Here is a 288358-nt window from a genome sequence, read left to right on the forward strand (position 1 = left end):
CCCTCTGGTCTTTTCTCTGCTCCACCACAGCCCTAATCTCAAGTTCCTCACTTCCAGCACCGGGTAGTTTAACTTTCTCCCGCTATCTACTTCCTCACTCTCACCCCTGTCACCCTGGCAGCTTATCACAGTTTTTCTCAACACACTTCCATCTCATAAGAGGAGTTCTCATGTCTGCTGTTAAGTTGTCTTATCAGCCAGTTTGTTACAAGTCGTTGCTCTGAGCTGCACCTCTCTGACTATTCCTCCTGTCTTCAAAATTTCCTGTCTTTCTCCTTCCCTCTGAAAATGCCAAATCTCCAAGCTTAATCCTCACTCCTTTGGCCCCCTTCCTTCTTAGCCCAGCCACTAGTGACCTCATTTACTTTCAGGGCTTTGCCTGCAGCCTTTCTGTAGCCACTCCCAGATCTCTGCCTCTAATTACCACTTCTCTTCTACCTCTCACCTCCAGCTAGCTTCTGGGCATTTCCACTTGTCCTGTCATCTCAAGACACAACTTAATGTGTCTGAGAGCAAAGTTCATCAAAGCATAACTAGTCATGGCAACAGCTTCCTAAACGGTCTCCCCACAGACCTCTGGTCCCTCCGCCCTCACTTTCTCTTCTCCATTACTAGACGAGTTTTCTAAAGTGTACTTCTGACCTTATTGATCCTCTGTTCAAAAACCTCGCTGTCTTCTTAATACAGTCTTAGACTTCCTTTCAAGATCTACCACAATCTAGGCCTGACCTGCATTTCCAATACAGGCCCTGGAATCCAACGTGAATTCAAATCCTCACTCTCCATTTACCAGATGTATGACTTTGGGAAAGTTAATGTAAACTCTCTGGCCTCTGTTTATGTTAAAGATATCCATATTTTGGCCCTTCTCAGGAAGTACTAAGATGTTATATATCCTAATGCTGGTACCAAGTCTGTCTTTACTAAGTTGTCCTTTCTTCTCTTTCTTTAATTTATTTTATTGAAGTATAGCTGATTTATAATGTTTTGTTAATTTCTGCTGTACAGCAAAGTGATTCAGTTATACATATATATACATTCTTTTTCATATTCTTTCATCACAGGATGGTTTATCACAAGATATTGAATATAGTTCCCTGTGCTATACAGTAGGACCTTGTTGTTTATCCATTCTGTATATAGTAATTTGCATCTGCTCATCCCAAACTCCAAATTCATCCCAAACTCCAAATTCATCCCTCCCCAGCTCCCCCTCCCCCTTGGCAACCACAAGTCTGTTCTCTATGTCTGTGAGTCTGTTTCTGTTTTGTAAATATGTTCATTTGTGTCATATTTTAGATTCCACATATAAGTGATATCATATGGTATTTGTCTTTCTCTGGCTGACTTACTTCACTTAGTATGATAATCTCTAGGTCCATCCATGTTGCTGCAGATGGCATTGTTTCATTCCTTTTTATGGCTGCATAGTATTCCATTCTTGACCCTCAGCCACAAGTCATAGCTATTTTCAAGGTCTCTATGAGACAACCTAAAGTTCGATGGCCAGAAAGTAAAATGGAATGACAATGTAGTAATAATGCAGTCAACCAAGTGGCTGCTTAGCTATATGCAGAGCAGTTAGTGGGGGCTGTGAGGAGAACTGGGTAGAGTTTGGGAAGGAAGCCTTGTTCCCTTTTCTTGGAAGTTCAGATGCTGAAAGGTAACTGGAGATATGGGGAGGAAGGTCTACAGCCCAAATGCTGGCTGCCTCATAGCATCTGAATCCAAACCAGAGTTTACATCTCATCTCTGCCACTGTCCGGATGTGTATATTAGAGCAAATCACTTAGTTCCTTGAGTCATAGTCTCCTCATCATACAGTGGAGGGTGGCGGGGGAGGGGTACCCATCTTAAAGGATGTTGTGATGATTAGTTGTGTAATGTGTAAGAAAGACATGCTTAGCTCAATGCTTGCACTCAAGAAATTTGCTTGTGTTATTATGACTATGTACTGAGCTCTGGATAATGTAAAAAGTAGCCTACATACTGCACATTTTCCTAAAGTCAACACTTATTTAGCACCTAGAATGTGCTAGGCATCGTCTCAAAGGCATTGTCTTTTGCCCTCAAGGAGCTGGAGCATCCCAGGAGAGCCACAGGTAAGCAGTTACCATTGGGCACATGATGAGTGGGGTAGCAGGCATGTAAATGCAGTTAAGTCGTCCCTAGATATCTGTAGGGGACTGGTTCTGTGGACCAAAAAAGCCCAGAAGGCTACAAGTAGGAAAAATGTTTATTTGGGTTCTGAAAAATTGCATTTTGGGAGACAGATTCAGGTAAAGCCAAAAGAGTGTTCCAGGGAAAAGAAAAAGTCAGGGGCTTATAAAGGCAAAAGCCATGAGGCTGTACTCTGACAAAAGAAAAGAAACATTTGTCCTTAAGGGATAGGCTGTCACCAGTTGTTTTAAGGTAAGGGTCAGGTAAGCATCTTGAGTTTCTGGCAGTTGTTCTGGGTGCCTGCGTTTAAGACAATAAGTGGTCAAAAGTTCAGCTTCTATGCGGGCGAGATGTGTACAAGTCACACTTCCTCAGTGGCCTCCCAGCTCCATTTAGAGAGCTCTCTTAGCAGCACTGGTGCCATTTTGATTTTCCTTTCACAGCTCCAGGACTCCTGTGCAGATACCAAAATCCATGGATGCTCAAGTCCCTTATATAAAATAGTGTAGAACAGTCAGCCCTCTGTATCCACAGGACCAACTGCACTACGCTGGAAACACAGGCGCTTTCTCCACCAACCAGCATTTTCTGAGCACATTCCAGGTGCCAGACACTGTTCTAGATGCTGAAAGTTCAAAAATGAATACGATTCCTGTGTTTAAATAGTTCATAATGTAGTAGGAAATGACAGCCGTGTCTCCAATAGCTACAGTGTGTTCCAAGAGCTCACCTTGATGTCCATTCACACTACACATGGGCACAGGGAGGATGCAGTCAGATTCACCTGATGACAGGAAGGGTTTCAGGAGGTGAACCTGAGTCGAGTCCTGATGCAGGTGATGCCCAGGAAGAATTGAGAGCACTGTGGGGAAAGAGATTTTTGAATGGGCACACAGGCCTGAGAGGCCCATGATGTCACTGGAGGTCTTAGGGGCAGGGAAGGATCAAGAGCCATTGAAATGCATGGGAAGTAAGGATGGATAGATCGGCTTGAGGGTGCCTTGGATATGCCACCAACACCAGAGAGCTCTTTGGTTTAGCCTTCAGGCAGTGGGAAACAGGAAGGAATTTAAGCCTATCCTCAGTTACATTCCAAGCCTGGATAATCTTATAGAGGCTGTCTGAGACCTTCCTCTCTGTTTTCAAATCCCTGTAAAAAGAAAAAACTACCATCTGGTTGGTCTTGAAGAAAACCAAAGGCTGCAAGGAGAAGCCAAGTGTGGGCAGACTGACAATGCCCAGAGCAAATTTGGCCGTGCATAATGAGACTCATAAACAGTAATGTGTTGCTTTAACTTGTCCTTGGCAATGGGAGACCTCAGGGAAACCACCCAGACTCATTCTCCTTTGTCCCTGCCTCTTCCTCTTCTTTCACACCCTAGTTTCTTCCTTTGCTGCCATTTTTTTAAATAGACCAGCTGATTGCGGGAAACTTGCCTTGTTTAGAGTCTGGAAAGTCATAAAGGAAACCACTCAATTAAACTGAACTCTTAGTGTCGTTCTCGAGTCAAAACTTCCCCACTCTGCCTCTGCCCCTTGTGGTTTGGGGGCGCTCATTTGGAGGTGCTGTGGGTCTCAGGGCACAACAAGATGTACAGTTTGTATCTGCCCACCCTCTCAGAAGCCGGCTCCTGGCTGAGCCCGGCTGCTGGCTTGAGTCACGTGGGCTGGATGGTCCAGACCAGAAGATGCAGAGGAGGACGTGGTTGGACTCAGCCAAGTGTCCCTGTCTGACCTCTTGCTCTTTTTCTGTCCCCAGAGGAAAGGTGGAGCTTTCCTGCCTACAGAATTTAATTTCCTTTTCCCATTCTTCACAATGCTGCATTCCTGTCCTACCTCCTGGGGAGAATGGGACTTGGTGTTTCACGTGGCTAGCACTCTGCAGAATCCCTTTTTTTCTCAAAACCAAGGACTTTGATAGGCCTACTGGGAAAACTACAGGTTGAAAAGCCAGAGGTTATCTGCCTCCTCTGCTGGTAACATTTCTTAGTGTATTTGCACTTCCTGCCTCTCTCAGGGTGAGGCTCAGTTTCTGTCAGGACCCCGTGAGCCTGCCATGGTGGAAGCATCTCTGTAACCCATGCTCACCCTGACTACATCCAGGGAGTCCCTTGCTCTTCCAACCACTTTCAGACCTAGAGGAAACACCGCCCCATAGTGACCGCTGTCCAGAGCGGACCAGGTGACACAACCTGGAAGTGAGGGGGAGTTCATGCCGGCGGGATTTACTTGAACCAAAGAGAGAAAGGAGACCCAAGGATCCTCCCTGCTATGGATCATTCTGAGGCTCAGTTGTTTGTTATGCCCTGCCAGAGCTGTCCCATGTCACCAAGAAACCAGCTGTGCTTTATGGTGAAGCTGTGACCAACTCGTTAGCAAGTACTCACTTTCCTCCTTCCCTGCCTTGCTTTTCTTTTTCCCTCATTTTCACGACCTTGCTATTGCACCTCCCAGAGAAGCATTAGCAGGTAAGCTTTACCTCAGACGGTTTTCTAGGGAATCCACTAACAGTGGTCCACTGACCCATTAATTTGGTTGGTTTGTTTCTGTGTTGGCCTGGGCAGGTTTGTAATCACCTCTTCTCTCTACAGCCCCCAAAGAAGGTCATTCCTTGTTTCTGCCTTGGAGGAGAACACATTCAGATCTATAGATCCCTGGAAAGCATTTAGTCAGGAGAGCCGTCACAGCACTATTAACAAGAAGAAAAAAAAAAAAAAAAGATTGGAAACAATCTAAGCTTCCAAAAAGCGGACAGTGTTATTTTAAATACTAGATAGACATTTAAAATAATGTTACAGACATATTTCTTGATAAATAAACTTATTTATGATGTGTTAATTGAAAAAAATTAAAATCTAAGGGTAGTATGATCTCACTTTTGCAAGAAACAAAAAAAATATCTCTTCATAGAGAAAAATTGAAGGAAGTTATGTGTCAGATGCAAGCAGAGGTTGTCATCTGGTGATGGGATTATGAGTGAGTTATCCTTTATTTTTTACATGTATCAGTCTTTTATTTTTTTCTCTAAGAAATAGATATGAATAGTGATTTTTTAAATTAAAAGATAAAAAAGTACCCTGGACCTGGTGCTCACAAATGCACATTCTCCAGCAATATTCTGTCACTTTAGAAGGAACAGGAGATGAAGAACCCAGAGAGATTCGGGAAGACTAAGGATAACAGAAAAGCTTTTATTTTTTATGAGAATTATTAAGAGGAAATGGTTTGTAATTATTCCAATGATGTATATTTGTTGAAGTATAAAGGTAATATGTCTATATCTCTGTCAGGAGAAAGGTTATAGTATTGCTGTTGTAACTATCTTTTATGAGGCTGTTCATAAAGCATACCCATGTATTTCATTACAGTTAATAACTGTATTCCTAAAATAAATATATTGTTCCTTAAATGCTTCTTTTGGTATACTTTTTAGTTCTTGAGAATTTTTAAGAATAAACCACTGCACTTGTACAGGATGGGGGCAAATGATGGGCAGACCATTTATTCAACATACACTAAGCTTTGTCCATTTTTCAGAAACTAAGCTGGGTCCTGGGGAATCAGAAGTTGAAGACATACTCTTCCTTCAGTGAGCTGGTAGAGGACAAGGACCAGTGAACCGACATCTGCAGTTGACTGTAGTGGGCATTCTATGCCCAGGGCTCCCATGGGCCACAGAAGGGCATGCAATCCAGGCTGGAGACATGAGTGGTTAGGAGATATTTCTCCAGAGTAGGTGAAAGCTGATCTGCAGGATATGTGGGAATTAGCCAAAGAAAAGGAGAAGGGCATTCTACGTAGAGGCTAGGAGGTATAGAAGAGAGCAGATACAGGAATTGGAAAAAGCTAAATCTGTTGATCAGTTGTGTCCAGAACCATTTGTAGTGATGGAAAAGTTTTATATCAGCGCTGTTCAAAAAGTTAGCCACTCACTATTTGTGGCTGTTGAGCAGGTGAGGAACAGAAATTTTAATTTTGTTTCATTTTTAAAATTTAAGTAGCCACATGTGGCTAGTGGCTACTGTGTTTTTAAACCACTTTATTAAGGTATGAGTGACATACAAAAAGCTGTACGTAATTGATGTATACAGCTTGATAAGTTTGGAGGTAAGCGTATACCTGTGAACTCATCACCACACTCTATGCCACAGACATATCAATCACCTCTAACAGTTTCCTCTTGCACTCTGTTATTCTTTTTTGTGTGTGATGAGAATACTTAACATTAGATCTAGTGTGTATTGAACAGCACAGCTCCAGAAGAAATCTGCTGCTACATCAGGTATGTTGCTTTTCTCTAGTGAGTTTCATTTTCATCCTGAAGGTGAAAAGGAGTCACTGCAAATTTTCAAAACAGAATAATTATATGAGTAGACTTAGGAGAAACATTACTTGCAAATTTGGAAGCAAAGTAATCTGGTGGGTTTTTAACATGCATTCACTTCCCATAACCTTCTTAGAGAAGGTGACAAAAAAGAAGTGTATAAAACAAACATTGCCATAAAATTTATTTTTGGAAATGATCTGACAGTGGAAACTACTAACAATTAGCTCACCTACAAACCAATAAGTAAAAGATAGCCATCACATTAGGAAATTGAGTAGATGGCATTAATGAACCATTCCCTAAGGCTCGCATACAAATGGCCAATTAAACATGTAAAACAGTGTTCAGCCTCACTAGTATTGGTACATTCTTTCTGGAGACAAATTTGGCAGTATTTTAGCAAAAGACTTGAAAATGTTTAAGCCCTGTCAGCCAACTCTTCCATTTCTGGGAATTTGCCATAAGGAAGTAACTGGGATTTCTTCCAAAGATTTATGTACAAGGCTGTCTACGTCTCTATTACATACAACAGTGAAAAAAAAAAAAAAAAAGACAACAACCTAATTGTGGTTCCCAATAGATTTATTAACTAAATCATGATACATCTACACAACTGGACACTACCTAGCCATTAAACGTCACGTTGTGTATGAATACTTACCTGCATGGAACAAATATCTGTGATATATTTTTTAGTGGAAAAATAACAAATCCCTATTAAAATGTAAGATTTAAGTTGAATATAAAAAATTGTGTAAATAAAAAAAATACTTGAGGGATATTCACCAAAATGTTAATGTTTACCACTTAGTAGTGTGATTAAGGGTGATCTTTGTACTTTTCTTTATGTTTCTCTGTATTTTATAATTTTCTACAATGAAAATATATGGAATTTAAAACAGAAAAGCATTTTTTAAAAGTTGAGTTTGTTCATTATGTGGGTAGAGTTCAAGTGTGGCAGAAGCAATTGAAACTATGTAATTGCCACAATTCTGCTATGCTAGATAAAATATTAAAGTGGTGGCAGACATGTGCTTGTCTAGACTTGTGGACAGTAGAGGTTTTAAAGAGGCTAAGTGACTTTGTAGTCCTTTCTAGAGACTCTTCCCTGCTGTTGGTAGCAGCAGAAGTGCTTTAATTAATTAAGATAAAATGTTTTCAACTAGAGGTAATTATGAACATGAGGATGATCTTGCAGACAAATATGTGGATGGTTTATAAAGAGCAGGGCTTTTCCTTTGTTAGGTTCTTCCTAATATTTTAACCCAGATGTATCAGGAAAAGACGAGAAGAAAGTGGCAAAGAAAGCTTTAACCAGGGACCAAATAACCAGAAACTTCAGTTAATCAGAAATTCTTCTGCCTTTGATTTTTAGGAGAAAATGGGAAATCACAAAAAAAGTGACTCTAAATTGAGTATTGCTCATCACCAACTTTCAGGACATTTCTCAAAGGGTTTATCAACTCAGACTAGTCTATAGACTTCATACATGAATATTCATCATTCTATCTAATGAAAATAATTCCTAATGGTGAATCTGAATTTCCAGAAGGATTTTCATTATCAACTAAAACAGACTAAATTATGTTCTATATACTCTACTTACTACTCAGAAGGGAGGAAAGGAGGGAAGGAAGGAAGGAAGGAAAGGGGGAAGGGAGGGAGGGAGGGAGGAAGGAAGGAAGGAAGGAGGAAGGGAGGGAGGGAGGGAAGACCATACAGATTGGGAAGACTGGATCTCATCCAAAGACTCACATGCTCTTGGTTTGGTCAGATACTTAGAGGGGAAAGAAGAAAAAATAATCTATTTCTAAAGTGACTTGGGTGGGTAATGGGGTTTGGGCTTAGAAGCAGAAATAGAGGTTAGTTAATGGCCAGATGATGGCAACTATGGGTCTCAGCATATTATTCTGTTGAGTTACTATTATGTGACAAAGCCTAGGTGGGGCAGGACTGAGTTATATGTGAGTCTCAGTATATAAGAGAAAAACAAGGACAGTATAAGAAGCCTGTGAAGAAAAATACCTGTTTGTATTATTTTTAAGTACATTTTCGATCATTTCAATCAGTAGATGCTATGGCAATGTAAAACGAACGAGCAATTTCACATTTTTGAGAGGTCGACACAATAATCTAACCCTGCCTCAGGAGGCAACAGGGTTCATCCAGAAACTGCTAGATTCCTGGCTCCTGTAAATACCTGGAACCCAGTTCCCTGTGCCCCAGTTGATGTTCACACACACACACACACACGCACACACACACACCAGCACATGGCAAAAACAAGTCAGGAGCAGACAGCTCCCTCTGTAGGACTGGTGTTCACCTCGCTTGGGTCCAGGTCTCCAGGGCCGTGGTTTCTGACTCCCTGCTTCCGGAACTGCGTGTGTCCAGATCGCTGGTGCCCGCCTGAAAGAGACTGGCTGATCTGAGATTCCTGTTCTGTACATCCCAGGATTTTGACCCCAGCTAGGTTTGCTCCTTGAAACTTGACTTCCATTTGCTGAACTTTCCTGCCCAGCAGACCTCTCATTCCATGTTCTACTGGCTGCTGTGCCCAGTTGCTGAGTGTGTCTGGGGCAGGCAGTCACACTTCAGGTGTGGCACCCATAGTGATCCTGCATGTATCTCAGCCAGAGGTATGCACATACCTTTACATTTGTGCTTCATGGGGTGGTGAGGAGGATCAAGTGACAATGCATATCAGGCTGCTGGCAGGTAGTAGGTGACAAGGCTTCTCACAATTTAATGGTTTTCTCCCCCCCCTTTTTCCCAACTTATCTGTAGCTATAAATAGATGCCTTGGAGAATGTACAGGGTATAATATTTATGAAAGTTCCATGAATGTCAGAACTTGTAACCCCCAAGGCCTGGTGCTTAGCACATAGCTGATGTTCAATAAATCTTTGTTGAATGAATGAATGTGAATACTGTATGTGATCACTCTTACCTTATATGGCTTCCTCAACACTGATCACCTGACATGAATTTCCAAATCCTGCCCCTGTGGATCTCTGCCTTGGCCTGAGGAGATGACTAGTATCTGCTCTTGGATGAATTATGTACTTAGCGTAAGGGCAGTTCACCGGACGTCAGTCCTCTTAAGCAAGCCTGTTGCCTGGTGGACCACTCTGCTTCTGCTCAGTGCCCTGTCTGCACAAGAAGACAGGCTGCATTCTGTGCGGTCTCATAGCCCAGTTCCCGGCAGAGCATCTCAGTCAGGCAAAGTGAGGGTGGGGAGCTGATGGTGCCCTGTGTGTTTTGCTCCAGCCCCAGATTCCTTTCTGAAGATGAGGAGACCCCTGACCTCAGGGCTAATTTACCCATTAGGCAGAGAGAGTCTAAGGCCCATGAAACTTTTTAGAGACCCACGAGAATGTTTTCATTTACTTTTAAAATCAGAAGAAAATGAATATAATAATGCATATGTAATAATGATTCCAGTCTGGATTCTATTCATCTCTATACCAACACAGTCATAAAAGAAAATTCTTAATTTTTTTTCATGGAGGAAGGGGCTTATGAAAATCATAGTGTGGCCTTGGGTGTTCCCGAGCAGAACAGCAGAACTCTCCAACACTGTGCTGCCCCAGAGGGCTGCTTCCTCAGGCACCTACCCAGAGAGAAGCAAGCTCTTCCCTGTGAAGGCACAGCAGCTTCCTAACCTCCCCAGCCTCTTAAAGAAGGCAAATCCTAGCACAGTGTACCCTGTCTCCTCACTCCAGGACCCAAAATATGGGAAACAGCAGCATGACCTCACTCTTCTAAAGAAGACAAACCCAGATGTGACCTCATCCCTTGACTCTCAAGTAGAGAAAGCTCATCAATGACTTCACCTCCTTTTCCCTCAAAAGTCAAGCTTAAGCATGACCTCCCCTCCAATCTGGCAGGAAAGATCAGGCATGATGTCATCCCCAACCCCAGCCCACGCACCTCTCCCACCCGCCTGGCTGATGACACATCTTCACCCCGAGGATGGAGGACGGCTTCTCAGAAGTGCCTCTGCCTGAAGGTGTGGTTATCCGGCTGCCCGCTGCTTCCTCTCAGCCCTAGGCCAAGCCCCCCAGCCCAAAAGGCAGCCAGGAGTCAGTGAGGAGTCCCGGGTGACTCAGCACGTGGCAGCAGACAGGAATTTACTCATGGCTCAGCATCCAGTATGGAGTTTTTAGGCAAGTCTGGAGGGCAAGATGAGCTGACTCACAAGGAGAAACTGAAAAGCAAAAGGGGAAACCCAGGGCTGAGAAATTCCTAGAAAATTGCATAACCTTGGCCAGGAGGAGAAGGTTGGTTGAATTGACAGGGCTACAAGGCAGGGATGGCCTCAGACCTGCAGCAGCTCGTGGCCCCGCAAGCACTCAGGAACGCAGTCATCTGTCCGTCCGTGTTTCCTGCACGTCCTTCTGACCTCCTCTGCCCACGGTGCGTCCTCCTTGCAAAGAGAGAGAACAGCCAGCCCCTGATGGATGGGGCAGCCCAGGTGTGAATCGGGGCCTCAGCACCCAGTGAGTGATAGTATTGGAATCTGAAGCCCAGATTTAATACATGAGAAAGGAACAGGACAGGGAAGAAGTTACCCTTGTAAATAAAAGACTAGCCAGATGTCAATAGTGGGGGAGGCTGGCAGGGTGGGAATGGGGGTGTGTGTGTGGGAACTCTCCGTACTTTCCGCTCAGTTTTGCTGCAAACCTAAAACTGCTCTAAATAATAAAGTCTATTTTTTAAAATTGGCTGAGGTTTTTTTTGTTTTTGAAGTCTTAGTTCTATGGCCATAGAACCCTGCCGAGCATCATGCAGAGGTCTGTTCTATCTCAAGAGGGAGACAAGGTAAGCAAGCCAGCTAAACCATCGTGATTGTAGGAGCCACAAGAAACAGAACATCTCTTTCTCACACTTTTGGCATAGCCACTGCTGATATAATTCCTCAACTGTGTACAATTGCTTTGCATTCTACAACTAGGAAGGAAGTTATAGCAAATGCTTCTGGGAGAGATAGACTCTGGCTGAAGAAGAGCAGGTAGATCTATTCTTGAGAAAAAGTTTTTATATTCTAAGCCTCAGTGTCATCTGTGAAATGAGGATAGCAGTATTATCTGTCTTACAGAGCTGTCACGCGCATCAGCTTTCAGCGTTGCCATCCTCCCTACTTAAAATAGCCACACTGTCTGCTCCCCTACGCTCACCGGCACTTCCCAGCACCCTTCCTCATTTTATTTTTCTACAATGTATTTATCATCATCTTTATCATATAGTTTCCTCTTTAAATACTCTTTATCTCCCTTTGGAATGTAAATTCCATACAGAAGGGATTTTTTTTTTTTTTTTTTTTTTTTTGCGGTTCGCGGGCCTCTCACTGTTGTGACCTCTCCCGTTGCGGAGCACAGGCTCCGGATGCACAGGCTCAGTGGCCACGGCTCACGGGCCCAGCCGCTCCGCGGCATGTGGGATCTTCCCGGACCGGGGTACGAACCCGTGTCCCCCGCATCGGCAGGCAGACTCTCAACCACTGCGCCACCAGGGAAGCCCCAGAAGGGATTTTTGTCTGCTTTATTCCATATCCCCAGCACCTGGAACATCTTCTAATATATAATAAGTCCTATATAAATATTTATTGGATAATAGCATTCAATTTATGTAAAGTGCTCAGCACAATGCCTTGTACATGCCAAGTATGTAATACACATTAACTAACTATGATTATTTGTATTTTTCCATGTTGCAAAAAAGAGTAAAGAATTATGAAGTTCCAGAGAGGACAGAAAGGGATGCAGAGCAAAGAATTAGTTAAGGTCCAGGAACATAAGAACAGACTTCCTAAATGGCATAGTTTTACTTGGGGTTGGGTCTGCAGATGTGGGTATGTGAATGGCTCCAGGCCTGGACCCCTAAATAGCACAAAGTGCCCACCACATAATGATGATTCATTGTGTCTACATCAGAAAGCCTCGAAAACAATGCATGTCTGCTCTTTAGCCAACTACTTCATCTCTTTTTGATTCTTAGAGCAGAATCTGGTGTGGGCCAGTTGTACTCTCCACCACAATTTTAATCACAAGCATTACATACTTTCAGTATTTCATTTGATGCTTAAAAGGAAATATGAAGAATTGTCCAAACCCAGCTCCAGTTAGCCATCCCATAATAGCACCACCAGGAGTGTGCCAGGCTATAAGGGCCAAAGCAAAAGCTCAGAGGGACATCAGAGCAAAAGGCTGGAAGTGCTAAAGCAGGTGGGTCTGAGCCATGACAGGCAGCAGGAAAGAAAGAAGCATCCTCAGTAGATACTAAGCTATCAGGGCATCCTGATAAGGCACATTCCTATTCTATGAGCTCACAGACTGTATGTAGCCAAAATCAGTCAACAGTCTGCCTCTCATCTTGATGGGAAGTTGGTTCTTTGAAAATGTGCTTCTATCGCCTCACTTCCTACAACACACACACACACCCCAAATCCTCCTCTATCAAGCTCAGTTTCTGATTGAAATGCTCTGCTGATCCTCAAAAAGAAAAGGAGAAACTTCAAAATCATAATGAAGGTATCATTGTACCGATGCTTTGGGAGGACTTTCCTCCTCTCAGCTCTTACCTTCCTCACCTGGAGGTGCACTCAGGCTCCAGACAGGAAGGCCAGGAGCTGAGCTCATCTGAGGGCAATCTGTGAAGTCCAGGCACACCACACTGGCTCGGCTTTCCCAAAAGAAAAGAAAAGAAAAAAAAAAAAGTGAGACAGCTACAGGCATGTGACTCAAGGGGCACAGCTACACATCCAGTGCCTTTGTGCAAACTGTAAAAATGTGCCTCCTTTAGGGCCTTGGATCGGAAACAATTTTTATTCCTCAAGGCTGAAGCACTTGTGAGCCCAATGAGAGAAGTAGGGCTATTTTCCTCCTTGGCTGGACATCTTTGTGCAGGACAGAAACTGCATAAGTGCACCTGGTAGCTGGCTATGTGAGGAGGTATTGGACGGCTAGGGGAAATGAAGAACAAAATGCCTGACCCCTACTCTATACACCCCAAGGATGAGACCCTTTTCCTTTGCAGCTGGAGTTTCATCTGTGGTTGGATCTCCCCGAGAAGACACTAACCTCCGAGTCTTCCTCCTCCATGCTGCCCCCAGCACTAACCCTGCTCGAGGCCTGTGGTATCAATACTTAAACTAGGCTGAACTAGGAAGAATGAACAAATAACTTAGAAGGCCATTTGGAGAGGGGCGATGTGGTGTCATGGAAAGTCTGCAGGATATGGAAGCAGCTGGCCTGGCAGGCTGGCTTGATAAGTGTCCACTTGGTGAGGCAGAACTGCATTTCCCAGAGTTCCCTTCCCTGCACGTGTCCCATCAGGGTGGCCACAGGAGATAGTCTTGTGGGAGATCTGAAGGGGAGAAGCAAAGCAATGGTCCTCCTGTAGCTCACACCTGTTGCCGCTAATCTTCTGACTCACCTTATTGGCCCCAAACAGGTGTCTTTCTTTGCTGCTCTTGCCGCCCCAGAGCTCTCCAGTGTGAAAGCAATTGCAGCTGCCACCTCCCAGCCCCTATTCCAAACTCTCTAGCTGCAATCTCTTGAATTCTTAGCTGACAGCCAAAGAAACCGACCCCATTCCAGTCAGCTGACCTCCCTCCCCTCCCAGGTAAAATGCCAGCATTTTCACAGGGGCTTGGAGAGACAGGGCTTTTGAGCAAAGAAAGGATGAGAGCAGAGCTTGTAGGCACCAGACCAGGCTGGTCGGGGAGGTGTTTTGGGGTGTTTTCCTCCAAACCCCACCATGACTGGCATCACATACTCTATTTAGTTTCACGATAAAGGTGATTACTTATGACCTTATTAGCAAAGACTATAGATACCTCAGAGAAGGCCTCCACTGTTTAAGTTCTTTTCCAGTTTTAGGGACATGCCGGAACATGGAGCAGTTCAGACGAGGAGGTCGCTCAGCCCTCCCTGCTGTTTTACCCTCTGCCCCGTCTGCACCCTCCACTGCCGACATCCATGTCTACTCCCTTCATCCCGCCACTCTCTCCCTTTCATCCTGCTGTGTTACTGCCCTATCCTCCATCTGTCTTGCCAAAAATGAACAAAGGAGTATAAGCTACCCTAGGATGGCTTGACACAGAAAAGATGTCTTTTCAAAATCCCAGAATGTCACGGTAAACTCGCTGAGAAACAGTATGATGACTGTATCAGCTTTTCCAAACTCAGTCTCTGTGAAAAAAAATGTTGAACACTTGACTCATTTGCTGACAATTTGGGACAGTTAAACAGGGGAGTAAGAAGAGAGAAAGAAGAAAGGAATAAATAAATGGTTTCTTTTTATCCATAGGTAAGTGATTCAGGTGCCAAGGCTCACGAATCTTGGAATACAGTCAGCTACAATCATGGCTGATTCTCCAGATGAAGAGACCAAATACTGGCAAAACAAGAAGCAGATTTGGACCATCACATTCCTACTCTACTGGATGCTGAGAGATGGACGCAGGACAACCACCCCCAAGCTTCCTGGTACTGCTGTTGTCATTACAAAATCCTCGCTCCTTCAAGGTATCATCTCTTGCCCCTGCCAGAGAAAACCAGTCTTTAAAAGAAACTAAATCCAAGGTCACTTACTTCCACATAAAGAGAATATTTTGTTGGCTGCCAAAATTCATTTTTCTAATGTACTCTTATCCAATAACTTAAGCCTGGTGCACTGGGCACAGTCCAACTTGGGTAATTCCATCCTGCCAACCAAATTCCCCCAAGGAGTTTGAACTGGACATGATATTCAATATTATTCTTCACTTCTTCAGCTATCCCCTCATTAATTAAACTAATGCTTTTCATTTCCAAAGCATGATGCGGATATGGGGATGGAATTTCTAAAAAGGGATTATTCTTAAGAATTTAGTGATGAGAGGTTCCATTACATGAATTCAGTCAAGTTATTTGGAAGTCAAATCTGGATTCATTTATTTAACAGATAGTTATTAAAGTATATGCCAAGTACTGTTCTCAACATTGTCGATGCAACAGGCCACAAGAAAAGGTTTCTACCCTCAAGAAATAAATATTAGAACAAGTATATGAGATGAAGTTGGAGTGAGGGGCAAGAATCAGACCATCTAAGCCATGATCTAGAGTTTGGATATTATTATAAGGACAGTTGGAGAGTATTGGTGGAATGATGTGGTCAGATTTGGGGTTTTTTTTTAATAAGATCACCATGGAGGAATATCTGTGGGCCAGGGTCCTAGTCTTCTGCTATTTTCCACTGGAATTGAATTATTTGGGGGTCAACACAACTGTGGCCCTCTTCTCCTCCCTGCAAGCCCTCAAACAGCATTGAATCTTGGTTCACTCAGAGGGCCAAAGAGGCCAAAGCCACGGTTTGGCCACATGGGCCATCAGCACTGCATCATTACATGATGAATGCTGCTTCCCTCTTCCTCTCTATATCTGGCTGTATACTTCACAGGCTCCCTTTGGTCATATGAGACACCAGACAAAAGAAGGTAAATGAAGAAGCATTAGTTCATCTCCACTGCTCCAAGAGCTGCCCATGCTCTGCTGAAGGTAGTTCAGGGACAAAATCAAGGAGCAGAAACATCGATACATACATGTGGCTTATTGAATGGTGGCATTCTTAGATGAGCATTACCATTGAAAAGAATCATTTAAAACTTTCTAGTTATTGCCCATCCTGTGAACAGTGACATATATAAATGAGACAGTCATAGAATCTGGACATAGAAGGGGATATTAGTGGTCATCAAGTCCAACCTTTCACCTAGGTATAAGATTTTATATTGAATCCTCCTAAATATCTTTTTGTTAGTTTAGATTTATCCTTCTACCCAGTTGAGATATTTTTGAATATTAATTCTCCTATCAGGCATATTAACTAACCATCCATGTTTTATGACAGATATAAACTCAGTAACACACTGTGGCAAAGACAGTTCTCACCAAATATGCCATGTACTCCCCTGCTTTTCCCAGACTCTTTTGTAATTGGGTTGGGGCCATGTGACTTCCTGTGGCCAATGGACTGTGAATGAAGGTGATGTCACTTCTGGGCCAAGTCATTTAAGAGCCAGTATGATTCTTTTATTCTTACATTCCCCTGACACAGAGACCTTGTAGGCCACAAGTTCTAGATGCCATAACTACAGGGGGAGCTTACATGAATTCCATTAAAGACTCTACATTGAGCTACAAATTGAATTTATCACCCAAAGACTTAAAAAGAGTAAATTAAATGTCATTAAAATCCATGTACACTGATGTCCCAAGGACCATGGTAGTTAATCCACTGAAGGTTTTTAAGCGTGGCTGTGATATAATCAGATTTGAATTTTAGAGATGTATCTGATGGGGAGCAAACTGGAGGGAACTAAGACGGGAAGCAGGAAGAACAGCTAAGAGGCTGGCTCAACGGCATCTGGAAAAGGGGTGATGATTGTGGGAGCCACTACGAGCTGATGAAAAGCACAGTTCTGTCATAATCACTTCATTTCTACATTTGCCAGTGTTGCTAGGCTTGTGTCAGGGAAATGACCAAATGCATAGCCCTGAACTTGCTCTTGCCCACCACTCAGGCTGGTTCTGTCCATTCTCTCTCATCTGTCCTCTGGCCACTTGTACCCCTTTTGGTTTCCTTCACTGCCTTGAGGACTCTTTCCAAAGCTGAGCTTTGGCACAAGCTCCTTCTTATGTTTAGAATGTTTTCCTACTTTGTCCCCTTTTCCAGGCTAATTCCTCAAACTTTAAATCTCAATTTTCTCAGGGAGGCCTCCCCGACCCCATAAACCAAGTTAGATCCCCTCACTTAAACCATTTGCCCTTTGCTCTTCCCCTTTCAGGACATTCAATACCCCTGCAATCACTGCTTACAAAAGCACTTTCTCTCTTTTTGAGACTAAAAAAATTCCTTGAGGGCAAAAACCATGCCTGTTGTGTTTATGCCTAAGAACTTAGAACAGTGCAAAGTAGGTGTTCAAATAACATTTGTCGAATAGGATTATCTAATAATTTGTTCTGAAAATGTGTCAGAAGTAAGTATGACACTAAGTGGATTGCAGGTTTTAAATCTCCCCTTAACCCTCTTACACTGTTGGTGTGGGAATGTAAGTTGGTGCAGCCACTATGGAAAACAGTATGGGGGTTCCTCAAAAAACCTAAAAATAGAATTACCATATGATTCAGCAATCCCACTCCTGGGCATATATCCAGACAGAACTCTAATTCAAAAAGATACATGCACCCCTGTGTTCACAGAAGTGTTATTCACAATAGCCAAGACATGGAAATAACCCAAATGTCCATCAACAGATGAATGGATAAAGAAGATGTGGTACATATATACAATGGAATATTACTCAGCCATAAAAAAAGAAAGAAAGAATGCCATTTGCAGCAACATGGATGGGACTAGAGATTATCATACAAAGTGAAGTAAGTCAGAAAGAGAAAGATAAATACCATATGATATCACATATATGTGGAATCTAAAATATGCCACAAGTGAAGCTACCTATGAAACAGAAAAAGACTCACAGACATAGAGAACAGACATGTGGTGGCCAAGGGGGAGTGCAGGTGGGGGAGGGATGGACTGGGAGTTTGGGATCAGCAGATGCAGACTATTATTATATACAGAATGGACAAACAACAAGGTCCTACTGTACAGCACAGGGAACTATATTCAATATCCTGTGATAAACCATAATGGAAAAGAGTATTAAAAAGAGTGTGTGTGTGTGTGTGTGTGTGTGTGTGTATCACTGAATCGCTTTTCTGTACAGCAGAAATGAACACAACATTATAAATCAACTATACTTCAATTAAAAAGAAAAATAATCTCCCCTTTTTGTTTTCCGCCCTTCTCCAGATTCTGGATGATTCCTCTTTCCTTAAGCTTCCTCAGAGATGACCTACAATGATTCTTTTCATTTTCTGGGGTTGTCATTGCTTCAGTGCAGGGATCTACAGACTACAGCCCAGCCCAATTCTGGCTAGCTGCCTGTTTTTATAAATAAAGTCTCATTAGAACACAGCCACACCTATTCATTTCCAAATTATCGGTGGCTGCTTTCACACTACAAAAGCAGACTTGAGTAATTGCAACCTAGACCACATGGCCCACGAAGCCTAAAATATCACGTTTACAGAAAAAAATTTGCCAACCCCTAGTCTAGGGTAAATTTTTGAACTCATTTAAGACAGCTATGTGATTTCTTTCTGTCAGCTCATCTATATTTGGATGTTTCCTCTTTGCCCATCTTTGAACTGCCTTTACAATTTGAGATGTATTCTTTCTATTAAAGAATTCAGAACAAAATAGACACCTGCCTATTATCATCTGCTGACATATATCCTCTGCCCCATGCAGTGTCTCTTCCACATTTGTTACTTTTTATGATAAAGTTCATTTATTTAAAACAAAAATCACTTTCTCATTTTTGAAGTTACTCGATTAACATTTTCTTTTCTTTTCCAGTTTTATTGATACACATGACAGAACATTATATAAGTTTAAAGTACACAGCACAATAATTGGATATATGTATATATATGTAGTGAAATGATCACAGTAAGTTTAGTTACCATACATCACCTCTGCCTCATTTGTTCTCCTTGCTCTACACCTGTGTAACGAAGTCCATTTTATCACCCTAAGTATTTTTGCAAGATGCATTTCACTCTCAGTTTCCTTTTGCGGGTTATATTCGTTCTTGATTTTGTGCTCCTCTGCCCATGACCCTTTATGATAAGAACTCACCAAACAGCTCTCTTTGCAGACACAATCATTCCTTTCTTCAGGATCACCTCCACTTGTGTTATCAGAATTTTTTTGAAAGTTACTTATCTCTCAAGATTGGATCTCTTGATATACCTGTGAGTTTTTCTTTCTTTTTTTCAAAAATTTTCAAGTGTTATTTTGAGTTTTGAAAGCATGTCAGAAGGAGCCAAGATGTCCTTCCTGAGCAATTTTGGGCTCTCAGATGATTCCCACTCACCTTCTACTATCCTCCCTCCAGTTCCCACCTGGTCAGTATCATGGGTTGAATTCTTTCTCCCCCAAAAAAGATGTGCTGAAGCCTTAAGCCCCCGTACCTAAGAATGTAATATTTTTTGGAAATAAGGTCTTTATAGAGACAATCAAGTTAAAATGAGGTCATATGGGACTTCCCTGGAGGTCCAGTGGTTGGGACTCCATGCTCCCAATGCAGGGGGCAAGGGTTCCCCTGGTCGGGGAGCTAAGATCCCACATACCGCATGGTGCAGCCAAAAAAAAAAAAAAAAGGAGGTGATAATCTATAATGAGGGCATCTTTATCTCCAATAAAGAGGAGAAATTTGGACCCAGAGACAGACACACCACAGAGAGAACACTACATGAACATGAAAGCAGAGATGGGGCGATATATCACAAGCCCATGAACACCAAAGGTTGGGAGCAAAGCACCAGGATCAAGGACAGAGGCATGAGACAGAGTCTTCCTCCCAGGCCTCAGGAGGAACCAAGCCTGTCCACACCTTGATCGTAGACTTCTAGCCTCCAGAACCCTTAAACAACAAACTTCTACTGTGTTAAGTCACCCAGTTGGTGGGAATTTGTTACAGCAGCCCTAGCAAACGAATACAGTCAGAATCAGTCCAGAGATGTGAGAGTTTGCAGGCTGATTCCAACGTGAGCTCCACCTCATTTCCCCTGGGTCTGCTGACTCTAGCTCCTGCCGTCAGAGCCTGTGGTCATCCCAGTAAAGATCTTCAGACTGAAGGTTAACCTCCAGATATGTTCATCTCAGTAACTCCAAGATGGGGCCTCAGATCTGACTTTCATGAGGCCATAGATGTAATCCTGAGGCATGAGAAGCAGTGAGGGCCTAACTCACTTCGTGTAGTTTAGTCTCCTTCCTGGCCCCAGGGCCTTAGCACAACACTCGAGAACTGACATCTGACCCACATCTGCTGCTAACCTCAGCCAGGATCCAGGGCCCCCAGTGGGCTCCTGTGCTGCCTGGTGTCCCCAGGTGCCCCTTCCCTAAAGAGATCTAGGTGGGTGCCTGCCACCCACCTCAAACCTTTGCCAGTCCTTCTCCACTCCAGGCCCTAGTCCAGTGACAGATCTCCCAAATTATTATTCTTGGTTCATATGGGGGGAAACTGAGGCAGATAAAGGTTACGACCCTTGTCCAGGATCAGAAAGCTAAGTGGCGCCCCTGGGACTTGAACTCAGGCAGTCTGCCTCCAGAGCTACTCTTTTCTCCCACCCTTTCTCACAAGGATAAGCAGTTTGCCCACCATGCTGGGCAGCTTTGAAACAGGTTCCCTATCATCCATCACCTTACCTACCTGCTTCAAGCAGATGGTCACCAGTAAGCCCCTCTTCTAGAGAAATCCTAGAATACCCTTGGGGATGAGTCAAACAAAGGGAGGGAGTGTGAAGGGTGGGCAGGGGTCAAGGGCTCCAGCCCTGATCCTGTCCCACTAAGAGAGTCTTTCTCAGAAAAGCAGAAAGACCAACAGATTACTAATGTCAGTCATTTAAGGACACATCCCCTGTCCAGTGAAGCATCCCAAGGTGCGCTTAAGGGGAAAGTCTGGGTGGATGAGATTCAGTTGACCCTCAGCCCATCTGTCCTTCACTCAGTGTGACTATCTGCCCTCACCTGCTCTCTTCAGCACCCCAGCTTCTCTTCCGCTTGACTCAGCCAGCTTCACGAGCCACAAAAATAATCTCCTCGCTATTGGCCTACAGCTTTTCAGACTTTATCAGGCAGCCTCTATAACCAGGTATAGCTCAACTCTTAGGGACAGAACACCTTGACGCAGCTCCACCACCCTTCCCCCACCTCTAAGGATTCAGGATGGTCCTGACAGGCAGCCTGCAAGGAAAATGATTCCTGGCTGGAATTAAATAACAGAAAGCTTCTAGAAATCTAAATTTGACACTGATAACTGAAAGATTTAAGGCATTAGCCATAAGACTGGGCAGGAAAGACTCTACTCCATTCCTAGGCATTTGAACCTGCCTGTGATGTAAGTCTGGCTTAGCTCTGGACAAATGTGCCCTTGAACTGGCAGGTTATACCTTCATACTTAAGGGACTATTAATCAGCACAAAGCCTCAACAGGCAGCTGGATTTTATAAGGAAGAGGGGAATTAGAGAGGGCACAGGAGGTGCTGAGCAGAGACAGTGCTTGGCAAAGAGGAATGGTGGCAGCTCTGTCCTGCCAAGATTACAAAAGCAGGAAGGGAGTTATAGGAAGTGCTCCGTAGATGGAGCCTACTTGAAAGGGCAGCACCCCAGCTCCCACTCTCCAAGCCCCACCTGCGTAGTAAGCCTGAAGGGGTTAAACAGTCAAATCCATATCCGGCAGCAGCTAGGAGGGCTGTTTGTTATTGCAACACAGGAAGTATCAAGGATCTCAGTTCAGAGGGGAAAACCTGTTTTCGCTTATACTCAATCTGAAAGCATCTCACTTCCTACCCAAAAGCCAAGGACATAAAAACCACTCTCGGGGCTTCCCTGGTGGTGCAGTGGTTGAGAGTCCGCCTGCCGATGCAGGGGACACGGGTTCGTGCCCCGGTCCGGGAAGATCCCACATGCCGCAGAGCAGCTGGGCCCATGAGCCATGGCCGCTGAGCCTGCGCGTCCGGAGCCTGTGCTCCGCAATGGTAGAGGCCACAACAGTGAGAGGCCCGCGTACCGCAAAACGAAACAAAACAAAACAAACAAAAAAACCCCACTGTCATCCCTGTAGCCTACAGGGACAGAGTCCATGCAGACCTCAGCGGGAGATACCATCCCCCAAATAGCAGCTGGGCCAGTTTCTGCAGAGAGCAGAACTGAAAGAAGTAGCCTCTGCAAACTGAGAACTCTCTGCAATCAGCAGAAGGAGCTTGGGGCAAGGAAGGACAGAGTAGTGTCACTAGAAACTCAGGACCCTCTGTGCATCCCAACAGAGACCCCCTCTTCCTCGGGCAAGTAAGGCGAAAGAGTGTGGTGAGCCTAGGAAGAGGTGACTGATTGGGCAGAAATGGTGGGGGAAGAGGATGACTGTGGTTTTTGCTCTGGTGATGGAAGTGAACGTAGCAAAGAAGAGAAGTGATGGCTTAGTCCCATGGGTGTTATTGTTTCCATAGCCCCAGGCCCTGGCCCACAAACTTGTAATCCCAAGCAAGGCAGCTGTGTGCTCTCATGGTCCAAGGAGAGAAAATAGAGAGGACATAGATGCTTGGTTAGCTCAGCAACACTCCACCCTTGTCTCCTTTGGGTTCCAGCCCTCAGGCCCTGGACATGCTTGTCACCATGAGTGAGCTCTTGGGGGACAATGGACCCAATGACCACATCAGCTACAGTTTGCATCCAAAAAGAACCATTCCAATGGAACATGGCAGAGGACATACGAGAGGATGGGTAAGCAATTTAGAATAAGGATAATGGGGGAAGGAGTGGGGAAAGAGGTCTTTGAGCTCAGATAAAGTCATTTCTTTAGCCAGATCTAAAGCTGTCATTAATTCCCTAAGATAGAGGCATTTTAACTTACAACGTACCTGATGCCACTTGAAGCTTATTGTGTTGATACCACATTTAAATATTAACTGATATAATTAACTGTTTAGTTAACTGGATACAGTTCTCATTTCACATGTAAGGTTAGTCATTCTCAACAAATCTTTTTATTGCCTCTATAAAATTCAGAGTTAAAGAACCCCTTAAAGCATCTGCGGATGCCCCCAAACTGTCATCCATAGTCACTCCCGCAATCTGAGGGCAAATTTTGAATAAGTAGTCATTCTTATCAAATGCTTCCCTAACAATGCTTGCAGCTGTGTGATGTGGTGCCCATCACAGAGCCAGTATAAATCATATCACTAAAGGAGCACACATTGCTTAGCCCAGCCCAGGAAGACTTCAGAGATTTTGTTGAACTAGTTTGGGGCCAACTTTTGGATGAGGACAGAAGGGGAACTGAGATCGCTTCATCTGGTGTTAACTAAAATGAAGGTTAACATGCCAAGTATGTGGGTCACTGACTAAAAATAAGACAACAGATTGGAGAACTAAAGTTGTGCCTAGGAAGATGTGTTAACACTGAAGAAAAGGGTGTAAAGACAGGAGGATCTGATACTGAGAGCTGGTTCCCTCATGGATAAGAAGTATGAAGCAAACACAAGAGGAGACAAGAGCGGTGAGGGGAAGTTGGAAGGCCTTCAACAAAGCTTCCCTTTCGTGCACCACCACGACTTCTTCCCCTGCCCTCAGAACAGTTCCTGATGGTGCTGGTGGGAGGCTTATTTCCAATAATCCCTCAAGTCCACTCAATCTTCCTTCTCTGGCAAAGTAGAGAGGAGGATCCATTTTGCTGAAGGAAACACTTGGTTCTCACAGACTCAAGAAGTATAACCCACTTCTCTTCAGACATCTCTATTCTGTTTTCCTAAGACAATGTATGAATTAAGCTACAATGGGCCCCGAAGAAGCCAATTGAAAGCATTGAGTCTGTTTAGGAGGAAGAAATCTTCCCTCTACCCTTCTAGGTTCTTCTGGCTGGTCTAAGAATTAAAGTGACATGAGACAGATTAACAATAGAAAAACTTAATTTCATATGTATGGGAACCCCACATACATGACAGGGTCAGAAACCTCACGTACTTTAAGAGGTTCAAAGACAGAAAGACAAAATGAGGTATGTATGTCATCCTGAGCTAAGGAATGGGATAGGGGCCTGGTGCTTCCAAGGACAGGAAGGTCATTCAAAAGACAATAAGAAGAAGAGCAAATGTTTGGTAATTAGATATTTGCTCTGCCATACAGATGGCGCCATGTCAATAAAATTTATCTCTGGTAATGACTCTTTTCTGGGGAACATCCCCAATTTAAATTCTTCTAGGTAGCTAAGGGAGGGGTAGTGGTTTCTCTTGAACTACCAGGGTCTCAATTGCCTTTAGCTCAAAATAATTCTCACATAAAGTGACACATTTCGGGGAAGCTCATTCTGAACACTTACTAGTCTGCTTAGGTTCCAGGATTCTAGAATGGAACACCATTTACTAGCAAATCTTATACCACTACAGCCCCCCAAATTTTCCACATAGAGTTTCTTCTCTGGGCCCTCACAAGCCCTTGTGAACATGTCTCAGGGGATACCAGGCCCCTTGAGCAGGACTATGAGAAATTTTTCCAAATCTCTCCATACACAGCAAGTTCTCCTCACACTTGAGTGTGTGTGTGGTGGTGGGGAAGGGGTGACTGGGAGGGTATACATCATCATTTCATTCACACCCTAATAAATCTAGAGAGTGCTCGCTTCTTCTTAGAAATTATTCATAACACCTCCTGTTTGTTGTTTGTCTTCAAATATTCCCTGTTCTTTGTTTGGCCTCTTCAGGGCACAAGTGGCCAGTCCCAGTAGGTTTTCTTTCTAATGTGATTCTTCCTTTATAGTTTGCTAGAATGAACAGCAGTGGGAATTCTCAAATTATAGTAAGAAAAAGAAAAAATCTCCTGAAGAGATTGTTTTCAATGCAGATTTCTCAGGCCCTGTCCAAATCTATAGAATCAGGCTCAGGAATTTGCACTTTACTAAGCTCTCACCTGTCACTCCCCACCCCAAGATCCAAAGTCAGGTGGTCCACAGAACATATGCTGTAAAACATGGTGCTGGGGCTTCCCTGGTGGCGCAGTGGTTAAGAATCTGCCTGTCAATGCAGGGGACACGGGTTCGAGCCCTGGTCCAGGAAGATCCCACACGCTGCAGAGCAACTAAGCCCATGCGCCACAACTACTGAGCCTGCACTCTAGAGCCCGCGAGCCACAACTACTGAGCCTGCAAGCCACAACTATGAGCCCGTGAGCCACAACTACTAAGCCCGTGAGCCACAGCTAGTGAGCCCACCTGCCACAGCTACTGAAGCCCGCGCGCCTAGAGCCTGTGCTCCACAAGAAGAGAAACCACCACAGTGAGAAGCCCGCGCACCGCAACGAAGAGTAGTCCCTGCTCACCGCAACTAGAGAAAGCCCACGCGCAGCAGTGAAGATCCAACTCAGCCAAAAATAAATAAATTAATTAATTAAAACAAAACAAAACAACAACAACAACAAAACACGGTGCTGAAGGATGTACTTTTTTTAAATGTTGAGTTTTGAGAGTTCTATATATAGTCTAGGCCCAAAGCCTTTGTCAGATATGTTTTTTCCCAAGCCATAATTTGTCTTTTCATTCTTTTTACAGGATCTTTCACAGAGCAAAACTTAAAATTTTTATTAAGTCCAATTTATACATTTTTCCTATTATGGATCATGCTTTGGTGTCAAGTCTAAAAATTCTGCCTAGTCCTAGGTCAAGAAGATATTCTCCTGTGTTCTTTTCTAGAAGTTTTATAGTTTTGTGTTTATATTTAAGACCATGATCCATTTTGAGTTAATTTTGTATAAGGTGTGAGGTTTAAGCCCAATCGCTCTTGCACCACTTACTGAAAAGGCTATTTCTCCTCCAATGGATTGCTTTTACTCCTTTGTCAAAAATTAATGGGGGATATTTGTGTGGATCTATATCTGGATTCTCTATTCTGTTCCACTGATGTATGTGCCTCTTCCTTCCACTAGCAATACATTGTCTCAATACTGCAGTTATATATTAGACCCTAACATTGAGAAGAGTGATTCTCCCACTTTATTCTTGTTTTTCAAAATTGCTTTGGCTATTCTAGGGCCTTTCTCTTTTTCTTTCCTATATAAATTTTAGAAGAAACTCATCTAGGCCTATAAGGAAACTTGCAGAGATTTAGATAGGAATTGCATTAATATGGATCAGTTGTGCGGTTTTTTGTTTTTTTGTTTGTTTGGGTTTTTTTTGGTACGCGGGTCTCTCACCGCTTCGGCCTCTCCCTCTGCGGAGCACAGGCTCCGGATGCGCAGGCCGAGCAGCCATGGCTCACGGGCCCAGCCGCTCTGCTGCATGTGGGATCCTCCCGGACCGGGGCACGAACCCACGTCCCCTGCATCGGCAGGTGGACTCTCAACCACTGCGCCACCAGGGAAGCCCTGGATCAGTTTTAAAATAGGACTATTTTTTTCTTGCAGCAGAAGATTTTTAAAAAGCAGCTCTAAAGTCTTACCTGGTTAAAGTTATATTTTTACTTCCAGGCAGTACAATCTATTTTTTTGGTTACAGAGAGACCTTGTTCTCTGAAGGCAGGGCAGGCACTTTGGCAACTTGGGGGACACTCATCCCCCAGCTGAACCCGTGTCTTTGAAGCCCATGGGAGTTGGGCCTGTGGGAAACCCACGGACAGGGCCCCCAGCTATTGCTGATGAATGAAGACTTGCCTGTGGGGTGGGGGTCTGACGTCACCTTCTACCACCGTTTTTCCCACCCACTTGCACATAAGCACATGCGCAGGTCTAGAAATTAAGGAGCAATCGACTTCTCAGCAATCGACTAAATAGTCTGTGCTTCTGCCTTTACCATTCTGCTTCCAACCCTCCACAGGGAGCCTAAGGACAAAACAACATGGCTAGGTGCAGACACAGGTCAAAGCCAGGGCCATCTAAGCAGCTGGTGAGTAAGAGGGCTGTGACCACATCTCTGGGAAATGTGGACAGGGGCCAGCTTGACAAAGAGAAGGAGAAAACCGCCCAGGGGAGGGTGACGTGGGTAACTGTCAGCCCATCAGAAAGTGAAGTGGCACTTAGTAAGATCAAGACCAGCCCGAAGAGATGCTGGGGTCACGCACTTATCTGCACCAAAGGGCAGGAAGGATCCACCCGCCTGACCCAGGCACCTGGCCTTCTGAGACGGCCTTGCCTGCCCAAGGAGACTGCTAGGTGGCCTCCCAGCCCCCTGTACAACCCTGGTCGCTGAGTTTTCCATCCTTTGCTCATTTGTGACTATTGTCTGCCCTCTTTGTCAAAACTGATAGCAGCTAATTAGTGCTGAAGCCCAGACTGGAGCTTACTTCCATTCACCTCATTATTTGTTTCTCTTTTGGGCTAAAGCCAAGCAACGAACATTAACATTCCGCCTGCAGGGCAGGCACGCATGCAAGCACGCTCACAGGCACCCACTCTCACAAGCATACACACATGTACACTCACATATCTGCACCCACATGTGTACACACATGCACACACGTACTCACTTATATACACACACTCATGCATATGCATCCACACGTGTACACACTCACATACACTTCAAACCTGGGATAGGAGAGGAACATAACAACTGCTGGCCCAGTTGAGAGACCACGGTAAGCAGGGATTCAGAATCTCTGGAGCCTCGGGCCCCTGGGGCCAGGACAAGCCAAGGGCTGCGGCCTAGCCGGGGTTTTGTAGGCAGCTGTTTCCTCCTCCCCGCCTCCTGGTCCCCAAGAGCCTGCGCTCTGTAATTCATCGCTACATCTTAGGCCCAGTTTCCAGCCATTGTCAATCGAGTGGGAGACCTTCCAAGTTTCTGTGTCAATGGAGATCAACTGTTCTAAACCCCAGCTCCCCGGAAGCATTCTGGGGCCAGCCTAGCTTGGATTTTAAACAGCAGAGCTGCCCTCCCTGGGTGCAAGCAGACGAGGCCAGGTAGCCCTCTAGTGGCCATGGCCGATGTGGCGATAGTCTTTGAGGGCCCAGGGACGCTGTGCCGAGGCTAGTCAGCTCTCCTGGAAGACACAGGAAGGAAGCACAGTAATAAAATGTTTAGAGACTACCTCCTCCCTCTCCATCACCCTCAAATCCCCCTGGGCACCAAGTCCTATCAGTCTGCCCTTCCCAAAAGCTCTCCCGTGCCTCCAGCCTAGCTGTGGCCTCATCACCCAGGCTGAGTCATGCTGCAGTAGTCTCTTCCCTGGACTCTCTGCCTCCGTTGCTTGTGTCTAATTCTTTACACACCTTGCTGCCAAATTCTTTTTCCAGACGTTCACTGTTACCTTCTATGTTCTATGTTTAAGAGTCTTCCTCGCCTCCCCATTGTCTAAAGCGCTGATCCTCAAAAAGGAGATGCCCTTCCTGGAGAGGCATATCACCATCTCAGGACAGGTGAGTAGCATGTCCACACGGAGGCTGGCGACGTGGATGCTCTTCCCCCAAACAGTGCTCATACTGAACCACTTACTGAGGAGCAGTTCCTCCAGGTGTCCTAGCCCTCAAACGTAGAGAAGTGGGAAAAAGATGGAGAATCACAAGTCCTCTGGGTATAAAGTTCCAACATCTCAGCCCTCCATAATCTGGCCTCGACTTCCCTTTCTAGCCTTAAGCTACAGCATAATGTCGAGGTGAAGAATTAGAATCAGACTATCTGGGTTAGAGCCTCAAGTCTACAACTTATTAGCTTTGTAACTGTATAGAAGGTTCTAAATTCTTTGTTTCTTTGCGAAGCTGTTGAGGAGATATTTAAGTGAGATAGCCCGTGTATGAGATTTAGCCTAGTGCTTGGCACATAGTGACTGTTCAATTACCACTCACCTGTTAACAAGCCAACTGGTTCATTCACAGGTCCCGCACATGCCTTGCACTTTATAACTCTGCACTTTGGTTCTTGACATTTGATTTGTCTGGAATGTTCTCTCCCTCCTCTCTAATACCAAGATTCCACTGTTCTCCCAAACCCAGCTCAAATCTCCTCACCTGCTTAGGTACGGATATAATAATATTGGACCTGTCAACCTCACACAATATGTATTGTAAGAGGAAACTTATATACTTTGCAACAGTTCACCATATAAATATATATACATATGGATGTTTAATAGATAAGTATGATATTTTTATTGTCTGTACAACCATTTTGAAAAGTTAAATAAATCCTTGTAATGCATACTCTTGTGTTACTGGAATCAGTTATTTAAAATTCTTTTACATTTTACTTGTCTCCTTAAGCAGAGTATAAATGCCATGAGGATAAGACCTCTGTTTTATACTTACATTCTCCATAGACCATTTCTAACATAATACCTTCACTATATTAGCTACTTGGTAAACATTGCCTTCATTTAATTAATAAGTGACGGCATCTTTAATAATAATATTAATGTATGTTCTTATATCTTGAGGCAATTTTCCATTCATCATCTCATGATGATTGTCTAAATTCTACAACATCCCTGAAAGAAAAGCAAAGCTTAGGCCTCTTTCATAAGGAATTCCTTGTTGGCCACAAAATCCTGCAAGCAAGTTTTGTTATTTATATTTAAGTTACATCACAATAACACAGTCTCCAAACGGAAAGATATCTGGGTTTAGAAGGTCAGGGGGTAAATTTTTTAAAGTATGCTTATGCCGTGTTTATTCACAACTAAAATGCTGGCACAGCCACTTTAGAAAACAGTTTGGTGGCTTCTTATAAAGTTAAACACAATAAGCATATGAACCAACAAACCCAGCTTAGGTTTTTTTTAATTATTATAATTGTTTTATTTTTATTTTTTTTTTTGCAGTACGCGGACCTCTCACTGTTGTGGTCTCTCCCGTTGCGGAGCACAGGCTCCGGACGCGCAGGCTCAGCGGCCATGGCTCACGGGCCCAGCCGCTCCGCGGCATGTGGGACCCTCCCGGACCAGGGCACGAACCCGCGTCCCCTGAATCGGCAGGCGGACTCTCAACCACTGCGCCACCAGGGAAGCCCCAGCCTAGGTTTTTACCCTAGAAAAATGCAAAATGCACACTAACACTCATACAAAAACCTGTGCCCTAATGTTTATAGTCTATAAAAACAAAGAAGAGATCAGTGTTTGCCAGGAATTAGGGGTGAGGGTAGGGTCTGACTAAGATGCAGTATAAGAGAATTTACGGGGAGGGGTGATGAAAATATCCTGATTGTGGTAGTAGTTGTACAAATGTGTGTGAAAACTCATAGAACTATATACCAAAACATACTGTACATAAATATAAAGTAAAACAACATTTTTTTAAAAACCTCAGAAGCAAACATATAGTTTAATCTCAGCAAGTACAGGAAAAAGTGAATGGTGTCATTAATTAATTCAATATAAAGATACTGATCACCTATTATGTATAAGGCACTGAGTGGGCTAGGCAGAAAGGAAACCAGAAACAGGTGATAAAGCAGTTTTAAGAGCTTTGAAATCTGCTAGAGCTAAGACTGAACCCCTGGACTATCTCTTATGAAATGTGTGTTGCTTAATGTCTTCGAGCTTTAGTTTATGAGGATAATAAAACAGAGAATAGGGACATAGTAAGAGGCTGAAAATGATTATTATTATCATAGCATTGCTAATACTAAAGCGGGTGATGCCAAGAATAACAATGGCTCTACCTTCAAAATATATCCAGAATGTGACCAGTTTTGACATGTCTTTGTCACCATCTCGTCCAGGCCACTGTCAACTCCTGCAACAGCTTACTGCTCCCACCCTACAGTCTCTCCTCAACCCAGCAGTCAGAACAATCTCTTGAAAATGTAAGTCAGTTATGTCACTCATCTGCTCAAAACCCTGTTGTGACTCCCCATTTCACTCAGAGTAAAAGCCCAAGTCCTCCCTATTCCTACAAGACCCTGCCGGCTCTGGCTCTATCCGCCTCGCTTATATTACCTTCTACTGCTTTCCCCCTCACTCACTTGGCTTCTTCCACATTGACCTGTTGCTTTGACTTGAAGGCACTGGGCATTTATTCATAGCCTTTGCACTTGCTCTTCCCTCTGTCCAGGACATTTTCCATATGCCTGCATTGATCAATCCCTTACCTCCTTTGTGACTTTTCTCGAACATCACCTTCTCAAAAAGGAAAGAAAAAGAAAAAAGAAAGCTTATCCTGACCACTGTATTTAAAATTTCAAACTGCCCCACTTCCCGCAGTGCTAACAATCCCCTTTATCTTGCCCAACTTTTCCTCTTACCACCTTCTATATAACAAAACCAAACAAACACTGGCAGATGGTTCTCTCATCAGTTGCTGTGGGAGTATAACCTGGTACAACCACTTTGGAAATCTTTTAAAGATTTAAAGAGTATCTACTAAAGCTAAAAATACCCTGTGCTACTCCTGGATATAAATCCAACAGAACGGAGGGCTTCTGTCCACCAAAAGACACATTAAGAACGTTAATAGCAACTTTATTCAGAATATCTCCAAACTAGAAACAACCCAAATATCTATCTACAGTACAATGGGTAAATAAATTGTGATATTTTCAAATAATGGAATAATACACAGTAATTAAAAAATGAATTACTGATACCCTTTCCAACATGAATGAATTGCAAGCCTAATATTGAGCAGGAGAAGTCAGAAACAAAAGAGAACATTTTATATGATTTAATTCGTTTGAAGTTCAAGAAAGGCAAGGACTTCAATGATAGAGGTCAAATACAGCTACTTATTTCCCCAATGGGGAGGTAATCTAATCTCTCTGAAAATAATAATAAAAATATTCATCTTGCAGGGCTGGGCTAGTTGCAAATAACATACATCTAACAGCTAGCGCCCATTCCTGGCACAGAGTATTGACTAAATAACTGATAGTTTGTATTCATGTTTTGTTCTCAATTCATGTTAGTTTAATAATTATTAAGCAAAGGATAGTGTTATGATATTCAACACAAAAGTTCCAACTGCATGTAACATTAATTTTCTCCAAATAGAAATTCCCGTTTTCTTCCTAATAGAATCCATATTTTTGTTCAGGGAAATCATATGTTCAGCCCAGAAAGATGAAGCATGACTAAGCCAAACATGGAACTCCCATGACCCTTTGCCAGATACCAACTTTCCCAATTCCCTCTTCTCCTAGAGGTGCCCATGTGCCCAGTTTTGGCCAATGAGACCTAAAGAGGAATTCTGATGGGAAACTGTTTAAAAAGATTTTTCCTCCTTGCTAAAAGGAGAAAGGCACACACTCTCTCTCGCTGTCCCCTGTTTTCTGCCTTTGGATGAATGATTCATGGAGCTGTGACAACCATATTTTGACCATGAGAATCACAGAGACAATGACCCAGAGTCCCAAAATAGCAGAATTATAAGGTCACCTATCTTCAGATTTTTTATTCTAAGAGTTTATTAAGCATCTTGATTATTTAAGCCGCTGTTAGTTGAGTATTCTGTTACTTCCAGCTGAAATTATTCCTGACTATTCCCTTATAAAGGGTACAAAAGAGAGTCCTTAAACTGATCATTAAGGCATCTTCCCAAGCTCTCTTTAATTTTCCCAATGTCTGAGCACAACCCACCCCTTTCATGGTCCTTCCATGAGCCTCCTTCTTGCTAGTTTACCAAAATTCAATACCTTCATTTTCTAAGTCAAACACCTTTCAATGGTATATGATCACCATAACGAGGTCAGTAACTTTCCTCAGCCCTTGAGGCTAGGAAATAAAGACTTAGGAAAATTCTACTCAATTGCTGACTCTTGTCAGAGGTTAGCCAACTGTAAACATAACTAACCTGCATTTGCCGACCAACACCCTGGAGCACAAACCTTATAAATTTAAGTGTGCTGTGAATAGAAGGCTCATCCAAAAAGGGTTCCTTCCTGGTTGGCAAGGCAGACTGACCTTGAAGTTAATGACATCTAGGCCCCTCATGTGCTCAGGCCCCTTTCTAGGCCCTGTTTGGGGCCCAAGCAATGTGTTCACATGATCACATGCTTTTGTAAAATGTGGAAGTTATTTTAGCCACAGTCATTTAGGACCTCAGTCTCTTTCCTCTCCAACTTACGCTCTGTTACACTCGCTCTTTTGTAGGTTGGTGTTAGAGAGACCACGGGCTGCTTGGGATTTAGTTAAGGGGAAGGTGAGTTGAAGACACATAGGGTTTATATTAAGAAGGTTATATTTATGCGGTTCACTTTCACATCTAGTTAAGTTATTGCTAGCTATTCTGGTGCAGGGATGGCTTCAGGCAATATCCCCACTGCCTACTTTGGCAATGCCAGAGGCCATACTGGGACATGCATGTGATCTATTCACCAGGCATTGGAAGTATGTGGGTAATGAAGGAGAAACGAGTTCTCAAACGTGTGAAGCAGAAGCTAGTCTGAGAAAGTTCTGCCAATATTCAGATATGTACAGTTATAAGCAGAGTATTTGATTCTCACAGATGCCTAGGCAAAAGTTCTGTCCTGCCATGAATATACTTGATAAGCAATGTATGCAATTCTAAACCCACAATATATTTTTTCTTTTTCGGTGTAAATCTTATAAAATAGAAGTTATCAGAATTCCTGGGTTTGTAGGGTACAAACCAGTGCGAATCCCATGGTGACCATGTCTATTTGTTTGGTTACATATTTTATACATCCAACATATTGGATCACATCACATCCTGAAGAGAATCAGCAGTTTTAGACAAAAAGAGGTGAAAAATTATCCATTGATGGAGCATAAGAACTTAAAGAGACAACCCAGGGACAAAATCACTATACATATTTATAAACAAATCAATATATGTAATATAAAAATAATGTGATTATATAATCAAGTAGCATAATGCAATGTAGAAGTGTTTTGACACATTTTAATTATTCCTGTGCATGCCTTAATTTCAGATAATTTTCTATATTTATTCAGAATTCTTGAATCATATCAAAATTCAAAAGAAATTCTAGAAGTATGTGTATAAGATAATTTATTCACAAAGCATCATGTAATTTTTCTGGATTTTTTTGTTTCTGGTATCAGTCAGCATTTTAAAATTTGTAATTTGTTGTAAATTTTTTTCTCATTCTAAGTAAATATTTGCTTTCATATCCAATTTCGTATTCCTAATTTTTCATTCTCTTTCTTAAAGAGTGCCCCTCAAATTGTGAAATCTTCTACACAACCCAGAGCTGTCTCTGAAGGTCAGGCAATGGTTGCAATCAATAGAGATTGCATTTAAAATTTGGATGTATGTTAATAAATTACCTTCCAAAATTTTGCATTAGTGTTTACTTCCACTAACAGTTTGTGAAAGTTTTTTTCACATCATTACTAAGTTTTACCATACTTTAAAATATTTATTAACCTATTAGGTGAAAAGTAGCAGCCCACTCTGCTTTTAATTTTTATGTTTAATAAATTAATGAATTACGAATGAAAAAAGATTGCAGATATCATTTGCCAGTTTGAGTACTTTGGAAGTTCTTTCAACTTCAGACTTTGAAAGGACAAGAATATTAAGTGAGTGGAATTAAAGCTGCTGTATAGAATGCCCTACTTAAAGTGAATGTAACTTGATATTAAATAGAACACTTCTCACCTCAATTTCTCTAGAGGGACTGATGTTATAGCTCTCAGGTACCAAGGTATATATGACACAGACTACCACAAGAAGACTCTTAAAAGAAATCTGAGGTTTGATTTAAAAATTCAGAATATTTATGCAGGGGCTTCTTTTGCATTTCCAAAGTATAAAAGGTTTTGGAAGAATGGGAGGCAAGAGGAAAGATCTAGAGAGAAGGATTTCTTTGGAGAAATTTGTCCTAAGAACCTCAAAACCTCTCATCCCCTGAGGAAATAAAGGAGGTCAAGCCTTGGAGGTGTTCAACATGGCCACTTTGAGAGTCTGGCAGGTGTTGTCTGAAGTTTGGGAGACACAGTGAGCTGAGGGCTAACTTCTGCCCCAGAAAATATGAAGGGTAGGAGAGAAAGTGTGTTGGGGATGATGGCGTCAAGGCAACTAGCCACTTTGTCTGGGAAATTACTTCACCCCCTCCATCAGTAGTACACGTGTTTTCCCAATGCAGAGCCCCCAGGATCAAGAGTCTGCCATCCTAAGGCTGTTAGGATCCCCCTAAAGGACCACCTAGAAAGGGCAATGGGACCCCAGCAGTGTGTGGGTGGGTTCTCAGAGGAGAGGGTGGGCATCCAGCTGAAAAAGGGGCATCAACAAACACATCTCCAGAGAATCCGAAAGTGCCCTCAAGAGAATGTCAGCTTTAAACATGAGCCTAACTCAGCACAAAGCCAAGGAACGGCAGATACAGCAGAAGTAAGATCATTTCCTGCGCCCGTCTTCCCTTTCTCTGTGTTCCAACCCTAGGAGTATGCCTAATGAGGAAGGAGAAGAAAGAAAAGAGAAATAAAGGGGAAATGTGGGCTGCCAGACAAATGTGGGCCAGGGAAAGCAAGATTAGACATTAAATAGAATTCAGGGTTTTAATTATTCCCAGAGCTGTGTGTTCTAATGTGTCTTAGGTCGTGTTTGTGACTTAAAATGACCACAGGACTGACAGTCTATTACCTATAGGTGAATCGTGTTTATCCAGGACAGGAAAAGAGTGCCACACAAAATAAATGTCATCAGTAAAAACAAAAGTAGAGCTGCATTTTATCACCTCCACAAGTCAGATCTGTTTTAACACCTTTGTTACATTTGTTACATTAACCTAAGAATAAGCAGATAGAAAGCTACAAATAACCTAAAACTATAATTATGGTATTGATTGGATATTATTTTCTAATCCTTTTTTCTAAATCCTTTATTAAAATCCATATTCAGAAGTAGCCAAATTCATGTCTCTGTCTTGCCCTTAATCTGAATCATTCATTCATTCAACAAATATTTATTCAGCTTCCTAAATGCTACTTTGGTCCTGCCACTCGCCTACTCAAGAATCTTCTGTGACTCCCCGTTGCTTACAGCAGTGATTTTCCAAGGGAAGAACACTCCTCTGGGGAGGAATATCAGTAAGGCAGGGCTTCAATCTACCCTCACCTCCCTCTCTTTTCAGACACTCAGAGACTTGCCTTTGGGGAGGGGGTGTGACCTTCCTTCCCTCTCCAACCCACCCTCCTCACCACCCTAAAAGCCACTGTGATGTATCCCAGGACTCATTTAATTTGCTCTCAGCAGAGCCCCTATTTTCTGTCCACCGAAATCACTTGGATAAAAAGCAGATAGAATTATATTTCATTTGGATTCAACTTACATTTTCTTTTTTGTATTATCATTAAGCCGGGAATACAATATTCTCTGTTGGCAGTAGCCCAGCGATAATCGTTTTAGCTGAGATCACTTCTCTAATGCCATATCCTGGGGAAGGAAAGCTTATGGGGTTTTCATGACAGTTTATCTCTAGAGATTCCCCGGTCTTGGGGGGCTTTCGGGGGGTCAATCGGTTTGGGTGGGAGAGGGAGGATTGGGACAGTAGGTATAAATGTCTGACGTGCGTCCAGCCGGTAGGGTATCTTTGTTGTTCACACACTTAAATGAATATTTAAATATTAAATTTAAAGATTCTAAGACAATATGCCTCTCTACTCTCCCCTGTGGTCTCCAGTACACTCTATTGGAGATGGCATGAGATGAATTTTTTTGAATTCAGTATGATTATCCTGTTGCAGCTTCTTGTAGATCACATTGGGAATGCCAAAAATAACTAATGATGGGAAACACATTCAAAATACAAGTATTGGGGAATAAGATTAACACTTGTATAACTATGTTTTCTTTTTTTAAAATTACTTCTTTATTCTCAGTGTTTAAGCTCAATGCAACAATTATTTACTATATGCTAAACATTGGGGATTTAAGAAATCAACAAGAAAAAGACTTGTGGGGGGGGCTTCCCTGGTGGCACAGTGGTTAAGAATCTGCTTGGCAATGCAGGGGACACGGGTTCAAGCCCTGGTCCAGGAAGATCCCACATGCTACGGAGCAACTAAGCCTGTGTGCCACACTACTGAGCCTGTGCTCTAGAGCCCGTGAGCCACAATTACTGAAGCCTGGGCACCTAGAGCCCATGCTCTGCAACAAGAGAAGCCACCACAATGAGAAGCCCACGCACCGCAATGAAGAGTAGCCCCCGCTCGCCACAACTAGAGAAAACCCGCGTGCAGCAACGAAGACCCAACAGAGCTAACAATAAATAAATAAATAAATAAATAAAATTACATGTAGGGGGCCGCAGGAGTTGGCCTGACCATAATCTTCAGCAGCCACCTCAAAGCTACCCAATCACGTGATGATGATGATAGTTAAAAAAAGTGTGAAATCTAATGGAAAGAGTGAAAATGCTATTTTTATTCATGTAAAACCTGTAATCTCAAAATACATGCTTATTATGAAAATACAGCTTCAAGACAAGATTTGACCCCTTCTTCCTGTCAGACTTTTTAGGTTGCCCCAAGAGAAGTTTATGGTCTATTGGAGTGAGAGACTGATGTGTGCACAATTAAATAAATTACTAGAAGGTAAATGCTATAATTGGGTATTGTGTTTTCCTAATGAACCCTTCCCAGGGTGGGCCAAGAGTGTTCATTTTCTTCTGATAAATAGCAATCTGGTCCCAAGAGATAATCCTTACCCAAACATCCAATCTGCCAGCATCAATGTCTTGATAATTCCAGGAGGTGTCCTCCTATGGTTTGACCTCCTGTATGAGGCTGTGAAGAAAGTTCTCCATGCATCCCTGAACGTATTGTACTTTTTACTAGGTGCCTTCCCAGAAGGTCCTGCCTAAAGCCATCAAAGTCTGCCATGTACGGAAAGGTGTCTGGAAATCACTCAAGACTGCTGGATTTTCTTCTACCTAGGACAAAAGAAAGAACTGGTCTTATAAACATATGTTTTCAGGGTCGGTTGGTTTTTCCATCAACTGTTACTTTTTTTTGGAGCATTTTCTGTATGCCAGCATGCTGTTGTACACTGGACACACTATGATAAACAAGATGGATATCCCTTACTCTCTGAGTTCCTCACAAGATGAATTGCCCTGGCATTTTAAGTTTTCATTTTCCTCCTTTACCAGGAAAACTAACCTAAGCTTTTTCCTCTAGGAGCTGCCACAAAAAGCCTGGTTCAGTGTTATTCACACACTTACAGACAACTGTCCATTTACACACATTTCAGTACATAAGAAAGAACACACTTTCCCCACATGATTCTCTATCACAGCACCCTCTTTACTGCCTTCCTAATACCTATAATCTGAGGATATTTCATTAATTAATCAGTTCCCTTGTTCATGACCCTACCCTCTCACTAGTACATTAAAATCATGAAAGCAAAGACCATTGTCTTATTCCCAGCTGAATCTTCAGTTCCTAATCAGCCCCTTGCACACTGTAGGTACTCAATAATAGTTGTTGAATTAATAAATACATGGAAGGAAGGAGATAGAAGAAAAAGAGAAAGTGACATAAAAGGTTATGCCAGACCTAAACAAAGATGGGGCATCTGATTTCCTGAGGACTTCACGCATCCTTGAATACATTCCAGTTTTAAGGGGATCATGAGTCTGGGGTGGCACCTTGGCCGTGTCTAGAGATTCACAAGCAATTCTCCCAAACATCCTCTCATGGGTAAACAGTGAAATACTTTGGGCCTTGCAGACCTTGAGCCACACAGATGAAACAGGTTATTATTATTCCTTGACATCATTGAGTAGAGGAGAGAAAGGGCACAAACTCCTGGGCCCTGGGCAGCCAGCTTCATCTGGTGGTTCAGATGTGCCCTTGGAGGTAGGACACAAGCAAGGCTGCAGAGGTCCAACAATGTTTTCCTTTAACCAAGGCAAAGATGCTAATGAAAATATTTCTTGTTTTTATAAGACAAACTTTAAATACATTTTTTTCTAATATTCTTAAATGTGATTTTCTAATTAGAGTTCACACAGACTGGCAACAAGTCTGTTAAACGGACTAAACAACAATGTGTGTAGACATGAGGTCATTGCAAGGAAATGGGCGTGATCACAGAGGTGTGATCCTTCAGAACCACAACCTAGATCTGGGTTAAGAATTTTAGGTACTTGAAGTCACTTGCTTATTCCCATTTCATGCATTTATTAAACATTTATTGAGCACATATTATGCCTCCGGTGGATTAATTTATTCCCTGACAAACATGGAGGACAAAACCGAAGCACACTGGTTGGGAAGGGATCCTGTAGTGGCCACTGCTCTATATGCCTGGATGTTTAGTAGAGTTGTTCTGTGATGCTGTGTCTTGGGGGCACAGAATGTGTCACTTTTGCACCTGGAGAGAAGTGTTTCCCAGCCCACCTCCCTGTGAGTTTAAAGTGCTTTTTGGGTGCTACTGTGAGGATACAAAGATGTCATTTTTAAGAAAAATCTTACATCAAAAGATACAGTGGGTCTTGCTGACTTCTATTAGCAGCCATTTATATGAAAATGCTGGTGAGGTCACTTCTTGGCTAATCCAGAGCAAACGCAAACACTGGTATGCAACTCAAATTGTAGCCACACTGTGTGTAAGAGAATCACAGGGCCAGGCTGCCATTTATTTCTAGGTCTCTCATATTGATTTTTTTTTTGAGATATAAAAGCATTTGGTTAGATTGGCCCACCTAACCTAGCCATATATTTTTTTAATTAAAGTATAGATTTACAGTGTTGTGTTAATTTCTGCTGTACAGAAAAGTGATTCAGTTATACATATATATATATATTTTATAAAATTCTTTTCCATTATGATTTATCACAGGATATTGAATATAGTTCCCTGTGCTATATAGTAGGACCTTGTTATTCATCCATTCTGTTTGCATCTGCATAGTTTGCATCTGCTAATCCCAAACTCCCACTCCATCCCTCCCTCACCCTCTCCCCCTTGGCAACCACAGGTCTGTTCTCTATGTCTGTCTCACACTTACTTTTGATGCTAGTGCCAGAATTCACATTTCTCTGAGCTTCTGGTTTACCAGCAGGTACCGTGGGCAAGAGTCATTTGTGGATCACACTGAGACTTAATGGTCCCGGCAGCCTTGCTTGTCAAGCAGCAGCAACACAGCTGTCCTGTCCCCCAGCTGACCCACCTGAATCCTGCTGCTGGGTAGCCACTGTGGATCACTCTCTGGCATTGACTGATCAGCTGCTTTCTTATGATCATGCCTGGCCATTAGATGTGGAATGTAGCTCACATATGCCACGAAGCTGTGAGAACCCCAAAGTCCTTGACATAGAGGGCACCCTGGTATTATTTCTATATAATCTCTAAGAAGAGTTTATAGATTCTCTTTCTCAGCTGGAATAATCTTTCTCACCCTAAAAATAATTTTTCTCACCCTAAATTCAGAGCACTTCAGCTGCACCATTCATGACTTATTTTATTGTTGTATCTTCCCTGCTAATCTTTGAAGTCAGGAAGGTATGTGCGGTGAGCAGAATAATGACCCCCCAAAGATGACAATCCCAGTCCCAATCCCTGTAATCTATGAATATGATAGGCTACATGGAAAGGGAGAATTAAAGTTGCACATGGAACTAAGGTTGCTAATCAGCTGTAGAGATGGGGAGATTATCTGGATCACCTAGATGGGCCCAATGTAATCACAAGGATCCACATAAATGAAAGAGGGAGGCAAGACAGTCAGAGACAGAGAAGGTGTGATAACAAAAGCAGGGTTAAAGTGATGTAACTGCTTTTCATTGAAGCTGGAGGGGGAGCTGTAAGCCAAGGAACATAGGCAGCCTCCAAAGTTGGAAACAGCAAGGAAACTGGTTCACTAGAGCCTTCAGAAGGAACACAGCTCTGCTGTACCTTGATTTTTTTCCCGTTGAGACTCATTTTGAATTTCTGACCTACAGAACTGTAGGATAATAAATGTATGTTGCTTTAAGCCACTAAGTTTGTGGCAATTTGTTACAACAGCAATAGGAAGCTAATACATTATGTCTGATTCATCTTTCTTTCTGCAAGTACCTAACACTAATACTCTCTAATATTCAATAAGAATGTCTCGAATGATTGAATACCAAAGAAATACTGTTTATACTTACAGTTGATTTATTTATTGTGGTAAAATATACATAATGTATTATTTATCATTTTAACAATTTGTAAGTATACAGTTGGGTGGAGTTAAATTCATTCACAATGTTGTATAACCATCCACTATCTACACCCAAGAGTTTTTAATCATCCCTCCTCCAAAAACATCTCTCTACTCATTAAACAATAACTTCTCCTTTCTGCCTAACCTATTAGAGGTTATTAGTAACCTCTAATAATACTTTCTGTCTCTGTGAATTTGCCCGTTCTAAGTACCTCATAAGTGGAATCATACAATACATGTCCTTCTGTGTCTGACTTATTTCATTAATCATAATGTTTTCAAGTTTCATCCATGTTGTAGTATATATCAAAATTCAATTCTTTTTACGGCTGAGCAATATTCCATTTTATGTATATACCATATGTGTTTAGCCATTCATCTGTTGATGGACACTTTGTTTTCACCTTTTGCCTATTGTCAATAACACTCTTATGAACATTGTTGTACAAATATCTGTTCAAGTCTCTGCTTTAAATTCTTTGGGGGTATTTTACCTAGGACTGAAATTGCTGGGTCATATGATAATTCTATATTCATCCTTTTAAGAAACTGCCAAAGTGTTTGCCACAGCAGCTGCATCATTTTTACATTTGTACCAGTAGTGCATGAGGTTTCCAATTTCTCCAATTTATTTTCCTTTTTTTCCTTTTCTTTTTAAATAAAATTATAGCTATCCAAGTAGTTGTGAAATGGTATCTCAACGGGGTTTTGATTTGCATTTCTCTGATGTCTAATGATGTTGAGCATTTTCTCATGGGCTTATTGGCCATTTGTGTATCTTCTTTGGAAAAATGTCTATTCAAATATTTTTGCTCATTTTTTGAATTGAGTTATTTATTTGTTGTTGAGATTTTGGTATTCTTTATATATTCTAGATATTAATCTCATCAGATAAATGATTTGCAAATATTTTACTCCCATTCAGTAGGTTGCATTTTTGCTTTCTTGATAGTATCTTTTGGTGCACAAATGTCCATGAAGCTGATAAAGTCCAATTTATCTTTTTTTTTCCTTTTGTTGCCTGCGCTCTTACAGTTGATTTCAACCTGAATGACACATAGATTTTCAGTGTCTTACAAAAAGCATCCTAGGGTTCTTGATCTGGTTTTCTACTCAGTGTCTATCATCACATAAAGGATTGTCCAAATACTAGAATTTGTGTGTGGCTAAGTGTTCTTTTACAGGTAAAAATCTCTGACTAAGCAGCTTTATTCACAATCATCCAAAGCTGTAAACAATCCAAATGTCCATCAGTAGTAGAATGGACAAACTGTGGAAAATTGATACAGCAGAATAAGACACAGCAATAGGAAAAAAAAGAAAGAAAGAAAAATGCAGTCCCACTGCAGATATGAACATGAATGATCTCACTGACATACTGATGAGGAAGAAGCCAGACACTAAAGCACACATACTGTGTGGCTCCATTTATTATGCAGTTAGAGAACAGACAAAACTAATTTATGGTGATGGAAGTCAGATGCATGGTTACCTGGAGTGGGGTATTAACTGGGAAGAGGGAGGGCTGAAGAAGACAAGAAAACCTTCTGGGATGTTGGAAAAAATCTATGTCTTGATCTAGGCAGTGGCTACATCAGGTGTGAGCGTGTATAATTCATCAACTTTATACAAGATTCTTGCACTTTACTGTTTGTATGTTATACCTCAATTAAAAAAATTCAATCTCTGGCTAATAGTGAGGTTCATGTTAGTACATGATCTTGGTGGTGTTTCCCACCAGGACATGGTCTGAATTAACTCTCAGAAATGCTCTGCCTTCTTTGGGAAGCTTAAAAACAATAGCTGATAGAGTATCAGCAGCAAATAGAAGCTCCTTAAGACTGTCACAGAGTCTTAGAAATGTGCTTATGGTAGGAAGTGTCATGTTGAAGGTAGAAGGGCAATAAAGCATTAGCTCTGGATTCCTGTTATATTCCTAAAATAAAAAGAGGTTGCCTGGAAAAAATCAGCACACAACCAAGTAGGATGCTTTGAATGCTATAGTTTTGGGAAACTATGCCCTTGATTATTGCTTGAAGATGTTGCTGAGACACTTTAGATACCAAGAAGCAGGAATGAAAAGGATGATACAGAATTTTTTAAAAATACAAGTGGAAGTTCAAGCATGCATCACGTTAACGTGGACTCAGGGGTGAACTTGAGAAGGCAGGAAGGGAGAGCACTTGACTGCAACTTGTTCACTGACTATTCCTTTCAGCAAAGTATCTGAAGATGTGGACACAGCCCTATAATACATGACATTTGAAGAAACTAGATTTAAAAAATCATTTAGATGTGGACTCAGATGGCTAGAAATATCAATCATCAGTCCATGTCAACAGAGCAGGGACATAGTGAGCCATGACTACGAGGGTGAAGTGTGACAGGCAGGTGGGATGGGCAGGCAGCCCTGGACAGGACCATCACACCTTAGAAGATTAGGCTTTCATTCAAAATTAGGTTACTAATGTGGCCTACCAAAACCAAGATGAAATACATACAGTAAGAATGGAGGTATGAGGTTGCATATTTGGTCCAATTCATCTTGTCCTGAGATAAGATGGAAAATAAATCACTAAATAAAAGTGCAATGAAAAAAGAACTATAACTTTCTAAGTGAAAACCTTACCTCAACAATGTGTGTTATTTCAAAAGTTTTCAAGACACAAGGATGTGAGATAGAGCTCATAATTCCCATCAACAGAAATACAACAAAGATGTATGTTATTCAAGGGCTAAAAGGAATCCTCTATTGTCTATATCATGTTTTGCCCTTTGAATATTTAGAAGAGATATTTAAAGATGGGTTAATTTTTAAAGGAATTAGGAATTCAACTTTTAATAAGCAAGCACTGTGTGATAGGTGTGGAAATCCTGAGGCACTTTGACATGATTTGAACATGATACAAATTTCAGGAAAGCTCCCCCATCCCATCTCTTTAAAAAACTATTAAAGAATTAGGAATTAACCTTATTTTGGAAAAAAATTATAGGAGTTCCTTCATATATATCTCAAGCATGCAATTTCCAGGGTTAGCAACTGAATAAGTGCTAACATGATCAACAGGGATCAAAATAGCATTTAAATGAGCTTCAACGCTATTAAGACATTCCAAGACATTGTCTAATTTGAGATTGAATCAGCAACAAAAGTTATAGTGTCTATCGCACAAGATCTTTAAAATAGGACAAATCCCCTCCTGTCCCTGACAGTTTAGGCATTATCTATATTTTGGAGTCAAGGACTCAATGATTTTAAGTACCTCATACACAAGAGCTTTTCTTCGAAATGCTCAGACAACCAACAGATGGCAGAATTAGGTATGTTGTTCTTCTATAGTTTAATACAAATCTATATATGAAGCAGAATAGATATTTTTTAAAGATGAGGGTGTATTTCCCTAGGATTCAGGATATCTTACAAATTTACATGCATATACTCTGGCTCCTTCCCATCTCAAAGTACATTTCTGAGCCTCTTTCCCCAAAACCTATGAAAAGAAAGGACCTCACCTTTGGCTAGTACCTTGGGCTGACAGCACACAGTTCAAGAAAGGATAAGGCTCATGAAAAAGGATATGAGGGCTTCCCTGGTGGCGCAGTGGTTGAGAGTCCGCCTGCTGATGCAGGGGACGCGGGTTCGTGCCCCGGTCTGGGACAATCCCACATGCCGCGGAGCGGCTGGGCCCATGAGCCATGGCCGCTGAGCCTGCGCATCTGGAGCCTGTGCTCTGCAACGGAAGAGGCCACAACAGTGAGAGGCCCGCATACCAAAAAAAAAAAAAAAAAAAGGATATGAAATAGACCTTTGGACTCTTTCTTCACAGAAATCTCATTAAAACAGGGCAGTCCTTCCAATAAATAGTTTAGAATCAGTATAAACTGCCATCAGCCTTCCTGTCTCAGTATAACTGCTGAACTTTCACCATTTCTCAAAGAGGTCTTGGGATGGATCAGGCCTGACCTCAAGCCAGATCAGACTTCTCCTGACCTCTGTTCCCTGGGCCCAAATTGTGGTTCCAAAAAGAACTCCAGCCCACACCTTCTTCTCGTGTCCTTGGTCACTTCCTCCGTCCATGTGAGAGACTCAGACTTTTGCTTTCAAGTCTATTCTAAAGAGAATACAGCTCATCCCGGGGTTAGATCACACACATAAAAGCAAGGAAATGAAGGTCCTGATCAACATGTGTATGTGATTCATCTTCCTCTTCCTGCAGGATCATAGGATCAAATACCAGTATAAGTCGTCTCTGAAATGCCAGGAATCTCATGACCCCTTCTCTACCAGCAAAAAGTAATAGCTAATACTTATTAAGCATTTACTATGTGCCAGACACTGTTCTAAATACTGTACCTGCATTTATTCATTTATTCATCAAATAGATTTTTATGAGTGACCGCTATTTGCCAGCCACAGTCCTGAGCACTGGGGATACAGCAGTAAATAAACAAAATACTCGTCTTCATAGATGGTATAGTCTAGCAGGAGGACAAAAACAATTAACAAAAATAAATAAATTATGTTAGAAAGTTCTAGGGCCCATAGAGAAAATAATGCAGGTAAGAGGGATAGGGAGTACCAGTGTAGGATGAAGGGCAATTGCTATTTTAAATAGAGTGATCAGGGACCCCACTGGAAAGGTGGCATTGAGCAGAGAAAAGAGTTAATGCAGAAGTCCTAGGGCAGGAGTTTGCCCAGCAGGTTCAAAAAGAGCAAGGATGCCTGTGTGACTGGAGTGGAGTGAACAAGGGGGAGAGTCATGGGAGATGAGGCAGAGGAGGAATTGGCAGTGTGGTTGGGAAGATTATGAAAGGACCTTTCAGTTACTTTAAGGGATCTGACCTCTACTCCGAGTGAAAAGGAAAGCCATGGAGTGTCTTGATCTAATTTATGGGTTTTGTTTGTTTGTTTGTTTGTTTTTGCGGTACACAGGCCTCTCACTGTTGTGGCCTCTCCCGTTGCGAAGCACAGGCTCCGGACGCGCACGCTCAGCGGCCATGGCTCACAGGCCCAGCCGCTCTGCGGCATGTGGGATCCTCCCGGACCGGGGCACGAACCCGTGTCCCCTACATCGGCAGGTGCACTCTCAACCACTGTGCCACCAGGGAAGCCCTAATTTATGTTTTCACAGAGTCATTGTGTCTACTATGTTGAGAAGAGCCTGCAGCAGAGAGTTAAAGGTATAAGCATGGAGACCATGCAGGGGGCATGACAACAATTCATGTGAAAGACTGTCTTACCTTGGGTTCCTTGGAAACAAATCTGAGATGGAGAATTGCATGCAGAAGGTTTTTGGGGTGTGTGCCTGGGAAATACACCTGTAAAGACACAAAGAAGGCAGATAAGGGCAGAGGGAGAAGCCAGTCTGCAAGATGGTGGCAACTGAGGCTTCAGCCACTCCTAGGGGAAGCTCTTGGAGCTGGGATGGCCCTTCAGAGTTGTCCAAAATCACATGAATTTCCTGTGCCTGCTGTAACATAGTACTACAAACACAGTGACTTAAGACAAGACAAATTTATTATCTCACAGCGTGCCACCCTTCTGGAGGCTCTAGGGGAGAATCCAGTTCCAGCAATCCCATCACTCCTACCTCTATTCCCGTTGTCACATCTCCTTCACTGACTGACTTCTGCCCCCTCTTTCATTTATAGGGACCCTTGTGATTACACTGGGCCCACCTGAATGATCAGGGTAACCTCCCCATCTGAAGGTCAGTTGATTAGTGACTCGGCTTCCCCCTTGCCACGTAACACTAATGTATTCACAGTGCTGCCCCTTGGAAGAGTGTGTACGTTTTGAGTGAAGCAGGTTATGCTTTCAACAACCAATAACCAGCGGGTGGAGGATGGGCACATTAGTCCTAAAGAGGACATCTGGGAAGAACGGGCACCAAGTAACCACTGCAGAGATGAAGGTGGCCACGACCAGGTGATAGCAGTGAACGTGCTACAAAGCAGTGGGATTCTGGAGATATTTTGAAGTTAAATCCAATAGAATTTGCTGACACAAGGAGTCAGGGATGCTCCATGACTGGGGGACTGAACAATGGGAAGCTAGGACAACCTTTAGACAGGGAGCACTGAGTCAGTCCTGCCTCATGCAATCCTCATAATTAAGCAAAGTGGCAAGTACTTTTATTAGATGCATAATGCAGCTGAGGAAACTGAGGCACAGAGATGTCCAGTGACAAAGCCAGGATTTGAACTCAGCCAGTCCCACTCAAAACACTCCATGTTTTATCATTTTAAGAAGGAATAATGGTAACGCATATATGTGGAACCTAGAAAATGGTACAGATGAACTGGTTGGCAGAGCAGAAATTGAGACACAGATGTAGAGAACAAATGTACGGACACCAAGGGGGGAAAGCGGCGGGGGGTGGGGGGGGGCAGTGTGCTGGTGGTGTGATGAATTGGGTGATTGGGATGGACATGTATACACTGACGTGTATAAAATGGATGACTAATAAGAAAAAATAAATTAATTAATTAACACAAAAAAAGAAAAAGAAGGAATAATGGGACCCCTTTTCTAAAATATTTGTTTAGGGACCCAGAAATTGAACTTATATCATCTTACAGAATCTTGATCTCTCACTCTGGGCTTAGAACAGTGACTGGCACATAGTAGAATGCTCAAAACTATTTGTGGATTGACTGTGTGAAGATCCAGTAGCATTTATAGAACACCTGTATGCAGGCTCTTTAATATCATATCCTTGCCCCAAACTCTTTGATGCCTCCCACCTCTGTATTCATAAGGTCCAAAAGCTTAGCTCCAAATCCATGATGTGGCCCAATGCTCATCTCTCACTGAGTCTCAGCCCCTTCCACGCTATTTCATACATCAGCTCCTTTACCGTTCTTGCTCTTCTTCAGGTGATACAGAGATGTGTTAGCCATGCTCTTCCCAGACCTGCTGGTTTCCCACCTTCCCCTGAACACACTGTGCTGGTTCTGCTTCCTTGTCATTGGGCAGGACACACTCCACACCTAGTACGCTTCTTTTTTTCCCCAACCTAGCTGAATATTCCTGACCTTCAAAGCTTAAATGGATACTCTCTTCCTGAAGTTTTCTGTATAAGTTAGGATTTCGTTCAATTGCTTGTAACAGAAACTCGACTACATTGCTTTAACCATATAAGGGTTTATTTTTTTCTCACACATCAAGAAGTCCAGGACTGCTACAGCTGCTTAAAGAAATCATCAAGGACCAAGCTGCTTCTAATTTCCTTGTCTGCCATCCTTAGCACTTGGCTTTAGTCCTCATGGTTGTAGGATAGCTGCTCCACTCCAGGTATTGTATCTGGGTCCCAGGGAAAAAGAAAGGGCAAGGACAAGGGCAAAAAGTCAAAGGTGCATGTCAACTGAATCTGAACCTTTGTATCAGGAAAATAATAGCTTTCCAGGAAGCCCCACCCAGCAGACTTCCTCTGTCAACTCATTGGCCAGAACTTGATTGCACGGCCACCTCTTACTGGGCACATTGTTATCCTAAACAAAACTGGCATTTGGTTAGAAAGGAAGAGGAAGAGCCTGAAGATAACATAGACAATCAGCAGCGTCTGCCATACATTCAGAGCCTGCTCTAGCCTGCCTGAACTTTACCCTTCTCTGAACAACTATTTATTATTGTAATTTGTGTGCAACTGAAGGGTAAAGTCTTTGTCTATATCTCCCTAACTGAGTGCTGAGCATATGAGAAGTGTTGCATTGACTGTTATCGCAAATATAGAGGCAATGTGGCATAATGGTTACTAGCCAGGTGGCCTGGCTAGAATCCCAGCTCTACCATTTACTATTTATTAGTTCTGCAACCTCGCTTAAGTTGCTTAACCTCTCTGTTCTTCAATTGCCTCATGTATAAAATGGAGGTGACATGGTAATACACAGCTTATACAGTTGTGATAAGGATTAAGTTAATTTTAATAGAGCGTTTAGACTAGTAAGCACAATGTAAGTGTCTGTTCAATAAACACGTGGTTGCTACCTATGTTAAAATTTTACCAGAATATGGAACACAGTTCGACAAGTTGGAGCATCATCATGAACTAAAGAGACAGAATAGTTGAAGCCGGGACTTCTGAAGACACTTCGGATTCATGGTGATCACTGTGGCTAAGACATCAATTAGGAGACTGGGTAGTGTGCTGGTCAGAGTTCAGGCTTTAAGGTCAGGCTGCCCAGATTTGGCTACTAACTTTCTCCCACTTATTAACTGTGTGCCCTTGGACAAATCACTGAATCTGACTAATTTTGCCTGTGGTGTTGCCATTACATTACTGAAAGAACAAAATAAAATTCTAAATTGTTTATTTTAAAATTTGGCTACATACTAAGTTGATTCTGTGTAAGCAAATGTCCCTCAGTGAGAATAATAGAGAAAACTAGGTTAAAATCACTAATATCTATTTGTAGAATGAAAGCACAAAATGTGGGAAATATTTTTGTGAAGTGTTTTTAATCCTTTTAGGTAAAATATGCATAATTAGCATCAACATAATGTAATAAATTAAATGAGACTAATTAAATGACAAAAGCTATAGTTCAAAATAGTAGTGTGTCAGAACCATACAAGTCTTTGAATATAACACTGGTGGCGCAGTGGTTGAGGGTCCGTCTGCCAATGCAGGGGACACGGGTTCGTGCCCCGGTCCGGAAGATCCCACATGCCACGGAGTGGCTGGGCCCGTGAGCCATGGCCGCTGAGCCTGCGCGTCCGGAGCCTGTGCTCCGCAACGGGAGAGGCCACAACAGTGAGAGGCCTGCGTACCGAAAAAAAAAAAAAAGGAATTGCTGATTCCCAAAATAGACTGCATATTGAGAAATATAAGTTTTTTTATCCCTTGCTTTGAAAATAAAAGAATGCTATGAATTTAGCAAGTAAGTCTTTGAAAACACTGAGAAGAAATAATCTCAAAATTTTAAATTCAGTAGAATGTATTTGAACTATCATAGAAATTCAAGAAGTGTTTACCAAGCATCCACTACTATTGGTATAACATATATACGATAGCCCATTCACTCCTAACTCTCCTATAAGTTGTATATATAACACACACACTTCCAAGAAACCAGAGGCTAAATACCTTAGCCAATAGGATGTAGTGGGGTTTGAACCCCAGTGTTCTAACTTTAAATTTGTGGTTTGTTACATTTCAGAACAATCTCCTGTATTATAAACGCAAAGTCAGAACAGTCTGAATTAATGTCCATTTCCCATGTTCTCTACCTAAAATCCTCCTCTTAAATAACATGACATATTGTTGTAAACAAAAACAGATGACCTGGAGAGAAGATCAGAACACTTCGATCTCATCCTCCGCTTGTTGCTAACCCTGTGAGAAGTTCTGGAGGCCGACATGTACATGGCTTGGAAACTCGGGCTTTGTACTCCGCTAGTGGGCTGGGCGGAGCCAGGTCAAGTGGCCCAGAGCCTAGAAATAAAACTGGTCCCACAGCCTATTTGACCCTCCTAGTCTAGGCACCACCCGAGCCTCAGCCCCTTCATCCCAGAACTGGGTGGTAGGGCAAAACCAAGCCACGACAATCAGGAATGAGGGCCAAGAAGAAGAAAGCTGTGAGCCTGCGTGGGTACCAATGCCCGGAACAGAGCCGTTCTAGCCAGCCAGCCCCAGCCCTCAGATGAACTCAGCCCTGCCCTTCTGACTTACCCAGACAGAGGAGAAAGACGGAGAGGGAAGAAACAACAGAGAATGATATGAAGCAGCCACAGCGCCTCCTTCTTCCTTCCCCCTCCGGAGGAAAACCATCCCTAAAGACGGAAGTCTTACTTAAGCTCCGCCTCCCATGTCCTGAGCCTTGGAAAGCGTGGCTCAAGAATACCTCTGCAAGTTGGACAGGAACGTGACCAATCTATAGAAACATCCCTCCTCCTGGGACTGATCTCAGATGGATGAGGGGAGCACCAGAAGCTTCTTTACCCTACCAGCAACATATTTTGTTTCATATTTTTGATTAAAAATTTTAGAACTTAATAACTTTATACAGCATAAAATAATAAAGGTTGGGGGGTTTGTGAAGAGCCTTGGAAATCCCCACCCCCCTTCTGGGGATGTGCCACATTGTCTCCTAATTTTACCCTCACAAGCATACATAATCCGTGTTCCTGAATGAATTTATAATGCAAAACCTTCAAAGGGTAGAGTGTAAGTTCCACCTACTTCATTTATACAAAAGGAGAAGATTATTTCCAGTAAGGGATTTTGAAGATATGAATACTAAGAGGGCAGTGCCATTATATGTATGTGAAACAGAAAGTCTCCCAGTATTTAGGAAATGATGCAGTGGACCAGAGCCAGTTTTAATTATGTAGGGGTGATTGGTTACAGTAAAACTCAAACTTGTAAATTGCCTCAGAGTTAAAGTAAAGAATTCATAAGATTTTAGAGTGGGCAGAGACCAAATTGATCATCTTATTCAGTGGTGCCCTACATTTGATTTAATCCAGTCAAACAAATATTTAGCGAACATCTACTATGTGCCAGGAACTTCAGTACAAAAATTCTTTTTTAATGTTAAAAAATGTCACAGTCTCCCGTATGACAGTAATTCTAGACTTTAGGAAAGAGAAGTACCTAGTGGGATAAAACTATCTACAGATATAATAAAACTGTAAGTATTACATTTTAATCATTACAAAGGGCCTCCAGTCAGTAGCCAGCTGGCAACTGAGGTGAGCATGCAAATAAATCCTCCAGCCTCAATTAGACCTCCAGGTATCTGCAGCCCTGGTAGACATCAGGTCTGCCTCATAAGACATGACATGTGCCAGAACCCCCTTTGTAAGTCACTCCCAGTTTGCGACCTATGGAAACTGAGATAATAAATGCTCGTTGTTTTGAGACACTAAATTTTGGGTTTGCAGCACAAATAGCTGATACAAATAGCTGGATACGATAGGTATGTTACCTTATACAGGGCTTGGTAGGTGTTACAGTATGCTAGAATAGTCGGCCAATCTCCCCTGGTGAGTAGGTTAATTCCATGGAAATTAGTTAATGCTCCCTAGTTTTTTACAGGGTTAGAGGTGGTGATGCCTATAAACACATCTCTTCTTAATGAATTTTGGATGTGTGATTTCTGGGGGCGAGGGGGGAAATAGGTAATCTCACCAAGCATTCATTATCTCAGACCCCAGACAAAAGAGGCAAATTGGCATCGAGTCATACAATTGACTTTTAGATTTTTCCTGATATTTTGGTGAAATAAATTTATAAATGTAGAAGCCGGTTCTTTCGTTAATCATTTCAAAAGCCATCCAATGCATTGGGACTAATACCTGGTACAGTTTACAAAATAATTATAATAGTCATGGACTCCGCCCCCTCTTTCACTCAACACCCATTCAGCCACTGTGTCCAGTAGAGACCAACTTCTGAATGTCCCCAGAGCCCCTCCTGCTGTCTAAGGCCCAGGGCTTCCTGGGCCACACTGCTTTTCAGGGGGGTGGAGTGGTACCTTCATATGAGGGCTCAAAGAGCATCCAAGCTGAACATGTCCCTTCCTGAAATAGTCACCATAATTTCCAAATCCCAAATTTGGACATATTTTAATTAGGAACTGCTCTAAAAAATCCAGGACCCAGGAAGGACCATCATCACAGAGAAATGGGTTGACCTGGCCACCAACATTCCTAGTGACCAGTCATTCATTCTCCAGATATTCCATGAGCACCAGTATGTGCCAGACAGGGCACTGGCACCATGAAAGGGACAGGTGAGTCCCTGCCCTTGGGGCTCTTATAGTCTAACTTTCAGAGATGCTGCCCACTTCCCCCCGGGCTCCCTCAGCTTCTCCCAAGCTGGGAAGTGAGTGGAGTGACCCAGTCAAGCTATGTCAAATAGCTTGGAGAAGAACTTGAACAGATATTTTTCAAACACCTAAGGAGCTTAGGGAGCAAGGGCTGCATTTTATTCTGTCAAAAACAATGCTTTGGGGTCCCAAACCCTCCTTCCATGACTGTTACAGTATCAAAGGCCACAGTCGCAGAGAGTCCTGGGCTGGCCTTTGAGGACACAGGAGAGTAGGTGGCAAGTGCTCCCCTTTTCCAGAGTGCGTTGCTAGCTGGACTGTGCAGGACTTGCAAAGAAGGAGCTAAGAACTGGTTTGAGACCTTAGCTGACTACCCAGCCTCAGCCTGAGAGAGGCTGGGGGGTCTGAGAGTGAAGCTGGGAAGTGCAGGAGGAGGATTTGGTCAGTGGATGGTGTGTGGTTCACCCCAAATCCCCACAATGCAGAAGAGATGGCGGGCTTCAGGGAGACCTTCTGAAGCAATTGAAATGTGTCCCTGGAGGTGGGGCGTTGACGGGTATCTTTTGAGAAATCTAAAGGGAAGGGCAGGCGTCTGATGGAAGCTGCCTGTGGCAACAGTGCAGAGGGTGCCGTCTGGGCAGCAAGTTCACTCCACGGACAACAGGGCAAAGGTGCGTGTTTACCGTGAAAGAGAAGTGCAGTTTGGGAGTGTGCATTGTGAGCTGACCTGGAACCTCCTTAAAGAGACTTTGCCCCAAAGGGCCATTCCTAAAGGAATTCCAACAGAGTTCAACCCCCAAGAGCAGAGGCTAAAAGGGGAGTTTCAAGCAGCCAATCTGTGAGTAGGTCATGGAATTCAGAAAGTGCAAGTGAGAGACCCCAGGAACTGGGTCTCCAAAGAGTCTCAGAGCAGTCCATATGAGAAAGAGTCCATGGGCAAGAGAACACCTGCCCATGACAGAGGGCACCGGCGCCACTGAGCTGGAGGAGAGGAAGCACCACGTTTTATTGGGGTTGAATTCAAGAGGGTAGGCTTACAACTGCGGGTCAACCGCAGCAAACAGGGTTGTGAGGCAGAGATGATTCTGCCCTTGATAGCCTTCTACGGCCTCGACAGTCCAAGTCTGCTCTGAGGACTACCAGCATCAGCACCCCATGAGGGCGGATTGGCAGTTCCCCCTCCAGACCGTCTGGATCAGATTCACATCGTGCAAGCTCCCCAGGTGGTTCCATGCACATTTGAGCAGCTCTACTCTAGTTCGGTAAACGTAACCCAGCTGTGGCCTAGAAGGGACCCAGTGAGGTGATTATATGCACCTGGATATTCTTTTCCTTTAGGTCTATAGGAGGCTGTTGCACTGGCCTCCCAGTATATGAAAATAGATGTTGGGTGGCATTACAAATGAGCCATCAGGCACATGGTCAGTCATATGTGGATGGGCCCAGGCTGCTGCGATGGGATTGGAGAATCAGGTCCACTGTGTACCCTTTGTGGATAGCTGTTTGGTGGGGATAGTACGGCTGAAGGGAGTTGAAGCCATTTTCATGTGTGGACAGACTAAATAAAGGACTGAAGGGAGTAAGCCAAGACAAAGCCCCAAATATCTCCCCCCATCAGTTTTTCTTGCTTCATACCTGACATCCCACATATCTCCCTCTAGCAGCCAATTCCATAGATATTTGAATGAGTATGAACCAGGGGCCAGGCAGGCACACCTAAATATCCCTTCCAGTTGCCAGATCCTTTGTGTAAACCTTATCACGTTTTTTTTTTTTTTGTTGTTTTTTTTTTTTTTTGCGGGTCTCTCACTGTTGTGGCCTCTCCCATTGCGGAGCACAGGCTCCAGACGCGCAGGCTCAGCGGCCATGGCTCACGGGCCTAGCTGCTCCGCGGCATGTGGAATCCTCCCGGCCCGGGGCACGAACCCGTGTTCCCTGCATCAGCAGGCGGATTCTCAACCACTGCGCCACCAGGGAAGTCCTCACGTTTAAATTTTCATTCTTATAACCATTCTCTGAGCTCAAAAGGGAGGATAGGATATATTTTCTTTATTTATAGCCCTTGAGGATTTGCCCCAGCTTGCACAGCTAATAAGTGACTGAGGTGGGCTTTAATCTAGGTTTTCTGATTTCAGTCTGTCTCTGCAGAAAAGATGGACTCTTTAATGAAGGAGCTTCTTTCTTATTTTTGAGACATAAGACTTTGGCAGGCCCTGAATTGTTATAAAGTGTTTGATTTCCTAATCATATGAGCAAGGGACTTAGAAATGCAGAACGAGGGCCCTTTCAGTGACAATCTCCTTTCCCCATTCTCTCCAACCCATCTCCTGGGATACTGCAAACAAAGTGAGGAGCGCTGCAGAAAGCAGATGTGCCCACTTCAATTGACTTATCTGGGGCAGTGTGCAAAGAAGCCCTGATTTCCTTTGTAAAGGGAGGGCACTGGGGGAAAGCCTAGCCATGGCTTTTCCGCTTCCTCACCCCACGGGGTGTCAACTTTACAGCTGCGTAGCTATGCACATCATGCTAAATATATTGCTGGCAGGAGTCTCAATTTTTAAAACAAGAGCAATGGGGGAGGAATGAGCCAGCTCCCTCAGCACTGGCAGACTCTCCGCACCTGTCTGCCCACGTGCTCCCCGCTGCCTTCCTTGGACTCCTCGGTAGCCAGGGCGATGGTGCCCCAAAGGAAGTGGAGGGAGGCACCGAGCCTCTCTTATCAGATTTGTTTTGTGACCTGGCTTCTCCCTTTCAGTCACACAGCCTGAAGACAGAAGCTGTTTTTCAAAATTCAGGGAAATAATGCTGAGGTGAAGCTGCCTCGTTGATGTAGAAGGCGCCTATCCCTTCAGGCCTCTGAATACTGTTGACAAATAAGGCCAGCTAGCTCCCACGTGGCATTTTCCTAGGTGGTTTACATAAATCTTCTCTACCCAAGATGGCTGGAGAAATCAGAGAACAAGCCTATTTAAAGCATCATCCTTTGTTATAAAGCAGAAATGAACACACCATTGTAAAGCAATTATACTCTGATAAAGATGTTAAAAAAATAAAAAAATAAAGCATCATCACTTGGCCCCAGAAGTACCTGCCAGAGCCCACAGCTTTTTGTTCTGGCGGTGGGCTTATAGTCTTTCACTGGGATTCCAGTTTTGTCTTTGTTTTTATTTTTTTAAAGGACACAATACGGTGACCACAGTCTGGGCCAAGGACCCCATGATAAGGAGTATCTGTCCTGCCACTAGTCCTAACATTTTGCTTTTCAGTGCTGGGCGAACTGGTGCCAGCTCTGGGAGCAACAGGGTTCAGTGGGGTAAAGAGGTCCAGACAGGTTAAATGGTTGGCCCAGGTCCCAGAGCTGGTAAGTCCTGGAACAGGGATAAGAATGTAGGTCTCTGACTCCTGCCCTGCGTGATATCCACTACCTGCACAGCCTCTCTATATAGGCAAAGAGCCACATGCTAGGAGAGCCCTGAGGGATAGTGGAGTCTACATCTCTTATTTTACATTTTCAGAAGCTAAGATCCAGAGAAGGAGAGTTGCTTAGCCAAGCTCACCCAGTTAGCCAATAACAGAATCGGCATGACAAGTCAGACTGCTGATGTCCCCAAGTTAGTGATATTTCCACTCTTTCAAAAAAGGAAACTTTTTAAGTAAAATAATCAGTAGAAGACATATTTGAAGGAAAGGTTTTTCCGTTGCTTTGGAAGCATGAAGGGGAAGCCTCAGGATGGAGAAATTTTGTATCTTTGGTTCTATCTTCAACTTGGCAGTATTTGCTAAGATATTTTGTTTTGAGCAGAAAATCCTTAATCGGTCGTTGATATTACAGCCATAAAATTACAAAGTAATTTTACTTTGGCGTCAGTGCGAAGCATCCTACTAAAGATGTATGTTTATGTAGGTTATATTAGCTTTAAGGAACAATTTCTTGTAAGATTAGAAGACTATCCTGTTCTAAGACTGAGTCATTACAGAATCCAGCACTAGAGGGCGCACCATGAGAAGGCTAGCTATATGGATTCCCAGAAAGCCCTGAGCAGCTAGAGACAAGCATACAACACACAAGAAGAGAGGAAATAAAGTGAACAGGTACAGTAATTATCATGGGATCAGACATCATAAGCGACAACAATGGATTAATAAAAGTTGTGTGTGTTTGGTTTTAGTTTTTGTTATTGTTTCAATATAGCCTTGGTCCAGAATAGGATTGATTTTTCACATACATACCATTCAATCCTCACAACCCTGAAAAGTAGGTATTACTATCTCTACTTTATAGATGAAGAAATCGAGTTTCAGTGAAAGTAAGTGAGATGTCCAAAGTCATAAATGCAAAAGTATTTTACTATTAACCATCCTTGCAGTAGCATTTCCACCACAGTGGGGAGTTACCTGCTGAAGACCATTTAATAATAATGTCCTATTGTCTAATTAAATGTCTTTCATTTGCAGAATTCCTTAGAAATTGTTTAGCTAAATCTTTGTTATTCTACAATCTTGCCCTTCCATTCCAGCCAGTCCGGTATTTTTGCTGTCCCATACACACATCTTTTTGGACTCCCTAGTGACTTTATTCCAACCTCATCTACTGGAAACATCCTCCCTTTTCTTTATCCACCTCTGAGACCACCATGCCTTCATGCCCCAGGGTCTGTGTGGCCATCTCCTCTGGGCCTTAGACCACTCCTCTCTGATCCTGAATGTTGGCGCTTGTTGAGGCCTAGGAAGTACTCAGCAGATACTGGTTCACAGTCATTCTCAAACCTTAATAGGCACCGTGGTGCTTGTTGAACTTGCAGAGACTCGGCCCCTACCTCAGACATTGTGATTCCTGAGGTCTGAGATAATGTCCTTGCATAGTTAACTAGCATCCCAAGTAACCCTGATGCAGGTAGTCTGTGAATTTCACTTTGACACAATACCTCTTACTGCATTCTTCTGGATGAATTCACACTCATATATTCATCATCTGATGTGATTTTCCATTTGTTGCTATTACTTTAAACATTTTCCCAGGTTGCCCCATTTCTACACATTTTGTTTCTCAAGAGTAAAAGCTCTATTCCCCCCTTTCATACCCACTAGGTCCCTATTGGGTTAGCAGGTTCCTAGCACTTCTCTCTGCTGAAAACACAACTTCCCCCTATTTCCCTTACCTGTGTAGCACCCATTCCCCTTCAAGACTCAGTTCCCACTGATCCCTGTGAACTGATCCCATGAGTCAATGTGAGGCACTCCTGCCACACTCTCCCATGGCAGCCCACAGCTCTCCCACCAGAGCATGGGACACGGGACACACATCTTTCTCTTTCATGTACACGACATTCTGTATTTCCTTACTGACTTTATTCCAACCTCACCTACTAAATACTTGCTGGATCCCTTTGTGAGGGGAGGAACTTTGGTTTTCTTGCTCATTATTATATCTCAGCACCAAGCACAGAGCCTGATACATACTAGGCGCTTAATGATTACTTGTAGAATAAGTGAATGAATAAACTGAGAAGAATGACTAAGAAGAAAGAAACATAGGAGAAGAAACTTAAAAATAAAAAAGAAAAGTCCCTTAATTCACAATAGGCTGGCAAGTATGGCAACAACGATGTTTGGGGCCAAATGGGGCACCCAAGGGATGGCCAAGGGGCAATGTGAATCCCTAGTTACTTCACCAGCTTCATTTTCCCTCTGGATCCAAGTCAGTTCAACTCGATACATATGTAATCAGTGTCTTCGATGTGACAGGCACTCTGCTAGACACTGGGGAAACAAAAATGTGTGAGACACAGCCCCTGAACCTGCAAGTGTGATTTTTAAAGTGAAGCCATCTTGTGATCTATATGTCAGTGTGTTTAACTATTTAATAGGAAATGAGAAATAACACTATTCCACTCTCAGGAGAGTTCAAATGATTCTGAGTCTTATAATTGCCACATCATTTAAGAGAAGCCTTGGGTCTCCCTGGTGGTGCAGTGGTTAAGAATCCACCTGCCAGTGCAGGGGACACAGGTTCGAGCCCTGGTCCGGGAAGATCCCGCATGCTGTGGAGCAACTAAGCCTGTGCTCCACAACTACTGAGCCCACATGCCACAACTACTGAAGCCCATGTGCCTAGAGTCCATGCTCCGCAACAAGAGAAGCCACCACAATGAGAAGCTCGCACACCACAACGAAGAGTAGCCCCCGCTCGCCACAACTAGAGAAAATCCACACACAGCAATGAAGACCCAACGTAGCCAAAAATTAATTAATTAATTAATTAATTAATTAATTAACTTACAAAAAAGAGAGAAGCCTTAAAAAGCAATGAGGCATAATGGGGAAAAAAACAAGCTTTAAAGTCCAGTGAACCCAGGTTGGAGAGCATTGGCTGCATGTATAAAATAGATCTGATAATAATAATGACACTCCTGGCATATAATAGCAATGGTTAACATTACTAAGCACTGTGCCAGGCACTCTGCTAACCTCCTTTCATGCATTAACTTATTTAACCCTCTTTTCATGCATTAATTTATTTAAGTAATTTGCCTAAAGTGACACCTGATAACACATGGCACAGCTGGGAGTTGAACCTGGGACTGGCTGATGAGTAAATGAGATAATCATGTAGGAACAAGCCTGGTGTGGTTCTTGGCAGATGATAAGCCTTCAGCAAAAGGCTTCCAATGTCCTTATTACACTCAAGAAAGCTGGGCCCACAGAATTATCGCCTCTGGGGTGAGTTATTATGTGGACGGTTCAGCAGATAGGGAGGAGGCCTGGGTTCCTGAGTCCGTGGCACAAACTGGAGGAAGGAAAGGAGCCAACTGGCCACCAGGGCTGCTACAACTCCAGACTTAGGAGCCATCCCCCAACCCCATTCCTCGGGAACCATAGCATCTTAGGGTTACAGGGGCCTCACAGGTCACCCAGTCAGAGTCCCAATCTGGCACATGCCCCCCCTACCATGCACCTGCCAAGTGGCTGTCTCTGCTTCCATCTGTCTCAGCCTTACCCACCTTCTTCTTTTTTCTTTTTTTTTTTTTTTTTTGCGGTACGCAGACCTCTCATTGTTGTGGCCTCTCCCATTGTGGAGCACAGGCTCCGGACGCGCAGGCTCAGTGGCCATGGCTCACGGGCCCAGCCGCTCCACGGCATGTGGGATCTTCCCAGACCAGGGTACGAACCCGTGTCCCCTGAATCGGCAGGCAGACTCTCAACCACTGCGCCACCAGGGAAGCCCCTTATCCACCTTCTGAATGCCATCTTTTCATTGTTCTCCAGCAGAGACAACAGGGCACAGAGCTCAAGCCCCAGAAGTCATCACCGGACAACACCTTCAAGATCTTCTAAGTCAACACTATGTGTTTCGCCTGTGGTCTGCTGAAAGTGGGGACTAGCAGTGACCTAACCTTAAGAGAGGCTAGAGCTCTTCCCTCCCTCCTACAGAATGACTCATTCTTTGCCATCCCCCCTTTTCCCTCCTTGTCCCTCCAGGAGGCAATGAGAAGCAGGAAAGCCTCTTGTGTTCATGAATCCGTATTAACGTTGGTACAGGTCAACGACAGGTCCTACTGTACAGCACAGGGAACTATATTCAAAATCCTGTGATAAGCCATAATGGAAAAGAATATAAAAAAGAATATATATATATATGTGTAACTGAATCACTTTGCTGTACAGCAGAAATTAACACAACATTGTAAATCAACTACACTTCAATCAAAAAATATTATTTAAAAAAATTGGTACAGGCTAGAGAGGTCCTCAGTCCTGGGAACCAGGTGGTGGGCACCACGGCCGAGAGCTGGGAGGCATGATCAGAAGAGAGCATCTCAGGTTCAGGTGCTCAGAAGGCCAGGGATCCGCAACCCTGCAAGTGCTGGGTCCAGAAGCCGGCACACACAAGCCCTTGTTAAAGCTCGTGGGCTATAGAGTGCTCACTGATGACTAATTTTCATCTGCAAAGCTCTCCTTGCCTTTGCTTTCACCAACAGTAGAACCTGGGGAGGGAGATGTCAGAATAGAATGTGCTGCCCCTGGAAGCCTCCTCACTTAGCTATCAGCACCGGGGCTCATTAGTGAGGGGCAGTGACTAAAACCCCACTTCCGGCTATATTTCTTTCTCTCAGCACACAGCAGGCAAGGCTAGGCCTTGTCAGCCCTTGATGAGTCAGGACAGCTGTCTTCTTCAAAGGGCCAGTTCCTCACAATGGGGCAGGCCTTCAGATTTTCCAGTCCCAACTCTCTCTTGAAACTGTACCAGGATCCTGACCTCCTAGGCAGGCATGAGTCAGGAACTTTTGTTATTACCATTTGGTAGCTTGTATGTTAATAGGTGCTTGAAAAAGCAAAACTGAGTTGAATCTGAGTGTGAGTCTATTCTTGGAACCGGTGCCCTGCCCCCGAGGCCTCTCTCACTCAGCTCCAGCCTTCCCCTCCTGGGTGGGTCCCACAGCCGCTGCAGACATTTGAATTCCAAGTGTGAACCCCCTCCCTGGACCTCATCACCAGTTCCTCCTAACGACCAAAGCTTTCATTGCCCCTAAGACTTGTTCGTAGGCTATTTTTAACCTGTCCTTTCTTTTTAAAAAAAAATGACACCAAGAGGAGCTTAATGAGCCCCATTTAGCTTTTTGTCGAAAAAGAAAATGTGCAGACATTAACCAATAAGGACTGCTGAACACCGTGGCGGGCTGGCATGCCTCTTGAAACCAGCCTCTCCTCTCCTCAATACAAGAGCTTATTTTTGGACAGCGGCCTCTGCACGACATCACAAACATGCCACACAGGGTTTATCGTGAACTTAAAAGAAGGTGGAGGTTTAGGTGGGGGGTTCAGGAAAAGAACTCAGGGCTGCAGAGGGCAGGCTCGGGGAAGGAAGGCAGAGTTCCTGAGGGATGGAAGTCCTGCTGCCTTAAGCTGCTTTGAGCACCTCTTGCCTGCGTGACCCTGTGCTTCTAACGGGCCAGCAGGATGAAGGATAGGAAACACAGTGAGATTTCAGATATCTGTTCATTAACATGTAGAACTAATTACACACACACACACACACACACACACACACACTCCACATCACCGCCACCACCACCAACTAAAACAACAAAAAACAACCAAAAAAGAGCCTGAGTGTTCTCGCAGAGCATAAGATACTATGGCAATAAACATCTTAGCTGTCCATCCACCTAAACCCAAGAGTCCATCTGGGTCAAAGCTGATTCCAGAAAAAGGTTCTCAGCTGTTCTGCAGGGCAAGATTACAACTTACTCACAAATTACAGTTCTACCCACAGCAGGATCAAAGCAGTCAGAGCATGGCCATTTGCTCCCTGGACTTTTGAGTTCAAGTATCATGGAGAGCTTTCCAGGCATGAAAGGACAGCTCCCACCTCTTGGATGCTCACACCTAGCCATGCGGTTGTTCCGAAGTCCACGGATGACCTTCCCAGTCACGGCACTGGCATTCTTAATTGGGGCTCAGCCATGGCTTTACCTAGTGGACTCACAGTAAATGCTCCCTGGCCAGAAGTTTCCACATGCTGTTAGAGGCACATAAATTGAGTCCGTAACGGCTACTGGTGTGTTGAAGGCTTGGGGATAAGAGAGGGAAATACTTGACTTCAGCAGAGAAAAAAAACTTCCTCTTTGGATAAAAAGTCCACCCTCTCTGAACTGTGTTAGTGTTACAATGTACCAGTCTTTAGAATCCATGTTATTTCAAGCATTCTGTAATATCTCAGAAGATAAAAGTGCTCACTCAGAGCTGGATAAAGGACTGTTGGACCACGTTAGCGAAATGAAAAGATTTTTAGGTTGCTGAGAAATAAAGGAGAAATTTGTAGGTAACAGGAATCACTTTAAAATTTATTATTGCAAAAAGGAATTTTTTTGTGGTCAAAGTGAATGTGGAGTATTTATTCATGCTGTACACAACATCAGTTAATTAATCAAAAGCAGACAAGATGAGAAGAGTAGTTCTTCTGAGTTGCCACTCAAGTCTAGTGCTCATAATGAAAAGGGCAAAGAATCTTGTGTTTAGACTCTCGATGAGCAATTTTCAAAACTCAACAGCCCCATCAAAAAAGCAATTGGCTGAGGGTTTTACTTGCATGTTTGCTAGTGAGATCAAAGAACAAAGCCACAGTATTCACTTCATGCATAGTATAAAAAGAAATTGTGTATTTGTTCGTATTCAAGACTTGAATTTAGGTGTAGAAGAGGCCTTATCCCTTGTTCTGTGGCTACAGGATAGAGTGGAGATGAAGAATCAACCTCTGTATCTGTGCTCATACTGTTCCCTCTGCCCATGGAAGTCTCCCTGCCCTGTCTACCAGGAGAACTCTTATCCATCCTTTGGGACCCAGCAAAATGATCACCTCTACTATGAAGTCTCCCTTGATATACTAGACAGGGTAAAATCTTTCTGTTTGTATTTCTGTCTCTCCCCCACCAGACTGTGAGCTCTTCAGGGATCCGGAAAATGTTTCATTGATGTATGTGTATGAGCACAATGTTTGACTCACAGCTAATAAGTACTCAGTAAATGTTGTTATTATTTATAATGTATAAAAATAAATTCTTTTTGAATGAATGCATGTTTGACAATGGCAAGAAGAACACAGAATAAAAAGGATGGATGGTGGGCATTAATTCATAAGTTAGTAACAGTTGCGCAAGACAAGGGGAGAGACTGAAGAATCAGAAGACAGAGTCTAGATCCTGGTTGGGAGCGTCAGAGAAACACACGTGAAACAGCAGGGGAAACATGAAACAATCTATGATTACATCTTACAGTCAATGGTTCAGAGCAGTAGGAGGGGGGTGTCAGAGCTTTATATTTAAGTTCTACTCCCCGCCCAGGAGAATTACCCCAAACCAATGCTTAAAAGTCAAATAGCTGTCAGAATCCCTTTTCTGGGTTGTTCCTGACCCCACTTTGCACTCAGACCTTGTTCTACTTTGCTTATTTTCTGAACAGTCCAGCCCCTTTCTCATCTCCCCAGCCTCCACCCTACTTCCTGCTTTTGCCCTTGAATTCTCTGCAAATCCAACCCCAATCCCCTCTCACCAACTCCTAGCCTGTGACTTCTCTCCTCCTTCCTGGCTGCCCTTGCTCAGACTGACACCCAGCAGGTGTCCTCCTTGGGAGGACCTCAGAACCCTCACTCATAAGCCAGGGCAGACCTGGTCCAGTGGCCAGTGTTCACCCTTTTCTTGGCATTAGAGGGTTTTCTATGAGGACCAAAGTGGTTATGGAAGATCCTTGAAGGAGGAACTACCTCACCTGCCACACCCTCTGGGCTCCACACAAAGAGAGGTTCTGCCTCAAACCCAGTATTTGCAGAACTGGTATCTCAGTTGCTAATCCTCACTTCATACTTGCTCTCACCTTTCTTTTATCCTTTTCTGGCCAATGATTCTGCTGCTGTCTACAGCTTAATGCCACTGTTGGCTTTCTGATGCCCAATTCTGTGTCCCTGGCTTCTGATCCTAAGTTGCTTCTGAAAACTTCTGAAGATCCCCTTGCCTCCTTGGTGCAGCCTGTGGCTAGAGCACTCGTGAGACAGTTACTTTAGCGTTTAACCAGGCCCCTGGCACCACATTGCTATATTATGTCTCCCTGGGCCCTTTCTCAACATCTATCCAGGTATCCTGAAAAGTGAGAGGCTTCATGAGGAAGGCGTGACTGGGTCTGGTTCAGAAGGGTGAATAAGAAAGGTTGGCAGGGGCTTCCCTGGTGGTGTAGTGGTTAAGAATCCACCTGCCAACGCAGGGGACACAGGTTCGAGCCCTGGTCCAGGAAGATCCCACATGCCACAGAGCAAATAAGCCCGTGTGCCACAACTACCGAGCCTGCGCTCTAGAGCCCACAAGCCACAGCTACTGAAGCCCTCACGCCTACAGCCCATGCTCCGCAACAAGAGAAGCCACTGCAATGAGAAGCCCGCACACTGCAACGAAGAGTAGCCCCCGCTCACTGCAACTAGAAAAAGCCTGCGCGCAACAAAGACACAACTCAGCCAAAAATAAATAAGTAAATAGATAAATAAATGAATTTATTTTTTTAAAAAAAGGAAGGTTGGCAGGTGGTGAGAATAACAAAAAAATGGGTCTGAAGAGAATAGTTCTTCATGAGATGGGGAACTTTGGATCAGTCTTCTGGTAATTTCATCCTAGAACTGGGTCATATTTCAGGGCAGCCACTGACAATGCTGCTATCCAAATTAAGAACACCATAGTGTGCAAAAAACAGCCACCAAGGCAGCAGCTAGAGTTCAAGAAATCACAGAAACCATCTAACTTTGAGCAAATCGTTGGTTACTTTATTTATATATCTCTAAGAAAGAAGTTGTGGATTCTGAAGCTTGCAACCTCATGTGTTATCTTGAATGGCTGGACATTTAAGAGCTTTGTTTGATTAGTGCATCAACCATTTGGTATTAAGGGTCAGATTGTATGATCATTCTATTGTGCATACTAACAGAATATCTACAAGGTTCTGATTTCCTATTGCCCTACTCTAGAGAACTTGGGCAGAGCCAGCAATCTCTATCTTAAGCACATCTTTTGGGACTAAGTTGATACCAAGGAAAATGATAGGTTCAAGTTAAGTGGCTCTAATTCACTGACGACTAGAAAAGCTATGGACAACAGATACCCCAGTAAGAGCCCAGGGAAAGGAGCACAGTGTGTGGAGTAAAGGAAACAGATTGCTATGGAGGCTGTACCGTATTCTTTCTCTGGCTACCCTATGATAAACAACTTAAGGCTCTCAGTGGCTACAATAGCAGAGGTTGATTTCTTGATCGTGTTATGTGAACATGTTATATGAACAGGAGTCGTCCTATAAGTCTGCATTGAATTGCATAGCATAGACTCAGCCCTCATGCTGGCTGTAACTCTGTACCACGTTTTCTTTAGTCCAAGATCCAGGCTGAAGGAGCAACTCTAATCTGGCACATTAATATTCCCCAGGAAGGGACTGGTGGCACAGTGGTTAAGAATCTGCCTGCCAATGCAGGGGACACGGGTTTGAGCCCTGGTCTGGGAAGATCCCACATGCCACGGAGCAACTGGGCCCGTGAGCCACAGCTACTGAGCCTGCGCGTCTGGAGCCTGTGCTCCGCAACAAGAGAGGCCGCGATAGTGAGAGGCCCGCGCACCGCGATGAAGAGTGGCCCCCGCTCACTGCAACTAGAGAAAGCCCTCTCACAGAAACGAAGACCCAACACAGCCAAATAAATAAATAAATAAATTTATTAAAAAAGAATCTGCCTGCCAATGCAGGGAGCACGGGTTCGAGCCCTGCTCTCGGAAGATCCCACATGTCACGGAGCAACTAAGCCCGTGCGCCACAACTACTAAGCCTAGCTCTAGAGCCCGCGAGCCACAACTACTGAAGCCCAGGTGCCTAGAGCCCGTGCTCCACAACAAGAGAAGACACCGTGATGAGAAGCCCGCAACCGCAACAAAGAGTAGTCCCTGCTCGCCGCAACTAGAGAAAGCCCGTGTGCAGCAACGGAGACCCAAACGCAGCCAAAATAAATAAATAAAATAAAGTAAGAGTAGTAATTAAAAAAAAATTCCCCATGAAGAGGGAAAAGAGAGGTGGTGAGAAGCCATAACAGCTCTTAGAGCTCTTCCTTTAAAGAGAAATGGTCCATGTCACTTTCACTCACATTTCATTGGCAAAGCAAGTCATGTGGCCAAAACTGAGGTTGCTGTTTGGGAAAGTATAAATCTCCCGCAGAGGAGAACAGTAGACATTGGAAACAATATCACAGCTGCCATAGGATGGACCTTGAACATCAGACCCAGTGGTTTATAGCTAATGCATAGGAAACCACTGTAAGTTTCTGAGGCAAGCAATGGCACCAGAAAGCTGTATCACAAAGCCATCTACTTTGCTTGTAAATATAGAGTGGGGTTTGGGGGGGAGAAGAGCATGCTGGATAAGGGCCTCGGCTGGAGACCATTACATTAATTCAAGAATGGGTCAATGGATTTGGGTTGGGGATTATGCAGAGGGAATGGAGAGAAACATTTGGGTAGAATAGTTATTTTAAAAGCAAAATAGACAGGACCATTTACCTGGATAGATATGGGAGCTGGAGGGGTGTGAGTCAAAGATGACTCCAAGATTTCTCCTCACTAGCTGAGCTGTGAGGCATTGAAACATGTTATTGAGTTGATGGTAAAGAGCATTCTAAAGATTTCTCAGAATCACAGCACACTGACTTTCAAGGTCAATGTGCAGCAGCTATGATGCAGTAGCTATAAAGAGCACTGAACTTGGCCTCAAAAATCTGGGCTGGGTTCCTGCGTCCAGCGTTTATGAGCTGTGTGGTTATGGGAAAATCCCCTTACTTTTCTGTGTCTCGGTTTTTGCATTTGTACAAAGGGAGACAGTGATCCATACCTCACAGAATTGCTTGAGAATCACGTTTCCTGTGAAAATTCTTTATAGTGATTTATAAGGTATGAATATCAGAGCCCTGGTTGGAAGTGTGTCCTCAGTCTAGCCACCCGATGATTATATACTGTCTTGGATTGTTTGGGGCTTAAGGCGTGCCACCGCCTCATTCTTGAATTCTATTTTGAGGTTTCCTTGTTGAAACCCTGGGCGTATAGCCAGATAATGTAAACTATGGATCACAGCCTCAAGAGACTAGGGGAGCCAGATAGGTAGTTTAAAGGTAGGTCATGTATAGGGAACGTGAAGCACTTTTGGAGGAAACGTTAAGACGTGGTACAGAGAACGTTCCCTGTTACAGATAAAACAACATGCACAAAATAATAAAGGGCAGCAGGCACCCCTACCCCCTCCCGCTCCAGACCATCAGGAGTGGCCTGGGTGCTTGTGAACTGCAGAGTGAGAAGCAGCTGAAAGGGGGCAGCAGCGGCTCAGCCCCAGCACGAGCTTGCTGTGCAGGAATTACTCAAGGTTTGCCAGATGTTCTGGTTGTTAAAAGTGCTGGAAATCTGGATATTTATGTGACATTTCCTGATTATTAAATATTGGCAGCTAATTGAAAAAGATTTTTAGAATACACTCTGCAGTTAAAACACATCTGCAGGCCGTGGGTGCACAGGTTGTCACCCAGGTATCACAAAAAGAGAAGAGGGACAAACATGGTTACTCACAGAACTCTTACTGAGTGAGAAAGAGAGAAAAGAGTAGAGATTTTAGGAGATGAGGCAAAAATCAGGGAGGGAAGTGGCAAGAGGAACTATCCATTAGCACGCTGGAGATATAAACTTCCAGGGGATGTCAGGGAATGGGAGGCCTCTGGTCACCTGGTCTCAGGAACTCAGATTTAGATTGCGACTTAGCTGCCCTTTGGCTCCAGTGCCCTGCCTGGGCTGGGAGAGTGATGAGAAAGAAGAGCCAGGATGGTTACCTCCTCCTCTGTGTCCCCACTGCCTATGCCAGGGAGCCGCTCACCCTAGGACATAGCAGACTTTTAGTTCCATGACTACTCTCCACCCTCAACTTTATTTTCAAGTCATCTCCAGGCCACACTGCTTTTTTGTTTGTTTGTTTTGTTTTTTGGTGTTTTGTTCTGGGTTTTTGTTTTTTGTTTTTTGTTTTTTGGCAGTGCTGTGTGGCTTGTGGGATCTTAGTTCCCCAACCAGGGACTGAACCCGGTCCCTTGGCAGTGAAAGCTGGGAGTCCTAACCACTGGGCCACCAGGGAACTCCCACGGGCCACACTGTTTTAAAGAGCTATCAGATAAAGTTTCAGACAGTAATTAGACATAATAATCTTTCAAACCCAGAATGCTAGCATTTCACCCTTGAGTAAGAAAACCCTCCAGGCTGGCTTTTCTCTTCCTGTGTTCACATTCCTCTCTCCAGCCCAAGCCCTGCTCAGCCTCATCTTGACATGTCAGGTTTCCGGCTGTGCTCATCTTCCCTTCCCACAGACAAAGCTCTAAGGAGACATCCCAAACGGGGGCGGTGGCGTGGGTTCCGTGTGGATTTTTAAACATTCATCTCACCATTTGGAAACGGCAGTCACTCTGCCTTCCTCTTTTCAAACGACCATATAAATCAGTTTGCTCTGGGAGCTGGCTCTGTTTTGTTTTAAAGTCTAGCCCGATTCCTTTTCACAGTGCTTTTTCTTAGGATTTCTGTGTCATTTCAACTTTCAACTACCAAAACTGTAATTAAGGTCCCCACTTGCTATTTTATGTCACATCTATGTTCTTTTAGTTCATTTAAACCTTTTCTTTTAGCCAGATTAGACTACATAGCCACTTTACTACACAACATGACAGTTTTAAAGTGATACGTTACGAGGAAGTGAATGTTTAATCTTCTCTAACTTACTCTTTTCACTACTGTGTTACTTTGCTTAAATATTTTCCTTGGTAAGAATATACTTTAGGACTTTGGAATTATTATTTTGCAATTTTTTTGTTAACTCAGATCAGCTTGTTTTCCTGTTTGCTAGAGAACTAACAAAAAGATAATATTTTCTACTAAGTTTCTTCTTTTACCACACAAACTACCAGGTACTGTTTTAATAAAAGACTTGGAGACTGAATATGAATGCCTTTTCTCAATTAACAACTACTTAGAGAACAGCATGATACGAAAAAATCTCTTCCTAGGAAAAAATTTCCTTATCTGTATTTATTAGAAATCTGTAATAAATCCATTCATTTATTAAAACGTAATTATTGAGTGCCTACTATGTGTCAGACACTATTCTAAATACCTGGGATACATTAATGAGCAAGACAGATAAAATTTCCTGTCTTTAAAGGGCTTATATTCTAGGGACTTCCCTGGCGGTCCAGTGGTTAGGACTCCAAGCTTCCACTGCAGGGAGCACCCGTTCAATCCCTTGTCGGGGAACTAAGATCCTGCATGCCATGCAGCGCAGCCAAATAAAAATTTTAAAATAAAAAAGTTTATTATTTAAAAAAGGGCTTATTTTCTATCAGGGAGAGATAGATATTAAACTGTATATATATATAAAATAAGTAAATGATGAGTGCTCAGAGGAAAATAATAAAGCAAGGTAAGAGGAATGGGAGTAGGAAGGGAGTTTCAATTTTAGATATGGTTGTGCTTAGGGGATGCAGATCAGGTAAGAACCTTGCAAACCAATGTAAGGATTTGGGCTTTAGTCTGAGTAAAACGGGGAGCTATCACAGGGCTTGGACAAAGGAATGAGATGAATGGACTTACATGTTAAAAGGATTACTTTGGCTGCTGTTGAGAATACACTGTAAGGGAGGGATGGGACAAAAGTGTGAAATGGAAGCACATAGACTAGTGAAGTGGCTCGTGAGTTAGCCCAGGGGAGAGATGACAGTGGATGGAACCCAGGCATAGCATTGGAGGGTGTGTGTTTGGAAGGTAGAGCCAATAGGATTTATTACAGTTTTGACGTAGGTTCTGAGAGAAGAGCCAAGGATGATTCCAAGGCTTTTAGCCCAAGCAAGTGGAAAGATGGACTTGCCATTTACTAAGAGTGGGAAATCTGTGTGGGTTGCACAGGTTTCTGGGGGAAATTAGTTTGGTTTTGAACTCAATTTTGAGGTATCTATTAGAGGTCTAATGGGAAAAACAAGTAAGCAGTTAGAAATGCAATTTGGTGCTCAGGAGAGAGAACTATACTGGAGATGTAAATGTGGAGTTGTTGGCATAGAGAGGGAATCCAAAGTTCTAAGACTGGATGAGCTCCTTGGAGAGAGGGAGTGCGGTGTCTTGGAAGGGAGGAGAAGACAGCTTACCAAAGAGGAGGGAGTAGTCAATGTGTTCAATGCCACTGAGAGGTCAATTAAGGGCCAAGAATTGATCACTGTATTTAGCAAAAAAAGAGATGACAGTGTCCTTCGCAAGATCAATTTCAGGGACTTCCCTGGTGGTCCAGTGGTTAAGAATCTGCCTGCCAATGCAGGGGACACGGGTTTGAGCCCTGGTCCGGGAAGATCCCACATGCCTCGGAGCAAGTAAGCCCGTGCGCCACCACTACTGAGCCTGCGCTCTAAAGCCCGCGCGAGCCACAACTCCTGAAGCCTGGGCTCCTAGAGCCCGTGCTCCGCAACAAGAGAAGCCACCGCAATGAGAAACCCGCACACTGCAACGAAGAGTAGCCCTCACTCGCCACAACTAGAGGAAGCCCACGCACAGCAATGAAGTCCCAATGCAGCCAAAAATAAATAAATTAATTTTTTAAAAAATCAATTTCAGTGATGCAGTGGGAGTAAAATCCCGATTAGATAGAGTTGAAGAGAAAACGGAAAGAACTGAATTGGAGACAATAAGTATAAACAATTCTTTTGAGATGTTTAGATGCAAGGGAAAGAGAAGAAGTGGACTGGGGAAAGCAGGGTCAAGAAAAATTTTATTCCTAATGATGGGAGAATAACATTTAAAAAAATGGTGATGGCAGTCATCCAGTAGAGAGGGGAAAGTCAATGCTATAGGGGACAGGGGTCAATTGCTAGAGTTATCATTTGAGATTGAATGAGATCTGGCGCAAAAGTGAAGGGACTGGCTTTCGATAAGAAAATGGATAAGTCCATCCTTAGTAGTAGCAGGCAGGAAGGCAGAGGATATGGGTACAGCCTCTCAAGTAGTTGGCTTTGGAATTTCTTTATGCTTTTTAAAAAAAATTTCCCCAGTGAAGGGAATACTTAGACCAGGGTTACCAATTAAGAAGCTCTGGCTTACCAGTCAGGCAACCCTGATCTGATCTCCCTATGAGTCCATTTTAGAAGGTATAGGTCCATTTCTTTCTTCTCATTGTGGTTGATTAACACATTTACCCTTAGTTTTTCTAGTTTCAATTTCACCACATTATTCCTAACTATAGCAGTCTGGCAATTCTCCTTTCCCTTTGGACCTTATGTTACGTCAGGACGCATCGAGAGTTACTTTACACACCCTGCTCAGTTCCTTTTCTCCACACTGTTCTCCACCCTCCACCTGTTCATTTCTAGTCTGGTCTCCAGCATTTCGGTCTCCTTAGCTGTGAAGAAGGCAGACAATTTGCTTCCTACCTCCAAGGCTGAGAGTTTAAATAGGTCCAAGAAGTGAAATGGTTTTAACCCATGTAAAGAGATAGAAGAGAACAGTGGGAGGTAACACAGGAGAAGAAAGATAAGAGTACTGCTTACCATGTGCTTAGGTTGAACCGCGACTATGTAATTTCTAAGCCTTATATGTATGTGAGCCCCCAGGTGTTGCATGTTATGTAAGCTGCAGTATTTACAGAATAACCATAGACTAAGAAATCTGTCACACTTATAATATGTGGATACACTTATAGTAGGTAGCATTTACTTAACAATAGCTATGTTCTGGGCACTTGGCTAAGACCTTTCCATATGTAATTGAATCCTTGGTCTCACAATATCTGGAGACAGGTGCTATTATCTCCATTTCAATAACCAAGAGAGGTGAGAAAAAGAGAGAGAGGCTCATATAATTTGAAATCCTGTAGCTCTTCAGCTCATCGGCGTTACTGCCACACATTTATTTGTGTATGGTTATACAGGTGCAACCAGAGTTAGCTCTGTCCCCCCAGGGCTATTCTTCACTCTATGAGGAATTCATCATGATATTATTCATAAGCTACCCTTTCGGATATTTGGGATGTATTTGGGATCAACTTATAAAGCTTGATATCTGCACAACTTTTCAAAAATATGTTTACAGATTACTGAAATTCATATCACTTACCATAAGTTGGGCACGCTACTGGGTGACAAACACAGGAACAATGCAAAAACACTCCTCCAAGGAGCTCAGATTCTTCTCTAGTAGGAGAGTCAATTATTCATTCACTCATTCAATAAGTATTACTGGGACTTCCCTGGTGGCGCAGTGGTTAAGAATCTGCCTGCCAATGCAGGGGACACGGGTTTGAGCCCTGATCCGCGGAGCAACTAAGCCCGTGCACCACAACTACTGAGCCTGCGTTCTAGAGCCCTCGAGCCACAACTACTGATGCCCGCGTGCCACAACTACTGAAGCCCGCGCACCTAGAGCCTGTGCTCCGCAACAAGAGAAGCCACCACAACGAGAAGCCCGTGCACCGCAACGAAGAGTAGCCCCCGCTTGCCGCAACTAGAGAAACCCCGCGTCAGCAATGAAGACCCGACGCAGCCAAAAATAAATAAATTTATTTTTTTAAGTGTTATTGAGTGCCTTAGGGCATGCCAAGCGCTACAGTTTAGGTAAACACAAATCAACTTAGAATCACAATACTTGGTAGAAAGAGATGCATGTATAAAGGCCTTTATCTTACGTGGTCCTCAGTATTGTGAGCGTTTGGACCTCTAGAGCCAGGCTACCGGGCTTAAAAGTCTAGCTCTGCCATTTAAAGGCTGTGTGATCTTGCACTGCTTATATAACCTCTCCAGGCATCTCTAAAAAATGAGGATAGTAGTAGTATTTCTCTCATAGGGTTGCCGCAAGGACTAAAAGTAGACACGTGTACAGTACTTGGAGCAGTGCCTGGCCTGTCACAAGCACTGTGTTAGCTGTTGTCACTCTTAGTGTGATACAGATTTAACAAGCGCTGTTAATAGTTGCCGATTTGTGACCATAACTCAACAAAGGACAGTAAATATTCTTAAGCCTCTGCTGACTAGAACTTCCTTGAAGCCTTATTGTGTTTCCCCCACCGGATCCCTGTAGACTGGCCTAGAGTATCCTCAGATGCCTCTTCTATCATATTTCTTCATTTTGAATCCAATGTCAAATCAGTTATCATTCTTTTTTTTTTTTTTTTTTTTTTTTTTTTTGTGGTACGCGGGCCTCTCACTGTTGTGGCCTCTCCCGTTGCGGAGCACAGGCTCCGGATGCGCAGGCCCAGCGGCCATGGCTCACGGGCCCAGCCGCTCCGCGGCATATGGGATCCTCCCAGACCGGGGCACGAACCCGTATCCCCTGCATCGGCAGGCGGACTCTCAACCACTGCGCCACCAGGGAGGCCCTCAGTTATCATTCTTTACTGCCTGTTTGTTTTCCTTGCGGAATAGGGGAAGCTGACCTTTTTTTTGCTTCCTAGACCCTCAGAGTGATCTTCATTATTTGTCATTGGTACAGCTCTTAGCAATTTTATCTTAAATTTTTTTTTGTTTACTACTTTTCTTATTATTAAAGTAATAGGTGCTCAACATAAAAGCAATTCAAACATACAGAAATCTGTAATGGAAAGCAAACAACCCTAGTAATCCCACATCCAGAGATAAGCACTGTTAACTGCTTGTTATATATGCTTCCAGATTTCCTCTAAGCATACATTTTATAACATGTGTAGTTTTGACAAAACATGCAAATAAAATGGGATCACACTATTCATATTCTGCAACTTGCTTTTTTCACTTGCAGATTTTGGACATTCTTTCATGTTAGTACAAATAGGTCTCTTATTTTTATAAAACAAGTTAAATTTGCTTAACCAGTTCCCTACTGGGATTTTGTTATTAGACTTATACACTGTTATATGTTTCCTCTGTTGTAAACAATGTTGTAATAAACATACCTGTACTTATATGTTTCTACATGTGTGTAAATATTTCTGAAATACATAATTTTTGCACACATATGTCCAAAGTATAAATTCCTAGATGTGGAATTGCCTGGTCAAAAGAACCTCACATATTAATTTCATCCCAAATTGCTAAATTGTCCTCCAAAGGGATTTACCCAATTTGCACTCATTTATAAGAATATGTAACTCTTTCTCTACATTTGACTGTTTTCTGAGTACTACTTTTTTCTTTTCTCAAGTTACCCCACTCCGGAAATCACATTTCTCTCAAATCTAGAATCATAGTTTAAAACTCAGGGAAGATCAAAACACAGAACAGTGTTTTTACAAACAGCAAAACATTCCAAATTAATTATAGTAGTGAGGTGTTTTCAATCCAAACATCACACCACTAAACGTTAACAGTTTTAAAACAGCTCTAACCTCCCAGATCAGCGAATCTGGTACTGTAATTAGATCACCTGCTGCAGCTCCTGCCTACACACCTCCTTCTTGGCTGCGTGTGTGGAATAGGAGAGGCTGCTGGCATGAGGGACAGGGCAGGGAAAGTGAGAAAGCAAGAGGACGTCAAAAGGGCTCAAAATCTAGTGTCATCTTGTGAGTAGTCTAGTACTGTCCCTTGAGTGTGTTCTGGACTTCTGTTCATACTCCTCCTCAGGGCTGCTCTACTTTACTTCCAGTGCCTGAGGAACAAGTGCTCACTCTCCAAGGGTCAGTTCTACCCCTTTCTCTCTGAAGTCTTTCCTGAAACCCTAGAAAACCATTCTCTTTACTGCCTCATTATATCTGAACTCACACTTTCCTGAGTACCTGTAACATTTGTGCAGCATGCTTATGAGCAACATTTAGATGCTTAGTAAATGCTGATTGAACATTCACTGACATGGAGAGATCTTGGTAGAAGAGAGATGAGATTTCCCACTGTTCACAGAAACGGGTGGATTCAGATAAAAGGAGATATTGAAGTACTGGGCTGGAACCATTTGTCATGTTAAAAACCAATAATTCCAAACATCCCTCCTGACGTTATTTCTTGACCCTTACGTCTCCCCACCCACGAAAAAGACTGCAAATACACTTTGATCTTACAACAAAAACAAGAGGGAAAACTATCAGGTTGGGAAACACTTCTTAGCGGAGGACAACCTTTCGTCTGCCTGCTTCAGATACAAGACATTTTTGGCATAAAAGAATGGGGGGGGGGAGAGTAGACTCAGATTAAAACAAGAACGGACTCTCTCGTGTATGTTTAATAGCAGACACTGAACAAATGAGGGTGGGAAGCTATTCGTGCCAAGATAAAGTTGTGTGTGCCCCAAATCCCAGGAAAGTGCATTCTCCGTAGGGTTGGAAGCCGCCGAAATGACTTTTACGCAAACTTCCCCCCACCATTTCATCGCATCCCCCACCCAACCCCCGTCTTACTATCAGAGCTTGAGTTGACAGGATAGCCCCAGGGGGGATGAAGGTTCCTGAGGTGGCCCCGCGCCCTGTCCAGGGGGCCGTTTTACAGCTGAGCGATGGGGCGACTGAGAGCTACGGCGGCAACCCCTCCCCGCCGGCTGCACCTGTGCGCAGTCCAGCAGCCTCCCGCTGCCAGCGTCAGACCCCGGGCCACCGAACTCGCCACGCCACCCCTCCGGCCAGCACGCCCGGCGGCGGAAGCGCCCCGACCTCCGGCAGACGCGGGAGAGCCGGCGGCAGAGAGAGCTCGCCATCACATGGAGGCCCGAGCCCGCCCCATTGGCTGCGGCCGAGCCAGTCGCGGCGCTCGCTGGCTGCGGTTGGTCCCGGAGCTGCAGCGCCTGCACGGGCCCGGAGTCCATGTTACGCTTTGTTTAATTCCCCCCGCTACAGAGTCATGTGCTGCTGCTCTCGTCGCCGCCGCTGCCGCCGCCCGTGGTGCCCCGGCTCCTCCGCCGCGCTTCGAGGTGGCAGCCGCGGGCGGGGCCGCGAAAGCAGGGTCCTGGGCGCCGCGCGCCTCCGCCGCCCCGGCACGTCCGGGAGCAGCCACCGCACGCCGCAGGTGATGCCGCCACCTCCCGCCTCCGCCTAAGCCGGGGCTAGGCGGCCAAGCTGCCCCCCAAGGTTGGTGTGCACCTCTCCGGGACAGGGGCCGGGGGCTGCGCCGGTGGGAGCCACGCCGGAGCCGACGCGCGCCACCCCGGCGCCGGCGACCTGCCCCGCGGCGCCGCGGCCCGAGAGGAGGCTGCGGCTGGGACCTCGCTGCCGGGGGGCCAGGAGCCCGGGGACGGGGGAGGCGAGCGGGGCCGGGTCGGGAGCCCGCCTCGGCCCGCTGGGGCCCGAAGATCGTTCCGCTTTCGGCAGTTTGAGCGGCGGGCGCCGCGACAGCCGAGTGGGCCCCGCGAGAGGACGGTGCCTGCGACCTCCTCCCTTCAGCTCCCCCCACGCGCGCTCTCTTCTCTCGCCTCCCTCCGCCCCATCGGAAGGGCGGGGAGACCGGTTACGGCTCCGCTGATTCTTCCCGGAGGTGGGTGTTTGGTGTCTGGCCTCGCTGGCCCGCTGCCCAGAAGGTGAGCCCTTCAACTTCTCCAGAAACGCTTCCCCTCCGCCTCCTTCCCGCGCCGGGTGGGCTGGGCTGGGAAGTGAGGGCCCGCCCCGCCCTCAGTGCGAGAGGGAGGGAGCCGGGGGCCCGCAGGTGCACCGAGCCCGCCCCGGGCCATCTCCGGGTTGGGTACCGGTATAATCCGCTTCTAGCTTGTTTGGAAGCGTGGGCACTTGGGAGCCGGACTTCTGCTCGAATCCCGTTCAGTGGCTTGGAAAGGAGGAGGCTTGGGGGTGGTTGCTCAGGGAATCATCACCTCCGCTTACTGGAGGGTTGATAGGGGCCTTCCTCTTTCTCTCCCCCTTCATTTGGGGTATCCCTTATGGATAAAGAGATGAGTTTTTTTGGTTTCTTACAAAGCCAGCCGCGGTAAAGAAGAGCTGCCGCAGGTCGAGGGGAGGAGAGGTAGGTCCCTGCTGGAGAGGGAGAGGAGGGGTATGCGGCCCCATTTGGATACGCAATTGGGGGTGTATGTGGCGGAAGGTGGGGACGTAGGGTTTCAGGAAAGAAATAGTGCAAAGGTGAGAGTGTGGGAGCACTCAGGAGGCGCAGGGGACGAGGAATGGGTATCGGGGAGTCCTAGCCGACTGTGGGGCCCAACTTGAGCCACTTGGACTCCTACGTGGCTCCTTCTGTTTTGCAGATTTCCTCCTTTCCTTCTCCTTGACTTTGAAAAAATATTTCTTGTTGGGCAAAGGAAGCTTTGAGGACATATTTTGAGAGATTCAGGAGTAAAGAGAGAGCTGACTTATGGAAACTTTCCTTAGCAGTTTTGATAATAAAATTCTAGTCAGGCTGCGTTTATTGAGCACCTATTATGTGTTCTGTGCCAGACGTTGGAAGAGTCTGGGCAGGCAGGGAATTCCCGTCTGCAGTACTGGTGAGGGCTGTTTACTTCATAAACAACCGAAGGGCGCTTCCAAGTGCCAAGAATGACAGTGATTCAGACCTTCCCCACCAGAGCTCCTGGGGCCTCTGCATGGTACAGACCTGTGGGAGGAACCCTGCACCATTCCCAGTAAATGGGGTCTTCAGGCAGCATTTATTTTTACAGCCCATTAATACTGACCAGACACCTCCCATCAGCTAGGACACGGTGAGAGTTGTCTCTTTTCCTGTATTCTACATCAAGTGACTAAAACCCTGTTAAAATACAAGAATCAGATAGGAAAGATCCTGAGATGAAAATTAGGTAAAATAGGGTTCCGGCGAAGTCGTTGGTCTTTATAGGTTAGTAAGGGAGCCTCCCATGAAATGATTAGGTACTCCATAGACCTGGGGAAAAAGCAATCCAGAATCTTAAATTGGCATGGTTTATTTATATATTTGAACATTTTATCTTAGATTTGTCTCATTTTTATTGAGGGCGTGTGAGTGTGTACTTTGTTGATTAAAACCTAACACATTAGAAGGTTGGAGAGGAAACTGTCCTTACATGACCCAGTCCTCCAGTCTCTTCATGACCATGTGGAATGGTGTATGATGCAACAGTTAAAGTATTGAGCCATATTTGTATCCTTTTCTTTCTGCCAAGGTTTACAGAATTCTAAAAACTTGGTCAAAGCTTGACCTTTCTTTTCTTAATTTTTATATTGAACAGAACTTTTTTGATTAATTTTTTAAAAGTGTGCCGTGTTTGTAAGGTCCCAATAGCTAAATTATTTTGGTAGCTGTATTTTGGAAATCAGACTTGGTTCAGTCTCAGTACTGTAGGTAAATTGGCACTAGCTATGAAAAAGTCAAAGTTTTGTCAAAACTGTGCTCATGATTACATATGTTCTTGAAATGGCAGTTGATAAGGGATTTCACATATTTTTCATGTATCATTGGAGCTGATTTTGACATTCTGAGAAATGCCAGCCAATATTTATTAAGTACCATCAAGAAGCAGAGAACCAGAGTGGGTGCTGTGATGCCTTAACCAGGAAGGAGAGGATTCTTGTGCGTACGAATAGAGGACAAGTAAGACCGCCCACGTGAGGACACCACCAGAAGCAAGGGATTGCATTTGTCTAGGAGGCCAAGGAATACCGAGACAGAAAGGGTGTTTGGAGCCAGCCGGGAATGCTGTGTGTGTTGGGGAAGAGGGAAGGAGCACGTATTAGGGGAAGCGTTGAGGTGTGTCATGGGTCAAAAATAGGTTTGCCTGGCTGGAGCAGAGAACATGAAGGGAGGTAGAGGGGATCTAGTTAGTGGAAAACTTGAACCACAAGTCAGTGGTGTTAATCATTTGCCTCAAGAGTGGGTCTCCACAGGGGGTGACTTTGCCTCCCAGCAGACATTTGGGAATATCTGGGCACGGTTTTATTTTTGCTTGTCCTAGCTAGGAGGCAGGTGCTACTGGCATCTAGTGAATAGAGGCCATGGAGCCTGCTAAACATCCTGCAATGTGCAGGGTATCCCCCATGGCAAAGAGTTATCCCTTCTGAAACGCCAGTAGTGCCATGGTTGAGGAACCCTGCCTAGACAGGGAAGGTAAAGGCCGCTGTGAAGTGAAGTTACATCTCAGAATAGGCCTCGAAGGAGGTGGTTTTGACATGTGAGGAAGGACTTTGAGGTTGGGAAGCCAACCTAGGAGACTTGTGCTATGCTCAGGCCAGAAGTGGTTAGGATCTGGGCAAATTCTAATCAGAGAAAAAGGCATTTTTTGAGAGATCATGGCAGATGAACTAGCGGGGCAGTATAATATTGGGTAAGTGGAGAGTCACAGAATTAGAATTGGTATTTTAGAGAAGTCTTGGTCTAACTTCTTTACTTTAGTAATTTCTTACACTTGCGAGGCAGCCTCTGTTTAAACACCGCCAGGAACAGGGACCTCTGTACTTATGAAGACATGTAATCATATCTTTGGACTGTGTGTATAATTATTATTTGAGCTGAAGACTGCCTCCCCGAAACTTTGTTCTGTTGATTCTTTTCCTCTGGAACTACCCACTTCCCCAGGACAGCCCATCGAACGGGCAAAGACAGAATGACGTCCCCCTCCTGGCCCTCCAGCTGATTAACTTTTCTCAAAGCAAAATAGTCCCAATTCTTTTCACAGTTCTGCATGGGACATGGTTTCTGTCTTCTCAGTTTGTCCACATCTCTCATGGAAAGTTATGGCGAACTGGAATTGAATATGGTAATTGAGACCTGATCTGGTTCACAAAGAGTACAGTAGGACAGCTATTTCCTGAGACCAAGGCACAAGCATCTACTTTCTGCAGCTTAAGCTTACAAAACTGCCCATCACAGACTCATGTACAGGATTCTGGACAGTCAAAACTCCCAGATATTTGTTGTATGAGCTGCTGCATCCTGTGTTCATCATGCAGGTGTGTGTGTGTGTGTGTGTGTGTGTGTGTGTGTGTGTGCGCGTGTGTGTGTGTGTGTGTGTGTGTGTGTGTGTGTGTGTGTGTGTGAAGTTGAATGGACGTTTTTTGGTTTGTTTTTGTCCCTGTTCAGTGCTATCCTATTTATTTTGGTCCAGTCTTCGGGCCTTCTGAGATTTTAAAATCTTAGTTCTGCCTTGTAATCACATGAGAGAGGAGTGGAGGATGACTTTGTCAAAAGCTTTGTAGTCACTTACATTAATACTTCATGAAACCCAGTACTTTGTTTGGCCCTGCTGGTCCTATTTGAGAGCTGGGCATGCTGGGTGATGGAGGTGAATTCCGGGGGTTGGTTAGCCCCAAGTTTAGGGGCGTCTGAGAAATTTGTGTTCGTGGCCAAGCTACACTGAGTTTGGCTCTTGCTAATGTTTGCACCTGAGGTGCCATTTCGAAATTATTTCAGGCTGTTGCAAGCTTCTGAGATCGGTACTCCTCTGGGGTCTTTGTAATTCTGTTTAGACATCTGGAAGAGCATTGCTAATGTTCTGTGCAAATCTGAAGCTTGCCAAATCCGAGTTGCTTTTGAAATTTGTGAAGAGGTAAACTGTGTAATAACTGGTATTGGCAAAAACCATGGATGAAGTTTGTTCCCACTCAGGCTAAGTGGGTTTTTTTTTCTTCTTTTTTGTTTTTGGCTAGTATGCCTGAAATACTTCATTAGTGACAGCTTTACATTTGGGGAAGGTGGGGGTTGTTGGGGATTAGAGATAGGCCTTTCTCCCAGTACTAAGCTTTAGCTTGTTGGTGGTGTAATATCACACTTATCAGATTTCACATGTCTTCACTGAGAAGACATTAGGAAATTACCATTCTTGGATGTCTTTTGAAGCAGACAGGTCAGAAATCCTAGGTAACTTAGTGACAAGTTCTCCAAATGTTCTAGATCTATCCAGCAAACTAGATTTAAATAAATTACTTGATTCAGGTGGTCGCCATCCAACAGTGTAGAGAGTGCTAGAACAAAATTCCAGATCTCATAGCCAGAATGTGTAATCTCTTTGTTATGAATGTCCATTGTGCCCCAATTCGTTGCAGGTGTGTTGCCTGTCCAGATGGTACAGTCTGCTTGCTCTCACTTCTGTGCTAGCCCACATGGGAAACCTGTCTGTATCCTCTGGAGATGAAGGATATTCCTATGAGAAGAAGGGATTTTTGTGAACTTACGAGATTTCTTGAGGGGGAAAATATTTGAAAACCCTTGGAGACTGTCCTTTTACACTTTCAAAGGCTGTATCAAAGTTGAAGTCACCTTGGGATTGAGGATTCAGTGTATCATTTTTGAGTAGGAGGAGAGAATTTTACAGATGGGAGTGATCAACGTTTGAATTAGATAGATGAGGAAATTGAGGCCCATGGAGCTGATGTAGTGAGAGAGCAGGCATTAGAATCCACCTACCTTAAAGACCACAAGTTAAGTCTAAGGCTAAAGACATCTCTGCTTGGAGGTGTGTAAACAGTGGGGTCCCTTAGGTCTTACTTACATAATTGATCCAAAAGAAGGAGTACCCAGTGGGATTTCTAGGTTTGCAGATGACAGTAAGCTCTTCTGAATTATGAAATAGCTAGCCAGTGGGGATTTACTACAGGGAAACTGTACTAGGATATGTTAGTCATCAGAAGATTTGCAGGTGAGTTTCTTTGTGGGCAAATGTGAAGTCAGACATTAAGGAGGGAATTATGGAGCTGTCATAGGATGATGTTTTGGTGGGAAAATCCAGGAAAGGGCTTTGAAAATACTTGCACAGTGTTGTCCCAGCTTGTTGTTGCAGATTAAAAAGGACAGGAAATACTAAGCTTCATCAAAAGATTTTGGCAACAAAACAGAAAACACAGTCTTAATTGAGTTTCTACTGTGCTTTGTTCAAAGCACAGGCACCTGACTTTAGGTAGGACACCAGAGCTGGAGTGAGCAATGTAATGGTACCTAGAAAGGGTAGACAGTCCTGCCAGAATGGAAGCTCCATGAGGACAGAGCCTTGCCCATCTGCTTTTCTGATGTAAATATTAGAGTTTCTAGTATCTGGAAGAAGACAGCTGGGAGGAGATGTCTCTGAAGCCCATGAAACCACTAGATTAGGGACAGAGGAAACCTGGGTTGTTTCCCTAATCCTAGCAAACCTGAATGTACTGTTTCAATTGCCTGCTTCCTTGTCTCACTGCTCCAGTACTCTGTCAGTGTGGTGAAGGCAGGGATGTATCTGTCTTGTGCTCCACTGATTTCCTAGTGCCCCACACATGGCAGGCCCTGCATTGGTATTTGACACCTGAAGGAATGCATGAAGAGGTGCATTCCTTAAAGCTTTATAAGATATAAATTCAGGATAAATGCAAAAAAAAATGGGGTACCAGTTTTTCTTAGCCCTGGCTGGCCTTAGAATCAGCCTGGCGAAGGTTTTAAAGTTGCACGAGCGCAGACCTTTCCCCATACCTATTTAGCCAGAGTTTCTGGGAGTGGAGTTTCATTTTGAAAAGAGCCCTCTTCACTCCCAAGTGATTCTGGTGTGCAGCCGAGACTGAGAACCACCACCTTGTATAGTTGTGCAGAAAGGCTGGTATTGACTGGAGAAACCTTCAGAAAGTTTTGAAACATTTGTGGCTGACAGGCCCACAATTGGTAGTTAAGACAAGGAGCTTTAAGGATACATCTGTGTCCTTGGAAGATGATGACCAAGACAGCAGATGTCCACTGTGTGGCTCTTGGTGCCTCCATGAGATGCTGTGTCCTGGATTGGATGGCATGAGGGGATCAACCTGCAGTCCATTCATGAGCAGTTGTTTCCAGAGTGGATCCATAGTGACAGTTACACCAGCCTATGGAAAAATAAGAATAAAGACAGTGCAGCAGGCTTTTCATGTTTAATTTTAGTATTAAGTTTGTTCAATTTAAAGGATTTTTTTTTAAAATCTTGGGATCCCTTATTTTGAGGGGTTAATTTTTTTTTTCTTTTATAAAAGGATGGTGATGGTTTGCTTTTGGTGTCATTTCTTGGTCATCTAAAACCTGGTAGTTTTTTAAAAGTCTTCTTTTGAAATTTTACTAGTCTGTGATATCAAAAGTCTGGGAATTACTACTTCCCTGAGGTGTTCAGGATGTCCATGTCCTCCTCTTGACACCTGCTACTGGGGAAGGATCACACATATCGATGTTAGATTCTATTATGAACTTTTTAAAAATATTTATTTATTTATTTTTGGCTGCGTCGGGTCTTCGTTGCGGTGTGCGGGCTTCTCATTGTGGTGGCTTCTCCTGTTGCGGAGCATGGCCTCTAGGCACGCAGGCTTCAGTAGTTGTGACACGCAGGCTCAGTAGTTGTGGCTCACGGGCTCTAGAGCGCAGGCCCAGTAGTTGTGGCGCACTGGCTTAGTTGCTCTGCGGCATGTGGGATCTTCCTGGACCAGGACTCAAACCCGTGTCCCCCTGCATTGGCAAGAGGATTCTTAACCACTGTGCCACCAGGGAAGTCCCATGAACATTTAATTCCTTAAAAAACCTTTTACTTTCCTCCTCTGCTTGCTGGTAATAGGAACTTTGCCAGAGAAGGTTTCACTTCCGCAGCAACCCATAAATCCCATTGCTAAATTTCAGCATCAAAAGATCACCAGTACTGCAATGAATTCTACAAAGCAGGGAGAAGGAAGGAAGTGCAAGGCAGCCGTTCTCTTTGAAGGGTGTCAACCACCAGGAAGCTGCCTCTGCAGAGCTCACTCAGTGGAGACGGGACAGATTCATGCCCATCACACTGAGTATGAAGTGCCATCTGTCAAATTCTCTTATTCCCAAGACAGTTCTAAGAAATATTTGAATACTAAAATTCTTTGGAAAATGACCCCCATGATTCTTGCAATGGCACCCTACTGAATAAGCTTTTAAAATTAGTTTATTATCAGATATAACTAGTTTTTTTTTTAAACTTAACTGGTCAAGAAGTAATTGGGTGATTTATGGAATACCATAGCTAATAACAATAATCATTTATTAGGCATTTACTGATTGTCCACACCTATGCCCTGGAATTTACATGCATTCTCATTTAATCTGCAAAAGAATCCTGAGTGGAACGTGGACTTATCCCACTTTAGAGATGAGGTAACTGAGGCTTGAGAGGTTACGTGATTTGCAAAAAAAAAAAAAATCACAAAGAAGTGGTGGAGGTGGAATTTGAAGCTAGTTTTGTTTATTTCAAAACTCATTCTCTTAATGTACTGCACTCCTCTCGTTTATCTTAGATTTCTTTGTATTCATTTTATAATAATATTTCTTTTAAAGAAAGAGAATCCAGTTTTGATGTGTGAAGAGACCTTACAGCTTGTCTAGTTCATGCTCCTCATGTATGGACCAGATCTGAAGTGTGGGTACACAGCTGAGGAGAGCTATAGGGGCACCCAGCTCTGCAGGCTTCCAGGCCAGAGTTCTCATCAGCGCACAGTGGTTTTAGAAAACGTCAACCTGTCGGTAAAACCACTTGAGTGAAAGTTGATTCTAGAATTGAGAGGGTAATTTAAAATCACTTGTTTTGGTGCATTCTCTAGCCCTATTCTCTTTTATCATCAATATTGGTGATAGAATACCACTTGCACTGAGTGCCCTCCTCCTAATTAGATCTGACCCTACAACACTACTGTACATAAATATATAAAGATGTAGCTAATATTTGTTAAGGTGTTTTGTCCAAATGTTTGCTGAATAAATGCTATCACAAATATGTGCAGTTAAAGACAAGTAATCATTACCTATATCCTCTGAGTTAATGATGATGAATCGATAAATATCCATATATCTATGTGATATGTAGTCTGTTTTATTTATAGATTTATTATGCTCAAATATAATTATTTCAGTGGAGTGAATTCACTCTGTTAGAGTTTTCCATATTAACATTTAGCCAATAACAAAGTACAAATTGGGAAGTGGTCTGCAGTGTTACACAGCTTGCACAAATGAATCCCCTTTCTACACACAAGCACACACACGCATGCATGTATGCATGCACACACACGCAGAGGCTTTCTCTTTAACTTAGTTCTTTTCTAGTATTTCTTTAATATGGGACATTTTCCTTTTTGTTTAGTTCTAAGTTCTTTTCTTTATGAATTATTTGTACCTGGAAAACTCTGTACGAAACAGAAACTTTATAATTACATCTGTAATTTCTGCTCTAACCAGAGAGAGAGTTAGTTAGATGCTAGCTGCGGTCTCAGGCATATCCCAAACACTGCCTGAAGCGGGCCTCACATGGGATAATTTATGACAGCTGGTACTCAACCTCAGGGTAGGGTGATCAGGAGGGAGTGGGGGGTGAACCTGGGCTGAACCAGAAACTGCAGGTCCTGTCTAAAAGGGGGCTGTTGAACAGATCTATTCAGCAGCCAACTGTTGCCATATGGGAATGTGGGCCAGTCTTGACAGATCTTCTGATTTTTTCACTGTAAGCCAGAAATCTGGATTACTTAAAAATCTCCTGATTTTAAAAGATTGGCTAACACGACGTTTTAAAAAGAACTTCCTGCAGACCAAACAAAATAGCTTTGTGGGCTGGATACAGCCTGTGAGCTTAGGCCCTTAGAGATAGATAGCCCTTTAGTGGCCAGGTAAGTGGAAGCATATGATTCAAATAAAAGCATACTACACTTTTAAAAAGTTGAAACAAAGCAAAACTTGATGTCATCGTTTTATGTACCACACACACACACACACACACAACACACACACACACACACACACGTACAGAAAGCAGAACAAAACAAACCAAAATCCCCATACTTGTAATGGTAACAATTTCTGCCCTTTAAATTTGGTTTGCTACATCCAGAGTGGTTACATTTGAAGTGGTTGTCCTGCCTGAGGAGTGACAGATTCAGAGAGAAATACGCGGAGTATGGGAATGCAGCAGGTAGGAGAGGAGTAGGAGAAGATACGGGGGCTGGGAGGCAGGTGGGCCCCGTGGTAGAGAACAAAGGGTCAGAGCCGCTTGGAGGGCAAGAAGGATCATCCACCCCAGAAGACAGGCGAAGAGGAATACTCCGTTATATCTTTTTTTTTTTTTTTTTTTTTTTTTTGCTGTATGCGGGCCTCTCACTGTTGTGGCCTCTCCCGTTGCGGAGCACAGGCTCCGGACACGCAGGCTCAGCGGCCATGGCTCACGGGCCCAGCCGCTCCGTGGCATGTGGGATCTTCCCAGACCGCGGCACGAACCCATGTCCCCTGCATCGGCAGGTGGACTGTCAACCACTGCGCCACCAGGGAAGCCCTACTCCGTTATATCTTAACATTGATTTGGGGGTTATAGGGAGGAGAGGGAGATAAAAGAGGAGTCCTTACGTGAGAAGGGAACATTGTGATCTGATAAATATTCAGAAACAGCGCAGAAGCTCTGGGTGGGCAGAGGGCTGTTGTTTTGCCGTTCCTAGTGTGCACGTTAACTTGTGTGGTGGCTTCTTCAAAAGGAGAATTGGAGTGAAAAGGCAAAGAAAGGATTTAGGTCAGGAGAATATAGAGTGAGGAAAGGAAGAGGCGACGACAGGACAGCTGGCGTCACAAAGTAAACCAGGAAAGCTGAAAACGTTTCCACGGTACAGACCAGCACTCTTCCCCCACCCCCTAAACCACGGCATTGTCTGAGGGGGTGAGCACGATAGCCCCGCCGCTCCCGGATGGCTCTGGACTCCAGCTTGTTTGGCTTGTGGCGGGCTGGTGTGCTCAGTGCCACTGGTGTAGCCCCCATGGGCCCTTTGTGTGAAGTTAGTGGCCTCAGGGCTGCACCTGCCCTGCCAGGCACGCTGCTTGGAGGTCAGTGCAGGCTGAGTTTTAGCCCCTCTTCCTGGCTGGGTGCCCCCGGGCATGCCATGACCCCAGACCTGTGTTGTGACCCTTCCTTCTAGTGCTCCTGTCTTTCGTTTTATCTGCTGTTCTGGGGAAAATCCTTCCATTGTTTAAGTCTAATCTGTTGTGGTACATATGCCCTCTCCGAAGGAGAGGAGAGGTGATACTCTAGCAGCTCTGTTACTAGCTGAGTCTAGACTTTTAGCCTGAGAGGGGATTTTTAAAACCATTTTTCTCTTATCCCAAGGATAGCACATTGTTCTTGGAATTCCAGCATTTTCTGGGAAATAAACCTTTTGATTCATCAGCAGGTTTTATCCCAGTCCTTAGGATTGTCGTCCCTGTGTGACCTGAACCATGTCTTTCTCAGCTGGTGTAACTTTAAATTTTTAACGCTTTGGTTGTTTTCAGAATATAAAGTAAATTTTACAGATGTTCCCCTATGTTAGTTAGTTCAATGCTATAAGTTCTTTGTTCTGTTTTATTTAGTTTCTCAGCGTGGAAGCCCCTTTGTAGTATGGAGAGAATGGGTGCAGATTTACTTGCACTGTTGCTGGGAAGGAGGAAGATTCTTCGAATTCCACTGTTTGTTCTTGCAGGGACTCTAGTCCACAGATGGAAATCCTGGAAGATCCTATCAGGAAGTGAAACTTGTAAATAATCTTTGTGCTGGTTTGGGGCATTATGGATTAACAAATTGTGCAAGAAGTCTTCTTCAACCTTCTAAAATACACTTGAAAAAGAACACAATCGTAGAGAGTAATCTATTCTGGAAACAATAATAGGAAATACTTGCGTAGTACTTACACGTGCCTGGCACTCCTTGGAGCACTTTATATGTATTAGCTCATGTGTTCCTCACAACAGCCCATTTTGTAGCAGAGAACAACAAGGCCCAGTTGCCCTGTCTGGCTGCACTTCCCCATCTCTGTGAGCAGCCAAGGGACTCAAGGCCACAGAGCTGGAAGTGACAGAGCTGTGACTGGAACCTAGGAAGCCATGGCTTCAGAATCTGTGCTTTTGAGGGCTGCGTTATGGCCTCTTGTACTCTTCTCAAGACAAGGATTGCAAATAGGCTTTACAAACTTCTTTTGCTTTCCATATCACCTCAGCTTTAAACTCAGGATCAGGTTTTGATTTTTTTAAAAAGAAAATTATACTCCTTCCCTGATACCTCCTCCCCAAACCAAATGAACAAACAGAATTTTCAGGAGACAGTTTCCGTCTAGGAACAGAAACTAAAGGGTCTTCCTGGAACACTGTCCTAAGATACCGAACTGATCATTCTAAGGGCTGCAGGTGGGGCCTCCTTGCTGTGACACCCCTCACTCTTGGCACCAGATTTGTTTTTAAGAGGACAGAAGCTATTTTACCTTTACAACTAGTGGATTTGGTGAGCTTCTGAGAAAGTTTTAAAAATTGCTTTTCACACTTCATAAAAGACAGTGGGAAGGGCCAAGGACTTGGAGCTTAGATGACTTGAGTTTAGTCCTGGCACTCTTCTTCGCTACTGACTGTGTGGCCTTGGACTTCTCGACTTGGGTTTCATCCCCTGTAATTGGTGGAGGGGGGTGGGGTGATAACGGCAATAGGATTGGTTTGGTGAGGATAAGAAGCTATTACATAGGATGATATTTTATTGACAGCAATGGCTGTCAAATACAGCACAGCTGGGGACCAGCGTGTGCTCTGTGAGCCTCGGGAGTCTTTCCCGTGGGTGAGTGGTGAGCTGGCTGTTTGGGAGTTGGTGGGAAGGTTTGCGTTGATCTGAGCTTCTTTCCTTTCCTGTTCTCTCCTTACCTGTGGTACAGTGTGGATGATAATGTGGATGTCCACTCAGTTTCTGGCCCAAGCTCCTTTTCCTTGGTGCCCTCTCCTGCTTTGGGCTCGCCTCCAGTTTGCCTACAAAGTGCTGTTTGTTGTGAGGGTGAAGCGGGCAATTCTCTGGGCAGTGCAGTTACTGTAGTTCAAAGCAGAAAGCCAAGCTGGAGGAGGAGGGACAGTCAGGGCTTGTTCGTTAGAATTTGTACATTGATTTTTGAAGGAAAGAAAGGGAATTAAAAGATGACTTCTCAATAGAAATATTATGAAATGCCCTTCATAACAGAACAAAATTGGGCAAGGAGAAAGGGCTTTAAGAAATCACTGCTTATTACTTTGAAAGCAAATGGTTTTGTTTTGTTTTTGAGTGGAGGCAAATAATTTTGGAACTCTTACTATGTCTGCAATGCATTCTGGTAGGATAGGAAACAAAAATTGATAAATGATATTTACAACAGCTGTCATTTTGGTGCATTTTAGGTGGTCCGCATTGGGCCAAACACTTTCCCTGTTATGTCTTCAAATTAGTCATGAAGGTAGGACTCACTTTTTGTGTGTCCCATTTCAAAGATTATAAAATTGAGGCTCATAGTATTTAAATAACCTACCAAGGGTTACAGTGCTAGTAAGTAACTGGAAGAGCTAAACTTTGAACCTAGGTCTGTCTCTCATTCACAGTATGAAAAATGAGTGTGTTACATGCCCCTGCTTTCAGGGGGAGACCACCACGTATGCAGTTTGGTGTAATTCAGCTCAGCACGTGGTATATGCTGTAATTCCTGCATGAGCTAATTTTTTTGAACATTTGTTCAGAGGAAGGAGAGACTGATTTTGATTGGAAAGATCAGAGAAGGTTTCACAGAAAAAAATAACTTGAGCAGCGCTGAGGGAACATTGGGGCAGCAAGTGCCAAAGACATAAAAGAAGCGTGTGATGTGTTTGGGGAATGGTGCTGTGACAGAGTGAGGGATGTGGGAGGGAAGGAGGGCCGAAAAGTAGTTTGGGACAGATCACAGAGGGTCTCGAGTGCCCTGCTAAGGAATTTAGACTTCATTCCATTGCCTTTGAAGGTTATTCCATTATACGTTCTTGAGAAGGGAAATCATTTACTCTAGTCTCTGATGTGACTGATTCTGGTGGCAGTGTCTAGAAAGGAGTAGAATGTGTGCAGCAAAGGTTCCCCAACCAGACTGCAACATAGGGTCACCTGGGAGTTCTTAAACATACAGATTCTGGGAACACCCCATGCCCACCATCAACCCCCACCCACCCCCTTCCCCAGACATTCTGTTTAAAAGCCTGCAGGTGATTCTGAGTGCAGTCAGATAAGGGAGTAGGGCCTGTAGACATTCTGAGGCTAATTGTGAGTTTGCCATCGTGTGGATGATTTATAAACCATAGGAGGCAGCCAGTAATCAAACCTTGGGGAAGATCTATTTAGGTTTTATCGTTTGCTTGTTATTCCGTATAGATATTAAATAATCTCAGAGCATCATCATTTTCACATAAATTTTCCCATTCATATCCACAATAGAATGCACTATGGCTCTAAACTTTATGCCTTTGTGCTAAGTCCCCTACCCTGCCCCACCCCCTTTTTTTGTTCGTTTATTTCGAAGGAAATGGAACATGTAGCATTTCCTTCGTGATGTCCCTTCATCGACAATCTCTCATCAGCTGTGGAGTCCACTGCCTGGGGCATGGTGGCTACACAGCTAATAGTTCAGCTCTTCAGTCTCTTAGGAGTTGAATGATACGATGCTCACTTGTACATTTCCTGGGACCTAGCATGAAGTTAGGCCATTTTTTTTTTCCAAATGTTGCAGACCTCTCCTACTTTCGTTTCTTGAGTTCTGAATCAACTACTGACTTTTAAAGTACAAATTTTGCTGGGAGAGCAAACAGTTCTACCAAGGGAGAAGCAATTTCTCAACATTAAAAAAAATTAGAAATTATAATTTATGCTTAAAAAAATAATGTTAGTCCAAGTTTTTGCTCTCTTCTCTCTTCCTTCTCCGCTGTTCTTTATCCTGCCGTATGTTTACAAACCATTCTCATGACCTTCTGCCTGAGCAGCATGTTTGTAGTGGGGCCAGATTATACATACACCACTGACTTTTTCATCTGACCTCTAAATTCAGCCTTTGAGCCCCTTCATTTCTTTGAGTTTTGCTAACAAAGTCTTCTTGTTGAAAGGAATATTATTTCCCGTGGAACTTTACTGATGGTGTGTGGAATAATAGGATCATGCTTTTTGAAGTTCAGACCGAAGGTCCTAAAATCTTAAACATATCCAGTTTGCTATTGCTTACTTTACTTTTAGTTCAGTCTTGGCATTTCAGGTCTAGAGGTGGTTACTACTCAATGGGCATCCTCAGCCCCTCCCCGAAAATTAAAGGGAGCACAAAAATGAAACCAAACTTCTTGTTTTTCCTCACCTTTCTGTTAATTTAACTAAGTCAATTGGCTTGCCCGCATTTGCCCTTTTCACCCCTCCCAAATTAATGTTTGTGCAGATTTGATTATAACAGTGTGAATAATTTCTGTTACTTTTTTTTTTTTTTTGCGGTACGCGGGCCTTTCACTGCTGTGGCCTCTCCCGTTGCGTGCGGAGCACAGGCTCCGGACGCACAGGCTCAGCGGTCATGGCTCACGGGCCCAGCCGCGCCGCGGCATGTGGGATCTTCCCGGAGTGGGGCACGAACCCGTGTCCCCTGCATCGGCAGGCGGACTCTCAACCACTGCGCCACCAGGGAAGCCCTCTAAGTTACTTTTGAATACAGATTGAATACTGTTCCTTGTGGTTCTTTTCTTCATCACACTGGTAGATGTATCCAGTGTTTTTCTTTCCAGCCTGCTTAACTCCTGTGTGGTTCTTGTAGCCACATAAGTTTCAGTTGATTTGACCATCCTGATTGTATGGGACACTGTTGCTTCATCAAGATCAAAGCACGTGGAGTTCAGGGCATTCTCTTCCCTTGCTAATTCAGTTGTGCTGGAGGCAGGCAATCCTGGAGCCTTGCAATCCAGGATTCTGGTCAAGGTAAGGAAGCAGCCCTTCTTCCTGATTTGGCTGTTCGGCAGATGTCTTTTCCTTTCTTTTAAATATTCATTTATTCAGCAACATGTAGCAGGCACTGCATCCCTGACCGTGTACAACCAGTGGTTACATTCTTGCTGTAGAAAGGAAAACCTCTGACCCTTTCACTTCTCTCCTTCTGCCTTAGCATGGGACTATTCCCCATGAACTTTCATGCTGGAGAAAGCAAGCCCAAGCCAATGGTACCCCATTGGTATTAAAATGTGTTGGTTAAAAGTAGATTCTGTGGCCAGCCAGGCTGCCCAAGTTCTGGTATTTGCTAGTAGTATTACTTTAGGCAAATTACTTAATAGCTCTGTGTCTGTTTCCTGGTCTGTAATATGGAAGTAATGGTAGTTCTTGCTTCATAGAGTTGTCCGGAATAATTGAGTCAATACATGTAAAGTGGCTGGAATTTGTTTAGCTAGGTTTAGTTTAAAAATTGATGAATAATCTTTCAAAAGTTTATAATAATGTTTCTGGATTTTCCAGGCACTTTGTTTCTCTTTCGTGCTATTTGCCTTAGTCACTCCAGTGCAGGCAAAGGAAAGGAGATGAAGATCAAACTGTCCAGCTTTGCCACCTTAAATTATTTGTAAATGGCTTTTCTTTTTGAAGACTCCATTATAATAGGTAGTTGAGAATTGATATATTCAGTAGACAGTATGACTTATTCCCTATCAACTCTTATATTGCTACTTCCCAGTGTGTAATTGTACAGATATTTATATATTTTAAAAATCTTTTTAAAAACATTATTTTCTTAGTAATAAACATTATATTTATTGGACCTGTTAAATCATTTTAAGTTGTTGGGTTTTTAATGTATTATTTTTAAACGGATGCCCAAAGAGAATTTTTAAATTTTTTTTTTTAATAAGGAGGCAGAAATCCCCACTACAGACAATGAATAGACAAAACATGCCTTCCAAAGAAAAATGTCTTATAGGACAGTGTTTAGTCTACACAATATACATCATGATCAACAGTCAGTAAATAACCCAAGGCTGTTCATGTTAGCAGTCTGTGCCAGGAACAGTTTTGAATACTCTTAACTTATGTACAAGTATTTGCATTTAGTCAAGCCTCTATGGTTTCCTGCTAATCTTTCATATTTATGCTCACTGAATCACAGTACCTCAGCTGTCATGGCTCACTTTACGTGTATATTTGCATACTAACTGAAGAATGAGAGGGGAAACTTGGAAAAAATGTTTTAAGATTTTGTCCATTGGGACTTCCCTGGTGGTGCAGTGGTTAAGAATCTGCCTGCCAATGCAGGGGGCACGGGTTCGAGCCCTGGTCTAGGAAGATCCTACATGCTGTGGAACAACTATAAGTCCATGTACTACAACTACTGAGCCTGTTTTCTAGAGCCCGCGAGCCACAACTGAGCTGGGGCGCCACAACTGCTGAAGCCCACGGACCCTAGAGCCCATGCTCCACAGCAAGAGAAGCCATGGCAGTGAGAAGCCCGCTCACCACAAGGAAGAGTAGTCCCTGCTCACCGCAACTAGAGAAAAGCCCACGCGCAGCAACAAAGACGCAATGCAGACCAAAAAAAAAAAAAAAAAAAAAGATTTTGTCCATCACAGTTTGATCGACCTGTGGATCTGTCTTATTTATTAAATACTTTTCAGCTGCAACCTAAGATCATGTTTAACCTAATTTATATTGACATATTGCTAAGAATCAGTTGGCCCGTTGGAAAATAGATGTTTATAGTTTACTCTTTCAAACAACTTGGGAAGTTGATGAAGTCACGTGATATAGTTGAGAGAGATTCTTCTGAGTAACAGATGTGTCGCACAGAATAGTAAATCCACAGCCAAAATGCACCTACTCATTTCTTCTCAATTCAGAGGAAGAACAGACCCAGGGTGAATTTTAGCTTCATCACCTGCTGCTTTGAGAAAAACACCTATGAGCTCCGCTTCTAGCACAGTGGTAATGAGACCTCCTTGCAAAGGCAGTTCTGAGAATCCAGTGAGGCAGGGCATGTGTGGGTCCTATGTAAATGTTACTAATTCTGCTCAAGATGTGTGTGCTTTGAAGCACTGAGCTGAGGGACATGCCAGCTCACGCCTGTAGCCACCCAGGCCTGCGTTTCTGACGTGTAGCTGGGTCTTCCAAGTAATGCTGCAAGTGTTCTGAGTAGTGCTTTCCTTCTCAACTTGCTTGAAACCAGGAGACTCTTGTGCCTAGGAGGGAGCCTAAACCATCTTGCAGGCAGACTTTTTTAAAAAGGTGATTTGTATCCCCTTGCTACATTTTTGCCATGGGAAATGACACTCTGGCTCCTTGAAAATGGCTAATAACCGTCCGTGGGTAAATGCCAATCAAGCCAGCCAGTTGGCTCTGAAGACATTTTCCTTGAAAGCCACGGCCCAGGTTTTGCAGAGGCCTGGAGATGAGTGTGAGTGCCAGAGACCTCCTTCACAGAAAAGCCTGTTGCATGTGCTACCCTAGAAGTGAAGACAGAGGCAGGGATGCCGCTGTGAAGGCTGCTATTACAGAGAGGCAGTCTCTTAGGTAACCAGATGGCTTGTCATTTTTCTTTTTTTGTTTGCAGAAAATCCAGCTGTAATAATGGCCAAGAATCCTCACACAGAGAAATCGTGTGGCAGACATTTTTAATCACCAAAGTAAGGTCTTTCTCTTTTAAGATGAAGAAAGATAAGGAGCATCGTTTTGGGATATGAGTTTATCGTCTCTTCCTCCACACCCATTAGTCCTCAGGAAAGCTATCTTTCGTCACTTAATTTGGAGCCTCTAAAATGGCTTTCACACTGTTGCTGTCTTGGTCCACGGACCGTGGTACTTAGGGAGTGGAGACTTGCAAAATTAACCTCCAGTATTCTTCCAAAATCAGTTTTATTTTTTGTGGAGTCATTTGTGCCTACCTGGGAGCATTTGTTTCTCTTTTTATGAGGTTGTTATTTTAATATTTTTTTCTGCCTAACAGTGTCAAGGAAGAAACACTTTCCATGAAATACAGAAGGGGCAGGAGAATAGCTGAGCTGTGAGAAAGTACGATATGATGCTTTGGTCTTGTGGTTGTTAGGATACATACTTGTCGGGGATGGATGCAATCTTAGGATGTTGTATTATCCAAACTATGAACTTTGGGACCCAGACAGCTTAATTTAAGCATGTTTCCTTTGCTTTGTCTCAAGAATTTCGTTTTTCTTTAGAGGTTTTCCTTTTAGGCTCTTGGATTTATGAGTAACAGAAATGAAGGCAGGGATACCAAAAGGTATTTTAAAATAGAATTGTATCCAAAACATGGTGATTATTGACTTTTTTTTTTTTTAATGAGAGAATTGAGAGAAGTTCTGAGTTAAATGCCCTCTTTCCTCCCTCCCTCCCACCAGGTACTTTGTGGGAAAGCAATGGCACTGCTTTGGGAAGAAGCATTAGGTTTGTGAAAAGAAATGAAGAGTGGACAGGTCCAGGGTAAGCGAGGGACTGAGAGAAGGAAAATGATGGCAGCAGAGGCAGACCTGGACCCTAAAAGCATGCTAAGATCCCTCAGGAGGTTTTTAGTAATAAGCCCGCATGCCACTGTGCGAACCTGAAGGATGGGAGTGCATCTGCCCCTGCCCAGCCCCTACCGGCACACTTGAACTGTCCTTGCCCTTCACCTGCACGCCCTACAGCTCCAGAGTCTGTGCTGCTGAGTGAGGTGGTGGGGAAGGGCGAGTGAGACGCAGCTCATCAGGAGACAAGACAAAAGCACTCACTTTCTCCCTCACTCTCCGCTCAAGTATCTGGGGTCTCATCATTGCCAAGATTCTTTTTTTTTTTTTTTTTTTTTTTTGTGGTACGCGGGCCTCTCACTGTTGTGGCCTCTCCCGTTGCGGAGCACAGGCTCCGGACGCGCAGGCTCAGCGGCCATGGCTCACGGGCCCAGCCGCTCCGCGGCATGTGGGATCTTCCCAGACCGGGGCACGAACCCGTGTCCCCTGCATCGGCAGGCGGACGCTCAACCACTGCGCCACCAGGGAAGCCCCATTCCAAGATTCTTAATCACCTTTTAATACATGCTGTTTCTTGGCTTGTCCGGAGGCTAATAGCAGCATGCTGTTGACAGGTGAGTGTGAGCTAAGTGCCAAAGGAGAAGGAAATGGAAAGTGAGAGAATTTCAAGTTTCACTAAGAGTGGAGTCCATGCATGTTTTGTTTTGTGTGGTGCGGTTTTTGTTTGTTTGTTTGCCTTCTTCTTAAAAGGGCCCAGTTGGAAGAGAATTCAGGGAACAGATACTAGTCAGCAGATTAGGTTCTGAACTGGATAGACTTTGTACCTTGGCATATGAGTGGCTATCCTAGAACCTTTTGAACTTTTGCCACCGAGTAATTCTGAAAAGGCTGACAGAGCCAGTGGTAGATAATGGGAAAGAGCACGGTGTCCTCTGCTCAAGTAATCAAGGTACATATTATTCAGGTGGGTAAGGAGCCTAGCTAGTTCAACAGAGTGATAGCATGGAATTGCAGGCCCATTTGGAGATGAAGGAATGGATCACAGATGGTCGATGGGCTTGATTTTTTCTCTGAGAATTCACTGTTGTTTTGAGAATAAGCAGAGCTTAGAGGAAATGGCCCAGATTTTACACTTAGGAAAGAACTCTTATTCAGTTCTCCATTTGACCACTTTCTAGCTAAGACATCAGGACAGTTACTTAACTTCTCTGACCCTGCTTCCTCAATTGGGAATATGAGAATAGGACTTTTGCAGATCTGTTGGGAAATACTAAGACTAAAGGGAGATTAAAATGAGATGCTAACGCTTAGCAGGAGCTTAATGTCCATCAGTTTCTTTCTTTCAGTCAAAATTTAACTTTTTATGTAGAATAATCATCCTTTATATTCTGTTCTCCATGTTGAGTTTTGAAACAGGAATAACTTTTATTTAAGTTATCACCTTGATGATAAAAGGAGCTGTTTATCAGAGACAGTGCTGTAGGTGCCTTGCAACCTGACAGATTCGTGTTCAAGGGCAGGCAGGGTACCGGTGAAGCTGTCCACACCTGGAAGCCCAGAAACTGGGCACTGAACGCATAAGTGGACTCCTAGAGCTGGTACACTCTGCCTATGGCAGATTCTTAAACCACCTGTTTACTATCTTTTAAACACTACCCTGAAGTTCACCCAAGTCAGAGGGTGACAAAATGGACATAAACGCAGAAGTTTGGGACTGCTCTGTGATTCATATGCCCAGAGAAATACTTAATTGTTTTCTGGAAGAATGCACTATATGATGATCTTTTGTGTGGAATTGGTATATGTAAATATTAGGGCACTGTGCGGGTAAGGATCCCAGTAGACAGCTAGCCTAGGAGCCCGGAATACTATTTTATTTTATTTTATTTTTTTGGCAGTTCGTGGCTGCTGCATGAACGCTCTCCCTTTTGAGTCAGCCAGGCGCAAGAGAAGTAATTTCCCATCCAGAAGCTCTTTCGGCAGCTGAGCTGTAGTGGATATACTGGGATGTGGCTAAGTTTAAAATTGTGCGTAAATCCAGCTTCCTCTCCCCTGGAAAGGCTCAGCTTGTCTTTATACCTTCCCCTCCGGCCAATTTTTTTTTTTTTTTTTTTTCCGGGGGCGGAGAGGAGAGGAAAGGAGGAACACTGAGGCAGGCAGACAGCTTGTAGTTGACTTAGGTCCGCGCGGGGAGGGGGAAACCCAGGCGGGGGTTGGAAACGGAAGGGCTGCCAGTGCGCCGCAGGCGAGGCCGCCGGCAGGGGGAGGCCGGGCCGCGGGCAGCCACCTCGCGGGCCGCCGGGGTGGCGGGTCAACCTCCGCGAGAGCGCCGGGTGCCCCGGACCGTGCGAGGAGGGCGGCGGCGGTTATGCAACCCGCAGCCCCCTCGTCCGCCCTCCCCGCCGGCCTGCGTCCCTCCCTCCGCTTGGCCGGCACTCGGATCTCTCGGTCTTTCTCTCCCCTGTGTGTTTCAAACAGGAAGTGCACGGCTGTCTGTAACGTGCCGCCGGGTCCCAGGATGGAAGAGTGAAGTCGCGCCGGTTCCAGCTCGCGGAGCCCGCCGGAAGCCAGTCCCCGGAGAGGAGAGCGCCCTGAGGGAGCAGGGTGGCCGCCTGGTCCAGGTGCGGGGCTGGGTTGCGAGCCCGCGGGCCGGGCGCTGGGCTGCCACTCAGTCACTCAGCGGATCTGCAGCTCCCGCGCTGCAGCCTCACTCGCCGTGCCTTTTCTAGGTTGCGCCCCCCCTGGCTGCTTTCTCTCCAGGAGGATCTCTCCAAACTCTGTGGCTCTGCTACCCGGGTGCGTTGGACCCCGGCGATAAGGCGCGTGGCAGCACGCGGCGCCCGCGGGACCTGCCCCGCTTCCTCACCCACCCCAGGCGGGAGCTTTCGTGGCTGGGCTGCTTGTGCCCGGGAGGCTTCCCGAGTCCTCAGCTGCCCTTTCCACCCTCGCCTCTCCTCCTCCTGCCGCCTGAAGTAGCGGCTCTTTGTTCTTCACTTTGTTCGCCAGGCCAGGGGTTATCTACATAAATGGGTGGCTTGGGTGTTATTAAGAGTAATGTGAGTGGGAGGGGTGGGGACCTGGGGGAGAAAGGATGAGTTGAGGGTGATGTGTAAGGTGGAAAGGGGAGCAAGAGGCTTGGTGTCCGGGCTAAGAAATCTCACCAGCTCCTCAGCCGGTGAAACAGAGGAGTCCAGGCTCTTTGCTTTCCATTTTGGAAGAGCCAGGCTGTCAGGAACTGACGGAGTTCGTGATGCAGACACACACTGGAAAGGTAGTGACCAGGAATGAGGGGCAGCTAGTTCTGAGATGTTTAGTCTGATGTCTGGCTTGTTAATTCCAGTTGTGGATTCTTAGCCAGCCTCTCTTGCTGAGACAGAGGTCCTTTTAAAGGTAGAAGCTTGACATCTTTATTCATTAAATGCCATTTTTCATCAGAGTAAAATTGAGAACGACTTTTCTCAAATTCACTGGGTAGGTTACAGTTTCACATGGCTCGTCTTACTCCATCTCAGAAGTGCATAGGTGGAGAACAAAATGCTAGAGGAAAGGTTGGTTTTATGCGCAGAGTTTTTGCTTCTTCATTTCCCTGGCAGCTCCTCTCTCTGCAGACTAAATCAGACGGACTTTTCCCCCAGTGAAAGCCCGGTCTTGTTTCCCCGCCATTATTTGTCTACCTGGTTGAACTCCAGTCTTCAGGAGGGACACTAAAGGAGGTGTGATGGTTGAGAGGAGGTGAGAGGCAGTTTGATGGGAAGATTGTAGCCTCAAATTAAATGTTTGCATGAAGTTAAAGCCAGTAGCATCTTCTTTCTCTTTCTTTTGGAAGAAGGGATCCATGCAAATGACTAGAGGGGAGGAAGGTGAGATTCTGCAAAGAAGGGCCTCTTTCTGTAGCAGGGAGGGAAAGTGCAAAATCACAGTACTATGTGCACTTAGCCCCTTCACCTTATTGGGTGGTCAAGCTTTCTCGGGTAGCAGGGTTGGTTGCAGAATTTAAATTCGTGATGTCCTATGCTGACTATACCACTTTAATGCTGATGTTTTTTGTAGTGAAATAGTATTTACTACATAATTAATTTTGGTTTGAAAGGAAAATCTTTTGTAGTTACTCAGCCTGGTACATTTGTACTTTCCCCTCCCTCCCTTTCTTTTTCTTATTAGCAGCATGGAGGTAATTTAAATTATAAGATCCCATTATTCCAGTAGCCTTCAGAACTTTAATCTCTTTTAAAATGCAGGTGCTTTGAGCATTGTGATATTATCAGTAATTGGCATAATTGTGTTAGCATTAAGTAGCCAAGATACACTATGAGCGCTGAGCAATTAATTTTATCTTTTTCTAGATAGATGTGGACTTCTTAAATTTGAATTTAATTGTGAGAAGTCTGTTTCTGCCTCTTCTTGCCAAATACGTAATGAGATTAAAAGTGAAAACAAGTCATTAAGAGAGACTCTTGAAAGACCTGTACAACCATAGTATTTTGCCTCTATTTTTATACCCAGGTATACTCCCAGCCCTCTGATTCATTAATTTTCCTGAGGAGTTTCCTCAGCATCTGTCATTCTGTTTCAAGATAAAATAGAACAGCCTTTGTGACCTCCCAAACTTGTCCCCTATTTAGGAACAGGATTTACCCCCACCCTAGTGGAATTTGATACTAATTAAATAATAACCCAGGAATCATAATAAATGGCCTTTAGATCCTCATTGCGCATTTTCTATATCTCCTGTATAACTTATTACTCTGTTTAACAGTCTGAAATAGGATTCATTTATTCTGTTTGATGGAGCGAGGAAACTGAGGCTGATAAAATATGACTTGTCAGTGGTGGTCATACTAGTAAATGGACATGCTGGGACTTGAACAAGAGTCTTATGCTTTATAGTGCTTGGCTCTCTTGTAATCTGGGAAGTGGCCGCTTAAGGAAGAGATGGCAACGCTGATTCAGATGGTCTTGCTTTTCTAAAAGAGAGCTGATAAACACTGGCTCGAGATTAACTTCACCTGTATCTCCAGATCTTTTCCCATTCCTCTCTACCCAGAGCTTAGGGGGTTTTATTGTTGTTGTTGTTTTTTCCATGTTTGAAATTACACTTCCTCTGTGTTAGTGACTAGATTTAGCTGTGTTTGCATCATTGTGATTTGTTTGCTGCTGCCAACATTCTAATGGCATATTTTAATTTACAGATATCTTATGTCAGGTCTTAATGAACAGTATCTTTTTGAAAGGTCAGATTAGCATATTTTAACTTCTTAGAGTAAAAAACAACATTTCTGGTTTACCCCTAGGACATAGTTTACATCCCAGAAAAGAAATAATAAATTAAAAAATTAGTAAATGATGTATATAGCTCTCTTCATACTCCACTACCCTACATACTGTATGACCACTGTACATGGCCCTCCAACTTCCCCACCCCAGTTCAGGATAACTTACTGAAAAGCTTATATTATAAAAGACATGGGCAAATCCATATACACTTTATATATTAAATATTTTTGTAATACTCCCCAGATGGAAATAAGTTTATTTTTCTTATTTTTGGAACATGTAACGTTGAGGCTCTCTTTAGCTAGGATTTATATGTTACACGGAGAAGAGCATAAATTAAAATTTAGAGTATATTTTCAGTGGGATATGCTGGATAAAATATTTATTTTGTCTTCAACAATTGAAGTATCTGTAGTGATCTATAACTTCCCCTTTGTAGAATTGTGTCAAAGCATCAGGAGAAGGGGGAGAAGGTGGGGGAGAGGGAGGGTGGGGAGGAAAGGGAGATAAAATGAGTGATTTTTTTTTTTTTTTTCCCGGTACGCGGGCCTCTCACTGTTGTGGCCTCTCCCATTGCAGAGCACAGGCTCCGGATGCGCAGGCCCAGCAGCCATGGCTCACGGGCCCAGCCGCTTCGCGGCATGTGGGATCCTCCTGGACCAGGGCATGAACCCGTGTCCCCTGCATCGGCAGGCGGACTCTCAACCACTGCGCCACCAGGGAAGCCCCTGAGTGGTCTTTTCTTTTCTTTTTTTTTTTTTAAAGAAGATGTTGTGGGTAGGAGTTTATTAATTTATTTATTTTTGCTGTGTTGGGTCTTCGTTTCTGTGCGAGGGCTTTCTCCAGCTGTGGCAAGCGGGGGCCACCCTTCATCGCAGTGCGCAGGCCTCTCACTATCGCGGACTCTCGTTGCGGAGCACAGGCTCCAGACGCGCAGGCTCAGTAGTTGTGGCTCACGGGCCCAGCTGCTCCGCGGCATGTGGGATCCTCCCAGCCCAGGGCTCGAACCTGTGTCCCCTGCATCAGCAGGCAGACTCTCAACCACTGCGCCACCAGGGAAGCCCCGGTCTTTTCTTTTATAAGTAAGGAATGGAATGATATATGCATATTTTCTTAATACACAATGCACTGCCACTTCTGTCTGTTTTAAACAGTTGCAGTGGCTTGTGAACTAAGAATGAAAGGGTAACTAGCTAGCTTTGATGTTAAATGCCAAGGAAAAGTTTATGGCCAAGAGAGGACTAGGAATGGAGATAAATGTGCATTAGGATTTTCATTTTTTCAAAACCCTCTCTCTTTTCCTTCATGTCTATTATAAAATAAAAACTATCTTCAATTGGAAATTGTGAACTTTAAAGCAGTGGTTCTCAACCCTTACAAAAATCAGGAAACTTTTATTTACTACTAAAAGATTTCAAAGATTTTGACTTGTTCAGAGTTTTACTTCTCATTTCTGATGATTGGTAATATTTAGTGACAGAGTCACTATTTAATATCACTTAACTGGATATATATTATAAAGAATCACCACAGCATCTGCCCGTATTTGTAAAATAGTAGTACATGTATGAGTGGGACAGGGGTTCAGTCTACCGACTTCTGCCAGGATCCTGAAGTCCACAGGTTGGGACTCAGGACTGAAGTAAAACAATTGCTCCAGGCTGAAAATGCAGAAATGGTGATGTACATTATGTTAGCCGTCAGGTTATAAAGATTCCCAAGTGGAATTTTTCATCTTTGTTGTACATTAAATAGGTAATGTGTAAAGTCCTGACTTTGGATCTGATCTTGTTTCTGGGTTAATTGTTTTCATGGTCAGCTTTGAGGTCCTGTAGTTACTCAGTCACGGATAACTGGAGTTCTTCTAAGAGCATTCTCCCGACATTCTGCCTACAGTGCTTCCTTATGTTTGTCAAGTCAGGACTCCAACACCAGGGTCACCACTGTCATAACTGCCACCGTCTGCATGCAGCCTTATATTCATTTCGTAGAAGCTAAAAGAGCCTTCCCAATCTTAACCTTTACAGTTTTCAATAAGTGTATAGAAAGAGAGAGATTATTTACCCTGTTCTGTAGCGGAAAAAGCTGACATACACGTTCATATTGAATCTGTCTCTCTGATTTCCATGCCTATTGCTGAGGTTTTGGTGTTCTGTTTAAGGCAGATTAGGCAGGGCACCAAAATCTGTTAGGGTTAGTGCATGATGCTCTTTTTTCTGGTTAAAAAAAAAAACAACTTTCTATTTATTGAATGTTTTATATGGATTATCTGTAATCTTCCTGGTATTGTGCAGGGTGGGTAATATCCCCCTTTTATAGGTAAAGAAACTGAAGCAAGTGGAGATTGTAATTTATCCAGGTCACATGGACAAGCTGAGGCCTGGCCTCGGATCCAGGTTTGTCAGTCCCCAGGCTAAAACATTTCTGTCATCACATCTGCTTCTTTCTCTGTCCTTAACCTCACCTGTGAAGAGAAATGAGAACATTTTGTTTAGTCTTACCTACCTTTTCAGCAAAGGTTCAGTTAAAATCATACAGAACATGCCGACTTTAGGAATAGGGACATGAAAGGGTAAACATTTTTATAAGTATTTTTGGCTTCCATGCAGTATGTATGCTCTTTTCCCCCCCAAGGAACGTATACTTATATTCATGAGTGTATTGAATCTGTTGGTAAGAGTTTTTTGAGGCAGTATTGGCCACAAGCAATATTGCTGGATCTTAGGACATAGCATACTAATTTTACGAGGAACTGCACAGATTGTTATCAGTTTTATATCTCCACCAGTTCTACACAATGATTTCTTTTTTTTATTAACAAATTTCCTGATTTTTGCTCTCCATTAGATGTTCATTGTGGCTCATGGTTGAATTTTGCCTTGTTTTGATTTATAAGTGAGGTTGAGCGTCTCTTCACGTACTTAATTTCCCTTTTCTGTGAATTGGGTCTCTTCCCCTTTTCTTGTAAGAAGTTCCTTGAAAGAATTCTTGTGGAGTTCCTTGTATATTCTAGAAGTTAATGCCTTGTTAGCTGTGGATATGGTGAATACTTTCTCCCAGTATGTCACTTGTCTGGTAAGTTTGTGTGTGGTGCCTTTCAGTAACAACAACAACAAAATCTTTAATTTTAATGTAGTTGAACCCACCAGTTTTTAACATTATTGTGGTCTGTGTATTTTGAGTCATTTAAGAAATGCTTCCGTATTCTAGGCTCATATTATAGTCTCTCTTCACTTTCTTAGCTTTATAGGTTTACTCTTGGGTTTTTAAACGATTCGAAGTTTAAGATGTAAGGTGTAAATTCTTTTTTTTTAAAACATCTTTATTGGAGTATAATTGCTTTACAATGGTGTGTTAGTTTCTGCTTTATAACAAAGTGAATCAGTTATGTATATACATATGTTCCCATATCTCCTCCCTCTTGAGTCTCCCTCTCTCCCACCCTCCCTATCCCACCCCTCTAGGTGGTCACAAAGCACCAAGCTGATCTCCCTGTACTATTTGGCTGCTTCCCACTAGCTATCTATTTTACATTTGGTAGTGTATATATGTCCATGCCACTCTCTCACTTTGTCACAGCTTACCCTTCCCCCTCCCCATATCCTCAAGTCTATCCTCTAGTAGGTCTGTGTCTTTATTCCTGTCTTACCCCTTCATTTTTATTTTTTAAAAACTGTTCATCTTGTGAGCCAGTTTCTTCAACACTATTTACCAAATAATCCACTCTTTCTCCATAGATTTTTGGTGCCACCTGTAGCATATAAGTGTACATTTATACAGATCTCCTTCTGAGATCTCTGTTTTGTTCCGATGGCTTATTTGTGTGTTCCTGGGTCGTTGATTCACTTTTTTAAATTACTAGGGCTTTGAAATATGCCTTATCTTACCCGTACACTTATATGACTTGATCTTCTTATCATGACTGATACAAATTTAAAAGTTCAAAACTATTTGAGATCATTTTGGGTGGCTGTCTTGCCCTTATTTGTATGTGCTAGCCCTTTACATCTGCAAATGTGTTTTCGAGAAATGTGTTTACTCCTTCAGGAATATTATTTATTTAGTAGCATAATTTAACATAACCCTAACTTTCCTGACATTACACTTTCTTCTCGATTTTATTATTATTTCTTTTTTTTTAGCAGTCACGGCTCCCTTTCATGCTTGGTCATCTATGTAGGGCAGTGGGTGTTTCACTTCAAAGTCCTCTCTTCTTCAGTGATCTGCGCATGCTCATAGAGCTGGGATATGCATTCCTGATATGGCTTTTGAATGAATGTTTTATGAGGTGTGATGCCATAATATATGGCTGAATACTCTTGAAAGCCTGTTAATTATAGATGTTTGCTTATTATTGGGAAAACACTGCCAGTTTCAGCTCGGGTTTTCTCCAAGTTTTACTTTGTTTCACTCTGTTACCAGCTCGGGGGTCTCGTTCTCTCTCCAGTCTCCAGTGTATGTCACACCAAATGCTAGGTTGCTTTATTTGAGAAGCAGGCATTTACATGTCTTTTTTGTCTGCCGTTCTTAAGGTGCTTTATGGATATAGTAGAGGGACGCAGTCCACCTACTGAAAGGTACTAAGCTTGCATAAAGTCTGATAAAATGATAATGTAGAATGTTCTAGAGTCCAAAACCTGCTTATAAGACCAATGTCCTTGGGCTGTTGGAATTGTTCTCCTATTGTGCTTTAAACAGGAGCTATTCACCTGCGTTTAATGACAACAGCCCCAGCCTCTGACCTGACCGACCTCACATCCTCAGGAGGGGACTTCATCAGTGTGGACATTTTCCACTTCTCATTCAGGTTCCTCTGTGATCACCTCACCAGCTGTCAGGTGCACCTGTCTTACCAGCTCCTCCTTCTTCAATTATTCTAATGTAATTGACAGCTATACTACTTCATTCATTCAGCAGACATTTGCTGAGTTCCAAACTATTAAATCTTAGTTCCCTTATCTCTCCTCCTCCTATCTGCTGTACACCAGTCGTTGTGCTAAATTCTGAAAATACAATGTGAGTATGACACAGTGCCTGACCTTAGAAGATAGACACAAATCATTAACTGGAACTTAGAATGTGGAACACTTTACAGCAATACCTTGTAATAAATAATAATAGAGAGTGGGGCACAGAGGAGGGAGTGCTTTGTTCTTTCTTGTTTGTGAGGAAAGAATTCATGCCGGAGGTGACTTTAGTGCTAAATATTGGAGGGATAGGCTTATTAGACTGAACAGGAAAAAAAAAAAAAAAAAAGGAAGAAGAAACAGCCCAGGTTCAGAGCCTGGTGAGGGGCACCAAGTATGTGGGCCTGGACCAGAGGGGCCGTGGTGCAGAGGCGAGGAGAGCAGGAGGTGCATTTTGGTTCAGATTCTTGGTCCAGTCCTGTCTAGGGTCGTACATTGCTATTTCTGGAAGTGTGGACTTTTTCCTGGCAGCATTGTGGAATCATCGAGGGTGAAATAAATGCTTAAGTCACTGTCTTAAGGTATGTGAAAAGAAAGCAGGGAGAAGCCCAGTGGCGGTTGAAATAATCCAAGTAGAAATAATGAGGACCAGACCTAAGGCGATGATGGCGGGAAAGGAAAGGAGAGGATGGATTTGAGAATCACTTAGGAGAAAGAATTGTTTGCTGATTTGGTAGAAAGTGGGAGGGGAGTAAGAGGGAAGAAGGAGAAAGGTGACTCTTGATGTTTCTCGTTGGGAAGATTCACTGTCTGAGGGTGTCATTCATCGGGATGGAAAACAGCAGAGGAGCAAGTTTGGAGAGAGAACAGTGAGTTCAGTTTGAAGTAAAGTTGGGGTGCCTGTGGCACTCAGCTGATCTTGAGAGACCCAGACCCCAGGAGAGAAGTCAGGGCTGGAGACGAGTATTGTGGAGGGACTGGAACTGGTGGTTCCAGCCATGCACATAGTTGAAATTCCCAGGGATGGCCCAAGGACCGAAGACAACAGACAGAAGACGGGGAGAGAGAAAGAGGACCAGGGAAATCCACAAATACAGATGGTAATATTAAGCACCAGGGTTTTTGGTGGTGTTTCCGTATATTATGTCAGAGAATTTTTACAATACCCCATGAAATAATTATGTTATTGTCCTTTACAGGTAAACTATCTAAAGCTCAGGTAAGCAACTTGCCAAATCGCCCAAGTGTTACATAGGGAAAACTGTCAGGTGTGTCCAAGGCCACAGGAAGTTCAGGTAAAGATTGAAAATGGGAGATGAATTTGGTGATTAGGTATTTAGTTGGTAGAGAGTTCTAAAGTCTAAATCTAGGTTGTCATGGGTGAACAGAGTAGGAGTTGAGAAGTAGGGGCACTGAGTGTGTGTGTGTGTGTGTGTGTGTGTGTGTGTGTGTGTACGTGTACACATTTGTCCATGGAGGAATATTTTTTGTGTATCATGGTAACTGGAGCTTATATTTTAGTTGAGAGTAGTGGAGAGGAAGTGACTGAAGGTAGAAGAGAGAATAACTAAGGGAGTAAGTTTCCAGAAAAGATAGGGTGGACAGGGTCCGGAGTGCAGGCTTGTCTCGGGAGGGAATAGGGATGTTCATTCCTTTGAGACAGGAGAGGAGGAGGGAAAGACACATGCGGCTGTGGATGAGTACACAAGTGGAGGCTGCGAGGAAGTTGAGAAAATTCCTTCCTGACTGCTTGGGTTTTCTCCGTGAGGTAGGAGCAAATGGAGTCTGCCGAGAGCGAGGGGACCTTGAGAAGACAGTCGAAAGTGAGTTCACAGTTAACTTGGGAAAGGAGCTCACTGACTGCGGACAGGTAATAGTCCTGTATCACTGAGGGCCCAGCTGGGGTTTTGTCAGTGAGGAGTAGATGCTGCTGGTGGTGTTTTCTTGTTTGTTTGCGTTTCTGGTTGATAGAGGAAGATGAATACCATGAATGACCTTTTAAACTAAAACACACAGCCCTTGCCTGAAATGTTAAGTTTAGATGGTGATTTAAGGAAGCTTCAGGATGTTGGGTCCGGGGGTGGGGTGTGGAGGGAAATAAGACAGAGGGAACAAAAATTGGGCTTAGGGAACTTGTGTTCTAGTCTTAGTTCTTTCAGTAACAGAGAATGGGTTTAGGGAAGTCAGCTAATCCCTCTGAGCCTCAGTTTCCTCATCTTTCACTGGAGGAAGTTACTCTTCATGTCCCCCAAGTCTCTCGTAACTCTTAGGACTTCTGTGAGACTTGTACATCATTGGACAAAAATGAATGGACAAAAGAATAAGAGTAGTTAGATTCCTGTCATTTATCATTCATGAGTCCTGATAACAGCTCTAACGCCAGTGAGTATTGACAGCGTGAGACTAGGACAGCCGTCAGGTGACTGTGTCCAGGTCTCTGCCACTGGGCTGCACCTGGCAATGGGAGAGAGGTAGCAGGTCCGGAAAGGGGGAACAGAGCATGGGGCTATAATGGGAGTTGGGCAAGGGGCGGACAGGGTGGGTTTGCTGTGTGCCACAGCTCCCTGAGACATCATTTCGTAAGGGTGGTCATAGTCTTTGCGTTCATCATCTACATTGTTTCTTTCCCTATATGATTGCGTTTTATTTTCACTGGGTTTATTTCTCCCTCTTAGTTATAAGTGTGCCATGTGGGAGAGAATTCAACAGTTGAAGGAGGTTAAGCATGATTTGTAGCATCTTACCTTAAATGTCCTTTCTCCTTCCCATCTCCTTCATTACACCTTGCTTTTCTTTGCCCGTAGAGAAATCAGAAACAGTTTGGAGCATTTCATCACTCTTCTCAGCTAGCTATGTTCTTCCCCTGGAAAGTTTATTCCTCAAAGCCATTAACTGTTTCTGTCTCCTATTAAGAGCAGGGATGGCAACTTAAAGCCCAGGAGGGTGTGTGACCCTAGCATTAAAGGGTGAATCCACATCAGGTGAGTGACTCAGAGATTATTGTAGTGATTTAACATGGCTAAGCAGGTGATAGGACACTCTTTTTAAAATTAAACCTTTAATATTTCTCTATGCTGTTACATATTTGAGAGAAACTTGGGCATTTCCTTTTGTCTTCATTAAGCTATTGCACAACTTAATGCTTGGAAAATTCTTCACAGGAAGAAACAGGGTGTAACAGTTCGTGTGAGACATTTTTGAAAATTCGCCTTTTTAGTTAGCTTAAGTCTGAGAATATTCTCTCCACCCCCCTGCTCTAATTTCTTTCAGAAAGTGTTAATATCTCCACATAACTAAATATTCTTCAAAGTGAGACATACTTAAAAAATTAAAACCATTTAAACACAAAATTAAAACATAGTCTATAAATGTGTTCTTCCATTTCCGGAGAAACAACAGGAAGGATTTGCTTTCTCAAAATAAACTAAGTAGCCTGACTGTGAACTCCGAGTAGTAGAGATCAAAGATTCCAGCACCGTCACACAATGGGAAATTTGCAGTCTTTTTTTTCTAACCTCGGAAAATCAAGTCTAATACTTCTTTTTTTGAAACACAAGGAACCAGGATGTGTATATACAATTTAGAAACATACCTTTGACATATGTGAAATTGTGTAACCTAAATATGTCTAGGAGAGTCTGTTTCCAAGATGTATTTGATCAGTATGGGCATGTTAGACATGCAACCATGGAAAGTGTCCTTCAGCATTAAACTTAGAATGGAGAAAAACCAACTGAGTTTCTATATATCCATATAGCGTCTAAACTTGAACTTGCTAGGTTAGTGAATTATTTCATAGCTTGGCTAGTAAGAAAAGTTTAGCAGCTCATGTTGACCATGGAACTACATTGAAGAAGGAATCTGCTAGGATAATCATAATAATAATAGTATATGAATTCCCAGGCAGGAATAGGGACATTTGTTAATATTTCTCTACTTCCAGAAACGAGGAGTGGGACCCCATTTTAAAGAAAGGAAATCAGTTGTGTTATGGTTGCCAGATTTTTGTTTCTGAGCTATCAGCAAGATTAGGGAGAAAATATGTGTTATTCATCTGTCATTAATTTGTAGGCTCAAAGAATATACAATTTTATATTTCTTAAATATAACATAGGTCAACATTTTGAAATGTTGAACAGTGTTTATATGTATTGGGGAAATTATGTATACATTGAGAACTTTATAGACTTTCTCAGTAGACTTTTTTCTTTGTCTTTCAAGAAAAGGTAGAAAAACAGATCTCAAAGTAGTAGACAGCCCATGATCTCAGTTTCTTTCTCAGTCTCTTCATTTTTAACCTAAGTCTTTTATATTTACAGTGGGTCTATTGTAGATAACAAATACGGGGTCTTTTTTAAATCTCCTCTGACAATCTGTGTCTTTTAATTGGTATATTTAGATGATTCACATGTGATTATTGATATAGTTGGATTAATATCTACCATGTTTGTCCAACTGCTTTCTATTTGTTGCATTTGTTCTTTGTTTCTTTTTTCCCCTTCTTTTTCTGCCTTCTGTGGTTTTAAGTGCACATTTTATATGGCTCTATTTTGTCTCCTCTTTTAGCATTTATTTCCTTTACAGAATTTTTTAGTCCTGGCCCTGGAGGTCACAATTGATCTCTCACTTTCTTAAACAGCAACAACAACAAAAACCAGAAAACAAAACATCTGTGTGTGTATGCATAGAAAAAAATTTGGAACGATATATACCAAGATATTAAGAGTAGTTATGTCTGAGTGTCAGGATTGTAGATGATTTTTACTTTCTTTTTTTATAGTTTTATGTATTATCTGATTTTTTAAAATAACAAACAAGTATTGCTTTTATAATCAGAAACAACGAGGCTGTTTTCATTTTGAAGAAAAGGAAAAGGAAAATCAGAGCAGAACAAGCTGAAAATCTCCCATGGTTCTGAAATTTATACCCTTTCTCTGCTTCTAGCTTGAGCTAAGCACATTGTCCCACTACACCAGCACTCCACAGGTAGGAAATAGGAAGGGGCTTCGCTGCTTCTCACCTTGCCCTGGGAAGGTTGTCAATTCTTGTCCTCTACCATCTGTGCCTGTACAATGAGAATGAACCTTCTGAATGACTTAGCATCAATTCACCCTGTGGTTTGACATTAAAAAGTTTTCCATCTAATACAGAGTAAACCAAAACCCTCTATTTCTGCATAATTAAGTTTTCTTCTACATGGAATGTCTCTATGCCTCTTAACCGTCTTTCAAAAAATAATAAGCAGAATAAGAACACTCGAAAACTAGTTTAAAGTATAGCTTTCCATGTAAAACTTGTAATAGTTCTTATGGTTTGCTGGTATGAAACCCGTTCTCTTTTTGGGCAGGGTGGGGAGGGGAGTGTTTAGGGGTGGTACCTATGGTAATAGGTGAAGATATTGTAACTAGTGTGAGGCTGTTGTTCTGTCTGGATTTGGGGGAATTCAGTCCCCCCTTGTGAAGTTTTAGAGAAAATTATCACTCCTGTTCTTGCATTGTTAATTACATCCTCTGAATTTACTTGTGCATGTAAACCAAACCCAATTAAGGTTTAGGAAAGTTGCATGGCTCAGTGCAAACAGATGAAATGTAGATTTTTTTTTAGAATGGTTTTTAATACCAAGTCACCTGCCGGGTGTTTTCAAGAAAGCCATAAATTTTGTAAATACTGCAGTTTGTTAGCCTGTATAATTGGGACTTTTATCTTTTGCTGCCTAACTGCTGCATTCAAGTAAACAAAAGACAAGTGGAGCTTTTTGTGTCTTCTGAAAGAAGAGAGTCTAAAAAAAGCAAACTCTTTTTTTCTCTGCTTCCAAGTGAAAACCTATAGTTCTCCATTTTAATGTATCTTATACGTGTCAGGAAATTTTATTTAAGGTTAGAAACGAAGTAGCAGTCATATTCTGTTTAAAGCTAATAGAATTATACATTTTGATATATACAAAAAAATTAGAAAAGTTATGAAATAAGTGTAAAAAAGAATTCATTCACAATAATTTATTATTGCAACTATGTTAAAATAGATACAAATTTTGAAGGGAATGCAAAAACATAAACATTGCTATTTAAGGAATTATAAGTAAAATTTAACAAGCTTTCTTTATAATATTCTGATGTTAGATATTTTACAAGAAATAGAGAAGTCAGAAATCAAGTCTCTGGGATGCTTACTAAGATAAGTTGGAAAAGGTATTGAATTTTTATATTTGCAGTATAAACCATATTAGTAGACTGTTCAGTAGATGTGGGGAGTAAGGTAAGTAATCTTACTCTTTTTTTAAACCCATTTCTCAATGAGAGACTTGATACATGGAGATAATAGTGGAGAAACAATGATGAAAAGTCCAGGGCTTGTTACCACGTTAGCACATTTATTTAAGCATTATCTCTGTTGGCTTGGTGCCTTTGACCTGCTGCTGCTGGTCCCTTTACTCTGGTTTTAACTTGTCAAAGTCTACATTGTAACATTCTCTCTGCCTTTTTGTTCCTCAGGTATAGCTGTGAAAATAACTTAAGTGAGAAATGGTGTGGGGGTAAGAATTGTGAATGGAGGAAAGATATAATCCTCTCATTATTTAAATACAGGGAAGAAGGATTATCTGCAGCCCTGAGCTTTCACCCCAAAAGAACTGATAGTATAATAGGTCATCTTTGCTTTTATAAATATAAACCATAATGCTTTAATAACTACTCTTAGGAAAAAGTCAAGAGGCACTAATTTTGAGCTACCTTTTCATCCTTTTATTTCATGATGATTCCTCTATGTGTTTCCTTAATCATTTGCTCTTTGAAAGAAGTATGAGCTTGTGATCAGTCCTGCCACAAAGACCCAGTATGAGATCTAGATATTAGAACAGTGCATTGACAAAGAGGCCAACTCCAATTTTATGCTTTCAGGAAGTGGTTGTAAACAGTGAAGTGAAAATTTAAAAATTGCAGAAATGATTTTGGCAGTAACCTATAAAAATACTGAGCGTTAAAATAATCCTTATATACTTGCCAAATTGATATACATTTTATAAATACATATAATGAATAAAATATAATATATGAAGTATTTTATATATTTGCTAAAATAAAGTTCCCTGCCTTTTTTTTAGTGTTTAATTCTAGATGAGTAATTCTTATGTTTCAGGATGCAGTAACACTTAGACCGAAAAGCAACATTTTTACAACAGTTTTAAAATACACTTTACCAAGTAGTATTCCCACTTTATGGATGGAACCTAAAAGCCAAGCAGTAAATTTAAGTAGTAGGTCACACATTAGATGAGCTATTCATTCCTACGTAAGCTTTCATCAGAGCTGGGAAAGAAAGCTTACAAATCTCCTACTTAAGGCAGGCTTTTATCTGAACCATTCTAAGATTAAGGGAGGGTACATTTTCAGCTTTTCTAGAAGAAATAACCTCTGCACTCTGATCTCTTTCAAACTAATCATATTTTAAAGTAAATACTTTATGCTAAAACTTAAGGCAACTGATTTCTTTCTTAATAGAAATAGATGTACATCGTCTTCTGTGAAATAACTAACCAAAGACAAGCCCACGTTCAACCTTCTCTGTAGTAAGTTTACTAATTCCAAAGCTTGTTACCCTTACCTTACAAGTGCTATTTTTAAAAAAAGAAAATTTAGAGGATTTTTTGAGATTTAAAAAAAAAATTTTATAGGATATTTTGATTCCTTGAAAACTTTCTAACATTTTCCATTCCTCCGTTTAGTTGTTATCCATAGGGGCTTTGACAGGAAACGTCATTTGCTGCAGATGTGATGATCTCCTGGGATAAAGGCAGGTGGAAGTTGCTGGGAGACAGACTTCAGCTTAATATGGGGAACAGATCTCCTTTAAAGCCAGGCAGAGCTGGGCTCAACTGCCCGGCACTGTCCAGGTCCCAGCACCGAGGGCACAGAGGCTGTCCATGCTTGACCAAGGGTGTAGAGAGACCTGAAACCTCCCATGGGAGCGGGCCCAGAGATGCCCTCTGAGGTCACAAAGTACATATTCAGTCACAAGCTTTGTGCTGGAAAAAACTTTGTTCAAGTACCAACTCTTCTGTGTATTGGCTGTGCAACCCTAGGAAAGTAATCTAGATTCTCTAAGCCTCAGTTTGCTCATCCTTAAAATGAGGATAAAATGATGTGAGGCTTATCATGTGAATTTAGATCAATAGATCTAAAGATCAGTAGATCTAAAGCACTTGGTGTAGTTATTCCTTCTGATTCTGTAGCTTTTCACTTTCTGCCCCTTTTCTGTTCTTCTTCTGCCATCACATTCATTCTTTTACAGTCTTTATTTTCTCTCCGGTTCTCTGCCTGTACCCTACGGCCTAGGGATGCCCTGAGCTCCTTCGGTAGCTTTACCATCAGTGTCTGATTCCTGGGCAAATCAAGGAACAGCTGGTGATCCTCTGTGTCCTTTGGATTTGGCACGAGGAACAGCACCGAAGACCTTTGAAAAGCCAAGATACATTGCTGCGTTAGCTTTCCTATGTGCTTTTACTATGGCACTTTCAGCTTCACAGTTGGTGGTCATGAAAGCACTAAATGGAGTTGGATATGGATATAGATGGAGAAGAAATTTTTTATACAACAGGTTATAAAAGTAAAAATCTGTGTTGGTAGCATTTAATTTTTCCTCTATTTAAGTCTCTGTTTTGGGATCGTGCTCCTAATTGTGAATATTATATTTGAGAGAGAAGAAAAACATCAGGACCACAGGGCCAGAAGCATTCTTTTTAACAGGAACGCTTAACATAACTTTAGGGAATTGGGTACTAAGGGGGCAACATAAAAAAATTTATTTACTACATGCTATTTGAAGACCCACTTGCTTGACAGAGTGATATCCCTTAGAAATGTGATGGAAACTCATTAGTACATCTTGACTAAGAGGATCTGGTTATACCATTAAAGAAGTACAGGTTATTAGAGCTGGAAGGCATCTTTGGGGCCACACAATTCAATGATTTTCTTTTATAAATAGTGAAATGGAGAATCAGAGGCATGAAGTTTCTTGTTCCTTGAAACATAACTCTTTGTATTTAAAAAAGGCACAGCAGGGAGATGTGGCCCCTACCACTGTAGCTATTTTCTTACATTCCACTGCAGTACCATGACTCCTGCCTCTGGGCCTGGAGTCATTTCCCTGTGGCTCAAAGATGGTCTCTACTCTGTTAGCCCTGATTGCTGAGTAATGCAGTGATGCGAAACTTCCTATGTTCTTACTCAGATTCTTTCTTTTGTTCATGTTCGATGATTTTATGAAATCTTTGGTTTATTGGATTGCTCTGGCCCAGGAATAATCTACATAGGCAAATATTTAGACAGTTTAGTTTTCCTGTGTTTGACAGTTTTATGATCTCTTACTCTGTGCCAGGCACATTTATGTTTTTAAGTAGTTTACGTGAGTTAACTCGAGGAGACAGGTATAATTATCTATATCCAGTTGTCAGATCAGAAAACTGAAGCTTACAGGGCTTCAGCATTTGTTCCAGATTCTACAATTTGTAAGCTAGAACTAGATGCCAGGACAGTTTTTCGGACCATATGTTCATCATCTCTGCCTTGTCTGCATTTTCTGCTCCCCTTACTGCCTGTGTAATGGGGAACAGGGCGTAGAATTGAAGATCTCATGGCAGATGATCCAAAGAGGATCATCTGGCCTAGCCTCTTGGCTACCAACAAATGAGGTATGATATCATACATGAGGCATTCGAGGCCTTGTTTTTATTTATTTATTTATTTTGGTTTGGTATTTCAAAGTAAAAGTGGTCTTTTAGTTTTTCATTATTATAGAAGTAGTAAATCCTCATTGTAAGAAAGTATGAAAACATAAGAAATAATGGAGAAAATTAAAATATCCTTTATAGCTCTGATGATTAAAAGTGGGTTCAAATCTCAGCTGTATCACTTGCTAGCGCTGTTTGACTTTGGGCGAATTTTATAGCTGAAATTTCCATGCCTCAGTTCCCTGTGCATAAAACAAGAGTAGTCATAGTGCCTGCCTCGTGCAGTAGTCAGGATTAAGTGGGTTTTTATTTGTGAGGCATTAGAATAGTGCCTGACACATAATAAGAATGACATGAGTGTTGATTAAATAAATGATCACCCATGTCAGTAGTCTTCCCATCTGTGGCCCCTGGGGAAAGAAGTAGAGGCAGACCCAGAAGGTAGATTGTGCAGTGCCGTGAATGGATAATGGGCCAAGTTGTGTGGAGACAGGCAGTGGAGAGTGGCCCGAGACCCTCTGCTGCTTTTGCTTCCTTAGTAATCCTAATAAAGTGGCACATTAATAAAGGTCTGTCTCTCACTTTCATGATACTAAAAGTGATTCTCCTCTTTCTACTCCTTGCTTTTAGGGAGCCCACAGAAGCCAAGCCTGTTTATTTGAGATTTTTCTCTTGTAGGCTATGCCAGACATGAATTTCCTTTCATGTGATATTTTCTGTGGTCTGTGTTAGTTTAGTTCTTCCTTTGTTTTCTTGTGCTTTGGTGTGAAGAAGATGCCCTGTTTATAGAGCCTTGGTGTCTTTCATGTATAATGCATTCTTAAGCTAACTCTAGTTGCTCTGACCCTTTGAGATTTTTAAATTGCTTTGTTCCGGTTTCTAAGCATTTTTGAAATATTAAAAATGTTCATGAGGGTGTGGGTCATGGGAAAACTTTCCCAGAGTTGTTTGTTCTTAGCAAATTGTGAATTTGCATGGAGAGGTTTAATGCTGGGTTCAATTCTGCCAGGTGCATTGGTCACTTGAACTTGAATTCCCAGTTCTGTTGATACTTAAATCCATGTTTCTAAGACATGAAGTGCAGAGTGGGAGCCTCTTAAACCTAAGTACCTATGTTGCCTATTGTCCCATCAAAGAAAGGTCTTAAGTAGTGCTTGGGTTTGCATTGAAGCACCGTGTCAATAGTAAGGATCAAAAGATGTGTCTGTTCTCAGATTTTTGTCTTTGAACCAAGGCTTTCCAAAAAAGAACGCAGGCTTGTTTTGAATATTGCCGCCTCTGGGTGTGAGTGATTATGCAAGTCATTAGTGTTTTTTTAAACTATTCATAATAGGTGCAGAGGTATGAAATTGCAAGAAAAACAAAAAATACTTTTTCAAACAGCTTGTACAAAGCAGCCTTTGAATGCAGGTGGTCCTCAACTTACAAGGATTTGCAATTCTTCCTCCTGGTGAAAGACACCATCCACCATTCCCACTTGGCCATTTCCCATAATATAGCCTTCTCATTTAACTCCAACCTGCAGTGAGTTGCCAAGTTGTCTCAATTCTATCTTAAACTTAAACATTTTATCCATTATGTCTTAAAACTCTCCAGTGTGCTGCTGCAGTGCAGAACTCCTGTGAGGCCACCGTCCTGTCTCGCCTGGCCCGCTGAAGCGGCCTCCAGCTGCCCTCTCTGACCTTGACCTCCAGTGCTCTGTACAAGCTGAAGTTGAGGGGGTTTTGCAAAACAAAGCTCAATGTCAGTGACCTGTGTGAAACCCTCCAGTGACTTATTGCCCTCAGAACTCCTGCCTAAGGAGTTAAAAGCCAGACCCCAGAAGGAGTCTTCAAGACCTTGCAAGAGGAAGTCCCTGCCTCTATCTGGAATCTACAGCTGTTGCCCTGCCTCACCCCCCAGCATATTCCAGACTTACACTCGCCTTGCAGCCTCACAGACTTTCTTTCTGTTCCTCTAATCTGCTGTGCTTTCATGACGACAAGCCTTCAGGGTGTGTCTGATGTCAAGAACGCTCTTTCCCCCTCTGCTGCTTCACTTTTGTCTAGCTAACTCCTATTTCTTCCCTTTTTTCTTAACTTAAATGTCATATCCTTCAGGGAGTCCTTTTTACCCCCTGAACTAAATGAAGTCCCCTTGCCATTTGTTTCTGTAGTACCTTCTACCTCTCCGGCATTTCACTTGTTACATTCGTGTGCCTTTTCTAATAGATTCTAAGCCCCCTGAAGGCATAGGCATGTCTGTCTTGTTCCACACTGTATCCTAGTACCTAGCACACAGTAGGATCTTGAATGTTTTTTGAATGAATGAACATGTTCCACATCACTCCCATATTATTACTTATAGTAGCGTTTGCCAGACAGCCCACACATGCATTTCAGCCAACTCCTTCTGTTGACTTAAATTAGCTTAGCTTAATTGTACTAAATATGTACAAACATGAAGTAAAATATATACTTCTTATGCTTATAGCTTTTTTTTTTTTTTTTTTTTTTTTTTTTTTTTTGCGGTACTTGGGCCTCTCACTGTTGTGGCCTCTCCTGTTGCGGAGCACAGGCTCCGGACGCACAGGCTCAGCGGCCATGGCTCACGGTCCCAGCCGCTCCGCGGCATGTGGGATCTTCCCGGACCGGGGCACAAACCCGTGTCCCCTGCATCGGCAGGCGGATTCTCAACCACTGCGCCACCAGGGAAGCCCATGCTTATAGCTTTTATACCACTATTAAAACATTTTTTAAATCACCAATAAATGCAAACAATATTTTAAACCATTAAAATTTAAATTAAACATGATGAATGCATTTTTTGCTGAGACTAAATCACCTATGTCCATTTTAAAAAATTACTTTAAAGTTGTTGCCTCGGGTCCTAATATATACTTAATGCATAAGAGTCTTCTGATTTTGATAATCGTAGTGCAAAAAATACCTGTTGGCAATAAATATGTTATTCAGAAGCACATTATGGACTTGAAGACCTTGCTTGCTGTCATCTCAGGACCATCAGATAGCAGCTGTGCCAGTGAGCAGTCCTTGAATTACAATTTTAATGATTTTAATGATTTCTAGTTTCCTTGCTAGTACAGTCAGTGTCTTGTACATTCAAAGATAAGGCTAGCATTCCACAGTTACTGAAATCAGCATCAAACATACATCTAGTTCAATGATTGCTAGAATCAGAAACAGGAATATAATGTTTGTGAATTTTAGTTCTTACAGATGTGGAAAATTTTTACAGTTTCAGCATATAGCCAAGTGTCAGACTGCTGGAGGAAGTCAGTAGATAGCAGAAATGACTCATTTACATTGTTTTGAACATAACTCCTTTTCTTATCATTGCCTCCTCTTTGTAAATTTTTGAACCACTAAAACAAAACCTTCGTTATAATACCTTCATGCCATTGTGAAGACATTATTATGAATGCCTAATGTCATTTGACCTTCATTTGGACTTCATCAGTTGTGTCCAGTCTGCCTCTGCCCTTTCCTTATTAGCCTGTAGCAATTAATACAGTACAGTACTCCACTGCCTGTCATTCCATGGTATCATGAAATCAGTCTTACTCGATGATCAATAAGTAAGTGTCTTAAATTGACCTTTATCATTGTCATGTGTGTACCTGCCCGCGCTCTGTAAGCGTTGCTAAGATCACTCAGTGCCACTGTAATCATAAATGCATACGTGGGCACTGTGTTGGTAAAGGGTTGGTTCAGATGATCCAGTGTGAAATTATATCAGTTTCTTTCAGATGAACACTGAAATGAAAACACAGGACTGAAAGATTATTTTGGAGAAGTCACAGATTCTTGAGTGTATCTGTAGGTCTCTAGAGATCCTGAGACCCCCATTTGAGAATATTTGCTTATAGCGTTAACAGCAGACCATGTACAAACCATAGCCAGATCATTGTGTTTGTGGAGATGTTCTGGTTTATGTGGGTCATTCCCTTGGTTCTCTACCTCTCTCTAGCCTGCTAGCCTGTCCTTGCATCTTACCAAGCCCCTTTTTGGTGAGAGGATGGAGAAGCCTTGTTTTCTGGTCTCTCTAAGGCCTTAGAGGCTCTCTGTTGGAGTCTCTTTCTGGCTATTTGTGGTTCCCTAGGTAACTCTGAAGCCCTATCCCTCAGGAGCACGGTGCACCTGCTGAGGAGAGAGTATAGTAAGAACATAGCAGAGGGGGTAGGGAAGGCAATGAGGATTTCAAATGTATCAGATCCTTACACCTAAAAGGAAAAATTCGTGCAAATTTTGCTGATACAGACCCCAAAGTTGTAGCCATTTTATTACATCATGGCTTTAGCCTAAGGACCTAGAAGTCACTTACTTTTTTTGCATGTATAATTTTAATAGCTTTACTGAGATAACATTCATATACATACATTTGGCCCAATGAAACCGTACTATTCAGTGGTGTTAAGTACATTCACAGAGTTGAGCAAACCATCACCACAATCAATTTTAGAATATTTCATCACCCCAAAAGAAACCCTGTATCCATTACAAGTGATTCCCATTCTCCCCAATCCCCCTAGCCCCTGGCAACTACCAGTCTACTTTCTGTCTCTGTAGATTTGCCTGTTCTGGACATTTAAATAGTATCGTAAATATGAGGTCCTTCATGACTGGCTTCTTTCACTAAGCATAATGTTGTAAAGGTCAGCCATGTTGTAATGTGTCAGTATTTCATTTCTTTTTTTTTTTTTGCCAAATATTCCATTGAATAGATAATGCCAACAAATTTTAAGTGTATTGTTCAGTAGTGTTATACTCACATTGTTGTGAAACAGATACCCAGAACTTTTTCATCTTGCAAAACTGAAACTAGATATACTTCATTTTATTTATCCATTCTCATTTGTTGATGGCCATTTGCATTGTTTTCCACTTTGGGGCTGTTGTATATAATGTTATGAATATTTGTTTACAAGTTTTTGTGTGGACATACGTTTTCATTTTTCTTGGTGTATACCTGGGAGCAGAATTGATGGGTCATATGGTAATTCTATATTTAACATTTTGAGGAACTGCCCAACTGTTTTCCAAAGTGGCTGCACCATTTTACATTTCCATCAGCAACATATGAAGATTCAAGTTCTCCACATTCTGGCCAACACTTATTATTTTCTGTCTTTTTGATTATGGCCATCTTAGTCGGTGTGAAGTGGTATCTCATTGTGATCTCTATTTGCATTTCTCCTACAATTAATGATGTAGAACATCTTTTCATGTGAAGACATTTAGTTAAACAAATTTTTTTTCTTAAAGTTTTCCTAGACTCCTGGGGTTACAATTTAAGAAGGAAGTACACTTTTGGGGATTGGAAGATTGAGAGAAAATAACTGCCCTCATTGTGGACTATTGGCGGATCAGAATTTAAGTAGAAGCAGTTGAACACTCACGTTTTCAGGGACCTACATATGGAGTCCTTGTCCATAATAAGCAAAGGAAGGAAGAAAAGGTGGAAAATGGGCCCAAGTGTAAGAGATTCCCTTTCAAAGTGCTAAGCTACCAACACAACCAAGCCAAAGAATGGCCTTCAAATGGTGGGAAAATACAGTAGTCATCTTTATATTCCCCAGTATCTTGTTTGGTGTTTAGCACAAATTATTTATTACTTGTTTTGGAGAAGATGTATCCTTGAGTGTAGCAGACAAACCAAGAGTTTAGAATCATAAGATATGAGAATTAGAAGCTTTACATTATATAAAATGGGGCTGCGAAGTAAAGCATATGTAGATTAAATTCATAAATGCTACCAGACCTCCTCAGATTGCACAGATTCCTTCAAAAATATGTGCCTAATATCTCCCATGACTACCAACACACACACATGAAAGGCATTTATGAATTCAGTGGTGCCAATGAGGTTTATTTATGTCAATATATCTCACCTTATTTCCCCCCTTACATAAGGCAAATTAGTTCTTGCAGTAATAAAGAGCTAATTGTTGAGTTTCCAGGATATGCCAGGCACTGTGCTAAAACCACATAATGTCATTGTGCCATTTAATTGACACAGCACTTGAATGAGGTCTGTCCTACTCTTATTCCCATATTATAGAGAAAGAAATTTAGGCTCAGCATCATTAAGGAACTTGCCCAGTATCACACCAGCCCTAAAGAGGCCAAGAGGATTCTAGGCTTCTAGCCAATGCTCTCAACCACTGAACTCAGTACAGAAAAGTCTTCCTTGTCCCACTGAGTCTTTGCAGCAGGAATTGGGAAGATGTAGAACGCGAATTTTATGTACATATTGATGCCATTTTATTTGGATGGAGATTTTGTCATTGCTCCCCTGGCCTGCTCACTGCAGGTGCAGTTGAGTGTGGCAGGAACCTCACAGGGGGTGTGGCCATGGCTGCACCTGAAGCAGGTATTGCAGTTTCGTGCACACTTAGGAAGTTTGGACTTGATCCTAGAACCAGCGGGGGATTTTAACCTGGGAGGGTAATGATTAGATGTTCTTTTTCTTTTCTAAAGAAATGTAACTGGTGGCATTGTGGATTATAGGCTGGAGTAGGTGGAGATGGGTGGCAGGGAGTTTGGATTAAAGCTTAGATTTGGCAGTGGGGAAGAGAGGACCAATGTGAAAGATTTCTAAGGTGAAACCATTAGGACTTGGTAACCTTGGGGATGCAAAAGTTGAGAGATAGAGGACTTGAAGATGCTTGAAGAATTCTAGCTTAGAATACATGGGCAAGGTGCCATATTGATGCAGAGTGGTAGGACTGGGTGAGAGATGAGGTGAGGAATATCAAAGCCAGTGGTAGACTTAGGTTCAAGGCCCCACTCTTGATGGTCTGAGAACCTTTGGGGTTCTCTTGATCTTGGGTACTTTAGTCAACTTAATTAGAAGATAAAAAGTTCAATTGTGTTTACCTGCCTTTTAGTTTTTCTAGAAAATTGATGAACATTACCATTTCTCCTGGTATCAGGTCGTCGTTTAAGGCAAGAAAAGCATTTAGTTAACTGTTAGTGCTTTTACTAAAGTTTTCTTGTGCTTTTGCAAAATTTTCTTTTGAGTAGGAGTATTTAGAAGGGAAACTCAAGAAACAGCATTTTTTTTACTGAGCTGGTGAGAGACATTGTAGACTCTGCTCCTCCCCAACGGAATTCAATCTGATAATGCAGGTGTTTTCCCAGTTGTAGGTCCCAACATCCATCCCTTCCTTAGCTACAGGATTCCTCAAGATACAGCTTTAGTTTAAGGGAAACAGACCCTGTAGGGAGCAGTGACAGGGTGGAACTAGGTACCCCTCCCAATTCAGCCTTATGAATATTTGTTCAGTTAGATCAGTTTTGAGTGAACCCGTGGTAGTCACGGTGTGTTATTCTTGGAACAATTAAATTTAGACTCGTACCTTCAATTTAGGCATAAAATTGAACTTTAATAATTCTACTTCAAAATCTGTTACTGAGATGAGATATTTAGTAATATTGCATTGTAGTGACAGATGATGAAGTTGCTTCCCGTGTTTAGTGCCTCAAGGTTGCAAAGTTATGTAAGCTGTTTACAGACAAAATGCTAGTGAGGAAAAGTTTTGTGGGTTTTTTTGCTCCTGCAGAAGGTACAGACCCCAAGCATTTAGTATGATGAATATCTTCGGTCTTCTCTTGCAGCTGTTTTATGTTCACAGAGTCAAATTATCTTATGTATATCTAGGGTTAAATGTCACAGTTTCATGGGTGATACAATGTAACAAAGTTTCTGTTTTGTACTTTGTTAAAGAAAGTGAGTAGATGATTACCTAAGGTTAAATTGGTATTTAGAGCCTCATTAATGATTAATTAAAAATACACAGAAACACACTTTTCTTCTAAGTGCCTGTACCTAACAGTCTTTGGGGACTAAGATATTCAGGAGAGATCCTCTTAAACTATTCCTAAAAAATATGTTACACTTAGACTTACAATATGTATGAATAGAATTCAAAGCTTAGAGTTCTTAGACTATTTGCATTTACATTAATTTACATAGGGCATAATTATCTTTAGGTCTCTGATAGCACTGGAGTTCCAGTTTTTCATTAACACTCATTTCTTTCTGCTACTTACAGGAATACTAACAAGATACTTTAACTATCATCTTGAGAGTTAATGATTTATGTCAGTTGACTTCATTTTAAAACTTTCTGGTGATTTGCAGTTGGAACATGTTGATGACCCATAATATCTGGTTACCTGTGGTTTGGTATGGACGGTGGACAGATTTATTTCGATAACTTCAGTGGCTCTTTTCTGAAGTAAAACTCTGCTGAAAACTATTATGAGGTGTTTGTTATACTTTTTTTTTTTTTTTTGCTTATTGCTTTCAGATGCTATCTCATATTTCTCCAGTTTTGCTTTTGGGCATCTGTAGCTTTTACCCTCTTCTGGCTTTGGGGCCATTATACCTCTCTTTACCTAGTATAGCTCAGTTCCTTGAATGCTCTCTTCCTTAGTACCTGGCAATCTCTTGTAGAATTTAAAATTTTTATTTTATAAGTTAGAATGTGGCTTAGATCTGTACTTAATCACTTTCCTGAGAATATATTGTCTTCAATTTAAATGAAAGTTGTTTTGTGACAGGTACGCTAGTTGAAATGTAAGTTACCACTGACAGCAACCAGTATGGTGCTAACTATATGGTACTTTCATGGTAAGCACTGGTTGAATGGAGTTGCCCAGAGTGCACGATGGATGGCTTATTATCTGGAAGCAGAACATAGAGAGCATTCTGTTAGCTGCTTTCAGAGATGTTGCGTATCCCTTCCAGGCCAAATCACTCATTGCCAAGACATGAAGTCTGAAACTGCCCAGAGGCAGTTAGTCACCTTTCTCTATTCTTTATGGGGGTCCTTCTACTGTAGTGACCAGAACTTTGTTCAGTTGTTTGTTACAGAAGAGGCAAGACATGAATCAACCCAATCGTATTCTGTACCAAACACCCTAGCAGTCTGTTCTCCTTTTCCCAGCTTTGGTTTCTTCATTCCACATTTCCAAGAGAATTTCCGTAAGGATGGCCATATTGTGAGAAATATATCCAATTGATGTTGAAAGACCTCTGTGCTGTCCTTTGGAGAAACTGAACAGTATCTGTATTTAATTTCCACAGGTTGGGAGAGGATTAGTGTAGGGTTGAAATTGGGATAGAATCTTGGGGAATGTTCGGTGGGAATAGTTTGTGACCTGAGATGAATAAAGATGGTTTTTTAAGCCATATTAAGACGAGGCTTCTAGTGCAGAAGATTTACTTATTCTGTCCATGCTGTGAACAGTTGTCTTGTTCTCACTAAAGGCAATTTTGTTGAAACGTTCTTAGAAACAGTGTGTACAGGCTACTGTAATCGCACAGGGGAGAGATCATAGAGACCCAGGGAACATCAAGATACTAATTCAGCCTGCTGTCCTCTTTGAAAAATATTTGACCCCTTCCCTCTAACTCAACAACCCCTCAAAGCTGTCAACACAAAGTTGAAAAATAAGAAATTAAAATCAGTTTCTATATTACAGCCTTCTGGGAAGATGATGCTAGGAGAACAAAAATATTTCTGAAAGTGTAATTACATATATACCCTTTTTATTTTCTTCTTATGTTTTTAATGACCTAACACCTGGAACATTTTTGATAAGCTTGGTTCTTACAGAACTACCCCTCATAAAAGGCAGCTGAAGGCAGTGAAGGACTAGGTGGTTTTTGAAGCTCATGGCTTCTTTCCATGGCTTTTCCTTTGTGCATCACCCCATGTTCATATCCAGAATGGACTGACAGCATTGTTATGTTCCAAATATGCTGGTTATAGTAGAACGGGGGTGTCACAGGGTCCGCTGTAAGACTGAAACTCATGATTGAAGAATTAAAATAGAAATACATCTTTGTCATTGTGTAGGATTGAAAACTATTGAATCAAATTTATGGTGTGGTTCTTAAAATTCTAAATTTTATAATCCTCTATGTTAAGTTTGCTAATAAAGCCCAAATGTTTACCCTTATGTTCCTAAAACCAATTTATAAGGGCAGAGTATCAGCTGTATCATAGCAAACTTAGAGCGCCTTTCAATGCTGAATGACCCAATCAGTTATTAATCTTTTCTATGGGGAATGTTTTTCCTTCATCAGCTGTCTAAAATATCTGGGAAATTACATCTTGTGGGAGTTGCCATTCATCAGGAAATGCTTGTTCATAGATGTAAGCCAGGCCACATGTAGCAGTAAATGTTATTTATCACTGTGGAAACCAAAAATCACAAATGGGGTGGCCTTAAGTGTTAAACATTCTGCATCTTGTGGGGATAAGTCATATCCAGATTTGGTTCAGTTCACTCAAATATTTATGGGGCACTTAATGATCAAACAGTCTGGGGGCACTTTGTTTCATGACTAATTTTCCTCTGCTCAAAACCTAAAAGATCATTAAAGGGAAAAACCAGGAGGAAAAAGTCTAATTTGTATGGATTATCAAGCTTGTAATGTAGAACTCTGGACTGGGAGGCAGGAGGCTAGGGTTCTAGCTGTGACTCTTTCAAAAACTAGCTGTACGGCTTTAGACAAATCTTTTAACTTATTTGGGTCTCAGTTTTCTCATCTGTAACAAGATGGAATTGGACCATCTGCCCCCCAAGCAATAAATCTGTTTTCCTTCATTGTTCCTTCAGAAGTACGAAACTCTTTTTTTGCTGTTGTTTATTGAGAAGAGGTGTTGTACTTGGATGTGCCTCAGGTCAAGAGTAATTAGGGTTGTTGTTATACTGCAATGACTTTATCACCTGGAAAAACATCCTTGCTCAGGACTGGGGTCATATGTCTACATGTTACCATTCGTTTGCAGACCCAGCCTCCTCTCCATTCAGTATGTACTGACGTGGGATGTCAGTATCGTCTAGTAGTGACGAAGTATGCAGTAATCTGAATGTAGATGTTTAACATGACTTATAGCCAAAAGGTGGCATTTAGAGTATCTATGCTGTTCGTAGATAAACATAAGGATAATGCCTGAAGAAATAGGCTGAAGATGTTCAGAGGTTGGTAGAAGAGGAAGCGGGCTGAATTGGTTAATGAGGGTGTTTATTCATATATCCATTTAGTTCTTGGTTCTACTGAGACTTTGCCATGACTATCATTTCAGTAGTTTCCGTGATAGGGTTATCTCATAAGTGAAATTTGAATCATTTGGTCCTAATGACTCAGGAGAGTCTGTGAGAAGGAAAAGGTGTCTCTGTTTCCAGCTCTGTTGCTGATCTGGGTGTGTGTAACAAGGCAACTTCTCTTGGCTATTTTCCCATTATTAAGTGGGGGAAATATCTATCCCATCTTTATCCCATCAGATCATTATGAAGTTAAACAAAATACCTAAATGAAGCTATAAACCAATGTTACTTTATATGTTAAGTAACCAGATAGAATCTTTTGGATTTGATTCAAAATTCAGATGTCCTTTTGACAGTTAGATATTGCTATTTGATTTGTTTAATGTGGGGGGAGTTTACTAGATTATAAGTTTTTAAATATGCTTGTGATTAAAAGTGAGAGGCTTCAAAACATTTGACTACCTGGCTTTTACAAAAATACCATAATATAATAAGGGTCCATTAAGTGTTCTTCATATTCTTATTATTTCACGTCATAAAGAGTTGTTTTTTTTGTTTTTTATTTTTTTTACGGTACGCAGGCCTCTCACTGTTGTGGCCTCTTCCGTTGCGGAGCACAGGCTCCGGACGCGCAGGCCCAGCGGCCATGGCTCACGGGCCCAGCCGCTCCGCGTCACGTGAGATCCTCCTGGACGGGGGCATGAACCCGCATCCCCTGCATCGGCAGGTGGACTCTCAACCACTGTGCCACCAGGGAAGCCCCATAAAGAGTTTTGGATCATTTGCTGAACCCCACACCCTGTTTTGGGAGCTGGAGAAAAGTAGTGAGTGTAACAAAGTCCTTATCCTCCCCGAGACCATAGAGTAAATGGGACTAATAAGTAGACATTCTATGGAAATATATTAGCTCTCCTGTAATAAGTGATAATAAGAGAAATCAGGCATGATAAGAAAACAGAGTAGTGGGAGAAGGTGGTGTTGGTGGTCACAGAGGGCTTTTCTGATTAGGTGACACTTGAGCAGAGACCTGGAGGGTGGGATATCAGGAACATTCTGCTTAGAGGAAACAGATGTAGATGCCACATAGCAGCTGTGTGGTTGGAGAAGGGCACCCTGGCTGAGCCGAGTGAACTCTGGGGCAGAGAGAGGACACAGTTCAGAGGAGGTGCGGGCAGGTGGGCAGGTGGCCTGGGGCCTTCTGGGCCACTGGACACACTCTTGACATTTAGGTTTTTGTTGTTATGGTTGGTTGGTTGGTTAGAATAGTAATAAGATTTTTATTTTTCAGGAAGATGACAAATTCTCATTTCTAGGAAGATACTATCATATATCACAAAACATTCCAACCACATAAATCTGCAGTGAAAGCAGCCATTACTAAAGAGTATTTCTGAAATCGTTTTATCCTGGAAGAAAAATGGGAGGCCTCCGATTTTCTGATTGATAATATTTTTATATTGAGATATAGTTGACATATTAGTTTCAGGTATGAAACATAATGATTCAATATTTGTATATATTCAAAACGATCACCTCAAGTCTAGTTAACATCACCACACGTAGTTACAGTCTTCTTTCTTATGATGAGAACTTTTAAGATATTTTCTCAGCAAGTTTCAAACATGCAATAGTGTATTATTAACTATAGTTATAGTTTTCTGTATATATCATATGTCACGATAAATGATACTGTTTTTCATTTTGGGGGGGGGTTGGTGGGTTTTTTTTCACAGTCGCTGGAGGTTTAATAATGCACGATAAACACCATCTCAGATCACTGGCCCAACTCCTCGGTGCATCTCTGGGCTCCGTCCCCAGTGCATGGAATCCAGTCTTCCACTTCGAAATTGGGTCTTCCGTTACATCCCCAGTGCATCCCTCCTGCTTCCGTCCAGTCCCAAACTACCGCAGTCAACTTCCTTTCCCCTGTCTCCTCACATCCTCTCCTTAATATTCATTTGTGATGTTTTTAGTATTGTGGTAAAAAACACGTAACATGAATGTGCCATCTTAACCAAGGTGCACAGTGCAGTATATGAACTGTACGTACAGCAGTGTGGCACAGTTGTAGAACTTTATCTTTTAAGTGTGCACAGCACTGTGTGCCGTATAAACATGGCGTCAGACAACGTTTTCACATCCGTCTCCTCTGAGGTGCTCTTTATTTTTGTATCTTTACATCTGACACTATATCTGACACATAGGAAGTGATAATATTAAATGTTAAATGGCATTTTTATTTCTTTCACAAGCACTTATAAAGCACTTACTCTGTGCCAAGCAGTGTTCTGATTGCTTTGCAAATGTTAATTCATTGGATTTTCACAAGAACCCTTTGTACGCTTTGTTTCATTTTGTGAGGAAACTGAGGCACCAAGATGTTGAGGAACTTATGCATGGTCACAGCTAATAGTGGATGAATCCATTTATAAAGGAAGAAAAGATAAAGAAAGATAGGCTCTTGAAGATTCCTTGCGTTGCCTCTGGGCTCCAGGAACACCAGACAGGGTGGGTCTCCACCGGCTGGGAGCGTGGAGGAGCATGTCGGCTCCTGAGGTCCTTTTGAAAAGCTTCTTTGTCCCCTGCCTTCCAAGCCAGGCAGATACCTGTCTTCCCCAGGCCTCCTTCTGCCCTGAGCTCTTTCCTGCTGGAGCCATTTGAGGCCTCCTTTGCCCTCTAATCTGCTCAAGTGACTCTTGGACATTTCTGGGAACTGCTGGGGTTAAGTGATGGCTTTCTCTCTGTGGTTTGGGATTACACCTACTAGAGAGGAATTTACCAGCTAACTCTTCACTCTTCATTCCCTTCTCCCACCTAGTGTTTGAAAGGCTAGCAGTGTTTTTCATACTGTGGTCCACTGACCACCAGGATTAAAACAACCGTGGAGGCTCATTTAACATGCCGGTTTCTGGGCTCCACCTTAAACCTACTAAGTCAACCTTTGCGGATGGGCCCCCCGCATCTGATTTTCAGCTTCTTAAGAACTTTTAGGTTGGAGTATGTGCACTTGCACCTTGTGAGGGGAAAGAGATGAAATGAGAGAGTTACGTGGCGCATGTTTCTCTCCACAGAGAGCACAGGGAGAGTCTATAATCCTGCTACAATTCTCTCTTCCACTGGTTAAGGAAGAGAAGTTGCAGATCCAAAACTAGGGGGAAATATACATGGAAACTCTAGTCACCTAGAATGAGGGTTGGTAAACCGTGGCCCGTGGGACAGCTGCCTACTTTTTGGAAACATAGCCGTGTTTATGTTTATGTTTTGTCTGTGACTGCTTTGCACTACACTGGTGGAGTTGAGTAATTGCTACAAAGACCATACAGCCTGCAAAAACCTAAAATATTTACTGTTTGGCTCTTTATGGAAAAAGTTTGTCAGGCAGCCAAATATCCAGTAGAACTTCCTAGAAAGATAGAAATATTTTATCTGCTCTCCAGTAGGGTCGCCACTGGAACTTGAAGAGTGGGTCGTGCGATCAAGTAATGGAAATTTTCATTTCATTTAGTTTTAATTTAATTTCAAAAAGTTAAGTAGCCATGTTTGGCTAATGGCTACTGTAACAGGTTGTGCAGGACCAGTGCAAAGGTTTCAGACTGGAGTTGGCTGTGGGATGTCTTAGATACTGACAAGTGTTTACTTCAGGCCCCTGGCAAGAGGGACCCTGGAGAAAGGAACATGCAGAACGACTGCATTTTAGAAGAACTGTTCATTTTATCCCATTGTGATTTGTAAGCGTTACCTGTGTTCAGATTACCTGTGTTAGGATTCCCCTCTGCCACTTACCAGCTTTTTGACCTTGGTCAAGTTACTTAGCTTCTCTCTGCCTCAGTTTCATCATTTGTACATGGAGAGTGATAGTACCTACCTTATAAGATTGTTGTGAAGTGCTTAAACAGTGCCTTGTATATAGTAAAAACATTATAAGTGTTTACTGCTCTTACCATTATTTCATAAATTATTTATAGCTTAGTCTAGGAAAGTAATTCTTACTATTTACCCCCTCTCCTTTTTTTTTCTTCTTTTAAGGAAAGTGGATTTTGAGTTCCAGGATAACATGACATTAATCTGGCTAGTGTAATCTGTTCCTAACTTGGAGACTAGCTATACTTCATAGCCTTCCATGTAGTTTCACTACAATTAACCCAGTTGGGTCCAGCATGTGACCGAGCATGTGACATATGTGACGTGGTATTGTCTGAGTTTTACTGATGGTCACTGCAAACACTGATAGATGGCCACATTATTTTGCAGAATCTCTTCACCAGTAAACTGGGTATATTTAATTAGAAGCAGGACGTTTCATAGTGTTGGTGCTTGTTCCTAAGCTGAAGAAATCCTAGTAATAGTTGAAAGGAAGTATGGTTCCATTTTATCTTGAGACGTGTCAGAGTCTGCTAACATGAGTAAGCTTGATATCTTCCCTTTTATAGAAGCGTGTGCACGGCTGGCAGGAACACACTGGGAGGTGGGAATTGCGTTTGTGTAAATGATAACAGTAGCAGAAATCCAAAAGTGAGAAAAGTATTCAGAATGATAGCGCTATAGGGTTTTTTTAACATCTTTATTGGAGTATAGTTGCTTTACAGTGTTGTGTTAGTTTCTGCTGTATAACAAAGTGAATCAGCTATATGTATACATATATCCTCATATCCCCTCCCTCTTGCATCTCCCTCCCACCCTCCCTATCCCACCCCTCTAGGTGGTCACAAAGCACAGAGCTGATCTCCCTGAGCTATGAGGCTGCTTCCCACTAGCTATCTATTTTACATTTGGTAGTGTATATATGTCCATGACACTCTCTCACTTTGTCCCAGCTTACCCTTCCCCCTCCCCATGTCCTCAAGTCCATTCTCTACATCTGCGTCTTTATTCCTGCCCTGCCCCTAGGTTCATCAGAACCTTTTTTTTTAGATTCCATGTATATGTGTTGCACTGTAGGTTTTTAAATTGCGTGATCATTTGTTACCTTTCTCATCTTCAGTATTACCTACTTATAATCCAGTGCTATATACTTGCCATGACTAAACAATATCACTTTGTAAAACTTCTCAGAAGCCAATGAATGTGGCCTCTTGAAAATCTACTTTTAGGTTTTATGAGACAGTAATGATGTAACAATCCTTTTTAGTCCTTAGATCTGTTCTCCAAGGATGGAACAACAGAGTGTGCAGCAGATTTTATGTGCTTCAACGGTTGCTCTCCAAGGCTGCCTTTTTGATCTGTAAGACCATGTTGCAACACCCCTCGATAAGCAAATAATATAAGAAGAAAGCTACGCCCAGATGGCAGGGGCTGTTTCGTTATGCAAGTAGTGATCCCACTCTTTAGGCCATAGTATTCTGTTTGTTTTTTATTTTCAAATTCTAGGTTGTGTTTGAATGTATCTGAGATGCATTGAACCTGCTGAGAGTTTTCATGGGCTCGTCGGACATAGAGCAGAAAGAATGAGAAAATGCTCAACTATTAATAGCCTCTAGTTTGAAACCATGTACAGCCTGAAACTGGTCATCGTAGGGTGGGAAGATGTGGAAGTATCGCAGTCTGATGGGATGTAGCCCATGAGGGGTTAGGTTGTCCAATAAGCACGGCTGTCTGACTGCGGGCCCTGCTTTTATGTGCACTGCTGTGTACCTCACTGCTCTGTACTTGACCACCTCATTTACCTGCTAGACTTTGTCTACTGCTCTTTAGTGCATTGATCTCCAGCTTATTGACACCCATTCTCAGCACTTCAGCTGAAAGAAAATAAGCAATAAAAACGTTTCTCCTGCTATAAATTCAATAGTTTTTCCTCTCCTTTTGTTTGCACTGTAGAGAGAGGATGCAGCTTGCAATCAAGAATACTGTGGTTCCAATTATAGATTTCCTTAGGGTAGAAACCTTATTAATATAAATTGCAGAGCTAGAATTAATGAGTAGAAGTTATAAGAAGACTGACTTAAGCTCAATATAAGGAAACATTTGTTAAGCACTAGAGCTGGCCAGCAGTCTTGCTATTAACAGACCTTGGACATGCTCAGTCTAGACGATTCTGTTAGGATGTGGACATGGATAGGAAACTGGATGAGATGGTATCGTATGCTGTGATATTGTATACTTCGAAGATATTATAACAAAAACAGATTTCTTCATTAAACCCATGATGTTACTTCATTTATAGTGTTATGTTCAAGGAATTATTTCTTTTCCTAAGTCATAGGTGAATGAGACTAACTGAGTGTGGCACTAATAGATATATTTGTTCTAATTATGTGTGTTGTGTAATCATCTTCCCTGCACATTTATTTTAAAATTAATTAGCGATTGACTAATGAGAGTATACATGAGTGAATTCAGCAGTTACTTATTTGGGACTGACTATACCCATCACACTACACTAACCTCATCGAGGACAGAAATATAAATGAAACACTGCCTTCGCATTCTAATTGGAGAAATAGGCATGTGTCCTTTAGCCAGGACATAAATTTCATAAATGAGACTATGAAAAATCTTTAAATCACAAAAAACTGAAAAGGGAGCCATTAACTCTTCCTGGAGCAATCCAGGGAGTTGATGTAGGCTGAACTTTAAAAGACAAATAAGGTTGGAGCAGGCAGGTGTAATTAATGAACATTTATTTGGTACCTGCTATATGTGAGACATTATTCTGTATGCTTTGCATGTCTCTATATGGTTTGGTACTGTTATCCTCATTCTACAGATGAGGAAATTGCTTAGGGGTGAGGAGAGAATTTATTCAGGATGTGTGAAGGAGGAGATGTTGAGTAGCTGAATGTGGGATGTGTGGGGACAGGGAACTGGATAAGAAATGGGAAAGGTATATTGGGTCACATTATCTAATCCAAATGAAATGACTCTCCAGAGTCACGTCTAGGACCACCAGAGGCAGAGCGTTCCCTGCAAACGACATTGGCATTGGAGTGACGAGCTGTAGTTTCCACTTCCAGATTGTAATACACAGAAATCTCATTAGGTTGAACATTTGTCATAAACCAGGAAGAGCACTGTAGTTAAGAGACCTGGGTTTGATTTGTCTTTCCTACCACTTACTTGCTGAGTGTCCTGTGGAGACTTAGTCTCTTCATCCATAACATGAGGGGCAAAAGTACTGCCCCTTGAGTATGTGACAGTTCCAGTCTAGGTGTCATATGTGTATAGGAAGAACTCAGTATCAGTTGAATCTAAATAGAAAATGGTATTTAAAGCAGCAGCTCTTGCCCAGTTAGCCACTTACCCTAAATCTATTTCCTTTCTATCCTCCTCAGCCTCCTGGGTTTAGTACCTTATTTCTCCTTGCATGGACTATTGTAATAGCCTCTGAACTGAGTTCCACACTTGCTATCCAAAATGTAGAAGATCAGATTAATTTTTTCAAGTATAATATATATCATGTTACTTCCCTGTTTGAAGATACTCAGTGACACTCCATGTCCCACAGAATGAAAAGCAGGTTCTTAATACTGGCTCCAGTTCTTCCAACGTTAATCTCACCTTCTCACCTGCCTATCGTAAGCCTCTTCTCATTTCTACCTCCATTTCTATCCCGAGTCCTGCTGGTCAAGTGGGTTTCTTCTTCCTTTATTGCTCTTTATAATCTCTTTTGACATTTTTCATTCAATCGTCTATTCAGCCAACATTTATTGAGCACCTGATAATGGTGACACACTTTGCCAGGTGGTAAGAACACATAGGTAAATAAGATGGAGTTATATCCCAATTTTAGTCACCTAGTGATGTTGACAGGTGTGCATATCATTATTTACAGACCATAAGCTCCTTGAGGACTAGAACTGTATATTTATACATTTCTATAAAGCACTAGGCACCTTACATTTGAGACATCTAAATATTTGTTGCGTAAATGGTTGAATTTATGTTAGTTTGACAAAATTATTGCAACTTCTTGTATAAAATTCTAGATACACTATGGAATTTTTAGTGAGACAATAACTGCTCACTTTGTCTCTCAGTCTTTGCATTTATAAAATGAGTGTATCATTCCTTAATAATTAAAAACATGGTGGGCAATAAAGGAAATAGCTATTTCATTAAAAAGTGATATTGATAGGTATTTGTATATAATTCTCTCTGTTGAAAGAGGTAACATTTTAAGGTGTCTCTTACCTTCTGTGTATATTTTCTGTTGTATATTTTTAAGTTGAACTTTTATAGAAATCTAAACTACTTAGAAATTAAAACAACACTATCAAGTAGAGAAGATTGTCTGAAACTATTTAACGAGGAAGTTACGAATGAGTGGGGACTTGGAACAGGATGTGGACTCAAGTCTCAAGACCCAGTAATTCACAAAATGACATGTGCCATCGAGCTTTTCTGTGTTAATACATGTGTGTCAAAATCGTCTATATTTTCTTAATTTTAAAATTTAGGAACATTTAAATTTACAAAGAAAAATGATAAATTTGGGGAACTTAAAGAAAAAAAAATACCTTCACACAATCACTCTTAACATCTCCATGTCTTTCCTTTCAATGTTTTTAAAAAAGTAAAGTTGTGGTATATAGAGCATTTGAGATACCTTTTTTCATATTAATATAGAGCCATCGCTGTTATATGACTGTATATCACTATGGTTGGAAAATCAGGTTGTTTGCAGTGCTTTACTGTAATGCAAAATGCTATAATCTGTAATGCTGATTATCATGTACCTATAGTTTTTCCTAGGTTTTGGCATATTTCCTTTGGTGAGATTTCCAAAATGGCTCTTCTTGTCTTTCTAATGTTAAAAATAACAGCAGAACCATTTGATGGGATAGTTCTTCAAAGTACAATATGTACTCGCTTTACTTATCCCCTCCCTGGACAATTGATGAAGAAATGATGGCATCTTTTTAACCAAACATTACTTTGAATATATTACACTGACCACAGCTTTGAGTGATTTGGACAAAAGCAGTTTTATGCCTATAAAAATTGTATGCCAAGTAACTTTAGCCTCTGAAGGATTATGAAATAATCTTGAAAACATTGTTGACAAGCATCTGATTGAATCAAGTTTTACGCTCAATACATACTTTTATGTGTATGTTAAGTGGCGAGTTTATGTGTAACCCATCCCAACAGGATGTCTGAAGACTTGCAGCGAGTTATAGCTGTTTACCGTGTTGGGATGACACACGTCAGGTGCTTCCTAGCAGCCTTCCCAGGCACCCGTCCGAGAGTTGTAGACACGTTTCCCTGCGGAAAGGAGACTGCTAAAGAGGGCACGTTATGTACTTTGAATTATCAGGCTCTGCATAACCCAAGGAGTGTTCTGTGATCTCAGAATATCCCCAGGTCATAGAGAATAAAAGCCTGCACACACGGTCATATTCAGAACTTAATAATGAGAAAGCCAGTCAGTGAGAGGGGAGAGAGATGGGTAACAGCTGAACAAATTTAGAATATGTCATGGGGCAGTAAGGGCTATGGAGAAAAATAAAACCCAGGAAGAGGACTAAGCAGTGTCAAGATGTGTGTGTGAGAGGGCGGAGGTCAGGGAAGCCTGGAGGAAGTGATGCCAGGAGCCGTGTGGCTACAGCTGGGGCAGGAGTGAGCCAAGCAGAAGGCCAACCTGGGCCGAGGCTTCAAGGCAGAAGAATGCTTGGCGCGTGAGGACCAGCTCGCGGGGCCGGGGAGCTGGCCTGGCGATTCTGGTGGAGTGGAAGGGGGGATGAAAGCCTGATGAGATGGGTTTCACAGAGAGTAGGAATGAGTGTAGACGTCTCTTTTGGGGAGTTTTCCTACAAAGGGGAGCAGAGGAGTAAAACAGAACCCAGAGAAGGATGTGGAGTGAAGGGGGGGGGGTTTAAAGGTGGGCAAATCCTAGCGTGCAGCTTGCTGACAGGTAGGACCCAGTGGCGAGGGGAAGTTGGGTGACCAAGGAGAGGAAGAGACAGCTGCTGGAGGAATGACGGTTTGGAAATTAGAGAAGGTGGGGTCTAGGATGCAGATGTAGGAGTTGCTGTAAATAGGGGTAGATAGTTCCTCCACAGAAACAGAGGGACAGAGAGTGGGGGCCTAAATGCAGGAAGGTTGAGGCAAGTGGAAGTGGGAGTGTGTGGAAAGTCTTCTGTCACTTCTGTTTTCTTGGTGAGATACAAAGTGCGTGGTTTTGTAGCTGCGAGTGGGGAGGAGATTTCTAACGAGAAGGCAATGTACGTACGGGATAGTCCTCTAGGACAGGGGAAGAGTGATGGACTAGGGAAATACAGTAGGATTGCCAAGGCTAACCTAAGGACCCACCTGAGATCAGTGGTCATGAATTTAAAATAGATCATGTTGGTCTCCAGGAGTATGTTTTTCTCCAGCGACATTCAGCAGCCCGGGTACAGGTGCAGAATGAGCAGAGATTAAGATTTATAGCAAGAGCTGTGGTTGGTTTGTCAGATGAGCAGGATGAAGAAAGAGAGAGGGGTGAGGGGAGCAGAGGTGGAAGTGAGGAAGGAAGGAAGGGTTTATAATAGTAGGCATGTGGAGAGAGGACGTGAGGGGCTGAGTGCCAGTGAAAAAGTAGAGGGTCCATGGAATTCAGTCGCAGCGGGATTAACAAATGATTAGAGTGAATATCAGAGGGAATCATTTGGAAAATTCAGAGTTTCAGAAATGTTGAAAAGATAAGTAGAACTTTCTGATTGATTCGATGTGGAGAGTGAGGGAAAGAGTGAAGTCAGGGATGGTGCTCAGGGCTAAGCTTGGGTTGACTCAATAAATATGGTTTCCAAGCTCAGGTGTTCACAAGGCCGGGCAGGTAAAAATATCAAAAAATAAGGAGTGGGTGGTGACTGTGGGAAAGGGCAGGCACGTGGTCCTTCTGAAAGGGGGCAGTTCAGCTCTAGTTGTTATTGCCCCGGGTGTGTGGATCCCAGGCTGCTAGACCTTTCAGTTAAAAAAAATAGTCAGGATTTTGCTATGCAATCTCCCAATTTATAAATTCTGACTACTTCTTGTGTTGTTTTTAACTAAACACAGTGGCAAATTGTATTTAGATCTCCAGACCACCACTTTTTCCCTTGAGGGTATTCCTGTCAGGGAAATAAAATTGATATACACAAAACTGCATCTATACCTCACCTTATTCAAGAAAGAATTTGAAGGCACGTGGGGTGAAGGCAAATGGAGTACCAAGTTGTGTGCTGCAGGCCCCCCGGCACTAGGGCAGTTCTGAGAAGGGGCCAGGCAAGGTTACCGAGGGCCACCGGCCTCCTGCTGATTGTGTGCTATCTCCCAGAGCCAGGGGCCTTGCCCTCGGGCCTGAATTCTTTGTGGTTTCCATCCCATTAACCTTGAGCAGTTTTCACTGAACTTTATTTTTAGCTTCTGCTTTTCATTTCCAAATTGATAACTGAGCAAAGTGGTCATTGGCCCAGTGAGCCTTGCCCAGAGCAGCAAGGCCAATCAGAGGGTACCCCCTGGCCGTGAGCTAAATGATGGCATTGGCCTTGGTCACTTTAAGCCTTTCTATGAGCTGTTCATGAGTCTCAGTCCACGCCTTGTCTAGATGGTGGAGTGATGTCTTGGGAGGTTCGGGTACTTAAGGTCTGCCAGGAGGGTGAAGCGAGGCTAAGGCCTCACTCCCATCGGAGTTGGAACCAGGACTTTCGTTTCTTGTCCTAAGCCTGCCCACAGCATTTCCTCCGGCTGTGCGCTGGGAGAGACTAGAAACCTGACAGTTGGTTGAAAGACAAGTTCTTCAGGGACAGTGGCTGTGGTTATCTGCTCAATGTTTGTTATGTTCCCTGGATGTGCCAAACTGGGTCCTGAGCCCCAGGGACACAAAGGTGAGCAAGGCAGACATCCTTGCTGTCATGGTGGTTTGCTTCTTGCTTCCTTCTTTCCCTTCATTCATCTATCCCTCGGACTTACTGAGTGACTGCTGCATGCCAGACACTGGACTGGCTGTTGGGAATGTAAAAAAATTAATGTCAGTCTGCTCAAGGGTAAGGAGACAAATACCCATACATTTATGTTTATTCTGTAATTGAGGTGGCTTGAGAGTTCTGTGCGTCCACACATGTGGTACTCAGTGATGAGGAAGATGCTGAAGAAAAGGGCTCAGCCCCTGCGCTCAGGCAGTATACAGTCCACTCAGGAGAAGAGAAGCCACAGTATCATACTTCCAGAAGCATATACCGCTATTTAAATGTTTCCCTATTTGATCATTTGTATCTCAGACTCCAGGTGTCTTTGTATTCCCAGCAGAGTACCTGGTGCCCAAGTGCCGAATAAATGTTGGTTGAATTAATGAACAACGAAGTGTGTGTTGCAAGACAGAAATTAACTTGTTGCCATAATAGCGAGCAGTTCTTTTAGAAAAAAGTGACATTTGCACCAGATCTGGGACAATAGGTGGCAGTTCCACATGAGAAGAGAGGAGGTGGCCCGAGACATTCCAAGCACCAGAAATGGCCTGAGCCACTCATTAAGCCCAGGAAACCACAGGGAGTTCTGTTTGTTGATGAGCACAGGGCATGTGGGAAAATGTGGAGACGTGAGAAAGGGTGGAGGGGCTTCGACCGCCAGTCAGGTGAGTTTAGACTTCAGCTGGTAAGCAGCAGAGTTCTTAAAGGGTTGTTCCAGAGGGTACTTCCAGAAATTACCTTTGATGGCAGTGTCATGGGTAGATTGGAGGGGTTACAGGATCAAAATAGGGTTTTTCTTCCTAGTTTCACTGAGATATAAGAGTTTTATTTTTTTTTAATGGGGAGGTGGGGAGACCCAAGCATGACTGAAGTTTAGGGGAAAAGGACCAGTAGGAGAAGGGGAAGGTTTTCTGAGGTGCAGGGTCACTCTGAGATAGTGAGGTGAACAGCATGCCCTTTGGGGACCTAGTCAGCGCAGGTGCAGGACACCCTCAGCAAAGCCCCTGCTGGAGAGAGGTGCTCCTGGAGGAGCTGGCCGGGGCTGCGGATTCTGGGCCTTTGAGGCCACTGTTAAAATGGCTCACCATGGGGTTTCAGCTGGGCAGGGGGACAGGGGAGGAAAACCAGAAGAGCTCATGCTACCCCCCCCCCGCCCCTTGTATGTTCTAGAACACCTAACTTGTTGCATCAGTGGTGCAATTGGAATACTGACCATTGATTGGGCAGGAAATGCGGACCACTGAGCATTCATCTCTCGGGGCCTTAATTACCTCCTTTGTCAAGTAACCCTTCGGACCCCGTTCAGCACTAGCAGTCTATGGATCTGTCAGTGGAGACGTAAGGGAATTTAGAAAACCTGGATGCTCTCTGAAAGCCCAGCCAGCCACGCTCCGCCAGCATCAGGTTCAAGAAGGGCACCCGGGCCTGGTAGAGTGTGGCTACTTTGATCCATTGCTTGCTTACTCATCATTACTACTACTTTGTAGGTAAAGTTTTTAGGAAAACACACCAGCTAGTTTAGAGTGTGTTCATCGTAACCTTTTTTCCCTTGTCATTGTTAAAGAAAGTAGAGCATGCTGTCTGAACAGCAGCTGGTCGTGCTACAGTGTGTACCTAAAATTGCAGGCGGGCCTTTCTGCAAGAATCCCAAACACGCGAACACAGACTCTTGTCTGTTCTATATATCTTGCTATAAAGGAAAATGACCTCATAGTAAGCCTTAATAAGTTCATCTTTAGAGTGGGCTGTAGACAAGGTAGACTCTGTGTAATGGAACCATTTCTATTTCCTGACATTAGTCACTGAAGGAAAACGCCCACGTAATAATAAAAATAATACCTAACATCTGTTCAGCACATTAGAGCTCCCGAGTGCCATGTATATTCACATCCAAATGTCAGAAATCATATACATAATGTTCTACTGTAAACTAAAGAAAACAAGGATAGGTATTGGGTATATAAGGGACTGTATGAATTTAGGTAAGAATTTATGGTGAAGAGCAGGCTGCTTCTGGTTTTTTTTCAGGCCTTGACAGGGGAAGCAATAGTATGGATAAGAGCCATGGAGTTAGACAAACATGGGTTCAAATCCCAAACTACTGAATGTCGCTAAATCCCAGCTTCCTCATGGTAAACCAGAATGATAATTCCTCTCAGAGTTGGTATGACAGTGGAAAGAAATTAGGTTTATAAAACTTGTGGACACAGCCGGAACCAGAGAGGTGCGGAGACTGATAATTAATACCAAAGATTGCTTGTTTAGCTCATATACTGTTAGAGCTTGGCGTCACTGAATGTCCCTCACCTTTGTTCTCTCTATTCAGACTGTCAACAGTTCCCACCTGCGCTTCTCCTTTCAAGACATTCCATGTGCTCTTTCTGCCTCGGTCCTGTTGATACCTTGCTTGACCTCCTCTCCAGCTAAATGATGGCAACAGCCTCCCAGCCAAATCTCTAGTGGCTCTCAGTCTCCCCCACCCCCAGCCATGATGTCCTCACCATGTATCTCATGTATCATGGTGTGACTATGCTTTCTAAAGCTCAGTTTACATGTTAAGTGTGAATCTGTACTGTCTTGTCTCTCTGTCACCTACTAAATAAAACCAAACTCTGTTTGGAGGTCAGTGTCCTCAGAAATCTAGCTAAACCTTAATGTTTGTCTTTATTCTGTATGACCATGCAATATGAATTCTTTGCTGCAGTCACGCCAGCCAGTTTAACCTTAGACATACAGTGAACTCAGACCTGCCGCTGTGCCTTTGCTCAGGCTGTGGCTCCTGCCTAAAAAGCTGCATACGGCATTGTCTATATTTTAAAATATGCCTGTATGTGTACATGTATCATTAGTCATGAAAGACACATGAGGGCCCAGAAACACATCTTTCATCTAAAAAATGATGAGGAATTTCATGTCTTAACACACATCCCTCAGCTTTCCGTTTTATTTCTGCCTTGATAATTAATTTTCTGACAGTGTTGGGATACAGTGCCTTCCTAATGGCATCACTACATCCTAGTAAGGATAGTACAAGAGTATTAAACTGCAGAGGAAGGTGTTTTTGAGTTAGGGGATTTGGAAACGGCAAAAAGGCACTAAGTTTCTGGTTTATGTGCACTAAGAAACATTTTTCTAAACTCCTCAGAGAATCCTTATCTTGCTGTTGCTGGTATTTACTGTCTCTCTTTAACCCTTTACTTAGGTGGAATAAACACTTAGATGGAATAAGCACATCCTGCTTAAGCATCAGTGAAGACCTTGTGTGCAGAGTCCAGTGCAGGGCACTGTCTGCCTCTGCCGGGGCTCTCAGCAACTCAAACCATAGCTTCTGACCACAGGCTGTGGAGGCAGAACAGGCAAAGAAGCATGTAAGGTCACTCCCCAGGTTGCTTTCCATCATTTTTCTTTAGGCATAACCAGATGTTTCTTGGACATAGAGACAAATGCAATTTTGCTTAGTCTTCACAATTGAAATTATTCTGGTTTGTTGAGATACTTTACCTCACTGCCTTTATCTCTGTAAGGAGTGGCTGAGAGGGATATTACTGGGAGAATCTGTCCCATGTCACACCTCATCCATGATGAATTTCATTAATCTTTGAAATTCTCTTTTCCCATCTTCTTCTGGAGTCTAGTGCCTCATCCATGGCAGGTGATAGGAACTTAAGTATCCAAATATATTTTCTCTTTTTGCCAATTCATTTAGTCTGTGAAGAGTGAGGGAGATGCCTTAAGACAGGAAGCACCCTTCTCAAGAGGTACAGATCAGGTAGTAATTTGTAACCGCCTAAGAGATAGCAGCCACAGTTAGGATTTTCTTTTTTGTCCAAGTTTCTTCTTACGGGTATAAGTAGTGTGGGAAGGATCTGGTAGCTCTCGTAGTTTTGCTCACTCGGTAAAATTTCTCCTTATCCAATAAGATAAGTGCTCCTTAAATCACAGTAACAATTAAGAGGCTACATTCATTTACAAGGACAAGGACATCTTTTTAGAAACCTTAAAGCAATCACTGGGTAATAAGTGATTTAAAATGGGGCAGAGGAGGAAACATTTTCCTTGGTTTTTATCTCAGAACATATGGTATATTCACAGCCCATAAATTGACAGTAACACAGCTCATTTAGTAAAAGGGGAAAATGCTTTATCAGGTTGACCAGGTCAAATACAAATATGCATATGCAGTATGATAACTTCAGCGTAAAATGAAAACCACACATGTATTCATAGCAAAAAGTGGAGGGGAACACCACAGACATATACAATGGTCAGAAAATTATCTGATGTGTTTCATTTCTTCCCTCTCTCTGTGTCTATATTCTCCAGTTTCTCTTTGTTGAGTGTTATTAACTTTATAATCAAAAAGTCACTTTTAAAAGGCTATGCCAAATAATGACAGGTGTGTACCAATTTGGTGTTTAATTATTTAAATTTTTTTAAAGAAGAAAAATGAGGGGAAACGAGTAAAATATGAGAGAATAAGGGATTAAACACAACCTGTTGAATATGGAGATTGTTCATGTGGGCAGAAATCTGGAAGCCTCAGATACCTGGACAAGTTACCAAGAAGCAAAGTAAGTCATCTGGGTAAATTACTTAATATATAAAAAGTGCTTAGAGCAATGCTTGGGATATGATAAGCTGGTTATTTTCATTGCTATCACCCCTGGATACTAGCACATTTTTATACCACTTTGAATAAATCATGGTACTCACTAAGTGCCTATTGGGTTAGTTTTTCCAGACCCTTTGCAACCCTGGTTCACCTAATAGTTGTGTCAGTTTGACAGGACACAGAATGGCAGATGTGATCTGACAAGTGCAAAGATTAGTGAGACCATCCCCTCCCCTGTCCTGATCATTGTTCTTCTGGTAATGTTTGTGGCCAAGTCTCATCTTTGCTCATATTCAGCCCCCTATCTATGAAAACATTGAAGTCTTTCTCATAGATGCAGTAGCTATTAAGCCAGTTCTCTTACCCTGATCCGTGCTCTTGAATTTTTTGAATTAAATTATTTAACTTGATCCCTGCTAAATCTAACCTATTTTGTTTTGGCCTTTCAGATTGTTGGTATGTTTTTATTGCTAGTTCTTTTTCTGTCCCATTTGCTATCCTCTTCAGTTTTGTGCAATCAAAACCTTTTCTGATAAAATGTGGGTCAGGACAGGGATAGGACAGAGAGCCCTGTGCACTGGCATTCAAGGCTTCCCCGTAGATTGGCATAGATGAACATCTCAGGCTCTCATTCATTACTGGCTTATTCTTACATTATTTCTAATTCTAATAAAACTCATCTGTTTGGTTTTTTGGCTAATGACAGAGTAGGAGCCATAAGTGAAGAGGGAGAGAGAATTCTTAAAGATGAGTGGACTGACCATACCCTGAGATAATGGCCTGATGCCTCAGGAGGAGACAGAAAGAAGAAACCCAAGGGATATGTGACATTTAAGGGGGGAGGGTCTCAGGATGGAATTCGGACTATGACAGAAGAATCCGGCTGTGTTACAGATGTATGAAATGAGGTCTTTGAAGGGAGTAGACGGAAAGGGTACTGACCTACGTCACTTTGGAAATGAGTGGAGACGATAAGACAGAAGGTAAAGGAGCTGCTCGTAAGCACTTTATCAACTCTAGTTGAAGAGCATTTCCTATGAGGGTGAGGGTAAAGGTTAATGAAGCTGAAACCACTGTATGTATACTGGAATTAAATAAGTAAATGGAGGGCTTCCCTGGTGGCACAGTGGTTGAGAGTCCGCCTGCCGATGCAGGGAACACGGGTTCGTGCCCCGGTCCGGGAAGATCCCACATGCCGCGGAGCAGCTGGGCCCGTGAGCCATGGCCGCTGAGCCTGTGCGTCCGGAGCCTGTGCTCCGCAACGGGAGAGGCCACAACAGTGAGAGGCCCACGTACCGCAAAAAAGAATAATAATAAGTAAGTGGATAGTGGGCAGTAGTAGCCAGGTTTTCACTGTGGAATGGGAGGTGACAGATAAGCAAGGGAAGGAATGATCCATGTGGAAATGGATTACAGTTGGAGACATCAGTATGGATTCATATAATTATTAAGCTAAACATACATATAAATGTATATATATGGGAATATTTATAGATAAGTAGGTATACATGGGTTAGTAAACACACATTTCTTTGTCAGCTGAGATGGCTTGGAAGCAACAACACTCCAGTAGCAATGAGCACACCTAGCACCCAGATCTTGGTTTCTAATATCTGTCTCTAATAAAAGGAGCCAGAACCCCTTGTAGAATGGCTGATTCTAGGGCTGGGGCAGGGAGTCAACAAAATGAACCTGGAGCATTTTATTGTGCTGGAAAGTGAGGGAGTTGCTTACAAAACCCCACAATGATGGAAGTCTGTCAAAGGTGCACAGGAGTTAACTGAAATAGCTCTAACGGTAAAAGCTGAAACAATTTGAGCAACAAAATAAACTAGTAATGAATTATAACCCAAATTATAAATAAATACTCATGAGTCCATGCTGTGATATAAGTAAATGATTGAATAAATAAATGAGGGAGAACAGAGAAATCTGCAGAAAATTTACAAATGATTTATGCAGATAACTTCACCCTCGAGGTGGATTATAGTTGCCACTCCCCAAGTATGGGGTTTACATAGTGATTTCCACCAAATAGTACAGTATGGAAAGGGGGGAGAACTGACAAATAGCACCTCAGCCAGCTGGTCACAGTTGATAACAGCACAGTGACAAGTCATGGTAGTATTTCTCCTTGATATGACATGATGAAAATGGCACTTTACCTCTGGGGTGTTCCTCCCCCAAACTCATAATTCCAGTCTAATTATGAGAAAAAGGCGAGACAAATCCCAATTGAGGGATATTCTACAAATCCCTGACCAGTACTCCTCAAAACTGTCAAGGTCATCAAAAACAAGGAAAGTCTAAGCAACAGGTACAACCCAGAGGAGCCTAAGGAGACAGGACTATTTAATGCGGTATCCTGGAACAGAAAAAGGACATTACGTAAAAAGCAGGAAATCTGCAAAAATCATAACCTTTAATGAATAATAACATACTGATGTTGGTTCATTAGTTGTGACAAATGAAATACTAATGTAAGATATTAATAATAGGGGAAACCAAGTGTGAGGTATATTCTAACTCTTGTTAATAACCTCACAACTTTTCTATAAATCTAAAACTATTTTAAAATAAAGCATTTACTTAAGGAAAGAGAAGGGTACCAGGACTGCAAAAGCATTGCAAGAGTTCTTGAACGCCACACCCCAGGAGCCTTGGGGCCTCCCCATTACAAACCATGTGTTGATTAATGTTCTTTATGTTGGAGCTGAGTCAACTCTTCCTCACATACCACTTTAATCCAGAGTGGTTCTCACTACACTTTCCTGGTCAGAGCCAACTTTTTGTTATTTCTAGCCCCAGGCTCTGTGTATACTGTATCATCCCATTTAATCTTCCTGTGACATCATTTGGCCTAGGAGTCCCAATATTCAAAATTCAGGTCTGAGGCAGCCTCTTCTCACCCCTTTAATCTCCTGGCAGAATCTCTGTCTCCTGGCTCAGGTAAATCCACTTTTTCTTAACATTTTATTTTTAAATACTTTTAGACTTAAGCAAAAGTCGCAAAAGTGATACAGAAAGTTCTCAAATACCCTGCACCCAGCTTCCCCTAATAGCATTGTCTTACAGAACATTGAACAATTGTAGAAGCCAGGAAATTAACACTCATACAATACAATTAACCTGCAGAGCTTATTTGAATGTTGCCAGTTTTTCTATTAATTTTCTTTTTCTGTTTCAGCATCTAACACCGGATCCCACATGGCACTCCTCACCCCCATTCTGTGATAGCTTCTCAGTTTTTCTTTGTCTTTCATGACCTTGACACTTTTCAAGCGTATTGGCTAGTTATTTTGTACTCAGTCCTTCAGTTGGGTTTTCGGCTATTTTCTCATGATTGGATTGGGGTTATGCATTGTTGGCCAGAATATCACAGAAGGGGTGTGTTCTTCCCAGTCCGTATCATACCAGGGGGTACGTGATGTTGATATGTCTCATCACTGAGGATGTTAACTTTTTTTTTTTTTTTTTCGCGGTACGCGGGCCTCTCACTGTTGTAGCCTCTCCCGTTGTGGAGGACAGGCTCCAGACGCGCAGGCTCAGTGGCCATGGCCTACGGGCCCAGTTGCTCTGCGGCATGTGGGATCCTCCCGGACCAGGGCATGAACCCGTGTCCCCTGCATCGGCAGGCGGACTCTCAACCACTGCACCACCAGGGAAGCCCGGGATGTTAACTTTGATCTCTTAGTAAGGGTGGTGTCTGCCAGGTTTCTCCACTATAAAGTTACTACTTTCCCCTTTGTGTAATAAGCATCTTATAGATACCTTGAAACCATGCAGATATCCTGTTTCGCATGATACTTTTGCGTACTTTAGTATCTGTCAGTGATTCTCGCCTGCAACAGTTATTATGTAGGGTTAGTTGTCATGCCTAGCACTGTGGTTATGACTGCTATGTGCCTGGTGCTGTGCTAAGCTCTTGATTTCACTTTTTCAAAATACCCTCTGAATTAGACAGTTTGTCCCCAAGTGTTGTCTTTTCTGCAGAACCTTCTCCAGCCTGTCTGTGTGGATGGAATAACTCTCTTTGTTCCTGTAACTTAACCATTTGCCCCTCTGCCATCATCCTTCCGACCCTCTGTGCTAATTCTGGGCTTTTCCTCTCCCACACTAGACCTTTGGTCTCTTATTCCTGGATCCCCAGTTCTGTGTGTAATGCCAGTCACATCATAAGTGCTCAGAAATTTGAATGAAATAATTTGGTTTTAGGGCCTTTATAACCCTGGTTCATCCTCCCTAGCCATGCTACATTGTTCTGTTTCACATCCTTGTAGTGGCTCTTTGTTAGCCAAGCCATGTTGTTGCCCCGTATGAAGCTCACAGTCAATGATTGAAAACTGGACCTTTTTTTATAAGTGCTGCTGCTATTAAGTCAGGTGTCCTGAACTCCATCACTCTACTCTTGAATTTTTAAATGAAGTTGAAGGCTTTGGGCTGATCCCTATTAAATATCATCTTGTTTGTTTAGCCTGTCTTTTCAACCATGGAGATCTTTCTGATACCTAATTCTGTTCTCTGCCGCATTTGCTATCTTTTCAGCTTTGTGCAGTCTAAGCACTTTTCTCCTTCCAAATGATTGATAACAGATAAGGTAGGACCAGTTACACAGAGATACCCCCTGACATTCTTTAGCACTCTTTAGGTGCAGTGGAAGACTTTTCTGAAAATAAGGTAGACTGTCTTTGGTGTTCCTTACTACAGCACAAAAAAGTAAGGTTTGATGAGACAAAGCTGATTTAAAATTACATGTCCTTTATAACCTTTCAATGACATCTGTTTAATTTTTTTCTGTCACTTATTCATTAAACATACACTTATTGAACATCTACTGTATGACAGACACTGTTCTAACTGTAGGACTGTAGCGTGAACAAAATATATGAGTTCCTGGTTTATGGATAAAAAAGCAAACAAAAACATAAACAAGAAATACTTCAAATAGCTATAAAATCTATGAAGATGGTAAAGTAAAATGGGAACTAATCAGGAAAGTCCTCAGTGAAAAGCTGATAGTTGAGCTAAGGTCTAAATGATAAGAAGAAAGGAGCCATGAGAACATCTGGGGGAGGAACAGTCCTTCAGAGAGAAGAGCAAGCACAAAGGTCCTGAGGCATGTGTGACTTTGGCGTACTCAAAGAACAGAAGGGCAGTCAGTAAGCTAGGACAAGGTTATAATTTCCAGTTACCTGACAGGTACATTTACTGCTTTTTTTTTCTAGAAGTCATCTAATTTTATACTTAAAATTTGACCTTGTTTGCTCAGATAGCTAGAAAAAAAAGTTAGAACAGAATTGCAAGAAGAGAATTTGCACATTTCCCCAGGCACAAAGTATCATCTGAAAACAAAAACACAACAAAATGTTGGAAATTATGGATGCTCGAGTTGGTAGGAATGCTCCTACTTTCCAAGTGTTCATTTCTCCCTAGGGTAGATAAAATGATATTTCCTAAATAGAAAACCCATTGTACTATATAATGAGTTATTGTTTTGGATGCATTAATATCTAGTGTAAAATACTGCCTGGAAACATGCATTTGGTTTTTAGACTGAAGATCTTTTGATGATTGCAGACGTGGTGTAAATCAGATGATATAAGTTGTCTTCTTTTTTTTTTTTTTTTTTTTTTTGCGGTACGCGGGCCTCTCACTGTTGTGGCCTCCCCCGTTGCGGAGCACAGGCTCCGGACGCGCAGGCCCAGCGGCCATGGCTCACGGGCCCAGCCGCTCCGCGGCATATGGGATCCTCCCAGACCGGGGCACGAACCCGCGTCCCCTGCATCGGCAGGCGGACTCTCAACCACTGCGCCACCAGGGAGGCCCATAAGTTGTCTTCTTAAGTCTTTTCAGTAGAGCATAACGGAAAATAAGAATTTTGTTGGATGTATGTCTGGAATACTCTCTTAGTTTGGATTGCTGTGTTTTGGTATTTTCAGATAATTGGCGTTTTAAGGTTTTGATGGATTCCTTCCAAATGGGCTTAAGATTAAAATGTGCTAAACCTTCCCCCATAACTCTCATCGGAGCAGTATATACTGGAAGCAGAGAGCTCCGTATCTCCATGATATCTCTCACTTTTCTGCTGTTTGTCTCAGAGTGAGCCAACTGTGTAGCATTCTCGGCACCGATGGCACAAGAGTATGAAGGGAAATGCTTAGAAGATGAGTGGAGTGTGCAGTAGAAAATGTCTGGGTCTTGTTTATCTCTGAGTGTTAACTTTCAGAACATAGGAAACTCAGATGTTCCCTTATCTTGAACATTCTTTTAGATAGAAATTTAGAGAGATGTAAGTTAAATGCTTTCAGTAAATTGAACAGAGTCATACTCTTTGGGGTTCAGAGGAAGTTTGTATAATTAAGGATGGTGGCATAAATGGGCTGAAAGTGAATTGCCAACAGGGTAAACCAGGAAGAAAAAGTTCATGTACATCATCGGTACAATATTAAGTAAGCTAAATTATAGAAAAATAATTTGTGCTTAATCATTATTTGGATGTGACTTAAGTATTTTCATAAAGGCAATCACAAGTAACCACTTAAATATTTGTCTCTTACCTTTCCCCAGGATACCAGGTGTTCCGTGTATTACATTATAGCTGAGGAAGCTCTGGGTTACATGTTAGGGAAGGTTCTGTCAAGCTCAGAAAGAACCATGCAGTTGACAAAAGCAGCAGCTATATTCCCTGCTACAGGCTCATGTTCTTTCACTGTCAGCCCAGGACCCGAATGTGTCCTCCCCGCTGCCCACCCGTCCTCAGTGAGCACGCAGGCTGGTGTTTCAGTGAACAGCGTTAACTGATTCCTACACCAGCTTGTCTGAGAACAGATAGGCATGCTGGATAATTAATAACTGCGTGTGTGGTAATAGAGTAAAAATGTTTGAGAAACCAAATTATTACATATACCTAAAAATAAATACACTGTGAGCACATGTAGAGCTTTTACATTACTACTCCAAAAAGATAAGCCTACTATATTCATAGAATAAACAATGAAATCCGTTAGATGGCATGTACATTTATTTTTTCTTATTTGACAAGAGTTCAAGAGTTCTTATTTGACAAGACAATTCTTTGTCTTCACCCACTCGGCAGACGTGTATGTTTTCTTCAAGTTATCGTTATAAGCAAACAGCTTAGAAAAATTCACAGCTAGGTAATTTTACCCCAAATATCTGCTTAAATTTCAAAGGCAACTTGAGTTAGCCCTGAGCAAGCTCAGAAAACTGTATATAAATATGTGTATTATAAAGAAATTTTTTATATAGTACATTATCTTCTATGTAACATATATGTTGATTTGAAATTTTTATGTAAAGATGTATCTCGTCATTCTCTCTTTCACTTATCTTTAGTTTCCATCTTTTACTTTGATGTGAACAGGTTTGAACTATGTAATCTTAGATCATGTTGTCTAATGCCATCATTGGAAGGGGAAACAGAGATCTAAAAGGTCTATGTGGTCACATGGCTAGTGGCCAAGCAGGACCTAAAATCCAGGTCTCCTGATTCCCCGCTTGCTTTATGCAGGTGCTGATAGGAAGTCCACACCCTGGGGCTTGGAGAGAGAGAGGCTGTGAGGAAGGGCAGGGGTGGGGGAAGCTCCTGTATGAGGATCAGGTTTTACCTCTCCTGGAGGCCAAGGGAGGGCAGGAACTAAGCAGAGAGGTCAGGACCCTCACGAAATAGATTAGCACTCAGGGCAGAGTCCAGTCTAAGAACGGGAAATTGCCATACCACGGTAGTGATGATAATAATTACTCTTCAACTTTTTGGGTATCTATTATATACTAGGCAGTGGGCTGTGCATTTTATTGTAACATATCATGTAATTTTCATAACCCCTGCAGAAAGGCACTGTGTTCCTGTTTTCACAGAGGAGGTGCTGATATTCAGAGAATTAAATGGCATGCCCAAGGTCACATAGCTTGTCTGAGAGAGAACGCTATGATTGGAACCTGTCTGCCTTAGCCAGATCTCTTTGATTTCTGCAGTTTTATGCTGCCAAGCCAGAATCAGATTTAAAACAAGGGGGGGGCAAATGTGACAGAGATCAGAGACAGAGTAGGGAGCAGCATGGTGTGAGCCTGGTCCTGGAGGCTTACAGCAAAGGAACAGCACTGTTCTGGCGTAATAAAAGGAGGCCACCTCTCCGACGGGCACAGTGGACAACAGAAGGAATTCCCACCTAATTCTCATACTTACCCTTGAGGAGCTAATAAAGATGACTCATTGCCTCTGAAATGTGACTGAACCTCTGTATATGGTTTAGTGCCCACAGGCAGTTGTTAATTGGGAGAGAAAATCTTGGGCTCCTAAAACTTGTAAAGCATTTAACATGAGCCAGTAAGCAGTTGATGGTATACCACATACACTGTACCAGAATCCACTGGTGCTATGGAAGCGAGGCCACTGCAAACGCTGTCAAATCTTAAAGAGTTCAGTGGAGGAGAGCTGGGAGGGTGAAGAATGGAAAAACCACACCCTGAGGAGGAATCACTAAGTATCTGTGGATTGCTAAACTTCATGGATGTTCAGCTTAAAAAAAGGAGAACTTTGGGGGAAGACCTGCACCTACTTTTATGGGGAAGGGAAGGAAAGAATTCTTCATTGAGCATCTTACGGTGATCCAGACATTAGATGCTTTCTGATCCTCACCAGTCCCACAAAGGAAATATTCCCACTTCCTGTAGTTCAGGAAGTTGAAGCTTAGAGAGAGATCATTTGCTGTGGGTCACTTAGCTAGTAAATGAATTCAAACACTGTTGTCTCTGAATCCAAAGTCAAGTGGAAGAGGAGTCAGACTAAATCTGAGTGGCCCCAGTGGCAAAGCTAGAACCAGTAGATATATGTTGTACCATAAAGCGAGGTTAATTTCCCAGGTTAATCCAAAAGCACTTTCTTGTAACAAGCACTATTCCTTCCCAAAATAAAGTGCCCTAAACACACACACACACACACACGCAAAACAGCTTTACTGAGATACAAACAGCTTTACTGAGATATAGTTTATAGTTATATAAACTATAACGTTCACATATTCTAAGTATACAATTCCGAACTGCCTTTAAAGGTAGCAAGTTTCCTCCTGTCATTGGAACTGCCTGAGTAGAAGAGGCTAGAAAATCTCTCAGTCAAGGATATAGTAAGAGGAAAGTCCTGCTTCCATCTCTAGAAAAGTTCATTTTAAGTAACTTAAAAGTGGTTTCACTACCCCCAGAGTACTGAGCAGCTGTTCACTTAAGTGTTTTAAACTTTGATGGATACATGGCAATGGAAGGGCCCAGAAGATGCTCCAGTTGTGCTTGTCACCGTAACTTTGGCTGCATGCTAGAATTGCAAGGGAGGTTTAAACACTCCAGATGCAGATATGAGGGCCACACCCTAGGGCCAGCTAAGCACCTCTGGGGTAGGGGCCCAGCGTCAGATACCTAGAGGCAGCAGTGCTGAAAGCTGCTTTCCTCAGCAGAGAGGCTCAAGAGCTGAGAGGGTCATGAAGGGTCAAAGACCCAAACCAAGCCCATCCTGCCTGTTGTTGCTTCTCTGCGCCCTAATGGTGAATCAGCCACATCTCAGTCGCTTCTAGTTTGGCCACAGCTGCCGCTGTCCCACGTCTAGCTCTTTCGAGACATCCAAGGCAGTGTTGGCAGTTTAACCAGAGACAGTTTGTTTCGTGACCTTTTAACCAGCAGAAGCTTTGTTTGTATCTAATGTCGCGTCCACCAGACATTTCTGCAGAGCTTTAGGATGGAAAGGTCCTTGAGAAAAGAATTAGCGTAAACTCCATCTCCAAATCTGATTGGGGGTCCTGCTTTCAGAACAGTGATTTTACCCATATTTGAAACTTTTTGTGACCTATTGTGCAGGTCACTACATATATGCCCACATCAGAACATCAGTGCTTTCTGTTTTATCGCCAATATGGAGCTTGTTAACTGATTATAATGTGGTCAAGTGAAAATCTAGCCTGGAAGCCAGACGGTATCAAAAACGGGTGGCCTTGGGGAGGCTTAAAACCTCTCTGGGCCTCATTGTCTGTAAAATGAGAGTTGATAGTTCCTGCCTAAATGTCCCTTTAAGAATCCACTTTAAAAATGTGTGTGATCGGGGCTTCCCTGGTGGCGCAGTGGTTGAGAGTCTGCCTGCTAATGCAGGGGACACAGGTTCGAGCCCTGGTCTGGGAGGATCCCACATGCCACGGAGCAACTAGGCCCGTGAGCCACAACTACTGAGCCTGCGCGTCTGGAGCCTGTGCTCTGCAACAAGAGAGGCCGCGATAGTGAGAGGCCCGCACACCGCGATGAAGAGTGGTCCCCGCTTGCCACAACTAGAGAAAGCCCTCGCACAGAAACTAAGACCCAACACAGCAAAAATAAATTAATTAATTAATTTTTAAAAATGTGTGTGATCATGCCTTACAACTTATTATTTGTCGTGCTCCTGCTGTGTGCCAGGTGCTGTACTAGTCCCTGGGGAAACCGACCTGAGTAACTTGGGGTTTTTTTTGTTTTCTTTTTGTCTTGTTTTGTTTTTTGCGGTACACGGGCCTCTCACTGTTGAGTCCTCTCCCGTTGCGGAGCACGGGCTCCGGACACGCAGGCTCAGCGGCCATGGCTCACGGGCCCAGCCGCTCCGTGGCATGTGGGATCTTCCCCGACTGGGGCACGAACCCGTGTCCCCTGCATCGGCAGGCAGACTCTCAACCACTGCGCCACCAGGGAAGCCCCTGAGTAAGTTTTGATTCCTGCCCCGGAGAACCTTATAGCTTAGTGAAGGAGATAGGCTTAAAACCAGGTGACGGTTAAAAGGGTGTGGAGGGGCAGAAATGCACAGGATACTCTAGGAGCATCAAGGAAGGATTAGAAGGACTGGGTTATTGATACAGGGATTTCAGGAAAGGCCTCCCACAGGTGCTAACGGAGGACAGAGTGGAGGTTAACAAGGTGAATTGGAGAAAGAGGGAACCTCGTGAGCAAAGGCTTGTAGGTGAGAGCACAGAAAAGGGATGTTGTGATGCTAATGTTGATAGGTGTTTTATTCAGTGCTTGCTTCCTTTCCCTTGGGAGAAGTGACTCGTTATTGAGTAGGGTGCATTGGAGAGGATTCAAAGGAAGAAAGGCAAGAGATACAGGTTAAAATGGTCATCATCTGTTTTCCTCTTCATTTGCCTGATTTTGTGTAGGCATTAGGGATATGGAACGGGAATGAGGTTGAGTGATTTATATACATCACCAAACCCCACGATTAAAAAGAACACTTTTGGGCTTCCCTGGTGGCACAGTGGTTGAGAGTCTGCCTGCCGATGCAGGGGACACAGGTTCGTGCCCCGGTCCGGGAGGATCCCACATGCCGTGGAGCGGCTGGGCCCATGAGCCGTGGCCGCTGAGCCTGCGCGTTCGGAGCCTGTGCTCCGCAACGGGAGAGGCCACAAGAGTGAGAGGCCCGCGTACCGCAAAAAAAAAAAAAAAAAAAAAGAACACTTTGTCCAGGTCAGGTGTAGTATATGTTGAAGCATGAAAGAATGGAGCCAGGCAGGAGCAGGTAGGTGGAGAGGGAAGACTGAAGGAGGCAAAGGCGAGGGGCAAAGATGGGGAGAGCTGGAGACCAGGCAGTGACAGAGTAAGGTTAGGTTTTGATTCCTGCCAGCTTAAACCTAGAGAGAACTTCAGAGATGATCTAAACCCAGCCTTCTCCTTTTACAGGGGTGAAACTATAACCCATGGATGGTGACTCACCAGAGTCAGAAAAGTCTCCCGCAGAGGACTTTCTCTTATAAAGAAAGCCTTTATAGTTCACGCGGTCTGAATTGGGGACCAGAGATGGTCCGCAGACCAGGCATCCGCGAACCACACAGAGCACTGCGCAGGAGCTTCTCTTGAGCCTCACGGTAATTTCCTGTGTCTGCCCTGATTTCACTGTCAGCAAAACTGCAGCGGCATCCCTTCAAGACTGTTCTCAAAGTAGTTGTCACAGTTAGTTATCTGTCTTATCCTCACCCTGTATATTCTCCACAATTGTGCTCTCTTCAGAGTCAAGAAATCGCAGAAATCAAGAAAGCCAGCTGCCCAGTGGTGATTTTCTTTCATGTACCACAGCCCATGGAGGCAGCACGGGGGCAGGGAATGTAAGGGGTGCATACTTCTTGTGCTGTAGGCTTTCATGCCATGAATTGTCAAGCCTGAGCCTGATCCAGCCAGACTTCCTTCTGGCTGAGAAACAGACTGTCCCCATACATTTCTAGTCCAGTGAATCCTATTAGAAGGCCAAATGGCTTCATCAAAAGCAACGTGGTAACCAGGGGCCTAATCTCTCCTGCCTCTTCTGTTGACTCTGTCAACACATGGTGCTGAGGTAGGAGAGCCTGCAAGGGCTTTTTCATGGCTGCCTGAGTTCTGAGCTGTTTGTCTGAGCCCTGATCCCCCATGCCCTGGGAGTGTAAAGCAGAGGTGTGCTGAGTAGAAAGAGCTCTCAGCAGGTACCACGAGACCCAGATTTCAGTCCTGGCCTCAAACCAGCAGTTGTGGCCTTGAGTGAGTCACCATCCATGGGTTATAGTTTCACCCCTGTAAAAGGAGAAGGCTGGGTTTAGATCATCTCTGAAGTTCTCTCTAGGTTTAAGCTGGCAGGAATCAAAGGCCCTAACCTTACTCTGTCACTGCCTGGTCTCCAGCTCTCCCCATCTTTGCCCCTCGCCTTTGCCTCCTTCAGTCTTCCCTCTCCACCTACCTGCCCCTGCCTGGCTCTATTCTTTCATGCCAGCCTCTCCGTACCTAGAGGGAATCCTTTGGTGCCCAAGTAGGACTAGATTTCCAGATAGACTAAGTGTGTGTTTAGGGCACCTGCAACACAAAGTCACCATGAGAAAATGGTTTCAAGAGAATTTGATATTCGCTACTTTAAAAAATATCAAAACAATCATGGAAAAAAAAACCCACAGACTTTTGCTGGACTTCCTTAGTCTTATTTTAGGGTTTGTTATTTTAATTTAATTTCTGTTTGGAGGAACACTAAAATCTGTTCAGTACTTAGGATTGCTGAAGGCTTCATCTTCTACCTCTAAACTTCTTGGACTCAGCCTTTTCACTAAAGCCTCGTAAAGGTAGGGGCAAGTGCGTTCCTTTGCTCTGTGCCCTCTTCTCTGTACTAGCCATGTGTGCTTATTTTAGTACAGTGGCATGTATTTCTATAGCCCTGGCTTACTCAAAGTCTTCCATTTTGTTATGTACTTTCTGGTTAAACATTTCCATGGTGGGTGTTAGGCTCTGGGACAGAGATAGGCCAGGAGAAGAGACATCTAACTATAAGACACACTCATGCCCTCCTCCAAAGTTCCCCATCAAATTGAGGTGTAAGTTATTCTCCAGAATAATTAAATGCCACAAGTGCACGTAAATATTTGAAGGAGTGCTGCGGACATTCAGAGGCAGAGCGGTTTTTGGAAGATACTCCCTGCCAGAGGGTCCTTGAAGGAAAAGTGGTGGAGAGTTTTCATAATAACAGAATATGCCCATCTGAATGGCCTGTTAACTTTATTTCTAAATTCTGAATCCCATGATGGTGGACTGTTGGCTGCTACCCATTCTCAGAACTGCCCCAAACTAGTTTCTCCCAGACTCAGGCTCTCTGTCTCTGTCCCTCCATATCTCTTCTGCCCTGGCTTTGGTCCTTTGGACCTGTCCCTTCAGATAAACTGCTGTAGCCGCTGAGAAGAATAGCCAAGCTGAGTCCCCTGGGCCCACAGAATGATAGGTCTTTTTCCTGGTAGACTCTGTGTGGTTGCTTAGGGGAACATTTGGCTTTTGCACAGACCCTGAGTGGTCCCCAGTCCCTTATTTCCACCACAGTCTGGTTAAGCCCATGTCATCGTTACTGTCATTATCAAGTTAAATGTATTGAGTGATTGTGTGCCAGGCACTGTGCTCAGTGCAGCACATGTGTGGATTCATTAAATCCTCATCACAGCCTCTGAGATGAGTGCTATTTTTTTCTGTCTTACTGATGTGGAAAGGAAGGGATGTTAAGTAACGCACGTGAAGGGCCATATAGCTGATGGCAGAGCCAGGATTCTTACTCTAGCAATGTGATTCCCGAGCCCCTGCTCTAAACCATTACATTGTACTATGTGTTCAGAGGAAGAGGAGCTGGGCGGTGTGGTGGGCTTGGGACAGCGTGGACAAAATAGGGAGAACTCATTCTGAGTTTCTTTCCATCAAGATGCAAGTTGTTTGAATTGTTAAACAAGAAGAAATGCCAGAAAGTGCTGCTTCTTAAATATATTAGATGATGTCTTTTATCCATAATGCCATCTTTTTGATTCTGCTCATCGCTTTTTTTTTCACTCAGTATTTGATCAAAATAAAAGTTGTTTGATATGGATGCCTTTTCAGTGAGGTACACAGTATCACATTGCCAAGTGTAATTTCCACTTGGGTGACACTGTTCTCACCAGTGAGAGAAATGGCATCGTTAGCCAAAAAGGGTGGTGTCAGGTGTCTTAACCTCTCTCACTGAACAAGCAAGCACAGTTACGTACATTGAGATGTGTCTTTTCAGGATTCTGGCATTGTTCATTGGTTTGTTTTCAGAAGGAGGGTTTCCTCCAGAAAGTTAAACATTATTTCCTCTGCTTCTTTATCACATTGATTTTGGGGAGTGTTTGCTGATGTTCCTAAGTGTGGTTATACCCGTGCTTCATGAAAAGGTGTCGCTTATTTTACTTCCCTTGGATGGAGTTCTTAAGACTAATTTGATGCCTTGAGTTGAGCCCAGAAACTTTATATTTAGCTTTGACTTGATTTCTTCCAAAACATCAGTACGTGTACTTTTAAGAGTCTCCTGATAATTCTGGTATCTAACACCCACTTGTCACTTTATTTAATGGTTCTAGTGGTTTGGGGCATCCAATTATTCATTGTTTTCACCCCTAAGAATAATGATCATTATGGAATTCCCAGTTTAGCCTGAGACCACCCAACTTCCCCCTACTCAGGACTCAAGACTTGCTGTTGCTCCAGGGACAAACCAGGGAAGGCAGAGTCTAAAGAATTAAAGTGAGGAGGCAGGATGAAAACTTAATAGTAGAGATATCTTTCTGAGCACTCTGGAAAGATCTCTCTACCTTGCACCCCCTTACTTCCATCAAAGCCAAAGGCCTTTCACCCTTAGCTGGGCTCCTTCAGAAGTCCCCAGCCTCAGCTGTGCATTGTGGCTGTAAAGGACCATCTGACCACTTGGAAATTCAGGAAAGTTGGACCGTCAGCTTCTCTTTGGAGTTAATGGAGCAGTATAGTTTACCGGATGTGAAACTGTTTTTAGAGATGTCAGCTGCCCCGGGGGCTGGTTCCTGGGCTGTGTCTTTGTGGGTCCGGCCCAGGGGAAGGAAGGAAGGAAGGAAATAAAAAGAAATGAATTCACTCACTTTTCCTCCTTAAAAGGACTCTGCAGGGATACAAAAGGGGAATCTGAACTTGGTAAGGTAGCTTGCTCTTCTGTCTGCTCCAGGTTACTTTTTTGTTTTTGCTGGCGTGCTCTGCCTGGATCTGTTTACCACTCCTGCAGCGCCCCCATCCCAGTTCTAATCAAGACTGCATGGAGGGCTTCCCTGGTGGCGCAGTGGTTGAGAGTCCGCCTGCCGATGCAGGGGACACGGGTTCGTGCCCCGGTCCGGGAAGATCCCACATGCCACGGAGCGGCTGGGCCCGTGAGCCATGGCCGCTGAGCCTGCGCGTCCGGAGCCTGTGCTCCGCAACAGCAGAGGCCAAGACAGTGAGAGGCCCGCGTACCGCAAAAAAAAAAAAAAAAAAGACTGCATGTAAAGCACTTATATTCTTTCATCACAAGACCTAGGTTTGAGTCCTAGTGCCACCACTGTTAATTGGCCGAGTAATATTGGGCAAGGAGTTGAACCTCTTGAACACAGTTTTCTCCCCTATTTGAGGCTGATAATAGCACTTATTCACAGGGTAGCCTCAGGATGAATTAAAATGATGACACATGTTAAAGTCACTTTGTTAGCTGTTCGGTATCCTTGCTGTTAATGTTTCCTACCCATGGCTGGCTTTTTCAGATGCAGGCAAATGCTAGCTACATGAATTTTTACATGGAAACACTTCATTTTGGAGGTTTTAAATAACCCTTTTATAAAGATTGATAGTGTAAAATATCTGGCTGTAAAAATGGGGAAGAACTTGTGAAGACGTTTCACGGTGCCCTTCAGGTTTGTTTCAGCATATGCAAAGAAATCATCCTAAGGGTTAAGTTTTCACCTGTGTCATTTGGCTTGCAAAACATTTGGAAAGAACTTTCCAGGTGGTTAATGCTTCTCATAGGTCAGAAACCTATTTCCATGTGCTAAGTCATCAGTAATATTTTGGGTGTGATTGTTTCCCTTTTGAATATATTTTAGATGAATTGTTTCCCTCTAAGAATTCACACAGAAATTGGATAGCATGTTTTAGACTGCCCTCCCCAGCATTTGGTAGGATGGGGTGTGGTCACGTACCCCAAACAAATAAGACCCACAAACAAATAAGACCAAACAGATTATTTAGTTTCCTTCTTACCACATTTTTTGCACGTATAGCTTCAATAAATAGTTGCTAAAAACTGTAAGATATACAAGACAAGGAGATCCACCCACTCTTGAGATTTCAGGAGGCCCATAGATAACCCCTCCTCCAAGCTTGAATCAAAAAGCAGTGGAGAGAGATAAAGGAGTCAGGCGGATGGACAGCAAAATACCATCTTTATTACTGAAAATGCTTTTGGGATAATGTGGCTTTGGGTCTGCAGCCAAGCAGGCCTTCTGAAATTTCATCCTTGAATTAGATAGATTTACCCACTCTTTCCCTGGTACAGCAGGACAACAGAAGTTGGCAACCAGCAGGGAAAACCTCCTACTCCCCAGTAGGAGAAAAGTCCAGCATTCACCATTTTTGCAGGCAGGCAGATCCCAAAGAGAGGAAGGAGGAGGTGGAGAGAGAGAGGCCAGGTCTGTTATCGAGGGAAATTCTCTGCAGGTGATAGGTGGAGAAAAGTAAATAAAAGTCTTCTCATAACACCTGCAGTGGGGTCTTCAAAAGTTGATTGGTCCTGGCCCTTCTCTCCAGGGACACTCAGTAAGAAAGGGAGGTATGGCATCTGTCCAGCTGTGACTGAACCCGAGATCAATCTGCTTTGCCTTTCTTCACTGCTCTTGCTAAAGCTTTAAATGTGGAGTCGGAGCACTTTTTTTTTTTTTTCTTTTTTTGCGGTATGCGGGCCTCTCACTGCTGTGGCCTCTCCCGTTGCGGGGCACAGGCTCCAGACGCGCAGGCTCAGTGGCCATGGCTCACGTGCCTAGCCGCTCCGCGGCATGTGGGATCCTCCCGGACCGGGGCATGAACCCGCGTCCCCTGCGTCGGCAGGTGGACTCTCAACCACTGCGCCACCAGGGAAGCCCTAGGAGCACATTTTATGTGGCTGCCACACTTTTCCCTGGCGTTGTAACTGGCCCCCTTCCAACGTCTGAGACTTCTTTCAAGTGCCACTTTAGGCTTTAAAAAAATTAATCTTTATTTGACTAAAAAGTGATGAGAGGAACAGTTCCTTTTCGTAAAGTGTCAAACAGTGTACTGCCTTCCAAACAGCTGGTGGTGTATATAACTTAGCCCAAAGGTGAATTTTACCCTAAATAGAAGCAGGATGCAGAGTATACATTGCATGGTGACACTGGGCTCAAACAGAAGCAAGTGCATTGCAGCTGCTGAAGAACAGAAAAAAGAAGTCACTATCATCACTGAAGGGAATTCATTATTATTATTATTATTATTAATTATTATTACCATGATTAATTTCCTAGTTTTGAAATTGAATTTGTAGTACTGAATTGAATAGAACCCCACAATCACACCCAGGTTTTCTTTTCTGCTTTCCCCAACTTCTGTGCCCTTTTTAAAGAACAGAGTTTTACAGAATTTAAGGTAGACCAGGATTTTTTTGTTGGTGTCCTCAGCCAAACCCCGCTGTCAACCAGAACCTGGGGCTGGCTTTCTGCGGAAAAACCTGCCCGTGGATTGCGCCCAGCTGTGGTAGCCACTCCATGATGTTCTCAGATGGGCTCTGGAGTAAGACCAATCCCTGTGTGAGCATTTGTAGTAGCCACTGGATAAGAACCAGAATAATGACTCCAGAAAGCAAAGGTCACGGCTCTAACCTGCTGAGTCATCTCGGCTCAGCCTGGCTGGCAAGGGCTCCGCAGCTTCACTGGTTTGCTTTACTGCTCATTGCATTCCAGCCTGCCAAGGACTCTTTTACAGATCAGTGGGGGCTCCTGTAGAAAGGGTAGGTGCGGGTGGAGCGGAAGAATCTGAATTTATAATATGTGCTCTAGCTCATCTTGATTCAGGTGTTACTTTAGAAGAAACACAAAAGAGTAGGTAACTCCAGCTCCTCCATATAAACCTGTCAGCATTTACTCATGCAGAGAGGCTACTGTGATTGGTCACATTCAGAACACAAAGGGTCCCAGGGGGCTTCTTGGCCACCATTCAGGTGCTGGACTTCCTGTGTTCCACTGAGCCTTTATGCACAAGTGCCAGCAGCCTTCACTCCCATTTGTCCTAATCGTCCAGGATGTGCATGAATAAGAAAAATAAATACCAAAGAACCGACAAGTACTACGTGAAATTTTGTCTGGGAACTTGAAGGCTAAACACTCTCAGGCCAAAAAATACATTATCTTTACTTCTTTTCTTTGCCCTGCCCTGGCCTGATGTAGCCTCACTCTTAACTTACACCACCCCATGAAAAAATTGTATTAACCTTTCCTAAACTTTTTTCTTTTGCTTATCTTCAAGTATTTTAGTCTTTTCCACCTCTGAATCAGTCTTTCCCCTTTTGAGATCCCTTTTTCCCCCAAAGAGCTGAATCATTAAAAATAAGCATGATACAGATTCATACCCCTAACATGGAAGAGGAAAAATGGCAAAGCCCTGCAAAGCGGTCACAAAGTGTTAAAGCATCAAAGATCTTAGACATCTTAAACTCCAAGAGAATGTTTTTTCCTGTAGAGCTCAAAGTTATGAGTTAAAATACACTAAACTTGTATTATTATTCATCATCACATGCGATTGCCCTATTTCTAAACTGCAGATGCTTTACCGGAGGGAACTTTGGTGTATCTTCAGGATGTGGTCTAGGTGTAAACAAAGTACCCAATGACAACTTGATAGGGTGGTTCAAAGAATTTATTCTAAAAACATTTGCTACATATCTTTTGTATATCAGGCAATTAGGATCTAACTGTTAAATGACACATATAGAAAGATCAGTAAGACACAGTCTCTCCTCTGGAATAACTTGCAGTCTGCTGGGTAAACAAATAGTGATATCCTAATGATTACCCAAACAACAGCAAATAGGGTAGCATGGGGACTCAGCTACTCAGAGTAGCTTACTCAGCCTTGGCGTATTGGGTGGGAGGCACATGGCTTTCATTGAAGGATGTAATTGAGTTTGGATTTTAAGTGTGAACTGAATCTTAGAATTTTACATCAGGGAGGAAGAGACAATCTAACGCAGTCTTTCATTTTACCGATAAGGAACTGGAGACCTAGAGATTTTAATTGCCATTGCTAGGGTACAATAGCTAGTCAATGTCAGACAAGAGTTCCACTGGAACTTTACTATTTCTTCTAGAAATAGAATTTGGGGTACCCAAAGAAATAATTGTTTGGGGAAAATGGGATCGACTTGGAGTATAATTTCTCCTGGAACAACCTGTTGTTTTTAGTCACATTTATCGTAAAGCTGTCTTAAAAGGATTGATTAACTGTTTGTATGAGACTAAAGTAACAGCTCTCCTGGTACATGGACTAGCTACATTATTTTAATACTTTATTACAAAAACAGTAAAAGGCAGGGCAGTCTGGAAACTTGCTAATTGGAATAGTTCGTGGCCCCCAGGTAATCTTGGAGCTATAAATCATTGCACCAGATATCCAGAAACTTAATAAATGGCACAAATTTCTTGAACGTTGAAGCCTATCTTAAAAAAAAAAAAACACTTCTATAAAATTATTAAAGTATCACTATACTTTTTGTTTTTAATTAATTCTAGGATTATAAGGATTCGTTAGATGAGAGAGAGTGGCCTTTTGGCCTTTGGGGTGCCTAAAATTTCTGTTTCTGTAAACTTTATTTCTAAATTTTTGACCGTATGTCCAGAAAGCACTTATAAGTTTATTTTTCATATCATTTGCATTCCTGATTAGTAGAATTAAATAGACTAATCTAATACCCTCATCAAGAATCATTTGAATGCCTTCCTTCCTTATATTTTTCTAAAATGATTACCTGGACAACCTGCGAAACTGTGTTTGTGTTTAGTTTTGCCTCCTGGTCTGTCAGTTTTTAACTCTGTGACTTTATAAACTTTATGAGGATGATGTTACCTAACATTTCTCAGCTTTTTTTTTTTTTTTTTTTTTTGGCGGTACACGGGCCTCTCACTGTTGTGGCCTCTCCCGTTGTGGAGCACAGGCTCCGGACGCCCAGGCTCCGGACGCGCAGGCTCAGCGGCCATGGCCCACGGGCCCAGCCGCTCCGCGGCATGTGGGATCTTCCCGGACCGGGGCACGAACCCATGTCCCCTGCATCGGCAGGCGGACTCTCAACCACTGCGCCATCAGGGAAGACCCTCGGCTTTGTTTTTTTTAGCCTGTAAAATTAGGGAAATAATTTGCCTCAAGGAGTTGTATTAATTAAATGAAATAGTTTTTGTAAAACCCCTCCCCAGTGTGCCTGACACATACTTAAATCTCAGTAAAGTATAGCTTGGATTACTTTGCTTCATGTCCTGTGAATATGTTATAACAGAGCAAACCTGTTTTGTATAGAGAAAAACTATCCTATGCTTTTCAGAACATCGTAAGGACATGATAAATATACTGCCTCTCTTTATTCTTTTGGGGTTCTGGTGAACATTTTTTGCAGCAGCCAGTTTTAATGATTAATTTTAAGGCCTGAACCCAAGCATTATTGACTAAGATAAAAACCACAAGCCTCAAGAGTCAGTAAGTATTGATGTTGGTTGAGAGCCAATGGATGAATGATGTTTAATATATTAAATATTAAAGGCAGAATCTTTTGGTTTGGTGAGTGTTCCTCATGCTGCCAATGAAAACATCCAGTTTGATTTACAGAAGTTTAATTTTCCCTGGATAAAATCCATTTCACCTGACAGTTACTATATAATAATTCTAAAATACTGTTAACAACCCAAATAATTTCCTAAAATTCTGTGGGAATTCAATGAGAAAAAAATAACTTTGTTATTTAAATGCTTATATTTTTCAGTGGGTGGCTAAGTTTGCATCTTTAATATTACCTTGATTGCTGAGAATTTTAAAGTACTATAAATTATATTTTAAATATAAAACTAAAACAATAGAAAAAAATTTTGTAGAAATGTGGGCTTCCCTCCTCCTTTATTTCTGCTTTTCTGTAATTTCCAAAATATCGTTCAAAATCATACTTAGTATGTTGCATTCTCCAGAATTCTGCCTAAGTGTGTTTCTGAAACAGACAACCTACATTTCATCATTGATTCATTGAATTTTCCGTACAGTTCTAAAAAAATGAAAATTGTGGATTGAAATCAAATTGGAAACTTTCAGGCTTAAGAGAGTATTTTTAGAGGAGCAATTCAAAAATGCTAATTAATACACTTCGGCAAATCACAACAGCAGCTAACTCAAGTAGCCCTTATTTTGTGCCAAGTACTGTTCTAAGTACTTGTGTATATTAACTCATATAATCTTCACAACAGTGAGGAGGCTGGTGACATCATCACTGTTATCATTGCCATCATCAGTGTCATCACCATCATCAACCATCTTCATCACCACTGTCATCATCACCATCACCACCATCATCACCACCACCATCATCACCATCACCACCATCATCACTGTCACCATCACCATCATCATCACCATCATCACCACCATCATTACCATCACCATCACCATTACCATCACCATCACCATCATCATTATTTTTATTCTCCCTTTCCTCCTCCTCCCAGCACACTACTCCTACCACCACTTCCATTTCATCGATGAGAAAACTGAAGCAAACTGAAATCAAGTAACTTACCTAGTAGCACAGCTAATAACTAGTAAAGTCAAGAGTTTAACCCAGGCAGTCTGGCTCTAGGATCTAGTTTCGTAATTACTACACATAGGGCTAACCATAGACACAGCTCCCACAAGCTTCCACAGACGTATAAGTATGATTTGTGTTTGGGTAATATTCTGAAAAATTTTATTTTTCAGCATTTTCTAGAATACAGTTATTGAGCACTTAAGCCACCTAAATTATTTTCACTGATGTGTGGGCTCTGAGCGGATGTGTAAGAGGAGTTGTGCTGTATATTAATGCTGCTTACAATCTCTCTAAGCCTAGTTTTCTCAGAGTTTTAGCCACAAAAGGGACATTGATAAATATGTCGTCTGATTTCCTTCTTTTCCCAATTTACAAATGAGAGGAATTCTTCCATGAGTCCCCCAGACAAAGTTAGTCATTTCCTGCTTTTTGATCCCGAGGCACTTTGTTCATACTCTATATTTTAAGTAAGTACTGTTTTGTAGTTAATCTGTTTATATGTCACTTCTTTCCATCCCCCACCCTTGCCTCCAAGTGGGTTCTTCAGTTGCTGGAACAAGGTCTAATTTGTTTTTGTCTCCCACTAGTCTGGTGACAAATGGATGAATCATGTTGCCTGGAGAGGTTAAGGGACTTGCCCAGAGTAGCCGACCTGAAATGTGAACGGCTTTCGTGACTCCTCGTCTAGTACTTACCACTCATGTGCTGCCAGAAATGTTTTCAGATGATTTGGATGCTCGCTTATGGAGCTAGGACACAGTTTTCCTATTGTGTTTCTCTAGACTAGCTTTTTTTTTTTTTTTTTTTTTTTTTTTTTGCAGTACGCGGGCCTCTCACTGTTGTGGCCTCTCCCGTTGCGGAGCACAGGCTCCGGACGCACAGGCTCAGCGGCCATGGCCCACGGGCCCAGCCGCTCAGCGGCATGTGGGATTTTCCCGGACCGGGGTACGAACCCGTGTCCCCTGCATCGGCAAGAGGACTCCCAACCACTGCGCCACCAGGGAAGCCCAAGACTAGCTCATTTTTAAAACAATATTGATAGTGTTGATGAGGATGCCTCCACTGCCGCCTTTATCTCCATGTATGATTTTGAGGATGAAACGAAACCATAACATTTGTGAAAGCTTTCGAACTGGTAGAACCCCTCCTGCAAGGATGTATATTGCTGTTCCTCTAGTCTGTTATTGTGTATGTGTGATTTACAAAGTATTTTCACACTCGTAGTCTCCCTTACTGTTCATCCCACCCCTGTGAAGTAGGTGGAGTCTCATTGCCATTTCACACGTGAGAGAATGAGGCTGAGAGAGACTAAGTCCTTCAGCTACAATCACAAGTGGCTGGAGGAAGCCCGAACCCAGCCACTATGTTGCTCTTTCCAACATAGCCCCTGGCCCAAGGCTCAGAGCCGCTCAGAGTGTGGTGGTGTCCCCCCAAAGTCTCTGGGAGTGAGCCTAGGAGAGATGAGAGCTAGTTTCTTCTAGGATCAGGATAGTTATCTATGTGTGTTTACGTTCCAGTCACATTTTTTGTCTTCTCAAAATGTAGGGCCTGGGCACAGAAAGCTTTATAAGATACAGTGAGCAGGGCAATTTTGAAGTGGCCAGCCAGCCCTGGAGCAAGCCGCCGCAACGTGGGGACCGTGTGGGTCCAGCAGAAGGAGGCTAACCCCGCCATCGCTTTACTCTCAAGGGGGAGTTCCTTACTACCACTCTCAGGAAATGAAGGATGATAAATCCAGCTGCTGCTTCCTGTTTCTATAATTCTGAGATTTATTGTTTTTAACGGGTAGAATGCTTTATTTTTAAACCAGTGGAAAATACCCTCAACCTGTTCCTTGTTAGTATTTCCTTAAAAACTAGATGTACTCACTTGGGCTTTAAAGAGTGTGTGTGTGTGTGTGTGTTGTGTGTGTGTGTTTGTGTGTGTGTCTTGTCTGTGTGTGTGTGTGTATGTCTTGTCTGTGTGTGTGTGTGTGTCTGAAATTCCCATGATGCTGCCTGAGCTGGCTCACTCTCTGTTTTTCAACAACAGAAAGAAAACCAATTAACGCAGATTTTACTGGGCAGGAACCTCTGTGTGAGATTGATGACAGTCATTTAGAGGAGGCCTGTAATTTATATCAGTGGTATTACTATCATGCTTGTGCAATTCAGGTCTGGTTTTTCTTCTGCTTGTTGTTATATTATTAGTGAATAAAGACCTGAGTCATTTAAGAAACACACTACCTCCTCACATGCCATAGTTCATGGAAAGTCGCCATTAGGTATAGGTTACCAGGCTGAAACTTGGTGGATTTGATTGTGTAACCAATGACTCCGTAACTAAAAGTAACAGGTAGAAATATTTTCTCTAATGTCAATTTTTTTATTGCCTAATTTAAGAGAAAGAGAATGTGTATAGGAGCGCCAGTAGGGCATCATTTCAGAAGCACTAAAGGAAATTTATTCAGCAAAGTAGAATTTTAAGAATGTAGGGAATATAGCCAGTTCCCTTACTGAGTAAGAATATTACCTCTGATTTAAGCCCTTGGCCCCCTCCTTTAATAGTCCTGAAATCATAGCTATGGCAGTACTCTGTTCACAATGGGTAATTAGTACATGTTGCATTTAGGAACTGGCTGGCCAAATGACTTCTTTACACTTTTATAATTACAGTTACAGTTTCTATTAAATGAATTCAGAATAAAAAGGAAATCTTCATGACTTAAATTTAAAGACAAGCTTATATGGGATATTTGGTCTGACTTTGTTAACATCTCCTTCTGAAGATAAGTAAAATTGTGAGAAGATAAGTAAAATTGTGAGACTCTAACACTTATTAGAGGCCCATTCTAGTATAATTGGTGCTATGGAAATCTCCAGTTCTAATCTCAGCTATGCCGTTTCCTTGTTGCAATGGTTTCTTGGCCCAAAAAATGAAGTTGACACTATTTCTTTGTCTCTCAGTAGTTTGTAAGGATCAGATTAGTTGGAATCCATGCAAGTGCTTTTAAAAACTGAGGTGATGATAAAGACATTAGGTAATACTCTTATTAAATGGCACTCGGGCTGTAAATTGTAATTTCACATTTCAGACTTTGCTCCTTGGGTCGTGAGGCAGCCTTTGAACACCAGGGTTTTGTCTCCTTCCCTTAACAGTTCCTTCTAATAACTTGTGAATTGGTGGGGGGTGGGATTTAATTTAATTTGAGCTAATCTCGAATTTAAAATAAGCTGAAGGGGGCAGTTATAGGCTTGGTAGGGGCAGTCAGATCTGGGTTTGAATCCTGGTTGACAGTATTTTAGCTGCATGTTCTTGGTCAAACTCAAACTTCCTAAACCTCAGTTTTTCTCTCAGTAAAACTAGAACAGTAATACTACTGCTCAGGGAGGATGTGACAATTTTTTTTTTTTTTTTTTTTTTTCCGGTACGCGGGCCTCTCACTGTTGCCTCTCCCGTTGCGGAGCACAGGCTCCGGACGCGCAGGCTCAGCGGCCATGGCTCACGGGCCCAGCCGCTCTGCGGCATGTGGGATCCTCCTGGACCGGGGCACGAACCCGTTTCCCCTGCATCGGCAGGCGGACTCTCAACCACCGCGCCACCAGGGAAGCCCGTATGTGACAATTTAATGAGCTTGAGTGTGTGAATGTTTGGTCACTCAGTAGGGGTGGTGTTCTTGTCTCCTCCTGTATGTTTGCAGAAGTCTCAGTGTTGCGTGGTGAGATGCAGCCTGAGTTTGCCACCCAAAGATGGTCTCCCCACCTCGTCTTTTCCCCCCCCCGCATACTGCGGCCAGGGAAAGGAGAAGAAAATGAAGCTGCTTTAGGTCACTGACACTCTCCTTAGGAATGATAAATATTTCTTTTCCCACCTTCTTCCTTTCAGTGTAATCTGACTTGAGTTCTTTCAATGCTTGACCTTCAAAGGGTGTTTCAGTGGGTGAGAAAGCCTGACACTGTTTGGAATCCTTGAACGTATACAGAGCTACTCAGTCATATGTCCATGGGCTGTGTTTTCTTTTCAGAGTTATATGAGTTTTGGAATTATTTTTGTAAGGCACCTTTTTTTTTTTTTCCTTTAGACTTTCCCTGAAAAGGACCTTTTAAAGTTTTACGACCGGCTAAATAATATGGTGGTTAGCAAGGTTAATGTTTACCAGCTCGCTGAAGGGAAAAGCAAGCAATATATATCCAGACTTTGTTTAAGAATTTCCATAGAATTATGAATTCTTTAATCTTGATACCTTTATGTAGTCATAACAGCATACCTACTTGGGTGAGAGCTCCCAGTAGAAATGTGTTTACCGTGTATGGTTTAACTTTATGCTCGAAATGAGAAACAGACATATGAAAACATCTCTGTACTTTCTCACTCTGTTATTTTTAACTTCTAACTCCCTGCTCCTTTTCATCCTAAAAAATACACCCTACCATCAAACCTGCCTCCTCTTCTAGCTGTTTTCCCAGCCTTTTGTTTTTCTCCCCAGCCAATTTCCGAGAAGCGAATGTTCCCTTTCCTACTTACTGCTTGCCCACGGTGGGCCTGACTTCTTCACGGAGAGAGCTTGGGCCAAATTCTCAGGGGACTCTCAGCTGCCAGATCCAGCAGTCACTTTCTTTACTTCTTAACTTCCTTGACTAGCTTGTGATAAGTGATACTGCCTTCCAGTCTCTTCTTGAAGTGTTTGCCTCCTTTGGCTTCCAGGACAGAGTTCTCTGACCCTTTCTTCTCCCTCTCCTTTGCTGAATCCTTTTCTTCTACCTGTTCCCTAAATGTTAGTCATCTCCAGGATTCTTTGACCTTTTTCTCTATATGGACTCTCCTAGGGTAGTCTCACTCTCCATATATACTGATTAGTCATAAAATGTAATTCCATCCCAGGTCCTTCTCATGAGTAGTCCTGAGATGCAGGTCTGCTGACTACTAGACATCTCTACTTAAACTTATTATACCAATTCTAGTTCTTCACGCTGAAAAATTGCATTTACCTGGAAATCATCTTGACTTGTAAAACTTTCTCATTTCCCTTCCTCCAGTCTTTCCTCCCTCTGGTCCCCCTTGCATACGCTGGATAGATTTCTTTCTAAACTGGAGTGCTGATCTCATTGCTCGCTTTGTTCAGACCCTTCAGGGGTTCCTTATCGTCTCTTTCTAATTTGGATCTACCAGGGTTGCACATTCCCTGAGCCCTACTCCTGCAGAATCCCCCACCCTTTTGTGTTCTGGGAAACCACAAAGGAGTACTCACGAGTGAGTCTATCCAAACCTTTCTATTTCTAGATGCTTTTGTTGAAGAGGCATTTTTTAGTAATTTGAAATTTATTAATTGTGGTACCTGCTAAATCGCTCTGTCAGAGACCTCTAGTAGAATGGTTTAAATAAGATAGATATTTCCTTCTCATATAACAGCCCAGGTGTGAGCAGCCAAGGGCTGGCAGGACAGCTAAGCCATGAGCACATGTTTTCTGAGGTTGTGCCTGCTTCCCTATTTTCTAGACAGCAGGAAAAGGGGAAAAGGAAGGCCAAGTCCAGGAGCCTTGTCTGTGTGGAGGTTACCAGGAAGTGAACAGTCACTTCTTCTCACAGCCTGTTTGCCCAGCTTAGTCACATGGCCATCGCTGGTTGCAAATGAGGCTCCGAGATGTTATCTCTAGTTGGCCGCAGTGCACCCAGATAAACTGACTGTCTGTTACCAAAAAGTAGAAAGGGAGAATGGTTTCTGGAAGATACTTAGTTGTCTTTATAACAGAAAGAAAGAACTATGTTGATTAAAAAGTCAAACTGGGGCTTCCCTGGTGGCACAGTGGTTGAGAGTCCGCCTGCCGATGCAGGGGACACGGGTTCGTGCCCCGGTCCGGGAAGATCCCACATGCCGCTGAGCGGCTGGGCCCGTGAGCCATGGCCGCTGGGCCTGCGCGTCCGGAGCCTGTGCTCCGCAACGGGAGAGGCCACAACAGTGAGATGCCCGCGTACCGCAAAAAAAAAAAAAGTCAAACTGGCAGAAAATGAGTGATTTTTTTGAAAAATTCACCTGGACCTACTCTGGAAGGTTTCGGCAGTCGCAATATGTAAGTTATAGGATTCATTCAACACCTTCTACTGTTTTTCCTTCCCCTTCCAAAAAAAACAATGTTATTCAGGGTTAAGAATATATGAACATGGGCTTCCCTGGTGGCGCAGTGGTTGAGAGTCCGCCTGCCGATGCAGGGGATATGGGTTCGTGTCCTGGTCCAGGAAGATCCCACATGCCACGGAGCGGCTGGGCCCGTGAGCCATGGCCGCTGAGCCTGCGCCTCCGGAGCCTGTGCTCCGCAACGGGAGAGGCCACAACAGTGAGAGGCCCGCGTACCAAAATATATATATATATATATATATATATGAACAAAAAGGGCAGTTTGTAGCTCTTCTCCTCAACTAATGCATCTGTGGTAAAAATTGGTGGCACCTGATACATGAGCATATATACAGAGTAATGCTCATAGCGTGGAATTTCCCTCTACACTCGCCATTTATATTTTCACATTTAGTACAACTTTTGGTAGCATTTTATCACCATCTTCAGAACATTTTCTGAAAGGTAATGTTGACATATTCTTTCTCAGTGGTGTTATCATTCATCCTGCCACCTTGTATTCTTCACTCTCCGATGTGTAAGTAACGTCACCTATCAATGTGTTGCATATTGGATCAGTTTCTCAGCTGGTGTGGCTTGGCACACAGGTAACAGCATAAGTTCCTGTTTGCTGAAATACAAATCCTCTTAGCCCACAATGCAGAGCACTCCATCTGGGAGCAGCTTCAGCATTTTTCCACTTTGTACAGTACAAATACTATCATTTTCTACAATATCCCATTGGGAAAGAGTGTAAGAAATGCTGTTTAGATGGTTCGTGTCTATTTCTTTTCCTTTCTTTTTTCAATTCTAGATTTCTTACTAGAAAGTAGTTGTAATATGTAATATGCTACCATGATAAAAGGTCAGTCTTCATTCGTAAAGTAGTAAAGACTATCATGAGACATCAACTACTTTCAATTGACTATAGTGTGAAATAGCAAAGTTAGGATGTATCTACAGATTATTTGTCTAAAAATATCTAGACTTGTTTATACATGCCTTACATAATGGCATCAGATATTTCTAGCCCATGTGGCCCATACTTAGGGTGACAACAACTCCTGGTTTTCCTGCGAGAGTCCCAGTTATACCATAGCCTGGCATCTCACCTTGTTTAGCATTTGTCACTATCAAGAGTTTTCCAGTTCAGAAGGTGAATTATATGTTTACTTATGTTGCATATAGCTGGTCTCAGCTATCACAGTTTTCTTGACAGTCAGATACTTACTTTGATGTCATTTTTAGGGCTGTTTACCCTAAATAATTCTGGGCAGAATGGTGTAGTGGTTCATGCTTCATCTTTTCCAGAATACCTAAGGTAGGCATGGGCAGATCTTTAAGCTCTGGGAACACAAGGACTGTATCTATCTTGTTACATTATGTATATTCTCCGCAACTATCACCTCACCTAAAGCAAATATTTGTTGAAACTATAAATGGTATGAACTTGATGGCTTCATGACAACAAAGGTTTTCTGAAGCCTCTGATGGGCAAGATAAGTTATCTTCAACTACAAATCCCTAATACCTAACACAATGTATAGTGTTTGAGAACAAATCGATGAATGATTGAACAACCACTCTCAATCTTAACATTGGCAGCCTCTACCTAGTGAGACTGGTCCATCAAGACAGGAGGCAGTATGATTATAGTTCTCATGTGTTGCATGTAAAAATTATACAAATGAGCCAGTTGTTTCTTGGTTATAATGATTTGTTTTTACTGTTTTGGCTCTCATGAGAAAGAAAGGAAGATGAGATTTAATTGCTCCAAAAATGATCATACCTCACAAGGATAAATTCTGTCACTTAGAAGATTTCGACCTTAGTTTACATCCAATATCTGATACTTTAGTCTGGAATTCCCAGTGAGTGTTCTAGGAATGGGTACTAGATGGCTGAAATATCAGTTCATTCATCAGCTGAAAGCCTTGGGCCTGACTATGTTCACCCTCTTAAGTTTACCCAAAGGCATGTAAAAATACCCTCTTCTCTGTGGGCCACGACATGAACTGGGCTGGGAAGCGCCATTAATGATCTCTACAGTTAGAATAGTAGATACTTAAATAAATACATTGGCACCATTGGCACTCAAGCATGTAACACATTTTTTCAAAAATGTTACCTTGGGCCGTTTTTTCAGTTAAATACATGCCATGCTTTAGCAGAAAGTAAATATCCCAAAATCTCCAAAGTCAAAGATCTTCATGTAATCTTCCAAGAAGCAACTCATCTGAAATAACTTATAGCATACTAAATTAGAAATTATGTATTTTTATAATTAAAGTGATTATGTAAAGAAATTATGTACCTTCCCAATTCAAAAGGTTTAGGGATTTTTTACAAACTGTGGACTGCTCAATTGTGATTCCATTTTATAGCTTCACTAATTCTTTATAAATGGGGGAAGTGTTATAAATTATAACATCATGACTGTGGCTCTCTGTTACAGCTCCGTTAGTTTGTTATAATTTGGGGAAAACGAAAAGAGCATGAATTCCATGCACATCTTAGCTAGTGAAAGTCTTCCAGTTAAACATCCTATCAGACCTACTTTTCTAAAGATCATTTGTAATTTTCACAAGAGTTACACAAATAGATGCTAAGTCCTTAGAAACAAGATTAAGCAAATTGAATATGAATAAACATTCCTTTGAAATAGAACAAAAGTGATATTCCACCAAGTTTACCAATTTATCATGACTAATTCTAAAATAAGACTTTGTTTGCATTCCTCTAAAAGGCTAACCCTTTGGGGTCATTTTTAGTCAACTCTAAGATGGTTTCTAATGTTGATAATGAATTACACTATAATAGAGATTATGTTATCAAAGGTCATTCATGATTTTTAGGAGTTTTGATTGCCCTTTATCTCTGCGGTATTTGATTTATTTATTCTCTTGAAGTCAGCTCCTCCTTATCTTAGTTTTCTTGATTTTCTTTTCTCTCTTTTCTTCATTAATTTTTTTTTCGCCCTCAAAGCCTTCATGGTCCTTTTTCCTCCCTGTTGCCACCACATTTCAATCCTGGGTTTTCCTCGAGGTCTCCCACCTTCCCCAATTTTTTGGACATCTAGGGCCAATTTTGGAGAGTATTTAGTGTGGGAGCATCCTACTATGTGCTTAACGTTATACTGGGTGATTTGGTATCTTGTCACAGTGGTATTTTATCCCCATTTCACTGATAAGGAAAACAAAGGCCCAAGTTTACACAGCAAGTGATGTGAAACATTATTTGTGTTCCTGTTTTACAGTTGAATTGGTAAGAGGTGGAGATGGGATGAAATCTCAGGCAGGCTATCTCCTTAAGCCACGTTCTTATCCATTATGCTACCAACTTGTTAAGAATTGAATTCCATTTTAAATTATTAGCTCAGAAAAAGACTAGATTATTTGCGCATAAATTACACCATTTCCTGATTATCTTTGTACACGTTTAAAATATTTGGTTTTGTTCTCATACTATTACCCCTTATACCTTTGCTCCACCTTTATTGCTACCCTACTGTTTGGCTATTGTTTACTTATAAAATGTAAACTCATCTTAATATTGACCTAAAGAAAGCACAGTGGGGCTTCCCTGGTGGCGCAGTGGTTGAGAGTCCGCCTGCCGATGCAGGGGACACGGGTTCGTGCCCCGGTCCGGGAAGATCCCACATGCCGCGGAGCGGCTAGGCGCGTGAGCCATGGCCACTGAGCCTGCGCGTCCGAAGCCTGTGCTCCGCAATGGGAGAGGCCACGACAGTGGGAGGCCCACAAACCGCAAAAAAAAAAAAAAGCACAGTGAAGAATGAAACTATGCTGCCTTTCCCTGTCTCCCTTAAAAGGTATAATAAAGGGTTTTTATTTTTGTTTTTTTTTACTGTTCTGTATAGTTTGTCCCAGAAACCAGATTTTATTAGCATGAATAATCACAGGCTTTGATCACAGGTAGGGTTCTTACGGTATTATATGCTGGCTCCCTCTTGATTATGTTGCACATAATGTTCAGTGAAATACGTCGTATGTATGTGTTCTCCAAATATAGACGAAGGCAGACTATTAGGGGTTTTAAAATTGTGCTTCACCCCAGAAGTATTACAAAAAGATAGCTGTCAATCATCTGTATGTTGATAACACTAAAGTAATGTTTTTCAAACTATCTAAGCTTATAGATTTCATGGCCAAGTATGTGAGGGCTTATATTTCTTTTCATTTATTATATATAACCCACCTACTTTTTAAAAGGACTTGAAGAAAAAGAAGAGAATAAAGGATTCTGGAAGATGTATGAGGGGAAAAAAAAAGGATTTGAAGGGCTTATGAAAAAAGATTCAGTTACAATAGAACCATGTAAATGGATGTAAAAGAAGAAGGGTATGGAACAGTAAGTAGAGAATTAAAAGAAATCTGGGAATCAACCTTGACACCTTTCTCTCCTTCATCCTCCCCCTCCAGTCCACTGAGTCCTGCTGTTATTTCTTTGGCCTGTTAGCTCACAAATCCACCCATTTTACTCACTTAGTTCTCCGTCAGTCACAGCCTAGCCTTTGCCTCCATCCTTTGCCCAGAGCAATGCAGTAGCTGCCTCCTTCATCTCACATCTTCCCTCACTGACCTGTACACTAGGCCTACAGTAATCTTTTCAGAGACACAAATCTGACTTAACCCACCTCCCCTCTCCACTAAAAACACATCAGTGGCTTCCCACTGCCCTTAGGTTGATGCCATCAGAAACACTCACACGGCCTCATCTCCTACCGCCCGTTCCTCTCACTCCCCAAGCTCCAGGCCACTGACCTTCTTTCAGTTCCTCAGTGTTTTCTGCTCTCCCTCTCTCTCCATACGGCCTTTGGACGTTCTGGTCCAGCCCATTGTGCACTCTTTCTTCACCCCCACGTCAGTCCTGACTTCCTCCTCAGTCTTACTGACTGGCGGAAAGTCCCGTGTTATCCGCCTTCATAATCCCAGGCAAGCAGGGAAGGTCTGGGTTTTCTGGAATCTGAAATTGGGGAAAGAGCCCTCTTTAAGAAAAAGAGAGACATAAAAGTAGGTGCAGGGCCTTGAAAGGGGCCTGTGGAAGGAAGGTGTCCTGAAGCTTGAGTTTTCACTGCACAGCAAATCTGCCTCTGCCTGTTCCTCTTCTTGGTAGCTCTTCTCAGTTGACCATTTTCTATATCCAGTTACAGGAACATTTCTCTCTGTGAGAAAGGAAATAGGCCTGAATTTGCTCACCAAGTTTTCTCCAGGAATGTGCATCATGTTAATACTTGAGTATACAGTATATATTTCATGGATGAAGGGATGAGTAAGTGAATAATTAAATGAAGACTCAGGCTAAGAGTTAATGTTTATAATACATATATAAAATTTAGCCAAGTTTCTTGAAAGCCAAAGCTAAGTGGAGAACATCTGGATTCCATGGCTCTTCATATCAGTAATCATGAAAGACAAACTTCTTTTCACAACTAGTAGTAAAGACGTATTTGTATAGGGTTCTTTCTATAAAACAGCTTATTCAACACAGTGAATAACAACAGTGACTAATCTTATTAAGCACTTACCGTTCTGGGCACTTGCTCAACACTTTGACACGCTTTTCTGATTTAAGTGTTTACCGACTCTAGTAAACTGTGTGTGTGCACAGTTAGATACAATCAGAACTTCCGCATCCATTGCCCAGGGGGAAGGGCAGCAAACTCCCCGAGGACAAGGAGAAGGAAGGCCTGAGGCTCTGGCAGCTTCATTATCTCAGGGAGTTTGCCTCTCTGGCGCTCCTTCCTCTCTGGCCTTTTACATCACCTGGCTGTGTGTTTAATAGGTGCTCATTTGCCTCTGTCCTAGAGTTCACACTGGCTTGTCACCTGCTGTCCATCAGGAATCAGATCTCAGTCTTCTGTCCTGGTCAAGGTTTTGAAGGTTTTAAAGACAAACTTACCTTTGTCTTTTTGTTTTCCTGTAAAATGTTTAATTATGAGCCAAACTGCATGCAGATGGTCTATCAGAATGCGTTACCTTCAGAATAACCTGTTCCAAAGAATTGTGTACTACTGTCCATCTGGACATTGAAGAACGCCTGTCAGAACTGGTCATTTTGACTTTGGCATAATTAATAGTGATCTTGTGTGTCACTGTAATTAATAGCGACAGCATTTGGCTCCCAGGTTCAGTGCCTTCTGAACCCTCTCCTAGAATGCTGTTACAGGGCTGCGTGATTCATTCAGTTACAGACCTTTATTAAGTGCCTGTCCTGTGCCATGCCCCGGGGACATGCAGATGGAAGAAACTCTCCTCCCTTTAGGTTAGGGATTCAAACCCAGGTGGAGGGAGAAAGGGAACTAGCCAGACTGATGGAGCTCCCAGTTCAGAAGGGTCATGAGCAACCATTGTCGAACTCTGCATACGTTTTTAGTACTGATGGCTAAGGTCCCTAATAAACTGCCAAGTAGCCTTTTTTAACTAAATAAGCTACCAATCCAAGGTACACTGTATCAATGTCTGAGTATCTTTTACTAACTTCAAGAAGTGTTTTGAGAGTTAGTAAGTAGAGCACGGGGGCAAGGTACTCACATGCTTTCTAGCAGTCTTTACCAAGCCAGGAATAAAAACCGCGAGGCTCCCAGCTGTCCATATCCAGAGCAGATATCCATGGGTTTGTCATCAGAGGGGCATTCTGTCCCAAAGACAGCTGGAAGAGAATGTGGCAGACTTCCCAGGACCATGGAAAGCTGCTAGGGTTTCAGGGAGCTCCATCCTAGTTCACTTCCCTTAGCCCAGTTTCAGGCATGTGCCGGACATACTCTAGAGAAACAAGATTGAAGGTGAGTGACCTTAAAAGGAAAATGGTCATTTTGGGTCTAAGTTTCTATCTTACAGATGGAAAGAAGCAGCAGAAATGCAAATAAAGCTCCCCTTAGAAATCCCACTGGCTGCCTAGTAAACTGGGTGAAATTATGATTATAAAGGTTTGACCAGACACTTAGTTCTGATCTTGAGATGGCTTTCTCTGGATCCCTTATTAAGATCCGTTAGCTGCTGGCTTTCTTTTTAGGGGCTATTCAACCATTTGCCCATTATCTCTTTTTTCTGTTTGTATTTACTCCAGGCTGCTTTCTCAGTCAGGACAGCTACTTTATTATTATTCTTATTCCCCGTTTTATCTCTAGGATCTGTATCCAGCACGCAGAGTATACTCCATAAATTTCTTTTTTTTTTTTTTTTTTTTTGCGGTACGCGGGCCTCTCACTGTTGTGGCCTCTCCCGTTGCGGAGCACAGGCTCCGGACGTGCAGGCTCAGCGGCCATGGCTCACGGGCCCAGCCGCTCCACGGCATGTGGGATCCTCCTGGACTGGGGCATGAACCTGTGTCCCCTGCATCGGCAGGTGGACTCTCAACCACTGCGCCACCAGGGAAGCCCCCATAAATATTTGTTGAGTAAAATGAAGTTTCTAGTAGAGGGTATATTAAGAGAGTCCTGTAGATCCTGAAGCATTTCTGAAATTCTGTTGGCCTGAGTTTGTGGTTAAGGGAATTGCTAGTGATAACTTGTAGAAGAGACTGATGTTGTGTGGAATAAAATGTGGAAGCCATTGATTTAGAGGCTTTTCCGTATTGTTCCATGAATAATATCTCATTTCTAGCTCTCAAACATGGGGCTTGACTTTTATAATTAAAAGCTACAAGAAAAAGCAAAAAAGTTCACAACAGTGTGTTAACTCATTTGTTATATTTCCTAAGATATTTTGCCTTAGGTCTACTAAAGTGTATTTAGAGTTACATTTCTCAGCTTTGAGCTTTGAAGTAAATTTTCTCTGTGAATAGCAGTACTCTAGAGAAAAAAACCCAATAGGTATTAAAATATAGGTACTAAAGTATACTTTGTGTAAAGTTCTTTTTATAGTTAGCAAGTTCTGAAATTTTTATAGTCCTCTATTTTCAAGCGTTAAATGGATGGGTTTTGTCCAGTGTGGAATCTGATTTTGACAGGGTTTATATAAGAAGTTTCCTGAAAACTCTGGAATTTCTTTCTTTAAATATTTTTTTCAGTTATTTTTGAGGTATCTAAACCAAAGTAGTGTTAGAAGAACACTACTTTTAAAAGTATAATTTCTTATCATAATCTTTAAGAGGGAGTAACACTAGTAAATTGTTTTATTTGTATACAGAATTATATCAGCTATAGAGTATCTTGTATAATTGTAATCCATAACTGTTAACACTTATCTAATACCAGTAATACTGAGCTCTGTTGGAAAAAACTGAATCATTCCTTCTCATTCTATATGTGAAGCATTTATTTTCTTTAACCATATGAATTTTAGGTACCTGAATTGGGTATGGTGTGTGTGCATCCATGCACTAGTGTATGCTGGGTGTTGAGGAAGGATTATTCGTAGTGAGGGTGTAGCTTATTACCTCTTTATGAACTTTAATTTGTTTTCCTTTTACTTATTTCCATGAAAGATTTGAGAATTTGATCCTCACCAGTCTCTTGGGTATTCTCCCATTTTTTCCCAGTTTGACCAAGAAGGCTGATTGTTTTTTCACAGAACACTGTAAAAAGAAAATGAAAGTTGGTATTTGATTGGGTAGGGAACTCATACCTAGGTGGAAAGTGTATGTATTAGATTGATTAATCAAGCTATTTGCTTCTTCTTACATTAAACTCTTCATTAAATGACATTTCAAAGCCGTTTGACTTTCTTCCTTTTAATAGGGGTATGAAGACCTAGTGCAGATGGGACAAGTTTTTTAAGTTTTAAATTAGGTGATCATATTTTCCTGTTTTAATGCTAGACTTTTTCTGTATGCTAATAATAATCTCATTAATGTAAGTTTTCCAGCAAACACTACCACGTTTATACTGCTAATAAACAGGAAAAAAGGGCAAGATTTGAATCCTGGTCTCTTTGGCATCAAAGTTGTGCTCTTTCTAGTATAATATGCCACCTCCTAATATAAGAAATTTTAATTGAAATGTTTTTGAATGAATAAATGAAATTGAATGCAAAGTTTTATTGTCAATCATTTATTACAGAATGAATTCTGTGAACATAGTGCTACATGCTAGTTCAAAATTCAAGAAGTTGGCCCAGTCATTTTCAGTTAAAGACTGATTAAGATGGGCTTGCTTTCACCTTAATGATTCTTTTTCTGCATTCAGATTTACCAGACATCTTTGGGGTCTTACTTTGTGTCAGACCCTGAACTGGTATTTCCAATACATGACCCACATGACCCTGAGAGGTGTTGATATCAAGATTTTATAGGTGACGCATGGATGCTTAGAGAGGATAAGTAAAATGCTAAAGATTTTTCTCCAGAACCAGTTCAATTCAATCATAATAACATAGCAGCCATCTAAAAACATGTTTGAACTTAGAATGTATATAGTCTAGCATGAGTATCTACAATTAGGCTATAATCCTATCTACGTTCACTTTCCTATTTCTGTTGAGAGTCAGTTTAGGCAATAAAATTAACAAAGATAGAGGTCTAGCTTCTAAATTTTTTTTTTTTTTTTTTTGCGGTACGCGGGCCTCTCACTGTTGTGGCCTCTCCCGTTTCAGAGCACAGGCTCCAGACGCGCAGGCTCAGCAGCAGCCATGGCTCATGGGCCCAGCCGCTCCGCGGCATGTGGGATCTTTCCGGACCGGGGCACAAACCCGTGTCCCCTGCATCGGCAGGCGGACTCTCAACCACTGCGCCACCAGGGAAGCCCCTAGCTTCTAAATTTTAATAGTTTTACTGGGATATAGTTCATATACCATACAATTCACCCATTTAAGGTGTACAATTCAGTGTTTTTTAGTATATTCACAGGTTGTCAGGTTCAGGGTTGTTCTGAACCAATTGGTTATTGGCTTATTCCATTAATTGGCTGTAAGATAAGAAACAGAATCACATATCATAAAATAATATAGCTCCATTCTTTTATTTGCTGATTCATCTTTGTCCAACCAAAGTCCAATAACATTCCCCTTTCAGTTCTAGTACAAAAAGCTTCCTCAACTTCCATGAGAAATGTTTGCTTACAGGAATATTAAGCTGATTTTCATATGTGCCATGGAGAAGTCTTGAAATGTGAAATCCACTTCCTTATAATGTAATTCTTTAAGTTCTTTGCAACAGACATATAAAGGAGAGCCCAAATCATGTACACAATTAGTACTTATTAATGTGCCTTCCTCAGGTTAAAAAAAAAATCCCCTAATAACCATTTATAGCCATTCTGAGTCCTGACTCACTAAGGAGATCAAGCCTCAAGGTAACTAGGTACGATCTCCTCTCTCATTGACTTGACTTTTAGATTAGAAAGTCACCTGAGGATCATAATAGACTTAATACACTGTATTATATGAATATGTATTTAACGTCCTTTGTACACACACACATACACAATATATGAAAAGCAACTTTTATTTTCAAAGTACCACTGCACCTTTAATTCAGTTAGTGGTTGAAGCACTCCCAGTTCTGCACCCAGTTTTTGATAGGTGAAATAGGAGAACGGACACATTAATTGAAGTCCTATGTTCGAGATAAGAGCTAGTCGGTGGCTGACATTGCAGGAAAGGACCGGTTTCCTGCCTTATGGCCTAGGCACTTCCTTATAACTACATTTAAACCATCTATGCCTTGGTTTCCATCTCTTGGCTTATGCATTAAATGTGATACCTCTTCAGGGGCATACTAGACTAATAATAGAATGACATTAGAGTTATTTGTAGTTTCTATAACATAATTTCTCCCATGTGTCTGTGTCATTGACTTGCTATTTCTTCTGCCAAAATTATATTCCCTCCCCTCCCCACCACCCCATGGCAGTCCCCATCCTTCCAGTCTCATCTGAAAAACCAGATCTTTGTGAAATCCTCCCACTAACCAAATGCAAATGTGAGTTTTCCCTGTCCTGTGCCTCTCCTATACCTTGCATTAACCAGGTCAGCAATTTTCTTACCATGTTGTAATAGCACACTTATTGCTTGTCATCCCCCATTAGACTGGGAGCTCCTTGACGGGCTATTTCTATCTTCTCCTCCATGGTTCCTGACTTGTGGTTTTCTTGAATTCTGAGTCAGTGTCATAAAAGGTTGTTTTAGGGAAGGTGATGATTACATAATTTCACTCCTCTGTCTCTTCAAAGCCAAGGACAACAGTGAGAAGGTCTTTCCTTCAACAGCCAAGCCTTAGCCAACAACTCAGTCATTGGATGACAGCGTGATAGAGAAAAAGGTTTGAAGATGAAAGATTCTGTTAGCTCTGCCACTTAATTGGCTCGGGAAGGTCATTTAAGATTTTTGTGCCTCAGGTTTCCTCATGTCCTTGGGCAATAGTAATGCCTAGTTCACTGGGTTATTGTGAGAATCAATTGAGATATTTTATGGAAAAGTAGCTTGCAAACTGTAAAGCACTGCAAACATGAGAAGTAAAGAAAAGAGATGATAGAATTTGGTAGAAAGAACAGGTCGTTTGGCCTTAAATGAGGTTTTAAATCCAGACTCCACCACTAATTATTTGACTTCCACCACTTAACTCCTGTGAGCCTATTTCTTTACTTGTCAAGGGGAGGTAATAACACTTTGGCAACTTAGAGTAATGTTGTGAAGGTTAGACGGAATTCAGGCGGTGTTCCACTTGTGTTCTGTCTGTATACGTTCAACTGTTACCAGCCAGAGCTTTTGTACATTGTATATTCATACCCCTGCACCCTCTTTTCTGTGGCAGATTGTACCCCAGGGAGAGCAGGCCCTTTCTCTCAAGCCGGGAAGATGGACAGCAAGGGGAGGCTGCCGGAGAAGGTTACGGGTTTGCCTGGCCTTTGATCCCAGCCAGCCTGGGTGTGCCTTGGGACAGGGGTGAGGCAAAGCCTCAGTCTCATGTCCCAGCACATTCCTAGGGCAGCTGTTTCTGCTACAGCTTCTTTGACCATTTCTTTTTGAAATTCCATATTGAGGTTGAAGCATGCATACGAAAAAGGCACATAGCCTTAAGTGTACAGATCACATTTTATGAACTGAATATGCCCTTGTAACCAGACCATTCATTCTTGTTGCTGCCTGATGTTCCACTTTGTAAATATACCACATTTCATTTTTCCGTTCTAGTGCTAATGGGCATTTGGATAGCTTCCATTTTGGGGCTGTTGCAAAGAGTGCTGCTGTGAATGTTCTTGTTCCTGTCTTTTGATGAGTATATGTATTTCTCATGGGTATATAGTTAGCAGTGGGATTGCTGGGCAATAGAGTTTGCATATATTCAGTTTTGGTAGATATTAAAGCAAAAATTTCCCAACACAGTTATATGAATTCACACTCCCAGCAGCAGTGTTTAAGTGTTCTAATTGCTCCACATCCTCACATCCTTGGTATTACCTGTCTTTTTAATTTTAGGAGTTCTGGTGGATATTATAAGATTGTGTAGCATTTTGGAAATAGAACCATTCCCTCAGCCCCCAAACCTCAACTTTAACACATTCATTTTCAGGAATGTGCTGTGTACAAAAGCAGGGGATTGTATCAGATGCAAAGCTCCTGATACGGTGCTTGGTATATGGAGGGAAGATGACAAATGATAGCTGCTATCATCATCATCATCATCATCATCATTACTCAATGCGTTCTCTGTTCCAAAGGGGAGAGAATAGGGCATGGTAGATACGAAGGTGAATAAGACATAGTCTCTACCCAGGAGGAGCTCAAGAGCTAGTTGAAGAGACTAACACTGGAAATAGATTCTTTTTAGACAGTATGATAGGAGCCTGAGAAAGAGGTAGTGCTTGAACTGGGACTTGAAGAATACATCAAAGTTCAACAGAAAGAAAAAAAAGGAAATGGGCTGGAGGAAACGGCAGGGGCCCAAAACCCTTGTTGGGGAGTGGCAGCGTGGACTGTGTGCTGGAAGAGAAAAGCCATCTGAGGCTGGAGTCGTTGCGTGCTGGTGTTGGTTGTTCGGGTGTTATCGCCCTTTAAGGGATGTGCTGGGCCGAGCTGGTGACCATTCAGGGTCAGTGTGACATTACAGTACTCTACTGCTGTGTCCTCTGCCCCCCACCTTTTTTACCTTTTCTTCCTCCTCTAGGAAAGTAATCAGCCTCCTCTTCTCTCCCCTGGGATCAAAACCTGTCCCAGGTACAATGTGCTTGAAAACTACCATTGACACTATGGCAGCTGCAAAATGTCACTGGTTACAAGAATCCCACAGATTCTTTGCTGTGTGGTCCTTTAACTTTTTACGTTGAGGACTGGCTTAGAGTTTTTATTCTTGCTTGGGTCCAGGTTGCTTTTGGTGGCAATTAAGTTTAATAAAATGCTCTTCTGCCCAATACAATATATAGACCGTGAATAAATGGTCTTGAGGAATTTTGATGTTGATGATGATGATGGTGATAAAGGTGATGATCAAGAACCTGTACAGTGTTTCATTGATTGAGCATCAGCTGTGTTTCAGGCATTGACTGTATAGCAATAAGGAAAATGGACATGATCCCTGTCCCCATGGAACTTATAATCTTGTGGGGGATCAGACAAGTGAACAGTTGGTTCTGCCAGTGTGATAAGGGCTGTGATGGATAGAGGTACAGAGTCCTGTGGGAGCACATCAGAGAAGCACCTCACCCAGACTAGGGATCAGGGAGGGCTTCCTGGGAAAGGCAACAGAAACCTGATAGCCTCATGCAGGGATGAGGAGGAAGTATTCCAGGTAGAGTAAACGATGCATAGGAGGAGCAGGACACAAGGGAGAATGGCTGGTTGGAGAAACTGGAAGAAGAAACTAGAAAAAGAAAGTATTTTCTCATTTAATGTTTTCACTTGCATCTGTGTCATAATGTCTTTTGTTTACCTGTTTTCTAGGAATGTTTACCCTTGCGGAAGTTGCTTCACTTAATGACATTCAACCAACTTACCGAATCCTGAAACCATGGTGGGACGTGTTTATGGATTACCTGGCTGTCGTTATGTTGATGGTAGCCATCTTTGCAGGAACCATGCAACTTACCAAAGATCAGGTGGTCTGCTTGCCAGTACTGCCATCTCCTGTAAATTCAAAGGCACACACACCGCCAGGAAGTGCCGACGTTACCACCAACATCCCGAAGATGGAGTCAGCCACAGACCAAGACCAAGATGGGCTGATGACAAATGAGATTTCCTTTGGCGCATCTGCTGTGACACCTGACATACCTCTCAGAGCCACATATCCTCACACAGATTCCACGGTTCCAAATCAGGAGGCAAAGAAAGAGAAGAAAGACCCAACAGGCCGAAAAACAAACTTGGATTTTCAGCAATATGTATTTATTAATCAGATGTGTTACCATCTGGCCCTTCCATGGTATTCTAAGTACTTTCCGTACCTTGCTCTTATACATACTATTATTCTCATGGTCAGTAGCAACTTTTGGTTCAAATATCCCAAAACATGCTCAAAAGTAGAACATTTCGTTTCAATATTAGGAAAGTGCTTTGAATCTCCTTGGACTACTAAAGCGTTGTCTGAGACAGCATGCGAAGACTCGGAGGAAAACAAGCAGAGAATAACAGGTGCCCAGACTCTACCAAAGCACGTATCTACCAGCAGTGATGAAGGGAGCCCCAGCGCCAGCACCCCAATGATCAGCAAAACTGGCTTCAAATTTTCAGCTGAAAAGCCTGTGATTGAAGTCCCCAGCATGACCATCCTGGACAAAAAGGACGGGGAACAGGCCAAAGCCCTGTTTGAGAAAGTGAGGAAGTTCCGTGCTCATGTGGAAGATAGTGACTTGATCTATAAACTCTATGTGGTCCAAACCGTTATCAAAACAGCCAAGTTCATTTTTATTCTCTGCTACACTGCAAACTTTGTCAATGCGATCAGCTTTGAACACGTCTGCAAGCCCAAAGTCGAGCACCTGACTGGTTACGAGGTGTTTGAGTGCACCCACAACATGGCATACATGCTGAAAAAGTTGCTCATCAGTTACATATCCATTATTTGTGTTTATGGTTTTATCTGCCTCTACACTCTCTTCTGGTTATTCAGGATACCTTTGAAGGAATATTCTTTTGAAAAAGTCAGAGAAGAGAGCAGTTTCAGTGACATTCCAGATGTCAAAAATGATTTTGCGTTCCTTCTACACATGGTAGACCAGTACGACCAGCTGTATTCCAAGCGTTTCGGGGTGTTCTTGTCAGAAGTCAGTGAAAATAAACTGAGGGAAATTAGTTTGAACCACGAGTGGACATTTGAAAAACTGAGGCAGCACGTGTCACGCAACGCCCAGGACAAGCAGGAGCTCCATCTGTTTATGCTCTCAGGTGTGCCCGATGCTGTCTTCGACCTCACAGACCTGGATGTGCTAAAACTCGAGCTGATTCCAGAAGCTAAAATTCCTGCTAAGATTTCTCAGATGACTAATCTCCAAGAGCTTCACCTCTGCCACTGCCCTGCAAAAGTGGAACAGACTGCTTTTAGCTTTCTCCGTGACCACTTGAGATGCCTTCACGTGAAGTTCACTGACGTGGCAGAAATACCCGCCTGGGTGTATCTGCTCAAAAACCTTCGCGAGCTGTACTTGATAGGCAACTTGAATTCTGAAAACAATAAGATGATAGGACTTGAATCTCTCCGGGAGTTGCGGCACCTTAAGATTCTCCACGTGAAGAGCAATCTGACCAAAGTCCCCTCCAACATTACAGATGTGGCTCCACATCTCACCAGGTTAGTCGTTCATAATGACGGCACCAAACTCTTGGTACTGAACAGCCTTAAGAAGATGATGAATGTCGCCGAGCTCGAACTCCAGAACTGTGAGCTAGAGAGAATTCCACATGCTATTTTCAGCCTCTCTAATTTGCAGGAACTAGACTTAAAGTCGAATAACATACGCACAATTGAAGAAATCATCAGTTTCCAGCATTTAAAGCGACTGACTTGTTTAAAATTATGGCATAATAAAATCGTTACCATTCCACCCTCCATCACCCACGTCAAAAACTTGGAGTCACTTTATTTCTCTAACAACAAGCTCGAATCCCTACCTGTGGCAGTGTTTAGTTTACAGAAACTCAGATGCTTAGATGTAAGCTACAACAACATTTCCATGATCCCAATAGAAATAGGATTACTTCAGAACCTGCAGCATTTGCATATCACGGGGAACAAAGTGGACGTTCTACCAAAACAGTTGTTTAAATGCATTAAGTTGAGGACTTTGAATCTGGGGCAGAACTGCATCACCTCCCTCCCAGAGAAGATCGGTCAGCTCACCCAGCTCACCCAGCTGGAGCTGAAAGGGAACTGCTTGGACCGCCTCCCAGCCCAGCTGGGCCAGTGTCGCCTGCTCAAGAAAAGCGGGCTTGTTGTGGAAGATCACCTTTTTGACACCCTGCCGCTCGAAGTCAAAGAAGCATTGAATCAAGACATAAATATTCCCTTTGCAAATGGGATTTAAACTGAGGTCATTTGTGCACATCCGTGTGCAGGAACAACTTCCTAGATTGCAAGTGCTCATGTACCAGTTATTGCAAGATAATGCATTTTAGGAGTAGATACACCTTTAAAAATACAACAGAGAGGATGCATAGAAGGCTGATAGAAGACATAACTGAATGTTCAACGTTTGTAGTGTGTTAAGTCATTCACCTCCAAATCTTTTTTTTTCTTTTGGGGAAAGGGAAGGAAAAATTATAATCACTAATCTTGGTTTCTTTTTAAATTGTTTGTAACTTGGATGCTGCCGCTACTGAATGTTTACAAATTGCTTGCCTGCTAAAGTAAATGATTAAATTGACATTTTCTTACTATACCACCTTTTTTTGAGGTGTCTTGATTTACTTTGCTTAATTGGTGCAATAGTGCTTTAACTCAGACCTCTGAAGGCACATCAGGTCCAATCTTGTAAATTTAGATTTGCTGAAATACTGATTTCTTTTGTGTTTTAATTTCAAGCACCTCAAATAAGCACTTCTTATAATATTTAACTGGTGCTACGCTTCTGAGAATCCCATTTTATAGATTTTACACTCTTAAAGGCCTGGAATGCAGTAAAAGTGTGTAGATCGTTGAGGGAGTTTTGTTTGTTTGTTTGTTTGTTTTCTAAGAATAAATAAGAAAAAATAAAAGAATGCTCTCCTTACTCATAGCTGTTTTTCCATAGTCTGGAGTTCTGGTTATATGATACATTTTTCTATCACTACTATAGAGCTGCCAATAAATAGAAAATGTTATTTTAAAATTAATTACAGGCAAAATAAAAATTTTAATGGCTTGATGACTAACATCCTTCCAGTATATCACCATTTGGAAGAGAACACAAATTCAAAGCAAGTATCATTAAATTACTTGCCCTTTCCACTGTTGTGGGGGAAAAAATAGAGGAGTTGTAGTTCATTGAGTTGGAAAACTGACTATATCTCTATTCATTTTAGTGACAGGCTGTACTTCCTGTGTTTGTCTGCAGCTAGGAGGAGTCATGTCCGGGGAAATGCTGGCAGAATATACTTTTTGGATGATAGTTTTTCCTTCGTTATCTAACTTACAAAGTGGCTAAACCCACCTCAGAAAATCAAAATATTCCCTGCCACCTGTGTGGGTATTGGTTGACAGGTATTTCATAGGCCATTCTATAGGAGTGTTTTTTCAAGAGAAGAGAACTGTCTGGCACTCTGGGTAACAAAGTAGTGTCCTCTCCATATAAGACTGGACTCATTTAGTGAAACAGTGGATAGTCTCTTGTCACACCTTAGCATGGCTTGAAGGATTTTGCAGAGAATGTGAAAGGATGGACTCAACATTCTTGCTTTTCTTCCCCAAAATTGATCTCGGGCTACTGGCCTGTTGGAAGCGGTGGTGATCTTTGCTTGCCATAGAGCTTCTAAGTACCTCGAGAAGTAGTATCGCTAATAGGAAAGGCTGCAGCCACTGTGGCTGAGTTAGCAGCTGACCCCAGCCCCAGCATCCTGGCCACTCCCTCTCCTCCTAAAAGACTTGAGGTAGAAGACTAGCTTATAAAAGCCCAAGTTTAGAAAATCAGAGGACAGTGGCGGATTTTTGGTGTAAGCACGTTCTCTCCGAGGTACACATCTTCCATTTCTCTCAGCATTCACTGATATATTCGCTGGTATTGATTATGTACCTACTTTGTGCCTTGCAAGTTCAAGGAACTGGGGATTAACTGTTGGAATAAGTCACAGCCCCTGGCTACATGGAGGTTTATAACAAAGTGTGGGAGACCATATCAATTAGGCAAATAATACAAATGATTGATTACAGTTGTAATACAGAAGGTATACAGAATCTGTGCATGAATAACGGCTGGGAGGGGGCACATTTGGTTAAAGAGGAGCTTCGGGGAAGCTTTGCACTTAGAAACTCTGCCTGTAAACACTCCTGGACATTTCCTTACCACCAGCCACGTAGGGCACTGTTCTCCCTGCGTGGTAATGCCACCACCAGAAATTGGTACAGTGTCTTTAGAAGGATGCCACACTGTCTTGCTTGTAAGATAAACAGGCCAGATCTTACGATCCTTGCTTTATGGACTGGGAAACTTGCCTTCCTCTCTTAAGACAAGTGCCTGTTGTTTTTGAAGGGCACAAGTGGCAGCCTACCCACAACTCACCTTGCTTGTCAGAGGAGAGGCCTGTAGGAGCCAGTCTGACCTTCCCACAGCCTGATCACTGGCAGCTGCCGTTAGGCACCTGTTTCCTCATCAGTACTTGGGGTTCAGTCACTTAGAGCTAGCTGATTGGTATTACATGCCTTCAGATAATATCAAGGGGTATCTTTGCTCTTACCCAAACTTCTATTGATTTTATTAGCCCTTAATGATTTCCTTGAACTCTGAAGAGTTCACGGTCAGTTGATTTAAATGCCGCATTCCTTGCCACTGTTTGCAAATAGCCATATTTTAAAAGAGGCTTCCTAAGAAATGCTGATTCATCTAGCAGACTTTAAATATACTGGGTCTTGGAGTCTCAATAAAACAGCAGATGAGATTATGGGCCCAAATATACTGTCAACCCATATGTCTTCACAAATTTATGTTGGCACCGCACGCTCTAGACATGGGGGAAACAAGTTAAAATGGACAAGTTTGGCTTACTAGTATTTTCATATCTTTTTCTAAAGTCCCTGGAGCACCATTTGAAGAAAATTATTTTAAAGTATCTTTAAATGTTTCATGTCTATGTGAATTCCACAGAGTCTTAGAGAATCTGGCTTGTTTTCAGCTGTTTGCCTTTTTTTCACCAACATTCAGTTGGCTCTGCAGAGAGGATTGGCTTTTTCAGGGGTTCAGAAAGATGAACTGAGATTGTTACTGGGACCCCATTTTAGTAGTGGAGATTTAGCATTTAGTAGTGGGTAGAAAGACATCATTCTCTAAGTCCTGGACAACAGTCCTCCTGATCGTTTGACATTTTTCATATGCAAAGGAAAAGGTGTTATATTTTATTAATATTATCGCTAGTACTGTCTGACTGCCTCCCCTGGACTCAACTTCAGCCAGCAACTATACTCAAAGTTGCTGATGGAGCAAACTCCAAAGTGCCCTTGAGACCAACGCCCATTGGTTGTTTCCTTTCACCTGCTGAAGTGAAGCCAGAGGGCTTTCCTCTCGCTGAGACCTCTGGCAGCACTTGAGTCAGTAATTCATTCCAATAAAATGGTCCCTTTATCATCCCTAAACAAAGGCAGTACTAACAAAAAGCCCCTTTCATGAAAAGAAGGGGAAAAAAAAGCCTGGAAAACAGTTTTCAAATGTCCTCTAACTGGTGACTGTGACACAAAGCAGTGGCCCCGTCTGGCCCTGGCCAGCTGTGGCTCTTCTGGGACAAGTGTACCAGGTATTCAGAGTGGTGTCTGCTGCAGGGGAGGGGGCAGAAAACCAGCAGGCCACAAGCCCTCGCCCCTGGGGAGAAGGTCATGCCCATGCCACCAACATCAGGGGAATAAGCCCCTTAATTCACAAGTCTTACAACTCCAAAGAAGAATAGCTGTGCTGTCTTCCTCCTTCTGCCTCTGGAAATACAATGTATAAATTGCCCCTAGTAAGCCACAACTTGCTCGTGGAAATGAGTAAGATGTTTTTACTTGGATCTCTGACTCATGACCCAGCACCCTCCCACTGCTGCAGGACCCCTTTGCTAGTAACTGCCCCTGTCCTGCTTGCTGTCTCTGTAATCAGCTCTTTGTTTGCTCCCAAGATTTGTGAGTATCTGGATTTGAATGCTGCCTCAGCCTCAGCTGTACGACCATAGCAAGCGACTTAACCTCTCTAAGCCTCAGTTTCTTTATCAGTAAACGGGAATAATAATAATGCCTACCAAAGGCATTTTTTGTGAAGATTGAATGATTTAAGGGACTGTTCCTGGCAGAGAGTAAGTACTCAGTAACATTCTGCTGTCATTAGTTTTATCCCCAACTGTGACGGAGACTGTTAGCCTTCCCTAATATGCATTCTCTCCTTCCGTGGTCATGGAATTTTCAGTGGACACCTGTGAACATAGAATAAAATGTATATAAAATAAAATATTTCCCAACCTTACTTGAAGCTAGATGTGGCCAAGTGACTAAATTCTAGCCAAAAAAGTGGAACAAGGGCCTCCCTGGTGGCTCAGTGGTTGAGAGTCCACCTGCTGATGCAGGGGACACGGGTTCGTGGCCCAGTCTGGGAGGATCCCACATGCCGCGGAGCAGCTGGGCCCGTGAGCCATGGCCGCTGAACCTGCGCATCCGGAGCCTGTGCTCCGCAACGGGAGAGTCCACAACAGTGAGAAGCCCGCATGACGCAAAAAAAAAAAAAAAAAAAGTGGAACAAGGAACGTGCAGTTTCTCGATCAGGCCCTTAAGGAGAAGGGCATGCCCTTCCCTTCCCCAAGCCTGCTGGTTAAACTGCAGATATAGAAACGAGTGCAATGAAGACTGTACAGACCAGGACAACAAACCCGGCGTGGCCTAGCAAAAGGGCAGAAGAAGCCTGGGCCCTGCAACTTCAAGGAGCAGGGCTACATAAAGAGGGAAAAAAATCTGTCTTGTCTAAGCCTCTGTGGATAGAGGGCTCTGACACATGCCGCATGACCTAAAGACCTATTGAATCAAAATGTGTATGTTAACAAGATGATATCCAGGTGATTTACAGGCATGTAAAAATTTGAGAAGCGTTATCCGAAATAACACACCTATCGAGAACGAGTCAGCTGGCCATCATCAGGACCTGGGAAGAGGATAGTGCTGGTGACCAATGTTTCTACCACTGTTGGATTCTGCCTCTCCCATCAGCCTCTTGCTAGACCCTAGTTGGGGAGGAGTTGAGGTTTTGCTAGTGCTTCTGGTTTATACCAACTTCCATGCCCCCCAGTTGCTCTTGCTGGCAACCATACCATTTGTTCACCATAGCAACCACAGGAAAGAAGGGTGATAGTCTACTGCTTATGATTATAATTAATTATATATCATTCTCCCAGGGGTCTGAGGTTTTGAAGGTCCTACAGCTACTCTACTCTAATGACATAGGCACTCGTGCTTAGCCCATGGACACCCTTCACAAGCTCAGGTAGCTAATCAAACCCGTTTCATTTTTTAACCTTCAGGCTGGGTCTGGGTTAGCTGCTTGAAGCTCACTCAACCATGGGATAACATGCTCAGAGCCTTTTCCGAATGTCCCTGGGAAACTGCCAAATAGCCTACCATGAAAATTGGCTAGAGTAGTTTCAGGGGAAGACCTGCCCAAAGGAATCACCCAGGTGTTAAGCCAAACTGTGTAGATACTGTAAAGAAATATATTTTTCACTTTGCCACTGGAAAACTATAAATAGTAGCCACATAATTCAGTACTTTGAAATGAAATGCTGCCTGAATAGAAATCTCTTTAAGATATATCTCGAAGGGTTTAACTCAGATCTTTCCTGCAACTTGGGCCTGCTGGCTCTTTATCTGGCTTTGGTTGTGGTGGAAACAACTGGTCACCAGCCAGATGATAACCCTCTGTCTTCTTGAAGATGGTGATTAAATCACTCATCTCCTCTTCCTCAGGATGTTGTGAAGATTATGTCACCGCTGTGCCTAGAGCTCCCTAGAGATGAACGGTGCCTAAATACAGTTTGCTATTAATTTATCATTACGGTTGGCAGGAAAAGTTGAAGATAGCATTTTCATCTCTGCCTAAGAAGTAGCAGAGGCATAATCAGGCCTACACCTTCCTCACATCAATTCTAAGTAACTGCTGTTCTTTAGGAGATTATGTGTTTCAAGTTTCCATTTCTGAAGGTGGAAGAAGACATTAGGAAGTGGATTGGATTCAATGCTAGATGAACACAACTTACTCTGACTTACTTGTCACAGCAGACCTGGGAGGTATGAATTATCCCCATTTTAGAGATGAAGAAGCTGTGAAGTTAGGCAGTCTGCCCACGGTCACCTAGCTAGCAGGTGACAGGAACACTGTTAAGTCAGACAGTGTGCATATCTGATCTCATTTAATCCTCACAAGACTGCTGAGAGAAAGGCATTATCCCCATTTAAGAGATCAAGAAACTGAGTCAGAGAGGCTAACTTATCTCTGCTTCCACCTCATAAGTAGCAGAAACTAGTCACAAAACTCAGGCAGGCCTAAAACCAGAGCTCTGTTCTTCCACCAAACTACACAGCAGATGTCTGGAGCTCTGTCAGCAATTCCAAAAGAGGTTTTGAAATTTGTGTTGAGATTCAGTTACATAAATCTCCCCCAAGCTAGGATTTTCCTCCGCTCTTTAGTATTAGGGAAATTTTTTTTTTTTTTTTTTTTTTTTTTTTTTTGCGGTACGCGGGCCTCTCACTGCTGTGGCCTCTCCCGTTGTGGAGCACAGGCTCCGGACGCGCAGGCTCAGCAGCCATGGGTCACAGGCCTAGTTGCTCTGTGGCATGTGGAATCTTCCCGGACCGGGGCACGAACCCGCGTCCCCTGCATCAGCAGGCGGACTCTCAACCGCTATGCCACCAGGGAAGCCCAGGGAAAAGTTTTTGATGTGTCTCAGCATCTGCCCTTAGCGTTACGACTTGTTTCCTCTGTTAGGCTGCCTGACAGTCGTGAAAGGGCAGTCCACCCAAGGTAATGGAATTATTTTCCATCACTAAATGTTCAAGGCATGACCGTCTTTACTCGTGGTCATTTACTCAGAAATGAGAAACTCTGTCTCAGCTATGTGATGCATAGTAAATGTGGTAGACAGTGACATTCAGCAGGTTCAGAGAGGTGGGTGCACAAAAACACGGTAACAGTTGCCGGATCCTCTGGGCAGATGTGACTTTCCAGCCTGGCATTTCAGACACAGATTCTCAAGCTGTTATCTACCCAGGCGGCACCTGGTGCCTGCATCATCCTGACCTTTATTTTTACTGGATCTCTTCTTCTGTTGACGGTCACTGTACTCCACCATCTGGACTAGGACAAGAATCAGATTTTTGTGGTCCGTGGAGAGAAAGAACCCAGTTTTACATGGAAGAAACTGATTAGAAGAAAGAAAAAGTGAAGATAGTTAAGGAAACTAATAACACCCCCCCGCCCCACTGCTGGTACCCCTGAATCCACACACACACCCCACCAAATTTGTATTTTGATTTTTTTTTTTGGCCTTCCTTCCTTCCTTCCTTATCCATTTAAATTTGTTCTAATATCTTACCTAAAGTGAGCTCAGTTTGGCGGAGAAAATTTTCACCAAAACATGACCTGCCATTTGAAAAACACTTATGTGAGTTTTATATCTTTGACCCGTGTAAAAAGTGAGTAGAGCTTTTACGAGCTAACACAACTCAGACAACCAATACAAGCAGAAGAATCTCGTCATGCACCAGGACTAAATTTCGATTCGGTAGTGACCAAGGAAGTCTGCGGCTGGAGCAGTAAGTCTGTGGGCCTGGGAAAAGGTGGAGATGTTCTAAAATATTGTAAAAAGTTATTCTATTATTTACAGAATAAAATTAGCCCAATGACACATTCTAAGTGTGGCCTCAGTTCTTCCACCAGCCAGAGCTAAAGACATAGTAAATAACACGTGTGCTCAACTGCAGTGAATCAGAGCTGTTGCAGTTGCTTTGGGGAAGCTTACAGAGTCAGTTAACCATAGTCATACTGCGTTCTAAGTTGCTAAAATTTCCTAATTGTGTGAATTTAAATTAATTTTCTTGGCCTCAGGCTTAATTTCCTGTGTATAAACAGAGCCTCATGCCAACAGTTCAAGTACCTTCTCTTTGTCACCAGAACGGAGAAGCTGCAGCCTGGTGGCCAGGGTTCAATCTACTGGAACTGTCTCACAGGCAAGTTACTTAACGTGGGGTGTGCTTTTGCTTCCTCATCTGTGAGATGGGGTTAATGATAGTATTTACCTCATAGCATAGTTTTTTGTGTGGAATCAATGAGTTAACACACATGAAGCACTTAGGCCAACATCTAGCATGTTGAGTACTTAATATGGTTTAGTGGTTTTCATTAATAATGTTTCAAGGGCTTCCCTGGTGGCACAGTGGTTGGGAGTATGCCTGCCGATGCAGGGGACACAGGTTCGTGCCCCGGTCCGGGAAGATCCCACGTGCCGTGGAGCGGCTGGGCCCATGAGCCATGGCCACTGAGCCTGCGCTCCGCAACAGGAGAGGCCGCGGAGGTGAGAGGCCCACGTACCACAAAAAATAAATAAATAAATAAATAAATATATAAAAAATAATGTTTCTAAAATATTTGGAATATCTGTCCACAAGCAAAAAGCCTCTGGAAAACAAAACTTTTCTAATGTAATATTATACTAGAGCTCAGGAAATGGATACTGCCCAAGTAGGAACTAATCGTGCCTTTCCCTCCTTTCAAAAGCCAACAAAGACAAGTCACTGGGGACTTAACGTCTCACAAGCAGCTTTTCATACATTTATTAATCTGTTTGTTTTGCTTAGCAAATCAGAGGAACCAGACTTTGTATTATTAAGAACCCTCTTTTGTTGGTTATGAATGTTCCTAAGTAGTTCTCTAAACTTGGGTCAGACCCAATGACCCATCTGGCCAAAGGCCTGAAGACAGATTTCCAAACAACAGCCGCAAGGAACTCTGTCTTGGACTAATTTGTTGGGTCCTCATAAGGCATGTTGACTATTTTAGTTGTACAGGGAATATGGAATTGGTTGCTGGTATAGGGAAGGAAAAAAAGTTATTTTCCCTCTACCTATCTTAGGTTCATTGGCCAGGCCCTGTAAATCAGACTGAGAAAAGATATTAACAAGAGAAAAAGTCAAACAGAAGTTTATTAATAAGTGCATCATGCATACACCCAGAGATGAGTAACTCAAAGGACTGGTTAGAACCTGGGCTTATATAGCATTTTAACAAAAGAACAATAAATTTTTAGACAGGTGACAAGACAAAGGAAAAAGACTTTGAGCTTCTAAGGGTGGCAAATTGTAGCAAGGCAAATATATGGGGAAACTAATGGTAAATAAGGGCTAGTTTTAGCCAAGTTTGTTGTGTAGATCTTCTGGTGCCATCTCTGAGCTGGTAAGGGTCTAGAGTTGTCTCCAGTGATTAACTTCTGTCTTTGCTGGTAGAGAGGAGAGACAGGAAACCTTTGCAGGTGTAGGTCTTGCTTTTAGGCAAATAGGGATGGGCAGAGAGCTTTTCTTGTATGTGCTTCTTCTCAACTTCCTTTAACTCAAAATAATCCTTAGGCCAAAGTGACATATTTGGGGATGGCATATTCTGCTACCTTTCACTGAGCTGATCAATATTTTGTATTTCTTTTTGGTTAACTTAAAACTTGTACCTAAGACTGGGGCTGAAAGTATTCAGCCTTTTCTAATATATTCAAGAGGGTGAAAGTCATCTCTCTGATCACAAATAGTTGGTCATTGCTTCCTTTAAAGAACCCATTTCAATATATATGTGTATACCCGATTTTTAGTACCTGATGGCTAAGGGGGTGATCACTCAAAAAACACAAAGAATCTTTCCTTCTGTTCATCAGGGTTAGCTCCTCTGGAACTCAGAAAAAAAGAGGGTTATACACAATGTTTAGGAAATGCATCTGCTGGTTATAGCAAAGCACACTTAACACTTTAAACAGAACACTCATTTAAAAAGCACTTGCTGGGCTTCCCTGGTGGCACAGTGGTTGGGAGTCCGCCTGCCGATTCCGGGGGCACGGGTTCGTGCCCCGGTCCGGGAAGATCCCATATGCCACGGAGTGGCTGGGCCTGTGAGCCATGGCCGCTGAGCCTGCGCGTCCGGAGACTGTGCTCAACGGGAGAGGCCACAACAGTGAGAGGCCCGCATATTGCAAATAAATAAATAAAAATAAATAAAATAAAATAAAAAGGACTTGCCATCCAGGCTTGCACTGAGCATCTTTGGTTATTCATCTATTGCTTTGCCAACCAAAGAAGAAAAAAAGTTAATTGAGCTTTTGCAAGATAACAGAACTCATACTACCTTTCCACTGCACTTTTATTTTTATTTTTTAGATTTTATTTATTTTTTAACATCTTTATTGGAGTATAATTGCTTTACATTGTTGTGTTAGTTTCTGCTGTATAACAAAGTGAATCAGCTATATGTATACATATATCCCCATATCCCCTTCTTCTTGCATCTCCCTCCCACACTCCCTATCCCACCCCTCTAGGTGTTCACAAAGCACTGAGCTGATCTCCCTGTGCTATGTGGCTGCTTCCCACTAACTATCTGTTTTATATTCTGTAGTTCCACTGCACTTTTAACACTGCCAGTCCCAATCCACACTTAGATATAAACGATTTGATATAAAGGGTTATCTGAGAACCCATGAGATCTCAACCTAACGTGAAGGTTCAGCTCAATTTATTACATTTTTAAAACTAGAAACAGTCATGAGGTATATAGGACTTAAATACTGTTTTAGTATGTCAAAGATCAGCCCTCCATTACACCCAGTCTTTGTTTTAAAGATCCCCTTTAGAATTCAGTTGTACCAACAAAGAAGGGAAGGGGAGAATGGGAAGAGTGGGGTGCAGGATAATTTAGGGTGACTGCTCAGGCCTGTTCATTCTTTTCTTCAAGAAATAATCTAGCTCCTACCCCATATAAGCTGGGCCATATGCTAAGTGCTGGGATAATCAGATGTCCTTGATTCCTCTCAAGAAAAATTCACTCCAGGCTTTGTTTTCTCTTCTTGCCCCATCCTGTCCTTGCCTCCATCTCTTGCCAGGCACCATTCCACAGGGGTACAATTATCAGCGGGAGGACAGTTACAGAACATGACAGGTCCTCAGAGAATCCAAGGGCAGTGGCAGAGCAAGACGTGCACTTTTAATCAGCTGCAGTCTCTGCCCTCTACCCGTTTATTCCTCTCTCTCCCTCCCCTCTTTCCTCTGTCCCCGTATGCTGGCATTAAGGGACACAGCTTGTACTTGTTGCTTATTCTTATGTTAGTCTTCTAGTCTTCCACTTAGTCTTCTAAGTGTTCTGATGTCTTTTTTTCTGATTACAAAAGTGAAACCTGTTCATCATTACATAAAAGTCAAATATTACAGAAATGCATGTCCTTTGGAAACATATCACTCCACCCCTCAAAACTGCACAGACTTTCCATTTAACCTAGAGTGAAAGGCAAAACTTCTAAACGGTCCACTGATTTGCATGCCTTCCCTCTCTGATCTTGTGTCCTCCGATTCTGCCCCTATTTCCTGTGTTCCAGAATCAACACTCCAGCAGACCTGCACGTCAGGGACTTTGCACCAGCTGTTCCTTCTGTAGCCATGCTCTCCCCCAGATAGCTGCATGGTTTCTGTCTTAGCTCAGACTGCCATAACAAAATACCACAGACTGGGTCGCTTTAAACAACAGACATTTATTTTCTCACAGTTCTGGAGGATAGATGTGCACATCAAGGTTCTAGCCAATGCGGTTTCTGGTGAGAACTCTCTTCCTGGCTTGCAGACAACCATCTTCTTGCTATGTCCTCACATAGCCTTTCCTCAGGGCAACCTCACGACCTCATTTAACCTCAGTTACTTCCTCAGAGGCCCCATCTTCTAATACAGCCACATGGGGGCTAGGGCTTCAACATATGAATTTGGGGAGGATACAAACATTCAGGCCCTAACAGCTTCTTCCTTCTTCTCTTCTTATTTACATATCACCTTCTCAGAGAGGTGTTCTCTGGCCTCCTCTTAAAAACACTGATTTATTATTTGTCTCGATTCTGTGGGCCAGCTGGGTTCACTAGGGTCATCCTGAGCTGCACTCATCTGGCAGCTCGACTGGGACCAGAGCATGTACATTGCCTCACCCCCACGGCCGGGCCTTCGTGCTGCTTAGGCAGGGTCTCTCTCTTCGTGGGGTATCTTAGTCGTTTATATTCTAGTCCAGGCTTCCCCACACAATAGCATGAACGTTTCAAAAAGCCAAGAGTGGAAGCTTCAAGGCTCCTCAGGGCTTGGGGTCCCTATGAGCAAGTCGGGAACAGCAGAGTCCATTGCAAGGGGATGTGGACCCGGGATAGCATGATTTGTCAGGGGTCATAACTGTAACAATCTGCCACATGATCCTATTTAAAATTGCAACTCCACTCTTTCTTTTTTGGGTAGTTATTATCCTTGGATAAAAAACGACAAATTCTACACGAAAAGTGTTTGCTCACTGATGTATCTCCATCACCTAGAATGGAACCTAGAATGGTGGGTGCTTAATAAGTATTTGTTAAGTAACTGAAAACATTAATTTGAAGCTGTTTTCTGGAAACCTTCACCTTTAATACTTTTTTTTTTTTTTTTTTTTTGCGGTACGCGGGCCTCTCACTGATGTGGCCTCTCCCATTGCGGAGCACAGGCTCCAGACGCGCAGGCTCAGTGGCCATGGCTCACGGGCCCAGCTGCTCCGCGGCATGTGGAATCTTCCGGGACTGGGGCACGAAACCGTGTCCCCTGCATCGGCAGGCGGACTCTCAACCGCTGCACCACCAGGGAAGCCCCACCTTTAAAACTTTTATAACTCTGGTCATGCTTTTACTGTTAAAAGCCTTTTCCTATAAAATCATCCCATTTTACTGTTCACAACAACCTTGTGAAGCAGGCAGGATAAGTATCATTTCTCCCACTTTAAAGATGAGGGAACTGAGGCCTAGACTGGAGGAGAGCCTTGCCCAGGGCCACACAGTTGAAAAGAAGAGAGCTTCTGACATCATGTCCCAGGCTCTCCACCAGCCATCATGCCACCTTCCATGTGAAATGTAACCTTTCACCTCTTGTATTTCCCTCCCCAGGGCTTCATGCTTGGAGAGCTCCGTAGAGTAAATAATTTTGGTTACCCAACTGGCTACAGGCCATGGGGCCAAGAGGAACAGCACTATCTCTCTGAAACTTCTCCCACAGAAACCAAAACTTAAAGGTCTCGATGATCCAAAGCCATCAAGACACTAAAAGGGAAGGGTGTCAGGACCTATCTTTATGGACCTTGCCCTGGACTGCATGCACTGTTTGTGTAAAGTTAAACTTTAAAGCCGCATGTCCAACCCGTGGTTGCCAGGCTGTTCTGGTCTGGATAAGCCTTGGTTTGAGCCTGTAGGCAGCAGAAAACAATCTCCTCTCAAGCACTGAGTGGCTGTTCCACTCAGAGAAGGTTTGGTTAATAAGCAAATCTTAACATCACAGGGAAATGATACCAGATGGAGCAAGTACACAACTCTGTACATTCAAAATGTGTTGTGATGCTTTTAGGGGGTGGTAAGGAAGACTTGTCCCCTTTCAGAAAAGCCCCTGGAGAGGCCTCTTGCTGACTGGAGCTAGAAGCAAGTTAGAGGTGAAAGAAGTCATTTTTAAAATAGGAAGGTTTATGCTTTCTGCCTCATTCTTTCTTTCAACTTGTCATGGTGTTTTTAATTTGCTCTTTAGTATCATTCTAAGTGAAGAAAATTGAAAGTTTTAGATTATTAGTATAAATTTTACCACTCATCTTTATATTGTGCAATGTCCCTTTTAAATGCAAATATGAGAGCTTTAAATGTGTTTGGAGAACAGTGAAATTATACAATTTGTATTTCATAGCTCAAACATGTATACAGATTTTGTTCTTACTAAAACAGTGGGAACGCTGGACAAAACTAACTCAACTGTAAATTCATCAGTAAACCAAAGGTTTACTGATGAGTAAGCAAACACTTGAAAGGAAAAGAAACTGTGGGTCACCATCTCGCCTTTTCCTTCTATGTCATCATTTTCAGTGTTAGTGGTTGGCTAATTCAGTGAAGTAACATGAATAAGAAAGGATCTATTAGGGTTCTTCAGTCAGTGTTCAAATAACATTTACATTTAGAGAAGCGGTCCCCAACCTTTTTGGCACTAGGGACTGGTTTCATGGAAGACCATTTTTCCACGGACCAGGGGTAGGGGGAAGGGGGTTGGATGGTTTCAGGATGATTCAAGTGCATTACATTTATTGTGCACTTTATTTCTATTATTATTTCTATTTATTTCTATTATTATTACATTGTAATATATTGTAATATATAATTGTAATATATAATGTAATATATATATTGTAATTGTAATTATATAATGTAATATATATATATAATATATAATATATATGTAATATATTACATTGTAATATATAATGAAATAATTATACAACTAACCATAATGCTGACAGGAGGCGGAGCTCAGGAGGTAATGCGAGCGATGGGGAGCGGCTTTAAATACAGATGAAGCTTCGCTCGCCCACTGCTCACCTCCTGCTGTGCGGCCCGGTTCCTAACAGGCCACAGACCAGTTCATGGACCAGGGATTGGGGACCCCTGATTTAGAACACCATTACTTTCTTTCTGCATTCAAATCAAGTTCTGATTCACAAAGCAGGGCCTCTCAAGGCTGTGAGTGCCCTGCCCCTCCCTCCCCTCCAGTAGATAGAACTCACTTATCTTGTTCTTGCCTTGAGTCTTACTGAGCTCCCAGGCATCACAGAATCTCTGGGACTTCTGTGCTCATGGGGCATCCAGAATATTATATGCAAATGGAACAGCAAGAGAGAGTGTAGACACTTATATTATACCTATCTCCTCTGCTCACACACATGTTCCCTTCTCCCATCAGTGTGACTTGTAAAATCCAAGTTCAAAGAGAAAATGATTAAAAATTTCAGAATGGCAACAGCAAAGCATTAAATCAAGTGTGGTGTGACTATACACGTCTTGTGATAAAGCAGGTCTTGCTCCTTGCTCTATACCCCAGGGGAAGGAGAGTTTGCTTCAAGAGCTGTAATACACATCCTTCCAACTGGGCTCTCCATTGTTCTATCTTAGGCCAGGAGAGTGTTAGTGTTTGTTTATGGAGTTACCTATCCCAAAAGAGAGCAGGACAGGGAACCATTCTTCTCTTAATTCATTCAATGCGCAGGTATCAATTGCCTACTATGTACAAATTCCTGATGTTTATTTGTTCAGTTTGACTCTCAGTGAAAATCAAATAGAATTAGGTGTTAAGGTTCAGGCCTTATAAAATTAGAGGCAACCTATCCCTAGTATGGTTATTGAAAGTTCAGATATTCTTGCAAATACTTGTCCTTTGAATATGTCTTGTCTCTAAGGTATGCCAGGTAGCACTTGACCTGAGCATAATTAATAAATTTCAATGAACATTTTTGTCCTTAACATTTGTCATATATCAGCAATATGTTTCTTTCTGGTTAACTGCCTTTGTATATTAATTTGCTTTGTGTGTGCTTTTTTGTTAACTTTTTGTTATGAAAAATTTTAAGGATATGCCAAAGTAGAAAGAATACTATAATAAACCCTAAAAGCACCTCATCCAACTTAACTAAATGAACTAATGACCAGTGTTTTTTTCATCTATAATATACCTCTACATATTTTCCCTGCTTTTATTTTAATTTTTCCCCAAATTTTATTTGGAAAAATTTCATATCTATAGAAAAGTTGCAAGAATACTATAAGAATACCCATGTATTCTTCATCTAGGTTGCCCAATTTTTAACATTTGCCTCATTTGCTTCCTCCCTCTCTTTCTCTCTCTGTCTCTCTATATATGATAAATATATGTATATATATGTGTAGCTATGTAAATATGTGTGTGTATATATATACACATACATACAGTAATGTGCTGATAAAAGTTTAACAACTGGCTTTTGGGCAATGTGGGGAGGAGGAGTCCTAGATTGTAGTATTTGCTGTCTTCTGTGGTGTGTAAATGCTCCCACTGTGGCTGATTTCTAGCTGCCAACAGTTTAATAATATATAATAATAATAATAATAATAATAATAATATATGTGTGTTAACAATATAAAAATATATATGGTGCTTTAAGTTGTTTTTGTTTGTGGTTATTTTTTTTCTCAATTATCCTTTATTTGTAGTTTACCTTGAATTACTCTGGTAATCTATTGAGGTTTTTTTTTTTTTTTCTCCAATTCGCACTGTCTCGGCACACATACGTGTCACCGACTCTTTTTTTTTTTTTTTTTTTATGGCTGTGTTGGGTCTTCGTTTCTGTGCGAGGGCTTTCTCTAGTTGTGGCAAGTGGGGGCCACTCCTCATCGCGGTGCACGGGCCTCTCACTATCACGGCCTCTGTTGTTGCGGAGCACAGGCTCCAGACTTGCAGGCTCAGTAATTGTGGCTCATGGGGCCAGCCGCTCCGTGGCATGTGGGATCTTCCCAGACCAGGGCTCGAACCTGTGTGTCCTGCATTGGCAGGCGGACTCTCAACCACTGCACCACCAGGGAAGCCCCTGTTTGTGGTTATTTTTGCTCAACCATTTGAGAGTGAATTGCTCACACTTTGACATTTCACCCTAAATACCCTAGCACATTTCTCTTAAGAACAAGGACATTACAGTGATCACATTCAGGAAATTTAAATTAATATAATATGTCATCTAATATAAAATCTGTACCAGCCAGACTCCAAGATGGCACCCAATCTTCACCTCATGGTATTCACACCTTTATGCAGTTCCCTCCCACTTCAAATCAGGGCTGGTTCTTGTAACAAATAGAGTACAACAGGATGGAGGTGATGGTCTGTGATTTCTATGCCTAGGGGCATTACAATTTCCACCTTGGTCTCTTGGATTACACTCTGGGGGAAGTCAGCTGCCATGTAGTGGGGATACCCAAGCAGCCACATGAAGAGGAGCCAATTTGCCAGCACTAACTTAAGAACCATTTGAGTGACTCACCTTGGAAGTGAATCCTGCAGCCCAAGTTAAACCTTCAGATGGCTGCAATCCCAGCCAACCTCTCAGTAGGACCTCATAATAGACACTGAGCCAGATCTGCCCAACCTAGCCGCTCCCAAATTCCTAAGCAAAGAAACTGTGGGAAACTAAATGATTATTGTTCTTTTAAGCCACCACATTTTGGAATGATTTTTTAAACAGCAATAATGAATATACAATTTGTAATCAAACTTTCCCCAAATGTCCCCCAAATGTTCTTTATTCTTTTGACCCAGGATCCAATCAAGAATCAGGCATTGCATTAAGTTGCCATGTGATTATTTTTCTTCATTGGATGTTGTAAGATAATAGAAAAGACATATATTTGCCTCTGCCTCTGGTCCCTGGCTCAGGTCTCCTAAATCCTTTGTGAATTCTTAAGTGATAAGAGCACTGGTTAGAAGTTTGGAATTTTCAGCCCCACCCCCTATTCTCCAGCAAACAGAGAGGGGGTGGAAATGGAGTTGTTAAATGATCATGTCTACTTGAGGAAGCCTCCATAAAATCCCAATAGCATGGGGTTTGGGGAGCTTCCAGGTTGATTAACAAATCCACCTACAGGGAGCCACCTACAGGAAGGGTAATGCCTCAGGACCCTCCCAGACCTCGTCCTATGTATCTCTTCATCTGGCTATTCATCTGTGTCCTTTATCATATCTTTTAATAAACTGGTAAATATACTAAGTATTTCCCTGAGTTCTGTGGGCTATTCTAGCAAATAATTGAATCCAAGGGGGAGGAGGTCATGGGAACCTCCAACTTGTAGCCAAGTCAGAGAGAAGTTGTGGGTAACATGGGAACCTACAACTTGCAACTGGTATTTGAAGTAGGGTCTCATGGGACTGAGCCCTTAACCTGTGGAGTCTGATATGATCTCTAGGTGATAGTGTCAGAATTGAGTTAAAGTGTAGGATACCCAGCTGGTGTCACAGAATTCTTGGGACGGGAAAAGCCAACAAACAAACCTCACACATCTGGTATCAGAAGTGTTGTGAGTATGGCAGTAGTGTGGAGTACAGGAGAAACCAGGACTGAGGTTTTTCAATACACAGATATTGTTAAAATACTTTTCCTTTCTTAACGGCTACTAATTGGTAACGTATTCTAGGCAGAACATTAAGAAATACAGAGCTTCACAATATTCTGTAATAACCTAAATGGGAAAAGAATTTGGAAAAGAATAGATACTTATATATGTATAACTGAATCACTTTGCTATACACCTGAAACTAACATAACATTGTAAATCAACTATACTCCAATATAAAATAAAAATTTAGGCTTCCCTGGTGGCGCAGTGGTTGAGAGTCCACCTGCCGATGCAGGGGACACGAGTTCGTGCCGCGGTCCGGGAAGATCCCACATGCTGCGGAGCGGCTAGGCCCGTGAGCCATGGCCTAGCCTGCGTGTCCGGAGCCTGTGCTCCGCAACGGGAGAGGCCACAACAGTGAGAGGCCCGCATATCGCAAAAAAAAAAAAAAAAAAAAATTTTAAAGTATTCAAAAAAGAAAGAAAGAAATATAGAGCTTCAATCCTCAGACTTTTACAAGCTCTGGAAAGTGAGAAACTAGCATAATTTATACCATGTTGGGGAGCCAGATGTGATTTTCTTTCCCTTACCTCTGCAAGCCTATCCTATGCGTTCCTTTGCTATGCCATTTCATTCATTAACATGTCATCTTTCAAGGCCAGCCTTCTCTCTTTCTTTCCTTCCTTCCTTCCTTAAATTCAATTAGAGTATCGCAAGTAATTTATGCCAAAACAGCTGATTTGACTCATAATTTTTCTGGCTGGTAGTTAGGTCAGAAAAAGCCAGATAAACAGAAATCCAAACCTTGTTCTATTCCACCATCTCTCTGATCACTAAGGTTAAATATGTATTTTAATATTCATTCATCTATCAAATACCTATTTGAAATAAGCTAGGTGGTAAAACAGAAGTGGGCAATATAAACATGGTCCTGATATGGAACCAAATTTGGGTCCATTCACCTGTGTGCAGTAAAGCCAATCTACTGACACTGGGTTGTGGTAAAGGAAAGTGCAGCACGGTTTCACTCCCCACTTTCATAGAGCTTATACTCCTGTGGGGGAAAAAAACAATAAAGAAATTAGTTAAGAAATAAGGTATTTTCATCTAAAGTTAATTGCCATGAGAAAAATCAAATACATGGTGTAATACAGAGTGATTTGGGGAGCTAATTTAGACTGAGGGTCATCTAAGCCTTTCTAAAGAGGTGGCAATTGAATTGAGATCTAAGCTAGACCTTCTCAAACTATAACTTGCATATGAATTACCTGGGGATCTTGTTTAAATTCAGATTATGGTTTTGTCAGTGAGGTATTGCACCTGAAATTCTGCATTTTTTATAAGGTCTCAAGTGATACTTATGTTGCTCGTCCATGGAGCACTTGTTGGATAGAAAGAATAATGAAAAGAATCTAGAGAAGAAAGTTCCAGGAAAACAGGTTACATAGGTGCTGAGGTGAGAAAAAATTTGACATTTGGGTTAGACACACCATTTTATAGAGGCTGGGAGTAGTGAGCAAGGGATGAGGGTTTACGATAAGAGCAAGGAAGCAGGCCAAATCATGTGGGGCACTTATTTCAGTGCGATGGAAGACATTGGAAGATTTCAAGAGGACAGGGAGTAACGTGATCAAATTTAAGATCTTGAAGGTCAAACTGACAACTATGAGAACATGTTAGAGGAACAAGAGTGGAAGGAGAAGAGGTTTTAGGAGACCAGAGTCTTACTCTTTGTGCAAGACATCAGTGGCTTGGACCAATGGAGATAGAGAGGAGAAGAAGACTGATTATGATTTAATGGGAGAGCCAATGGGACAAATGGATGGATTGGATATAGCAGAGATGGGAAAGAGAAATCAAGGATGTCAACTAGATTTATGTTTTGATCAATAAGTAGCAGGTGATGCCATTTCCTGAGATATAAAACCAAAAACACAGACTTCCGGGTAAGATGGCGGAAGAGTAAGACGCGGAGATCACCGTCCTCCCCACGGTACACCAGAAATACAGCTACACGTGGAACAACTCCTACAGAACACCTACTGAACGCTGGCAGAAGACCCCAGACCTCCCAAAAGGCAAGAAACTCCCCACATACCTGGGTAGGGCAAAGCGGAGAGATTCCCGCACAGAGGATCAGTGCCGAGCGGCACTCACCAGCCCGAGAGGCTTGTCTGCTCGCCCGCCAGAGCGGGCGGCGCTGGAAGCTGAGGCTCGGGCTTCGGTCAGAGCGCAGGGAGAGGACTGGGGCTGGCGGTGAGAACTCAGCCTGAAGGGGGCTAATGTGCCACAGCTAGCCGGCAGGGAGTCCGGGAAAACTCTGGAGCTGCCGAAGAGGCAAGAGACTTTTTCTTCCCTCTTGGTTTCCTGGTGCGCGAGGAGAGGGGATTAAGAGCGCTGCTTAAAGGGGCTCCACAGACGGGCGCGAGTCACGACTGAAAGCGCGGAGCCCAGTGACGGGCGTGGGATGCTGGGGCTGCTGCTGCCACCGCCAAGAAGCCTGTGTGCGAGCGCAGGTCACTGTCCACACCGCCCTTCCGGGAGCCTGTGCAGCCCGCCACTGCCGGGGTCCCGGGATCCAGGGGCGGCTTCCCTGGGAGAACGCACGGCGCGCCTCAGGTTGGTGCAACGTCACGCTGGCCTCTGCTGCTGCAGGCTTGCCCCTCACTCCGTGCCCCTCCCTCCCCCCCGGCCTGAGTGAGCCAGAGTCCCCGAAGAGGCTGCTCCTTTAACCCTGTCCTGTCTGAGCGAAGAACAGACGCCCTCCGGCGACCTACACGCAGAGGCGGGGCCAAATCCAAAGCTGAGACCCAGGAGCTGTGAGAACAAAGAAGAGAAAGGGAAACCTCTCCCAGCAGCCTCAGAAGCAGCGGATTAAAGCTCCACAATCAACTTGATGTACCCTGCATCTGTGGAATACATGAATAGACAACAAATCATCCCAAATTGAGGAGCCAGGAGTCAGTGCTGTGCCTCTGAGGTGGGAGAGCCAACTTCAGGACACTGGTCCACAAGAGACCTCCCAGCTCCACATAATATCAAACGGCGAAAATCTTCCAGAGATCTCCATCTCAACACCAGCACCCAGCTTCACTCAACGACCAGCAAGCTACAGTGCTGGACACCCTATGCCAAACAACTAGCAAGACAGGAACACAACGCCACCCATTAGCAGAGAGGTGGCCTAAAATTATAAAAAGTCCGCAGACACCCCAAAACACACCACCAGACGTGGACCTGCCCACCAGAAAGACAAGATCCAGGCTCATCCACCAGAACACAGGCACTAGTCCCCTCCACCAGGAAGCCTACACAACCCACTAAACCAACCTTAGCCACTGGGGACAGACACCAAAAACAACGGGAACTATGAACCTGCAGCCTGCAAAAAGGAGACCCCAAACACAGTAACATAAGCAAGATGAGAAGACAGAAAAACACACAGCAGGAGAAGGAGCAAGATAAAAACCCACCAGACCTAACAAATGAAGAGGTAATAGGCAGTCTACCTGAAAAAGAATTCAGAATAATGATGGTAAAGATGATCCAAGATTCTATTTCCCAGATCCAAAATCTTGGAAATAGAGTAGACAAAATGCAAGAAACAGTTAACAAGGACCTAGAAGAACTAAAGATGAATCAAGCATCGATTAAAAACACAATAAATGAAATAAAGAATACTCTAGATGGGATCAATAGCAGAATAACTGAGGCAGAAGAACGGATAAGTGAGGTGGAAGATAAAATAGTGGAAATAACTGCTGCAGAGCAAAATAAAGAAAAAAGAATGAAAAGAACAGAGGACAGTCTCAGAGACCTTTGGGACAACATTAAACGCACCAATATTCGAATTATAGGGGTTCCAGAAGAAGAAGAGAAAAAGAAAGGGACTGAGAAAATATTTGAAGAGATTATAGTTGAAAACTACCCTAATATGGGAAAGGAAATAGTTAATCAAGTCCAGGAGGCACAGAGAGTCCCATACAGAATAAATCCAAGGAGAAATACACCAAGACACATAGTAATCAAACTGTCAAAAATTAAACACAAAGAAATCATATTAAAAGCAGCAAGGCAAAAACAACAAATAACACACAAGGGAATCCCCATCAGGATAACAGCTGATCTCTCAGCAGAAACTCTACAAGCCAGAAGGGAGTGGCAGGACATAATTAAAGTGATGAAGGAGAAAAACCTGCAACCAAGATTACTCTACCCAGCAAGGATCTCATTCAGACTTGATGGAGAAATTAAAACGTTTACAGACAAGCAAAAGCTGAGAGAGTTCAGCACCACCAAACCAGCTTTACAACAAATGCTAAAGGAACTTCTCTAGGCAAGAAACACAACAGAAGGAAAAGACCTACAATAACGAACCCAAAGCAATTAAGGAAATGGGAATAGGAACATACATATCGATAATTACCTTAAATGTAAATGGACTAAATGCTCCCACCAAAAGACACAGATTGGCTGAATGGATACAAAAACAAGACCCATATATATGCTGTCTACAAGAGACCCACTTCAGACCTAGAGACACATACAGACTGAAAGTAAGGGGATGGAAAAAGATATTCCATGCAAATGGAAACCAAAAGAAAGCTGGAGTAGCAATTCTCATATCAGACAAAATAGACTTTAAAATAAAGACTACTAGAAGAGACAAAGAAGGATACTACATAATGATCAAGGGATCGATCCAAGAAGAAGATATAACAATTGTAAATATTTATGCACCCAATATAGGAGCACCTCAATACATAAGGCAAATACTAACAGCCATAAAAGGAGAAATCGACAGTAACACACTCATAGTAGGGGACTTTTAACACCCCACTTTCACCAATGGACAGATCATCCAAAATGAAAATAAATAAGGAAACACAAGCTTTAAATGATACATTAAACAAGATGGACTTAATTGATATTTATAGGACATTCCATCCAAAAACAACAGAATACACATTTTTCTCAAGTGCTCATGGAACATTCTCCAGGATAGATCATATCTTGGGTCACAAATCAAGCCTTGGTAAATTTAAGAAATTTGAAATTGTATCAAGTATCTTTTCCGACCACAATGCTATGAGACTAGATATCAATTACAGGAAAAGAGCTGTAAAAAATACAAACACATGGAGGCTAAACAATACACTACTTAATAACGAAGTGATCACTGAAGAAATCAAAGGGGAAATTAAAAAATACCTAGAAACAAATGACAATGGAGACACGACGACCCAAAACCTATGGGATGCAGCAAAAGCAGTTCTAAGAGGGAAGTTTATAGCAATACAATCCCACCTTAAGAAACAGGAAACATCTCGAATAAACAACCTAACCTTGCACCTAAAGCAATTAGAGAAAGAAGAACAAAAACATCCCAAAGTTAGCAGAAGGAAAGAAATCATAAAAATCAGATCAGAAATAAATGAAAAAGAAATGAAGGAAACGATAGCAAAGATCAATAAAACTAAAAGCTGGTTCTTTGAGAAGATAAACAAAATAGATAAACCATTAGCCAGACTCATGAAGAAAAAAAGGGAGAAGACTCAAATCAATAGAATTAGAAATGAAAAAGGAGAAGTAACAACTGACACTGCAGAAATACAAAAGATCATGAGAGATTACTACAAGCAACTCTATGCCAATAAAATGGACAACCTGGAAGAAATGGACAAATTCTTAGAAATGCACAACGTGCCAAGACTGAATCAGGAAGAAATAGAAAATATGAACAGACCAATCACAAGCACTGAAATTGAAACTGTGATAAAAAATCTTCCAACAAACAAAAGCCCAGGACCAGATGGCTTCACAGGTGAATTCTATCAAGCATTTAGAGAAGAGCTAACACCTATCCTTCTCAAACTCTTCCAAAATATAGCAGAGGGAGGAACACTCCCAAACTCATTCTACGAGGCCACCATCACCTTGATACCAAAACCAGGCAAGGATGTCACAAAGAAAGAAAACAACAGGCCAATATCACTGATGAACATAGATGCAAAAATCCTCAAGAAAATACTAGCAAACAGAATCCAACAGCACATGAAAAGGATCATACACCATGATCAAGTGGGGTTTATTCCAGGAATGCAAGGATCTTCAATATACGCAAATCAATCAACGTGATACACCATATCAACAAATTGAAGGAGAAAAACCATATGATCATCTCAATAGATGCAGAGAAAGCTTTCGACAAAATTCAACACCCATTTATGATAAAAACCCTGCAGAAAGTAGGCATAGAGGGAACTTTCCTCAACATAATAAAGGCCATATATGACAAACCCACAGCCAGCATCATCCTCAATGGTGAAAAACTGAAACCATTTCCACTAAGATCAGGAACAAGACAAGGTTGCCCACTCTCACCACTCTTATTCAACATAGTTTTGGAAGTTTTAGCCACAGCAATCAGAGAAGAAAAGGAAATAAAAGGAATCCAAATCGGAAAAGAAGAAGTAAAGCTGTCACTGTTTGCAGATGACATGATACTATACATAGAGAATCCTAAAGATGCTACCAGAAAACTACTAGAGCTAATCAATGAATTTGGTAAAGTTGCAGGATACAAAATTAATGCACAGAAATCTCTGGCATTCCTATATACTAATGATGAAAAATCTGAAAGTGAAATCAAGAAAACACTCCCATTTACCATTGCAACAAAAAGAATAAAATATCTAGGAATAAACCTACCTAAGGAGACAAAAGACCTGTATGCAGAAAATTATAAGACACTGATGAAAGAAATTAAAGATGATACAAATAGATGGAGAGATGTACCATGTTCTTGGATTGGAAGAATCAACATTGTGAAAATGACTCTACTACCCAAAGCAATCTACAGATTCAATGCAATCCCTATCAAACTACCACTGGCATTTTTCACAGAACTAGAGCAAAAAATTTCACAATTTGTATGGAAACACAAAAGACCCCGAATAGCCAAAGCAATCTTGAGAACGAAAAATGGAGCTGGAGGAATCAGGCTCCCTGACTTCAGACTATACTACAAAGCTACAGTAATCAAGACAGTATGGTACTGGCACAAAAACAGAAAGATAGATCAATGGAACAGGATAGAAAGCCCAGAGATAAACCCACGGACATATGGTCACCTTATCTTTGATAAAGGAGGCAGGAATGTACAGTGGAGAAAGGACAGTCTCTTCAATAAGTGGTGCTGGGAAAACTGGATAGGGACATGTAAAAATATGAGATTAGATCACTCCCTAACACCATACACAAAAATAAGCTCAAAATGGATTAAAGACCTAAATGTAAGGCCAGACACTATCAAACTCTTAGAGGAAAACATAGGCAGAACACTCTATGACATAAATCACAGCAAGATCCTTTTTGACCCACCTCCTAGAGAAATGGAAATAAAGACAAAAATAAACACATGGGACCTAATGAAACTTCAAAGCTTTTGCACAGCAAAGGAAACCATAAACAAGACCAAAAGACAACCCTCAGAATGGGAGAAAATATTTGTAAATGAAGCAACTGACAAAGGATTAATCTCCAAAATTTATAAGCAGCTCATGCAGCTCAATAACAAAAAAACAAACAACCCAATCCAAAAATGGGCAGACCTAAATAGACATTTCTCCACAGAAGATATACAGACTGCCAACAAACACATGAAAGGATGCTCAACATCTTTACTCATTAGAGAAATGCAAATCAAAACTACAATGAGATATCATCTCACACCAGTCAGAATGGCCATCATCAAAAAATCTAGAAACAATAAGTGCTGGAGAGGGTGTGGAAAAAAAGGAACACTCTTGCACTGCTGGTGGGAATGTGAATTGGTACAGCCACTATGGAGAACGGTATGGAGGTTCCTTAAAAAACTACAAATAGAACTACCATATGACCCAGCAATCCCACTACTGGGCATATACCCTGAGAAAACCATAATTCAAAAAGACACATGTACCAAAATGTTCATAGCAGCCCTATTTACAATAGCCCGGAGATGGAAACAACCTAAGTGTCCATCATCAGATGAATGGATAAAGAAGATGTGGCACATATATACAATGGAATATTACTCAGCCATAAAAAGAAATGAAATTGAGCTATTTGTAATGAGGTGGATGGACCTAGAGTCTGTCATATAGAGTGAAGTAAGTCAGAAAGAGAAAGACAAATACTGTATGCTGACACATATATGTGGAATTTAAGAAAAAAAATGTCATGAAGAACATAGGGGTAAGACAGGAATAAAGACACAGACTTACTAGAGAATGGACTTGAGGATATGGGGAGGGGGAAGGGTAAGCTGTGACAAAGTGAAAGAGCGGCATGGACATATATACAGTACCAAACGTAAGGTAGATAGCTAGTGGGAAGCAGCCGCATAGCACAGGGAGATCAGCTCGGTGCTTTGTGACCGCCTGGAGGGGTGGGATAGGGAGGGTGGGAGGGAGACGCAAAAGGGAGGGGATATGGGAACATATGTATATGTGTAACTGATTAAATTTGTTATAAAGCAAAAAATTAAAAAAAAAAATTAGAAGGCAGAAAAAAAAAAAACCCAAAAACAACAACAACAAAACAACCCCTCCCCCCACACCAAACTTGTATTTTTCGTAAACGGAAAAGAGAAAATTATCAAGAATGACTCTTCTAAAGCATCTGTTTGTATGTGTGCTGATGCAATTTCATTTAGAAGGTAACATAAGAATGAAGGTAGAAGGGCAAATGCATCTGAGAATTTAGAATCATTTGGTAATTATCATTAAAAAAAAAAGAAGCTACCCTGATAAGTGTGGTGATAGAAGTTCTCTGGCAAATAGTGTAACAGTGTTTTGCATTATGATGCAAGTTAAATAGACTCTTTTGCCCAAGCCTGGAATTTTCCAATGGAAGGAGATGATTTTTTAGAACGGGGATGGATGGAAATTTAGGGTATTTCTGAAGACCCACTAGCTAAATAGTAGTGTTTCTCCCTCAAGATTGCTCCCTTTTGGATTTCCACGAATGATTTCTGTCTTTTGAAAGAGTTTAAGAAAAAGTTACATCTTTTTTCCAGTTGAGCCTGTAACACATTTTTCTGGTACCACTAATATGTTCATATTTCCAGTTGAAAGGATGGTTAGGATTGAATTATTGTTCAAATCCTTTTTTCCCTTTCAAAGTTGTCTTTCCTTGAATTAGTTTCTTTGTCACTGTCAAGGTTAAGTGAAGTCAGTACTGAGGAAAAGAACAGAAGGAATTTGGAATTCTTTTCCATAAACTCTGAACCCCAATGACCTAGCCTATAAGAATTCCCAGTAGGGCTCAGGGTTTTTAGGATAAATCATTTTGGGAAAATGTCTTATTCCTTTGCTGTTAGGTTGACATTGCAAAAGAAATAATACTATTTGTGTCAACCTTTGTTCTAGCATGATTTCTCAAAGCAAGATTTTAGAAACCATGGGAATTTCTCCCTGGATGATACAGAATTGCATCTTCGCCACCAAGTACTGCACAGAGCAGATGCAGACATTCAGTAGATGTTAATTGAACTACATTCGGATTCCAAGAATCTTCTAGAAATCTTAGATCGGTTTCTTTCATCTCGCAGATAGTGAGCTGGAAGTGGAGGGGATGGAGTTAAGAGTCTAGCTCCTAGGCAAAAAGACACATGTTGGTTAAGAACCTCACTATTTCCTTTGAAATTGAAGCCTTCAGTTTCTCAAGGACACTTTATAGAGCAAGGCCCTGAATCCATAAACATTCCGTTTGCAATTATCTTTTTGATTCTACACGTGAACTTCTAAGTTTCTATTTACTGCTGTGGCAGGATAAGCAGAGATCCTTCCCACCCCCACTGCAACTGGGGAGAGCTTTGGGGATCAGCAAATTCTATCCTAGGAAGCAAACAAACATTCTCCACTAAGGAAGGACCTTTCTAATGAAATAGATTCAGGAAGGAAACAAAAACTACTTTATCAATGGTTCTGAAGAACCTAGGGGCAGGACAGGAATAAAGACACAGACGTAGAGAATGGACTTGAGGATAAGGGAGGGGGAAGGGTAAGCTGGGATGAAGTGAGAGAGTGGTATGGACATATATACACTACCAAATGTAAATTAGATAGCTAGTGGGAAGCTGCTGCATAGCACAGGGAGATTAGCTCAGTGCTTTGTGACCACCTAGAGGGGTGGGATAAGGAGGGTGGGAGGGAGATGCAAGAGGGAGGGGATATGGGGATATATGTATACATATAGCTGTTTCACTTTGTTATACAGCAGAAACTAACACAACGTTGTAAAGCAATTATACTCCAATAAAGATGTTAAAAAAAAAACTTTATCACACCAATGCCAGAATTTTAATAATACGGTCAGGCGAAAAACATGTTAATACACTGAAAAAAATTTGCTCTCTGTTACTGACCTGCATTGTCTTTGGAAGAAGAGTAATTCTGACCATGGGGAGACACTTGTCTTTAGATAATTCAGGAAGAAACTTGTCCCGGCTGGCAGCCTTCACTGCCTGAGAGTGAAATGCACTTAAGGTACACTGTATGTTCCGCTACAAAACCAGCCCACGTTCCTCCTACTTCAGAGCGAGCTGCAGGCTGGGCACAGGAATCTTCCATTAACATCCAGCTGAAGCCCAAGGCAATCATTTTTGCACTTAACAAGAGACGGCAGCAACTTGGGACCACTTCCTCTTGTGGAGAATAGGGCAGAAAACTGCCCCATTCTGTGGCAAAAGGATGCGGCTGTTACCTAGGAAACCTAGCGGCAGAATATAAGAGGAGGACAGCAGAGACCCGAGGAGAGGAAATTAGAAAGCAAGGTACCAACCGTTTGGGATAGCTCCTCAAGGCCTAAATCGTGAGTCCTTGTCCTGTTTGCTCGTCTCCACCTTTCCCCAGATGCTAGTAAAGAGCAGCTTTCTCAGATAGGGTTATAACTACTAGTCCTCCTACTAGGAATGAGTTTGCAATACTTACCTAACTTTTTTGGTTATGTTTCTGACCTGGGTTCTTGGCCTCCTTAATCAATAGAAATTGGTAAGAGGCCAGACAAGAAATTCAGGCAAGGCTTTATTAGGGCTCCTGCTATAGCAGGAGGGAGCGAAAACAAGTAACAAGCTCCCTTGCTTGCTCCACAAGGTGGGGGGAGCTGGTCCCTTTTATGGGGTGAGGGTAGGGGTGTGTCCAGGGGTTGGGCCAGAAGGGTGGCTTAGGGGGCTTGCCCACCCCTTTGGTGATGCTGTGTGCAGGGGCCATGCACAGTACCCTGCTTTTGCTCCCAACACCCTGTTTTTGCTCCTGGCTCCTCAGAAGTGGCAGTTGGGATTTTGGTCTTTTTGTATCTTGATCATAATTTGATCCAACTGGCATGTGTGCAGTTATTTTTAGTCCCTTGTAGTTTCTTTGTATTTTGTTGCTCAGGGAGACGTTTGTCCAGGTGCAAGCACTGCAGCAAAGGGTCCCAGGTCCCAGGTTCCACCCTGTTTCAATTACTCCTTCATCAGTGTTCACGGGGACTCAGGGAAACAGGTGTGGGTGAGTTTGAGAAAGACAGCAACTTCCTGATCACTTGGTGGGCCCTGGTGGAGACAGGTCTAAGAGGGACATAGGGCAGACTCTCTCTCATGGTTAAGATAAAGAGATGTTTACAGGCAGCAGGTGACTCCCTAAAATGAGGGACAACATGCCTACTTTGCCTTGACCCCCCATCAAGTGCTAGCAATGTTCATGCACATAGCAGGACAGGAAGGGTTCCTGGATTATCTGGGTCACGTAACACTTAATCCTTATTATGACAAAGGCTCTTTTTCCCCCGAAAGGATTTGTAGATGCTGGGCATAGTACGGCACTGAGTATTCCTTCCACAAATGCTAATTTAATCCCTTTCGATGGCAGACTCTAATCTAGGTTCTGGGCAAATCCATTCTTTTTGGTCTCTGACTTTAGTGATCTCATAATCTACTGGGAAGACAACCATGAAAAAATAATTCATTTCAGTTCAATTAGGTTGAAGAAAACACTGTGAAGAGAGTCCAGTTAGTTCACTTAAGAGTTGATAAGAATCTAAACAGAAGCAATGGCAAGAAGGATGAAATAGGAGAGGGAAGCTGAGTCTGAGAGATGTTTCTGACGTTTCAGATAGATTTGATAGGCAATTGGAGACAGTGGGAAAGGGGGCTGTCAAACCCTAGACTATCGAAACCAAAGAGAAGACTCTGCATAGTTAGGGTGCGATAGGGGTCAGGGAGCCACTGCAGTTGTGGCATCAGGGCCTTAAGTATTCTGTGTCATGAACGAGGGTGTTGTTTTGCCTTTTTGGACGACTATTTGTGTGTATTGGAGAGTTTGCAGATTCTGGAAGTCCTAGAAAGGGTGAGGCTGGGAACTCACCTCTGGGAAGGGAAAGGAACAAAGAACAGGGGCTGAGTTACTTGTCCAACACCAACAGCAGATACATCACTTTTCCCTTGGAAAAATGAAACAAATATTAAGGTGAGGAAGATATGTTCAGTAGGACAGTGAAGTGGTTGAGAGTTATGGACTCCCCAGTCAGATTGGCTGAGTTGATCTCTATTAGCCCTGAGGCCCTGGGCTGGTTACCCAAGCTGTCTGAACTCTTAGCAAAAGCCTGGCACATAGTAAGTGCTTAGCAAATATTAGCTTCTGCTATTCTAAGTAATTCGGGGCAGAAAATGGAAATCAGAAGTATTTTTCTAAACGTGAACAGGAAGCTAGGAAAAAATAGCTTTCAAAACCACACTAGAATGTAACTCCAAAAGCACAAGCAGCAAAAGAAAAAAATAGGTAAATGGGAAATAATCAAAATTTAAAACTTTGTGCTTTAAAAGGCATGATCAAGAAAGGGAAAAGACAACCCACAGAATGGGAGAGGAATTTTGCAAACCATATATATCTAATAAGAGACTTACATCTAAAAAATAGAAAGAATTTTCATAATGCAATAATAAAATGACATATAACCTAATTTTTTAAATGGTCAAAGACTTGAATGGACATTTTGCCAAAGAGGATATACCAGTGACAAATAAACACATGAAAGATACTCAACATCTTTAGCAATCAGGGAAATGCAACTCAAAATTACAATGAGATACCACTTCACACACACTAGGATGGCTATAATGAAAATGACAAATTACAAGTGTTGGTGAAGATGTGTAGAAATTGAAACACATACTGCTTATAGGAATATAAAATGGTGCAGCCACTTTGGAAAACAGTCTGGCAGTTCCTGAAAAGTTTAGAGTTACCATATGACCCAGCAATTATACTTCTTTGTATATAACCAAGAGAAATGAAAATATATGTCCACACAAAAAAAACTGTGCATGGATGTTCATAGCTGCGTTATACAAAAAGTCCCAAACATCCCAAATGTCCATCAACTGATGAGTGGATAAAGAGAACGTGGTCTATCCACACAGTGAAATATCATTTGGCAATAAAAAGAAATGAAGCACTGATATATGCTCAACATGGATGAGTCTTGAAAATATTATACTTGGTGAAAGAAGAGAAACATTAAAAATTTTTATATAATTCTATTTATATGAAATATCCAGAACAGGCAAATTCATAGAGACAGAACATAGATTAGTGGTTTCCAGGGGATGGAGATATTTGAGGGGGTATGAAGAGTGAATGATAATGAATATGGAGTTTCCTTTGGGGTGATGGAAATGTTCTAAAGTCGATTGTTGTGATGGTTGCTAATTCTGTGAATATGTCAAAATTCATTGATTTATACACTGTAGATGGGTGGATTGTATGATGTGTGAATTGTATCTCTATCAAACTTTAAAAAAAACAGTATGTTAAGCATTTTCCTGGTTAAGATACATCATATGGACTGCCTGTTTCAGACCAACAGATCGATATCAAATGAAAAATTTCTAGTGGCTGTGAAAAATGGAAATTCATGGTCCTTGTATGGTCTACTTTTCTTGGATGACCCAGAAAAAGACCACTTGTGCTGGATATCTTGCACTTGTTTCTCCAGATCCACTCTCCACCCTCCACCCTGCTCTCGGTAGAGGCTGATTTGTGTGAACACTGCCAATAGACACCTGTGACTTATGGTTGGTTCTGGCCATGGGGAGCTGCAGCAGGAGACCAAGGGGAAGGAGGAGTAAGGAGTTTTTGGAATCTAACTGAAATACCACCAATGCATAAGCAACATAATGCAGGATCTAACCGGACCTGGGCTGAGAAGAACAGTGGAATGATTCTAACAAGTGGATGTTTAATATAAAGTCCAGGTGAAGATGTGGTTACTACAACACAGTGTGAAGTTGTGATTATTGCCAACTCACTGTGAATCAGGAGTTGACATAATGCACCCCCCCATAATAAAATTCTAACTTTATAGTGCCCCAAATAAATGAATGTTTACATTCACTTCCTTTGTGATCAGACTACTCTTGGAGTCCTGTGTTCAGTTCTAGGTGCCACATGAAAAAACTCCCTGTGTCAAGCTGCTGCAGATTTTAATGCATCCATTTTATTTCGAGCTCCATCTCTTGGGTACTCGGACATGAGCAAACAGGAACTGGGAAATCAGATAATTTGATAGGTAGATGTGAGGCTGTTTTAAAATTGCCTTTCCCTTCCAATTCTTAAGACACTGTTTTTGAACCAAACTCTCACTTCCACTAGAGTAAATTCTTTCCCAGGCGGCTTCTGAAATCTTTATACAAATATACTTAACTCATCCTACAGACCTTAAACCAACCCAGACCCATGTACACATTTTAGCCTCCAACCTGGTGCATATAGAAGAATTATCTAATCAATAAATTTGATTGGAAATAGCTTCAAAGGCCTAGTTTTAAGTGCATGGTGAAATTCAAGTTGAGGTCAAATAGTGTCAGAATGTTCATGTTAGAAGTGCCTTTGATATCATTTAGTCCAAACCTCTGCTCTTATAAGTAGGGAGGTTGAGGTCCAGAGACGTGGAATGATTTGGCCAAGTTCACCAAGCTAATTAGTGGCAGAACCTAGACATCTGAGCTCTCCTGCTTTTGACCCAGAGTCTACTCACTGGGCTACATTGCTTCTCTGATGAAATCATGCTTCTAAAAGCTGATGCGTTTGAGTCTGCTTGGAGTAGACTTGATGGGTCTTCTTTTCTCAGTGTTTGGTGTCGACATTGTGATAAGGCACTGTAGATCACACATGCAAGGCATTTGTCTGCTTTACTTGAAACTGAAAAAATATAGTGCTTGTAGTGTTTTACCGAGACATAAAAAAAAAACGTTTTCCTGACATTTTATTATCTGTTCATTACACAAACATTTATTGAGAAAATATTGTGTTAGGTAATATCCAAAGGAGTAAGCACAACAAACAGAAAAAAAAAAATCCTTACCTTCGTAGAATTTATCTTGTAATTTTATTTTTATATTTGGGGTGGATTTCAAGTGAATTGAGAGAATGCTTGCCTTACTTCCTGTGGTAGCCAGCCTCCAGCAATCCTAGCCTCCTGGTATGCACAACTGTGTATTAACACCCTCTCTGCTGTCCTGTATGCACAACAGAATACTGTAGAAGTGGTAGTGTGTTACTTTGATTTTCAGTCACAAAAAACATTGCAGCCTCTGTCTTCACCTCCCTTGGATCACTTACTCAGAGGAGCCTTGTGGAGAGACCATATGTAGGGAGGAATTGAGGCCTCCTATTAACAGCCAGCACCAACTTTCCAGCCATCTGAGAGAGTCTTGGAAGTAACTTGGAAGTGAGTCTTTGGTGCTGTCTTGGAAGCAGACCTGCCAACCTCTGTCAAGTCTTCAGATGACTGCAACCTCATGAAAGACTTTGAGCCCAAACTGCCAACTAAGCTGCTCCAGAATTTTGGACTCAAGAAATTGCAAAAATATGAATGTTATTGTTTTCTGACATCACTAAGTGTTGGGGTAATTTGTTATGCAGCAGTAGATAACTGATACACTCCCTGAGTTTTAGGAAGCCTCCCTACAGAAGAAAGATCTGAGAAACACCTGCATATTAAAAATTGGAAAGGAAGAAATGTTTTCCTGCACTTCTGGGTCACAAGAAAAGAGAACGAACTCTTAGTGGGAAAGGCACCTACGAACATTGGCCGTTTCAAACCCATGGTTTCTGATAGAGTGTTCCATGTTTTTGGTGCCATCAGAAATTTGGGGTTTCAAAACGTGATTAAGAAGAATATAAAGTAGGTAAACATTTATTACATGGGAGAGGAGAGAGATGCATGGGTGAAGAAAAGGCAATCTTCTTGACTATAATAAAGAAGACTACAGCTATTAACTTAGGGTGGTTAAATTCAGCATTGGGCATAGCAACAGAAAATTTTGTAAAAAGTGCAACAGCTGGGTGAGACTATTTGCTAGTAATTTATTTTCATCAAGAAAAGAAAAATGTATCTTTGGTAACGTGCCAATTTTCAACAAGCTAATTTGTGGCAAGTCTTTCTTTGGGAAAAGAAATAACTAAATCTTTCTGAAGTTTTTGCTCTCTAACTATGGTAGTCATTAGGGCTGTTCACAAATATTCTCCTTCTCTTTCCTTCCTGACAAATGGTGGGTTGTACTTTCCCACCCACTTGAAGGTATCACCATGTGACTTGCTTTGGGCAATGATGCGAGTGGAAGCTTTGAAATACAGGATGCTTCGCCATCTTATCTTTTTTCCTGTCATGGCAACCAGCAATGTTCCTGCTGGTGGCTGCTCTGTTGGCCTGGGGCCTGGAATGAAGATGACAATGGTGTGGAATAGAGCTTCTGGCCTGCTATGATAGAGCGTAGGGTGAATAAGAAATAAATCTTCAAATTTAAGTCACTGAAAATATAGAGTTATTTGTAACACAGAGTAATCTAACCTATGCTGACTGAAATGCTAAGTTACTGAAGTTCATGTCCATCAGTCCTGCTTGTCAGATGTTGGCTCAGCTTCTCTCAATGGGTTGAGAAGATCTACTATGTATGAGTCTTTTTTTTTTTTTTTTTTTTTTGTGGTACACGGGCCTCTCACTGTTGTGGTCTCTCCTGTTGCAGAGCACAGGCTCCAGACACGCAGGCTCAGCGGCCATGGCTCACGGGCCCAGCCACTCGGCGGCATGTGGGATCTTCCCGGACTGGGGCACGAACCCGTGTCCCCTGCATCGGCAGGCAGACTCTCAACCACTGCGCCACCAGGGAAGCCCTATGTATAAGAGTCTTGCTGGGACTCTTACATCTTACATGTCAGTACATTTTCACAATAAATAAGCCAGGTATTATTAACCACATTTTCCCTATAAGAACTGAGAAGGGAGGTGACATGCCCCAGCTCCCCAGCAAGCAGCGAAGCTGAGACAGGAAGCCAGGTTTTCTTAGTATAAAACCCAAGCAGAGTCACTAAGCTGTACTGGGGCCTCCTATTACTGATTATGAACCAAGGTAATTTTAGCTTACTTGATAACTCAACTGTGACCTCTTCCTATATTCATCACTTTTTGCATCCTCCCCCTTGTCTTTGCTTTTCTGTTTTCTTCAGGAAACTGAGCTGTGGGAAGCTTTCCTTAATCATGTTCCCCCACTTAGAGGTAATTGTCACCCTCCCACTAAATGGTGAGGAAATAAATCCTTGGCATGCAGTCCCTGAAAAGTACGCTAAGCATTTTATATACATTGCAATTTTATGTAGTCCTTATTTGAACCCTCTAGGAGAAGTAGTATTAACTCTATGTTAAAAATGGACAGGTGAACACAGGCAGGTTATGGAAATAGTCTAAGGTTTTAGTTAATAATCATTGGTGGATAGATTTCAAATCTGTGCCCCTCTGACTCAAAACTTATTGCTCTTTCCTGTGCCTTTTCCCACAATGATATTCCCTACAACTAAATCCTTAAGGGAAAACAATAAAAACAGAGTTGGAGAGGATTAAGACATCCTGTAGCCTGTTTGGTTGGGCTTTTCTCTACCAGAAGTAGCCTTTTGGTAGGCCAGAGTCTGCAAAGATCCAAAGATCCTATCATCATGAAAAAACAAGCCCCTCCAAGCTCCTCAGGGTAAATCCAGGAGTGAGAGCAGCTGGAAATGGTTAATTTCCATTTTTTGATTTGCATATAGAAAGTGTCCAATATGTATTTGTTAATAAATTTCAGTTCTCCAGGGGCTTATCAAAATTAATGGTAGACAAATGAGGCCTGCACAGCTCTGGCTTCAAGGCAGGCTTAGAGATTTGATTGGTCCTCTCGATGGGTATTTCCAGACTCTGCCTTTTCCTAGAAGCCTTTTAACACTTATTTTTTTGCACCACCAAGAACTAGGTACCAACTTCTTAACCCTGGCTCCAGCTCTACTCCTGTTTCACTTCTCTGTAAATTAATTGCTCAGATCCCTGTAAGGAAAGAAAAGACGTGTTCCTGGGTATTCGAGACTCAATACGTGAGCAGTTGTTTACCATACCTCTTACACTCAGCTGCCTAGGGGTTGATTTGAGGTGGTCAGGTCTTAACTTGTTCATGCTGTGAAGGGCTCTCCTTCCCTTGCCTTATCTGTGACAAGGGGAGATTCCAGAGGCTAAACCAAAGATCTCACAGGCGGCCTTCTTGTTCTAAGGTCTTTTCAACTAGATCAGTTTCAACCTGTGTTGGTTTATCAATTACACTGGTCACTCCTTCAGTCAGTATTTACTGAGGGCTTGGATCTCTGCCTGGCCCTCCTCTAGATGTTGGTGACAGAGCAGTGAGTGAGACAGACAAGGTCCCTGGTCTAACCAAATTTACATTCCAGTGGCAAGAAAGTGACAATAAACAGATAAACAAGTGAAAGTGGTGATTTCAGATTGTGACCATCACTGTGAATGAAATAAACAAGGTCATGTGACAGGATGTAAGAAGGGACGGGATCTGTTACTGTAGACTGGTGGTAATGAAAGTCTTCTCTGATAAGGGACCTTCTGAGCTAAGACTTGAATGATAAGGAACCAGACTGGGAAAGATCATTCCAGGCAGAGAAGAAAGTCGACAGCTCCCAGAATGCGGTAGGTTTGGAATGTACAAGCACTAGAATAAAGTTGGGATATTACCATTCCTTGATTTGGTTACTATGGGCCTTGTTAGGTATTTCCATATATTATCTCATTTTAATAATTACAATAACCTGCAAGGTAGATATTATCTCCACTGTACATGTAAGTCATCAGTTCTATTAGCACTTGGTGTTCCCTCACCTCTATAATGGTGCCCTAGAGAAGTGGGTCTCCATTAGCACTATTTGGAAATCTGTGACTGGGCTCTAATAGTATTTAGTGGGCAGGTACTAAGGAGGAGAGACATGCTTCAATAAGCGAGATGGCTCACACAACAAAGAATCGTCCCTCATGATGGGTGATTCTCAAATATCCCATGTAGGTGAAAAACTGTTTACAACCTCCAAACCTAATACCTAATTCTATTTACATACACATAGGAAGCTGTGAAATAATAGAAAATATATTGGTCTCAGCTCCCAGTTCCTGGGACAGAGGTCCTATAACCCTTGTAATTTCCTAAGTGATAAAACCACTAGCAGCATCCTTGGTTCTAATATTTGGTCTTTGACCCTGATTCCTGACAGAGAGCTCTCAAATCCCTTGGGATTTCCCAGGTGATAGGAGCGTCTTTTGTTCTAATGAGGTGACTCTTGGTGGGCTTCTGGATTGCTTCAGGATGGCAGCTGGTCACCAGAAAGAAGAAGCCATGATTAGAGGCTTAGAACTTTCACCACATCCCCCATCCTTTGGGAAGGGGAAAGGAGTGGGGATTGAGTTAATGACTGATGAGACACATGTGATGAAACTTCCATTAAAAATCCCCAAAGTACAGGGTTTGGAGAACTTTCAGGTTGGTAAACATGTAGAGGGGCCATGTAGAATGGCATACCCCGAGAGTGCATGGAAACTCCCCACTCCTTCCCACATACCTTGCCCTATGTATCTCTTCATCTAGCTGTTCAACAATATCTTTTATCATATCCTTTATTATTAAGTAAACCAGTAAACATAAGTATTTCCCTGGGTTCTGTGAACTGTTCTAGCAGATGATCTAATCCAAAGAGCGGGTCCTTAGAACCTCTGATTTGTAGCCAAGTCATACAGAAGTATGGGTAACCTTGGGATCTACTGCTTTCAATTGGCATCTCAAGTCGTGGGCAGGGCAGTGTTGTGAGGTTGAGCCCTTAACCTGTGGGGTCTATGCTAACTTCTGTTAGTGTCAGAATTGAACTGAATTGCAGGGTACCCAGGTGGTGTCAGAGAATTGGCTGGTGTGGGAGAAGCAATTAAGAATGCAATCACCAACTAAATGGAGGGAATATCATATTCTGTTTTATTTGGAACTTTATCAAGAAATGTTCGCCGTTTCAGAAAATCACAGTACCTACTGCAGTGCTTGCTGCTCATGGTATCTGAGTCACCGGAATGACACAACTGTATCAGTCTGCCTTTGTAGCTGTCATGTGCAAATATATAACAGGAGATTTGACATTGTTTTCAATAGATGTAAGATCCAGCATTTCTTTTTTTTTTTTTTTGTATTTTTATAATTTTATTTTTTACATTTAGAACTTCTGATGCATTTGGAAGTTAGTCTTGTGTATGGTTTGAGGTATAATCCAATTTGATCTTTTTTGAAATGGTTATCTGGTTGTCCTCCCATCACATATTTATTTGCCCCAGAAATTTTAATTTTTTTTAATTTTTTTTTAATTTTTTAATTTTTTTTATTTTTTTATTTTTTTAATTAGTTTCTGCTTTATAACAAAGTGTATCAGTCATACATATACATCTGTTCCCACATCCCTTCCCTCATGCATCTCCCTCCCTTCCACCCTCCCCATCCCACCCCTCCAGGCGGTCACAAAGCACTGAGCTGATCTCCCTGTGCTCTGTGGCTGCTTCCCACTATCTATCTACCTTACGTTTGGTAGTGTATATATGTCCATGCCTCTCTTTCGCTTTGTCACAGCTTACCCTTCCCCCTCCCCATATCCTCAAGTCCATTCTCAAGTAGGTCTGCATTTCTAAGCCAGCAGAGATATATAAAATGCATTCTCTTGTTTCTTAACTCATTCACTGTAAGTAAAAGCAACTGACTACTTCAATGCATCTTCTAATGTAACATGGTCTAAGCAAAGTCTTCTAATGCATGTTAATTTATTTTCAATTCCTCACCTTTTATTTTTCCTATATATGATAACCAAGGCTTAGCGCTGAAAATCCAGTGTCCCAGAAAACCACAGTCCCAGATAAACCAGGCCCTTGGTCACCCTAGATAGTGTTATTTTTTTTCCCTGAAATTATGTGTAGGTGGGTTTAGCATGTAAGAATTTAATTGCATGTTCGCAAAGGACACGTTACAAAATATTTGTTGTAGAAAAGGAGTATTGGGTCTGATGGGGTGGAGAATCATCGCCCTAGAGAAGGCCTGACTCATGGAGTAGTTTAAGAATAGGATCTGTTTCCACAGGCTGTCCAAAATGGGGAACGCCCAGGGCCGAGTCCAGCCCTTCCTGCATAATAAGAGTTGCACCTGTGAACCTGGGCTAGTGTGTCAGGTGGGGAGGTAAGTCACAGAGCATTTGAAATCTATATTCCTAGCCTTGGCGGCCTCCAATACAAAGTCCAAATTGATGCACACAATTATAATTTTTATTTCTGGAAACTTGTAGGGCAGGAGAACTTCATTTTTGCTGTCCTCCCACCACCTCTTCTTGACACTCCTATTCTGATGTTCCCTATGTTCTCATGTTGAAAACTGTCCCCAAACAGTCTAAAGGTAGAAGTGTTGGTTTTGACCTCAGTCAGACTTTGATTCAGATCCCTGTTCTGACCTAACCATTCTATGTCTAAACTTCCTTCACTGTAAAGTGATGATGATAATAATCTATCTGCTTCATAGAGTTAAGGTCAGGAATAAATAGAAGAAATGGGCTAATGTCACTAATTCTTAGCATGACACATGGTAGATGTCTAATAAGTTTTATTTATCACTATTCCTAGGACTACCCAGCTCTGCCTTTTCCACGCAGGTCTGCCCTTCCCTGTAGAGACTTGTGAGCCAAAATTACTTATTTCTCATTTCTGGCACCTCCTCTCTCACCTGTGTCACTGATTTCATATGGTTAGTAGGAAACCATTCCACTTAATGAAGCAATTCATATTAAGGTGTGAATGATCAACAGACCATCCTTTTAGCAGGCTGCCTGTATTTTAAAGCTTATTAACGTCTACCAGAGGATTGTACACAAGGTATTTTTGAATTGAGAGGAGAGTGGTAGGAGGTTTTCCAATGTCCCCTGTTATGGGCTAATTGTGTCCTCCCAAAATACATGTGTTGAAGCCCAAGCCCCTAGTACCTAAGAATGTGAATGTATTTGTAGATAGGGTCTTCAAAGTGGTAATTAGGGTTAAATGAGGTCATTGGGGTGGGCCCTAATCCAATACAATTGGTGTCCTTATAAGAAGAGGAGGTTAGGTCACAGACATGCACAGAGAGAAGACCATGTGAAGACACAGAGAGAAGAGAGCCATCGACAAGCCAAGGAGAGAAGCCTCAGAAGAAACCAATGCTGCTGACACCTTGATCTTGGAATTCTAACCTCTGGAACCATGAGAAAATTAATTTCTGCCTTTAAGCCATCCAGTCTGTGGTAGGCAGCCCTAGCAAACTAATACACCTCCTTATTTTTGTCACTGACCTTTTGCAGATTAAAGTTCCTGTGTCCAAATCCCAGATAAGTTCCTTGAATTCCCTGTTCTTTTCATCCTTATGGCAAAAACCAGAGATTCAGTCTATGGGTTCAAAATGGGGAGGAAAGGAATGATTACTTTTGAGTTCTACAGATGCTAGGCATTTAATCATCATGGTAACTTATGGGGGTTATCATTACAGATTAGGAAACTGAGGGTCAGAAAGGTTACATATCTTAACTAAGGTAATCATTCATTCAACAAGTGTTTACTGAACATCCAAACCCATACCTATGTATCAGGCAGAATAAAAGATGCTGGAGATATGTCAGTGAACCAAACTGACTCATGCCCTGCTCTCATAGGGCTAATAGTTTAGTGGGGAAAACAAATTTTAAACAGATAACCACACAAATAACTATATAAATTATAAATATGATAACTTATGAAGGAACATAACATATTTGTAGGAGAGCCAGATCAGTTTAATTCCATTCACTAAAATTTTACTGAGCACTTGTTATATGCCAGACATTGTGCTAAGTGCTTGGGAAATATCAGTAAATATGATGGATATGGACTTTATCCTCTTAGCACTTCCATGTCTAGTGGGAAAAGAAGGCATCAAAAAAGCCTTACAAATGAGAGAGAGAGATATTATGAGAGATAACTTCAAGGTTACCTGGGAGCATTTAGCAAAAGCATATGATTTAATATAAGAAATTAGGGTAAGCCTCTGGAGGAATTGCTATACTTATTGAGGTTTGAAGAATCAGGTAGCAGTCAACTGAGCAGAAGTATGCAAAGCTCTCTTCAGTCAGGCCATCTCCAGTTCGGATAATGCCTTCCTCCCTGTAGATTCTTTCTCTGAAGGCATATTTTCTCTGGTCATAAACAAATTGTTCAGCTAGAACACTGGGCACTAACTGAAGAGCCATTTCCACACTGTCTTGTCTAGAATGGGACATTTACTTCTGAGGGGATAAGCCTGAAAGCTTCCCATCTCAGTGGGTGACTTTAGGGCACTTCCTCTCCCCTGTTACTCTGTCTGTGGCAGACACTGGGAGTTGGCTTACCAAAAGCCTTTTTCCTTATTGTCCTCTACTATACCAGCCAGAAAAACATGAAATGTCTTTACCCAGACTCCCTTGCAGTAATAGTTTGTTGTGTGGCCCAGTTCTCGCCAATAAGCAGACAATACTGGGTGGGCTTCTGGAAGAACTTTTTTTTTTTTTTTTTTCCTGGTACGCGGGCCTCTCACTGTTGTGGCCTCTCCCGTTGTGGAGCACAGGCTCCGGATGCACAGGCTCAGCGGCCATGGCTCACGGGCCCAGCCTCTCCACGGCATGTGGGATCTTCCCGGACCGGGGCACAAACCCGTGTCCCCTGCATCGGCAGGCAGACTCTCAACCACTGCGCCACCAGGGAAGCCCTGGAAGAACATTTTTAAAGGGATAGATTATTTTTTTCCCTTTCCCCACGCCTGACCTCTTCCTCCTTCTTGCCTTGAATCAAAACTAATGAACTGTAAGCACAGCAGCAATTTCGTGAGCACGGGGAGGAAAGCCACTTGCTAGGGATGCAGAATTGTAAAGAAAGGGCCTGTTCCTCTCACGGCTCATGTCAAGCTGCCGTGTCGGCCCTGCTTGTGTCCTGACTTAACTGTTCTGAGAGGCTAGGGAATCTCTCACACTAAGGTGTTTTAAGTGTTCCCTCCACTCTGTTATATTTATTTGCTGCTAACCACATGCCTGTGATGTGTTTAAGTTGTGATTCAAGCTGAATCATATTTGTTTAGACTGGTACTCGGGGTTGCAGAGCCAGCTGCCTTTTTAAGTGCCTTGATTTAAACAGCTGGGGCTCTCGTGTTCTAGTGCTTCAGGTTAAAACAGGTAAAAAGTATTCAGGGAGTGGCTCCGCCTCAAAGTCTGAACACAAGTAAATGATGCAGATTAACTTTAAAAATATTATAGCTGAAGGAAAAACAAACAAACAAAAAACTGAAGAGGAAAAAAAGGCAAGAGTACAAAAATAAGTTTTAGGTAGTGTGTCAGATTATACCCCCTTTTGTAAAATCTTGATGAGTGGGAAACATATCCTCCTGAGGAAAGTCTTTCCTTAAGATAGAAAGTCACTCCAGATATCTCCCTTTGTCCAAACATTATGTCTTTTAGTTACAGGGAGGTATCTACAAAACAGATTCTCTAAGGCGATCACATTCCTCTGCAGTATAATTTCAAAAGTATTTTCTTACTGAAAAAATCTGCCCTTCTATTTGCCCCCTGGAACACAATCCCAGAGTCTGTGAATCAAACATACATATTGACCTTATCATAGATTACTTTCTCTGATTTAGAAATGTTGATCTTTGTAAAGCTGATCTTCAAAGAACCATACTAGTCTGCATTCAGTGGTGTGTTGTGCATGTTGTCTGCTTCACCAGCTGAATCGGAGAGACTGCAATGAACTGAGTTTATTGGCTTGGCCAGATCCTGGACTTGTGAGCAGAGGGGAAAGGAGATCAGCAGAAAACCTGGAAATAAGAACAGCCACCTTCTATAGTGAGATTTGAGAGACCTGCTTGCCCCACCTCTCTTCCTTTTGGATACATGACAGGGGCCACTGCTTTGGGATAAGTCAGCAAAGATCAGTTCAGGGTGCAAATTGGAAAGGCTCTCTTGGTTTCAAGGAGCAGAGAAACACAGATGCCAACTTGGAAAGAGAGGATTTATCACGTATGTGAAACTGGGACCAGAAAGCTGATCAGGGGTCAAGGCAGCTGCAGGAACTGGCTGTTCTTTTTGTCTCTCTCATGGTCTGTACTATCCCTCTCTCATGGTTTCTCTGCCTTTCTTCCAAAATATGTCTGCTCTATTTTCCTCTCTTTATTAACAGGCCAGTTACTCAATCCAAATGCCAGAAAGAGCTAGTCCCAATGACTTTGCTCATTGACATGGCCCCTTTGGGTAGAGTTCTTTGCCAAAGGCATCATCACGAGCCATTAGGCAGCTCATGGACAGGCTGCCTCAGGCCAGTTGCCTGCCTCAATCCACTCAGTGGTCACTGATGCACAGTCACCAGCCTTATACAGCTTTCCTGATCCAGGAGGCTATGGACAGGGTAGTTTATACTAAAAGCAGTGTTAGGTTACACAGTCTCTGGGATTTGCATTTAGACTGAGTCCAATGCCATCACATTGTACTTTGCTTGACCAGCAGCACTCAGATTTCCTTATCAACAGAAGGATAATAATGAAACTTATCTCACAGGGTTGTGGTGAGGCTTAACTAGGATAATGTATAGGTGAAAGGGCTTTGTAAACTGTTAAATATTATACTAATGATATTATTATGAGAAAGGGATAACCTCAAGCCATTTTGACCCATATGACTTCTCAGAAAGGCTAGCCGTTCATCTAAAAAGAGAACAGTGACAGGGAACTAGTAACAGGCGGGGAGTGCTGGGGGACAGGAATCTCCGGCTCCCCTGAGTGAAGGGGTGTCCAGTGTGGTTAGCCAGGAGTCCTACCCTCAGGGTCTCCCAAGGCTCTGGGTGCTTGGTGTGTATGTGTGTGTGTGTGTGTGTGTGTGTAAAGTGAGTAACAGAGGAACCCTCCTCTTCTATCTGTTCAGAGCCTCTCCTCCCCTCTACTGCTGGCCCCCTATTCACCACTAACCTCTTCACATTTCTTTAAAGACAAAGAGAAAAGTAGACAGGAAATTTTTTTTAAAAGTCAGAGTTGAAAGACAGGTGGCAGTGAGTAGGCAGAAGTCATGAGATATTGGGTATGAGTTCCCTAGAAGGGCTGGGCGGTTCAGCCCACAGAACTAAACTGCTGGGGAATTTCAGCTCATAACTGAACATCCTGTAGCTGTGGGTAAATATCAGGCCCTTTGTGTGAAATGCGGCCCCGACCTTGGGCAGAGCTGCATGTGGGCACCCCTGGAACTCCCTGACATGCTTCAGAGGTAGCTGAATGAGGGGGGGCGGGCACTGGGCCAAGGACCGTGATTTGCTGTTGAGCTCACCAGGTGCCCCCTTAGAGCACAGGAGGAGAGAGGAAGAGTGGCTGCAGGGACACCTCTTTCCCAGGCTTTCTGTCCCAGATCAGACACGGGGGGCCCTATTTGAGCAGGTTCAGGTTGCTCACATGTAGGTTGTCAAGAAAAAATGTCCTGAAGCATACTGAAAAAATTTATAAGATATTCATAAAGACAAAGTTTTCCAAAACACACTGCAAAGTGGAATGTCTTGATCCAGCAGAATTCTGTAGTATGTGCAAAGCCACATGGGGTAGGAAGACTATGCAGGGGAGCAGGAAAAGTAGAAGCAAAATTCTGATATGTTCTTTCAAGAAGAATACAAGAAGGGCAATCAAGGGGAGGTAGGGAAGAGAAGAAAGAGATGAATCATTCTGCTCTCTATTTGGCTACCTCTCTCATTGGCACAGGGGATGTGACCGGTGAATCGAAGTCCTGGGGTCCTGGCTTTCTTCTTCCAGGGCTTTTCGTTCTCTGTTAATTAGGACATTGGAGAAACTGTCATGAAAATTATGGTGTCTAGACTTGGGGAGCTATGGGGAGCAGTAAGAGTATATTTAATTGCAGAGCTGAGAAGACGCATGAAGACTGCAGGGTTTTAAAAGTCTCTTCTGAGGACAATGCTACACTGAGCTGTGTTTTTCGGGATTGCCCTGAAATTGTTTTTTATGTAAGCAGAATCTTGGGTGTTTTGTCTGAGCATTTGGGGCTGTCAAAATGTTCATTTCCTCAAGAAGAGTCCAAGGATCTGAAGATAAAGCTGTGCCGCAGTGCTCTGATCTTTATCAGTTTTACTCTCAGAGCAAGTCATCATGAAGGGTGGCAGAGGCAGATGCTCTCAGTTTGGTGCCCAGACTAAAAGATACTGACTGATTCTTTTGGAGAGATAGGGAAAGTGATTAGGATGGAAACCTCCTACTTTGCCGAGTTTGGTCATCATATTTTCCCTTCCACAAATTCAGTGACATGTATTCTTTAGCTTATTGGTGGAAGAACAGAGCAGAATGTTTTCCTTCCTAACATATAGTAAACCCATGCTTATTGGTATCCAGTTAACTAGAAATCCCCATTAGCCAGCATTTCCTTACTTGGAGAGGACAAAATGATTGGTGTTCCTAAAGATGCCTGGAAGGTTCCAGACCATCTCCAAATGCCTTTTGCTTTTCCCAGTGGAAGTATCACTATTGTTTCTGCTGATTATACATGTAAGACTAGCTTACTATAAAGCTTCAACATTGAAAAATGGGGAAATGGAAAAGCCCTTTGTAAATGTCTCACCCCACAGTTACCCCCCTACTTAAACACTCAGTAGTCTAGTGTAGATACATAGGAAACTTTCATGCATATAAATATACACATGTATATAGAATATATTTATGTAAATTAGATCATACTGTGCCTACCGTTAAGTAACCTACCTTTTCACTTTATATGTCATAAACATCCATATCAAAAGTATAGCACTGGGCCTCCCTAGTGGCATAGTGTTTAAGAATCTGCCTGCCAATGCAGGGGACACGGGTTCGAGCCCTGGTCCAGGAAGATCTCACATGCTGTGGAGCAACTAAGCCCATGCGCCACAACTACTGAGCCAGCGTGCTGCAACTACTGAAGCCCGCACACCTAGAGCCCGTGCTCCGCAACAAGAGAAGCCACCGCAATGAGAAGCCCGCACACCACAACGAAGAGCAGGCCCTGCTTGCCGCAACTAGAGAAATCCCGTGCGCAGCAGCGAAGACCCAACACAGCCAAAAATAAATAAAATAAAATAAATAAATTTATAAAAAAAATATAGCACCACCTCAACTTTTTTTTTTTTTTGCGGTACACGGGCCTCTCACTGTTGTGGCCTCTCCCGTTGCAGAGCACAGGCTCCGGACATGCAGGCTCAGCGACCATGGCTCACGGGCCCAGCCGCTCCGCGGCATGCGGGATCTTCCCAGACCGGGGCACGAACCCGTGTCCCCTGCATCGGCAGGTGGACTCCCAACCACTGCGCCACCAGGGAAGCCCTACCTCAACTTTTTAAATGGTTGCACAGTGTCTTATAGTATAGTTTCATTATAACTGATTTTACTAAATATCTGTTGATTAATGTTTAGTTTCTTCCTATTCTTTGCAATTATAATTAATTCTGCAATGACATCTTAGCAGTTCTCTGAATTTTTTTAAAGATAAACTGTATTATTGCTTCTTTTTTAAAATTAACTTTGAAATATAATTTGTATACGATAAACTGAACTCATTAAAAGTGTACAATTCAATGAATTTTGACAAAAGCATCTACCCATGTAACCAATACCACAATCAAGCTATAGAACATTTTCATCACCTCAAAAAACTTTCTCACGTTCCACCCCAACCCTGGCTACAGGCAATTGTCGTTCTGCTTTCTGTTGCTATAGATTAGGTTACATTTTATAGAACTTTATGTAAGTGGAATTATATATTATATACTATGTATTTTTTTGAGTCTGGCTTCTTTAATTTATCATAATGTTTTTGAGATTCACCCATGTAGTTGCCTACATCACGAGTTCTTTCTTTATATTGCTGAGTAGTATTTCATTGTGTGGATATACCACATTCTGCTTATCCATTCATTTGTTGATGAATAAGTGCTTCCAATTTTTGGATGTTATGAATAAAGTTACTATGAACATTCATGTAGAAGTCCTAGTGTAGACATATGTTTTCATTTTTCTGGGGTGTGAACTTTATAAGAAACTGAAAAGTGTTTTCCAAAGTCGTTATACCATTTTACATTCCTACCAGCAGTATGGTAGAGTTCCAGCTACCTATATTTTTGCCAATACTTTCTAATTTTAGCCATTCTACTGGAGGTGTAATAGTATATCATTGTGGTCTTGATTTGCATTTCCCTGGTGACTAATGGTGTTGAGCGTCTTTTCATGGGCTTTTAGTCATTTGTAGATCTTATTTTATGATGCAACTTTTGAAATATGTTACTCATTTAAAATAATTAGGTTATGTTCTTACTATTACATTGTAAGAGTTATTTATATATTCTAGATACAAGTCCTTTGTCAGATGTGTGTTTTGCAAATGTTTTCTCCCAGTCTGTGGTTTGCCTTTTTATTTTCTTAATGGTGTTTTCCAAAGAGCAAAAGTTTTTAACTATAAATAAAGTTAATGAATTATTTTTTTAAAACATCCAAAGAGAGAGAAAGAAAGAGAGAGAGAGAGAAGTTAAATGGTGATTAGTGTAGGTTTTGTATTGAGTGCATACAATATTTCAATTCCTTGGAAATTGTTAACTGTGTGTTGATTAGAGTATTGTATTAATCGAAACACCTCATTTTCTTATTGCCTTGGGTAACAGAATTTGCTATATTTATGTACCCTCATGCAGTGACTCTGAAATTTAAATGCCATCTTAAACTCTTTTTTTTTTTTTAATGTGACTTGGAAATGCAGGAGAAAAGGAATACATCAGATCTCTGATGAACATTTATATCAGAATGATTTTTTTCCCTAAATGAGTAATCTACAAAAGTCTGTCAAGAGTAATAATAACAACATCTATTGAGCGCTTACTATGTCAGTCACTGTGCTAAATGGCTTATTTCATTTAATCCTCACAATCATTACCCTGTGAATTGGTCACCACTGTTATCCCCACTTTATAGATAAAGAAACGGTACAAATTCATTCAACTTACTCCAGAGCGCAGATCCAAACCCAAGATGATATTTCCTGTATGCTTTGACTACCACCCACACTTCACTCATTCTGTGAGTTTCCTTTGGCACATTAAAAGAGATGTATTGTATGTCATCGATAACATTAACTTAACAGTGCATCTAAATTGTTGCACCCTAAGATTATTTACTGCCCAATCTATGTTCTGATTTCCCAACATGTCCCGCAATACTTTTAACACCAATATTTAACACATGGAACGTTAATGTTCCATGCTATTTTAATAGGTTTATAATAACCAGCTATTTCATCTCAACCATACAGTCTTTATTTTTAAATAGCTTTAATAAAATTGTCTCACCATCCTTATTTAGGTATTCATTGGTTTTGAGGGTAAACTGCTTTGAGATTTTCAAATATTTCATTTCAGCCTCAAAAATATTTTTTTTCAGTGTAGAAACGTACTTTTTGAACTTACATTTGCCAATATTCTTAAGTAAAAAATTAGAAGATTCTAGTATTGAACCTTCTATCTCTCTGTCAAGGTATAGCTCAAAAGACAAGAATCTGGAAGGAAAGAGAGAAATTGACATGGGAGACGAGGGCTGTCCCTCATAAATAAGAAATTTTGCTGAGTCACAGCTGTCCTTCATTTTCAGATAAATTAATGAGAATGAATGGAGGCATACAGAGTGAGGTCTCAGTGCATCGCAGAGCTGGCTCCTACTGAGGGGCGGCGCTTTTTCATTGAGGGATTCAGAGGGATGGTAATAACATATTAGTCCAAGTTTTTTTTTTTTTTCTATAACTCCCTCAAATAGTGAATGATCTCTGTGGCATGCGTAGAATAGGGCCTGGCACTAAGTGCTGCTCATTGGTACTGTTTTTGCTGTTATTATTGTCACTAAAGCTGACACAGTACCACTAGACCAAGAACTGGAAACTCAAATACCTACAGGGGCCAGGTGGATCACACAGCTGAAACACTCAAATGTGCCAGTAAACTGGAGTCATTTAAAGGCAGCAACATGTGCCCAGCTCCACCCGAGTGTGCCTGTAGGCTAAGGTTGACAAATCTGCCTGGTTTGCAAGAGGATTAAAGAATAAGAATTTGTGGGCTTCCCTGGTGGCGCAGTGGTTGAGAGTCCGTCTGCCGATGCAGGGGATGCAGGTTCGTGCCCCAGTCTGGGAGGATCCCACATGCCGCGGAGCGGCTGGGCCTATGAGCCATGGCCGCTGGGCCTGCACGTCCGGAGCCTGTGCTCCGCGACGGGAGAGGCCGCAGCAGTGAGAAAAAGAATAAGAATTTGTATGTAGATTTTGACTGTTTAAGGTTGACAATGACTTTGAGTAAGTTTAAAACAGCCCAAAGTTTATTGAAGGTCCAAAGAAACCAATCTCTACAGGTAAATTAGCTTTTGAGTAGCTTGTTTGTGATTCCACTCTAGACCCTCAAACACGATCTGTCACTTAATTTTGAAATGACACTTTTATTATACAAAGAAGATCTTACTTTTAGTTTCTGCTCTCAGTAACAGTGGGAGAATAGGCCCTTCATCTCTCCTGAGAAACGTCATTTGCTTTGCTAATCTCAGCAATCCCCTCTAGCTAAATTACTCTAAAACTTTTGTCAGGTTTCAGTTCTGCATTTCACGGGCCTATTCCCCATAATGTCATGGATCCAAAATAAAGTTCATTTTTCCTCAGATCTGCATCTTTTTTTAAAATTTAATTTAATTTATTTTTAATACACGAGGTTCTTATTAGTTATCTATTTTATACATATTAGTGTATACATGTCAATCCCAAACTCCCAATTCATCACACCACACCCCCACCCTGCTTTCCCCCCTTGGTGTCCATAACGTTTATTCTCTATATCTGTGTCTCAATTTCTGTCCTGCAAACCGGTTCATCTGTACCATTTTTCTAGGTTCCACATATATGCATTAATATACAATATTTGTTCTTCTCTTTCTGACTTACTTCACTCTGTATGACAGTCTCTAGGTCCATCCATGTCTCTACAAATGACCCAATTTCGTTCCTTTTTATGGCTGAGTAATATTCCATGGTATATATGTACCACATCTTTTTTATCCATTCATCTGTTGATGGGCATTTAGGTTGCTTCCATGACCTGGCTACTGTAAATAGTGCTGCAGTGAACATTGGGGTGCATGTGTCTTTTTGAATTATGGTTTTCTCTGGGTATATGCCCAGTAGTGAGATTGCTGGGTCATATGGTAATTCCATTTTCAGTTTTTTAAGGAACCTCCATACTGTTCTCCATAGTGGCTGTATGAATTTACATTCCCACCAACTGTGCAAGAGGGTTCCCTTTCCTCCACACCCTCTCCAGCATTTGTTGTTTGTAGATTTTCTGATGATGCCCATTCAAACCGGTGTGAGGTGATACTTCATTGTAGTTTTGATTTGCATTTCTCTAATAATTAGTGATGTTGAGCAGCTTTTCATGTGCCTCTTGGCCATCTGTATATCTCCTTTGGAGAAATGTCTATTTAGGTCTTCTGCCCATTTTTTGATTGGGTTGTTTGTTTTTTTTAATATTGAGCTGCATGAACTGTTTATATATTTGGGAGATTAAGCCTTTGTCTGTTGATTCGTTTGCAAATATTTTCTCCCATTCTGACAGAAATGGGAGAAAGTCTTTTCATCTTGTTTATAGTTTCCTTTAGTGTGCAAAGCTTTGAAGTTTCATTAGGTCCCATTTGTTTATTTTTGTTTTTATTTCCATTGCTCTAGGAGGTGAGTCATAAAAGATCTTGGTGTGATTTATGTCAAAGAGTGTTCTTCCTGTGTTTTCCTCTAGGAGTTTTATAGTGTCCAGTTTTACATTTAGGTCTCTAATCCATTTTGAGTTTATTTTTGTGTATGGTGTTAGGGAGTGTTCTAATTTCATTCTTTTACATGTAGCTGTCCAGTTTTCCCAACAACACTTATTGAAGAGACTGTCTTTGCTTCATTGCATATTCTGGCCTCCTTTGTCATAGATTAGTTGACCATAGGTGCCTGGGTTTATCTCTGGGCTTTCTATCCTGTTTCATTGATCTATATTTCTGTTTTTGTGCCAGTACCATGCTGTCTTGATTACTGTAGCTATGTAGTATAGTCTGAAGTCAGGGAGTCTGATTCCTCCAGCTCTGTTTTTTTCCCTCAAGATTGCTTTGGCTATTTGGGGTCTTTTGTGTCTCCATACAAAACTGGAGATTTTTTGTTCTTGTTCTGTAAAAAATGCCATTGGTAATTTGATAGGGATTGCACTGAAAGTGTAGATTGCTTTGGGTGGTATAGTCATTTTCACAATACTGAATCTTCCAATCTCAGTACATGGTATATCGCTCCATCTGTTTGTGTCATCTTTGATTTCTTTCAACAGTGTCTTATAGTTTTCTGAGTACAGGTCTTTTACCTCCTTAGGTAGGTTTATTCCTAGGTATTTTTATTCTTTTTGTTGCACTGGTGAATGGGAGTGTTTCCTTAATTTCTCTTTCAGATTTTTCATTGTTAGTGTCTAGTAATGCAAGAGATTTCTGTGCATTAATTTTGTATCCTGCAACTTTACCAAATTCATTGATTAGCTCTAGTAGTTTTCTGGTGGCATATTTAGGATTCTCTTTGTATAGTATCATGTTATCTGCAAACAGTGACAATTTTACTTCTTCTTTTCCAGCTTGTATTCCTTATATTTCTTTTTCCTCTCTGATTGCCGTGGCTAGGACTTTCAAAACTATGTTGGTGAGAGTGGACATCCTTGTCTTGTTCCTGATCTTAGAGGAAATGCTTTCAGTTTTGCACCATTGAGAATGATGTTTGCTGTGGGTTTGTTGTATATGACCTTTATTATGTTGTGGTAGGTTCCCTCTATGCCCTCTTTCTGGAGAGTTTTTATCATAAATGGGTGTTGAATTTTGTCAAAAGCTTTTTCTGCATCTATTGAGATGATCATATGGTTTTTATTCTTCAATTTGTTAATATGGTGTACTACATTGTTTGATTTGCATATATTGAAGAATCCTTGCATCCCTGGGATAAATCCCACTTGATCATGGTGTGTTGTTGGATTCTGTTGGCTAGTATTTTGTTGAGGTTTTTTTTTTTTTTTTTTGCAGTACGCGGGCTTCTCACTGCCGCGGCCTCTCCCGTTGCGGAGCACAGGCTCCGGACGTGCAGGCCCAGCGGCCATGGCCCACGGGCCCAGCCGCTCCGCGGCATGTGGGATCTTCCCGGACCGGGTCACGAACCCGCGTCCCCTGCATCGGCAGGCAGACTCCCAACCACTGCGCCACCAGGGAAGCCCTTGTTGAGGATTTTTGCATCTATATTCATGTGTGGTATTGGTCTGTAATTTTCTTTTTTTTGTGACATCTTTGTCTGGTTTTGCTATCATGGTGATGGTGGCCTCGTAGAATGAGTTTGGGAGTGTTCCTTCCTCTGCAATTTTTTGGAAGAGTTTGAAAAGGATAGGTGTTAGCTTTTTTCTAAATGTTTGATAGAATTCACCTCTGAAGCCATCTGGTCCTGGACTTTTGTTTGTTGGAAGATTTTTTTTTTTTTTTTTTTGTGGTACGCGGGCCTCTCACTGTTGTGGCCTCTCCTGTTGTGGAGCACAGGCTCTGGACGCGCAGGCTCAGCAGCCATGGCTCACGGGCCCAGTCGCTCCATGGCATGTGGGATCTTCCCGGACCGGGGCACGAACCCGTGTCCCCTGCATCAGCAGGCAGACTCTCAACCACTGCGCCACCAGGGAAGCCTCTGTTGGAAGATTTTTAATCACAGTTTCAATTTCATTACTTGTGATTGGTCTGTTCATATTCTCTATTTCTTCCTGGTTCAGTCTTGGAAGGTTATACTTTTCTAAGAATTTGTCCATTTCTTCCAGGTTGTCCATTTTATTGGCATAGAGTTGCTTGTAGTTGTCTCTTATGATGCTTTGTATTTCTGTGGTGTCCTGTTGTAACTTCTCCTTTTTCATTTCTAATTTTATTGATTCGAGTCCTTTCCCTCTTTATCTTGATGAGTCTGGCTAATGGTTTATCAATTTTGTTTATCTTCTCAAAGAACCATCTTTTAGTTTTATTGATCTTTGCTATTGTCTTCTTTGTTTCTATTTCATTTATTTTGGCTCTGGTCTTTATGGTTTCTTTCCTCTGCTAACTTTGGGATTTGTTTGTTTTTCTTTCTCTGGTTCCTTTAGGTGTAAGGTTAGATTGTTTATTTGAGATTTTTCTTGTTTCTTGAGGTAGGATTGTACTGCTATAAACTTCCCTCTTAGAACTGCTTTTGCTGCATCCCATATGTTTTGGATTGTCGTGTTTTCATTGTCATATATCTCTAGGTATTTTTTTTATTTCCTCTTTGATTTATTTAGTGATCTCTTGGTTATTGAGTAATGTATTGTTTAGCCTCCATGTGTTTGTGATTTTTACATTTTTCCCCCCTGTAATTTATTTCTAATCTCATAGCGTTGTGATCAGAAAAGTTGCTTGAAATGATTTCAATTTTCTTAAATTTACTGAGGCTTGTTTTGTGACCCAAGATGTGATCTATCCTGGAGAATGTTCTGTGTGCACTTCAGAAGAAAGTGTAATCTGCTGTTTTTGGATGGAATGTCCTATAAATATCAATTAAATCTATCTGGTCTATTATGTCATTTAAAGCTTGTGTTTCCTTATTAATTTTCTGTCTGGATGATCTGTCCATTGATGTAAGTGAGGTGTTAAAGTCCCCCACTATTACTGTGTTGCTGTCGATTTCTTCTTTTATAGCTATTAGCATTTGCCTTATGTATTGAGGTGCTCCTATGTTGGGTGCATATATATTTATAATTGTTATTATCTTCTTCTTGGATTGATCCCTTAATCACTATGTAGTGTCCTTCCCTTAATCATTATGTAAGGACTGATCCCTTAATCATCATATAGTGTCCTTGTAACATTCTTTATTTTAATGTCTATTTTATTTGATATGAGTATTGCTACTCCAACTTTCTTTTGATTTCCATTTGAATGGAATATCTTTCTTCATCCCCTCACTTTCAGGCTGTGTATGTGCCCCTAGGTCTGAAGTGAATCTCTTGTAGACAGCATATATATGGGTCTTGTTTTTATACCCATTCAGTGAGCCTGTGTCTTTTGGTTGTAGCATTTAATCCATTTATATGCAAGGTGATTATCTTATTACCATTTTTAAAATTGTTTTGTGTTTGTTTTTGTAGGTTGTTTTCTTCTCTTGTGTTTCCCACTTAGAGAAGTTCCTTTAGCATTTGTTGTAGAGTTCATTTGGTGGTGCTGAATTCTCTTAGCTTTTGCTTTTCTGTAAAGCTTTTGATTTCTCCGTCGATCTGAATGAGATCCTTGCCGGGTAGGGCTATGTTGGTTGTAGGTTCTTCCCTTTCATCACTTTAAATATATCATGCCACTCCCTCTGGCTTATAGAGTTTCTGCTGAGAAATCAGCTGTTAACCTTATGGGAGTTCCCTTGTATGTTATTTGTTGTTTTTCCCTTGTTGCTTTTAATTATTTTTCTTTGTTTTTAATTTTTGCCAGTTTGATTACTGTGTGTCTCGGCATGTTTCTCCTTGGGTTTATCCTGCTTGGGACTCTCTGCGCTTCCTGGACTTGGGTGGCTATTTCCTTTCCCATGTTAGGGAAGTTTTCGACTATAATCTCTTCAAATGTTTTCCTGGCTCCTTTCTCTCTCTCTCTTCCTCTTCTGGGACCCCTATAATGTGAATGTTGGTGCATTTAATATTGTCCCAGAAGTCTCTTAGGCTGTCTTCATTTCTTTTCATTCTTTTTTCTTTATTCTGTTCCACTGCAATGAATTCCACCATTCTGTCTTCCAGGTCACTTATCCATTCTTCTGCCTCAGTTATTCTGCTATTGATTCCTTCTAGTGTATTTTTCATTTCAGTTATTGTATTGTTTGTCTCTGTTTGTTTGTTCTTTAATTCTTCTAGGTGTTTGTTCTTTAATTCTTCTAGGTCTTTGTTAAACATTTCTTGCACCTTCTCGATCTTTGCCTCCATTCTTTTTCCAAGGTCCTGGATCATCTTCACTATCATTATTCTGAATTCTTTTTCTGGAAGGTTGCCTCTCTCCACTTCATTTAGTTGTTTTTCTGGGGTTTTATGTTGTTGCTTCATCTGTTGCATAGTCTTCTGCCTTTTCATTTTGTGTATCTTTCTGTGAATGCAGTTTTCATTCCACAGACTGCAGGATTATAGTTCTTCTTGCTTCTGCTGTCTGCCCTCTGATGGATGAGGCTATGTAAGAAGCTTGTGCAATCCTCCTGATGAGAGGGACTGGTCAGTGCCATGGTTTTTGATGGTCAAATATGGCTTTGTTAATAGGTGCTCCAGTTCCATCCTCCAGATGTTTTCTAACAGTTGCCCTGAGGGAAAATGTCTGAGTAGAGTTATAGAAGACAATTGTAGGACATGGAGAAAGACCACTTTCTCATCACTTTGTGCTTTAAAAATTAAATAAACAGTCAAATGTACTATGAACATATTTTTCTCCTCTTCAATTTCCTGAATGAAAAAACAACAAAGAAGGGCTTCCCTGGTGGCACAGTGGTTGAGAGTCCACCTGCCGATGCAGGGGACGCGGGTTCGTGCTCCGCTCCGGGAAGATCCTACATGCCGCGGAGTGGCTGGGCCCGTGAGCCATGGCTGCTGAGCCTGCGCGTCCGGAGCCTGTGCTCCACAACGGGAGAGGCCACAACAGGGAGAGACCCGCGTACCGCGAAAAAAAAAAAGAAACTAAAGGGTGTGAAAAAAATTCCTTTTGCCTCATATTAATTACCAAACTAAATGTCATAAAATTATGACCTTTCTTCCCTTAGTCATTCATATTGGCAAGAACATAGATGAAAAGAAAACTTTGAGGAGACTGGTATACTATGTAAATAGGAACATCCACTCCTCTTGTGAAAATGATCATTAATTCCTAAGGCTAGGGCACATATTTTGTTAAAACAACTAGAGCCAGATCATGCCATCTGTATTCTCCTTCTCCCAGGCAGTTTTGGGGTAAGGAACAGAGTAGAGGGGGAAGGATATATCTCCAGATTTAGTAAGTTTTGTTCACTGATCCCAGCCAGGGCAGGTAGATTTCTGGAAAAAAAGCAGGGACAGACCGCTTCCCAGCTGTAATCCTCTTCTCCTCCCACTACATCCCTCCCTTCTCTCTGTACCCCTGTTTAGAGTTCCGAAAAAGATGTGGTTGGAGGGGAGGAGATTGTAGAGAAGCCCTTGGAAAACAGCTATTCAAGACTCAGGGTGAGGAGTGTGTCAGAAAGCTCCTTGGATTAGACTTACTCATTTTTTAGTCTTATTGCTTCTGTTTATTAGCTGAGTGAACTTGGATAAGTACCTAAACTTCATTAGGCCTTCTTGTCCTCATCTGAAAAGTCAGGGGGTTGGGTTAGAGCTAGGTGATCTCCAGTGTCTTTCAAGACTTGACAACTATGAGTCTCTTCTGTAATTCTTTGCCTCATCTAAGACAATGCACGGCAGCATGTGCTTTTTGTAGGGGTCTACTAAAAAAGATCCAGGCACCTTTCTTTTAAAATAACTCATTTTCCTACAATCATGTGTTTCTTTAAAAACAAATACAAGAGGATTGGATTGATCATAGTAACGTGCTTCTAGAAATATCTTGTGGCAAGAAGACTACTTATTTCTCCTTAAGGACTGCATATTGGCCAGACTCCACATGCTTTTTGTTTCTTTGAGCCAGAACTCAGCTAGTATACTCTTAGTAAAGACTGATGAAACTGTATGAAAGGTAAAGTAAGTTTCTCTTTTAAGACAGGAGGGTAAGCCTATAAGAACCTACTTCCCCCCATGACTCCATTGAAATAAAAGTAAACAAGTATTCCCCAAAAAGTATGTGATTGGAATGGGTAGAAGCCCATGGAATGGAGATTTCAACTAATTTCTAAAAGATAAAAAGTGAAAGGGGAGGATTAATGGTTGAATTGTCAGAAAATGCCACAGGCTAGAATACACAAGGTAAAGTTACAGAATCTTGAGAAAAAACAAATTCAGAACAACAGAAGTCACAGACCACATATGAAGTAAACTACAACTAGGCATGAATATAAGCAGTTAATAGACTGTAAGAAAAAGGGATCTATTTGCCCTTGATGCTAGCAATAGCCACATTTGAGAGACCCGGGGTTATAACATTGGGTCCATGGAAAATGTCATCCTAGCATATAATACTGAACAATGCTTATATTGATCATAATAAAATACATGTAGTATATTGGCTTGCTTCCATTGTTTATTATGTTGTAATAAACTTTAATTTTTAGAACAGTTTTAGATTTATAGAAAAATTATAAAGACACTACAGAGTTCCCCTATTATTAACACCTTATATAAGTATCATCCATTTGTTACAATTAATGAACGAGTACTCATCCGTCATCATTAACTAAAATCCATACTTTATGCAGATTTCTTTAGTTTTTATCTAATGTCTTCTTCTGTTCCAAGATCTCATCCAGGATACCACATTACATTTAGTCATCATGTCTCCTTAGGCTCCTTTTGGCTGTAATAGTTTGTCAGACTTTCCTTATTCTTGATGACCTTAATGAGTTTGAGGAGTACTAGTCAGGTATTTTATACAATGTCCCTTATTTGGGATTTCTGTGGTGTTTTTCTTATGATTAGACTGGTATTACGGGTTTTGTAGAGAAGACCACAAAGGTCAAGTGCCATTTTTGTCACATCAAATCAAGGGTACATACTATCAACGTGACTTATCACTCTTTCTGACCTTGATAACCTGGTTGAGGTAATGTTTGCCAGGTTTCTCCAATGTAAAATTTCCCCTTGCTCCCACCTTTTCATACTGTCCCCTTGGGAAGGAAGTATATAGGTTATTAACTTCTAAAGTCAACCTATAGATAAAGTAGGAAAGAATTTTTCATGATTGCAGTACTGAATGTAAATATTAACAATTTTGTTAGTGGTTAAATGTTGCTGACAAAAAAAAAAAGGGAAAGGAAAAGTGGAGGAACGGGAAGGGGGATCAGTACCTTCATTTTATAGAGGAAATGCATAGATACACTATTAAAAAATATATTTTGAGTCCTTGTTCAAAAATGTAAACGTTTAGGACTTCCCTGGTGGCGCAATGGTTAAGAATCCACCTGCCAATGCAGAGGACATGGGTTCGATCTCTGGTCCGGGAAGATGCAACATGCAGCAGAGCAACTAAGCCCATGTGCCACAACTACTGAGCCTGTGCTCTAGAGCCTGAAAGCCACAACTACTGAGCCCGCATGCCACAACTACTGAAGCCCACGCACCTAGAGCCCGTGCTCTGCAACAAGAGAAGCCACTGCAACGAGAAGCCTGCATGCTGCAATAAAGAGTAGCCCCTGCTCGCCGCAACTAGAGAAAGTCCACGTGCAGCAATGAAGACCCAACGCAGCCTAAAATAAATAAATTTATTTTTAAAAAATGTACATGTTTAGTTCCAATAGAGGAAATAAAACACTATTACTGCTGTTAAACATTGGGAAGAGAAGAGTAGTATGAGATACATTCTGATTTTCATACTGTGAATTGACTGATATTGACTAAAGTTGGTAATCCAAGAAGAGAGATATAGAATGAACTGGAAGTAAAGACTGAATGATCTCACTCCAGATAAAACCAGTTTTCCTCTGTAGAAGGGATTGGAGCTAACTAAGCAAGGAAAAGAGGAAAGGCTATAGCTTTTCCCTGGAAGTTCTTTTATACTACTTGATTTATTACCATGTGCACAAATCATTTGCTTTAAAGCCAAAGATGATGTGGTGCCAGGACTAATACTGGACCACCCAGTATGACCTCTTTTGCCTTCAGTGATCCAAGCAAACCCATCAACTGCCTAAACATCATTCACACCAAACCATACTACTATGTGGTGTTTTGTTGAGGCAGGAACCTTACTTCTGAGAGAATAAAGGGGTAATCTTCTTAGGTCTTTGATTTGTAGGAAAGGCATTTAAAAAAGAGAACTCTGTTTGTAGAAATAAAGATTAGGAAGATTTCAGTTGCAAAAGAGAACCTGGCTGAAAGATGCATCAACTGTCTCTGGTTGAGAAATATTGGCAGTCAGTGAAATCCTTTGTGTGTTTCCTGTGTTTAGCATTATACATGTTTCAGTTTAAAAGCCTTTACTGTCATTAGCTAATTATCTCCCAAGGATGCAGGGTAGTTAGAGGGAACAGTGGAATCAAGCCAGATTTTAGAGCTGAAAGATATATATGTGTCTGTACAAGCCCTGATTCAGGGTGTAGTTGTTATACCATTTCACACACAGGGATCGATCCACTAATGTGTGGTTACTCAATCTATAAAGTTTTTTTTCTAAATTCAACATCTCCTTAAGAAATACAAGTTACTGAAACAGAAGGGAACTTATTCCAATAGCATCTCTTATGAGTGTCTTGAAAATCAACATTGGTGACAGTTTTAGATTCATCATTAAATCAGAATCTCCAAAGTGAGGCCTGGATACTGGAAGTTATTAAAAGTACCCAGATGATTCTAGAGTAGAGACAGGCTTGAGGACCACTTACTTAAGTGGAAAATAGCTGCTCCTTTCCCTACCCCTAACAGTAACTATATCTACTATGAAAATGAATACAACATTTGGCTAAGGAGAAATTTTTATAAACACTAATTATTAATAAATATTACCACTTGTTTTGTATAAACTATATATTTTACATTATAGAAGTGCTCAAGAAATTTGGAGACTATAGGAGAACAAATAGGTATGTCTCTGTGCATATAAAAAGTCATCACACAAAGAATCACTGTTCATGTTTTGGGATTTTTCTTTCCATTTTATTTTCATACTTTGTCTTTTAAAAAAATTATTGACATTGCTCTTGTCAGATTCCATACACAATTTCATATCCTGCTTTTCAAATATACCATTATAATAAGCTTTTTCATCCTTTGATTCATCCTTTAAAAGTCATCTCTAAAAATGAAACCTAGTGAAATGAGGCAAACAGGGAAATTTATATCCACAATCAAACCAGAATAGAAATTCAGGTACCTGTAGAGCACCAGCCCACAGGAATATTCTCTACCCTGTTTCTATTTGGAACACTCAGACCAGCAGTATCTAGAACATGTGCTCAATTTCTGCAGCCGAATTTTGACTATATTTGGTGTGTGGTGCCCTCTACTGGCTTTCCCAGGATTGTGCCTTTTTTCTGTTTGTAAATTATGTGTTTGGGTAAGGACTCTAAAGAAGGGAGTTAAATTGTATGTGCGCAAGTTTGAATTTTGCATGTCTGTATTTTTATTAATATGTGTCACCTTAATGTAGAATTGAATCTATCTTAATACTGGATCTGACTGTGGATTTGTTTCCTTTTTATTTATTCCACAAACATTTTAGAGTCTACCATGTGCCAGGGGTATTGTGCTAGGGGGCTGGAGAAATAAAGATGAAATCTCCACCTTCAAGTGGCTCATTATCTATCCCAGGCAGGATAACCTACTTAACATGCCTTGGATATTCCAGCAGAAGAACCTGACTCCTTATAGATCCTTGTCCTCCTCTATCTAAGAAAATCATCCTCTTCAATGAAGCATGCAGCTTTGGGACAGACACATGTGGCAGAGCCAGGAAGAAAGAGGACACCTTTCCAGCAGAGCAGATCCACCAAATCAATTCTGGCCATCAGTGGGGTTGACAGATGTCACAGACAGCTTGCTCTCAATTTACTTAGGAAAGTAAAATTTATGATGGACTATAACACATTAATAGATAAAATGAGTGGCAATAATTCAGAGGTTTAATTGAGCCCCTATAAGGGAATAAACCTCATTTTCCAGAAGTGTAAACTTTATATAATATGTACCTAAGGAAGGGAGGTAATTATTACGCTTTGAAAGCACTTTTGCATTTAAAATTTTACCTCCATTTTGGGGGGAGGAAATGCATATGAAACTAATGGAGTTTTTCTAATCTGAGGAAGGCCTAAAACATAGAACAAAGTGCGGAATCTCTAAAGCCCTCTTGATCACTTCTTTTGGTATGCAGTTTCTTTGACCACATTATGTGCAATTATGCAAATGATAGGTTAGCAAACCCCTTCCCACGCCCCCTTTTTAACCTGAGGACCCTGATGATGATGCTGGGTCTACAAGGTTGAATCCATACACCAATAGACCCAAGCATGACTATATAATATTTATCCTGAATATGAAACCAGTTTATATAATATTGTACATCAACTATACCTCAAAATTTTTTTAAAAAAAATATGGAACCAGCAATTACTCGTTATGTGTTCTTGGATGAGTAACTTTCTTTTTAATTTGTCTTATTTGGAAAAGGATATAGACTATCTTTTTTGTTAGGATTAGAAATAAGGCATGTAAAGTGTCCACCAAATTCCTAGCATATCACTGCTACTCAGTAGGCAACCATAGGCACTTCCGAAGCTTGGGCTCTGGAACCTGGCTGCCTGAGTTTGAAACATCTCTACTCTTCTTTTAGGGGTGTGACCTTGGGCAAGCAACTTCACCTCTCTGGGTCTCAGTTTTCTAAAGTAGTGGCCATAATGGTACCTACATCATAGAATTACTGGGCAGATAAAATGAGTTAATACATGTAAAGTGCTTTGGAACATTTATTAATATATAGGGCTTAATAACGGTTGCTTTATTATTTTAATTGCTATTTCTTTTAGCTTTTAGAGACTCTTGCACCTTTTCAAAGTCGTATATGAAAATCAGGGAGAGATATCTTCCCATATGTATAAAACACGTCCATTTAGTGCTGTCATACCAGTTGCTTTCAGCAGATTTCCACTGTTGTGGTTCTGTAACCAGATCTCCTTGATAAGTCCTCAGAGCCCTCAGTAGGAATTACTTTGTTTATATTGAGTTTAGCTGCTTTGCTATAAGATAGTAATTCTTAGTTCTTGACTTTTGCAAGTATTTGTGAATTCCCTAAAGAATAGAGGGAGGAAGAATTATTTGGAGCTAATTAGGAAAACATTGTGAAATTAGGACTCCCTTTTGTAACTCCACTGTCACTTACTCTCCAAAATAATTGTAGGATGCTGTGGTTTTGGATGAAGCTCTGGACATCCAATTTGTCTGAATCTTTTCTTCAGTGGCTAATTGGCTAATGAGCCTCTCCTTTAATATATAGTGACAATGTGCTACACATAGGCCTTATAAAGGGGTGCAAAGAAGGGTCTCCATACCCAAAGAATATGAAAAAGTAGCTAGACAAAGAAGTAACTAACTAACTATAACAAAAACTCAACAGCGATAACTGCTATTAAGGTAACATAGAGGGAAGGGGATTTTGACTAAGAGTTAGGGAGGGGTTTAGAAAGAGGTAACATCAATACTGAACCTTGAAGAATGGCAGAGGAGGGGAGGAAACATCATAGAAGCAGAGAGAACAAGGTAAGCAAAGGCATAGAAACGTGAAACTACATGACTTGCTCGGGGAGCAGCAGATGGCCCTGTGTTGCTGGGGCAGAAAATATGTAGGTGGAGGGTTAGGAGATGAGGGACAAAGGTCCCTGCGTCCTCAGGAAGTCTGCTCACCTAGCTCTTCTCAGGTTCTGGAGAGTGGGATGGTGGGGCTTCTCTGACAGCTCCCTCAGGATCAGGTCTTGGGCGCGACCCCTCACTTTCCTTCCCCCTGCAATCTTTCCTTGGCCTCAGCCCACACATCCTTTAACCTCTGCACTCAGAAAACCCTGTTCTCTTTTCTTTTCCAAGGGACTCTGCCAGTCTGGCGTTTACCAACCTTCTACCTCTTGAGAAATATGTGGAGGATGAAATGATATAAGACTTTGTACAGAACATTGGCCCCTCAGCGTAAAAATCTGAGCCTAGCAATGTACAGACCCTGGGGGGCAGCAAAGAGACAACAATGAAGAAAAGGATGTTTGGCACATAGTTGGTGCTTATCCAATATTTGTTCCATAAGTTAATTAGGGGATGATGTGATAGTCTCTCAAGTATTACGGGGTGTCTCAAGCACTGCCATCTGCCTCTTCAAGAACACTTCCTATTTGGGAAGGAGGAAGGAAGGAGGGAAGAGACACATGTATTCTGGCTCTCCAGGCGTTTGTGCTGAGGTCAGGTTTCTTCTGGAGTTAGGAGTTCCTTGTCTGGCAGTTTTCTCTTTCAGGGGAGTAAGGTAGGGGTGTGTGTGTGTGTGTGTGTGTGTGTGTGTGTGTGTGTGAGTGCATACATATGCGTGTGTGCACATGATACACAAATACAAATAGTGACCCAATGTTTATTTCCTTTCACTTATGCCAAGACCTGAAGACCTCAGATTACAAAATCATTCCTTTGCCTTGATAACAAGAAGAAAAATTAAAAACCTCAGGGAGAGCTCAGTTTTAATTATTAAACTTATGTGCTTGGCACTTAGGATACAAAGAAGACTTAGGTCTAATCTCAAAGGGCTTTTAACGTGGAGAGACATAAAGCCAAACAGTATCTGATGCAAGGAAGATAGTGCTGTAGCAGAGGTTGGTCCAGGGAGCTCAGAGGAGGGGCTTTTAATAGAGCCCAGGGCCCAGGGCCTTGCTATTCCAAGTCTAGTTTGACTGCCAGCAGCAACATCTCTTGGAAACTTGTGAGAAATGCAGACTCTCCGGCTCCAACCCAGACTGACTGAATGTGAATCATATGCTCATTAATATTTGAGAAGTTCTGGTCTAGGGGGCGGGGGTGGGATGTGGGAGCGTTTTTTCAAAGGAAATAAATTCTGAACTGTGTTTTGAGGATGAGTAGGGTTAACCAGGGGGTGTTCCAAACAGAGAGAAAAACCTAAGCAAAAGTTCAGTGACATGAAAAAGCATTGGGGGCTTCCCTGGTGGTGTAGTGGTTGAGAGTCCGCCTGCCGATGCAGGGGACACAGGTTCGTGCCCCGGTCCGGGAAGATCCCACATGCCGCGGAGCGGCTGGGCCCGTGAGCCATGGCCGCTGAGTCTGCGCATCCAGAGCCTGTGCTCCGCAACAGCAGAGGCCACAGCAGTGAGAGGCCCGCGTACCGCAAAAAAAAAAAAAAAAAGAAAGAAAAAAGCATTGGGATGTTTTGGAAACTGCAAGCAGCTTAAAATTGCCAATCAAAACGGAAAGAGTAGGGGAGAGAGGAGGAGGGAGAAATGTAGGAAGATGGCAGGTCAGGCAGTGGCTAGACCCTGCTGGATGTGCTCTATGTTAAGGAGATTTGCCTTCACCTAATCTGTGATAGAGATGCATGATATGTTCAGATTTGCCTTTAGATCACCGTGGCCCTGAGGAGCCTGAGAAGGTCAAGGTGGAAAGGCAGAGAAATTATTTAGGAAGCTATGGCAATAGTTTGGGAGAGAGATAATGAGAGTCTAACTCAGGTAGTGCAGTGAGTTGGAGAGCAGGGGGAAAATGTAAGACATTTTAGGAGGTAGTAAGCAGATGAGAGACTTCAGTACGGATTGAGGATGGGAGAAGGGGAGTAGCCTGGATGAGTCGCAGGCTTCTGGCTGGGATTAGTAGTGGGTGGTTGCTCATGACGCCACTAACACAGATGAAAGAATAAAGGAGGATGAACAGGTTTGAGGAAGGAAATCATGAGTTCAGTTTTCAACATGTTCTACTCCGGTGAATAGAAAACATGTATAGGAGGGGAAAAAAAAAGAAAACAATAAAAGGGTGGAGAATTGGGTGAATCAATCAGGGTGGAGAAGGAAAGTGATGAGGAAGAAACAGTGCCCTGCCCAGATTTGGGGCTACAGTAATGCAACATAGTATACCTGTGAGTTTTTCCTTCAGTCCTGTTTCTAGGCGCTGCTTTCTCGGAACTTGGTTCCTGCAACTGCTTGGTCCCCAAAGAAGGGCAAAGGGCTTGATTCATGATTTCCTATCCTGTGATCAACTCATTGTTGACACCATTTGCGCTATGAAAAAAATGTTTTCTAACCTGGAGTTCAAGCTGCTCCAGGGTTAGAATGACCTAACAGTTGTCTTTTTCCACATTGCCTTGTGGGTGAATGACCTTGCCCACTGTCCCCAACACTATTTCCAAAGTGACAATAATACAATGTTAATAAGTATGTGCGTTCGCCCGTTGTTGTTCTTCAAGTTCTGGATGACTCCTGCCACAAATCTTCCCTGTCTGTTAACTTTTACAACATTTTTATTTTACACCTTGAAACTCAGAACTTGATCATGGCCTGTCTTGGATCATACTCATAATTGTTTCCTATTTAGCAATCTGTTCTCCTCTTCTCACAGAGTTCTAAAAACGTCCTGGACTTCTGCGTCTCCATGACAGAAACTCCATAAGGATTTTAACATTTTCCGATCAGTCATCACCAGCCAATAAAAAGCAAAATGTCGGCACGTGGTATAATATATTAGTTCGGGCAGGAGGAAGGTATTCCAACAAGATCCTTTCGCTCTTGCCAGAATCAAACATGGCGGGCTGCAGGCAGACCTTGCAGCACACCCAGCTCTCTTTCCCACGACTCCGGCCAGTCTCTGGGGCTCCTTTTTTTCCCACCTTCCTTACCCCTCGTCCGCTCCGAGAGGGTCAGCACCTGGGAGCGTGACAGCAGACCTGCTTCCCGCCCCCACTCCAGGGCCCGCCCACCAGCTCGCGCCAGCCAATCGAAGGCCGCGCTGCGACGCCGGCAACGCCGGCCGGCCCCGCCCCCCAGCCTCACTCTGGCCTGCGGCTCCCGGGCCGGTAGCGCCGCTCTTGGTCGCGTTTACTGGCTGTGTGTAACCGCGGGTCACGGACGCTCGCCTCCCGCCGCAGCTCACCCCAGCGCCACCGAGGCCGTCGGCCCCGAGCCTCCGCCATGGACTTCGAGGACGGTAAGCGCGGCCTCTGGCTGGTCGGTGCGGCGGCGAGAGGCGGGGTGGCCTGCCCCGGGGGTCTGTTTACCGTCTCAAGATGGCCGTGTGGGCTTTGTTCTGTGGGCCCGGAGGCCGCCCGCCCGCCGCGGGCCCGGTGCCCGGAGTCGGCCTCAGTGGGGACCCGCGCGCCCGATCCCCCGGCCCGGCGCCCCCTGTGGCCTGCGACCCTGGAGTTCCGCGCCAGCCTCGGTGTGGGTAAGGACGCGCCCAAAGCGCCGCGGCCTCCGGACTCGGCCCCAGACTGGTCCCCGCCCCGCTGAGTGGAAATTGCCCGGACGCTTCCAACTTCCCGGTCTCGGGCTAAGCGGCAAGTGGGCCTCCCTTGCCGCGGCTCGCACTCGCGCCGTGGGCAGCGACCCAGATCGTCCTTTTAGTCAATCCCCAAACCCAGGTTACTTCTCGCCAGATAGGATTTTCAGAGGCTTGTTCATGGTCGTGTTCCTGGTTGTCTTAGTTTAAGATGAGTTTAAAGGGCATCTGTATAGGTAGATCTCTATCCGGAATGGAAAGTAAGGTATTTCTGGTTAGCAAACTGGGATATTTATCCACCAACAAACATTGCCCGGGCCTTAATCCCTAATTTGAAATATGTCTGTGAACCGAAGCATTTATCTCTGGACGGTGTATGGATGGGACTTAAGTTAGTCAGAATTCTGGCACAGCATCACATGCCCTTCAAATTCAGACCGCCTGGGTTGGACTTGCTATTTAAATAAACCGTATTTTAGCAGTACCTTTCAGTCGTCTCTCAGGCCAGTTCTTTAAAGCATTTTCATAGGCTCACGAAGTAAAATTAATTTGGTTTTCAACTTGTCTTCAAATCTTGGCCAACTTTATAGGAACGGGTGTCAAGGTAAAATGAGTACGTAATGACAGAATTAGGGAGACATGAGAAGGGGTGTGAATAAACTGAATTTAGTCCTGAGTAACCAGGCATTTCTAAATAAAATCAGTTCACTACCTAAGCCTCTAGCCCAACCCCCAGAATTATCTTTGAATGTGCTGTGAGTCCGACTAAATGATCTTTTGACCTTTGATTTGATTTCATGCCACAAAGAGTTAAAGCTATCAAATCTAAGTATATGAAAGGGGATTGGAATAACCTTTTTGTGGAGAGTTTTAAGTTACTTTGAAACAGGAGGTTTAGGTATTAACAGTAGCACACTCTGGTGTTTTTTTTGTTTTAGTTGGACTTTGACTAATCCTGTGTAGTGTAGTTGGATTCTGTTGTATCCAAATGACCACTCTGTTAAATTCTTTTCTTTCAATATTTATTAGTAAAATTAACTAAAGGATTTAACAATTGCCGAATTCGTTTTGACAGAGAAATTATCAATATGATTTTTTGGTGATGATACCACATCCTGGGTAGATATAGCACCACACATATATACATGTATGTATATACATTTCTCAGATAAGATCTTGAAATCTGTAGAGAGCAAATTAAGTGCTAAAAGAAATATTAACTTGGAAAAAATTATATATTACATAGAATCAATTCTCAGATGTCCCTGCTTTTTGCATTATTTGATACATAATATATTTGCCTTCCTTTTTGTTACTCCATATAAATCAGTACTGGATCCCCTTTTTTGGATGTTATTATATATTAGGTTTTATAAACTAATTTTTACATTACCATGATTTGGATGATAAACTTGCCATTTGGGGAGATAGTGAAAAGAAAGGGATATGTATTTTCCCACATGAAATATTTATAATTATTTACACCCTATTTTTGCAGATAATTGCATTAATGGCATTTTAAAAATTGTGTTTGTTTTTAGTAGATGGGTATATAATTTCAGATTTTTGCTAATATTGCACTAATTCCTTTCTGTTAAATGTGTCTTCATAGATTACACACATTCTGCTTGCAGAAATACTTATCAGAGCTTTAATGGTGAGTATCCTCTTTCATTTGCTCTGAAATAAGTTAAGGGAATGCATTTCAGTTTTTCTCTTCATCCATATAAACTACCAATGTAAAAAGGGAATTGTGCCTTGTTTCAGTCATTGTTTGGTCTCTTGATGTATCAGTGTTGATGTTGTTATAATATCTATATTATTTGTGTTAGAGAATTTGGAATCAGAAAAACTTAGGGCTATTGAGATTAATTTGACTCTGTTTTATTTGAATTATGAATCCTTTAATTTATTCCAAAAGGCCCTAACTGCACTGAGTGATGACTTAACAAGCAGCTAGCTGAGTTATTTTTGTTGAATTAGAGGTTTTGGTATTGAGTAAAGTAGATTAAGTGGATTATTGGCTTTGTTTTATACTGCTTCTTTTGTAACATTTTGACCTTGTTTCTGAGGTCATTTGCTTTAATATGTCCAAATGTGTTAGTATATAAAGAACTGTCTAGAGGAGCACATAAAGAAGCCTGATTGTTTATTGACATAAGCATGACATTAGAATTGTGACTACAGAGCTAGGTAAAATCATAAGAGGTATGCAGCATACAGTTGGGGTGGTGTTTCGATAGTTATTAGAGTTAAGGCTTTACCAGACAGGATAATAACACAAAAAGAACATGGAACAATTCAAAGAGGTTAAAAAGCATTATATGAATGACACCAGGGAGTGGAATTAAATATCCTAATTGCCAGAGAAATGCAAAATTCATCTGTTGTACAGGATGTAATGTATTCACTAAATAAAACTGAAGTAAATGTACTACTACGTAAAGAAGACCATGTCATTTTATGGGAATAATTAACATTCAGTTAATTTCTATTTATCATATCTAAGAATTTAGAGAAACTTTGAATTTGATGTTGACTAAAAAGGTTAAACATATAGGAAGTAGTCAATGTATATTGAGTGCTGAAAAATATATTTTCGAGCAGCAGAGTGATATAATAAAATTACCAGAAATTTAATTTGCATCCACATGTAGGTTAGATTGAAAACTGGAAAATTATCAAGAAGGCTGTTTCGTAAATTCAGGTGTAAGGATTTTAGACCTTGAACTTGGGAGGTGATGATAGTAATTTAAAAAATATTAAGCTATTTCTTGAGCAAATTAGCAGAACTTTCAGGCTGCTTAGTAGTGAGTAGAAAATTGAGAAGGATGAATAAAAATGAATCCAGGATTTTAAACTGGAATCAGTAGGACTAGTACTTTTACCAAAGAGGTTTGGAATAATAGAAGGCCATGATCTCCAGTAGGATGTAACAGAGAGTTGAATTTAATGCCTAAATATAGGGCTTTGAGATGCAGAATCATAGAGGCCCAGAAGTTTATTTTCTTAATGTACAGTGTTGTAAAAAGAGCTTCAGAAATTTCTGTTACTAATGTTATGACCTTTTTAAAACATGCACTTTATTTATTTATTTATTTTTAAAAATTTATTTATTTATTTATTTTTGGCTGTGTTGGGTCTTCGTTTCTGTGCGAGGGCTTTCTCTAGTTGCGGCAAGCGGGGCCCACTCTTCATCGCGGTGCGCGGGCCTCTCACTGTTGCGGCCTCTCTTGTTGAGGAGCACAGGCTCCAGACGCGCAGGCTCAGTAGTTGTGGCTCACGGGCCTAGCTGCTCCGCGGCATGCGGGATCCTCCCAGACCAGGGCCCGAACCCGCATCCCCCGCCTTAGCAGGCAGACTCCCAACCGCTGTGCCACCAGGGAAGCCTGCACTTTATTTTTAATTGAAGTATAATTGACATATAACATTATATTTCAGATGTACAACATAATGATCCCATACCTGTATCCATTGTGAAATGATCACCACAATAAGTCTAGTTACCATCTATCACCATACATAGTTTTCCTGTAATGAGAACTTTTAAGATTTACTTTCTTAGCAACTGTCAAATATGCAATACACTATTACTAACTATAGTCACTGTGCTATACATTACATCCCCATGACTTGTTTATTTTATAACTGGAAGTTTGTACCTTCTGACTCCCTTCACCCATTTCACCCACTCCTATACCTACCCCCCTTCTCTGGCAACCACCAATCTGTTATATCCACGAGCTTGGCTTTTTTGTTTGTTTTGTTTTGATTTGATTTGTTTTTTTTAGATTCTACATATAAGTGAAATCATACAATATTTATCTTTCTTTGTCTGATTTATTTCACTTAGTATATGCCCTCAAGGTCTATCCATGTTGCAAAGGCAAGATTCCATTCTTTTTCATGGCTAAGTAATATTTCATGTATATACATCCATATATATCACATCACATTATCTTTATCCATTAATCTATAGATGGGTATTTGGGTTATTCCATATCTTGGCTATTGTAAATAATGCTGCAGCGAAAATGGGGTTGCATATATCTTTTCAAATTAGTTTTTTACTGATGTTATGACTTATTTTTCTCTTAATTTTAGTTCCAACAGTGGTTCTCATTTAAGGGTGATTGTTAGACTTCCCTGTGGAGCTGTTTCAAAGTGTATCTGTTTAGGTCATACTCTAGTCCCCTTGAATCTTAATTTTTAGGGTAAATGGTCCCAACTGTGTAAGTTTTAAAGAACTACTTCGAATGATTTTGGAAAGCACCTTTAAGTAAACACCACTGCTTGACACCACTTTGAGGTCTGAGTTATCTACATTTTATAAATGAGGAACTTAATTTCAGGGATGTAATTTGACTTCAACAGATATTTATTGAGTGCTATGTATCAGATACTGTTCTTGGAGCTAGCAATATAGCAGTGAACAAAATGGACAGATATTCCTGCCTTTGTGAAGTGTACAGTCTAGTGGGGTGAAATAGACAGTAAACAAGAAGTAATATATATTGTACTATTGCAATTGCTAGGAGAATAATAACACAGGGCAGGGTGTGTGTGTGTGCGTGCGCACGCGTGTGTTACAATTTTAAAGAGATTAGCTAGGGAAAGCCTCACTAAAGGGGTAACTTTTGAGCATAGATTTGAGGGAGATGAGGATGCAAGCCATGAAGCTATCTAGGGGAAGAATGCTGTAGACTTTAGGAAATAAAAGGTGTGTAGTAGTTACCAGTTGAAGCCAACAATGCATTGATTTAGTGTTGTATTTTCCAGCGACTGAAATGAAGTAGAAGACACTGGAAAACATGTCAAGCTACAGATTTCTTGGAAGGAAGTTGTATTTCCAGTGTCTTCATATTTCCTTCTTGCTTTAAAATAATTCTTCTTATATAAATAGCAGACAAAAAAAGGGAAAGCATTTTGGTTAGAGGGAAAGCAGGAACAAAGGTAGGGCTGAGTACACTGTGCTTCAGAGAGACTTAAGAAGCTGGGCTTGACTACGGCAGATGATTTTTGCTGAGTAATCTTAAAACAAGGTTAGAATAGTGAGGTGTAGCCAGAAGGCACTGAAAGTCAAAGACAATTTGCTTATATCTAGGAAGCAATAGAAAGTGAAGAGCTGAAAGAGTTGAGGGTGTGAGCAGCACAGATACAGAAGAAGAGCATTCCAGGCAGAGGGAATAGCAGGTGCAAAAATAGATATATGCCTGTTGTAGTCTAGGAACAGCAAGGGACCTAGTATAGCTAGAGTGGAGTAAGGGGAGACCATAGATGATGAAATTAAGAGGCAGTGGGGTAGGTAAAGTTAAGAGGTAATGGGCAGGATTTCTCAACTTTGGCACTGTTGACATTTTGGACTAGATAATTTTTCTTTGTGGGGGAATGTGCTGTGCATTGTGGAATGTTTTAGCAGCATCCTTGGCCTGTGTCATTTGATGCAGGTAGCACCCACTACCCATTTTGGTGACAGCCAGAAATGTTTTCAGACATTACCAAATGTCCTCTGGGGGGCAAAATTGCCCGTGGGTAAAGGCCACTGGTGTAGGGCCTTATAGATTATCTTAAGGCTTTAGCTTTTACTTGGAGTAAGATGGGAAGCCATTGGAAAGTACTGAGCATTAAACATAATGTAACTTACATTTTAACAGAATTCTTCTAGCTATTTTCTTCACAATAAACAGAAAGGGAGCAGAAGTGGAAGCAGGAAAACCAGTTGGGAGGCTGTTGCAATAATGTAGATGAGAGATGCTGGTGGCCTGCACCATGATGCTAGTAGTGTGGAGGTGGTAAAAAGTGGTCTCATTCATGACTTAGTGTCATACAACTTGTTAGTTATTTTGATCATAAGTCAGTTGTTTTTTCATACTACTCCACAGCTCTTATCTTGTGATTTAATTATACATGAGTTTTAACATTTGTTGAGCTTATCATTTATATGATAGCATAATCAAAACAATAGAACAGATTTGATTTAAAATATGTCAGTTTAATTTTTGAGTGAGTTACTTTCATTTAATATATTTTTTTAATCCAGAAATAGTTGATGGAATACTATATGTTTCAGATGTATAACAGTGATTCACAATTTTTAAAGGTTATATTCCATTTATAGTTATTGTAAAATACTGGCTGTATTCCCTGTGTTGTACAGTATATCCTTGTTCTCATTTAATATTAATAGTAAAGGTATGTTATAGTCTTACAACTTTATTTTTAAAGTGATTTTTAAATTTATTCGGTAACCTGGAAGAATATTGTTTATATATAAATGGTCATCTTATAGAATCTATATCCCTGTAATCACACTGATTATATGCAATACGTATAAAGACTTTTCCTCTTTTCCTTTTTAATTAACTGAATAGTAACAGTAGTGTGAACAGTAAGCCCAAGTCATTGCTATATAAAGATAGCTCTATTAATTTTTGTGTACTCCACAGTGCCTGGCACAAGGTGAGTGTTCAATAAATGTTAGTAATTTATGACTCTGTAGTGAAATAAAAACACACAGAATCAAAAAACTGAAAGATTTAGTATCCAGAGGCAGCCTCTGCTGACTTAAAATAGAAATGAGCAGAAATAACAAAATACAAGTTTTTTTGTTTTGTGTACCTAACTGAACCTAACTCTAAAATTACATTTTAATATGAGGCCTTTAGTGGAAAACTTTTTATTTTGAAAACTTTATTTTAATGTTGAAATTGTCCCCTATATGAGATATGAGCAAATTATATTGTATAATTACCAACTCTAAAGACAGATAACTATTTTATCAGTCTAGAACTGTGTTATCTGATATGGTAGACACTAACCACTTATCACTATTGAGCACTTGCAGTGTGGAGAGTCTGAATTGAGGTATGCTGTCTTAGTCTTAGTATGAACTTGACTTGAAGTCTTAGTATGAACAAAAAACAATGTAAAATATCTCAGTACTTTCTGTATATTGATAAACTTTTTGTTGTATTAAAATGCATTTGTATGCCTTCTTTGAATGGATCTTTTTACGATTTATGATCCTGTAATATCAGGCATTAGTTATTTGAAAAGTACTGGTTTATTGAGTTATTCAGATTTTCCAAATATTGACAGATTTTATTGTACAATGTAAAAAGTCATATTCAGTAATACTAGTATCAGTTTTATCAGAAAAACCTTTAAGTATTGGGAAGCTGTCAAGCTCAAGTTTTATAAAATTCTAATTTTCACGTGAGAGCTTGAATTTCATCTTTGGCAACAAATATTGTCACCTGTTTTCTTTGAAGTGAGTTTCACTTCATTTTTGAGAAAGTGTCTGCCAGATGCTCAAGTCTGAAAGCCATAGTTTTTGAATGTCAGTCTTTCCTTTTAGTAAAAATAGTATTCCTTGTAAAAAGTGGCTAATTCAATGGCTTTTCCTGGAGAGAACTATGGCACTTAATGGAACTTTATGCACTGATATGCAGCAAAATTGCTTTACATATACTTTCCATTTTACTGAGCAGAATATCATAAAGAGAGTGTACTCAAAGGTCATGATTTAATAAAATTAATAATTCTTACTGCTTCATCAAGGGCATTCTTTAAGCAATGATGGCATTTTTATTTTATTATTTTTTACTGCAAGTGTGCAGTACAACTACTAGTGAGGTCTGGTGTCACTGCCTTGATTTGTGCTATAACACCAACAGTTTTATCCACCAGTGCTTTTGCATCTTCAGTGCAAAAAAATTTTCAACACTGTGAAAAAGGCAGATAATATCTTAGTACTATTTATAGAAATAGTTTGATCTTATGGACCCTCTGAAGGGGTCCTGGCAACTCTCAGTAGTCAACAGGCTATTGAAAACTTCTGTCCTAGGGTGCATAAAAAATTTGTGAAAAATTAGACCCTGACCCCAAGTCTAGTGTACATTTAAAATGAGGCCACAGGACTTCCCTGGCAGTCCAGTGGTTAAGACTTCACACTTCCAGAGGACACAGGTTCCGCCCTTGGTTGGGGAACTAAGATCTCCGTATGCCGTGTGGCACAGCCAAAAAAAAAAAAAAATGAGGCCACAAATAGCAGAATACTGTATAAGGCAGAGTATCATAAATACCATGTAAGAGCTACAGAGTTTTGTAGATATTCAAAAGAAAGAGATGATAATCAACTGAGACAACATCAGTAAAAATGTTCTTGAGGGCTTCCCTGGTGGCGCAGTGGTTGAGAGTCTGCCTGCCGATACAGGGGACTCGGGTTCGTGCCCTGGTCTGGGAAGATCCCACATGCCGCGGAGCGGCTAGGCCCATGAGCCATGGCCGTTGAGCCTGTGCGTGGGGAGCCTGTGCTCCGCAACGGGAGAGGTCACAACAGTGAGAGGCCCGCGTACCGCAAAAAAAAAAAAAATGTTCTTGAAAGGATTAGTATTTGAAATGGACTTTAAAAGATTAGAAAATTTCAACAAGCTGATATTTGGGGTGGTAGAAGAGAGTGTTTCATGTAGAAGCGACAGCATGAAACTAGAGGGGTGGTTATTTATGAGACTTTGGGAAAATCATTTCATCTCTTTGGACTTTTTAGTTCTATAATCTATAAAATGAAACGATTAAATTTGATCATTTAGGTTGCTTTCAGGTTAAAAGTTGCAAGATTTTGTTGTTAGGACCAGAAATCATATTTATGTGATTATAATTAAAATTTAGCGTTTTTAAAAAATAAAAATTAATGTATTTGCTCCGTGTATATTCTTACATTTATTAGTGCATGAAACTTGAAGAGGGTGATAAATGAAGGATCTTAAAGGACTTTATAGGAAACACATTCTGAATGGTTTTTGAATTTTTTCAATTTTATAATCATAGTAAATTCATTTTATTACCTCTTTTGTTGTATTTGTTTTTCATGTCAGAGGTTGGGATGTAAGTGGAATTACAGTGTAATAAAATATACTTACGTGCCTCGATTGTATCATAATTCTTTTAGTGTCTGCATTGCTAGAATTCACATTCATTCCCTTTATTCAAAGTATTTGAGGATTTAAATATTTGTTGAGTCATTATTTATAGGCACAGTACCACAGATTGGCCCTACTCTGATTTTACTTTTTTTTTTTTTTTTGCGGTATGCCGGCCCCTCACTGTTGTGGCCTCTCCCGTTGCGGAGCACAGGCTCCGGACGCACAGGCTCCGGACGCACAGGCTCAGCGGCCATGGCTCATGGGCCCAGCCGCTCCGCGGCATATGGGATCCTCCCGGACCGGGGCACGAACCCGTATCGCCTGCATCGGCAGGCGGACTCTCAACCACTGCGCCACCAGGGAGGCCCTGATTTTACTTTTTAAAGATACCTATTTCAGTTAGTAATATGAACTAATTTCAATTGGGCTAATTTACAGTGTGGCTGCTTCTGAGTTTTTAGACATTTTGAGAGGAGTTAGATGTAGAAGGCTATACTTGTAACAAAAATTTTTCCTTTTGACATTATTAAATACTGACTTTTCTTGAGAATAGGAATTATTAATTATGTACCATGTAGCACCTAACACAGGGCCTTATGGTAGTACCCTAGTCAAATAAACATTGGCTATATTGAAGATAATTTTAATATAGAACTTTTTAGTTGATAATGTTTTTCTTTGAAAAATTAGGTTTCATTAGCAAATCTGATTTTTCAGTAGATTATAATCTGTGTGTTTTTTCCTTCAGTGTCTATTGTGACTTTAGCTTAAATGTTAATGATGAATTATCATCTCAGATGATTGGTATGAATATCTTGTGTTTTATGCAAAGATTCCTGAAGAGAATAGTATCTTCCTGACCTTTTGCTATTGACTCTTTTAGGAATGGATCGTGATTATGGCCCCGGATCTTATGGAGGTCTGACATTCAAGGATATTTATCTAAAAATTCTTCTTTTGAGTGCCAGTAAAGGTGAGCGTCATTTAATTTTTTTCTTTTTAAACTCTTTGTAGGGATGGATCGTGACTATGGCCATGGATCCTGTGGGGGTCAAAGATCCATGGACTCCTACCTAAACCAGTCATATGGCATGGACAGTCACAGTGGTGGTGGTGGGGGTAGCAGGTAAATTGCTTCATCACTTGGCCAAATAATTAGATGACTGTAAGATTCTGGATATTCTAATTTCCTATTCCTTAGGCATGTGACGCTACTTGAACTTTGCTATTTAGAATCACCTTAAATGGTGAAAGGTGTTAATGGTTCTAAAAATTATCTCAGCATTACTGGCAGACATTAGGAAAATCTCAGGAAAACCTTTATCATTTCATTATAATAGAGTAAGATTTTCTGTCTTTAGCAGTGAGCATTTTTTTTCTTCTTTTACTTTTAACTGCTTATCAATCAGAATGTCCTGAACAAATGATATAAAAATGTTATTGGAAATACTATTTGTGAAGCTTTTTGTTATGAATTTCCAAAAATCTTTACTACTGTGGGGTACTCTATAAAGCAGCAAAGCAGTCTTTGACTAGAATGGGTTTAACTGAACCAGTCTAGCAACATTTAATTTCTAAGAAACATTTAAAATAGTTATTCTTTTAATTTTAATTTTAAAGTAAGTTACAAGAGCATATTGTAATAATAAAAGTGTTCTTTAAATAATGTCTAGATTATTTACTGGCAGGTACTGCTTATACCAGAAACACTTGTGCTCTAGACTAGGAACATTATATTAAAGCCATGAGTATGATACCTTTGCTTATTTTAATGCAGTAGAATTTAGATTGTACTTATGTTTCACTGTCAATGCTGTGTAAAGCTTAAACCTAGTTGAACTCCTACACGCTTTAGGGTTGACCACATTTCAGGTCAAGGGGGGTCTACTTTTTGAGGCACAAAGATTCCTACTAGATATAAGTAAAACTAGTTAGGAAACATTTGAAAATATTGTCCTTCTTCATAAATTGAAGGATCTGGATTCCTTAAGGATGGACCGAATGATACTTACTTTTCTTTTTTCTGCTTCAAGTGTGCCATTATGGTTTATAGTAGAGAAAAATCAAGAAAATAGATACAACAGTTTTGCTTACGTGATAGATGTTTTGAAAAGTGTAGTTGAAAAGAGGAATAATTTTTATATGGTTACTAGGATTCAGAAGTAAATAGTACCTTCTATTTAGTGATCTGTAAATAATTGAAGTAATGTAACACATTTAAATGTTTTACCATATCTCTTCCTGCCCTATTACATTGTAAATGTAATGTGCATAAACTATGTAGATGTTATCATTTATCTCGTGTAATTGTGGGCCTTTATAAAACTATGTTGTAAGATAAGCGACTTTTGTAATCCATGCTTTGGTGAGAAGTAAGATGATTTGTTTCTTCTGTTGATTCTATTAAAACCTTGAGGAGACTGTACACTCCCTTTTTTTAGAGTAGCTTTATGTGATAATTTTATGTGATACTAGGGAATAATTTTTTGATAATAGGGAATAATTTTTCAAATAATTGAAGACCTTATAAAATGTATTCTTTCTAATCTGCCTTGAAAATTCATATGCAGAGGGTATATGTTGGTGGTCTTTTACTTTTATGTTCTATTTTATGTGCTTATCCTTCTAGATTTGTTAGATTTATTAGTATACAAGTAAAAAGTGACTGAGGATTGATTACTGACCTTAACCAAAGTTTGGCAGGTTGCCAAACTTTATAACCAGATAATTCTCCCAATTTTGACTGCTGTAGACACAATGAAGCAGTTTTGTCATATAGATTATTGGGGGTGCAGATGGATCTCTTCTGTGTCACAAGTAGCCTACATCTGTGTAGTCTTCAATTTGTGTCCCTATTGAAAACCAAAATATTGTAAATATTTTGTATTTTCCAGTATTAGGGATGGATTCAAAGAAAGTTTGAGTAGTTTGTGAACTTTAACAAATGACTTTTCCCAAGACTAGGGCTGGGCTTAAATAATGACAGACAAATCTTTTCTTTCTAATAAAATAGAAAGCTGCCAAAAAGCAGATTTTTAAGCTAAGGTTTACTTAACTCAATTCATATTTAAACGCTGACTCAGATAGCTTTCTATCTGGTCTCATGTTGAACTGCCCAGCCCTAATCAAGTGTGAACAAAAGTAGAACTGTGCAAACCAGTATGGTATAAATGAATTTTAGTTGATAAATGTCATCTGATAATTTGTCTTTTGAATTGTCTAACATTAGTAAGCTTACTTTTGTTTTTTCCCTCACTGTGCAACTCTTCCAGGTTTGGACCTTATGAGTCTTACGACTCCAGGTCTTCTCTGGGTGGGCGAGATCTGTACAGATCTGGCTATGGTTTTAATGAACCCGAACAAAGCCGCTTCGGAGGTAGTTATGGTGGTCGATTTGAGAGCTCCTACCGGAATAGCCTTGACTCTTTCGGAGGTAGAAACCAGGGCGGGTCTAGCTGGGAAGCACCTTACTCCCGTTCAAAATTGAGGCCTGGGTTTATGGAGGACAGAGGAAGAGAGAATTACTCTTCCTACAGCAGTTTTTCTTCACCCCATATGAAGCCTGCACCTGTAGGCTCTCGGGGGAGAGGAACGCCTGCTTATCCTGAAAGTACGTTTGGAAGCAGAAACTATGATGCTTTTGGAGGACCATCAACAGGCAGAGGCCGAGGCCGAGGAGTAAGTACAACAGAATCTTTTCAGATTCTTTTCACTAGTCACTCTTTTAAACCCTTTCAAGACCATGGTTTTCAACTAGAATAAACACTGTTCATCCCAGTGTATTTTGAAGAAAAGCTGAGTCCTAAGCGTAATTTTTAGGTTGCCTATAAAAGTTTTTCCACCTCAGAAAATACGTGGCAGTGTGAGATGACTGTTCATAAAGTTTTGCCAAATCTCCCTTTATTAAAAAGGTGAGGATATTAGGTTTGGTCTAAAAGGGGTTAAAAGGAGTTGCATTTTTCCTTGTAAACACTAGCAATTTTGCTAGTGGGACAGTTCTTGGATTATGTAAAGGTAATGAACCCTTCTGGAGTTTTTGAGTAGGTTAAAGGTGCAATGTATGATAAAATGTGTATACTTTGCTGCTAAACTCTAGCACGTAGAATTTCTTCAAAGCTTCATATTTCACGTTAAACACAAGAGACTAAAAGTCGGTGATAGTTGAGGGTAGCTTAGCCATGTTTACATGGTGAAGAAGTTGATATGTATTGTAGATGACTTGTGGTCAGTATTATTTTGCTAACTTACTCTCTTACAGTATGTCCTATTGCTGGGTGTTCTGTTTTACCTGTGTCACTAGTTTTACTATTGAGAAATAATTTCCTCCCTGTATAAACATGTCTACGGCTTCTTCCTAGGAAGTAATATTTTGTAAATTACTGCTTAAATGAGTAAATAGACTAGTCTTCAAGTATTTAATTTCAGGATATATAGTATAAAGATTTATGCCTTACATTCTCAGGTAACTTGACTGACATGAAATTTTACCTAGTAAGGGTATGTAGATTGTGGAGTTATTATGCACTTTGATCCTATAAAGAATATTGTATTTTTGCTATAACATGAGGAGTGTTTTATTTTTTTTAAGTCAGTTGCTCTTAATATTCTGTTTGCAGAGGAAAGTACTTCTGATAAAAAATGCTGTAGGGCACATACTTCTGACTGCCCACTAGCCTTTGGTACATCAGTGTAGTTTGTCATACTTGTGTAGAAATTTTGCATTTATAACAGTTACTCTTTACTTATGTAAAATGCATTGCACCTTTAATGGATAATTGATGAAGATTTTTCTGATGTGACTATGTAAATTACCTGGAAACACTAATTTATTCAAGCCTACTAGGTTAGATAGGTATTCCTAAGCATAATATACAAATGTAAGCAACTGATATGTTGCTATTCTACCATGCTTCATGATTGTAGATTAATTGAAAATAGTTGGGATAATAGGCTTTGGGTTTTGAAATTGAAAATCTATTCCAGTTGGAAAATTTGGAAAACTCTTAACGTTTTCCATTAGGCAAATAATTTTTTTCTCAATGAGACTTCAAATATCAATTTTGTTTTTATGATAGAAAAACAGGTATTCCTGTTCTTTGTTTCCACCATTCTAGTCGGAATGGACTTTTCTTTCTTTCTTCCTGTTAATGACATAGATGAACCAATAGGGCTTTCTTTTTTAATCTTCACTTGTACAATTCCCATTGGATCCTTCTCTTCAGATTACTCCTCAATCTTTATCTTCTAAAAGTAGGGTTAGTAGAGTAAATTTCTATGACCATGTGGCCTCTTGGTGTAGTGGATTTTGTTAACGACAAGAGAAGAGGAAGGGACACAAAGAGTCGTTTGGTTGCATGACTCTTCGTCTGTAAACTTTTGCTTCTTGGGCTTCTGGGTCAGAATATGTTTCTCTAGGTAAGAATGTGAATGTGAATGGAACGTCAGATGCAATTCTTTATCTGAAGTGTGTCTTGGAAGTTGATGCATGGTTATGCTTTAACTCTCCTATTTCATACTAATGTTCCATCTCGCCTTCTCATCCCTTTTTCAACAGGGAGAAATCCTAAATCATTTCTGGATCTTTTTTTACTTCAAACTTCAAATATGGTCTTCTTTGTGTATCTTAGTTTTAAGCCAGGTTTTAGTAAAATAAAGATTTCTTTTAAGGTCTTTTCATGGGAAAACATCGATTAGGAACTCTGAAGAGGAGTTGTCAGAGAGTTGTACAAGTGGTAATATTCTGACAGGCACATATGTTGTTTATGATCTCAAGTAATTTTGAATTGTAAGAATAAAAAAACAGGAAATATTCATATTTGTTCTTCTGGAAATAAAAATACTAATTCAGTGGATTTGAGCTCATGTAATAATTTACAGAGTTTTTCAATGTATTTATTCAGAGTGGACTTGTAAAATTTAGTTACATTCTGAGGAGTTTTCAGGTGAAAAATTTTAGATGGGTAACGTAAATTATATATGAATTCATATGTTATCTTTGGATATTGTGCTAATATTTCTTGATTTCACAAATTTGCAGCATATGAGTGATTTTGGAAGCATTCATAGACCTGGAATTGTTGTTGACTATCAAAACAAACCCACCAATGTGACAGTTACTGCTGCAAGAGGAATAAAGAGAAAAATGATGCAACCATTTAATAAGCCTGGTGGAACCTTTATCAAGAAACCCAAGCTAGCAAAACCTGTGGAGAAGATGAGCCTCAGCAAATCACCCAGTAAGTAAGAAAACATAACCTTGCTATGGTTCAAGGTACTTTTTTTTTTTTAACTCGGTGCATTTAGATAATTTTTTCATGTTTATATAGAGAAACAGTATAATAATTACAGTTGTAGAAATCAGATCTGCAGATGCCCTAATCAGTCATGGATATCAAAATTACTGAAAGATACTTTTTAAATTCACATGCCCTGGTTCACCCCTCTTCGCTAAATCTTGATTTAGGGTGGAGCCAGAATGTGTATATTTTTAAAAAGACCTCACACATGATTTTGATTCAGACTCCTTTCTTGGGTGTTATATTTATTGTTAGATATATTATTGAAGAAGTGGTATGTTACATTACATAGAATCCCCTTCATGAGGTCAAAGGCAAGAAATTTTTCATGGTCCTTGGTACCAGGAAAAGCTGTATATTCTATGTATTCTTTTGTGTATTCTTCTTGAGAGCCAGTCGGAAAATGAAATTAAGAACACAATTTAGTTCAGTTAGCATCAAGAAGATTTGAATACTCAGGAATAAATTTAACAAAAGAAGTGCAGGGCTTTCCTGGTGGTGCAGTGGTTAAGAATCTGCCTGCCAGTGCAGGGGACACGGGTTCGAGCCCTGGTCCAGGAAGATTACACATGCCGTGGAGTAACTAAGCCCGTGCGCCACAACTACTGAGCCTGCGCTCCAGAGCCCACAAGCCACGACTACTGAGCCCGCATGCCACAACTACTGAAGCCCATGCACCTAGAGCCTGTGCTCCACAGCAAGAGAAGCCACCACAATGAGAAGCCCACACACTGCAATGAAGAGTAGCCCCCTCTCGCTGCAACTAGAGAAAGCCCACATGCAGCAATGAAGACCCAACACAACAAAAAATAAATAAATAAATAAATTTAAAAAAACCAAAAGTGCAGAACTTATACTTTGCAAACTATAAAATATTGTTGAAAGAAATTAAGGATCTAAATAAATGGAATACTAAATAAATGTTCATAGATCAGAAGACTTAACATTATTAAGATTGTAATACTCTCCAAACTGATCTACTGATTCAGCCCAATCCCTATCAGAATGCCACCTAACTTCTTTGCAAAAATTGACAAGTTGATTCTAAAATTCATAGGGAATTGCAAGGGACATAAAATAGCCAAAACAATCCTAAAAAAAGAACAAAATAGAAAGACTCATTACTTCATGATGTCAAAACTTACTACAAAGCCACAGTAATCAAGACAGAGTGGTACTGGCACAAGGACAGACATATAGATCAATGGAATAGAATTGAGAGTCCAGAAATAAACTCATAAATCTATGGTCAAATTTATTTTAGCAAAAATGCTAAAATTATTCAATGAGGAGAGAATAGTCTTTTCAACAAATGGTGCTGGAACAACTGGATTGCCACATGCACAAGCTAAAATGCAGCACCTAAATGCAAGGACTGAAACTATAAAACTCTCAGAAGAAAACGGGGTAAGTCTTCATGGCTTTGGATTTGGCAAGGAATTCTTAGATATGACACTAAAAGAATGAGCAACCAAATAAAAAATAGGTAAATTGGACTTTATCAAAATTAAAAACTTCTGTGCTTCAAAGGACACCATCAAGAGAGTGAAAAGACAGCTCACAGAGTAGGAGAAAATATTTGCAAATTACATATCTGATAAGGGACTTGGCGTCTAGAATATATAGAATTTTTAAACTCAATAAAAAGACAAATAGCCCAATTGAAAAAAGTGAGCAGAGCATCTGAACAGACATTTTCCCCAAAAAGATATACAGATAGCCAATAAGCACATGAAAAAGTGCCCAACAGTTAGTTAGCAGGGAAATTTAAATTAGGACCACGATGAGATACCACTTCATACTCACCTGGATGGCTGGAATCCAAAAGATAATAACAAGTCTTAGTGAGGATGTGGAGAAATCAGAACCTTCTTATACCACTGGCGGGTATGTAAAATAGCCCAGGCACTTTGGAAAACAGTTCCTCAAATGGTTACACAAATTACCATATGATCCAGCAGTTCCACTCCTAGGTATATACCAAGAAAAATGAAAACATATGTCTGCACAAAAATTTGTGTACGGATACATATAACATCATTGTTCACAGTAGCCAAAAGGTAGAAACAACCCAAATGCTCATCAGTGGATGAATGGATAAACAAAATGTGGTATGTCCATACAGAATAGAATGGTAGAATATTTTCCAGCCATAAAATGAAATGAAGTACTGATACATGCTACAACTTGGATGAACTTTGAAAAGAGTAATGAAGTGAAAGAAGCCAGTCACAAAAGTCCACATAATATGATTCTTTTGAAAGTGTAGAATACAGAAGTCTGTAGGGATAGAAAGTAGATTAGTGGTTGCTTTGGGCTGTGGGGTGTGTAGGAAGTAATACCAGGGTACCAGATTTCTTTGTAAGGTGATGAAAATGTTCTAGAATTGATTATGGTAATGTTTGCACATATCTGTGAATGTTCTAAAAAACATTGGATTACATACTTTAAATGGATGAATCGTATGGTTTATACTGAATTATATCTCAATAAATCTTAAAAAAAAAAGTTCAGAGCCAGATTACTCTGTTTCTTTTCTCCGTCATTGTATTTTATTTAACTTTGTAATGTATCTCTAAATGAAATCAAGTACATTTGACCAAATTAGATTGTCAAGAGGATACATAAATAAAAGGTAAGGAAATGTCTTTCTCAGCATTCTTTGTGAAGACATAATAACAAAATAATATACAATAAATACTTTGCCTGTTTTTGACTGTACACTGAATTATTTTTTGTTTTTTATATTTATTTTATTTTTGCCTTGATGACTGAAAAGCATTTTATCTTTTCAAGTTAGGTAATATTGCAAGGGGGCAAAAATTACTCTGTTCTTTAGAATTATTATTTGATTGCCTAATCTTGTTGGGACTGGAGGAGGTTAAGATCATTGTAATGAATGAATATTGCAAATTTTTCTAGTCCAGTTTTTCAAATTTTTTACATCCAGTTTTAAAAATAAGATATATATATATATATATATATATATTAAACATCTTTATTGGTGTATAATTGCTTTACAATGGTGTGTTAGTTTCTGCTTTATAACAAAATGAATCAGTTATACATATACATATGTTCCCATATCTCTTCCCTCTTGCACCTCCCTCCCTCCCACCCTCTCTATCCCACCCCTCTAGGTGGTCACAAAGCACCAAGCTGATCTCCCTGTGCTATGCGGCTGCTTCCCACTAGCTATCTATTTTACATTTGGTAGTGTATATATGTCCATGCCACTCTCTCACTTTGTCCCAGCTTACCCTTCCCCCTCCCCATATCCTCAAGTCCATTCTCTAGTAGGTCTGTGCCTTTATTCCCGTCTTGCCCCTAGGTTCTTCATGAACTTTTTTCTTTTTTCTTAAATTCCATATATATGTGTTAGCATACAGTATTTGTTTTTCTCTTTCTGACTTACTTCACTCTGTATGACAGACTCTAGGTCCATTCACCTCACTACAAATAACTCAATTTAATTTCTTTTTATGGCTGAGTAATATTCCATTGTATATATATGCCACATCTGCTTTATCCATTCATCTGTTGATGGACACTTAGGTTGCTTCCATGTCCTGGCTATTGTAAATAGAGCTGCAATGAACATTTTGGTACATGACTGTTTTTGAATGATGGTTTTCTCAGGGTATAGGCCCAGTAGTGGGATTGCTGGGTCGTATGGTAGTTCTATTTTTAGTTTTTTAAGGAACCTCCATACTGTTCCCCATAGTGGCTGTATCAATTTACATTCCCACCAACAGTGCAAGAGGGTTCCCTTTTCTCCACACCCTCTCCAGCATTTATTGTTTGTAGATTTTTTGATGATGGCCATTCTGACTGGTGTGAGATGATATCTCATTGTAGTTTTGATTTGCATTTCTCTAATGATTAGTGATGTTGAGCATCCTTTCATGTGTTTGATGGCAATCTGTATATCTTCTTTGGAGAAATGTCTATTTAGGTCTCCTGCCCATTTTTGGATTGGGTTGTTTGTTTTTTTGATATTGAGCTGCATGAGCTGCTTGTAAATTTTGGAGATTAATCTTTTGTTAGTTGCTTCATTTGCAAATATTTTCTCCCATTCCGAGGGTTGTCTTTTCGTCTTGTTTATAGTTTCCTTTGCTGTGCAAAAGCTTTTAAGTTTCATTAGGTCCCATTTGTTTATTTTTGTTTTTATTTCCATTTCTTTAGGAGGTGGGTCAAAAAGGATCTTGCTGTGATTTATGTCATAGAGTGTTCTGCCTCTGTTTTCCTCTAAGAGTTTGATAGTGTCTTTTTTAATCTAATTACAACATTACAGACATTTTAATGTATCATATTTGAAAAAATAATTGAAATTGCAAATGTTGGATTTTTTTTCCTTAAAGTTATAAATTATAATACAAGACTCAGGAATGGTTTAAATACTATTCTTAAATCTACTTTCCTGCCATGCTTTGCATTAGACATCTATATTATTTAGTAAAAAATGGCAATATTCTGGAATTCAGGAAACCTGATAATAGGTAGAGTGTGTGTTAGTAAGGATAACTTTTATACTGTGTTAGTTGATAGATTGCTATTTACTGAATTGTGTACTCTATTTCTAGACTAGACAATTCAGTTGATCCTCTTGGGATAGATTTCAAAGATATATTTTGTAGGTACAGTTAAATAAATATTGTAAAGTTTGATTCAGAAACTGATTTGCCACTAAAGCAGCTATATGTGACCCAACTTTTTTTTTTCTTTTTAGCAGAACTTGAGAGAGCAATGTAGTATAACTAACAATGAAGCCAAAATCCGTAGTCAAATCAGGCTTTCACTGTTAGGCATGAGGTGGGCATTCTGAAAGATGTCTGCTTAATATTTAGGAATAAAAAGTCTTGCTACACTGTAGTATATAGACTATATGATTTGTTGAAAAGCAGTAGGAAAGGAACCATATTCAGTCATTGGGATAGAGGTACAACATATATTGTAGTTTTAGCACATGAAGGGAAATGGAATTGCTTCTAGTTTAAGGTCATATACAAGTGGATTTTCTACAGAGTGAGGATTTGAGGGGAACTGAAGGAGGATATTGAAAATGGTTAATAAAATAATAATGTACATTTAAGCTCTTATAAAATGATGAAAAATAATCTAGATATTGAATTTTAGGGTATTTTATATTGTTTTGAAACATCCTACTATATGCATAGCAAGTACTTAATATTTGTTTACTGTTAAGTTTATGAAATCCCCAGGTGTTCATGATTTTGTATTAGATATTTTTCCAAAGGTAATCCAAAAGGATAAACAGTGTATAAAAGGAAAAGTTTGAGGGCAGATGAGTTTTTTTTTAAGTCTAAAGTTAATTGTATTATAAGAAAGAACCTTTTTCTTTTAATACAATGAGATATCACTTCACACTATATGAAGTCGATGGCCTTAAAAATAAAAAAAGGGAAATAACAAGTATTGACGAGGATGTGGAGAAATTAGAACCCTCATACATTACTAGTGGGAATGTAAAGTGGTGCAGCTGCTGTGGGGAACAGTTTGGTGGTTCCTCAAATGATTAAATGTAGACTGACCATATGAACCGACAATTCCACTCCTAGATACATACTTCAAAGAATTGAAAAGAAGTATTCAAACAAAAAGTTGTATATAAATGTTTATAGCAGCATCATTCACAAGTGTTAAAAGGTGGAAACAATCCAAATGTTCATCAACAGATGAATGGATGAAAAAAATGTGGTGTATTCACACAATGGAATATTATTCAGCCATAAAAAGGAAGGAGGGGGCTTCCCTGATGGCACAGTGGTTGAGAGTCCGCCTGCCGATGCAGGGGACATGGTTTCTTGCCCCCGTCCAGGAGGATCCCACGTGCCGCGGAGCAGCTGGGCCCATGGGCCATGGCCGCTGAGCCTGCACGTCCGGAGCCTGTGCTCCGCAGCGGGAGAGGCCACAACAGTGAGAGGCCTGTGTACCGCAAAAAAAAAAAAAAAGGAGGTACTGATACATGGTACAACACATGGGTGAACCTTGAAAACATTATGCTAAATAAAAGAAGCCAGACAAAAAAAGGCCTCGTATTGTATCCTTTGTTTATATAAAATATCCAGAATAGGAAAATCTGTAGAGACAGAAAGCAGATTGGTAGTTTTACCAGGTGCTTTAGTGACTGCTTCACTGGTTTCTCTTTGGAGTGATTAAAAAATTCTGGAACTAAATAGTGGTGATGGTTGCACAATATTGTGATGCACTTAATGCCACTAAATGGTACACTTTGAAATGGTTAAAATAGCACATTTTGTACTGTGTATTCACATTAAGGCATGTTTTGAGAAGAAGAGGAAGAATCTGCTTTTGTTTCAGAGTTTATACATTTTAAGAAATTTTGGGAGAGCTGCTATAATAAATGAGTTTTTGTATCCAAGGCTCTCTTTCTAATGCTCATTGTTTTTCCACATTCATGCAAGGTCAAGTTATTTCAGTGTTTCCCAGAGTGTGGTATTCAAAATTATTTTAGGTGATGTGGATATTATTGCTTAAAATGAGGATAAGAAAAAATGAGCAGATCTAGAGAAAAATATGTAGCAGATAATAACATAGGTGAGAAGTAAACAGGCAAAGTTCATGATGATGTTATGCACATGAATGAAGTTTCAGAAATGCTGGGTAATCTCAAATTCTGATTTTTCTGGTGAGTTCAATGTAGATAATGACTGTCAAGTAAATCTTGTATGTCTATAGTTTATGAACTGGGGACTGGAAAAGGAGAATGGAAAAATGATTTTTAGTTTTCACTTTTTTGTCTGATCCCCTAGCAAAAACAGATCCTAAAAATGAAGAAGAAGAAAAGCGACGAATTGAGGCTCGGCGAGAGAAACAAAGGCGCAGAAGAGAAAAAAACAGTGAGAAATATGGAGATGGATACAGGTTTGTGCTTAGTAGAGTCTGAAAATTGGACTCATAAAAAAAGTGTTTCTGGGGTTTGGGGGTGGGAAAATTGAGTAGATGGCCAAAAGGTGCAAACTTCCAATTATAAGATAAATAAGTTCTGGGGATATATTGTACAGCATGGTGACTATTGTTAACAATACTGTATATATATTTGAAGTTGCTAAGAGAGTAGATCTCCAAAGTTCTCATCACAAGAAAAAAATATAACTAGTGAAGTGTTGGATGTTAACTAAACTCATTGTGCTCATCATTTCACAATAGATACATGTATCAAATAATTATGTTGTGCATCTTAAACTTACACAGTGTTATATGTCAATCTCAATAAAACTGGAAAAAAGTAAAAAAAGAAAAGATATTTTTTAAAAAGCTGTTATTGTTGTCTTAAGCTGATGCTGTAGTTGTGTAGAGTTAGCCTATGTTTGATTCCTGTCTCAAGGATATTGACATATTCAATTTGCTACTCTCCACCTCTCCCACAGCTATTTGGTTGTCAGGGTCTAAAAGAATGCTGTATAATTGTCCTTGGGACTTTCAAGCCACTGACAGTCACTCTACAGATTTTAAAACTGGAATTCCTGATTTTTGTACATGCACAAGCAATAATCTATCTGGCCAAAAGAGATTGTGATATGTCATTAATTTTATGATGCAGAGATTTCAGAGATGCAATAAGGAAAAATATGTCTTAGAATCAATAAAGTATTGTGTTTAAGCAAACAAAAACAAAAACCTGTTTCCTTGAAAAGGCAGATACATCAATTCGGATGTGAAAAAATTCCTGAGAGTCAAATGAAAAGGTTTGATCAAAGATATATAGGGATGGGACTTCGCTGGCGGCTCAGTGGTTAAGAATCCGCCTGCCAGTGCGGGGGACATGGGTTTGAACCCTGGTCCAGGAAGATCTCACATGGCGTGGAGCAACTAGGCCTGTGCGCCACAACTACTGAGCCTGTGCTCTAGAGCCTGCGAGCCACGACTACTGAGCCCGCATGCCACAACTACTGAAGCTTGCGCGCCTAGAGCCCTGTGCTCTGCAACAAGAGAAGCCACCACAATGAGAAGCCCACGCACCGCAATGAAGAGTAGCCCCTGCTCACTGCAACTAGAGAAAACCCCCACACAGCAACAAAGACCCAACAGAGCCAAAAAAAAAAAAAAGATATATAGGAATGATTTTGATTTTTTTTTTTTTTTGATATTTACAATCATCGCACAGTGGATTAGTTCTAGGACCACCACCCCTCCTACCCGACCCCCACCCCCGCCCGACCCTCAAATACCAAAATCTGAGGATGCTCCAACACCTCTATGAGGGTTTTCATCTTACTAAGATAAGAAAACTAAGGCCCAGAGAAGTTAAGTTGCCTGAGGTCACATAAGGGTGCTAGGAAATAAACCCAGCAGTAGATATCAGATCCTATAATCTTACTCAGGAAAATAAATATAATAGTACTGTAAGGAATTAGTTGGAAAATGGAGACTAGAGGTAAAGAAACCAATTAGGAAAGTAGTGTCGTAATTTGAGGAAAAGGAAGTTACAAGAATATATGAGATAGGAATAATTAAATGGCAGAAAAAGGGAAAATTCATTCTGGAGTGGCTCCTGAGCTTCTAAATGAGTGCATTTGTCCAGTCCAGGCCGATTAGTCATCCTGAAGTGATTTTTAGAGGGCAGGACTTTTGATCATCCAAGAGCTCTAACAGAATTATGGTTGTCTGATGTTCCACCTGGCTTTGTTGTCACTACTTTAGTGGTTTGGAAGCTTGAGGATGGAACAGAGTGTAAAATAAGTAGTAGAACTTCGGAACTTGATACTGCTTGAAGTTTCTCTGGCTTTCTAACTGATCTAGACTTGAAGTGGATAGTTTAGGATTAGATTAAGTAGATTCATTGATTCATCTTTCATACTCAGAAGCTCCAGTGTGGGCCAGCAATGCCAACTGGTATAATAACAGTGTCCAGACAGGTACTTAGATACTATCTTTTTCTGACTTAAGCTAAATTTAAATCAACCATTAAATAGAAGAGAGGAAATCATTTATGCTGGGAAAATTAATTTCATTGGTATAGTCTTATGAACTCTTTCTAAGTAAATAAGGTAATATTTAAAGAAAACCTTTTTTTTTCCCTTACAGAATGGCATTCACATGTTCATTTTGTAAATTTCGAACATTTGAAGAAAAAGATATTGAACTGCATCTGGAAAGTTCTTCACACCAGGAAACATTAGATCATATTCAAAAACAAACCAAATTCGACAAAGTAGTTATGGAGTTTTTGCATGTAAGTAGCTGTTTTTGAAGTGAGAAGCACTTTATCTGACATTTGAATTTCTTATATTTTCATAGTTTCCCATCTTTCTCCCATTTTATGTATCTAAGAATTTAATATACTATTCACTTGAAGAAAGAGTTGTTTTAAAATTAGCTCAGAAGTAGATGTGAATTCCTCTTTCATAGATTTTAGATTTGTTATTTGAGAGTACATTTTACATTTTTCACAGTAGTTTCTGGCAGAGGTGTCAGGAAAAAAATTCCTTTAACAGCTGTTTATTGATACAGAATCAGCTATCATCTATTAACAGTCTTCTGTGTACCTGGTGTTGTGCTGGGTACTTTTCTTCATATTTCATTTCAACCTTATACTAACTTCTCTTTATTCTAAAAGATCATGCTCAGCGCAGTTCAGTGACTTTCAATAAATGGAAGTCTGAATTCGGAGCCAGAGAGCCTGGTGTTTGATTAGTGTCCTTTATATTATTAGAATGTGGTCATCAGTTCAACAGTTTTTCTTGAGTACTTACGGAAGGTGCTGTTCAGGCACTGAAGACAAAGACACTCCCCTTAGTGAACTAACAATAATTGGAAATTGAACACACTCACACTTACACAGATGACACTATTAAGTAGAAGGCCCCAGAGTGATGATGTAGGCAGAAGTGGCTTGGAGAAGGGGTGGATAGTTGGGGCCAGGGCTGGATCTGGACTGCTAACTGTACATACAATTAATTTGGGCAAAAGAGGTGGAGTTGTTAGAAGGTTAGAAGTACAGGGATCATTTACTCCTCTATATCCTTGCAGAATTGTGTACCTTAATTAAAATTTCTTTCTGTAATTTTGTTTAACTGGTTCCTAACTGTTATTTAGGACTTTAATATTCACCTGTTCTGAGAAGATCTCTTGCCTATTCAGCTGTCTTCGATCGCTCTCTCTCTGTGTGCCTAAAATACATCTTGAAAAGTAAATACTTTTTGTAGTTTCTTGGTACTTTACAGTAGTCTTTCCAACTAAATTGTAAGCTCCTTGAGAACATTTACTAGTTCTTATATAACAGATATTGTTAGCTTCCATAGGCCAAGCATGGTGCTAGGCCTATACTATATGATCACCGAAAACTTTTTGGATTCTTTCTATTTTGTTTTCTAGGAATGTATGGTAAATAAATTCAAGAAAACATCTATTCGTAAGCAACAGACAAATAATCAAACAGAAGTAGTCAAAATAATTGAAAAAGATGTTATGGAAGGTAAGTATTTAAACAAATTAATTTAGAAATTTACATATATATTTTATATACCATAACCTATTTCAGTGTAAATGATGCCCATTAGAGCAGGGGTCCCCAACCCCTGGGTCATGGACCAGTACTGGTCTGTGTCCTGTTAGGAACTGGGCTGCATAGCAGGAGGTGAGCGGTGGGCAAGCGAGCAAAGTTTCATCTGTATTTACAGCCACTCCCCATCGCTTGCATTATCGCTTGAGCTCCTCCTCCTGTTAGATTAGCGGTGGCATTAGATTCTCATAGGAGCTCGAACCCTACTGTGAACTGCGCATGCGGGGGATCTAGGTTGGGCGCTCCTTATGGGGATCTAACGCCTGATGATCTGAGGGGGAGCTGAGGTGGTGATGCTAGTGCTGGGGAGCGGCTGCAAATACCGATTATCATTAGCAGAGAGGTTTGACTGCACAGAGACCATAATAAATCAACTGCTTCCAGACTCATATCAAAACCCTATCAGTGAGTGGCAAGCGAAAACAAGCTCAGGGCTCCCACTGATTCTGCATTATGTTGAGTTATATAATTATTTCATTATATATTACAATGTAATAGAAATAAAGTGCACAATAAATGTAATGTATTACATGAAACATCCCGAAACCATCCCTCCTCCACCCCGTCCATGGAAAAATTGTCTTCCACAAAACCGGTCGCTGGTGCCAAAAAGGTTGGGGACCACTGCAGTAGAGTGATATAGTACATAGTCATATGTGGTAGGCCTGAGTGGGTTATCAGAAATGGAATCCTTCGATTCCTGTTCTCATGCTTACAACTTTATCACTACCTGCCCTTACGTCTTTCACTTCATTTCCTTCATGGAGGAAAACTCAGCTTTGCCTCCACATGGAAGATACAGTTGTCCCTAGGCTCTGAGAGAGATTGGTTTCAGAACCTGCTTCAGGTACCAAAATCCGCAGATGCTCAAGTCCCATAGTTGGCTCTCCAGTGTCCATGGATGCAGAAGCCATGGATACAGAGGGCCGCCTGTACTTCTGTGTGTCCTCTGTCTCTCTCATCCCTTCTCATAAGCCCCAAAGGAAAAGAAAAAAACATAGACACTAGTTCCTCTAAAACCTGCCTTTGTTTAAACAACCACACTTCTTTAAGCATAGTCCACACTGGTCTCTCTTTTTTCATTCTCATTTATTACTTTACCCACAGCAGACAAGTTTCTGCTACCATTAGTCTACTGAAACTGCTGTGACAGAGGTTACCAATACCAACTTCAGTATGTTCTTTTGAATCATTATCTTTCTTTTGCAACATTTTCCATTGATAACTGTATTCTTTGTGAATCTGTTTCCTCCCTTGGTTTCTGTGGTATCTCAGTGCCCTGATGTTTTCTTTATTCCCTTCTCATTTTTTTTTTTTTTTTTTTTTTTTGCGGTACACGGGCCTCTCACTGTTGTGTCCTCTCCCGTTGCGGAGCACAGGCTCTGGACACGCAGGCTCAGCAGCCATGGCTCACGGGCCCAGCTGCTCCGCGGCATGTGGGATCTTCCCGGACCGGGGCACGAACCCGTGTCCCCTGCATCGGCAGGCGGACTCTCAACCACTGCGCCACCAGGGAAGCCCCACCTTGTCATTTTTATTCTTTGTGCTTTTCCTTCTCTACTAAACTTTTGGAAGTTGGTATTTTTCAGTATTGTCAGTCCCATTATCATCTCTCTTTATATATCTTCCTGATGAATTAATTTACATACAGAGTTTAAATCAACATCTGTATGTTGATTACTTATAGACCTATATCTTAAGCACAGATCTCTTCTAACTCCAATCTCCTACATGCAACTGCCTACTGATACCTCTCTTTAGCAGTCTCACAAAGTGAACATATCCAAAAAATTTATCCTCGCCTTGAGTGTCCTCCACCCCAAAAAGAAAACAAAACAAAAACTTAACAAATATCTCCTCATTTATCTTGGAAAGAGGCCCCATCATCAAAACCAGAACTTTGAAGTTAATCTTAGTACTCACCTTTACTATGTCTGTAGCATTGTGTCCTTTTGGTTCTATCTTTTAAATATGTACCAAGTCTGTTTCTTTACTTCCTCTTTAAATATTGAATTTGTTCAAAGCTTTATCTGTTATCTTGGCAGTTACAGTATTTTTCTAACCAGTTTCCTTACTTTTAGTCTTTCTTATCTTTAATTTTACTGCATGATTTTATTACTTCAGGAATTTTCAGTGGCTTCCCCATCCTCCACAGAATAAAGTTCAGATTCCTAGACATGGCACACAAAGCTGTTCATGATCTAGGCCCTGCTGTTTTTCCCTGTTGTCCCTTCTTTATAGTCTGTGCCCCAGCCATATTGAATTACTTGTAATTCCTGGAAAGTGCCATTTTCTCTTATATCCTTCCCTTGCATAGACAGTTGTCTTTATGTATCTGACAGAGATTGGTTCTAGGACTTCCCTGCAGATAACAAAATCCATGATGCTGAAGTCTCTTATATAAAATGGGTGTAGTATTTGCATATAAACTATGAATGTCCTCTTATATACTTTAAATCATCTCTGGATTACTTATGATACTTAATACAGTATAAATGCTGTGTAAATAATTGTCAGCATGGAATTCTGCTTTTTGGAACTTTCTGGAATTTTTAAAAAATATTTTCTACCTTTTTTATTTTAAATATATATATATATATTTTAACATCTTTATTGGAGTATTAAATATTTTCTATTTAAAAAATTCAGCCATGGTTGGTTGAATCTGCAGATGTGCATCCGGCAGATACAGATGGTCACAGTACTAGTACCTTAAAATGTTACTTCAAGAATGAAATATAAGATCATGGGGATCTTTTTATTTAATTTAAGCTACATGTTGTCTACTGTTTTCTTAATCGAATGTCATGATAAGTTCAGTTGCCCAAAGGAAGAGCCAAGTCAATTTTTTCAACATAAAAAAATACATGGTTCTTTAAAAATGATACAATTCCAAGGAAACTGGTGTGTTCCCAACAGTTTTTCATGTATAGCATTTAAAGAAAATTCCTGTGACTATACATATAACTTATTAATTTAACATATTTATTGAGGTCCTATTATGTGTCAGGCACTGTTGCTAAGAGCCAAACATACAGTGATAAGCCAGGGAGCCAAAGCTGCTACTCTCTATTGGGATGTGCAGAAATCAACAAATAAAATAGGTGTTAAAAACATATAAAGTAGCCTTCACCTGTAATACACCTCAGTCACATTTTTAAGATCTAACATATGTTTTTGTTCCTTATGAATCCAATTTTGACATATTTTTCCAATTCCTACCCACCCACATTCATAAGCATGTAAATACTTATTTTACTAGAAAATCAACTCTTTTTTTTATATTATATTTTTTGGGGTTGGACTTATAGACCTCAGAGCATCAATGTATATAACATGATTAGGAAATAAAATTATACTTTATAATTTTAATCTTTTATCCATATAGTTTTCAGTCTATATATGCAGATATATGAGATACGGCAAAAGAACTCTACCTGTATACTCTGATCCTTTTTTTGGAATAAAGGGTATAAATAATCATGGAAATGAAATAGTGAAAACTTGATTTGTCAGAAGTATGTGAATCATTACTTTTCTTATTAATAGTTGCATTTCTTTTGTAGGTGTTACTGCAGATGATCACATGATGAAAGTAGAGACTGTTCACTGCAGTGCTTGCAGTGTGTATATCCCTGCTTTACATAGCTCAGTTCAGCAGCACTTAAAATCTCCGGATCATATCAAAGGGAAGCAGGCAAGTTTTAATTTGTCTTACTGAAGTCATTGAATTGTTCATTAATCCCTTATTGCCGTTTAAAGGCTGTTGTCTCACACCTACCTACTTGTGTACAATCCAGTTAATCTCATGAGTGAATTACTGTAAAGATACTTAGTGTAATATAGTGGTTAAGTATAGTATTGTGGGCTCTGGAGCAAGACTTCTCTGAATCCTGGTTCAGTACATACATGTGTTAAGCAAGTAATAAACTTTTCTTTGTCTAAGTTTCCTTATCTATAAAATGAGGATGGATAATCGCTCTTCTCTTATGTGACCGATTAAGGATTAGGTTAATTAAAGTATAAAAGGCACTTAAAGTAGTGCCTGGCACATAGTTAGTATTCAGGAAATCATAGCTGTTGTTGAACGGTTCTTTTTATTGTTAACATTTTTTAAACCTGGTACAAAATGATTTTATGAGTGTGTGTTTGTGTATTTTAGAACAAAAAAGAAAGACTTGATTATAGCATACATTTTTTTTTATTAGTTTCTGCTTTATAACAAAGTGAATCAGTCATACATATACATCTGTTCCCACATCCCTTCCCTCATGCATCTCCCTCCCTCCCACCCTCCCCATCCCACCCCTCCAGGCAGTCACAAAGCACCGAGCTGTATAGCATACATTCTGATGACTGGGAAAAATAAATTTAAAAAGTAGGATTACCAGTTACTATGTATTATTATGTTTTTAGTAGAATTTACTCAAAAATTCTAGGAAAAATTTACTATTTTCTTCTTGATTAGTATATTTCTGCTTCTGTGTTGGTTTTATTTAGTCAAATTTATTTCAAATAAAAATATTTACTTTGTGAGAAATTAGTTTGTTTGAAAAACAAATTAAAAATTCAAATATTAAAGACTTAAGTTTTAAATAGAGCATTCCTGAGTCTTAAATTCATATTTTGTATTGACATGAACCTCATTTAACTCAGATTTTTTTAGCCACTTTGAGCACGAACAATCTTTTTTTAAATCTTTGTCCTTTCTCTTTTTTGATATTCCCTTGACACCTTTTTGGCAATTAGACATTCCATTTTATTACCTTTCCTCCTTTGTATAATACATTCTTGTACTATTTACAGCCCAGAGAAAGACTGATTACTCTAGCAGTATGAAAAATTAGTCTTTCTTTTTTTGATAGTGTGAAAATGAATAGTTGGAGTAGCTGGGGCTGTGGGAGTTGGATGTAGCATGAAAAGGAGAGAAAGCAACTGTTTAGTAGACCCAGACTTAGAGTGTTTAGTGACTGTTTTTTGCTGAAGTTGATTGGCTTTTTGAATCTTCATTGTTTTAATTCATAGATGATTTAGATTGTGGTCACAGTAGCCATTGTTGCTTTATAGCTTAATTTGCCAGAAAATAAGTCATTTAATTCTAAGGATTCGAGCATGCAGTCATTTTAATTAAGGAAATATTTTTCATGGCATGGTTTTCAAGTATCTCAGTGTGTTCTGTTTTTCATAGGCTTATAAGGAACAAATAAAAAGAGAGAGTGTCTTGACTGCTACAAGCATTTTAAATAATCCAATAGTGAAGGCGCGATATGAACGTTTTATTAAGGTAAGATTTTAGTGCCAAAACTTTAGGTTATATTGTAGTATTGTAATAGTTAAATGATGTTATGGTAACTCTTTGTGGTGTTTAATATAGTACAGAATGAGGAGAATTTTACTTAATATTGTACATATAGGTAAAAAAATACCTTTTTTCCTAATTATTGGGATTTATTGGGGGAGGGATCAATAAACCATTCCTTTCTCATCGCCTTTCTAGCTCTGGGTCATTTGAGAGATACACAGGAGTCTGATAGAAGACCCAAATGTCAGACCCAATATTATCCTTGATTTTTTAAAAAAAAGAGTGACTTGGTGGATATGTCTTAGATAGTCTAGTATTTCACTCCTAGACAGACTCATCTCCCTGCAACTTCTGTTACTGGTTCAGCTGGACAGCAACAGGGTTTTCCTAGTCTATCACATGGCATAGAACAGAGTAGAATGTACCCTTTCTGTTGCTAAGAAGATGCAAAAGAGGGTCTTGATGCCCAACTCAATCCCTTCTTTCCCCTCTTTTGTGTCTTCCTAGCAAAGAGAAACTCCAAAGAGGAATGATGTATCCAATTTGTATTTCTTTTTCTAAGTCTACCAATTAGATAAGTCATTCCTCTACCTTGGATAAAAGTTGGAGGGGAAGTAGGAAGATCAGATATGTTGCTTCAGAAAAAAGCTCCCTCATAGAATCAGGAGGCCAGGAGGAAAGAGGTTTGCTTCTAATGTTAGGAAACTCAGAGGTGAACAGTTAGGTATATCTGGCCTACTGCTTCTCAGGATTTTTGACATACATTATTCCAGTAATCCTTCTTTACATATTATGAGCACTTATTGTATAAATAAGAAACTTATTATTATTCAGGAAATTAATAGAAATTTTTAAAGGTTAGTTTTTGAGTCTTCATAAAATAATACCTCATTTAAAATCATCCTGCACTGAAGTGAGCCTGTTATGTTGAAGATTTACAAAAGTGTTATTTACATGAGTAACTAAATATTTTATAAATTAGAGAAGTTTTGTTTAATTTGGCTGTTGTGATTAATAGGTACTATTTGATGATCATTAAATTGTTATATATGTATATCTAATATAAATATATATATTTAGTGATCATTAAATTATTCCTCACCAGATGACTTACAAGCTGAATAAATCTCAGTTCTTTCAGCTTGTTCCTGAGGGCCCTGTTTTCTGATTTGTCCTATTTGGCACTGTTTACTGCACTCTTGACACCACTTTTAAAAAGAGAATGCAGCCCTAATTGAAATCCAATTTTGTGGGAGATATGACATCAGAAAGATTAAAGCACCATAGCTAAAGTAGGAAATACTAAATTTTTTATCCTTGCTGTATCACAAACTTTTGAGAAGTTAATGGTTTCTATCGATGTATGAAAGTAATTTTTTTTTTTTATTTTGTGGTACGCGGGCCTCTCACTGTTGTGGCCTCTCCCGCTGCGGAGCACAGGCTCCGGACGCGCAGGCTCAGCGCCATGGCTCACGGGCCCAGCCACTCTGCGGCATGTGGGATCCTCCCGGACTGGGGCACGAACCCACATCCCCTGCATCAGCAGGCGGACTCTCAACCACTGCGCCACCTGGGAAGCCCGAAAGTAATTTTTAATGAGAGAAGAATACAAATTAGAATTTCTATGTAGGGTTTTCAGGCTACACTTTAGAGTCACTTCAAGGAATGGGAGACATCACTAAGTGGGAGTGTCTTGCTCATGTGCACCTTGTGGAGAAAGTACCTGAACTGAGGAGAACTCTTTTAGAACCTTGTTACTGCATATAATCCAAGGATCCAGCAGTATTGACATCACCTGGGAGCTCATTAGAAATACAGTTTCAGTTCATATCTGGGCCTGTTGAATAAGAATCTTCATTTTAACAAGATCCCAGTTGATTTATATACATGTTAAAATACAAGAAACACCGGTGTCACATGACTCAGTGATGTCCTTTGTCCAGCATTTTTTGTCCAGCATTCCTGTCTGCTCTATTCCCTGCTGTCTGCTCTGTTCCTAGCTGTTCTAGATGTCTGCAGAACATCCTCTGCTCATAATCACCTCTGGTCATGGCTTTAAAATACTTTCATCTTTAAGTGCTCTCAGAATGACAAAATACCTTTTTTAATCTGCCCCGTGAAATAATCAGTTCATCAGTTTCTCCCACTTCTCCAGCTATATCATCATGTTCTGCCTTCACTGCCTGGACACTCATGGTTAGCCCTTACGACAATGCAGTGCTGCCATTCTAAAATTCTTTACTTAGTTGTTCTACCACTTAACAGTTCTTTTTTTTTTTTTTTTTTTTTTTTTTGTGGTACACGGGCCTCTCACCGTTGTGGCCTCTCCTGCTGCGGAGCACAGGCTCCGGACGCGCAGGCCCAGCGGCCATGGCTCACGGGCCCAGCCGCTCCGCGGCATGTGGGACCCTCCCGGACCGGGGCACGAACCCGTGTCCCCTGCATCGGCAGGTGGACTCCTAACCACTGTGCCACCAGGGAAGCCTGCTTACCAGTTCTTAACTCTGCCATCTATGGTTAGCTTTACTAACTGTCTTTCCTGCTAAAAATATCATGGAATTATGCCAGTACTATGTTTGCCAGATTTTCACTGCAATTCACAATTTTACTTATTATCAATCAGTGTAACGTGCTTCCTGTAGTGACTATTTCAAACTTTCCACTCTTCACATATCCGGATTTCATTCTTACTCCCTTCACTTACCATATTCTTATCTCTTCTCTTGCTTTAGGGAGGTTGGACCATTAGATGTGAACTCTATTATAACTTTTCTCCTTTTTACTTTAGAATTATGTATCTTTTTTCTCACCCTTATTGTTTTCTGTGAAGGAAAACACTCTTTTTTTGCCCTTCATCTGTGTTCTTGTTTCATCAGTTATCTCTCTCCTTACCTTCATCTCATTTTTTTTCCTGTTTATTATCTTACTATTCTTCCCCAAAGAGACATGCTTATGAGCTCCCTAAGCTAAAAATGACTTGACTTTTCCTAGACTCTAGCCCTTCTTATCTTATTATCTCTTTTCTTACTATCATATTTGAAAAGGTAATTAACCTGCATTGTGCTCTTTGCTTTCTATATATTATTCAGTCTTTAATCTTGTATTTCCCAATTGGAGATGTGTGATTAGAATTCCCTGTGAAGCTAAAATCAAATAAAAAAGCTACCCAGGCCCCTTA

The 288358-nt window shown here is 41.6% G+C and overlaps 4 protein-coding genes across 9 annotated transcripts in view; 3 read left to right on the forward strand and 1 right to left on the reverse strand.

The window, feature by feature from the left end:
- Positions 1-13021: 13021 nt before the first annotated feature.
- Positions 13022-76297, reverse strand: LOC309801187 (uncharacterized protein; the record flags this gene model as incomplete). Its single annotated transcript, XM_082615698.1, has 3 exons — positions 13022-13171; positions 46437-46514; positions 75897-76297. One exon carries the CDS (start codon positions 76295-76297, stop codon positions 75899-75901), a length of 399 nt encoding a protein of 132 aa, XP_082471824.1. The 3' UTR covers positions 13022-13171; positions 46437-46514; positions 75897-75898.
- Positions 76298-76326: 29 nt separating this feature from the next.
- LRRC8D (leucine rich repeat containing 8 VRAC subunit D) lies at positions 76327-188396 on the forward strand. 6 transcript variants are annotated; one of them, XM_082615686.1, is made up of 3 exons: positions 76328-76559; positions 98089-98231; positions 185134-188396. In XM_082615686.1, exon 3 carries the CDS (start codon positions 185136-185138, stop codon positions 187710-187712), a length of 2577 nt encoding a protein of 858 aa, XP_082471812.1. In that variant the 5' UTR covers positions 76328-76559; positions 98089-98231; positions 185134-185135; the 3' UTR covers positions 187713-188396. The 6 variants fall into 6 exon arrangements, with proteins under 6 accessions (XP_082471815.1, XP_082471812.1, XP_082471811.1 ...); XM_082615685.1 differs by lacking the exon at positions 76328-76559 and adding an exon at positions 76851-77005; XM_082615687.1 differs by lacking the exon at positions 76328-76559 and adding an exon at positions 77171-77442.
- Positions 188397-253609: 65213 nt separating this feature from the next.
- On the forward strand, positions 253610-264166 carry ZNF326 (zinc finger protein 326; the record flags this gene model as incomplete). The annotated part of the gene is made up of 4 exons (XM_082616181.1): positions 253610-253821; positions 255725-255769; positions 263920-263955; positions 264051-264166. Exons 1-4 carry the CDS (start codon positions 253806-253808, stop codon positions 264164-264166), a joined length of 213 nt encoding a protein of 70 aa, XP_082472307.1. The 5' UTR covers positions 253610-253805.
- Positions 264167-266224: 2058 nt separating this feature from the next.
- The window catches only part of LOC309799167 (DBIRD complex subunit ZNF326-like), a gene marked incomplete at both ends in the record, with an annotated part of 36533 nt that continues 14399 nt past the window's right edge, over positions 266225-288358 (forward strand). The window contains 8 exon segments of the mRNA XM_082612159.1: positions 266225-266242; positions 266244-266714; positions 269074-269272; positions 276127-276238; positions 278402-278549; positions 279692-279791; positions 283445-283575; positions 285067-285162. Of these exon segments, the coding sequence (XP_082468285.1) occupies positions 266225-266242; positions 266244-266714; positions 269074-269272; positions 276127-276238; positions 278402-278549; positions 279692-279791; positions 283445-283575; positions 285067-285162 (1275 nt within the window).

This window comes from Mesoplodon mirus (genome assembly GCF_964341445.2).
Source record: "Mesoplodon mirus genome assembly, chromosome: 3".
In the NCBI taxonomy this organism is placed as follows: domain Eukaryota; kingdom Metazoa; phylum Chordata; class Mammalia; order Artiodactyla; family Ziphiidae; genus Mesoplodon; species Mesoplodon mirus.

Excerpts from the sequence above, each read along its gene's own strand:
- LRRC8D (XM_082615689.1), top strand. The coding sequence starts at position 185,136 with ATGTTTACCCTTGCGGAAGTTGCTTCACTTAATGACATTCAACCAACT.